Source organism: Schistocerca americana, chromosome 5, assembly GCF_021461395.2.
Source record: "Schistocerca americana isolate TAMUIC-IGC-003095 chromosome 5, iqSchAmer2.1, whole genome shotgun sequence".
Lineage (NCBI taxonomy): Eukaryota > Metazoa > Arthropoda > Insecta > Orthoptera > Acrididae > Schistocerca > Schistocerca americana.
This window is the reverse complement of record NC_060123.1, coordinates 243,312,481-243,600,838: the sequence shown is the minus strand read 5'-3', so window position 1 is coordinate 243,600,838 and position 288,358 is coordinate 243,312,481. Positions and strand designations below refer to the sequence as shown.

At 40.7% G+C, this 288,358-nt stretch overlaps 3 protein-coding genes across 5 annotated transcripts; 1 reads left to right on the top strand and 2 right to left on the bottom strand.

The window, feature by feature from the left end:
* Window positions 1–10,153: 10,153 nt before the first annotated feature.
* On the bottom strand, window positions 10,154–12,166 carry LOC124615293 (pyridine nucleotide-disulfide oxidoreductase domain-containing protein 1). The gene has a single exon (XM_047143078.1). The coding sequence runs from the start codon at window positions 12,164–12,166 to the stop codon at window positions 10,739–10,741; it is 1,428 nt and encodes a 475-aa protein (XP_046999034.1). The 3' UTR covers window positions 10,154–10,738.
* A 62-nt stretch (window positions 12,167–12,228) lies between these two features.
* On the bottom strand, window positions 12,229–65,556 carry LOC124615294 (28S ribosomal protein S18b, mitochondrial). Of its 2 annotated transcripts, none has more exons than XM_047143079.1 (5): window positions 65,411–65,556; window positions 60,315–60,456; window positions 25,736–25,833; window positions 15,959–16,089; window positions 12,229–12,365 (listed from the first exon to the last, which is right to left on the bottom strand). In XM_047143079.1, the coding sequence occupies exons 1-5, from the start codon at window positions 65,486–65,488 to the stop codon at window positions 12,236–12,238; spliced, it is 579 nt and encodes a 192-aa protein (XP_046999035.1). In that variant the 5' UTR covers window positions 65,489–65,556; the 3' UTR covers window positions 12,229–12,235. The 2 variants fall into 2 exon arrangements, with proteins under 2 accessions (XP_046999035.1, XP_046999036.1); XM_047143080.1 differs by having other exon boundaries at window positions 65,425–65,521.
* A 59,649-nt stretch (window positions 65,557–125,205) lies between these two features.
* On the top strand, window positions 125,206–233,843 carry LOC124615708 (titin-like). Of its 2 annotated transcripts, XM_047143752.1 has the most exons (15): window positions 125,206–125,245; window positions 125,358–125,467; window positions 126,120–126,185; window positions 159,199–159,296; window positions 187,117–187,203; window positions 193,595–193,782; window positions 195,387–196,922; window positions 225,512–225,735; window positions 226,769–226,892; window positions 226,980–227,237; window positions 227,340–227,423; window positions 227,506–227,665; window positions 227,825–228,149; window positions 228,232–228,601; window positions 232,820–233,843. In XM_047143752.1, the coding sequence occupies exons 3-15, from the start codon at window positions 126,165–126,167 to the stop codon at window positions 232,936–232,938; spliced, it is 3,594 nt and encodes a 1,197-aa protein (XP_046999708.1). In that variant the 5' UTR covers window positions 125,206–125,245; window positions 125,358–125,467; window positions 126,120–126,164; the 3' UTR covers window positions 232,939–233,843. The 2 variants fall into 2 exon arrangements, with proteins under 2 accessions (XP_046999708.1, XP_046999709.1); XM_047143753.1 differs by lacking the exons at window positions 125,206–125,245; window positions 125,358–125,467 and adding an exon at window positions 125,635–125,963.
* The last annotated feature ends 54,515 nt before the right edge of the window (window positions 233,844–288,358 follow it).

Sequence of the window (288,358 nt, the reverse complement as noted above, 5' to 3'; positions counted from 1 at the left end):
GTACTTTTGCGTTTTATGACTAACTAAACTGAATACTGTTAGTTCTATAGGATCTAAAATTGGGTATTTCGACGTTGACGCATAATTTTGCCTATTTCGGCATCAAAATCCTAAAAAGTACCTATTTCGTTAATCTGACATATAGAGTTCTTGTGTTTTCAAAAATTAGAAAAACAAAGAAAACTTAGGGCTTTACGTCTCGTTGAAGGCGAAGGTCGTTAGAGACTGTTTACAATTCCTTTGCTTGCCTTACTACCAACAGCACTCGGCACGGTTGAATGGTCATCCATCCAAGTACACGCCGAGCGCGACAGTGCTTAACTTCGGTGAGCGAATGGGAACTGGTCAAAGATTTGAGTTACACATTAGAATCGAACGTGGGAGTACTAAATGTTATATTTTAAAATATTTCGTTCGTAGGATTCTGGCCAGCTATGTATTTTCGCAAAGAAACGGTTTCATAGGCCTCAAGCTGAGCACGGGTTAAAAAAGAACAATGTCAATCGTAGACGCCCTCTATAGCTAAATTACTGCCCTTCGCGCATTTTCTCGCTGCTGTCTACAGGCAGTCCTATCAAACTACTCTGTTTCGTGAAAGGTATTATACGTGAATTTTCCGGTTCGAAAAATAATTTGCCAGTAGTGAGATGTTTTCATCTGAAGCACCGGTAGATTCCATTCGCTTGTTCAGAAGGGGCGGCCTTCTGTCAGGTGTCATATGTCCAGCAACGAGTACTGTACACCCCCTATCGTTCCCATGCACCGCAGTAAAAGGAAAAAAAGACAGGTCATCATTCACTTTTTCCCAGCGAAAACAAATCAGTACATTGTGTAGCGACTGACGAGTTAAGTGTTACTGACGTTCTAAGTGCAAAATAAATTCTAGTTTCTGTGTGAGAATACTACGCCATGCCGAAAACTACTTCAAAGTCTACCCATACAAGGCAGTGGCTGCAAGATTTTCTGCATTATACAACAGATGGGAAAATTATTTTCTGCCAGGCATGCAACAAGGAGGTTAGTTAATGTTTTTCTTGGACTTCTTATTTTCCTGTCACTTAGGATTCTTTTTTATTGCTATCCTTTAGTAATACAAAATACTCTTTATATGCGATTCTAAACTTCATTTCCCTTTTCTCTCGTATTAGGTTTCGAGTGTTAAGAAATCTTCACTTAACTCAGCATGCAGATGGAATCGCACATAAAGCTAATGTTGAACGAAAGTCAAAATTGAAGCAAACTCTTTTAACCAATAAATCTGGTGACTCCGAAAAAAAAAAACAAGTTCTGCAGTGATTTGTGTCATGCACTTGAGGCAGCAAACATCCTCTTTCGGAAACTAGAAAACCCTATTTTCAGAGGTTCTCTTGAGAAGTACTGCCATCAGTGTATTCCTGCAGAGTCAACTTTACGTAAGAATTATGAGGATTCAGCTTACAATGCTGCATTGCACAGAATCCGAGAAGATGTTGGAGAATCATGTATATGGATTTCTGTGGATGAAACTACTGACAGTCTTTGCCGTTACATTTTAAACCTGATTATTGGTAAGCTAGATCCAGATGCTCCATCCAGGGCTCATTTGATTTACTCAAAACAGCTTGCAAAAACTAACCAGCAAAAAATAGCACAGTTTGTGAACAATGGGCTTAAGGTGCTAGCCACACCCAAACGGAGTGGATGAGAATAAGGTGCTTCTGGCCATATATGCTGCCGTATATATGATCGCAGCGTTTCAACTATTACAAGTATTCTACCCATTGATGCTGCACGTAACTTGTGTAGTGCATGGTATCAACCGCATAGCAGAGCAAGTAAGGCTACAATTTCCTAAAGTAAATAAAGTAATATCTATGGTGAAGAAAATTTTTGTTAAGGCACCATCAAGAATACAGGCATTCAAAGAACAGCTTCCAGATATCCCATTGCCGCCAGAGCCAGTTGTCACCCGCTGGGGCACGTGGCTGATAGCAGCAGAATACTATAATACGCATCTCTCAGCTGTCCAGAAGGTGGTTGAAATATACCGGATGGTGATGCATCCGTAACTGCAGCAATGGAGTTACTGAAAGATTCTTCTTTAAAACGGGACTTATCTTACATTAGGGCCCACTACACATTTATGGCAAGAATAATTTCACAGTTAGAAGGCTCAGGGAGACCTATTTACGACAATATATCTTTGCTTGAAGAAGTCAAAATGAAAATTAATGAAGTGCCAGGTGAAATAGGGGAAAAAGTACGGGCAAAAATGCAAACGGTTTTGCAGAACAACACTGGCCTGAAGGAGTTGTGTGCAGCTGCCGACATGCTTAGTGGAAAATCCAGCACTCCTGATTCCAGCATTCCTGTCCAACATGTGCCGAAAATAAAGTACGCCCCTGTCACGTCTGTTGATGTAGAACATACTCTTTCAGCGTATAAATTGTTTCTGACTGACAAGCGCAACAGTTTTTCACTAGAAAACCTAGAAAAGATTTTGGTTATTTATTGTGAAGCCAACTATGGTCAGAATATGTGAAACTACGAATGTATTAATTAAACCATTGCCACATCATTTTTACGGAGATCTTTATCTTGCAGGAACTCAAAAATATTTGGAGTTATGTTCAACATTAATGTTGTAGATTGCTGTGCTCTGTAACTGTATAAATATTCATTCTCCTGGTTTTAATGACTAATAAGATGTTCATACTGTCAACACTGTGTATTTTAATTTATTTTTATTTTCTCTGCATCATTTTTATTAGAGCCTATTTTAGGTTTTATATAGCCTAAATGAACTACCGAAGGAGCCTATTTTAGGTGCCTAAAACACACTTTTTTACGACTTAAAAAACCGTGGTCTAGTTATTAGACAACTGAGGGCACGGAATGAAATTCGCAGACTTTGTCCTGGTATAGGATTTAAAATGGAAAGTTTTAAAGCACTACACAGAACATAAATGTCCATAGTCAAATGTTTAAACTATATGCAGTATTTATACAAGTTGTGGCCAGTATTTGAATACACTGATCGCGTTGCTTTTACCCATCACCATTTCCAACACAGATCACAAACTGGGACACAGGCGGAACTTCACGAGATGACTAGGCCCACATTCACACAGCGATTCACCATCTTGCGTAATGCCCCATTTCTTGGGGCTGTCCATGGGTCTTATAATGCCTGGGCACAGTATGTTTAATGACTTCCACGCACATCATCCTTCCTCATGACCAGGCAGCAATTCTTCAACTTTGATACATTCCAGATGATCAGTATACCTCTGTTTCCAGAGTTCAGTCCTGGCATTTCATGTGCCTTACTGAAATGGAGCACTTCCTGGACTCAGGCAAACTGATGTTCATGAAGGGGATTGGCTGAGATGTTACAAATATTTTGCCACTCTTCTATTAGGCAGGGCTATGTCTGTAATTCAGTACAATTTCTGTGTACGTGTTTGTTTTGAACAACCTGTTGATTAGCCTGCAGATTTCATTCAGGGCAATATTGGTATGAGATTTGTACCATGCATAACTACCATATTCTGCAGCAGAGTGCTACAGCTCTTGTCCTTACATCTGAGGATGGGCACCCCAGGCCCCTGCCAGATCCATCCACTGTACACAGCAGACTTATCTAATGAAACCTTTGCCTTGATGTTGTTACAATATACTTTGAAGGTTAGAGAGCAGTCTAAGGTAACAGATAAGCTGGAGTCCTATGTTCCAACTATACTCCTTTCTTGTTTCACAAGATAGCTTCCCTGGGGCATCTTTGTTCTTAGTTTTCACTGGATTTGGGTGGAGATGATTTTCCTCATAATAGTGAAAGTTTTCATAGCATTAGTGAGGTTTCATTCCACAGTCTCTAAGTTTTTACTCAGAAGTCGGCAGGACCATGTCGGAGCTTACAAGGGCTCAACAGTGAGGTTATCAGCAATGACCAAGTCCTCTGCATTGAGACAAGTCTCTGTATGAGGTGCAAGGGGATGGTTATTGGGATATACATTAAACACCACTGGTGCTAGAACATGGACTTGTGAAAGACCATTTTTCTGTATTTTTCATCTTCTCTGCTGGCCTTTAAATTCGGCAAAGAAAGGTCAGTCGTGCAGTAGGGTGGCAATAATTTTTGTGAGCTAGAAGTCCATAGTAAGATGGTAGAGCGCCATTAAAACATTCTGATGATGTACAGTGCCATATACAGGAGAGATCAACAGAAGCTACCCCAATATCACCACATTGAAACCCATCTTCTTTGTGCTGTGTCAGGTCAAGAATCTGTGTACAGCAGCTCTTTACTGGTCAGAATCCTGCCTGCTCCGGAATCAGACAAGGTTCAGCAACTGGTATTATGTGACTCGGCATTCTTTGAAAAATTTTATACAGATGACACAGGAGTAAGATGAATGTGGGTCTGTTTTTAGCATGTTTCAATATTGCACACATTTACTCTTCTTCCAGATTTTAAGGATTTGACACAGTTCCAGACAATTACTGAAAAGCTGCAGGATCCATTGTCTGTAACATTTCTGAAGTGGTGAATGTTCTCAATACAGATATTGTCTAATCCTGCTGGCTTACCTGTACTTACTTATTCTCACTGCATCTTCCAGTTCTTCTGTACTGAAGGAATTGGAGGGACAGTGTGTTTCTTCTTTGGTATTTATTTGAAACTTTGGCGGTCATTTTCAATTATTTGTTTTGCCATTTATTTGGAGATGAAAAGTTCTAGCTGTAATGTTCCTGACTAGAGGGCCTTTTTGTGTGGTCATTATACAAACATCTCAGTAGATTCCAGGCTTCTCTGATGTTTCTTGCCATGTCTAATTCTTCCATCAACTTAACCCAATGTTTTCTTTTTATTTCACTTATGTGCTGGATTAGCTGGTAACCAGCCTAGCTTGTGCTGTCACTGAAAGGCAGTCCTCCAAAGACTAATAGATATTCTGGGGTCTGAAGCCTGTACATGGCATCGACCTCCTGGTAATCAAATTGTATTTCATAACGGGGCTCAAGGACATAAATCAGAATGTAGTTGTAGTGATCAATTGGAAGGAGGGGATATCTGAAAAATTGCTGTCCTTATGTATTCACAAAAGCTAGAAGGGCTTGCTAGTAGCTTAAAATTTATTAAATGATTATAAAATAGTTCCTTACTGATTGAGACTAATGGCAAAACGGATGGAGCTTCTTTAGGAGTTACAAATATTGGGTGAATGAAGTAATTGTTGAGTTGCATAACTCCCTCAAATCAAGCAAAGGTGTGGTCAAGTGTCATGATATTGTGGGCCTCAACATCACTAAACTTAACCAAGAACAGGCAGCACAGAGGATAGCTGATGTGGAGCAGAGGATGTGAAGGAATAATAGAGAAATCGAGGAGACTGCCATCTTCATTGTGACCTTCAATTCTCCAACGCAGTCATCCTCCATTGCTTGTGACAGTATGGGCATACCATCGCAAGCCAGCATCTTGCTAGAAATAATTATGTATCTTGGAGAAATCATCTGAAGATGAACCTGAGAAGGTTCAAAAACCAGTTCATGGAATAAAACATAATTATTAAAAAAATTTATTGGCTGCACTTTTATTTTTACGTTCAATTAACAGTCACGGGTTCTAAAATATCCATAATGGACAAGCATAATTTGGTATTGTTCTTGTTATATACAGTCTGTTAAAAGAAAAGTGCCTAATATTTTGAGAGATGATAGTAACCACCATGACAAGGAAAAGAAGCCAATTTTATGGGCTCTAAAATGCATACCTTAAGAAGTATGAGCACTTGTTCAATAAAAGACATGTGTTTCACAGTAGCAATTATCCAAATGCTCATAGCTCTTAAGACATTTTAGAGCGCATGTTTTGATGATTTTTAAAATCTCTCGAAATATTTGACACTTTTTTAACAACTTGTATAAATGATCTTCCTCCATATATCCAAGAGCATAAATAGTTCTGTTTTCTGACAATGCATATATTATAATCAAGTCTAATGGAGTAACTTCAACGCTTTTGAAAATGTAGATAACATTATTCTTGAAAATTAATAACTAATTCTCTGCAAATGGACTGTCACTAAATTTAGATGAAACATGATACATGCAATTCCATACTGTTACAGTTCATCTTAGCTCAAACTTTTGCATTACAGATTATATCAGATTTTGGAGATGAAAATGTGTGAAAGTTGAACTGCTTGTCCTATTTCCATTCACTATGTCTTATGGCACCATATTATGGGGTACGTCGTCACTGATGAAAAATCTGATTATTGCACAGAAGTGTGTGATAAGGATAATGTGTGATGTGAACTTCAGAACATCTTGTAGACAGCTCTTTAAACAGTAAAGGAAGCAGACAACAGCCTCCCTTATTGTCAACAATATATTCCCATTCAAAAACAGTAACATTCATCAATACTAGAAAAGAAGTGGTTTGCATCACCCATCACTCAGCCTTGGTGTGGCACAGAAAAGAGCAAGATATTCAGCCACAAAAATCTTTTGTCAACTACCCAATGATAGAAAGAACTTGATGGATAATAAAATTAACTTCATACACAAATTGAAATCATACCTGCTAGACAGCAATGTGTGTGTGTGTGTGTGTGTGTGTGTGTGTGTGTGTGTGTGTGTGTGTGTGGGCGCGCGCGCGCACCACCACTGCTTACAATGGACAAAGTGGAGATAATATAGAACTCAGACTGACTATAACATGAAAAGCATTTTTGAGAAAGAGGAATTTGTAAACATTTAATATATATTAAGTGTTACAAAGTCTTTTCTGAAGCTTTTTTGTATGGAATCGCGTGCGCGCCCACATGCCCCCACACACACACACACACACACACACACACACACACACACTCTCTCTCTCTCTCTCTCTCTCTCTCTCTCTCTGTTATCGATCCCATATTTAACTGAATATCAGAGAAACTGAGACAGCTTTTTGTTGACACTTACAGCACGGTGCCCGTACACCATACGGACGCGGCCGCCCTGACGTTGGCGACGGCACCCGTATACCGTACGGGCGAGCCTTTATTTGGCTCCATAAGCGCGTCTCCGAAGCAGTTTCGTCAACTAATATGGACGTATTTCGTTCTTTTTCCGCAAGAGGCAAGCACGTATCGGCTATCTCATCCTGGGAGCGCCTGTGAGCACTGCAAAGTCGAAGTTACCTGCAGTTCATTCACAGGTGTTTACGATTGTGAAAATATCGAGCAGCGAGTTGGCGGAGGCAGAGATCTTAGATATTCTTTGTGGAGATGAAGGATCTGAAGTTGATGATTCTGACAAAGAGGATTCGTACTCTCCAGACGAAAGTACAAGTGACGATTCAGGTATGTGTATGTCTCAATTGTTCATAAAGTGAAGAGCCCGTTTGCCCGAAAAACTTTTGAATGGTGGTAAAAGGTGTTTTTCCATTTGTTTATAGTGTCAACTGTCAACAGTTTTATTTTATGTAAAGAGAACACTAGGTAGAATGTATTCCTAGTAGACTTTATTCACAGAGTGGGGAAGAAATTGTCTGAGAAGGGTGGAAATATTTTTCAGCAACAAGCCGCTTCATCCTCACAAATTGAGAGGACATTTGCAAGGCACTTTCCAGAGAAGGTCCCACCCACTGCAAACAAGGTGAATACTACTAGGTATTGCAAAGTATGTTCAGACAGGGGGAGGAAAGAGACGGGTAGGCGCATCAGGAAGGAAGTAGATGGTGGTGCAAGGACTGTGGCATTGGTCTTTGCATCCCACAGTGTTTCCAGGATTTTCACACGAAGGCTAACTACATCTGAACTATTAAAATACTCTAGTTTACAGGCATGGCATTACTCAAGAGAGAGATCATGTAAAACTTTTTTATCCACAATATTTTTGTTTTCTTTTTTAATTATAAGACCCATTTGTATTTTATATTGTAAAATAAACTCACTATCATGTAAAGCTCTTAGTTTTTCCTTTTAAATGATACAAGAACCATATTCCTATCATTTTCCTGTTCTTTGCAATCTAATTTCAAACATTCATTAAATATGCCAGTTCACAGCCAAGTGCCAGGTGTAAAGAGGGCAGTGTTGAAAGTGTTAACATTCATACGCGTACATATAATGAATGCACCTCCATACCACAGACAACCAGACTCACTATCAGATCAACAGATGTCAGAAGCATGAACAAATGCTACAATCTCACAATCAACATTGATGCTTTAGGTTCTTCTGGTTCCAGTGCCTCAAACGGATTTCTGTATGATAAAATCCAAAATTTTATATACTGTAAAGCATTCAGAAACCAACAATACATTTTGCTATATAGTAAGTGAATTGACATATCTGAGGATTTATGCCAAGCAGAGGAGGATAAAAGTCTGCTGCAGTGTGCTACCACCAGGTGGCACAGATGTAAACTTGTAGTCGATTGGTAGGGGCTAGCTGTGCATGCTGTGAACCATGCACATTGTTCATCAGATCTGTATGTATTTCACCCATAAGGCAATTAAGTCACGCCAGCAGTGCATGCACACGAGCTCCTTAAAATGTGAACGACTGCAGATGTGCTTGTGGCTACTCAAAGAAAAACAACAAATAAATCTGCAAGGTGTCAAAAGTGAGAGTGCTCATAAGCTCTTGGGCTCTTACAAAGCAGCCACCACTGCTTACAATGCACAAAGTGGAGAGAATATAGAACTCAGACTGACTATAACATGAAAAGCATTTTTAAGAAAGAGGAATTTGTAAACATTTAATATATATTAAGTGTTACAAGGTATTTTCTGAAGCTTTTTTGTATGGAATCTAATCTTGTACAGAAGTGAAACTTCAGACAAGAAGAGAATAGAAGCTTTTGAAATGTGGCATTACAAAAGAATGTTGAAGGTTAGATTTAACTAATGCGGAGATATTGAATCAAACTGGGGGAAAAACAAATTTATGGCATAACTTGATAAGTGAATGGCTGATAAGACATCTTGTAGCACGAAAAAATTGAGATGGAGAGGCTGGCATGGAGAGCTGCTTCAAACTAGCCTTTGAACTGAAAACCATAATAATACACTGAACCAGCCACTTACTGATGTGTTCATTTATTTCAAATATTCTTTTAACACCCGCATAAAACACACACTTCAACTGCATATTCAGATAATCAAATTAATCTAAATAACCACAAGTCTACAACAGAACAGCAATGTAATTAAGACAATACTGGAGCACATAAATATCAGCATTTCCGCATGTATGACATAGTATGCGTATGTACTGTCTAGCATCCACTATAATTAGAACTTAGTCATGCATTATATAGTAACAAATAGAGCTGCAGGCAAGCAGATATTGCAATGCACTGCAAAACACTACAATGATACCGAGTGAAACCTCAGTTAGGGGACCAAAATAAACATTGACTTTACAATCATCCTACAGTATTTAGCAAATACCATGGAAAACTAAATCTGAATGGCCACAGGGGATTTGAAGCACAGTCCTCTCAAATTAGTGTCCAGTGTCTAACTACAGTGCCATTTGGCTGGTTAAACAGCAAGAGGTGCCATCTGCAGGTTGCTTCATGTAGTGTGTCAATCTAATTACATCTGAAGCAAAATCAAACTAAGGGGATGATCATTTATTCAGACAAGTCAATATTGCATCATCTTTTATTTATTTCATAAATTTGTTTTGCAGTTCCCTGTGGACATTTGAATAGCAGGAAAAATGGAAGAGCCAGTTTAAATCAAACAGTGGAAAATCCAGGGTGGAATGTAACAATATTATGAAAAGGATAGTTGCTGCTCATCATATGCAAAAAAAAAAGACTGTTGGAAAGTGATCTGTCGGCCAATAAGGCCTTCATAAAAAATAAACACACAACACACACGCACGCACACACACACGCACGCACACACACACACACACACACACACACACACACACACACGACCACAGTCTCTGGCAGCTGAAGCCAGAAGGACCAGTTCAATTTGATGGTCTACACAATATTGCATTTGACATTATTGTGAAGAAAAGCAAAGTGGGTGTTTTATTTACTTTCTGCATCATGCTCTTTGATTATAATGGGGAACAAAAAATGTGTATGATGTGTTATTCAAATATAAGTACAGTGGAGAAACAAAATAATTAGGTTTATAATTACAAAAATCAGGTCTCAATGCATTAATGAGTGATCCAGTGCAATATATTATTATATGTCACAAAAGTTTCATAAAAATTGACAGAAATCAGCAGCACAAGCATAGTTCTGTCCATCAGATAAGCATGAACAGTATTAACCACAACACACATTTATAACATGAAACATATTTCAGATAATGTACAGGTGTAGAAATAAAATTGTTTTGTTACGCAAACACAGATTGTCAAAAAATAAACAAATCTAAGGCCACAGTCAATTTTTAATTTATTTGAATGTAATTTAAAGTGAGCTAGCAAAAATACTGAACTTCAAACACAATTTTATGACCAGCAAATTTCACTGTCACAGAAATAAAATTACATCTGACATAACTTAATCGGCTCCTATAAAAAATTTTGCCTCATCAACTCTCAAACACAGGTACGATATCATTAAATTCCAACATACTGAATACCTAATCAAAAATTTATTTCCTTAACAGAATCAGTAACATAGTTATCAAGCCACAATAGTAATAGCTTTGAAAGACATAAGTAACACCAGCAAAAATACAACTAGGTTGCATACAATTAACAAAAGCTTGTAATTCTGATGTTTAATCAAAGTAGTCTTCTATGTCAATGTCAGGATTAAGAAGATCCTCCCCATACACACTGACATCTAGCTGATTAAGTATTAAATTTTCACACATTTCTTCCAAGTCAGTTTCACCAATCAAGACTGCACCGTGTACCTTACCATCTTTTATTACCAACTTTATGTACTCATTTCCTTTCGTTACTCTTACCAAAAGTTCATAATCATTGTTCAGTTTCTGACCATTGAAAAGACCCAACAGAATCACTTTATAGCCAAAGAATTTTGTCACATGAGAAAATAGTTCAAAACAAAAATCTTGCATAATTTCCTCATTTGTTATTGAAGCTGCCATACATTTTCCAGCATAAGATCCCATTTGCCTAGCCTGTGTCCAGAGCCGCATCTGAAACCAGTGAAATGCATGGGGCCATGATGCTGTACAAACGTCTCCAGCAGCAAAAATATCCGGAACAGATGTTTCCATTTTCCAATCAACCTTTAAGCCACCGTCAGAAGCAAAGTCTATGTCTTTCAAATCTTTCACAAAAGAGGTATTTGGGATCACACCAGTCGCAGATACAATGAAGTCACAGCCATAGATAATTCCATTTGTCAGTTCAGCAAAGACTGGCCAATCACTTTCCTCTGAATTGTACTTCAAATGATACTCATCTGCTGTAAGAATTTGCTTTATTTCACAATTGTACTCTACAGTAACTTTTGAGTTCTCCAGCTGGCTTCCTGATATGTTGAAATTTAAATGCCAGTCTGGACCTAAAGCTGCACCCCTTTCATCAGTTAGTTTCATTTTTGACAATGTGTACTTCATCCTCTTCACTACTGACTTTTCTTGATTATTTTTGCCCTTTTTGTTTATCTCTTCTTGAAAGAATGCAGCAGCTCCCGGGTCAATAAATGGAGCTGATATATGATTGTCTCTTATGACCCAAATTTTTTCTAGACCTTTTATTTCATGTACTATTTCAGTTGCAATGCCACCATTTCCTACAACTAAAATTCGTCTCGAATTTTTTACACGTTTTTCAAACTGTTCAACTGATTCTGTGTCCCTGATACCAATCACATAAGGATTATTTTTATCTATTAGTTTTGGATATCCCCCAGAACAGATGCAAAGCTTCTTGTATTCTACAGTGCGTCCTTGCTTGGTGTGAACTCTGTGGGATTCAGCATCAACATCTACAACTATGTCTTCAATCACAGAGATAGAAGGGTATGTTTCTATGAGAGTGTGTACATCCCTTTCTTCAACTTCAAATTCTGTTAAAGTTTTGGTGAGTGCAGTTACATTTGCTGCTGCTTTAATCACAGGAGATGCAGTTATTAATAAGCACTTTTCTCCAGGAGAGTAAAAGGACAGGCTTTCTGCACATGAAACACCTGCTATTCCACCTCCAACTATCACATATGTTGGTTCCTCCATATCTTCCAGCTTTACCTTAAATTTTACAATTCAGAGCAATTAAATCTTCAAAGATGGGCTCAGACTGCATCAACACTTGTAGTAACGAGAGTAATCGTAAGTCCGTAGAGGTACATCAAATACTAAAAGCCCATAGTCTCTAGCTTTCTCAACTGCAACCAAGAGTTCCGCGTGGCGCTTTTGACACAAACCAGTTTTCCTGTAATGAGACAGTCTATAAGAACCAGGGAAAAATACACTACCTGCAGCATACAAATGAATCATTTCAGTACAATTGCCTTCTCTTTCCATTTCACACTGACTGAATTAAATACTATGAAGAATCTTCAAACATATATACATTGTAATTTTGACAATAATACAAATTATTTTTACATGCTAATTAGAATAATTCTGTAACTCCACTACAAGACAAATTTCTGTTACAGTCTACTTACAGGAGTGTACCACTATACATACTTAGTTTCTGATCTCTACTTGTCATTTTTTCCATAATACTATGCATGAAAGTACTTCCTCATGCCCACATGATACCCTTGTGTAATACCCCTCTCCCTTGGAAGGAGATGACCAAAAAGCAATGTGTGGCTGTTCCTCTTTTAAAAAAAAATCATGTTTATTCTACATCTTCAGTACTTATAGGCTATATAGACAAATCCTTGCTATTGTACTTAAATGCAGTTCAACCTGCTGTTACACACTACTTTGACAGCAGTCTTTAGGATTTGTGGCCTCATTTGACATTCATCAGCTTTTAAAAGTCTGGGACAGAGAGAGACAAATGTGGGGAAAGGTTATGCCTACAATTTCACACTGAGCAAGTGTCTAACTACGCCAGCTCACTGTTTAATTAATATCCACCAACTTAAAACAGAATGACTTGTGTGGGAAGGTTCGATATGCCTAACAATGGAAAATCCAGACTGGAATATCGACAGTGTAGGAAAAGATAGATTGCTACTTACCATAAAGATAACACATTAAGTTGCAGACAGGCACAATTAAAATACATTTACACATAAGCGTTTGGCCACAGTTTTTGTCAGAAAAACAAAGAGAAACACACACCATTCATTCACACAAGCAAGCACACCACATGCACACATGACCACCAACTCTGGCAGCTTGGACCAGAATGCAACTATCATGTGGAGCGGAAACAGAAATCTGGAGAGCGCAGGAAAAAAGGAAGGGATAGCAGTGTATAGGTGAGGTGGGGGGTGGGAGAGGAGTGCACAGAGGGCACCCACTTCAGTAGATTTTTCACACATAGATGTTTGATGTGAATTAGGGAAGAGTGGTTACGGGGGACAAAAATAACAAATATTAGTGTCAAGTTCACTGTCACCAGAGGTGGTTAGGCAGAATAGTTATCATCATCATAGACATTTTCCAGCTGCTGGCCAGGTCTGGTTGGAAAATAAGCCTCTCCATTGTCTTCTGTCTTGCCACCATCTCTCAATCTTCACCTTGGTCTTATGGACACATTCCTCCACTTCTTTCAGTCATCTGTCTCTTCGTCTCTTCTCTTCCAGTTTCATCTCATGTATCCTCCTGGGTATCCTCTTCTCCTCCATTCACTCAACATGCCCGTACCATCTCAGCCTTGATTTCTCTATCTCCTCCTGTAATGGTTCCACCTTCATTAACTCTCCGATCCTCTCATTTCTTAACCTGTCTATCTTCGCCACTCCAATACTGTTCCTCAAGAATTTCATCTCACTAGGTTGTACTTTGCTTTTCTCTCTTCCTTTCATAACTCAGCTATCTCATGCACATGTCAGGATTGGGACATAGTATGAATGGTATACAACCATTTTACTCAACATGGTAGAGAAGAAGTATGAAAATGGTTCGATGAAGCCCCTGCTAGGCACTTAAGTGTGAGTTGCAAAGTAACCACGTAGATGTTGGTATGGGTACATCCTTGCTCCATATCAGACTTCAGACACACTTCCGAAATGCTTCTGGTTTTCTCCCCCACTTGTTTATTTCTCTGTCATATTTCCATCTTCTTGTATCAGGCTTCCTAGGTACTTTAAACTCTCCACTCTCCTCAATCGGTCCCCACCAATTGTTATTCCAGTTGTTCCTCTCTCCTTCATTCTTGTTGCAATAATCATCTAACTCTTACTTATACTAATTTTCATCCCACATTCTTGTACTGTTCATTCCCATACATCCTCCTCCTTATTCCACTAAATCATCAGATCATCTGCAAACAACATAGCTTTCATATTTCCTTCACCAATTACTTGTGCTACTGTACTTGTTATATCATCCATCACTACAACGAAGAATAATGGTGAAAGTGCACTTCCCGTTTCAAGCCATTCTTCTGTTCAATCCAAGCTGATCTCTCTCCTCCCACTTTCACACAGCTGACACCTCCATGGTACATTTCCCTTATCCTCCAAATAATCTGTTTTGCTACTCCTCTGTTCTCCATGGCTTTCCGTACTTAGCTTCTATGTACGCAGAATGGTAACAGCCTTAATTACAACTGACCAACAGGGGTGGGATAGGGTGCTGTGTAAAAAGTAAGTGGTGCAGAATGCATGGAGCAGTTAACTTGGTACATATGGTGCTTACAACGTGGAAAAAAAAAGAAAAGAAACACGACTCGCACGGGGGTAAGACATGCCTAGAACCCACAAATGCAGAGATGGAAGTTTGTGACATTGCAAGTTACAAAAATGATGTATTAGTGTCACATCCAAAGGCCTAAGTGATCACTGGCTGTTTGGTGACAGTTCCAGTGACATTTCTGTCATCCCTATTGATGGGGTACAAGTGGGAATAGGGAGTCCTGAAAATAAGTAATTGAGTAACGCCAGGTAATTAGTGTATAGTAAAGCAAAATCCCCTTTCTTTGCACTGAAAATTAGGATACTTACTTTCATCTGGAGTTCTTAATATTGTAGCACCTCATATCCTTTACGCCTTCCATTTCAGGTAGGAATTAAGTTTCTTAAAATTTTTAATAAAATGTTAAGTACTAATTCCACAATTAATATCTGTCTGAGCTAACGTTAGCCATAGATAACGCAGTGTGCATATCACTGCCTACCTTCTTTTGTTTTTCCCCTTTCTGTAGAGGAAGACGAAAGCTATGAATGATTAGTCTCTAGTGATCTGTCTTATTTAACAGTGTGTAGCGAGTGAGTGTGCAACGAGAATACTAATCTGCCACTAGGAAAAGCATATGAATTTTTTTTTTTTTTGGTGGTAGGTTCCTATGGAACCAAACTGCTAACATCATTGGTCCCTAGACTTACTATGCACTACTTAGTCTAACTTGCACTACAGACAACACACACTTCCATGCCTGAGGGAGGACTCGAAACCTACAGTGGGGGTGGAGCCATGCGAACTGTGGCAAGGCACCTCAGACCATGCGGTGAAAAGCATATGAAAATTAACACAGGACACTGTTGTAATAATCTATATAAGGAGCATTTCTAATGACTATAATAAGGTAAGTTTTACATGCAGCATACTCAAATATGTGAGGCTAATGGAAAATAATAAATGTGGAGGTATATTTAATAGCTTATTATTATGATTAAAGTACATTTTTCAGACATAGCATACCACTTTGCAGTCAAATAATTTTTTATAATACTTTCTGCACAACGAAGTCCACAATTACATGTTACTAAGGAGAATTGAAATTTAAAATATGTATGTGACTATTTAAAATATGTAGTTATTATTTTACATGGTATCAGTTTATACTGATCCACCAATCTTGCTTTATTAAACCTCCAGATAATGATAAACAATACTTACATGAAACTTAATATTTCACCATTGTGTGGTGAAATGAATTGCTTCAGCAAATTAATATTTTTGTGATGTAACACCAAATATTCATCTCTGCAAATGGGACAAGGGTTTCCAGTTGAAATTACACCTTGCCTCTGGAAAAAACGGCAAAAAGCTTTGATGTAGGAATAAATTAATGAACATGTACTAGAACTATCACAGAATATTAAAAATTACAAAAATACATAAAAAAATAATGGTCCACCTTGATGCAGAATTCTTGAACATTTTCTGAGTTCGAATCTCATAAATTACATTGAGCCCGAAAAGCTTTAATGTCCACAAATTAGCTTAGTTTTAGAAAGCATTGAACTCGGCTTGCCCTTTTCTCACACTGTGGAGTATGGACGAAGGGCAACTGGCACATTCCATAGATTTTTGAAAAGCATTTGATATGGTCTCCCACTGTGGACTGTTTACAAAAGTAGACGCATGTCTAATAGGTTCCCATATACGAGTGTGGCTCAAATACTCCTTAAGTAATAGAACCCAGTCAATTATACTCGATGGTGAGTCCATAAAAGACAAGGGTATCATCAGGAATGTCCCTGGGAAGTGTGAAAGGACGACTATTATTTTCTATATACGTGAATGATGTGGTGCACACGGTACGCAGCTACCTACAATGGTTTGCTGATGATGAGGTGTATGAGAAGGAGTCAAAGCAGAGTGACTGTAGAAGGATACAAGATGACTTAGATAAAATTTCTAGTCCATTTAATGAATTACAGCTAGCTCTAAATGAAGGAAAATGAAAGTTAATGCAGATCAGTAAGAAAAACAAGCCTGTAATGTTTCCATACAGCATTAGCAGTGTCCCACTTGACACAGTCATGTCAATTAAATATCTGGGCATAATGTTGCAAAGTGATATGAAATGAAACAAGGATGTTGGGATTGTGGTGGGGAAGGCGAATGGTTGACTTCAGTTTATTTGGAGATTTTGGGATAGTGTGGTTCACCTGTAAAGAGAGAACATTTGGCAACTAATGCGACCTGTTCTTGAGTACTGCTTGAGTGTTTTGGATCTGCATCAGGTCAGATTAAAAGAAGACATCTAAGCAATTCAGAGGCAGACTGCTAGATTTGTTACCGGTGTAAGCTCATATGCCCATTTTTCATAGACGGAACACTGAATGCACACATATATTGCAGACTGTTAACAGACCACCTTCCACAGATACTAGATGATGTTCCTCTGCAGATTGGGATGAGCTTGTGATACCAACATGATGGCTGTCCAGCTCACAGTGCACGAAATATTCCAGTATGTCTTCACAAATTGTTTCCAAATTGCTGAAATGGATGCAGAGGACCTGTACCTTGCCTGGCCCCTTCCCTAGATTTGATGTCTGTAGACGTTTTTCTGTGGGGAAAGCTAAAGACACTGTCTGCAAGGACATTCCAACTAGCTTGTACATCTCCGCTGAAATGCTAGCATACGTACAGTAGTAATTCCATATCATACTGGAGGCATGCTGCAGTCACCAATAGTCATTTTGAACCAACCTGTGATGGTCAATTGTCTCATTACTGGCTAGAATCCATATGACTAGTATATGACATGTGTTGTTCTTCAGTGTGTGCTATTACAGGTATTGTACAAGTGTCAGTGTGGGAACTTTTCAAAAGATGAAATCTGGTAAAGGGCTCACCACAGAATTCTATGACAACCATCACTGACATTCTAATTTAACCTACTTTTAGTTTGTTTATGTCAATAGGCACTGTTCCATTTAAAAACATGTATTTTTGCACAAAAAATACACTTTCTAAGTATTATTACAATCTGTATATTGGGTAACAATACAAGCCCCTGATTACCAATCCATTCTGTGAAAAACAGCACGAAATAGCACTTTCCATTTCCATTGTATCTGCAGGGCAAGTTTTACATGATTCACCCTGTAGTAAGTGTGTGTGTGTCATCAGCTGGTTTGTTGACCACAGGCAACTACAATGTGACAGATCTTCAATATTTTGTGCCTCACGACAGAAGTTTAATGTTCAAATGACATCACTATGGTGCACGCCAATTTGGTGGGCAACTTCCTGTACTGGCAACCCTTCTTGCCCTAAAGTGAAAACTATGCTTAAAATGACTGATGCATGTTGACAGACTTACAAGCTGCACTGTTCCATTTGTGATTAGAGATGCAGTGTGTTCCACTGAACTGCACTGAGAATGCAGGAATACTGTTACTTGTATTATACAGGTGGCTGTACAAAGCAATTTTCTATGATCAGAGGAGTATTATAAAGCAGTTCTGACTAAAAACCTAACCATGTAATTCAACTAATTGATGCAAAACTTTCTGATTTCTTTATTAAAGATACTGAAGGAACCTCAGACATATAAGACTTGTTAAAAAGAATCATTAAAATGTAATATCTTTAATTGAAGTAGACACATCATGATGCATACATTCTCATGAAGAGGTAGAAGATCTCTATGAAGAGTTGCATTAAATGATAAATAACAAGAGTATTACTAAAGATGATGAAGGAAGTAATTCTTAGTTGTCACTTTTGTCTCATGATTACAGCTTACATACAGATGAATAGTTAATCAAATCGTACAAAAATTTGTTTTTAGGTGACCATTTCAAGAGTTAAAAATCCAGCTAACTAAACAAGTAGCATTTGGAAGATTTTTAATGCAGCCATACAAAATGACAAGCTGTGGTTGCATGAAATTGCTATGGCAGTTAAATCATATGATGAGCTCAGCTCACAAATGCATGCTTCACTATATGAATGCATGCAGTTCATTTTCTAGCTAATAGATGTCCCTTAAAAGTATTCTAAAATGAAGTACAGGACCAATGTACAATGTGGTAGCTGGTCTTAGTAAACAACCAACATGGTACTTCATGGTGATCATGAGAGTTTCAAGCAACTGCCAGAGAGAGCACAATTCCCAGAGTACTGTGTTCGCAGGTGACCATCAACAAGTATCACCATTACGACAAATGGCTCTGAGCACTATGGGACTTAAACATCTATGGTCATCAGTCCCCTAGAACTTAGAACTACTTAAATCTAACTAACCTAAGGACATCACACAACACCCAGTCATCACCATTACGACACTTCGGGCATAATAAAGTGCTCATTTCCCAATGCACATGCCTCCCACTATGAAGAAAAAGAACGCCACAAAAAGGTGTGTTATGTGCTACTCAAGAGGAAGAAGTAGTTAAGTGCATGGCATTGCAAAAAGTGTGGTGGTACATTAGAACATTACATATCAGCTAGTACAAACAATCATACTAGCTGAAATACAGGGTGTGCCAAAAAGAATCATCTAATTAAAAAAATCAGAACTATTATGCTATTTAAGATATGTGCGGGAACAATGTACCACAGGAAAGAGCAAACACTCAAGGTTTTCACGGTTCCTGCTACACAGCAGCAGTGTGCGCCCACTTCAGTTCTATCAAAAATGGTGTTGGGACAACAGAAAGCATTTCATGTTTTATGTTTTGTGCAGTGCGGGTCAGTAATACGATTTTGCCTGACTTTTGTACTAGGTTAGCATTAGACAATGGCATGGAAAATTCTGAGAAACAGGTTGGTTGTGTAAAGGCAAATTGCCGGGCCACCCCTGAGTGACACATACGTCGAACGCATCTGCCATAGTTTCACAAGCAGTCCACAGAAATCTGTTCACCGTGCAGCTCAACATGCCCCCGATGTCTGTCTGGCCTGTGTTGCGTCGACGTTCACACATGAAACCTTAAAAACTCAGCTACTGCAAGCTCTTCGTGAAGGTGACAAACAATAACGTGTTAAGTACTGTAATTTCGTTCTTGGCGAGATGGAGGATGATGGTTTTCTTCCACATTTAGTGTTTAGTGATAGGCAACATTCCATTTAAATGGAAACATGAACCATCATAATGAGATAAAATAGTATACATAACAACCACTTTATGATGTACAACATGAGATGGACTCTCCAAAATTTAATGTGTTTTGTTTAGTTTCACGGGAAAATGTATACAAGTTGCACTGGACCAAGTGATTCAGCCTTATATTACCGGCCTGCAAGGTGAGCAGACCTCACTGCATGTGATTATTTCTTGTGGGGGTTTATAAAAGACTGTTTATGTGCCTCCATTACCAACAACGACGAATGAACTGAGACATCGCATAACAGCAGCTGTGGAAGCTGTAACTCAAGACATGCTCGCTGCAGTGTGGAAATAATATGAATACCACATTGACATATGCCATGCATCTTGAGGGGGGCATATTGTGCAAGTATGAGAAAGAATGAAAAAAACTTTTCGAGTTTCCCATTCATCAAAAAACAAATTCATTGTATATGTTTATTAGTTTCAGAATTTTTTTTGAGACACCCTGTATATTAAACCTGATTTCACAGCAAACATTAGGGAATTTAAATATGATGTTATTTACTAAACAGCAGAGCAGACAAAAAGTAAGGTATAAACTCACATGTATTTGGACACAAAAACATCAGTCTTCCTGAAGAAGTGTGCACACAACTTTCAGTAATTACAGAAGTATAATCCAAATATCTCTTCTAAACACTCGAGAAATGAAACAAACAAACATCATTATTACAATCAACATAGCAAATGAGTCACTACGCCAGATGATGTATCAGTAATCTGACACTTCAAGGGTCTAAGGCTGCTGGATGTATCGGCAGATAATCTGTGCAAATTCCACTGAAATGGTTGTTGTGGTTGGAATATGGATTTATATCAATGCTGTGGTTTTCAAGTGCCCATTAATCTTTTGGAACTACTCCCAGCACACCGAAAATAACTGGGAGCACATTCACTGGTTTATACCAGTTGTTGCAGCTTTATTTTTCAGTTATCATTTCTCGTAAGTTTTTCCACCTGTTTCTTGTCGACTCTGCTACCACCTGGAATGGAAATGTGAATGATCCCCACTTCATTTTCATCCAAAACTATGATGTCTGGTGTACTGTATTCCAACATTCAATCTGTCTAGAGTCTGAAGTTGCACAGAAATTTGCCATTTTCATTTCCAACAACTATATCTGGCTTGTGATTCCACCAGTGCTTTGCAACTACCATTTGGTAAGTTTGGCAGAAGGTCCAGTGGATAATTTGTACACCTGTTTTAATTAGTCTCAGCAATCATTCTGCAACAGCTCAATATACAGATAATTGTTTCTTCAGCTTCACTGTAGGGTCTGCACTTCATGGTTTGCTTTCTTTATTCTGGCTTTAATAGCATTAGTTCTGATGGTTTGTTCCTGTGCAGCAAATATCGGCCCTTCAGTTACCTACTTTAGGGTTCCATTGGTCAGCCAAGCTCAGGTCTTTTCTTTATCTCTTTTGCCTTCGATCTTATCCAAAAACTGCCCATACATTGCTATATTGTGCATGCAGTCAGTTGGGCATAGGATTGCAGCTTTCTGGTAGAGATTTCTTGGTTTGGTAATGAAGGTTACTACTTGCCAAAGACTAAATAATTTATCAGTGGCAGCCATCATTTGACAATCACAAGAGAGCAATGTGTGAGGGCAAATGGAAAATTTATCTAATTGGCGTAAAGACAGCACTGATATCAAACACATTTTGTTTCTGTTATGTTGTTAAGTAATCATTCTCCACCACTTACAGACTGAATGGAATCTACAGCAAGAAATACATTTCTATGATATGAACACCACCATTCTCCAGTGAATCCAAAGAAAGATCAAATCTAAGAGACAGACACTAAAATTCACTGAATGATTTTTGCTCTAGTTCATTTATTTTTTATTTAGGGAGCACCCACTGACATTAAACTGAACACAATTTCAGCAATTATTATATCAGTACTTCTCATCTTTTCATAATGAAAGGGAACATGAAACGAGTTTTTTATTAGTGGCACCATTCAAATAAACACACATACCATACTGTGTTCACTCATACTTGCAGGACACAGAACAGTATTCTACTTTAGGGATATCCACTAGAAACCAGTAAAATAACAAACCCAAATATGTCTGTCTTCCTCACCTCTTGTATGACAAGCAAAGTATATATAAATGAATGGTTTTATCTCAGCTTGGTCTTTGTGTTACAGATCACAACTTATTCAAGCTACACAAAGTATGATTTGATGAACAACCACAACTGAGGATGATGTTGACAAGACTGACAATTTTGCTTCAGTTGTAAATTATTTTTGTTATCACATTAACTGTCATTTACAACTGTAGCAAAATTCTGTATCTGACTCAAGCTACATAAAAAGAATTTTTTTGTTCTCTTTAACCTTAAGCTCACTACTTTGGAAACAACAGAGACTTTTTGGTTGTTGATATTCAACTTTATTCTACCTCTCAAATTAATCATGAAAATAAGTCAAATTTTATGATTTCTTTAAAATATGTCACTTGGAATACATTTATTCTTCTGTCACTTTTTCCTTTTCTTTTACGACAAAGTTCCATTAATACAGAACTTTACTAAGAACGGTGTAAACAGTTAACATTCTGCTTCAATGTTACTGGTACCTGTGAGTGGCTTGGGCTAATACACTTTTCTTACATGTTTTTCAAGAAAATTGGGTCCATATTCAACTAATGTAAACTAGATTCCCTTCTCTTTCACAAGTTTGAAAATGTCGCAGTACTCAAGAATACTTGTGAAGGTATTCAGGAAAATGGAATAGCTTAAATATGTACAGGACACAAATGAAAATGAGATATGCATGTGTCATACAAAAATGTAGCTGAAACATCAAGTTTGTCTTGTTTACTCCACCCACACCTTTCCAACATCACATTAGTAAAAAAACTGTACAGGATGCGATAGGGCTGAATCATTTTCAAATCATGTGATCAGAGGCTCTAAATGTCAAGAAAAAATATCGACAAAGCTGGAAAGCGGGGGAAAAAAATCTCATCATGCTAGAAGTAAAACTCCCCAAGCAAGATATCAAGACATTAAGAAAGTGTACGAGCAACAAGTTAAGTGTATTCAAAAATGTACTTTATGTAGACAGAGTGGAGAGAAAAATTATGTAACAGCAGCACTTTAGCAAAAAGGCGAGATCTAGCACTTTTAGAGAAGCCAGACAACTATTAAAGAAAATGTGAACATTTCAAATTTTTTTAATGATCGCTTCTGTGGCACCGGCAAAAGTGAAATTCTATGGGAATGGATGACTTACGCCTAAGGTCAGCTCCATTCACTGGGCTCCATAGGTGCAATAATCAAATTATTGGCAGCTGTTAGACGGAAAGGCTGATCTGCACTGATTAATGCTACTGCGATGACTGTAACAGTGAAATCAATGAAAATAAACTTCCGCCAGTTGTGGCAAATGCATGATTATTGGAAAGCATTACTGGTTTAACTGTCACCGGTTTTCATCACAGTGCAACCTTTCACAGTGCTATACTTGTGCAGACACCTGAAGGTGAATATGCTTTGCTGTTAAAGCAGTTTCCGAACCTGACCAGGCGACCCGGTGCACCTAAACAGATTCTGCATAATACAGTCCCTCACATCGAGACAATGGATGGACCACCAGTGTCGTGCTGACCTAGATGTTTAACACTGGACTGTCTTGCAATTGTGAAAGCTGAATCTGACACCATGCTGCAAGGGGCATCATTATACTGTTGAACAGTCCGTGGTCCTCTGTCTTACATCTGGTGCCAAAGAAAGGTGGAGGCTGGCACCCGTACAGACACTATTGTGTGCTTAATGCGAGAACATTGTCTGACTGATATACTTTGCCATTACTAAGAGATTATAATGATATTCAATGTCTTAGACTGCTCTAAAGCCTATATTCAGATACCTGTGGCTAAAGACGGCATTCCAAAGACCTCTCAATTTTAATACTGTTAGGCCTGTTTGAGGGTATGTCTATGACATTTGGATTACAAAATCCAGTACAGATGTGGCAAAGATTCACTGATTCGGTTCTTCAAGTTGTCCCATTCTGTTTTGCCTACCTGGATGATGTGCTTGTGTTCTCAGAGACTGGGGAACATTACTGACAACATATACAAGTTTTCAAGCATTACAGGGTCACATAACACACGGCAACAAACATTTTCAGACTATCTGAAATGACCTTCTTGAAACATAGAATCTCTGCTGTGGGCTCCCTAACTCTGACAGAGAAGGTTGACTTGATTTTACAGTTACCTAGCTTAACCACAATCAAGGGATTGCAGTGGTTCTTTGGTATGCTGAATCTTTATCACCACCTCACGCGGCAGAACTGCAGGAACAATTGACTGTGGCGCTGACTGGTCCTAGAATGAAAGGCAACTCCCCAGTGCACACACTGGCGCTGTGTGTCCCACATTTGAGGCTGAGAAACAGAACATAGCTGACACAGTGCTTCTAACTCATCCTAAGCTTGACACATTTCTTGCATTAGTAGCGGATGCAAGCCCGATGGCTTTCAGCCCAGTGCTACTGCAGTGGACTGGCAGTTTTCACGAAAACTGTTATAATCTCAAAAAAGTGGAATGCCTATGACTGAACACCTGGGAGTATATGAAGCAATCAAAAACTTCTGCCCTCAAGTTGAAGTGTGAGTGTTCACAACATTCACAGACCATAAATCATTGACTTTTGCAGTCAAGTGAACAGTGTTAACTGCTCTCTTTGTCAGTTCAGCCATGTAGCTCGTATAGTGTATGTATGTGCAGTGCCATGTGGCACTGTGTTTGTGAGTGCAATAATTGAGTTGCGGCTGTTAAAGGGTTCCGCACCCAGTCACCAGGGGTGCTGGTTTATTTTTTCAGCTGTGCTTGTGCCTTCTCCATGTACGATATTTATTCCTGTGCTTTTATGTTCCATGTTTTTATGTTCAGTATTGTCGCTCTAAGTTACAGTTCAATTAGCCTTCTGCTCTCACTAAATAAAAAGTTTCCTGTTGAGTGTAACCCTTTGGTGTTGGACTAATCAGAAATATTAAGTTGATCAGCTTGAATTACACTGACTGACAATTTTATGGGTAGCAGAAGAAACAGACAAGGAGGAATGGTCAGAAGTGTTCTGATAAATTAAACAGAGTTTTCTAAATTATTCTGTTATTTGTGGAACAAAAACTTTATAATCTGTGCGTTTTGAAAGTTTTGACTTATGATTGTGAGACAATTAGTATACGCAAACCATTTAAAAACTAATAGGTGCTCTCTGAGTTCAGGGAATGGAATGAAGGAGAAAACTTAATTATAATTGTACTGAAAATGAAATTAAGATGGGCAGGACTTTTACTAGGTCAATGGATGGTAGATGAACCAAAACAGCTTTCTGGCAGATTCCAAGAGATAAGAAAAGACCAATATGATGGACTAAACAGCATGGAATTTAAGAAAATGATAACAGACGGATACGCAAGTGTAATGTAATGCATGATATCATTCCATTTATATTTAATACAGCTTTAAATTTCACTTTTTTGTAATGTAAAATAAAGGAAAAATAAATAATTAACAGACATTAATTCACAGACAAAAACTGAAAGTGATAATCAACCATTTGTATACGAGCATTACTCCAAAATCTGAGGCAATCCACTGCTTTATAAAGGAAGCAGTTCTCTTCACAATTACTCATCAGGTTTTTAACAATTCTGAATGTAAGATACTACATTAGATAATTCAGAAATTTCTCAGCATTACAGGACACAAAGGTAAATGGTAATATATCAGTGTGTACAACAGCATTATAAATGAGAAATGTAAGTATTAGAAGCAAGTAATTGTACTCACAATGCATGTTTTTCGCGTTTTCTTGGGAGCGTACATTCCTTTATGGTTTCGTCTGTAGTACACCCAAACTGGATCATTTCCGTATGTTTGACTGTAAGCTGTAATTAAAATCGGAGGTCTATTGGTAAACATGACACACACAAATTAAATACCGCAACTTCTATTTATACATGTAATTATTCAGATAGGTGTCAGAACCATTGAGAAAGTAGCTGCAGATCCTATAGAACAGTTTACACTCCATTCATTCATGACAGTGAATTCAGTCATCAGATACCCCTTATATGTAACATTAAATTTCTTTTCTCTATTGGAGAGTATGCTTTGTGTTGTCTAGCTCATCTGATATAATCAACTCCCACTAGATTCATTTATTTATACTGAAGCTACCTACTCTGTAAAGACATAACAAACCTGTAATTTTTTAACTCTAAGGACTGCTTTGCAGTGGTGTGTGATCAGTCTCTCAACTATGACTGATTGACCAAAATCAATACAGATAACACTAATCGCGCATTAATGTTCCCCTCCCAAGACATATTTATGAAAACATGGTGGCAGTTAGAAAGTAGGGTGCCTGGGTCTGGGATTTTTTTGAAATTTAGTAGGCAGACTCATGGATGGTAGCTTCCTGTGTTAGGATGACTTTAGAGAAAAAAATGAGTGACAAACAATGATAAATGCTGCAAGCAAGTCGTTGGCTGTTCAAGACTGCACATGGCCAGTCATCACTTTCACAGCACTTTGCCACATTTTGCTCCTACCAGCATCCGCAACTTCATGTTGTTTCATGTCTACAATCACTGATGAAGACATTGCAAGTCACTGAACCAGTGCCATGACCACACCAACATGCAAGTTTAGAGTTTTGTGTCAACACACACCACAAGTGATCTCTAGAGCACCTCAATAAGTTAAGAACAACTGCTACCGGATTTCTGGGTATTGTGAGTTGTGACGTCAGCCATGGCAGATCTGACAACGAAATCACCAGTGATTGTGGTTCAGAGCAGGAAGTTAGTACATCCTAGGCCACAGGCAGAAGTGCCAGCAGAAGCTAATCCACTGGATCTTATTTTGGCATTTCAGTTAGGAGAATTAAACTCACAATTTTAAAACAAATTGGAAGATTTATTTTCACATACTGGTAATTTTAATTTTAAGTTTGAAAATAAATTTGGGAATAAGAACTAATTTTGAAAAGAAGTTTAGAGGTTAAATGACAAATTCAGGAGAATTTAAAGCAGCACAAATGATGGATGGTGGGAAGTTATATATGTTTTCAGACATCAAAAAACATGTCTTCCACCAAGTTGGAAACAATCAAGGAGATTACAAGGGAGGATATGAGAGGGAGTGGAACAACTAGTATGATTAGCAGCAATGCTGAACATATGAAATCTGAATTAAAATGTGATATGAAAACACAAGCTAAGTTTTGACACCACGTTAATGGCTGTTATATCCTTACAACTGTTAAAAGCAGGAAGTCTTGCATGCTTTACATTCACCCTGTTCAATCAGGGACCTGTGTCAAAACCAGTTTTAGGTGACAACAGCTATCAACCTGTATCTTATCATTATGTAGGAATAATTTTGTCATGGGGATGCTGGACAATATTTATGAAGTGTGAGAGTGTTCTGTGGAATCACACACAAAACAACTTAAGTTCTAATGGATTTGGAAATTGTAGTGTTTTTGAGAAGAGTATCCTCAAAAAATAATGGATACAAAACAAATTTTTTAACAGGTCAGTGCATGGAAGCAACAAGGAGACAATACTTTTTTCTACGTTCAACTGAAATTTAATTCACAGTACTGATTCAAATCTCCCCCCCCCCCCCCTCCCCAATAAACCATGGATCTTGTAGTCGGTGGGGAGGCTTGCGTGCCTCAGCGATACATATATCTGGCCATACTGTAGGTGCAAACACAATGGAGGGGTATCTGTAGAGAGCCCCAACAAACGTGGGGTTCCTGAAGAGGGGCAGCAGCCTTTTTAGTAGTTGCAGAGGCAACAGTCTGGATGATTCACTGATCTGGCCCTGTAGCATCAGTCAAAACAGCCTTGCTGTGCTGGTACTGAAAATGGCTGAAAGCAAGAGGAAACCACAGCTGTAATTTTTCCTGAGGGCATGCAGCTCTACTATATGGTCAAATGATGATGGCATCCTCTTGGGTATGATATTCCGGAGGCAAAATAGTCCCCCATTCAGATTTCCAGGTGGGGACTCCTCAGAAGGAAGTCGTTATCAGGAGAAACGAAACTGGCATTCTACGGATCAGAAAGTGGAATGTTGGATTACTTAATGGAGCAGGTAGGTTACAAAATTTCAAAATAGGAATGGATACGTTAAAGTAAGATACATCGGGAATTACAGGAGTTCGGTGGCAGGAGGAACTGGTCTTCCGGTCAGGTGAATACAGGGTTATAAATACAATATCAAATAGGGTAATGCAGGAGTAGGTTTAATAATGAGTAAAAATACAGGAACGCAGATAAGCTATTATGAACAGCATAGGGAACACATTACTGTGGGCAAAATAGACATGAGGCCCACACCCACCACGGTAGTACAAGTTTATATGCCAACTAGCTATGCATATGAGGTGGAGGTGGAGATTGAGGAAATGTACAATGAGATAAAAGAAATTATTCAAATTGTTACAGGATCCAAAAATATGAATAGGAGAACTGGAATTCAAAAGTAGAAAAGGAAGAGAAAGAAAAGTAGTAGATGAATATCAACTGGGGAAAGGAATGAAAGATGAAGATGCCTGGCAGAATTTTTCACAGAGCGTAATTAATACTTCGTTTAAGAATCATGAGAGAAGGTTGTATATACTGAAGAGGCCTGGAGACACCGGAAGGTTTCAGGTTGATTATGTAATAGACTGACGTTTAGGAACCAGATTTTAAATTGTAATACATTTCCAGGGGCAGATCCATACTCTGAACGCACTTTATTGGTTATGATCTGCAGATTAAAACTGAAGAAGCTGCAAAAAGGCAGGAAACTGAAAAAGCTGCAAAAAGGTAGGAATTTAAGAAGATGAGACCTGTATAAACTGAAAGAACCAGAGGTTGTAGAGGGTTTTAGAAGCAGCATCAGAGAACGATTGACAAGAACATGAGAAAGGAATACAGTAGAAGAAGAATGGGTAGCTTTGAGAGACGAAATACTGAAGCCAGCAGAGGATCAAGTAGGCAAAAAGATGAGTGTTAGTAGAAATCCTTGGGTACACAAGAGATATTGAATTTAACCAATGAAAGGAGCAAATACAAAAATCCAATAAATGAAGCAGGCGAAACGGAATACAAATGTCAAAAAAATGATATTGACAGGAACTGAAAAATAACTAAGCAGGAATGGCTAGAGGACAAATATAGGGCTATAGAAACATATATCACTGGGGGTAAAATAGATACTGCCTACAGGAAACTTAGAAAGACCTTTGGAGAAAAGAGAACCACTTGCATGAATATCAAGAGATCAGGTGGGGAAAAAAAAAAAAAAAAAAAAAAAAAAAAAAAAAAAAAAAAAAAAAAAAAGAAAAGCAGGAAGGTGGAAGGAGAATATAGAGGGTCCACACAAGGGAGCTGTACTTGAGGTCAATGTTATGGAAATGGAATAGGATGTAGATGAAGATGAAATGGGAGATATGATACTGCGTGAAGAGTTTGACAGAGCACTGACAGACTTAAGTCGAAACCAGACCCTGTGAGTAGAAAACATTCCATTAGAGCTGCTGATAACACTGGGAGAGCCAGCCATCAGGTGAGAAAGATGTACGAGACAGGCGAAATACCCTCATCTCCATGAAGAATATAATAATTCCAATTCCAAAGAAAGCTGGTGCTGACAGGAGTGAAAATTACCGAACTATCAGTTTAATAAGTCACAGCTGCAAAACAGCAACAGCAATACTTTACAGAAGAATGGAAAAACTGGTAGAAGTGGACTTCGGGGAAGATCAGTTTGGTTTCTGGAGAAATGTAGGAACACACAATGTAATACTGACCCTATGACTTCTCATGGAAGGAAAGGCAAACCTACATTTATAGCATTTGTAGGCTTAGAGAAAGCTTTTGACTTTGTTGACTAGAATACTCTCTTTCCAATTCTAAAGGTGTCAGGGGTAAAATACAGGGAGTAAAAGCCTATTTACAATTTGTACAGAACCCAGATGACAGTTACAATAATCGAGGGACATGAAAGGGAAGCAGTGATTGAGAAGTAGTGGAATAGGGTTGTAGTCTATCTCCGGTGTTATTCAATCTGTATACTGAACAAGCAGTAAAGGAAACAAAAGAAAAATTTGGAGTAGAAACTAAAGTCCAGGGAGAAGAAATGAGAACTTTGAGGTGGTGACACTGTAATTCTGCCAGAGACAGCAAAGGACTTTGAAGAGCTGTTGAACAGAATAGACTGTGTCTTGAAAGGAGGATACAGGATGAACGTCGACAAAAGAAAAAGAAGGATAATGAAATGTAGTCGAATTAAATCAGGTTATGAAGAGGGAATTAGATTAGGAAATGACACACTTAAAGTAGTAAAGGAGTTTTGCTATTTGGGGAGCAAAATAACTGATGATGGTCGAAGTAGAGAGGATATAAAATGTAGACAAGCAATGGCAAGGAAAGTGTTTCTGAAGAAGAGAAATTTGTTGACATTGATTATAGATTTAAGTGTTGGGAAGTCCTCTCTGAAAGTATTTGTATGGAGCCACGTATGGATTTGAAACATGGACGATAAACAGATTGAAGATCAGATGGGTAGATCACATAACTAATGAGGAGGAACTGAACAGAACTGTGGAGAAGAGAACTTTGTGCGACAACCTGACTAAAAGAAGGGATCGGTTCATAGGGCACATTCTGAGGCATCAAGGGGTCACCAATTTAGTACTGGAGGGAAGCGTGGACAGTAAAATTCGGAGAGGAGGCCAAGAGATGAATACAGTAAGTAGATTCAGAGGGATGTAGGCTGCAGCAGTTAATCGGAGATGAAGAGGCTTGCACAGGCTAGAGTAGCACGAAGACCTGCATCAAGCCAGTGTTTGGACTGAAAACCACAACTACTACTCTGATTCAAATGAGAGCAACAGTAAAGTATTTAGTTGGTGCATAAATTCACAAAGTTTTTCCATAAGTTTAATAAACACAACAGATACACATGAGACTTTAGTCATCAGCAATATATATTCTCCTTCACTATTTACAAGTCTGCCAATTCTGGATTAACTTTTTGATTCCGCAATTGTAGAAATCACAGGGTTTTGAAGAGAAGAACTCATCAACAGCACGTTTTACCTACAAAGGAAGTTCCTTGAAGGTTGTTTGTTAGAGAGAGGAAAAGCTGAAAATCAGAGGGTGCACGATCAGGTGAATAAGGTGAGTGCAGAATGACTTCCCAACCCAACTCCAGTATAGTGTTTTTCATGAGTCCAGCAGAATGCTGGCAGGCTTTATCAAGGAACAGCATCACTTCACACAGGCTTCCTAGTCATTGTTCTTGGATTGTGTCTGCAAGACATCTCAGTTGTTGACAATAAATGTCAGCAGTGATGGTTACACCTTCAGGAAGCAATGTTGCACCAGATACATAAGGCTCAGAAACTCTTATTTTCCTTGTGTTAGCATAAAGATACCATTTCTCATCATCAGCAACAGTAAAGGATAGGAACGGCCGGTGTTGCTGTTGAGCCAATTGATGAGGTTAAAGTACAGATGCACATATGGCTACCTGCTGATTTCTGTGATTTTGGCTTACAGCACGCAGTACCAAACACGCAATTTTTTAACCCTCCCCATTGCATGCAAATGTCGCACAATGGTGGGATGATCACATTCACTGTATTTGCTAGTTCTCGAGTAGAGTGACGTTGATCACTGTGGCTCAATGAGTTTAAAAGACCCCCAAAGGTCAATCTGAATGTGGAGAGTCCCTAATGTTAAAATGATCCTTCTTAAAATAAGGTGCTCTGTCCAACGTCATTATCCCCACACATGACACAAATGTCTCTGTTGGCTACCTCCGCTGCTGTCACCCCTACAGTGAACTCAGACAGAACAACATGTCAAACATTTTAATTCCTCCACTTGGCACTCCATTTTCTAATATCCACAGCTACACCACTCACTCTCCAAATAACAAAATGTAAACTCAAACGACAATCAATAAATAAATTCATAGCAATCAGGCTACAGTGGAACCTCACATGTTCCAGTATCTTACTCGTAGTGCAAAACATTCGTTAAGGGAAACAATTCATCCCTTGTAAAATATGATAATCCGTTTCATCCAGAAAAAGTACTAATAGTTTTATCTTATTTGTGCCATTTATTCAAAGAGAATTATACATACAGTATTATGTGCTTTATTATTCACGATACATAGCTAATTCTCTCTTACTAGGGAGCTATAGTCATTTGTTTCTGCAGAGGCTTTAACTCTTGGCGAAAATGTGACCATCATCATCATCATCATCATCATCATCATCATAATAATAATAATAATATAAATTTTTAGCAAGTGTAACCACTGCTTTATTCAGGTGATGATTTTCACTGTACAATGCAACCTATTCACAAGTTTTCAGAATGTCTCCTATTGCGCCACAAGACTGCTGCTTTGCTGTTACCGCCTCTTCCTCCTCCTCTGAAGAACTCCTCTCTACAACTTCCTGCTGTGAAACACATTGCAACTTCATAAGCTCTTTGGTGGTCATATCTTGGCTGTGATCTTCCACAAGCTCACCAATATCATTGTTATCCACTTTTAGTCCTATGCTCTTGGCCAAAGACACAATCTCGTTGACTACAGGCTCCACAGGTACTAACTCAAATGCCCCATAGTCACATTTGATAAAGCACTTCGGCCAAAGCTTCTTCCAAACAAAAGTGAAAGTTCCCATACCTTTTTGTTCATCTTGCTGCACACACCAATTTGAAGTAATATTTCCAAAACTCTCAGAGTGAGATTGGAAGCTTCAGTCAACTCAAAGCAATGCTCGATGAGCGCTTTAGTTCAGAGCTTCTTAAAATTAGAACTCATCTTTTGCTCCATAGGCTGGAGTAACGAAGTGGTGTTGGGAGGCAGAAATTGGATATTGATGAATTGAAATTCTTCAAGGACGTGGTCTTGTAGGCCTGAAAATGGGCAAGAGTGTTGCCCATAACAAACAAGACAAGGAATGGCAGATTCATCTCATCTCAAGCAAATACTTTTTCAATGAAGGACCAAACACTTCATAGATGCAATTACAAAAAAAGATTGTGTGTCACTCACACCTGGACCTCCACATCACATTTAACCTGCTCTTCAGGACTTCGCACTTCTTGAAGGCTTGTGGAGTTTCTGAATGGTACACAAGCAGTAGTTTAATTTTCAAACCACTGATTGCACTGGTATAGATTAGCACTGAGAGACAGTCTTCGACTGGCTTGTGACCAGACAGTGCCTTCTCCTCTGACGTTATAAAGGTGTGCTTCAGCATCTTTTACCAGAATAAACCCATCTCATTACAATTTGAAACTTGTTGCAGCAGATAACCCTCAGAATCTAGGAGCATCTTGTAGTGACTGATGAAGTTCTCTGCTGCTTTTGTGTTGGTGCTGGCTGCTTCACTGTGCCTCTCAACACTGTGGATGCCAATTCTTCTCTTGAAGTTCTCGAACCACCCACGACTTCCCTTAAACACTTCTTGGGCCGTTGATGATCCTAGTATTTTCTTAATGAGGCTGGCAAAAATCATTCTCGCCTTCTCACAATTAATGTTCTCTTTAACAGTGTCACCTTGCAATTGCTTTTCATTTATCCACATAAGGAGCAACTTTCTGACATAATCCAGAATATGAAACTGTTGTTTAGATACTCGTCACTCTCTTTGAAGTATCTATCTCCTTAATTTTGTCCTTTTTCTTGAGGATGGTGCAAATAGTTGACGTAGACTGACTGTAAGTACATGCTAAATCAGCAATGCTCACGCATCTGTGTTCTTCACTGATTTTATGTTTCATTTCTCAGGCAATTTTCTTTCTCTTATGGTCATCATCTTGCAGCTTTACCTTCGGGGGCATTTCTATGAAGATTATTAAAATCTGCACACAAAAAAACACTGTGTGAACCAAGTTAAGAGAAATCTGATCAAAAGCTGCACCTAAGAGGGTAGCGGAAAGAGTGCTAAACCCAGACTGCAGTACATACTAAAGAGATTGTACATAGCTGCTGCTGGGAATGAAAGGTGTTCATACTGCTGAACGTTTCCCATGCTGCAAGCAAATGGCTGGTGACGTCACACTAAATCGTCATCACTCGTCATGCAGAACATCACTCATTAAGAGTGTCAGTTTTTTACAATTTGTTTTGCTTGTTACGCAAATTGCACATTATAGAAGGTACTTGTTTACAAGGTTCCACTGTACCAACATGCAGAACTAAAACACTACAAACTTATGCACCAATACAATATGTGGCGTTGAAATGTGCAGTTAGATGTTGTGGCATTTCAGTGTTGATTCCGTTTGGATTGAGTGCTGTGTTGTGGCCAAGGGCCAGAGCCTGAGGAGTTCTCATTATTCATTGAAACAAAGTTTATATGGTTCCAGGCATGAGAAGTGGAGGACAGGTTCTTAAAGTCTACCAGGCTTATGGGTAGATAGAAGGCTGAGGAATGGTTGTCAGATGCAGATGCTTAAGCACAGTGTGCCACTTAGTGATGATCAGAATGAATATTACCATCTAAGAGGTTACCAGAAGTACAGGTTACTACCTGGTGACCATAGATAGGATGTGACTTGGCCTATAGCTATATAGAAAAAGGTATGCGTCCCTTTGTTTGCAAGATGCCTCCTTATTTTAGTATTGAAGTAGTTGTGTTCTGTATTAAGTTCTGCTCTAGTAGGGAAAGCATGCCAGATTGGTTTTCTTGAAAGCCCATTGTCCAGGGCTCTCAGTTGTGAAACACCGATTCAATGTTTCCTCCTTCTTGATATACAATGTGTGAAATAATACAATATCCTTGTAAAATTAAAATATAAACCTCCGGATGTCCAAAGAATCAGGGTCATGGTAACCAGGCAATAATTTTTGCAGAGGGCATCATGTACCCTCCAGTGGACTGAGAGGAGGAAGCTGCAGCTACAGACCGAGAGCCTGGTGGCTGTACACGTTCAATGTGCCGCAATGAAATGAGTTGCTGTGTTAAGTAAACGTACGTCACGATCCATGATCACTTGTTACATTAGTATACTTACGTTAAATGTTTTAACATTCCGCCGCAATGGGTTGTGGGCAATGAAATCATCCAGGAGGAGGAGGAAGGTGTAGTGTGTGTGTGAGTGTGTGAGTGTGTGTGTGTGTGTGTGTGTGTGTGTGTGTGTGTGAGTGTGTGTGTGTGGTTTGAGGTTTTCGGGCGCTAAACAGCGTGGTCATCAGCGCCCAAGCAGCTGACAGATCAGGTAAGCCACCTCCTGACATGTCAGCTCCTCCTCTGGGGAAATAGCAGGGTTGCCCCAAGATTCCACAGGTGATATTACCTGATTTCCAGCCAATTTTAACATTTTTCCCTGACAAATTTTGAGATCTCAAGGGTAAGTTAAGACATATGTTGACAATCTTGTCTTTGCAGCTACGGTATAGGAAACAATAATGCAAACGAGGAAATATCTAAAAACTTGCAAGCAGATAGCGTTTCCTGATGTACGCAAGAATCTTAAGCACTAACATCGACATCTTTTTTAATGAACTGTTTTCAGATGGAGAATGCAAGAGAAATGGAATGAGTGTTTCATTAATACCACTAATTTTATTTCAACAAAACGAAACACATTTGGTGACAAAAATACACATCTCCTTGGAGCTGCAAAACAGGTTTAAAAAACCTTCACTGATTTCAGAAATAACCTCAGAAAAAAGCAGGCCTCTTGAAAGAAGTGTATAAGATAGGGAAGAATTGTGTAAAGCAACACTGTAGGTGACTGCCAAAAAAACGTTGATTCTACTACGTTTGTTATTGTCGATTACTACCCACTGTGTTTTATCTATCATTTTCAGGTATTGTGTGATTTTTCTTTCGAGAAATATATGAGTACATAGCATACAAACCACCAGCAACGGACAATTTTCTTCTTCTTATCACCCATACTTTTTAACATATAAACTACTTTTGTGGTGCCAAAATGTACTAGAGCAAATAAGTATCCATAAAACACCACACTGTACAACGTACTTGCGGTGAGACGCAATTCCTGAAATCAATTACTCACGGCTTCTGGCCTGCTGAGGAGCACCGCAGTCCTGGGTCCACAGATAAACCATGAAAATCTACTGCATTACCCCACACACAAACAGACCCAACCTGCCGACAGATCGGTGAGACCAGATCCAATGGGCAGGGCCTGCATATTAGTGGAAACCGAATGGCTTCTGATCGACTGACCTGATCCATTACAGATACTCGCAGAAACGGCCTCCGGTTTTGGCCAGTCGCGGAAATCCATTCGTGTGGCCAGCTATTCATGAGCCATAGACACCATGTTGATGAAATTAGACCACACTGATCAATTCATGCAACAGATAACTTATTCAAATACTCTGAGAATCAATTATAATGAGGATAGACAGCAATCAACCATAAAGATTACTGCTGAGCTGCCGACAAGCATGTAGAAAAGACAATCACACACTCACAACTAAAATTTAAAAAAAAAAAAATGGAAAACATACATTTAACATCTTTAGAAAACCAACAGCCACGGACACAATAATACATTCCACATCCAACCACCCCGAAAGCCAGAAACTTGCAGCACTAAGACACATGTTACATAGATTAAACAGAATCCCACTCAGCAAGAGAAACTACGAACAAGAAATGAACACGATCATACAAATAGCTAGGAACAACGGGTATGACACACATGTGGTACACAGGCTCAATCAAAAAATAAAAACACAAATAAAAAACAAACACAACATTTCCACAATACAAAAGAACTCACAAGCTGAAAACTTACAAACACACTCAACAAACACACACAATGACAACACCACACAGAAAAGAACCAGATGGTACACCATGACCTACACACATAAACTAACACACAGAGTTGCAAACATCCTAAAGAGACAGGGCTTCAAAATAGCATATAAGCCTGGGCAAACCCTTCAATCACACCTAAGCCAGCCAGCTACCAAGAGGGACAAATTCCAACAATCAGGAATATATAAACTTGAATGTCAAAGTTGTGATGCAGTATACATAGGCATGACATGCAGGAATTTTGAAGCAAGATACAAAGAACATATCAGATGTTGGAAGTATGAAACAAACCATTCCACATTTGCAGAGCATTTAAAACACTACAACCATCATCCTACAAACATGGAACAAGTAATGAAAATAATGAGAATAAGCAACCATGACAAACATCTCATACAAATGCAAGAAAACTTCCACATCCAGAAAGCCATAGCAGAAAACAAACATGTGATAAATGAACAAACACACATCAACACAGGTTCCCTACTACACTTAATAAAGGGAATGATAACATGAAAATATATATATATATATCTAAAAAGAAAGATGATGAAACTTACCAAACAAAAGCGCTGGCAGGTCGATAGACACACAAACAAACACAAACATACACACAAAATTCTAGCTTTCGCAACCAATGGTTGCCTCGTCAGGAAAGAGGGAAGGAGAAGGAAAGACAAAAGGATATGGGTTTTAAGGGAGAGGGTAAGGAGTCATTCCAATCCCGGGAGCGGAAAGACTTACCTTAGGGGGAAAAAAGGACAGGTATACACTCGCACACACACACATATCCATCCACACATACACAGACACAAGCAGCATTGAAATGTCTGCTTGTGTCTGTGTATGTGTGGATGGATATGTGTGTGTGTGTGCGAGTGTATACCTGTCCTTTTTTCCCCCTAAGGTAAGTCTTTCCGCTCCCGGGATTGGAATGACTCCTTACCCTCTCCCTTAAAACCCATATCCTTTTGTCTTTCCTTCTCCTTCCCTCTTTCCTGACGAGGCAACCATTGGTTGCGAAAGCTAGAATTTTGTGTGTATGTTTGTGTTTGTTTGTGTGTCTATCGACCTGCCAGCGCTTTTGTTTGGTAAGTTTCATCATCTTTCTTTTTAGATATATTTTTCCCACGTGGAATGTTTCCCTCTATTATATATATATATAAAATACACACACACACACACACACACACAGAGAGAGAGAGCCCCCCCCCCCCCCCCACACACACACACACACACACACACACACACATATACACACACACACACACACACACACACACACACACACACACACACACACACAAATACAGGAACAGACCACAGATACTTCAATAGTTACACTCGTAAGTTTGGCAGTAATATTCGATATTTGGCAAAAACATTTGACAGTCGGCAACAGAAACCAAAACATTGCAGTAAAACAAGCGTTCAGTGCATAGTGCTGTGGAATGTGGAAAAAACAGCAAATTGGCGCTCATAGGAAGAAGAACAACACCAAAAATGCAACAGGAGCGTAATATGTAAGAAACTGTCTACGCAACCTGTAAGTACAGTTCAAAACATTGCTACTTAATAGGAAATACCAACCACCAGAACTGTTTATAGCCTATAGGCACAGTGACAAAAATGTAAATAAAATAGCTAACATATGTACATATTCCAGGCCACTGATGATGCCTTGCAGAAAATAAAGGCGAAACGCGTATGGCACTAAAATTGTGTTTTATTCAGTTGCTGTCAGACGGTCCATAAGTGAAACTTATCAATATACCGTAGTATTACGCGCAACTGAGGAGGACAGGATCACAAAAGTTGAAGATGACTCACAACTAAATTTTCAGCCATACAAACCACTCCTCATGCCGCCCCGCCTCTATCAGCAGCTGCTAGGCTAATGGCAAGAAGTGGTGGCAGCACTGACTGCAAGGTGAGGGAGTGGTAGAAAGGAGAGAAGCAGTAGGAATGAGGAATGTATTCAGCTGCACCCAACCAGCGATGATGCGTGACATCTCAGTAAACAATCTATTTCACCTAGTGAGACAAAAACGAGATTTTTCCAGTGTTTTTTTAAAAAAAAAAAAAAAAAAAAATCCCTGATATTTTCCTGATTTCCCTGACGTGTCTGAAATTCCCCAATATTCCCTGATTTCCAGAATATGTGGAAACCCTGAAAACGCATTAGGGAGAGTAAAATCTCTAATTGTCTGTGTGCCAACAGCTACAATTCTTAAGGGGGGGGGGGGGGGGGGTGGTAGGATGTCAAACATGCCGACTTGGAGCAGGAGAGGGATCTCAGGGCATTTTAATTTTCAGTGTCTATACTTTTACAAATAAATTCATAAAACTTTGTCAGCATCGCCAGGAAGGATTCAGGATTCACACTCATTGCATTGGAAGTTCGAAAATACAACAAAATAATTTTTTTTACTTGTGAAATTTCATCATTTTTTCACTTACTAATGGCTGCATTTGTTGCTATAGGTACACTTTTCTTCATAAGTTGGAGAGATTCTTCAATGAATTTTGCACAGCATACACACCATACTTACAGGTGTATGAAACTCTACAATTTATTTAACTTATGAAAAAACGAATGAGCTGTTATATTTTAAACTTCATGGTTAGGAAAAACACAAATTTTATAGTTATTTACCTCAATTTTTACCACAGTTTTTAATAGATTTGGAAAATCCTAGAGTTTCATACACCTTTAAGTATGGTTTGTATGCTGTGCAAAATTCATCGAAAGATCTCACTTATGAAAAAAAGTGTACCTATAGCAACAAATGCTGCCATTAATAAGTGAAAAAAAAATGATGAAATTTGACACGTAAAAAAAATTTCGAAGTTCCACTGCTAAGAGAGTGAATTCTGAATCCTTCCTGGTCATGCTGACAAAGTTTTATGAATTTATTTGTAAAAGTACAGACAGTGGAAATTAAAATGTCCTGTGGTGCCTCTCCTGCTCCAAGTCGGCCCGTTTGACCTCCTACCCCCCTTAAATGTAATGAATGGAGCTTGATTACTAAAAATGTTTACAAGCACCATTGTGCAGACACCATCTGGTGCCACTACAGGGCAAAATCGATTTTTGAAACAGCAATTGTGATTACATAGGATAGGTATATGTTTGCTGGAGTTTCCTGGAGAGCTAAAAAATACTGCTGGACTAAATGAAAGCAGGTGTCTAAATTCTACTAGGTGGTGAAAATATGCATTACAGCTCCACTGGATGACGATTGTAGGGGTAGCCAAGGGTGGTGGGAAGGAAGGAAGGAAGCAAGCAAGAAGTTAGGTCACGTTTCAGCCTCTGGATAAACCATTTGTTGAGTAGGAATAATTTCAATGTACCCCCTTTGATATAAAACCTGGCCACTAGCATGCCACTGCAGAGGCTAAGTTCAAGACATTCACTTAAAGGACCAATACAACTGGCTGCCCTACAGAATTCTAAGTTCAGCCATCTGCACATTCTGGCAACACTGTAGGAGGCAGAATTGTCCGGAGGAAGTGTTGTCTTCTACTCAATCTGTTGCAGTGCTGTATTTGCTCCTGGCCTACTGGTAAACACCACACAATGTAGACACACAGTTGCAAATTTGAGTGTATGCCGTCCTTCATTTTTTAAACTGCATTTTATTTGTCTGCTAAAGGTATCAGTCTGATGGAATCTCAAAGATACTATGCTTCGCTTTCTAACCCACCAGTACTAGCAATAACTTCTCGAAACATTTCTGTGAAAGAACATGGGGCTGTATCAAGATCAGAACAGTTCATGCTAACGAATTTCCTCACCCTATGGTGGCCACTGGCTATCTGACACTAGCCGCCTTCCGACCAGCTGACCACAGCATAGCACATCTTTGACACATTTCTGCTCTCACATTGCCAAGCAAACAACCGTATTATTATACTTTGATTTTCTGCACAAAATAACTTCGATAAAATGAGTGAACATCAGGCAGCAGCACAACGTACATAGATTCCTGAGAGTTTATTAATCAATGGTCTTTTCCTATTTGAAATTCAAGCGTTTGTCTTGTAGTTACATACTGGATTCTGCATAACTGAATTTAATGAATGTGGTTTAGACAATAGAGTCGCAAGTGGAAGAAGATTTAATACTTGTGATATGTTGTTTGCTTTAGGCTTAATAGTGGGATGAAGCCAGCAGAAGCAGCTCAAAAAAACTATTGTGTATGGGGGAGAATGCCAGCAGGCCAACACACTAGAAAAGTATTTTCTTGTTTGAAGAAAGATTTGTATTGGTGTGAATGATTTTCCTCATTCAGAAAGCCTCAGTAATATGAGAACTGTGATCATTAATACTTGTGCAACAGCTGCATTCAATAAGTAAGTTCAGAAGCTGAGTGTAGGACTACAGTATTCTTTATTCAAAACAAGAAAAATCAAAGTTGTGACTGTTACTGGCTTTTTTTGTCTGATCATCAACAGTTTGCTCATTGAGCATTCCTATGCAATATTATTACTGATGACAAGTTGTAATACCTTTATATTAACTTCTTAAGAAGAAATTAATGGCTGAATCCCAACAAAAGTTATGTACTAGGAAGCAAGGGGTGATACAAAATATTGGCAGTAATTAATAATTTACCTGAGCATCAAAAGACTGGGTTTGATGTTGTGAGATAATATCTCATTGATGATTAGTTTACCTCTTACATTTATTGCTATGTTCAATGAACAAATGGAAAAACACTACTAAAATATGGGCTGTGTTAGTAACAAAAGATTAAAAGTTAGCACAATATCTCACAACAAAAGCCTATTTTAATAGAACGCGAAGCATCTGTAACACGAGAGTGCCTAAGTCGGCATAAATTGGTACCCACTTCGGACTTCGGAACAGCCTGTGTTTGTGCTCTGTACTATGTCATGCTCAAGTAGTATGGAAGTATGGCATGTGTAATACACACATAAAGAAACCCATTTAGTGAATTACTAAGTGCCGCAATCACAAATAAAATCATGTACTTATAAATATTAAGAATTATATTAGGAGAAGGAGAAAAAGCCGCTACCAATGGTATTGTAAGCTTTTCGCCCTTACACTATGGGGTACTGGAGGTAGCAAGAAAACATGCTGGAAAAGTGTTCATAAGATTTCCTTTTTCATTTTTGATCTGGCTGCTTGGTAGCTCTACCACAGAATTCATATGAAGCTGGCCTTCAGTGAAATTGGAACTGAGAGCCAATGCAGCCTTCACATTACGCAGCAGCCCCATTACCGTGGAGCTAGGGAGTAGCTGTGGCATTTGTCTCCTAACTGCTTTATTGGTGGCTAGGACAGCTGTATCACAATGTGAAAGACGAGATTAATTGCAATTTCCATATGTAACCATAAATTGATAACCTGATGCCGCACCTTCATTCAGATTATTCAATAGAAATCACAAGAAAGTACCATGTGAATTTAACAGGATAACTGTGTTCCATCCAGGAAGCAACTACTTGATCACACAGTTGCTAAACAAATTCTCTGTTGCCAAGTTTCAACTGCACCACAGCAGAAAGAATATGTATCCAAGCTGATGTGTTCCTGGAGCAGGCTCAGAAGTGAGTACAGTTTGCATCTCAGATGTGGCTGCCAAAGGGCCAGAATACCAAAAATATTAGCCCATGACTTATTCCCATTTCTGTAACTAGGTTTAGGGATTAGAGTATAGTTATTAAAAAACATCAGAAATCAATATCTATCACATTTATTTTTGTTACACATACTGAAAAACTGGAAAGCTCATTCAACAGACTCAATTAACATTCTTGGAGTATATCCAGGAACGCAAATGAAAAGAAAACAATGCAGCATGGAGTGCAAAATATGAGCATCTGCGGATATAGTTCACAAGCTACAAACAACAAATTTCCCAACTGGGAAAGCCTAATGTGCAAGGAAACCATGTAACATAACAAAAAAAAAGTGGGCTCAAAAGCTGTGATGATAATAAAACCAGCAGGTATGATTCCAGCTTCTAGTAACATGAAAGGAGAAACAGTTATCATAACATAGACCAAGAAACACAAAATGTTAACAGTAATGTCTAGATTAAGTCGTCCTTCAGCAAAACTGTCATTCAGAAGAAAATATAGATGTAAATGCTGCTTTCAGTCTTAGAATTTTCGGTTGCTCGATGTAATTATTATGTTGTTATATTGTCTGCACAAATGGTTCAAATGGCTCTGAGCACTATGGGACTTAGCATCTGAGGTCATCAGTCCCCTAGAACTTAGAACTACTTAAACCTAACTAACCTAAGGACATCACACACATCCATGCCCGAGGCAGGATTCGAACCTGTGACCGTAGCGGTCACGCGGTTCCAGACTAAAGCGCCTAGAACCGCACGGCCACACCGGCCGGCTATTGTCTGCACAAATAAATTGCATTTACACACAACATTTGGGGAGCCCAAGTTTCCAAATTAAATGCCAGAATCGTTGCATCGCACACCAAAACATTAAACCACATGCTGGACTGACTAAATGTATCATACACACGTCAACCATGCCATGCGAACAACCACGTCACATGATCGCCACATACCATGACAAGAGAAATGCCACCAGGAATCAATAGCAACAGCAACTGATTTCAAGCCGAACAGCCAATGACACTTTATAACAGTGCACTGTGCTAAGCTACAACTTCTTGTTGACACAGATGCATCTCTCTTATCTTACCCTTCTTCTCATCTTCCACGGCGGAAACCCAATAGTAATTATCTGTATACTGTAGATGGACTTCCCATTAATACTTATGGCTACATAAGTAGATCTAAATTTCAAGATTCTATGTTGCTTGATGTGTTGTACAAAACTGTTGGAGCAGTCTTCTTATCTTTTTATAGTCTCCTCGCAGACCTTCGCAATCAGTGCCAGCTTGATTCTAAAACACAGTTGTCCAGTCATAGGCACCTACATAATGCCGATCATGCTGGCATGAAAGTGATTACAGGTGATTCACCATACAATGAACTACTTCATCAGTTCCCCGCAGTCAGTCATCTGCTGCCTACTACAACACTGGGAAGAGTCTTAATGGTACACCACACTGTCACTATGCCGGGACTGCCAGTTCATGCACGGCCTAAATGTCTGCATCCAGAAAAACTAAAGACGACAAAGCAAGATTTATATTTTATATTAGCACACGGGATTTGTCACCCTTCAAACAGTAAATGGGCATCTACACTCCACATAGTTCCTAAAAAGAATAACAGGTAGCGCCCAAGTGGTGACTACTGTCAGCTGAAAGCAAGAACAATACCTTATTGTTATCCTGGGCTACATATTGAAGACTTTGTTATGTACATTCACGGTAAGACCGTTTTCTCCACAATAGACTCGTCAGTGCTTTTTACAATATATCAGTTTCAATAAAATATGTGCCCTAAACCACTCTTTGTACTCTATTCAGGCTTTATGGATGAAGTAACTGGATATTTAGATTTTTGTTATGTCTATACTGATGACCTGCTTGTAATCCATCTAACGAGTCAGAGGATCTAGCACACCTACATCAACTATTCACTATGCTACAAAAACATGGTTTAGTGATTAATCTACAAAAAGTGTCTTTGGAGTGACAGAAGAATACCTTATCAATGCACAAGGGATACTTCCACCCCAAGACAGAGAGGAAGCTATTTCTCAGCTTCCCCAGGTCACTACAATATGAGACATGTTGTTTCTTGGGGTTGATCAATTTTTATGGACATTTTGCATCTGATCATCCATTGTTGGCAGCACCTCTCACTGAAATGTTCACCTAAAAAATGGAGACCCACTGCAAAATCTTTGGCCAAAGTGAAAGATGCTATTGCAGAGTTGGCATTGTTAGATCATCCCCTTCATGATGCACCTCTCTCTGTTACAGGAGACGCATCAATAACTGCAACTGGAGCTGTGTTACAACAACATGTTCAACACGACTGGCAATCTCTAGCTTTCCTTAACAAGAAATTATCGCCTTCAGAAGCAAATTGGTCAACATATGATCATGAGCTCTATGCAGCATATGACTCAATCAAAAAGTTCAAGCACATGCATGAAGGTAGACATTATGTTCTCACAGACCATAAGCCATTAGTGTTCACTTTCCAGCAGAAGCTAGAAAATGCATCACTAGGCCAGTTACAACACATGGACTTCATTTTGCGTTTTAATATGGACATTTAGCATGTTGATGGTGAGCAGAATGGACCAGCAGCTGCAGTATCTCATATAGACATCATTGTGAAGAAACTTGACTTCGTAGCACTTGCCAACACCCACGAAGGTCATAATGAATTGAAGGCATACCTTGAAGCATCATCAGGTTTACAGCTTCAACGATCCAGATACTGAGCTCAAATGTAGAACTATACTGTGACATATCAATGTGATCATTTATTACTACAGATTTTCACAAACAAGCAATTTCGTCTCTTCACAGCCTCTCACATCCAGGAGTAAGGACTACTGTAGAACTGGTGAAGGAGGCGTTTACCTGGACAAATATTGAGAATAATTGTAAGGCATTCGTTCGCCAGTGCAATGCTTGCGAGTGCAGCTAAGCAACTCGGCAAGTAACAGCTCTGCTCAGTACCTTCAATCCATGAAGTCAATGCTTCAAACACGTCCAAATGACATTACTGGTCCTCTGCCGCTGTGACAAGGGTATCAATATTGCCTGACAGAAAATGACTGTTTCTTACAATGGCCTGACATGTATCTTATTAAAAGACAACAGCAGCAATTGTAGCCATGACTTTTTCTGCAGGTGGCTCCCATGCTTCGACATTCCTCTCTTTGTCACTACAGATCAGGACAAGCAATCCAAGTCATATCTTTTTAAAGCTCTCTCAGCACTGCTTGGCATGAATCTGCAACTAATAGTCTTGTGGAATGGCTTCATCACCAATTAAAGACTTCGCTCAGATGCCATGCCACCAAGCATTGGACTGACAGACTCCCTACTGTTTCACTAGGTCTCTGGACAGCTGAGATGCTATCTATGTGCAGCTCTACAAGGACTCCCAACACACCTATTTCTCCACCATCAGCACCCATGCTTTCAAGTGAACCTCACGTCTTAACATTTTTTGGATGCTGCGTCTATTTCAACCCCAAATATTGCTGACACTTGGGAGGCAGTGATTTACAGAGCGATGTAAATCATTTGCAAATATTTCATGTGAGCCGTGTAAACTCTTTGATTCTCCACGCTGGTCTGAGCAAAAGAAAATACAGATACAAATGCTCCTTCCTGCCTTACAATTTTCAGTTGCTCTCTCTAATTAATGTTGTATGCATAAACAAATTTCATTTACACACAAGTCTATAAATAGTGAAAGAATGACAATTACCATCCACTCTTAATTATTGCAATATAACTGCTGCTGATGCTTGTTGACAAAAGTGATAAGTGCTTTGCTGAAGAGCTTTCCAATTGGCAGTATGCTAAAGACAGTGAGAACCTCACATAACAATAGGTTCACAAAGCTGAGTGTGGTGTTTATTATCCATATAGTGCCTCACAGTCAGCACTAGTGTTATTAATTTAGCTCCTGATAGTCTCATACAAATGATGCCTCTAGGCTACCACAATATTCGTATGAGACCTACTGAAATGTTATGTGATGCCACAGATGGCCAGATCACTCTAGAATTTGCAGAGTGTATCCATATGCTGCTGATTCTTGATGCCAAGCTATCACCATTTCATTTTAACAGTGGTCACCATTAGCTAGGTTATAGCATATATGTGAATCAGAATTCAGCACCTGTAACTTCAAAAAATAACAATAAATACATTTCTAAACAGTGGAACAGCAAGCAAATCAACTAACTATAACATATAGAACCTGTGTAGGGATTGTCATTTCTGTTGTACAGCAGGGGATAATATTTGTTATGGAACTATCTCCATAATTAATGTAATTACCACAACAATGAGCTCTGCTGACATTCTTTTATCATTAGCAATTTGTGAATTGAGGACTACGTTCATTAAATCAGATAATTCAAACTGATGCCAAATACAAGAGATATTGCTATCAAATAAATTCTGGGTGTCTTTAGCAACTAGCATTGGCAAAGAGGGTATTCCTGTCCCAGTCTACTACCATCAAACATTGGCCTTAACTTGAGGAAGAATTTTCTGAGAATGTCTGGGTTGATAAGAAAAGGAATGAAGAGGTTCTCCACAGAAATGGCAAGGAAAGGAATATATGGAAAACACTGACAACAAGAAAAAGGAACCAGGTGATAGGAAACCTGTTAAGACATTAGGGAATGATTCCATGGTACTAGAAGGAGCTGTAGAGGATAAAATAACACAGTAACCTCTCAATTTTCCAATTAGTTTTGCAATTGTTCCCTTATGCTCTCCCTGAAACTCTGTACAACCTCTGGTTTAGTGAGTTTATCCAGGTCCCATCTCCTTAACTTCCCACCTTTTTGCAGTTTCTTCAGTTTTAATCTACAGTTTGTAACCAATAGATTGTGGTCAGAGTCCACATCTGCTCCTGGAAATGTCTTAGAATTGAAAACCTGGTTCCTAAATCTCTGTCTTACCATTATATACTCTGTCTGAAAGCTGTCAGTACCTCCAGGCTTCTTCCACGTATACAGTCTTCTTTTATGATTCTTGAACCAAGTGTTAGGTATGATTAAGTTGTGCTCTGTGCAAAATTCTACCCCCCAATCCATATTCACCTACCATGTTTCCTTCTCTCCCTTTTCCTACTCTTGAATTCCAGTCACCCATGACTATTAAATTTTCGTCCCCCTTCACTACCTGAATAATCTCTTTTATCTCATCATACATTTCATCAATTTCTTCATCATCTGCAGAGCTAGTTGGCAAATAAACTTGTACTATTGTAGTAGGTGTGGGCTTCGTGTCTATCTTGGCCACAATAATGCGTTCACTATGCTGTTTGTAGTAGCTTACCCGCATTCCTACTTTTTTAATAATTATTAAACCTACTCCTGCATTACCCCTATTTGATTTTGTACTTATAACCCTGTATTCACCTGACCAGAAGTCTTGTTCCTCCTGCCACCGAGCTTCACTAATTCCCACTATATCTAACTTTAACCTATCCATTTCCCTTTTTAAATCTTCTAACCTACCTGCCCGATTAAGGGATCTGACATTCCATACTCCGATCCGTAGAACGCCAGTTTTCTTTCTCCTGATAACGACGTCCTCCTGAGTAGTCCCCGCCCGGAGATCCGAATGGGGGACTATTTTACCTCCGGAATATTTTACCCAAGAGGACGCCATCATCAATTAATCATACAGTAAAGCTGCATGCCCTCAGGAGAAATTACAGCTGTAGTTTCCCCTTGCTTTCAGCCGTTCGCAGTACCAACACAGCAAGGCCGTTTTGGTTAGTGTTACGAGACCACATCATCAGTCTATCATCCAGACTGTTGCCCCTGCAACTACTGAAAACAGCCCAAGGACAGCTTCCCATGCACTAGTGTCCGCTTCTCTCTTAGTCCCCATACCAACTACCACAACAGAACATGCATTCAGTGTCTTCTTCAGTTGTAAATCTGAAGCATTGTCCTCAAAGCTGTATCTAACTCTACATCACTGGAAGACGTTTCCTATGTGCTTTCTAAGAATAAAACTTTCACTTCTGTTTCCTTTGATTCTGATAAACCTTTGATCTATTCCAAATATTCCCTGTATTGAGACTATGTTAGCTCCAGTAAAGTGGTGACTGAATATACGGTCAACTGAACGACCACTTAACCGAACTGTTATCCGCTTGTCCATGCTACCCTTGCTCCACTACGTTCTTCCCCTCCCCCCCCCCTCCACATACCAATGCTGAATTGCTGTGTAAAGTAAACTAGCATTATAAAATGCCTAAACATAAACATGTTGTCGTTTGAAACTTTCTGGCAGATTAAAACTATGCTGGACTGAGACTTTGACTTGGGACCACTGCCTTTCACAAGTAAGTAGTCTACTGATTGAGCAACCCATGCACAACTGGAACCGATAACCCAGCAGTTTAGTTCTTTCACTCACCAAACCAACCAACCAACCAAGCACAACCTCATGATCCACCCTCACAGTTGTACTTCTGCCAATACCTCATCTCCTACCTTCCACACTTCACTTCACAGAAGTTCTCCTGTAAAACTTGCAGGGCTAGGGGGTCATGAGTCACGCTTGGGTAGCTCAGTCGATAGAGCACTTGCGTGCAAAATTCAGAGGTCCTGTGTTCAAGTCTCAGTCTGGCACACAATTTAAATATCTATGTAGTTTCCATTTCTCCACATGTCCCCTGAACCCATTAATGTTCCATTGTAATATGGGAGCCATCTATCATGGGGGTTGCACTTTCACCCTGTCTTTCCATCTTGGAGGGTAGCCTTTAGTGGGTGTAGGTTCCGTGGTGTGACCAGATGTGTTTCCGGCTAACATCAAGGTCCACTGGCTCTGTAGATGAGTTATGAGAGAGGTCAGAGTGATGTTGACAAATCAGATTGCTTGCTTCCTGTAGCCATTGGCAGCTGATTCTTTCACTGGGGCTTCAATTTTCTGGAGAGACTTTGGAGCCACAGCTATGGAGGTTGTACTGGCAGCACTGGACAGCAGACCACTCTGAACCTCTGGAGGCACAGGGAGCTCCACAACAGTGGTAATCAAAGCCTTGTCTAATGTTCTGGGTAGAGGCACAGGCTGTGAAATAACTGCTGCAGCAGAAATGCATTGACAAACACAGGTACTAGTGCTAAGCACAGGCTGTAGCAGCACAAATCGATTGACAAATGCAGGTAATAGTGCTAACACTAGCAATCTCAGGTTTTTTTTTTTTTTTTTTTTTTTTGTTTGTGGTTTTAGGGCGCAAAACTTCTATGGTCATTAGCGCCCAGCCCGTGACGTAGAAAACAGGAAAAAAAACGAAATTTAAAATCAGCAGCAATGGAAACATAGTCAGAAAATTGGAGAAACTAAAGGCAGAAGGAATGCTTAAAAGTCCACTATAGAAAGGGGTTGGTTGTCCACAAAAAAAAAAAAAACTTCAAATGACTGACGTCATTTCACTGTCACTAATAAACTGTAGAACGCGGTCAGCTGAGCGCGTGTCATCTGCTAAAATCGACGATAGATCAGGCGATAGCTGTAGACGGGAGCGTAACGGATTAAAATAGGGGCATTCAATTAAAAGGTGTCTGACCGTCCACAGCTGAGAGCAGTGGGGACAGAGTGGGGGAGGATCACCGCTTAAAAGATGTCGATGACTAAAAAGACAGTGCCCTATCCGGAGTCGAGCTAAAATTACCTCCTCCCGACGACGCGTTCGGGAGGAAGAGGTCCAAGCGCAAGGAACGGCTTTCACTTCCCGCAATTTATTGTGGGGAAGTGTTGACCAATGCGCATGCCATAAATGAGTAACTTGGCGACATAAACCGCTCCGTAGATCGGTAAACGGAAGAGACTGAAGAGCTGGCCGAGGAAGAGAGACTGCAGCCTTGGCCGCTATATCGGCCGCCTCATTTCCACAGATACCAGCGTGTCCCGGGAGCCAGAGGAACGCCACTGAGACGCCCCCCAGGTGGAGCAAGCGCAGACAGTCCTGAATCCGGTGGACCAGAGGGTGCACAGGGTAAAGAGCTTGGAGACTTAGGAGAGAGCTGAGAGAATCTGAGCAGATTACGTACTGTAGCCGCTGATGGCGGCGGATGTAGTGGACAGCCTGGAGAACAGCGTAAAGCTCTGCAGTATAAACCGAACACTGGTCGGGAAGCCGAAAGTGATTTGGGGTGTCGCCAACAATATAGGCACTCCCTACACCTAACGATGTTTTCGAGCCATCGGTGTAAATAAATGTGGCTTCCGTCATTTGTGCACATAGAGCAGCAAATGCCCGACGGTAAACAAGTGTAGGGGTACCATCTTTGGGAAATTGACATAGGTCTCTGAGCAAGTCGATCCGGGGACGGTGCCAAGGCGGTGCTGTACCCCAAGTTGTCAAGAAGGTTTTAGGAAAGCGGAAGGAAAGAGAATGGAGCAGTTGACGGAAGCGGACTCCCGGGGGTAGTAGGGAGGAGGAGCGGCCTGCATACCCGACATCAAAGGAGGCGTCGAAAAAAAGGTTATGGGCTGGATTAGCAGGCATGGAAGACAGATGGCTAGCATAACGACTCAGAAGGACTGCCCGCCGATTGGACAGCGGAGGTTCAGCAGTCTCAGCATAAAGGCTTTCCACAGGGCTGGTGTAAAAAGCTCCAGACACTAAACGTAATCCACGGTGGTGGATAGAGTCGAGACGCCGAAGAATAGACGGCCGAGCAGAGGAGTAGACTATGCTTCCATAATCCAATTTCGAGCGCACTAAGGCGCGATAGAGGCGGAGAAGGACCACCCGGTCCGCTCCCCAAGAGGTACCATTCAGGACACGGAGGGTGTTAAGGGAACGCAGACAGCGAGCCGAAAGATAGGAAACGTGGGAGGACCAGCACAGTTTTCTGTCAAACATAAGACCCAAGAATTTAGCGACGTCGGAAAACGGAAGGTTGACAGGACCTAGATGTAAGGAGGGCGGAAGAAACTCCTTACGTCGCCAAAAATTAACACAAACGGTCTTACTGGGTGAGAAACGGAAGCCGGTTTCGATGCTCCACGAGTAGAGGCGATCGAGACATCCTTGAAGACGTCTTTCAAGAAGGCTGGTCCTTTGAGAACTGTAGTAGATCGCAAAATCGTCCACAAAGAGGGAGCCCGAGACATCAGGAAGGAGACAATCCATAATTGGATTAATGGCGATGGCAAACAGTACAACACTCAGCACGGAGCCCTGGGGTACCCCGTTTTCTTGGGAGAAAGTACGGGAGAGAGTAGTGTTCACCCGCACCCTAAATGTGCGCTCTGCCATAAATTCGCGAAGAAAAAGGGGCAGCCGGCCTCGAAAGCCCCAAGAGAACAGTGTGCGGAGGATGCCTGTCCTCCAACAGGTATCGTACGCTCTCTCCAGATCAAAAAATATTGCTACCGTTTGGCGTTTCCGGAGAAAATTGTTCATGATATAAGTGGAGAGAGCAACAAGATGGTCAACAGCAGAACGATGCTTTCGGAATCCGCATTGGGCTGGTGTTAAAAGACTGCGGGACTCCAGCCACCAAGCTAAACGGTAATTCACCATACGCTCCAAAACCTTACAGACACTACTCGTGAGAGAAATGGGGCGATAGCTAGAGGGGAGATGTTTGTCCTTTCCAGGTTTCGGAACGGGAACGACAATAGCTTCCCGCCATCGCCTGGGAAAGGTACTGTCGGTCCAAATTCGATTATAAAGGCGAAGGAGGTGACGCAGGCTATGGGTTGATAAATGCAGCAACATTTGGACATGGATACCATCCGGTCCTGGGGCGGAGGAGCGAGAAGTAGAGAGTGCATGTTGGAGTTCGCGCATGGAGAAAACAGTATTGTAGCTTTCGCGATTTGGAGAGGAGAAAGCAAGATGCCGCACTTCTGCTGCACGTTTCTTCGGGAGAAACGCTGGCGGGTAATTTGAAGAGCTCGAAATCTCAGCAAAGTGCTGACCCAATGAGTTAGAAATTGCGACGGGGTCCACTAAGGTATCATGCGCGACAGTGAGCCCAGAGACCGGGGAGAAACTAGGCGCGCCTGAGAACCGTCGAAGCCGACTCCAAACTTCCGAGGAGGGAGTGAAGTTGTTAAATGAGCTAGTAAAGAATTTCCAGCTTGCCTTCTTGCTATCGCGGATGACGCGACGGCATCGCGCACGGAGCTGCTTATATCGGATACAGTTGGCCAAAGTTGGATGGTGACGGAAAATGCGAAGAGCACGTCGCCGCTCACGTATTGCGTCACGGCAGGCCTCGTTCCACCAAGGAACTGGAGGGCGCCGGGGCAATTCGGAGGTGCGTGGTATTGAACGTTCCGCAGCTGTGAGAATAACGTCGGTAAAATGTGTGACCTCATCGTCGACGCTGGGAAAGCGACGGTCATCGAATGTCGCTAGAGACGAAAAAAGTGTCCAATCGGCTTGGGCAAACTTCCAGCGTCGCGAGCGCATATATGGCAGTTGAGGCTGCAGTCGAAGAACACATGGAAAGTGGTCACTCGAGTGTGTATCATCAAGGGCGAACCATTCGAAGCGCCGAGCTAGCGGAACAGTACCGACCGCAAGGTCCAAATGGGATAAATTTGCCGTGGAGGCAGACAAAAATGTAGGGACCCCAGTGTTGAGGCAGACTAGATCCGCTTGGTGGAAGACGTCTAGCAATAGTGAGCCACGTGGACAAGGATGTGGAGATCCCCAAAGCGGGTGGTGGGCATTGAAGTCCCCAACCAGCAAATAGGGGGGTGGAAGCTGATCAAGAAGATGAAGGAGATCAGCTCGTGCCATTGGTGTAGACGATGGAATGTATACCGTACAAAGAGAGAACGTGTATCCAGAAAGGGAAAGACGGACGGCGACAGCTTGGAAGGAAGTGTTTAAGGGGATTGGGTGATAATGGAGAGTATCATGGAGCAGAATCATGAGTCCTCCATGGGCTGGAGTGCCTTCAACTGAGGGGAGGTCATATCGGACGGACTGAAAATGAGGGAGAACAAAGCGGTCATGGGGACGCAGCTTTGTTTCCTGAAGACAGAAGATGACCGGCGAGTAGGATCGTAAGAGGATCGACAATTCCTCCCGATTGGCGCGAATGCCGCGGATATTCCAGTGGATAATGGACATAGGGTGAACAGAAAATGGAGGAACGGCACCAAGGGTGCTGTCAACTCAACGACTGCTCAGAGCTTGCGACCGACAGCATGGAATGGCATTCAGTCGAAGGCAGAAGATCCTGATCCATAGGTTGGTCAGGAGCAGCTCCTGCCACCAACGATCGGCCAGTTGACCGGCCACCAACAGTGCGCCTCGGCGACACAGAAGATGGCCGAGGGCGATTTCCGCCAGGTGGTGCTGTAGATGGGACACGCCTTGGCGGAGAAGGAGAGGAACTGTGTTTCTTCGTAGCCTTCTTGGAGGTATGTTTAGATGAAGGAGGAACCGATGGTTGTGAAGTTGCAGTACGTAAAAACTCTTCACGAGAATGCTCTTTTTTTGTAGACTTGGCGTCTGACTTTTGGGCTCGAGATTTAGCAGAACCCGACGAAGGGTGAGCCATAGAGTGGGCAGGCGAAAGAGGTGAGGTTGAACGGGCGATCTTTGCGCTGGCCGATCTGACGACCGTGGTACTAAATGTGAGGTCGCAAGTCTGCGTGGCCGCCTCCTTTGTTGGCCGAGAAGAAGCAAGGACAGCGCTGTATTTTCCTTTCTGAGGCACGGTGGGCTGTCGACTGGCGAGTAACTTTCGAGCAGCAAAGGTCGACACCTTTTCCTTCACTCTTATTTCCTGGATCAGCTTTTCGTCCTTAAAAACAGGGCAATCTCGAGAGGAAGCAGCGTGGTCACCCATACAGTTGATGCAGCGAGGGGATGGAGGTGGACAAGCACCCTCATGGGCATCCCTGCCACACGTAACACATTTGGCCGGATTGGAACAGGACTGGCTGGTGTGATTAAACCGCTGACATCGATAGCAACGCGTAGGGTTTGGGACATAAGGGCGAACGGAAATTATCTCATAGCCTGCTTTGATTTTTGATGGGAGTTGAACTTTGTCAAAAGTCAAGAAGACAGTGCGGGTTGGAATGATGTTCGAGTCAACCCTTTTCATAACCCGATGAACAGCGGTGACGCCCTGGTCAGACAGGTAGTGCTGAATTTCTTCGTCAGACAATCCATCGAGGGAGCGTGTATAAACGACTCCACGCGAGGAATTTAAGGTACGGTGCGGTTCCACCCGGACAGGGAAGGTGTGGAGCAGAGAAGTACGCAGCAATTTTTGAGCCTGGAGGGCACTGTGTGTTTCTAACAACAGGGTACCATTCCGTAATCTGGAACAAGACTTTACAGGACCCGCAATTGCGTCGACACCTTTCTGAATAATGAAAGGGTTGACCGTGGAAAAGTCGTGACCTTCGTCAGACCGAGAAACAACAAGGAACTGTGGCAACGATGGAAGAACCGTCTGTGGCTGAGACTCAGTGAACTTACGTTTGTGAGCAGACATAGTGGAAGGTGAGGAAACCATTGCGGAAGAATCCCCCATGATTACCGGCGTCTCCGATGGCGCGCTCCTCCCTTGTGGGGGCCCTCACCGAGGGCACACCCGCCTTAGGTGATTGTTCACACCTCAGGTCACACCTCCCGACATACGGACGGAGGGACCAATCGGCACTTTCGGAAGGTATCAGCTCGGGTAATCACCCCTCCCTGGGCCTGGCCTTTACCAGGGGGTACGTACGTGTCCTACCTGTCTACCCGGGGCGGGGAATTACGCGTTACCCCGTCACCGGCTACGCATGGAAGTGCGTGGGTCGGCCTTCAGACACGCACAGGGAGGAAGAAAGAGAAAGGGAAAGGAAAGAAGAGGGGGTCTCAAACGCCGCAGCGGAGAAAAGGGTAAAGAGAAGAGGTAAGGAAAGGAGATGGACAAAGGAAGGAAGAAGACATACAAGCAAGGAAGAAGAAGAATGCGGTACATTTACAAGCGTCCGTCTCCGGACGTAGGCGCAAACCATACTCCCAGAGGGGGAGAAAGTGAAGGAAAGAGCAAGAGGTGAGGGGGGGGGGGGGGGGGGTGAAGACAGGGGATGGGGAAGGATGCGGAAAGGGAAGGTATGCAGCCCGGAAAGGAAGGAAGGCCACATTAGCTCGGGGCCCCGTGCTCGCTACGCACGTATCCACAAAAGAGTTGTGGATCCCGTGGGGGGGCAATCTCAGGTTGTGTAGCAGCTTCAGTCTTCTGAACTGGCTGTTTGAGAAGAGATGCAACGAAGGTAGGACTGTAGGGGGGCTGCATGGCCTTACAGATCTTGTGGCCTCACCATGTGAGACACATTTAGTTGTTTTACTCTCCTCTATCTTGTTTTATTCATGGAAGACACTGCCTCTCCTGTTCCAGACAGGCTGGGCCCCAGAGCTGTTTACACAATTCACGGGAGACGAACAACCAACTGCTTTATAGGCAGCCTTACCACATTTGCCACGTGGCTTCTCCTTTACAACCTGATGTGGTGTGCTAAAAGCACTGGCATGTAAAACAGCACTATGAGTTGGGGACATAAGGCTGCACGCTGAGGTGACAGAAACCTTCCTTAACGTGCTCTGGAAGTTTTTTGCTGTTGATAGTCACTATAAACAAGTCCAATTTCACTAGATCACCATCCACTGTTTTGCACACTAACATTGCCTTCCTGGGACCATTCAGCTTTCAGTTCTTCTCAGAAAATGTCAACCAGATCCCTCCATGTCACAACACTTTAGCTATAGTTCAAGGTGTTGTGCAGTTCACTTTCTACTGCATACCCCCCAAAGCTTTGAACTTTCTTCATGTCCTTCACACTTTGAGAATTAAGACATTTCTACCAAAAGGATCCCATTTCGCAAGTGCAAGATGAAACTTTCTCAAAGATGCCCTATTTCCATTTAACTATAAGAAACGGATTCTGGCCACCAGAATGTGGTCTGTTACTAGTGTCTGGAAGACAATGTGCAATCCACAAGTCTGTTAAAGACTGTGTAATCCTCAAGTCTGGAGGACTGGCTACAAAGGCCCTCTTGATTGGGTGTTAGTACCTACCAGCAGCTAACCCTTCCTGCTGGAAAGAGGAGGAGTGAATTTCGAGGGTTCCATCTTGATCCTATGAGGAGCTAGGGAGAAGTCCTATAGACAAGGGTCCTGTGTGCCTAGATAAGCCTTCCACAACTGAGGTTCAGCCATTTCCTCATAGGTTGCCCACTAACAATTGTTCCACCTCAACAGCCACGCATCTCATTGGCATCCAGCACACCTTGAGGTTGAGGGGTTTTTATAGAGGTTTTTACCATCCTTCTGATCTGGATGGTCAAGCCAAGATCCCCTGCCCCTGTGACACACAGTGGTCACTGAAGTACACTCAGAACTTATGGTGGAAGAGGATTGGCAGTGCTTACCAGTCCCCAGCTGAGCGACTCTAGGGTCGCCAAGCCCGTAGTCAGCAAATAAATGCTGAGCCCGAGGGTAATTTTCTAGGAGTTTTTTTTCCTTATGTTAATGTATAACTTGACTCATTCCACATTGTGAGTTCTCCTTCTTGATGGCATTCATCTATGTGATGAATGAAAAAAGGACAAGCATAAATGTTCCAAATCCTCTGTTCTGGCACGATAAGAGTTTATACTACCCATGAGCCAATGTTGATATCATTCTTCCCTCAGTTTCAGGAAGGGTTTCAATCAACCCTTCACCTGGAAAACGAAGTTGTGTTTTAGTTCATCAACACTATCAATTCCATTCAGAATTTTCTGTATTTTAGTTCCCAACATATGATGAATTTGTGACTATAGAGTTTATTGTCTATTTTAATAGCTTTTGCACTAGATACCACATAAGACTATATTATATGCTGATGACATGACATTAATAACCACAGGCAAGAATTTACAAAGTGTATTAGCTAACAGAGAAATGATGCAAATGACTGATCACTGGTGTCAGGCCAATCGGCTGTGCATAAACCAAACAAAAATAGAAGAAATAATTTTTAATCTAAAGGGAACCAACAATTAAAATTAAACAGTAAAATTACTTGGACTGTTCATAGACCAAAAAGGCTCTTGGGAAGAACACACGAATTACGTGTGCAGCAAACTTTCTTTTACTGTATAAATTAAGGGGAAGTGTGAGAAAACCTTTGTTGCTCCACTCATATTTTGTTTACTTCCATTCCCATCAGCAGTATAGAATATTGGTCTGGAACAGTTCCCCAGGAGCTAAACATATTTTCAGAGAACGGAAGAAAACAATCTGATGTTTAGAAGGCTTACCACAGAGTGTCCTACAGAAACAATTTTAAATGTCTTGGTATAATGACAGCACCTAGCATTAACATACACTACGGAAAATCTGGAAAAATTGTGATGTGCGTGTACACAATACCAGAGATAGTCACTTGATGGATTTGTCTCCCTAAAGACTGGCTATAGTCTATAATAACTATAAATACATGAGCATAAAATATTTCAATAAGTTACCATACTCAGCTCATACAGTACCACTAAATAAATATAAGAATGAATTTTAAACTTGCCTAAAGCACATTGAATTATATTCAGCTAACAAATTCCTAGAAACTAATCATCATAACATATGTTTCTCCTAGGTGATAAAGAAAAATCTTTTAATTATAAAACAAGCTGCAGTAGTTTTTTCTGAATATGTAATTGATTATTTTATAAAGCTTGATCCACTGTAAACTTTAATGAAGCCAACTGTATGAAAAATACTGAAACATGAACAAAATATTCTGTTCTGTGTATTTACAGGACCAAAAAAATTATCAGTTCTGATTCTGGGCCACTTCAGCAAATTAAATCCCTATTTACGTAAAATCATCATTTTAGGAAAAGCTGAGTCGCGATAAGCACAATAAAAAGATTCACGCAAAGCTTTCGGCCATTGAGGCCTTTGTCAGCAGTAGACACAAACAAACAAACTAACTAACTAAAACTAACTAACAAAATTTGCACACGTCTGCAGTCTCAGAGAGCTGAGACCACACTGCGAACAGCAGCACCAGCGCATGATGGAAGTGCCGACTGTGTGGAGATAAGGAGGAGGCTGGGGCGGGGAGGGATAGTATGGTGGGAGTGGCGGATAGCAAAGTGTTGCAGTTTACATGGAGGGCAGGAGAGAAGGTGCGGAGAAGGGAGGGGTAAGTAGCGGAAAGGAGAGAAATAAAAAGAAATTAAAAGACTGGGTGTGGTGGTGAAATGACGGCTGTGTAGTGCTGGAATGGGAACAGGGAGGGGGCTGGATGGGTGAGGACAGTGACTAGCAAAGGTTGAGGCCAGGAGGGTTACGGGAATGTAGGATGTATTGCAGGGAAAGTTCTCACCTGCACAATTCAGAAAAGTTGGTGTTGGTGGGACGGATCCATATGGCACAGGCTGTTAAGCAGTCATTGAGATGAGGGATATCATGTTTGGCATTTTCAGCAACAGGGTGGTCCACTTGTTTCTTGGCCACAGTTTGGCAGTGGCCGTTCATGCAGACAAACAGCTTGTTGGTTGTCATGCCTACATAGAATGCAGCACAGAGGTTGCACCTTAGCTTGTAGATCACATGACTGGTTTCACAGGTAGCCCTCCCTTTGATGAGATAGGTGATGTTTGTGACTGGACTGGAGTAGGTAGTGGTGGGAGGATGTATGGGACGGGTCTTGCATCTAGGCCTATTACGGGGGAATGAGCCATGAGGTAAGGGGTCGGGAGCTGGGATTGTGTAAGGATGGACAAGTATATTGTGTAGGTTGGGTGGACGGTGGAAAACTAGGGTAGGAGGGGTGGGAAGGATAGTGGGCAGGACATTTCTCATTTCAGGACACGACGAGAGGTAATCGAAACCCTGGCGGAGAATGTAATTCAGTTTCTCCAGTCCCGGATGGTACTGAGTTACGAGGGGAATGCTCCTCTGTGGCCGGACTGTGGGACGTTGGGAGGTAGTGGGAGACTGGAAAGACAAGGCATGGGAGATTTGTTTTTGTACAAGATGGGAGGATAATTACGGTCAGTGAAGGGTTCAGTGAGACCCTCAGTATATCTTGAAAGGGTCACTGCAGATGCGACGACCACGAGTAGCTAGGCTGTACAGAAGGGACTTCTTAGTATGGAATGGGTGGCAGCTGTCGAAGTGGAGGTATTGCTGGTGGCTAGTAGGTTTGATATGGACGGAGGTACTGATATAGCCATCTCCCAGGTGAAGGTCAGCATCTAGGTAGGTGGCTTGTTGGGTTGAGTAGGACCAGGTGAAGCAAATGGGGGAGAAGTTGTTGAGGTTGTGGAGGAATGTGAATAAGGTGCCCTCACCTTCAATCCAGATAGCAAAGATGTCATCAATGAATCTTAACCAGATAAGGGGTTTAGGATTGAGTTTTTAGGGAGGATTCCTCTAGATGGCCCATGAATAGGTTAGCATAGGATGGTGCCATGCAGGTGCCCATAGCCGTACGCCGTATTTGTTAGAATTTGATATTCACTGAAGAGGGATACCATCATATTTTGTAAATATTATCATAGTGCTGCAGAAAACTGTCAGTTTTACAGCAAAATAAAAACGAAGAGCATGCATGTATTTTGAACAATATAACACCTGAGGAGGAAGTGCATGTTATTAATTAAGCCCCTGAAGTACATCTTGAGTATAAGTAATATATAACTAGAAAGTGGTGGTGGCAAGAGGTTACATTATGTTATAGCGAGCAATCCTGATAGCTCACACTATGAGTTTCCAACAGAACAGATTCACTCAGAGAGAAAAGAAAATAAACTTAAGTTTCTGTACAGAGTGCCATGCAATACATGGGCAGGTCTTTCCAATCTAAGAATTATTGATAAAGAGCTCCAGTGGTAAGAAACAGTAGTCTACATTATTATTTACCTTTGCTTTCTATGTACTTTATGCTTGTTTCAACAGGAATTTCTCTTGTCCTGTCTTTTGAAGCATGCTTCTGTTCTGTAACTATGTCATTTGTTATTTCTTCAGCACTTTCTCCGGAAGAAAGTTTCTGCCTAAAGGCTCCCTAGAACACAAGAATGACATTACAGAGGTGTTTTACAAATTTAACAGCATATTGCCTTAAAACTTTCAATAGGTCAAGTGAAGCTCACAGCACCAACCACCTTTGACCTGTGACGTAATTGTTTTATGTGACATGGTGTATTCAAAGTGGTTCCAAGTTTGTACAGGATGCAATGTCACTAAGTGCGGGATGTTTATGTTTTTAAATTATTTGAGTGATTCACTGGGCTGCAGCAATACCGTTTGTAAGAATAATGGAAGTGTTATGGAAATTTGTGAATTATTTAGATGAGGCAGTTTTGGGAACAGAATTAGTTTTTGGGTTTCAAACTATTAGTGCAGTATGTTGTTTACCATTGAATATTTATAGTTTACGTTTCTTTTTTGGTATTTATGGATATGGCAACAAGGTTCATGAATAGGTCGCAGCAAGCCACAATGAGAGATGATGCGTTGACCACAACTAAATTCTTACAGCTGTTCTGGCATTCTATCCGGAGGAATTGGTTCGAGAATTTTATGTTGGCCATTCAACAGACTGTGTTGACTACATTATATTTGCTATTGCTTGTCAATAGGTCAGTACGTTGGATTGTGATTGGTAGGTATGGCAGAATTTGTTTTACTAATACTGACAAGGTTAGGTTTTCAATATTATGTAGGTCCACACAAGTGAGTTTTAGTGTCTTCATACTGTGGACCTCGTTTTAGTTCCAAAGGTCAAGTGAAATGATTTCAACACCAGATTTGTCAAGCTGTGTGTGGTTTTGCAGTAGTGAGGATTTTGGTTGAGGTACAAAAGCAATAGAAATTTCCAGTACCAGTTTTTGAAGCTATATATATGGGTTCATGCTATCATGAACTTACTTTATGAGTTGTGTAGGCCAAGTGAAATTTCAAATACCAGTTTTTCCCCCTTGATTTTTGCTTAAGTTATGTTTTCATTTATATTTATTTAAAACATCGAAAGTAAACAGTGCTGCACAGACATGTAGCAAACCAAAGGGTAAATTGAAAGACAAAGAAACCAACTGGTGCAATGATAGAGTGAAAGACGCAGTTTAAAAAATGTAATATGGCAAAGAAAAACATGGAGTTTGAAAAAAGAAATCAGAAGCAGGGGCTGGTGCCAAAAGGTGAACACAAGGTGACAACACTGGAGATGGAATACTGGCAAAAGAAACTCTAAGCAAAGAGGATTGTGAAAGAAGGAAAGGAGAAGAGTTGGGAAATATTCACCCAGAAACTAGAGCAGGATAGCAAAGGGAACCAAAAACGGCTATATGGGTTATTGAAAAGTAAAAGATATGATAGAGAAGACATAAAAGCGATTGAAACAGAGGATGGAGATATTATCAGGGACATGGAAGGTGTCAGAGAAGAGATGAAGAACTATTTTGAAATCTTACTGAATGGGGGAGGTGCACAAGAAAGTGACATCGAAGTCATTGAATCAGAGGAGCAGAATCCAGTCTCATGGTTAGAAACTAAGAATTCTCTGAAACAGGTGAAAAGTGGGAAGGCGGCTGGAGTAGATGAGCTGATAGCGGTTATGATAAAAGCCATCGGAATCCATGGAATACAATGGTTACACGGGGTGCTGGGGGTGATTCGGAAAGAAAAAGTGCCGGATGAATGGAAAAAAGGAATTATAATACCATTGTTCAAGAAAGGCAGAAGAAAGAAATGCATCAACTACCGAGGCATCACACTGTTATCACACTGCCTAAAGATAATGGAAAAGGTCATAGAAAAAAAGATGGGGAAAATTCTAAACCACCAATTGGAGGAACAACAGCATGGGTTCAGAAGTAATAGGGGGAACAACAGATTTCATTTTCTCTGTCCGTCAGTTAATGGAGTAGTACTGGGAAAAAGGAAAGGACTTGATAGTAGTATTTGTGGACTTGGAAAAAGCATATGACAGTGTATCAAGGGATAAAATATGGGAAAGCTTGAGAAAACATAATATTCCTGATTCATTAATTAAAAAAGTCCAGATGCTGTATGATGGTTGTGAGAGCAGTGTACAAGTAGGAGGTAGAAAATCAAAATGGCTTACGACAAAATGTGGTGTTACACAAGGCAGTTCACTCTCCCCTTTACTCTTCATTACACTTGTGGACAGAACCATGAAAGAAATCAATGCTTTTGTTTTTGCTGATGACATTGCCATTTGGGGAGATACGGAAATGGAGGTTCAGAGGAGACTAGATTACTGAAACACATAATTTAAAAAATTCAAGTTAACTGTGAGTAGAAACATGACAGTGGCAATGAAGATTAGGAGGACACCCATACCTTGTAACATCATACGGGAGGGGGAGAAGGTTGAATGTGTGAAAAGCTTCAATTATATGGGTAGCATCATATCACGCGATGGGAGTTCCAAACGAGAAGTCTTAAACAGAATAAGAAAAGGATCTAGCTTCTTCCACCAAGTATGAAATCTAATCTGGTACAAGGAAGTCCCTCAAAGAGCCAAACAGACCATGTATAAAACGTATCTCCTGCCAATCATGATGTATATTCTAGAGGCCTGTGTCATCAATAAGAGAGTCAAATACAAGCATGTGAAATGAAGTTCCTTAGGTCAGCTCTACAAAAAACTAGGGAGAGTAAGGAATGATTGTGTAAGGAGAAACCTGCATGTGACATTGACTACAGAGGAGAGGGTGGGTGCTTTGTGATTGAAGTGGTTTGGTCGTGTGAAGTGAATACACCTGACTCGAACTCGATGTCAGTATTTGGATGGAGGTACCAGGAAGAAAACTAGTTGGATCACCTAGAAAGATATGGACAGACCAAGTTAAGGAAGATCTCAAGAGGAGAGGATGTAGTGGAGAGGGAAAAGCTATACCAGAACAGAAACCAATGGAGGCATATTGTTCACCTAGTTCCTAGCCGGCTCGTTGGAAGGAAATCCCGATGATGATGGTTATGCCTTCATTATTAGGAGCATTGTATATTTAGTTTGCCCCTGCCCAAAACCCCCTATTCGAAAGAGTGTCCTGTTAACTTCATGTTACTTCTGCAATTAGACACTTTTTGTATTACCGTGTGTTCATGTGTGTAATGTGTGATGGCATGGTTGCCACTGTGTAAGCTTGAAAAAGGTATGTCTGCCATCTCTATGACGTCATGGGTCAAAGGCAATGGGTGGCATCGCAATCTTAGTAAGCTCCTTTCAATGAATGGAAACTGCAACTCATACCACACACACAAAAACAGGCAAATTATTATTGTTGCTCAATCTGTAACACTGAAAGAATGTCTGTAGCACTTCATAACTTTTTCTCAGTGGCAGCAAGTTAAACAAGGCAGTGTGACCATAAAAACTTTGTAAGTATACCATTCACATGAGTATTTAGAGAAGTTGTATCTGCAAATATATCTTTAAAGGCTTGCAAAGCGATTTGAACTGCACACAGATGATTCGAGAACAGCAATACTTTTCGAATTCAGATTGATGGATATGTTATTAAACAGCTAAACTGTAGAAATCACCTAAGTTACAACTTTATGATTCTCTGGGTACCCTTTGACAAGTATGATTCTCTGGGTACCCTTTGACAGACACAACAGCAGACTAACCCATGCAGTTTGGCTGGGGGTGTCTTTCTTCATTAATGTTTTTTTCTTGGTTGGAGTTGTGTGTGTCATGTTTCCATACATATCACAAGCATGTAATACAGAAACCAAGTGTTAACCTTCCTCTTCCACAAAGAGAAGATGAGATTGTGCACCTAGAAGTTGATGGAGCTCAGCTCGTCCTTAACTAGGTCACTAGAATACCATGTTTTAATTATATGCAATTCCCTGGATCATATGTTCTGCAATCATTCATAAACCAAATCTATCAACCCTATTTTCAAAAACTATCCTAATGATGCACTTACACACGGCAAGTGCACTGAGTGGGTCAAGAATTACAAAAACATTTCAATTGTTCTCTCAGTGTTGGAGCCACAATGCCATCCATCAAGTCTCTAATTCCCAACAGAGTTGGAGGAACTCCCCATTCTGAAAATAAAATGTTAATCTGTGTGGTATGCATGGAGAGATGAACACTATTGAAATTCCAACTGTTCCCCTTGCCAATCACACTGTAGCAAAAGAACGTCCCTGGCTGAAAATTTAACTCAAGCAAAATGAATAACTGAAGCCTTCTATAGGCTACCACTTCAACAAAATATCAAACTGTCACATTTCAATCTAAATAGGGTCTCAAGCTACTCCACTTCACCACAGCTCACATTTCAAGTTTGTTGACTTTGCCAACTCTGAATCAAATTGTCACCCTTCAACCTAACCTATACCTTGGACCACACTAGATATCAGTGTCATTACATCCTTCATTCCAAACAACAAAACAAACACAAAATATATTGTTAGCGCTACGTACTCCTAACGTTTGTAGATGTATGAGGTACCATAGCACATCATTAAGTACATCATGGAGTGAAGTCGACAATTCATTAAATTCAGGGCGTGTTGCTGATGTAAACATAAGTACGAAACTTGCCAAAGTAGTTCTTGTCAAGCATTAAGCAAATATCATCTTGTAACTAACTCACAATTCCAAATAATAAAGAAAGGAAGATTATGTTTAGTATCCCATCGACTGCGTGGTTATTCGAGGCCGAGCCAAGCTCAGATTTGGCAGCTTAGCTAAGAAAACCGCCGAGTTGTTCCAACGCTAGAGGTCGAATGGAAAAAAAAAACGTAGCTCTTTGAAACACCTCTGTCACACAACGGGAATTCGTCAAGAAGTAACAAACGCTGGAAAACTGTGAAAAAGATCCATTTTGTTTCACGGGAGATATAGAATCTAGTACTCGGCCTCATTCAAACACTATGCACTTCTTTGACATTGGCGGCAATCATTATTGCAACGTAACTTACTAACCGTTAGGAACACGTTCACTAACAAAAACACGACATCTATCAATTACCTGTAAAGATACACCTCTTTTACACAGCTGAAGTGACTCATACACACCACTATAACTCACAACTCTACTCAGAAACATTTTTTGACAAAGAACTTCACCAACAAACTACGGAAACCTTTCGGCGAAAAGATATATCTACTCTAATTGCAACAAATACGAGCGATGGATCGACGTCACCAGGGTGGGCGATCTATCGATAAATCGCAGCGAGAACAGAAATGAAGTGCTATAAAGGCCCCTCCACACGCAACGATCTGTCATTCGAGGGTTGGATTCCCTCTCTTCTTCATCGAAGAGTTTCACTGCCTGGGCTACTCTCAGGGTGCACCTCCGACGTGGAAGATCCCCGCCGTTTCCCTGCCGTGTCGTCTGCTTGCCGTCGCCGCCGCCGCCGCCGCTTGGTCGCCGCCTGCCGGGGCTCGCCGCCGGTGCCGCCTGGTCGCCGCCGTCCTGACCCTGGTCTACGGCCGTCTTCGTCTTCATCCGTCTTTGTCTGTCCCCAGTTTCTGTCCTTTCCTCTTCGTTCTATTCGTTATTGCTTCTCTCTACCGTCATGTCCGCCCCCACCACCACCGTCACTACTACCACCACCGCCATAGTTTATACTTCCCCTTCCGCCGCCTCCACCACTATAACTTGGTGTGCCCAGTCCCACCCCCCCCTTCTTCCATCCCGCCTCTCCTCACTCTCCCTTCACCCTCCATCTTTGTCGCCCCCTCTCCCACTCCTTCCTCTCGCTCCTCTCGTTCTGATCCTTTCCCCCCACTTCCCCTGCCTGTCACTGCAGCTCCGGCTCGGGTGGTGGCCTGTCGGGCCACTGTCCACGCCCAGCTCTCCCCGTCACCTTCACCATCACCGCCGCCACTGCCACCGTCGCCTTCGCCGTCACCGTCACCGTCACCATCTCCGGCGCCGACTCCGGCCTCGGGACCTGCCCCTCCCCGCCACATTCCCGTTGTTCCCATCCCCCACACCTCCTCCACCGCCGTCAAGCGCCCCAGTGGCACCCCTGCTCCCTCTGCTTCCAAAAAAGGCTTCGCCTCGTCCTCCTTCCCCCACCCATCATGCCATGGATGTCTCCCCGCCTGTCCCTGCCCCCTCATCCTCCTCCTCTACCCCCTCCTCCTACCGCTACCTCCTCTCCCGTCCTGATCCCTCTCTCCTTGAAGCCCGGAACCTCACCCTCTTCCTTCGCCAGCATTGTCCTGGTGCCCCCATCTCCCTCCTCATTCCTCGCCGTGATTTGGTCCTCATCTCCTCCCCCAGCCCCACCCTCCACACATACCTCCTTTCCCGCATCCCTGTCACCCGCTTTGGCCCTCATGCCTCTCTCACTCCTGCTCCTTCACCACCTCCCTCCCGCCAACCCCAACCTCCGCGTCGCCCGCCCACTCTCACCGCCGTGATCACTCGGCTTAGTCCAGTGATCACGGAGGAGGAGGTGTTGGCGGAGCTCAAGGCGCCCTCACACCCTCCAGCAGATCTCCCTTGCTGCCCGTTCCATCTTCCAACTCAAGATGTACGCCACCTACTCCAACAACCAGGCCCATTTCACCTTCTCCCGTCTTGACACCCTCATTTAAATCCCAGTCATGGCGCGACAGCAACGTATCCTTTTCAACAACATACGCTCCCTTCCCGCCAACAAAAACCTCTTCCTGCACACCCTTGCCACCCACCGTGTGGATGCCTTCCTCCTCAATGAAACCTTCCTGCAACCCCACCACACAGTCCACACTTCGCCCTACCTCCTCCACCGCTCCGATAATCCCCTCCCGATTGCGCGTGGCGGAGTTGCCATTGGGCACCACCGCCAGATCCCCGTTCGGCTCCAGCCTCTCCTTCCCGACCCCACCGAACACCTGATCCTTAGTGTCTTCTTCCCCGGCCTTACCATTACCTGCGCCACCATCTATGTTCGCCCCAACGCTCCTCTTCCCTTCGACTTCTTCTCCCACATTGACCATACCTTCTCCTCCTACGTGATCGCCGCCGACCTCAACATCCATAGTCGTTCCGCCGCCCAGTTACGGCGGTGGCATCGGTTCCTCTCCTCCCTTCAAGGCGACCTCATTCCCATCCCCCAGCACACCCGTCCCGAATCCAACTCCACTCCTGATGTTGTCCTATCCTCCCCCAACCTCCTTGGCCGCATAACGGTGGATGTCCTGGAGCCTATTGGTAGCGACCATCTCCCTGTCCTCCTCACCATTTTAGACGGTCGTCGCCCTCGCCCCGACCCTCGTACTGCTCCTCCCCCTAAGTATGTCCACGACTATTCCCGAGCCGACTGGAATGCCTACCGGGATACCCTTTCCACCCAGGTCAATAGCCACCCTCTCACCTACCACCACCCTGACAATGTCACCCATGCCGCCTCCTTTCTCCAGCAGACCTTGTCTGAGGCCGTGGAGGCCCACGTTCCTACTGTCGCCATCCACCCCCACCGTCCTACCTTACCCCCACAGGCCGTTCTCCTCCTCCGTGAATCCCGTCGTCTCTACCGTGCCTTCCTCCGCACGCGTGACCCGGACACACTACGACGCCACCGGCAACTCCAGCGACACGTTCGTAATTTGCTCGCGGCTAAGAAACGCCGGGACTGGCGACAGACATGCACCCGTTTAAATGCAACCCTACCGATCAACTCGTCCAAGTTCTGGTCGGCCTTCCGTCGCCTTACCGGAACTAAACCCACCCCCTACTATCCTCTTCTCCACGATGATCACCCCTTCCCTGACACCCTTAGTAAGGCCAATCACTTTGCCTCCTACCTCTCCAATGTTTTCTCCATCCCCGACGATCCCCAGTTCGATTACTCCCTCTTCCCGGATATCCGCGATCGAACTGACACCTCTGTCCCTCCCCTCGCTCCTGGTTTCCAGTACTTGGACAACATTACACACACGGAACTCAATGCCCCTATCACTACACAGGATCTCATTGATACACTCCGCACCAAACGCAACACCGCTCCTGGTCACGATCGTGCCACCTACCGTCACCTTCGTGAAGCTCCTGTCTCTTTCCTCTCCACCCTGGCCAGGCTCTACAATGTAGTCCTGTCCACCGGTTACTACCCCGACCTGTGAAAAACCTCCCGTATCCTCATGTTCCTTAAACCTGGCAAACCGCCGTCCGCCGTCTCCTCCTACCGTCCCATCAGCCTTACCTCGGTCTTCAGCAAGGTCCTGGAATCTATCCTCACCCGCCGCATCCACCAGCATCTCCGCCAGCACTGCCTCCTTCCCGTCACCCAGTGTGGCTTTCGGCCATCCTTCTCTTCCGACGATCTTCTCCTTCACCTCACTCATCTCCTTCCCGAACAGCTTAATTCCCGTCGCTCCGCCATCTTCCTCTCCCTTGACCTCGAACGCGCTTATGACCGCGTCTTGCATTCCGGTCTCCTCTTCAAGCTCCAAACCTTTGCCCTTCCCATTAACTACGTCCGTCTGATCGGTTCCTTTCTCTCCCGCCGTCCTTCCTATGTCACCATCCATAACACCGATTCCTACACCTTTTTCCCCTCCGCCGGTGTGCCCCAAGGCTCCGTCCTCTCCCCACTTCTGTACCTTTTGTACACGGCGGACATGCCGCCGCCGTCGCCCCCCGTCCACCTCCTCCAGTTTGCCGATGACACCGCGTTCCTCGCCCTTGCCCCCACCCTGCAACGCTCCCAACGCCTTCTCCAATCCCATCTTGACCGGTTCACCGCTTGGTGCAACCAGTGGTTGCTCAAGGTCAATCCCTCCAAAACCCAGGCGATCATTGTAGGCAAAACCACCCCTTCCTTCCGCCTCCTTGATTTCTATCTCACCGTCTATGGCCGTCCTATCGCCCTCACTCCTACCCTCAAGTACCTTGGCGTCACCCTCGACCGTCGCCTCTCCTGGACTCCCCATCTCCAGACAATCCAAGCCAAGGCACGTTCCCGACTCCGTCTCCTCAAGCTCCTTTCCGGCCGTACGTGGGGTCTGGACCCTTCCACAATCCTCCACACCTATAAATCCCTCATCCGCCCTATCCTTTGTTACGCCCATCCAGCCTGGATCTCCGCCCCCCCCCTACCTTCTATAAATCCCTCCAAATCCTTGAACGCCATGCTCTCCGCCTTGCCTTTCGCATCCGTCTCCCCTCCCCCACGCGGATCCTGTATGATCTCCTCCCCTTCCCCCACCTCCTCCTTTTCCTTGAAATGATACGGATCCTGTACACCTCCCGTAAACTTGATCCTCCTCACCCACTCGTATCCCCGATCCTCTCCCATCCCCGCCCGCTGCCGCGCCTGTATTCCCACGTCCCGCCCGGTCTCCATCTCTCCACCCTCCTTACTCTCTCCCAAGGTGGCTTCCGCCAGCTCCCCCTCCCTGATGATGTCCTCCTCCCCTCCATCTATCCCTCCTATCAACTTTGACCCTGCCCCACCACCCACTTCCGGTGTCCTTTCCTTTCGGCACCCTCCCTCCCTCCCTTCTCTTCTCTTCCCTCCCCTTCTCTTTCCTTTTCCCCCGTCCCCTCCCTCCACCACTCTTCCCCCCGGGCTTCCCCTCCCCCTTCCTCCCTCCCCCCCTTTCTCCCCTGCGCGTGGCATCTCTGCTCTCCCCTCTCCCTCTCCCACTCCCCTTCCTCCTCCTCCTCCTCTGTTGGCAGGTCCCCGGACTCGCACACGCATAGTGAACATTTGCGCGCCGGAGATCATCGCCGTCAGTGTCAAGTGTGTGTGCTTCGTTTTGTGTTTCGTGCAGTTACAACTCAACTGTTCACATGTGCCGTCGCAGTTCTCCGTGTTTTGCGCGCCGTGTCAACAAGTGTTAGTGTTTTTATCGTCCAACGTGAACGGCTTCTTGTTTTTTGTTTTTTTTAACTACCTTCTTTGCCCGCCATTTTTTGTATTTTCTGTGTCACCTATCTCATATTATTGTACCCCATAAGGCAGAAGAGCGGCGTATTAAGCTGCTGCCAGCCCGCCTTGTATGAGGTGCTGAAAATTACAATAAAGGAAAAAAAAAAAACGATCTGTATCCCCGCCCCCTGCCACGTCTTCACCGTTGTGTCCCCCATACCCTCCATCTCTCCACCCTCCATCTCCTTTCCCAAGGTGGCTTCCGTCAACTCCCCCTCCCGTATGATGCCCTCCCTCCCTCCATTTATCCTTCCTATCAACTCTGATCCTCAATCCCCCTCCTTTCCTCTGTCCTTTCCCTGGGCTCCCTCTTCCCCCCCCCCCTACCGTCCTGTTTTCTCCCCACTAAACCTCTCCCTACCTCCCTTCTCTCCCCCCAGTCCCAGTCCTTTTGTATTCCCGTCCTCTGCCTACCCCACTCCCTGTCGCGTCTGCCCCCCACCCCTCTTATGGGTCCTCATCCACCTTCAGCTCCTTTCCCGGCTCCCCCCTTCGCTTTTACTCTCCTTTCCCCCCTTTTTTGTTTTCCCCTCTTCTGTCCAGTTTCCCCCCACCTGCTCTCGACTGTGGTGTCACATTTGCCAACTTTTTAGTGCAGTGTTCCAGTGACAATTCAGTGTTGTTTGTCTTTCTCGTGTTGCGAACAGAAACCATGCTGTCGCTAGGTGTGAATTTTATGTCCTTTGCGAACAGAATCCAGACTGTCGCCGTGTTTTTTAATTGTATATTGTTTTCCCTGTCTGCTTCGTATGTATTTTTCTTAGCGTCATCATCCCTCTGTTGTTTTAAGTTCCACGATTTCTTTTCCCCTTGTTACTCTCTACGTCTCCGATTTTATCGCCTGTTTTTTATTATTTGTTCTCTTGATCTTTGTCACAAAATCTGTCGGCTGAAGAGCGGCATACTAAGCTGCTGCCAGCCCGCCCCCTTCGGGGGGAATTGAAATTCAATAAATGAAAAAAAAAAAAAAAAAAACGATATGTCTGCGCATATCACATCTGTGCAGACAGATCGTTGCGTGTGGACAGAAGATTTGCACCAACCTGAGGTGTGTGCAAACCTGGAAGTTGGAGGTTTGAGCGAAACCTCTCAAATCTGTGGGTTCAAACCACATCTGCGCAGACAAGTTGGAGCGTATGGACAGGAGATCGCCGCAAATCTGGCGCGAAACAGCTGTTTGCTCAGTCTAGTCTTTGTATTTGTGCGCACAGGGCATTAAAATGGCTGATACCCGTCAGTGTTCTCGAGAGTTTGTAAGTGTATTCATTGAAATATATGGAAACCACCCATGTTTGTGGAAGATTAAAAGTAAAGAATATAGTGACCGAAACAAAAAGACAGCAGCATACAATGTTCTAATTGAAACATTGCGGGCAGTTGACGCCTCGGCAAACAGAGAAACAGTAATTTAAAAAATTCGTTGCGAACTGTTTACCTAAAAGAGTTATCTAAGGTTCAGAAATCTAGAAGATCTGATGTAGGAGTAGATCAAGTATACCAACCAACGTTATGGTATTTTGATCTACTTGGCTTTCTTAGTGATCAAGAAACGCCAAGACCAAGCAGGAGTAAAATGGAAGATGAAATTCGAGTGTCAATGTGCGAGGAAATGGAACACGAGGTAATGAAAAACAATTTATTTCACATACATTTATCAAAAGTTTATTCAAAAGAATATATTTGTGTGCAAACATTATAGAAAGTATACTGCTGTTATAAAAAGAAACATGAATATACTTGTCCATGTTAGGTTCGCCCTGCAACTCTCGCAGTAAATTTACGTGAGAAAACTGCTTTCGCTTTAGCAGCCACTGTCTACACGATTTCGACCAGTTTCTCTGTTTCCTGTGGTTGGTCTGAATGTTTCTTGCAACACAAGTTGCGAACACAGACCACAACAGATCTTCCTCCATTTCTATATTTCAAAATAACTGAATTAAATTTTTGACGTTTACGGGGAGCGTAATCGCTTGCCACTGATATTTCTTTCCTACACCGACAGATGGCGGGCGAGTAGTAGATTGGGGTTTGTGTCGTGTGAACACACCACATTTGCAGCGATCTTTTGCATGTACATACATCTGCGCCGATGTCTGCGCAGGCAGATCGTTGCGTGTGGACAGGGCTCAAGTTCAATTCTTTTATCTTGGCGGCTCGCGCATGCCCTCCCAGACGCGGGAGATTGCTGCGTTGCCAGTTGCACACGACGCACGCGCCAATAGAAGCAGCGCCATAGTATAGCACAGTTCGCAAGCTTACGTTTAGGGCAAATGCCGGGATGGTTCCTCTGACAGGGCACGGCCGATTTCCTTCCCCATCCTTCCCTCACCCGAGCTTGCGCTCCGTCTCTAAAGCCCGATCCACACGCAACGATCTGTCTGCGCAGACATTGGCGCAGATGTCTGTAGTGTACATACAAAAGATCGCTGCAAATGTGGTGTGTTCACACGACACAAACCCCAATCTACTACTCGCCCGCCATCTGTCGGTGTAGAAAAGAAATATCAGTGGCAAGCGACTACGCTCCCCGTAAACGTCAAAAATTTAATTCATTTATTTTGAAATATAGAAATGGAGGAAGTTCTGTTGTAGACTGTGTTCGCAACTTGTTTTGCAAAAAACATTCAGACCAACCGCAGGAAACAGACAAAGCGGTCAAAATGGTGTAGACAGTGGCTGCTAAAGCGAAAGCAGTTTTCTCGTGTAAATTTACTGCGAGATTTGCAGGGCGAACCTTAAGAAGGCCAAGCAGATCAAAATACCATAACGTTGGCTGGTATACTTGATCTACTCCTACACCAGATCTTCTAGATTTCTGAACTTTGGATAACTCTTTTCGGTAAACAGTTCGCAACGATTTTCTTTATTACTGTTTCTCTGTTTGCCGAGGCGTCAACTGCCCGCAATTTTTCAATTAGAGCATTGTATGGAGCTGTCTTTTTGTCTCGGTCACTATACTCTTTACTTTTAATCTTCCACAAACATGGGTGGTTTCTATATATTTCAATGAATTCACTAACAAACTCTCGAGAACACTGACGAGTATCAGCCACTTTAATGCCCTGTGCGCACAAATACAAACACTAGACTGAGCAAACAGCTGTTTCGCGCCAGATTTGCGGCGATCTCCTGTCCACACGCTCCAACTTGTCTGCGCAGATGTGGTTTGAACCCACAGATTTGTGAGGGTTCGCTCAAACCTTCAACTCCAACTTCCAGGTTTGCACACACCTCAGGTTGGTGCAAATCTTCTGTCCACACGCAACGATCTGTCTGCGCAGATGTGATGTGCGCAGACATTTGTGCAGACAGATCGTTGCGTGTGGACTGGCCTTAATGACCTCGTTGTCGACAGGACGTTAAACACTAATCTCCTCCTCCTCCTCCTTACGTTTAGGGGGGAGCGCGCAGTTCATGAAGTAAAGCCACCAAGGCCGCATTAACCCTTTCGCTGCCAGAAAGACGTGCTCCCTGCATTCCGCGCTGTGCGCAATTTTGTCACTGCACTGCTCGCCTGTGAAGACACATCGTGTTCCGACTGCTTTGACACTCTTATCATTCGATTCCACAAAAACTATTTGGCCCAAAAATTAGATTTTTACACATCTTCTTGACTGATACCTTCCCCCCCATAAATGACTTAATTTTGTTTCGATGTTCAACGCAGTTATTATGCAGCATTAAATATAGTAAACCATTGCACGAAATTTTGAAGAGTTTGCAGAGGTAAAAGTCCATAGAGTATACTTCCCGTATGGTCGATTTTAGTTGCCACAATGTTGAGAATGAAATGTGGACAAGATACCTAAATTTCATATAAAATTTACTGTATAACAATATCTCATTTAAGTACCACATAGGTGTCGTATGTAATATTGAGAAATATTCCGTCTTTCGCGACTGTAACAAAAGTTTTATTTACACTGAGCACGTTTGGCTTTATTTTAAAGCACTTCAATCAATCAAATAGGAGTAGACAAAATACATTAAACAAAACTGTGGACTTACAAAAACATTAGGACTTGAATATACCGTCTATAAGTGAAGTGCTCTGAGATATGTCAAATATAATTTTTGTGTGTGGCACACACAAGCATCATTTATTTGCTAAAACACTGTTCAGCCAACACAAACGTTGAATATTGTGTTACTGCAGCACAAAACTACGAAAGGTGACTTGGCAATGGAGGAGACAAAATACTGTCCACTGAAGATGCTTCAAAAGAGAGAAACGCGTCTGGTCTAAATAAGTCGCTTATTACAGTTGCAGAAGAGGAATATATTTCAGTACCAGTGGTAAAACTGCGACTATGGAACAAAAACATGAAAGAGAACATGAGTACCATTGTGTATGTGCCATACCTTTCATTGATTGAAGTGCTTTAAAATAAAGCCAAGCACGTCCGGTGTAAATAAAACTTTTATTACAGTCGCGAAAGACGGAATATGTCTCGATATTGCATACGACACCTATGTCGTACTTAAATTAAATGAGATATTGTTATACAGTAAAGTCTCAGAATTCAAATGCGCCTGTTGGCGCCACCGTTAAAAAGATTTTTGTAAATAGTTGTAGAAATAATTTGTAATATATATATATATATATATATATATATATATATATATAATGACATGTTCCAGGAGTAAACGAGGTGAACTAAGAAACTGGTATAGGCACGCAAATTCAAATACAGAGAAATATATAAGCAAGTAGAAAACGGCGATGCGGTCGGCAACGCCTATATAAGACAACAAGTGTCTGGTGCAGTTGTTAGATCGGTTACTCTTGCTACAATGGCAAGTTATCAAGATGTAGGTGAGTTTGAACGTGGTGTTAAAATCGACGCATGAGTGATGGGACACAGTATCTCCAAGGTAGCGATGAAGTGCGGATTTTCTCCTACATACATTTCACTAGTGCATCGTGAATATCAGGAATCTGGTAAAACACCAAATCTCGACATCGCTGCAGCTGGAAAAAGATCCTACAAGAATGGGACCAACGACGACTGAAGAGAATCGTTCAACGTGACAGAAGTGCTACATTTCCACAAATTCCTGCAGATTTCAATGCTGGGCCATCAACAAGTATCAGCAAGCGAACCATTCAACAAAACATAATCGAGATGGGCTTGTCAGCAGGGGACTGTTCAAGCTGGTGGAGGCTGTGTAATAGTGTGGGGCGTGTGCAGCTGGAGTGATCTGGGACCCCTGGCACGTCTAGCTACAACTCTGACAGGTGACACGTATGTTAGCATCCTGTCTGACCACCTGCATCCATCCATGTCCATTGTGCATTCCGGCGGACTTGGGCTTTTACGGCAGGACAATGCGACACCCGACAAGTCCAGAATTGCTACATAGTGGCTCCCAGAACACTCTTCCGAGTTTAAACACTTCTGATCTATTCTGATAGCCACCAAACGCCCCAGACATGAACATTATTGAGCATATTTGGGATGTCTTGAAATGTGCTGTTCAGAAGAGACCTCCACCCCCTCGTATTCTTACGGATTTATGGACAGCCCTGCAGGATTCATTGTTTCACATCACTCCAGCACTACTTCAGACATTTGTCATGTCCATGCCACATTGTGTTGTGGCACTTCTGCATGCTCGCGGGGCCTTACACGATATAAATCAGGTGTACGAGTTTCTTTGTTTCTTCAGCATATAATGCACCATCACTGTATACTGACGTCCGGTGACATGGATCATGCCATTATACGATGGGGGGGGTGGGGAGGGGTGGCATTTGTGTAGCTACATTTATAAATAAATATTCGCACCATCGGCAAAGATATTCTAGGGATGTATTACCTCGTAAAGCCACAGATATGCATTCAGTAGAACAGTTCATAAAGGGAGGGAACCTCCATGGTATACATTCACTATAAAGAAACTTCTAAAGAAACAGAGACTACTGCATAATAGGTGTAAAAAAAAGGCATAGGGCTATAGATAGAGAGATGCTGAATGAAATGTGTTTCATTGTCAAGAGAACAATGCGCGATTGTTCAATGACTACTGTAGCAGAATATTGTGAAATGACATTTCACAAAATCCAAAGAAATTCTTGACATATGTAAAAGCTGTCAGTGGCACCAAAGATAGTATCCAGGGGGCGAATGAGACAGAAACTGAAACTGAGGGTAGTAAAGGAAAATCTGAAATGCTGAACTCCTTTCTCCAGATGTTCCTTTACAAAGGAAAACCCAGGGAAATTGCCCCAATTTATTCCTTGCACCACTGAAAAGATGAATGAAACGTGTATTAGTGTCAGTGGTGCAGAGAAACAGCTGAAATAATTAAAATTGAACAAAGCTCCAGGCAACTGTGGAATCCCTCTCAGATTCTATACTACAGTTGAGTTAGCCCCTCTAATAACTATAATCTATCGTAAATCCCTCGAACAAAAAACCGTGCCCAGTTCTTGGAAAATAGCATAGGTCACATCCATCTTCGAGAGGGGTAGGAGAAGTAAACCACAAAACTACCATCCAGCGTCCTTCACATCAAATTGTTGTGGAATCTTAGGACATATTCCGAGCTCAAACAATGAGGTATCTTGAACAGAATGACCTCCTCAGTGCCAACAGCATGGATTTCGAAAATATTGATCATCTGAAACCCAACTCGCACTTTTCTCACATGACATATGGAAATCTGTGGATCAAGGCAAACAGGTAAATGATTTCCAACAAGCATTTGACTTAGTATCACATCTACGCTTTTTGACAAAAGTATGACCATATGTGTATTAAGTGAAATTTGTGACTGGATTGAGGACTTTTGGTAGGGAGGACACAGCATGCTGTCTTGGATGGAAAGTCATTGTCAGATGTAGAAGTAACTTTGCATGTGCTCCAGAGAAGTGAATTGGGTCCCTTGCTGTTCATATTGTATCTTAATGACCTTGCAGTCAATATTAGTAGTAAAATCAGGTATTTTGCAGATGATACAGTTATCTATAATGACATACTATCTGAGAGAAGCTGCAGATCTTGATAAGATTTCAGTGCGATGCTGAGATTGGCAACTTGTTCTAATTATTCAGAAATGTGAAATTGTGCACTTAACAAATCGAATAAATGTAATATCCTATGACTATAATATCAATGAGTCTCTGTTGGAATCGGCCAACTCATACAAATACCTGGGTATAGCAGTCTGTAAGGATATGAAATGGAATAATCACATAGGTTCAGATGTGGGTAAAGCAGGTGGCGGACCTCGGTTTATTGTTAGAATGCTCAGTAAGTGCAATCAGTCTGCTAATGAGATTGCAAAACACTCTTGATACCTATCTAAGAATATTGCTCAAATGTGTTGGACCCATGCCAGACAGGACTGACAGGGGTATTGAATTTGTACAGGAGAGGCAGCACGAATGGTCACAGGTTTGTTTAATCCATGGGAGAGTGTCTCACAGATATTGAAGTAACTGAAATGGCAGACTCTTGAAGACAGAGCTAAACTATGCCGAGAAAGTGTATAAATAAAGTTTCGAGAGCTGGTTTTAAATGATTACTCTAGGGATATACCACAACCCCCTATGTATCGCTCGCACAGGAATCGTGAGGATGATATTAGAATTATTACTGCATGCACAGAGGCATCCAAACAATCATTTTTCTCACTCTCCATACGTGAACAGAACAGGAAGAAACCTAAACAGCTGGTACAATGGGACATACCCTCTGCCATGCACCTCACGGTGGTGCGCAGAGTACAGATGAAGACGTAGATTATATCTACCCTGACAGAAAATTGAAGAACAAAATTAAAATTAAATTAAATTAAACAAAAATAAAATTATTTTTTGTACCTCATTTGACTTTTTCACCGATTTCGGTGTCTGTCGGTGTTTTGAGCTGGCGCGAGAAAGACGTACGTGATTACACTGTATCAATATTGTGTTAAGTAAAAGTCGCAAGTTTCCGTTCTACTGCTGAGCTATGTCTTACTTTCCTATATGAGACGAAGTCAACGTGAAGAGAGAATAGCCGCCGCATCCATGCCAACATTGTTGTATGACATTGGGAGAAAAGGCAAACTACCAAGCAGCACACTGAACTGAAAGACATTAATACGAATTCAATGTTCCAGAGCTGCCACAACTTTCTTAACACTCACACATCTACGTCTGTGCGTTTCTGGGAAAACAGTTTTTGGTGCATATATATCCAACCAATATAGAGTCTTGCACAATTTACATACGAATGCAATTTCCTTCCTTTTCTGTGGATCATAGAGTATACACATGTTCTTCTTTTCAAGACGGTCATTTGCTGCATTAACTGATACAGTTTCTGTACTAACACCCAACACTCTCCCAATAGAAGCCCTCATTTCATGTGTAAGGTGGATAGTTCGAATTCTTCTTTCCATTTCAGAAGTAAAAAGCTGCTTAGCGAATTTCTTCATAAATTTCAGCTAGCTTACAAGCTCGTTATCTGTGTACCTCTTGTACAATACTTATGCAATGAAATAACTAATACATATAGTTCTGTAAAATATTGCCTTGGGCCATCAACGAGTTTCCCTTCCTGAACTATAAACACGACACTTTTCATCAAGGCTGTCTGCTCTCCCCTTTAGTTTCAGAATAAAATTTAATAATTTCCAGGTTTTTTTGTTCCAATATTTGTGTCCAGTCCATGGCGCACACTGTTGAGCAGCACGACATCTCTGTTTTTCTTCGGAATGTACGAAAGTGTTTGATATTTTTTGTGAACCCATATTTATTGAAGCTACACCAATTGTTCTGTTAGGTTTTCTTACTATCACAACTGATGAAAGCCCATTTTTCCATCGCTTGGGCAAGTTCCACAGAGGATATCAATTGCCACTAGCTACATTTTGATACAAACTTTTGACTGATGTAAGAAGTCGGTTTCTGTGGGAATGAATAGTCTTTATCCTCTGCTGCGAGAGTCCTTCCATTTAAACCCTTCCGTGTGTGAACATAGCCACTCAGAAAACAACGTATTTTGGAGTTAACTAGGCTCTGAATTTTTATTCTGTATCTGCAAAGATTCTAGGGCATGTAGATCCTGCATCTACACTTCCGTCTGAAGGGCACCAGCTTTTCTTGCTTACGAATACTGTAAGCTATCTGGTGATTTTTTTACAAATTTTTCAAAAATTTCAGACATAGCTGCTGGGGGTTACACCGCCACACGTTAAGCTCTCTCGTGACACTCATTGAAACAGAGGTCCTAAAGGGGATGTTGAATCTGTTTCAGCTCGTAACACAAGGAAAAATGTCTCTTCATGTCCCACAGATTATAGGTGAGGAAGCCAAAGAGTTCTTTTAGTTTAGTCATATCCAATTTCTCATATTTGTGGCAACTGCTATTTTCCACTGTACTTGTTCACATTTAAATTTGAGATGTGTGAATCTTAGTATTTTATATGACACTGTGTTATCAATCAGTAAATTCCAAATTTCTTCTGACCATACGTTACCCTCGAGAGCGCTGCCTGCAAGAAAAAGACCAGGAAGCTGCAAAACAATATTGTACCTCAATGTCCTTGAAAATCGGCTTCGTGAAAGATCCCTTGACCACTTAAACAATTCTTCCTGTGGTAATATTCTTTCTGCGTGGCTGATCCTGCCTAATCTAAGTCAGAAGAAACAGAAAGATCCCATCACGATTGTCCTGAAGCATACTCTAGTTCTCTGGCAGAACCTTGATCACTGGCAATTGCATAATTGTCTATTTGTTGAGCTACAAAGTATACCAAAAGTCGGAAACGGGCTAAATATGGCAAAAACGATAAGAATCAGGGATAGGGTGGATTGGATATTAACAAAGGGCATGGGGGAAAACGTTTGGGATAACCTGCAAGAGGTGTCCGCCATCTTGGTATCCGCCATCGTCAGGAAACTGGTTAGAAAGTTTCAAGGAACGAGATCGTTGGCAGATGAGTCCCATAACACCTGTCCCCTCAAAACAACTGATGAGTCAGTGCTTTTGATCCCCCATACACGATTGGTCGAGAATTGATGGCGGCTTCTATTTAGTGATTTTCTCAGAACCTAACTGAAACAACCTTTCATTGTTCATACCATGCATCCCCACCAACCTCCCCACCTAGCGACCTGTGGTTAATCAAGTTCCACAAGACATATTGGTGAGCAAAGTGCTGGCTAATCCTCACATCTTCAAAGAAATAAGCAGTGTCTTTCAGTCCTATATTTGCTGCTTCTAACTTCTTTGCTTCATCCGAATAAATAGTATGCAGATGCGTCACATATAAATGTAGTGACTGTGTACTTGTGCTCATGTGCCAAATTTCACTACGGACTTTGATTCTGTTACTCATATCTGACCAAGGGCGACCATTTCAATTGTTATTCTGCCTTATGTTGAACTCGGCTTTGTTGGAATGCTGTGATAAAGATACACTTAAATCCACCCTGGGGTCATCACTCATTAATCATATATATGCCTGTTATAATAAAAGATATAAATCAATGTATTATACGATGACCGAGAAGAGATAAACAGCATCAGACTAGCAGACAGCTGCATTTACCAGGTGACAGTCATGTAGCAGTAGCAGACTTTGTAGCTTTGATTCATGAAAGTGAAACGTTTTTAAACACCACATCAGTAAACACGCATGTGTGCAAGTAAAGCTGAGCTTTTGTGTATATTGAAAAATTACAAATGCATACTCTCGCCACCTTATTTGCTGACTCTGCCTCTACAGCATGTATGGATCTGAATGTCTGGTAGCGGAAGACCCAGTGTAGTGTTACTTGAACTTATTGTGGTGTGTGTCATTATGTTGAGGAAAGCATGGACAAAGGAGAAAGAGATACATGAATTATTAGTGAGGCTATCGATTTCTCATTGAAACAATATAGGGGTATCGAATAGTCATAAAATATTCTGTTACAGTAACGAAAATAACTTATATGGTTTCGAAATCAGGAACTTTATTTTTAAATTGACTTTCAGTGCCTTTTGTTAATGTTAAATTTATATGCACGTGAAGAGTAGTTTAATACATGGTGTTACAAAAGGCACGGCCAAACTTTCAGGAAACATTCCTCACACACAAATAAAGAAAAGATGTTATGTGGAGATGTGTCCGGAAACGCTTAATTTCCATGTTAGAGTTCATTTTAGTTTCGTCATTCCAACGTGATCAAATTGTAAATTTTCGCAATCAACATGTGTGGGCTGACGAAAATCCGCACGCAATTGTGCAATCACGTCATCAACACAGTTTTTCTGTGAACGTTTGGGCAGGCATTGTTGGTAATGTCTTGATTGGACCCCATGTTCTTCCACCTACGCTCAGTGGAGCACGTTATCATGATTTCATACGGGATACTCTACCTGTGCTGCTAGAACATGTGCCTTTACGACACAACATGTGGTTCATGCACGATGGAGCTCCTGCACATTTCAGTCGAAGTGTCCGTACGCTTCTCAACAACAGATTCGGTGACCAATGGATTGGTAGAGGCGGATCAATTCCATGGCCTCCACGCTCTCCTGACCTCAACCCTCTTGACTTTCATTTATGGGGGCATTTGGAAGCTCTTGTCTACGCAACCCCGGTACCAAATGTAGAGACCCTTAGTGCTGGTATTGTGGACGGCTGTGATACAATACGCCATTCTCCAGGGCTGCATTAGCGTATCAGGGATTTCATGCGACGGAGGGTGGATGCATGTATCCTCGCTAACGGAGGACATTTTGAACATTTCCTGTAACAAAGTGTTTGAAGCCACGCTGGTACGTTCTGTTGCTGTGTGTTTCCATTCCATGATTAATGTGATTTGAAGAGAAATAATAAAATGAGCTCTAGCATGGAAAGTAAGCATTTCCGGACACATCTCCACATAACATATTTTCTTTCTTTGTGTGTGAGGAATGTTTCCTGAAAGTTTGGCCGTACCTTTTTGAAACACCCTGTATTTCTTAGGGTTGTGTAGGAGGGTAGTTAGTTACAAAGCTTATGGCGGCGCTCGAAAGAAAATTTACGTCTGCTGTGTTGGAAACATTGTAGATATTGACAATTTCTCTGGAGTGTGAATATTTGCATGTTCATGCAAAGCTTAAAGAGTGCGTGTCTGCAGCAGGTATTATATAAATACTATTGACAAAAGGGAATTGTTGAAGGCTACAGTGCCAGTTTGATGTTTACACGATTTGGGAAATTTTGATAATATACACCTACAGCTATATGAATTTTAAGGGACCATAGAGGGTTCATAAAACCATCGTTATATGAAGTATCTCGTTATTTTTGAATCATGTAAAACATGTAGATTATGGGAATGGTAATTTTTGGAATTGTTGTTGTCCAAAGAGTCTGATGCAGCTTTCCATTCCAATCTATCCTGTGCAAGCCTCTTCATCTCTGAATAACTGTTGCAATCTGCATCAATTTGAACCAAGTATTGCATCCATCTCTTGGTTTCCCTCTACGATTATTGTCCCCTTTCCTCCCCTCCATTACCAATTTGACATTTCCTTGTTGTTTTAGGATGTGTCCTACCAATCCCATCTTTTAGTCCAGTTCTGACATAAATTTATATATTGATTTTTTCGTAATTCGATTCAGTGCCACTATTGCTTTCTTATCTGAGCTATTGATCATCCAAATTTCACCTTAACACAAGCCTACACTCCAGACAAGTACCTTGAGAAAAGATTTCCTAACACTTAAATTTATATCAGATGGTATCGAATTCTTCTTTTGCAGAAATGCTTCTTGTCCTACAACCAGTCTGCTTTTATATCATCTGTTTATTTATTTATTTAGTTTTGATCCTGTGACTTCTTGTACATATATAGGACAAGTCAATAAAAATACACAAAGATAAAGATTACATGTATGTAACACTGATAATGAAATTTTTCACAAGGGATTCCTTTTGACAAGTTTGATGTACATGAATATATATACATATATATGGATGTAATATATAATATCAATAGTGGAATTTATCACAAGTGACCGCTTTGGACAAGTTTGATCCAAGTGACTAGTTTTTTCAGGAACGTACCACCATTTGACTGTCATTTCTGTATATATCCTGTGTACAATCTAGATTTCGGCTTTCACGCCATTGTCGATTACATTGACCTTAGACCATAGAAGTATTTTGCTGTTATCATCGTAAGTCATTGCGCTCACTGCTGAGTGACCTCATGAACCAAGCATCTCCATCCTGGACGGTTGCCAGCTTCTCTTAGTGCCTGCCGAAGCGGTAGACTGGAGATTTTCTTGATATGATCTATCAATCTGCTCTCTGCTCTTCCTCTTGGTCTCGTGCCCTCGATCTTTCCTTACAAGATTATTTTCTCGAGATTTTCTCCATCTCTTCTCACAATATGGCCAAAGAACTGGAGAATTTTTTCGGTGACCCGAAAGGAAAGGGGTCTGGAGATATCGGGTTGTTCAATAATAGACACATTTGTTCTTCTTTCAGTCCATTTTATGCGTGCTTCTTCATAGCTTCTCGCCCTAGTGTCATACGACTTCTTATCTCATATTCACAACTTCCCATGCTGCAGATGGTTGACCCAAGATAAATGAAGGAATGCACGACTTCGAGTTCCTCTAATCGATCTGTGATCTTAATCTGTTCTTCTCCATTAATTATCATAAGTTCGGACTTGCTGAGGTTGACGTCTAATCCGTATGCTAGACTAATGTCCTTTATTATTGTTAGTACCTCAGAAAGGTCATCTTTGCTGTTGGCTAAAGGCACAGTGTCATCAGCAAAATGGACATTGTTGATAGTTCTCTCACCAGTTGAGATGCCTATGGTCCAACCATCAAGAGTTTTCCTAATGACATGTTCTGCATAGATGTTGTACAGTTGTGGGATAGGACACAACCATGTCTCACACCTTTTGTTACTCTGAAGGAATCAGATGTGCTAGCACTTGTCTTTACAACTGAGAAGTGATTACTATATAGACTTTTGATCAATGCTGTCAAGTGGGGTGAGACACTGAACTCTGCAAGCACCTGCCACAACTTTCCCCAGATAACACAGTCAAAGGCTTTCCTATAGTCAAGGAACCAGATGAACACAGGAACACAGAACACTCGCGATTTTTCTATATTTTGTCTCATGTTGAGGATGTGTTCCTTTCCCTTCAACAAAACCTGCTTGTTCTGTGGATATGTGAGGCTGAATGTACGGTTTCAAACGTTGGTTCAGGATACAGAGAAAAATTTTATTTGCGTGAGAATGAGGGCAATAGTTCGGTAGTTGGAGCAGACCCTTACTTATGTAAGGGGATGATGAGAGACTTTGACCAGTCATCCGGCCACCCCCAGTTTCACATATTCTTTTACACAATGAATGCAGCGCATCAATACCTTCCTGTCCCATTTCTTTGATCGGTTCTGTAGATATACTGTCTACACCAGGGGCTTTATAATTCTTCAGATGTTGAATCGCAATCTCTATTTCGGTGCATAAAATTGTAGGTTCCAAAGTAAGTAGCTCAACTGCTTGGTTGTCCATACTGTTGTTCATTCCAGAGTACATCTTTTCACAGAACTGTTTACACATCTCAACAACGTCTTCCTTGTCTCCAATAGGGTTATTCCTCTCATCATCTACCATCCATGTACGAGGATTAAATCCACTGTAGATACTGCTGATTTTCTTGAAGAGATCACATACCTCACTGTGATTATGATGCTGTTCTATTTCATTACAGATACCATTAATGAAATGTCCTTTGTCCTTTCTACAATTCCGTTGTATTACTCTGCACAGGTTCTTGTATCTGTCTTGATCCTGGGTAGTGTGGATACAAGTTTTCTTCAGATGTCATTTCTCTTCAATTAACTGTAGTGCGGTCTGCGACATCCAGGTATGTTTAGCACTCTGCGAGTGTTCTGATGTCGGAAGTGACGAGGAAACAACATTTTTAAGTCGGTCCCACATATGTGATGCTTGTGTTTCCTTATCAAAACAGATCTTGTGAAGTTTTGGTCTTACAAGTTCACCAAATATGCGTATAGATTCCTTGTTTGCGAGTCTTAGCTGTCTTTCTTCACTCTTCTTGGTAGATTTAAGCTAAATGCGCATTTTCATAGATAGCAGAATGTGATCACTACCACAGTCAGCTCCAGGAAAGGTTTTACAATCTAGAACTCAAGTCCTCCAACGTCTTCGCACTATGATGCAGTCAATTTGGTTTCTAAATCATCACCAGGTGATATCTAAGTGTACAGTCGTCTTGGGTGATGTTGGAACATTGTGTTACAAATGGACACATCTTTAGTCACACAGAATTCCAGTAAGTTCCTGTCTCGTTCATTTCTCTCACCAAGACCATAAAGTCCAACGACGGATCGTAAATGCGAGTCTTGGGTAGTATCTCCAACTTTAGCATTGAAGTCGCCTTGGATTACTGTCTGTGTAAAGCTAGCTCGCCTCCACATGGTGCACCCCGGGTAACGCTAAAAGAGCTAGCACATAATGGCAGTCAGACAAACCGTGAAAGGTTCTCCTGACTATGCAAGTAGACACAAAAAACGTCCTCCTAAGGATATGCCAACAAGGAAACTTGGACCTACGGTCCGAATCTGCCATCTCAACATAGAGAGCATAAGCTATTCTAAGTGCCAATACTTATCAAAACTACTGAAGAAAGACAACATTGATCTGATCGCCATGCAGGAAACACATTGTAGTACTGAAGTACAACTGCGGAAAAGGGGCAAAATACCCGGATTTGAATTACTTGGTGCCACTTACCACCATACCCATGGTGTTGCAACCTACATCAGACATGATATAGAAAATGCCTCCCTTATCTCCACGTCGTCAGGTGATGGAATCCATAATGTCACAGTAAAAATTGGGAGCGTAACCGTTACAAATATTTATAAACCTCCAACCACTCCATGGCCAAGATCAGTAATTCAGGCTCAACCTCACCCAGCAATCTATCTGGGAGACTTCAATAGCCACCACGAACAGTGGAAATATAAGGAGTGTGATGCTAATGGTGAAACCTTGGTGAAATGGGCTGAAAATGAAAATCTTAACCTTATCTTTGATGCGAAAGACCGTTACACATTCAGATCAGCTGCCTGGGAGCAGGAATACAACCCGGATCTATGCTTCACCTCAACTGACGGAAATAACCAACCACTACCAGCTACCCGTAAAGTCCTGTGCGACTTTCCTCATAGCCAGCACCGACCAGTCATTATTGAAATTGGCAGCCAAATCCCACTGGTGACTTCCATGCCTTGCCCCAGATGGAATTTCAAGAACGCAAATTGGGAAAAGTACTCTCGAGACCTTGATAAATGTCTAGGATGGATACCACCTACCCATAAAAACTATAGAAGATTCATCGGAGCAGTAATAAGCACTGCCAAGAAGCACATCCCTAGGGGATACCGACGAGAGTATGTCCCAGGGTGGTCCAAAAACAGTGACGAGTTCTACCAGCGCTTCCTCAAGACGGGCGACAAAGAACTGGCCGATGACCTTCTCCACAGTCTTGATACTGCAAGACAACGTAAATGGACAGAAGCAATGGAGAGCCTGAATTTCCAGACTTCAAGCCGACAAGCATGGACCCTGTTAAGGAAATTAGAAAGTGGAGCACCTATTCAAAGACAGACAGCAAACGTCTCCCCAAACACCATGGCATCTCATATAGTGGCCACGTCCAGAGCCCCTAGTGACAGAGCAAACACGATCAAGATAAAACGAGAACTCAGGAATCTGAGGAATAAGGCGACAGAAACTGAATACGTTCTCCCTTTCTCACTCGAAGAAATAGAAACTGCACTCAAAGAGGTCAAGCCAGGGAAAGCACCAGGACTCGATAGCATTAACCCAGAACTCCTGATACACTGCGGTAAATACACAAAACTCTGGCTGGCGAGATTCTTCACCGACATCATCCAAACCAGTAATGTGCCTAGTGACCTCAAAAGATCGAAAATAATAGCCATCTTAAAACCAGGGAAACCAACAAACTCACCGAAGAGCTACAGGCCCATAGCACTACTGTCAGTAATATATAAATTGTTAGAAAGGCTCATCTACAATAGAATCTGCCAGAAAATACTCAATGCTATACCAATCGAACAAGCAGGTTTCAGACCAAACCGCAGCTGTGTCGATCAAGTTCTCTCACTCACGACGTACATTGAAGCTGGGTTCCAAAGAAAGCTTAAAACCTCTGCAGCATTCATAGACCTGTCAGCTGCCTACGACACAGTCTGGAGAGAAGGCATGATTTATAAGTTCCTCCGCATAATCCCATGTAAACTAACAGCTCGCCTACTAAACAACATGCTGAATGACAGAACGATCCAAGTCACCATGGGTTCAGATATTAGTTCACCGAGGAAATTAAAAAATGGCCTACCTCAAGGATCGGTGCTTGCACCACTCCTCTTCAATCTCTACATTGCAGACATACCGGAAACAAGATCAAAGAAGTTTGGCTACGCCGATGACTGGGTCCTTGCAACGAGAAGTCAGTCATTTGAAGGGGCAGAGGAGACCCTAACAGCTGACTTGGAGAAGATGGGAGAATATTTCCGAAAATGGCGCCTGCAACCTAACGCCAACAAAACAGAAGTATCATGTTTTCACCTAAACAATAAAGCGGCTAAGAGGGAGCTCAGAATAAAATTCGAGACCACATGGCTTACCCACAATAAAACCCCAAAGTACCTAGGTGTGACCCTCGATAGAACACTCTCTTTCAAAGGTCACCTAATGAAAACAGCAGAGAAACTAAAAACAAGGAATAACATTATACAGAAGCTCTGTGGAACGACATTGGGAGCGGCAGCTACTACGTTACGGACATCAGCCTTAAGTCTCGTCTTCTCAGCTGCCGAATATTGTGCGCTGGTATGGCTAAACAGCCCCCACACCCATAGAATCGATGCACAGCTCAATAACACAATGAGAATGATCGCTGGTGTAATAAAGACTACACCCGTGGAATGGCTCCCAATACTAAGCCACATACCACCCCCTAACCTACGCCGCACAAACGCTCTTATAAGAGAGTACAAAAAGATAATGAGCAATCGGAATCTACCCATCCATGAGAATTTTGAAGATGCCACCCAAAGCCGCCTCCGCTCCAGAAGGTCACCCATCAGAACCGCAATAGCCACATCTGCAACAGAGGAAGAATTCAACATAACCAGCGCCTGGCACCAAGAATGGTCCTTAAAGAACATCAGCAAACTTCCATGTATCTCCCAGAAGCGTCCAGGTTTTGACTTATCACGCAAAACCTGGGCAACTTTAAACAGAATTAGAACTAAACATGGCAGATGCGCCTATTCCCTCTACCAGTGGGGCATGACAGAATCGCCGCTATGTCAATGTGGAGAAAATCAAACTATCCAGCGCATAATAGAAGACTGCCCCAGGACAGCCTATGATGGGACTCCAGAAGATTTCCTGATGGCGACTCCAGAATCAATTGCATATATTAACTCATTAGATGTTTGTTTGTAATTACTTCCAAACTACTATAACTTTGTATAACTACTGTAACATGTGTATTATGTGTAATTTTGTATAATTTTGTATAATTCTGTATAACTATTGTAATAACTGTAAGAATATCTAATGCCAAATTATTACAATTTTGCATATTGATTGTAATAACAATTGTGTCTAAATGCCATACGCTAAATAAAATAACTGTCTGTTCTTTGGTAGGTATATTACTAAGGACTTGCTCCAGTTGGTCATAGAGCTTCTCAATCCCCACATCTGACGCTCTAGCTGTAGGAGCAAAGATCTGAATTATGCTGAGTCTGCATGGGGAAGCATTCAGTTAGATAGAGATGATCCTGACATTAATGGCTTCGTAACCTACAAAACAGTTGGTCAGATTTCTCGGAACAACCATCACAACACCATTCTTACTTTAGTCACTACTCCCTGAAAACTACACAGTGTTTCTTCCTTGAGTCATGAAATGGTCACTTCCTCTCCAGTGAGTCTCACTAAGCCCAAGAATATCCAGGTCATGCAGGTCCATTTCTCTTTCTACTATGGCAAGTTTTCCTGTCTGAATTAGCCCACGCAGATTCTATGTTGCTGTGTACTGAGCAAAACACATTAATAGGCTAAGACTGTTGTCTTCACTATGGTGTGAAAGCCAAAACCTAGATTGTACACATAAAATATAGTCAAACAGCGATGTATTCTTTCCAAAAAACATTGTGTGCGTGTGGCTCAGTACCAGTGAAAACTTTTTACCAACCTGCCTAGTCAGTCATTCAAGCGTTTATTCAAATATCAACAGCTAAAGCATTGTACTCGATAATGTGTCATTTGCACAGTATCCAAAAAATACGATAATGGTCTAAGATCATTGTACTCAGTAATGGCGCGAAAGCCGAACTGTAGATATACATGGGAATATACAGAAATATACGGCCAAATGGTGGTGTTTTCCTTATAAGATTTATCTTGAATTGGTGAGGAATTCATTTACAGAATAGAAACAGTGCTCCATCAGAAATGACTTCAGCTTTTTTTATCAAGCTTTATTTCTTTAACAATTTGGTGTTGTTATGGAGGTGATTATACAACTGTGCGCTTCTATGATACACTTTTCTTATGGGTTGATGTCCAGGCATAGGAGACGGGGAAGTTACTGACATTTCTTGTTTAATGGCTTTGCACAGACCTGTTTTGCTGACTTGCAGTGGAGATTGCTATGTATTCTCTTCTAAAGGCTATCTTTTCACATATGCACAGGCAGTGATGGTTCAATGTCTTTAATGTTGGGGAAAGTGTGCAACATGAATCTTGTCTCTTTCTGTTGCATATTATTTTAGCAGCACTCTTATTTTTTTGAATATGGCCCACCTCTAAGGTGCATTGCCCCAGAATATTATTCCATAATTCACTGATGACTAGAAATGTTTATGATATGTCTGTATCACTGTTCCTCTGTTACAGCTTATGGCGTATAACAGATGGATTTGTGGTTTTCAGTGTGGTGCATATTAAGAGACTGAAAGTTGATTTGGATAACATCATTTGCTACTTTGTTAAAGTTCTCATTAAAGGTATTAGCTGCTGATGTATCAGGTACTTGACCGTTTTCCAGTTTAGGCTAATACTTTTTTGATACTAGCTTGGTTCCTGTTTCAGATCTGATGATGTTCCATGTGTCCCATGTCTTGTATCTGATTTGTAGATGTAGTACTCCTTTTCTGCATCTTTAATAACTTTGCGGTAGATCATATTGTCCTCCTTTATATATTTTTCATTTATAACGATACAGTATTTTGTTTTTTATGTGAGTGCAGAAATCTTTTCTTTGCACTAGAGATTTTTATACCTGCAGCAATGCAACTTTTGTGTCAAGCAGGTTTTAATTTGCATTGCTAAAGTGAGAAGGCAGTGTAAAAACGATATTGATATGTTCCTTGAAAGTAATTGAAAGCTATATTTACATGTGTTTTATTGAACACTTCATCCCATGTTTCCCTGCTTAACAGGCAGCAGAAGTTTCCTGTATTACCATCACTGAGATCCTGCTCTCAATAACTTTGTTGGGTGCTATTTTCTCTGTCCATAATTCAAATGTTATCAACAGAGCCTCATGATCACTCTAGTCCATATTTAGCATTGTATGGAGAGCAGGTTTCACGAATTAAAATTTGGTCTAATGCAGCAATTCTCCATTGTGCATTTACTGTGAGTATTAAATTTAAACTCTTTGCCATATACAGTAATTCATCTCTGAAGTTCGAAAGTTTCAAAAAACCAGTTTTAAAGGCAGCACAGTTGATTTTCTTTTTTGTTGGATCTAGACTGTTTAACATCATTTCAAATTTCTGCAGGAAGTCTTCAAAGTTATCATTAGGGGATCTGGATACAGTTACAATGGTGAGGTGACTGTCAGTAAGTTTAACAGCTGCCATTTCAAGTACTTTTTCTTCAATCAAATTACAATATTTTCGGATTTCTTTATACCTTAAATTATGCTGTATAGCGATGCTGTCCCACCATGTTTATAATGAGATCTGCAGAACAAACTGCCTAGAAAAAAACCAGGGATCTTTACATTTTAAATTCGCTGCTAATCAGCCAGTGTTCTGTTGTGCAAAAATCAACAATTTTTACATCAGAATCTAGCATCATTTCTAGGTCTTGTAACTTCTTCATTAGAGACTGGACGTTGTGTTGCATTATATGAATAGGAAAAATCAATTTTGTTTTGCTTACTGTTACTACTACTTTTGTCATTTCTGATGAACCACTTACATCATTTAACATCCTGTCTCTCTTTATCTTGTGTTACTCTTCTTTGGTCTGCTTTCTACTAAAATTTCATTCAGATGGGAAGAAGGCACTTTTTTACTTCTGCTCACTTCACTGGACACTGCTGCTGGAGCTGTTTTCTCAGTATTCATTTCCGTGGGAGAGGTTGGAACTGCTGCCACTATATTCAGAGCTCTGGCATAACTTTTCCTAGAGCATATTTCTTGAAAGGTATCTGGTGTTGACATTGTTTGTGTATTGTCAGGCTGAGAGCAATCTTCTGTTGCTGGTCCTGAGGTTTGAAACGCTTCACTACACTTTGCATGAAAATGGTTAGCACTTTCTGAAACTTTTGGGACTGAGATACAGGAGCGGAAGTTGAACTAGCTATGCAATGAGCACCCTTCATAGCTACACAATGTTTTACAAACAACAGTTTTTTCCATCCCATTAAGATGCATACCATGCCTGGTGAAGAGTTCATGGTTCATACCTTGTGTGTGGAGAAAGAATGTGATCTGAAAGGCTTGGCAGATCTCGATCTCTTTGTTTGCACAGAAAATATTTGGAAGGTATTATCTGTACAGAATTCCTATAGCAATCATTGCTTGTTTGTCAAGTAACGTCATTGTTTTCCTTAAACATCTTCTGTCTCATGTGAGATCATTTTTATAAACGTCATTGCCATTGCTACTAACACCATGCACCATTTGTTATTGAAGCAGTTCTTAACGAGTTCACAGAGAGCAGTTCCTAGTTAACGAAATTAGTCTCGTTTACTCATTGATCGTTTCGTAAAATGTTTGTGATTCCGCTTTTTTGGCTGTTGGAATATATACAGATCTCACAATTGTTCATCAATTCTTTACATAGAGTTGCCTTGCCAATATCAACTGCTTTCGTCTTACTTACAGTGGGCTTCTTAACTGCATTTAGTCAATTGCTGAAAGATGCTCTTGCAATTATTATTTATTTCCGCCACTATGTTTCTGCTATTAATAATATCTGAATTAGTTATACTTGGAGTCAAAATATCTTATTTGTTTCTGGGCAGCACATGATTGCTCATCATATACATAGACCATCATCAATTACTTTACTGCCCAAACAGAAAATCGATTTACTGCTTTTAGTGTCTCATGTCCTAGTCTAATTCCCTCATCATCTTCTGATTTAATTAGCCTACATTCCACGACCATTCCATTCACGTGCCTTCCAAGTCGTTTGCTATTTCCAACACAATTACAATATCAATGGGAAATGTCAAGGATTTTGTATCTTCTCCCTAAACTTTAATTTCATTTCCAGATTTCTGCTGGATTCGTTTACTACTCGACAGTTTACAGATTGCATATCATTGGGGTTTTACAAGAATCATGTCTTAGTACATTCTTTACCACTGCTTGCCTTTCATGACCTTCTGCTCTCATAACTGTAGTCTGTGTTCTATACAGATTATAAGTAAATAACCTTTTGCTCCCCCTATTTTATCCCTGATACTTTCAGAATTTCAAAGAATGTATTCTAGTCAACATCGTCAAAGGAATTCTCTAAATCTACACATGATATAAACGTAAGTTTACCTCACTTTAACCTGTCTTAAAGATAAGTAGTATCTCGCATGTTCCTACATTTCCCTGGAACCCAAACTGAGCATGACTTCTGAAAGTTTTTCCATTCTTGTGTAAACAATTCATGTTAGATTTTACAATAACGATTTATTAAACTGATTGTTTTGTATTATTCACACGTTTCAGCACATGCAATCTTTTGAATTGGAATTACTGCTTTCTTCTTAACATCTGAGAGCATTTCACCTGTCTGACTCACATTTCTTGCACACCAGGTAGACTAATATCGTCATTTTTGGCCGTTCCAAGGATCCTCTTAATTCTGAGAGAATGTTATCTAGTCCAGGGGCCTTGTTTCCACTTTGATATTTCAGTGTTCCGTCAAATTATTAACATGATATCATATTCCCCACCTGCTGTTCGTTTAATTCGTTTTCTCTTTCCATAATATACTCAAGTTCATTTTCCTGCGCAGCACTTCTGCATGTTCCTCCAAGTTTTCAGCCTTTTTTGAATAGTTCTGGCTTTCCATCACAGCTTTTGATATTCATGCAGCAGCTTCTCCTTTCTCCAACAGACCCTATAATTTTCCTAAACATCTACCTTTACTCTGGTTATGCAGGCATCTACAGCCTTGTACTTGCCCTCTAACCATTCCTACTTAATCAATTTGCATTATCTGTTAATCTCAATTTTAGACATCCGCATTATCATTCACCAGCTTCATTTATTGCATTTTTGTATTTTCTCCTTTTATCAATTAAATTCAATACCTCCTGTGTTTTCCAAGGGTTCTAATAGGACAACTCTTTTTATCTATTTTATTCTTCACTGCCTCCACCATATCAAATTTATCCATTCATCTTCTGTTGCACTCCTTTCCTTTGTCTCAGTTAATCAGTGCCTAATTCTTCCTCTGAAACTCTCAAAACCTCTGGTTCATTGAATTTATATGATTTTAAACCACGTGTTAGCAATGATTAAATTATGTTCTGTGCAGAATTATACTAATTGGCCTCCTTTTCCATTTTCCCCCCATTCCCTTTTCTCCTACTATTTTTGCTTCTATTCCTTTTCCTACTAGAAATTTTAGTCCCTTGTCACACTTAAATCTGCTTTGATTGTATTGTAGGTGATTAGCAAATCTAGTATCATGGTTTAAAGGTTTTGAAAGTTTTTCCTTTTCATTTAACATATTTTTTAAAAAAATACTATTTCCTTTCCAATTAATTTCACTAATTATTAAACATGATTAAAATTGCAATTCTTGAAGTGAATGTTAACAATAGTTGTATGCAAGTTTCTGAAGATATGTGAAAATATGACCTGTATTAGATTCCAGATGTTAGGTGTCAGAATTGTGAATGGTAATAAACAACAAATAAATAATATAATGATTAAATTTTTGTCTCCCTTAACTAGCTGAATAATTTCGATTATCTCATCATATATTTTTTCAATCTATCCATCATCTGAGGAACTGATTAGTATATAAACTTGTATTACTGTTGTGGATGTTGGCTTCACGTTTATCTTGACTATGATAAGGCATTCACATTGTTGTTGATAACAACTATCCACTATTTTCTTATTCATTATTAGTTACACTCCTGGATTAGCACTATTGGTTTTATATTTACATCCCTGCACTCATCACATCAAAAGTGCTGTTCTTCGTGGCTCTGCACTTCACAAACTTTCACTATATCTGACTTCAACTTGCAGAATATTGCGATTTTATTGTCAACATTTTCCATTTGTGACACCTTTTCATGCCTGTTCCATCGATCTGCATAATTAGAGAACTTATTTGTCTTTTAAAATAATATACATAGTGTTCTCCTATATACACTCCTGGAAATGGAAAAAAGAACATATTGACACCGGTGTGTCAGACCCACCATACTTGCTCCGGACACTGCGAGAGGGCTGTACAAGCAATGATCACACGCACGTCACAGCGGACACACCAGGAACCGCGGTGTTGGCCGTCGAATGGCGCTAGCTGCGCAGCATTTGTGCACCGCCGCCGTCAGTGTCAGCCAGTTTGCCGTGGCATACGGAGCTCCATCGCAGTCTTTAACACTGGTAGCATGCCGCGACAACGTGGACGTGAACCGTATGTGCAGTTGACGGACTTTGAGCGAGGGCGTATAGTGGGCATGCGGGAGGCCGGGTGGACGTACCGCCGAATTGCTCAACACGTGGGGCGTGAGGTCTCCACAGTACATCGATGTTGTCGCCAGTGGTCGGCGGAAGGTGCACGTGCCCGTCGACCTGGGACCGGACCGCAGCGACGCCCGGATGCACGCCAAGACCGTAAGATCCTACGCAGTGCCGTAGGGGACCGCACCACCACTTCCCAGCAAATTAGGGACACTGTTGCTCCTGGGGTATCGGCGAGGACCATTCGCAACCGTCTCCATGAAGCTGGGCTACGGTCCCGCACACCGTTAGGCCGTCTTCCGCTCACGCCCCAACATCGTGCAGCCCGCCTCCAGTGGTGTCGCGACAGGCGTGAATGGAGGGACGAATGGAGACGTGTCGTCTTCAGCGATGAGAGTCGCTTCTGCCTTGGTGTCAATGATGGTCGTATGCGTGTTTGGCACCGTGCAGGTGAGCGCCACAATCAGGACTGCATACGACCGAAGCACACAGGGCCAACACCCGGCATCATGGTGTGGGGAGCGATCTCCTACACTGGCCGTACACCACTGGTGATCGTCGAGGGGACACTGAATAGTGCACGGTACATCCAAACCGTCATCGAACCCATCGTTCTACCATTCCTAGACCGGCAAGGGAACTTGCTGTTCCAACAGGACAATGCACGTCCGCATGTATCCCGTGCCACCCAACGTGCTCTAGAAGGTGTAAGTCAACTACCCTGGCCAGCAAGATCTCCGGATCTGTCCCCCATTGAGCATGTTTGGGACTGGATGAAGCGTCGTCTCACGCGGTCTGCACGTCCAGCACGAACGCTGGTCCAACTGAGGCGCCAGGTGGAAATGGCATGGCAAGCCGTTCCACAGGACTACATCCAGCATCTCTACGATCGTCTCCATGGGAGAATAGCAGCCTGCATTGCTGCGAAAGGTGGATATACACTGTACTAGTGCCGACATTGTGCATGCTCTGTTGCCTGTGTCTATGTGCCTGTGGTTCTGTCAGTGTGATCATGTGATGTATCTGACCCCAGGAATGTGTCAATAAAGTCTCCCCTTCCTGGGACAATGAATTCACGGTGTTCTTATTTCAATTTCCAGGAGTGTATATACATATTCCTATACAAGCAGAAGAAAAATGCCCAATTTTGATGTCGGCATGTGATTCTTCACCCCAATTCAAGTCAGTCTAGCAAAATCTAGCCCCACCAACAAGTTTAATAGAAAAGTGATTTAAAAATTACTTTCTGGCAGTGCAGTAACTAAGTACATGGTGTCTAAGAAGAAGTAGCATGAACTCTGTACTATGCTGGAGCTGTTCCATTACTGAGTTGGACGAGGCAATGCCATCGGAAATAGACGTGCAGACTCGCCAATGTTTGAGTAACACTGACGCCAAACTTGTTTTTTCAGTTAAAGCATCAAATTGTATCCACTTTACACCTGCACAGTACGGTATCTAGTGTATTTCTTCCTGTTACTGTTAGCTGTATTTAAAAATTATTACGTATGACATTCTTACAGATGTAGGTGACCACTTTGTTTCGTCCATTACACAAATAAAGCCAATAGAAAATAATGGTGGATAGAGTAACAGCGTCTGCATCCACTGAGGTACAAAAAACCCAATAGATAGGTACACTACTCGTAGATTGCACATTATGCTAGGTACAATATTTACATTCTCAACACTTGACATCCAGGCTTATCTTCACTGTATCTACACGTACAAATAATGTTCACTTTCAAGAAGATGTTCAAAGGGACCACCATGCATTTGCATACACCTCATCACTCTCTGAATCATACTTTGGTGGACACTACACAACACACTTGCATCCACCATTGCCAAAGTAGCATGCATGTACATCCACAGGTGGAGTACTATAAACTGGTTTCTTTATGTGTTCCCACAAATAAAAATCTAATGGTTAAGGTTCAGGGAATGTGGAGGCCAAAACATTGGTCCTCCACAACCAATCCATTTCCTGGAAACGGTTCGTTTGAATAGTTATGCACATTAATTCTAAAGTGTGGCTGTGCACCAACATGCTGAAACAATAGCTGCTGCCAAACACAAAGTGGAACGTTCTCTAATGCGTCAGACAAAGCATTGCAAAGAATCTTACTATACAAACTTGCATCCAGCTTGTCTGGCTACAAGTAAGGGCCTAGAAGCACACCTACCATCATTCTATGTTCCACAAACGAGGTTAAACATCTCAAAGCGAAAAATAATTTTTTAAAGAAATAGCTTGTGACCATGCATTAATGAGAACCTAAATTGATAAAACTGTTTTGGGCGAAAAATCTTTTTTACCAATGAAAATTTAGCTCAATTGAATGAAAAAATAGGTTATTTTGTGAGTTATTTGAAGCTTAGAAAGAAATACCACAGTGAATTAGGTAAAAATCATATATATATATATATATATATATATATATATATATATATATATATATATATATATGACCTTCTAACTGTATTTTGTTGTGTTTGTATGTAAATAAATTCTTGCATAAATAAACTTTATGTAATAAAATGTATGGAAGTCACATCTTTCTAAATTTTCATTCTCAGCAGTATGGAAAATATATCACACCAGTATTGTCAAAAACATACATTATGGACTGGGTATACAATCTTGGTATTAACCTAGGGGTAGCTAACGTAGGAGTAGGCTGATCATGAGTTAATTTGGAGTGTGCATTGTATGACACAATTTTATTCCCCACTCAGCTATTCCTGAAATAGTGTTCCTGTCCAGTGAAGTTGACAATAATTGAAGAGTATGCTTGGTACTTACACATTCATCATTTCATAATTACTTAATCGTCACCTGCAGAAACAGTGTGTTTAACTTTGTCTAAAAGCATTCAAGATTGCAAAACTATTCGCTTTAGGAAACTTTGAGACAGATAAATGCTGTAATAAAGTTCAAGAGCCCAGGAGAAAACACTGAAATTGATACAGTCTCATGCAATGACAAGATTGGTGCTAAAAATTTAACAATGCTCGTAAGGTATTTGTATGTATAACATAACAATCTATCTTGAAATTAATTAAAGTATGAGGTATTTTTAGTTTGAGCAGTAAGAGACCTTTATAAACTTCCAAATAATGCATAGGGTAAAAATATGCAAGTTTCAATTCACAGACAACTTCACATACATTGATAGAGCAGCTACAACAAACGTAAGATTTTTTTGTTTAAGAAAGAAACACATAAATATTATGCCAAGAAATTTTAGCACAGGCTGCAGATTAACTGTTGCCCTTGTGTGGAATATAAGTTCTCAATTGAGTACAAGAAAATACACAATTTGATAAAGTTGTCAAACACTCTGATAAAGTTGTCAAGAGATGGACACCACAGTCAATTCAGTTCAGATGCAACATTTCTAGGCAAGATTATATTCCTTTAGACATAGCTTGATGGTAGACGATGAACTGTTAAGGAAGCACCTAATATACACAGAGATGACAAAAGTCGTGGTGTAGCAAAATGCATTTAGACAGATAATGGTGTATTACGTTCCCAAGGTATAAAAGGGCATTTCATCGGTGGAGCTGTCGTTTGCACTCTCAGGTGATTCGTGTGGAAAGGTTTCCTAGGAGACTGTGACTGCACAATGGGAATTAACAGGCTTTGAATGAGGAATGGTGGTTGGAGCTAGAGATGTGGGATATTCCATTTCGAAAATCGTTAAGGAATTCAATATTCCGCCGAGATCCACAGTAACAAGAATGTGCCGAAATCATAAAATTTCAGACATTATTCTTCATCAGCTACAACTCAGTGGCCGATGGCCTTCACTTAATCATTGAGTACTGGTGTTTGCATGGAGTAGTCAGGGCTAACATACAAGTGAACTGCATGTAATAACTGCAGCGATTGATGTGGGACATACAAGGAACGTATCCGTTAGGACAATGCGGAGAAACTTGGTGTTAATGGCTATGGTTGCTGATGACTCATGTGACTGCCCTTGCCAACAGAACGAGTTCACCTGCAGTGCCTCTCTTGAGCCCATGGCCATGGCAATTGGATCCTAGAACATTGGAAAACTGAATCCCATTTCCAGTTGGTAAGAGCTGATGGAATCGTTTGAGTGTGGCGCAGACGTCACGAGGCCATGGACCCAAGCTGTCAACAGGGCACTGTGCAAGCTAGAGGTGGCTCAATAATGGAGTAGGCTGTGTTTGCATAGAATAGACTGGATCCTCTGTTCCAACTGAGCCAATTATTGACCATTTTCAGCCATTCCTGGACTTCATGGTCCCAAATAGCGATGGAATTTTTATGGATGAGAATGCGCCATATCACCAGACCACATCTGACTGCGATTGGTTTGAAGAACATTCCAGAGAGTTTGAGCGAATGATTTGGCCAACCAGATCGCCTACATGAATCCAATCAAAAATTTATGGAACATAATAGAGAGTTCAGTAAGTGCACGAAATCGTGCATTAACAATACTTTCGCAATTATGGACAGCTGTAGAGGCAACATGGCTCAATATTTCTGGAGAGAATTTCCAGCAACTTGTTGAGTCCATGCCACATCGAGCTGATGCCTTTTGTCACTTCATTAAAGTAGCAACTGTGAAATGCACTCTGCTTTGTGAAATAGTTCGTGTTTTCAGAATATCCAACAAACTGTCACCTAACAGACATCATGGGTATTGATTCAACTGTCAATTCTGAGAGGTGTTAATTCAGTAGCTTGCTGTTTTGTATATATATATCTTCAAATGATTAATTTATTACTGTAGCAATGGGTGTTCTACAGAACTTGCCTTTGCTGAGTTATTGAACACTATCTGTGCACCCACTTTTACGGTTCTTGCATGTACAAATCCTGTTTGTATGTTGAGATGGTTATTAATAATTATATTGGCGGCATTTATGAAGAGTAGAATTCCAGCATTTACAGTGTGCAAACATTTTTTTTTGTATTGATGGAGTAGAAATGTACCTATGGTACACATCCAAACTAGAGCCTGTTGTTATCGTATGTCATGCTAAATGTTTGAGAAACAGTAAATATTTACACAAAGTTTTGGCTTTTGCAATAAACTCTAGCAGCTACAAGTAATCTGAGAGGGAAGTGGAAGTAACTGCAAATGAGACACCTTCACTGTGCTCTTCCTTCTTTTCTACAACCATTTCAGCTTAAAACTGTCAATTTCGTTTTGAGAATAAAAATATCAGCTCCCAAATATGAAACAAGTAGCAGAGTTTGTAATGGTCGCCTAGTCGTTGATATTGCTAATTGCTGTAATCGCACTATTTCACTTCCATTTACGGAGCTTGTTAGCACTTGATGTTTGGTTGGCGCCATTGAAATGCATTGTAGTAATCGCTGCTGCTTGCTGGATCGCTGCTGTGTCTCGATGCTAATGCTGGCTCTAAATCTGGTTGTCTAGGATTAAAAACATGAGGTCCCGTGTTTTTTATGTGCTTTTGATGATAAAGAACGAGCGAAACCAACAAATATGTAAACCTCAAATATTTATTACTCTGGTGGCCATCTTAATTCCACTGTCCACCAAAGACCATGACACAAGACAAAGTAGTATTTCCGTTGCATGTTCTTTGCATTGTTTATCCACCTCAAACAATAACACACAAACACACTCTACCAAAGTGACATTCCGACTGCCTCCTGACCGTTCTTGCTGCTTGTATTTATAACATTGTCAAAGAACTACTAAAAAGAGATATAGTTTACAAGTCACATGTACATCTGTTATCATAATTTGTGCAGAAAAGTTATTAATTTGCACCGAGTGACATAATTTAACATGTTATTAAAATGACAGACAGATTTGTAGACTTGACAGAATAATTCTTTGTTACAAAAAGGCCGTTTTTTAGAAGTTTGTCAATTGACTTCTCTAATTTGCATAAATAAGTAATTAACATGAATTATTAAGAATTACATTGGTTTTCGTCTAAAATAGGATTGATTACGTGAATACTGAATGAAAACGCTCCTAGTGAACGAATAGGTTTCACTGGGTGATTTTTATTTAAGGGGATCCAAAATACCTAAGTTGGCTACTATTTTTCGTACTTCATATTAATTATTTAAGATAAACTTAGTGTTTTTACATGATGACATTTGCTGTATCAGTGATCAAGTGATATTAACTTTTGTGTGGGTCAGTTATTCAGTATAATTTAATGGGTTGACTGTTTATGGAGACATGTTGTGCAATCATTGTTAACATACACAATAACTCTTCTATAATCATAAATACTCGTTAAACTGGTTGAATTTGGAGGGTATCACTTACTTCATTAAAGTAAAGCTTTTAATATGTTCCGTTACAATACCCCCCTCGGGTAAAATCATTTACAGAATGTTAATGATATTAGCCGACTAGGACAAATGTGTCAAATGGTTAAAATTTGGAAAAGTACTATTTTAATAAATTTTTTTTTGTTTTACTATGCATAATGTGTATGTATACAATGACTGTTTCCTGCAAATATTTTAGTTGTGTTGTTTCAAATGCACTTTGTGTTATGGCCCTCAGTATGACAGCATAATAAAAATATTTAGTAATATATGAAAGTAAAAAAAAACTTAATCTTTGCTCCCAGTGAGCCACATGGAAAATGATCAAAAACAGACACAAATATATCACATGCGATCTTAAGATATAAAAAAAATGTATGTAAATTATTTCAAAGTCAGCTCTCATTGAGTCACAGAATAATCAAGATAATAGAAGGAACATAAATATATTACATAGATGGACAGGTCAGATGTCCATAGGAAAATATTGCAACTGTCTGCTCTTTTTGAGCCACATAAAGGAAATGAAAACAAATGACATAATTAGAAGTATGGACATGATATATAAACACAAACACTAGAGAAGTCACATGTATGGATATAATATGCATTTAAAAAAAAGAGAATATTAAAAAAACTTGTCTCCCATTGAGACACAGTCAAGATAGTACAAGAACAAATTAATACTAAAATTGGACACTTAAATTGGTCACAACATAACACAAACATCAAACTTGGTGAACATCTGATTAGCTGTAGAAAATTGTACACAAATCTTATGCCTAAGAAAACAATAGTAACAAAATGATGGGTCTTGCACAACAATTTTTACACTGTCTTTTATATTTGGTGCAAGTATGTCCCATATTCAACAATACAAACAGAAAGTAATAAATGTTTGTCACCTCTTTGGGTGCATGGTTAAACTTGCCCCTTGCAAGTAAAGAAGATGTCTCCAAATTTAATATTCAATAGTGACAATATAAAAACATTGCCTCAGAGATCTGGAACTTTTCCAGGGTCTGTAGGATGCGTGGTAGTTGCTATTTGACACACCCAGTAAAATTCTTTGCTGATAAAATGCTTTACGGAAAATGGGTAAGTAACTGTATTCAAACAGGGAAATGTGCTTAATCATGTTTATATGGTTTCAATTCAGTGATGTTTCTTAATCCAAATAACCTTCTTGATCTGGGAAAGATAAGTCTATACGCATTAGGATGTGGGCTTTCTTTTATTTCAAATGGACCAATGTAAATGTTTACTTTAACATATGGACAACCTAGCTCAACATCATTGTCTATTTCAGTATTTACAAACAATAGATCATTTTCAATTTCTTTAGTTCCTAAGTCTAATGTCTCTTTCCTACACTTAGACACATCCCTCTCTGTTTGCAAAGCATTGACATTTAAATATAAACCTTTGTTTTTATCTGTCCCTCTTAACACTGTGTTGCCACTTAACAAACTACTGTTTTCACCCCATTTTTTATGAAATCCACTATGGATTCTTGTCCACCATGTAGGATACAAGGTTGCACTTACCTTTGCTAATTCTTTCCAAAAGGCATCTTTGTTTATACAGTTTCCATAGTTGTTCCACAAAACTTCTAAAAACTTTTCCCCTTTTTCTTGAAAACACACATTTACATTCCATCCCTTTATATTTTCTTTATTATTATTATTATTATTACCATTCTCATAGATTAGTGTTTCATAGTTCCCAATAGGCAATAGCTTGTCCTCAGATACACATTCCCTAGTCTGCATTTCACTTAAATTAACCTCATTATTACCCATGTTTGTCACATCACTCTCCTTTACTACATAATCACTTTTCAATTCTATGAATACTTTTATTTCTTCCTCCACACTCTCATAAATAACATCACTTGATTTAGGATCATTATTTAAATGTCCCTCTATTACTTCTTCCTCCTCCTCCACAACAACCCCATCTTCAGTTTCCCCCCTATGTATCTGAATCTCAGCAATCGAGTCTTCGGCTCCATTAAACACTTCGGCATCCCCCTTCTTATCAAATAAACCCCCCAAAATTGATTCTATTTGTGGTGTGTCTGACTTTTTATTAACACCAGTATCTTTTTCAGCCCAACTATGGAACTCTGCAATACCTTCAACTTCTGCACTTTCACTAACTACCTGTGCTTGAACCCTGTTTTTATTAACTGTATCACTTTTACTCATAGTATCCCAAAACCTTTTATTAAATTCTAATTTGTTCATTCTAACAACATTAGTATTTTCATGGTATTTACTCTTTACATTGTATCCTCTCCTTTTCCAGTTTCGGTTATATGTTGTCCTATCATAATATTGTCTAGCTCCAAAACTACGGACATCTAGTGGGACTGTCCACCATTTCCCGGCTGGTTCCCTTGGTCTGTCCGTTTGTAGTTGTCGTTTTGTTCACTAGTTTCAACAAACCCCCTTCTATCTTGTTCTCTTCCCTAATACCTATTTCTATCATTCCTGTTATCTCTCCTCCATCCTCCCTCCTGTGTATTGTTTCTGAAATCATTTTCATATCTCCTATCTCCCCTATTTGGAGCATTATTTCCAGAATTTTCAAAGACTCTCCTCCCATAATAATCTCTATTTACATTCCTGTTCCACCCCCCATACTGATTGTTGCCAGAGCCAAAACTTTGGTTATTCTCTCTTTCCAAGGCCCTATCTAATCTATCTACAAATTTCAGGAACTCTTCCATTGAATCGTCTGGTCCATGGACCAATTCCCACTGCAGTCTCTCTGGTAACCTTCTTTTTAAAACATCAATTTGTGTCATAATATCAAAAGAGTTATTCAAGTGAGCAAGTTTTTTCAATTGATCTCTGCAAAATTTTTGCATTCCCCCTATTTTCCCTCTATACACTGGTCCATTTAGAAATTCTGACTTTAATCTGGCTTGTATGGATTGTGACCAAAATTTACAAATGAATTTAGCTTCAAACTCTTCAAAAGTATTCCAAGAATTATTATTCTCATTTGCCCAGGATAGGGCCTCCCCTTCTAGAAACCGTTTTACTAACTTAATTTTTATGTTATCTGACATTCCTACAACAAACATATCCTTACATTGGTGAATAAAGTCAATAGGGTGCAGATTTTCACCAGGAAAGAATTTCACTTGGATGTTTCCATACATTGTATTTTGATTGTAAAACATTTGTTTTGACATCAATGCATCTTCCAATTGTGTATATTTAGTGTGTATATTTTCTACTTTTGTATCTACATTCGTGGTATACAGGTGGTATTCTTGTTTAAGGTTTTCTGATGTTTTGTCTATTCTCTGATCCAATCTTTCAACTTCAGTATCTACTCTGTTGTAGATGACAGCAATGCTGTCTGTGTTAGCTTGTATATTTTCATTTAAACTTTCAACTTTAATTATAAATTCTTTTCTGAAGTGTATCAGCTGTTCGCTAGTGTCCTTACTGAGGGTAGTTTTAATTTCCTCACACTTCTCATTGAGATGAGTAGTTAATAGATCAAAATCCAAACTTAACTTATCCAGTCTATCTGTGTTTTCTTTAAGTTTCAAACTTACTTGTTCACTTGATTGTTTAACATCCAAACGTACTTGTTCACTTGATTGTTTAAAATCCAAACTTACTTGTTCAATTGACTGTTTAAGTTGCGAGCTTATTTGAGTTGCAAACCCTGCTAGCCACTCTGTTAAGTTTAATTGTTCACCATCCCCTGGTTCAATTTTTACATTTCCTACTATCTCGTCACTCTCAGGTAGAGACATGTTAACAACAAAATACCTTGCTTTATGTAGCTATGCTATGATGTCGTGATCGGTGTTCTTGTTGGCTTTCTTCACATCTATACGGTTTTATCTTGATTCATGAACTCCATTGACAATCCAGACGTTAATCTTCCGAGCGGTGTGATGATAGTTTTTCGTAATCGCACATACACACGTTTTTTTGTTTTTCACCTTGACATATCTTCACTGTTGCCACACTGCACAAATAAACTTTTTTGGAATGATAAGCACTTACGAAATTTATCGCTGCACTATTATCATCGATGCACTTAAAGATCCCGGACGAGCCCCCACTTTTGTAATGGTCGCCTAGTCGTTGATATTGCTAATTGCTGTAATCGCACTATTTCACTCCCATTTATGGAGCTTGTTAGCACTTGATGTTTGGTTGGCGCCATTAAAATGCATTGTAGTAATCGCTGCTGCTTGCTGGATCGCTGCTGTGTCTCGATGCTAATGCTGCCTCTAAATCTGGTTGTCTAGGGTTAAAAACATGAGGTCCCGTGTTTTTTATGTGCTTTTGATGATAAAGAACGAGCGAAACCAACAAATATGTAAACCTCAAATATTTATTACTCTGGTGGCCATCTTAATTCCACTGTCCACCAAAGACCATGACACAAGACAAAGTAGTATTTCCTTTCCGTTGCATGTTCTTTGCATTGTTTATCCACCTCAAACAATAACACACAAACACACTCTACCAAAGTGACATTCCGACCTTTTTTTTTTTTTTTCATTTCTCACCCTGAGGGAGTGAGGCGGGCACATGGAGAGCCTATTGCTCTTTGGTGCCTTATATTAACTTAAGGTATGCTGTGGTGGCACTTTTTATTTAGAGATGTGGAGTTTGGGGTCCCTAATCTTGTTCTGACTCTCTAGTGTCATAAGCTATCGCTTTCTGTCGTGTGGGATGGTATTGAGATCCTGGCATTTGCCCGTGTGCTGAGGGAAACCTCCCTAAAACCTCAGCAAGGATCTGTTGAAAGTTCTCTTTTTTGTGTTTTGTTGTTTTCTCTTCTTTGTTGTCTTGTTAGTGTGTGGTCGTGATTTTCGTTCTCTTTTTATGTGTTGTCTTCCTCTTCTGATTCTTCGTCTTGTAGGTGTTTTATCATGTCCTGTTGTATGTCATCACCAGTGAAGTTTGTTGCTGAATTCGCATCAATTGCCTTAATGCTTGTTTTGATTACTGTTGGCGGATAGGGGTATTTTGTTTGTGGGTATCTCAGTACGGTGTAATTTCTTAGGAGAATGTCTGTTGTGGCTGTTCTGTTGCGTAATCTGTTGGTGCCGATTTTAGCGGTTAATTCTAGCCATCTCTTCCTTAGGGGGTACACTTGTGCGTTCCTGTATACTACTTCGTTTCGTGTCCTGGGGTTCATCTGGCCTGTTGTCCTTAATATTTTCCTTTCTGTTGCCATTAATCTCCGAGCCACTGTTTTGTTCGCCATCCAAACCGGAGCGGCATATTCCAGTATGGGGCGGATAAAAGCTTTGTAGGTGTATATCATTGTATCCCTTTTGGCTCCGTTTGTTCTGCCTCTGAGTAGGCGGAGTAGGTTGAGTCTTGTTTTAGCTTTTATCGTGATGTCTCTTGAGTGTGCCTCCCATGACATATATTTGTCGAGTGTAATGCCCAGGTATCTTGCGGTGTCTTTCGCTTTTATAGTTTGTCCCCATAGTTGTAACCTGCGGTTTCGTTTGTGTTTGAACAGAATAAGTTGTGTCTTATTTGCGTTAGGCTTAATTTTCCATTGGCTGAGCCAGATTTCTAGAAGGGATAGGTAGTTTTGAGTTTGTCTGTTGCTATCTTGTGTTGTTGGTGTATGGCACCAGTATGCTGTGTCGTCAGCGTACAGTGTCAGACCCTCGTTCCACTTGTTGGGTAGAAGGATGTCTGCCGTGTACAGTGTATATAGCAGGGGAGATATGATGGCTCCCTGTGGGACTCCCGCTTTTGGCGTAAATGGGTCCGATTCTGCATCGTTGACGACGACTTTGGATGGGCGATTTTCGAGGATGTTCGACAAGAGTGTGGTGATTTTCGCTGGTACTCCCATTTTTAGGAGCTTGTAATATAGGCCCTTGTGCCACACTTTGTCGAACGCCCTTTCAATGTCTAGAAATATGGCAGCAGCACAGTCCAGGAGGTTTAGGCCTCTTGTGACGCCGCTACATAGCTGTACTATTGGGTCTATGGTGGCGTGATTCTTTCTGAATCCTGATTGGCAGTCAGGTATTAGGTGGTTTGTATCCGTATAGGCGATTAGTCTGTTTTTGATTATTGTCTCGAAAGCTTTTCCTATTACAGGAAGTAGGGTGATGGGCCGATAAGATCTTGGGTCATTGGGTGGTTTCCCTGGTTTAGGGAGCATTACTATTTTCGCTTGTTTCCAGTGTCTTGGGATGTTGCCTATTTTCAAGGTCGCATTGTATAAGGTCTTTAGACAGGTTATTATCTTTTTGGGGCCAATCGTATCTGGATTCTTTTGATGCCATCTTTTCCTGGGGCGCTGTTTTTTCTTTTCAGGATGGCTTCCTCCACTTCTGAGTCTGAAATTTCCGCCGTTAGCGCTGCTTCGGCTTCTGTCGGTGTAATGACGGTTTTTTGCAGTTTATCTAATTCGAGGGTGATCTCCCTTTCATGTCTTAGGTCGAATTTTGGGTCGGTTGGGAAACTGTGTACTTCGTCTAGAACTTCTTTAAATATATTAGCTTTTTGTTTGTCGTCTGTTATAATATTTCCTTCATGGTAAAGGGGTGGATCTGATTTGTGGTGGATTCCTGTTACTTTTCTAAAGGCATGCCAGTGTCTATTTGTTTGCCTGTGATCTAGGTTCTTGCTTATTTCTGCCCACTTGTCTGCTCTGAACTCTTTTAGCTGCTGCCTGACCAAATTGTTTAATCTATTCCATTCCCGTTTATATTCGCAGTCAGCTGTTTGTTTGAAGAGCTTGTAGATGCGTCTTTTTTCTTTAATTGTGCTTAGTATTCTCTGCGGTATTCTGTCTGCGTTGGGTTTTATGACTTTGATCGGCGCGTTGTTTGTTGTCGCATTCGTGATTGCCTGTATGATGTTGTTGTTATATTGTTCAGCTCTTCAACGCTTGCGATTTCTTTAGCTGGTGGTAGGCTCTCCTTGAGTTCCTTTTCGTATTTTTGAACGTTTAGCTGTTTAATGTCGATTATGGTTTTTCTGTTTTTGTTGTTAAGTGGTGAGTGCATTAGGTGTGTTCGTGTTATTAGAGGCAGATGATCTGACCCCGTGCTGTCCCCTGCCCATGGAGGGCTGAAGTGCGTATATATGGATTTTGCGCAAATGAAGTGGTCCGGAATGGAAGTTCCCTGGTGGCTGATAAATGTTGGTTTGTTGTAGGGCAGTCTTACCCCGTTTTCGATATCTTCCAGGTGCGTTGTTAATGCTCTTCCGTTCCTGTTGTTGTTGGTGTCTCCAAATGCTTCCGACCTTGCGTTGAAATCCCCCATGATTATGAAGTCGCCTAAGTTCCTGATGTATAGAAGGAATTCAGTAGGGATTTCGTCGCCAGGTGGGATATATACGGTAATTAGGTGTAGGAATTTCCTTACACGTGTTTGTAGCTGTAGGTGGATTGCTTGGACATGGGAGAACTGTGGCGGTAATTCGACCCTTATAGCTGGGGTTTTCTTGTTGTGGAAAACCGCCACGCCGCCTTTGGGAGTGCTTCTGGGTACGGGAATGGCTTTCAGTTCGTGTGTGACGAAGTCAAGTAAGCGTAGCGGGTAGCTCGTTGTCCTCGTTTCAAGGACACCTAGGATGGCTAGTTTCTCCTTGGTGGCTAGCATTTCCAACATTGGGTGCTTCGTCCTGAAGCCATTGGCGTTGACGAAGCCAATGTTTATGTCGTCTTCGTGTGTGTCCTCCATCCTGAGTGTGTCTTCTGTCTAGTGTGTGTCCCGGTTACAATTGCGACGGTCTTGGTTTGTGCGCTGGCGCATCTTGCACGGAAAGAGACGTTTGTTGGCTGTCTGAGCTGCGTGTTGTATGTTCTTGCGTTGTTGGTTCACTATTGCGAGTGGCTGGGGTCGTGGCTTCCTTTATTGCAGGTGGTTGTGTTCTACTTTGTGTAGATGTGCTTGGCGCCTCTTCAACTGGCCCGTTGTGGCGGGAATCTGTTGTCGTCTTCGTGGGCTGCAGATGGAAGTGTATTTTGTTTCCTACTGGGACTGTTTCGAGCTTTCTGCCAAAGAAAGTTTTAGACACCTCTTTCATTGCTTCCACTACCTTTGATTTCCTGTCCGGTACGATGTTGATCATTGCTGTTGTGATCGCCCTTATTAGGTCGTTTGTTTTGACGTACTGGTCGTTCGCGGGTGTTTGCGACTCCTCTTGTGCCGGTTTGTCCATGCACTTTATTGTTAGAGTAGTTTCTAGGGTTGTGGGTGCTGTTGGCCTTTTCGGGCATTTGAGGTCCATGGGGTGATGGTCGCCTTCGCAGTTCGCGCATTTAACCCTTTCCTCTTTCGAGTTGCATTCGCTTGCGAAATGCGCCCCAGCGCATCTGGCGCACTGTGGCGACTGGTTGCATTTGTCGGCTGTGTGTTCATAGCTGAAACACTTAGCACAGTGAGCTAGCTGGTTGTGGAGGAGGCAGGTGTGGCGGTTCTACTTTATACGATCGCATATGAATTCTAAAGTGCTCGGTCAGAAGTTTGTCCACCGTATTTTGCTCCCTGGTCAGTACCCTAATGTTGGGTGTGAGCTCCGACGTGTTTCGTGATCTTATGCGAACCGCGCGCTCGAAACTGTACCCCATTGAGGTGAGTTCTTCTTCGATCTCCGCAGTGGTAACATCGAAGTCAATGTTTTTAATTACCACGCACATGCATGGTTTAGAGTTGGCCCTTTGGCCTTTCGGCGTGCGGTATTCTCTGATAGTGCAGCTGGCTTCTGGGCGGTGATGAGCCAGGAACTTATCGATTCTGTTTTTAATATCTTGGTGTGTGCTATGTATAGTGGCGGACCTGTTTCGGTGTACCACTACGTCAGTTATGTACTGTGCCACGTTTAACGCCTCCTGACCGTTCTTGCTGCTTGTATTCATAACATTGTCAAAGAACTACTAAAAAGAGATATAGTTTACAAGTCACATGTACATCTGTTATCATAATTTGTGCAGAAAAGTTATTAATTCGCATCGAGTGACATAATTTAACATGTTATTAAAATGACAGACAGATTTGTAGACTTGACAGAATAATTCTTTGTTACAAAAAGGCCGTTTTTTAGAAGTTTGTCAATTGACTTCTCTAATTTGCATAAATAAGTAATTAACATGAATTATTAAGAATTACATTGGTTTTCGTCTAAAATAGGATTGATTACGTGAATACTGAGTGAAAACGCTCCTAGTGAACGAATAGGTTTCACTGGGTGAGTTTTATTTAAGGGGATCCAAAATACCTAAGTTGGCTACTATTTTTCGTACTTCATATTAACTATTTAAGATAAACTTAGTGTTTTTACATGATGACATTTGCTGTATCAGTGATCAAGTGATATTAACTTTTGCGTGGGTCAGTTATTCAGTATAATTTAATGGGTTGACTGTTTATGGAGACATGTTGTGCAATCATTGTTAACATACACAATAACTCTTCTATAATCATAAATACTCGTTAAACTGGTTGAATTTGGAGGGTATCACTTACTTCATTAAAGTAAAGCTTTTAATATGTTCCATTACAAGTTGCAGATATTGTTGCTTCAAAAGTAGTGTAAGGAGAACCAGAGAGGGGTGGATGTGACACTTTAAAAAGGAGCATGAAGCTCTATATTAGAACTACAAAAGGAAAGTTAAAGCAAATGCCTTCAGAATAAAATTTATTTTATTTTCATATAATTACAACAGAGAACTGAAGCAATTAACAAAACTCTCTCTTGAGCGAATTCCATATTTGTATACACATCTTTTCAATTATCCTGCTGGCTGTCCCCTTGTCGATACCAATGAAGCCACCTAGGGACAGAAATAAATCACCAGAGGCAAAGCATCTGGGTGCAAGTAGTTGTGAGTTCACTGATGTGACAGAGTCATTTCTGAAATAACGCAAAGAATTGAATGAGACAATTTGTTTGACAACTGAACAGAAATTTAAAAATATAATTTGCCAGCCACACCTTCCTCTATTATGATTATGTAGATTCAATAGCTAAAGATTCCTGTTAGCTGAATAACAAATACCTATGCTCTTATAACACATAGATAACTATTATGTTATGATAAATATGGATGTGCTTATGTGGATAATACTAATAACCAAGACAACAACTACATTTTGCAACTTAAAAAATACTGACTTTACTGTTAACATTACTGTGTTAAACTTGCCTTGAGTTAGCACAAATACTATATATGTTTATGACAATGAAGCTATGTGGGAGACAATTTTTTTGGTTTGACGCATTAATAGGCCTGTGGTCCTAATATTTCCACTAAACAATGGATGATGCCCCAATGGGAGGTAAACGTTTTTTCTGCTATCGACAAAATGTTGGCGAATGAACTCGGGACATTAGTGTACTATCAAACTTTTTATTACATTAAAATTCGTTATGTTGTTGTCTAATACTGAAGAAGGTGTTAATAGATACAGCACCTTAGATTGATGCGGTTTTTGTATTTGGTTAGGTCTATTTTGGCACTGTTTGCTAAATGAAACAAAGTAGTTTCTTCTAATATTGCAGCTATGGTAATACACACTAGATAAGTGGCTGTGAAACTTTTTTGCTCACGAGCAAATACTAACATTGTGGAGTGGCACTTCAGGTCTGATACATACCTATCTTATCATTAACATGTAACCATAAGAATTAGAGAGTTATGAGCCAACAGTAGACTAGTTGTAGTAAGAGAGCGACAAGTTTGGCGCTGTCCTCCAAGTAATAATTGTTAAAAGTTGACACCATTCGGAACACTTCATGTTAACTGTTCAGTATTTCAGGTTACTACCCACCTCACCAACCCCAATATTATGAAACTGTAATTGACTGATGAAGTAGTGTTTTGTTGTCTTTGTGAATGGATGATTAATTGATTAAACAGTAATTGTACTTACATTTAAATGTAGCATCACAAATATTTACTGAATGTTTTGAATGTCATTCTTCTACTACTCATTGCGTTGTACTACAATAGCCTTAACTTTATTTTATATTCTTTGCTACAATTAAGTAGTGCATGTGAAAGTGATCTTCTCTATAATGCATGTTCATTAATCGATATTACTTCCATTAAAGTTTTATACCACTGCAGGTGATTGGTACAAGGCACACACCTCCATGAGTTGCCACCATTGGAGTACAAACAAGAAAACATTTTCCCTATCATGTCCCCTCACCATGGAATGATAAACCTATTTGTCCCAGTACTAAGTTTCGCCCCTGAGGCGATAAGACAGCTTTCCACTCGTCTACTGCAATTCCTCCTGTATATTTTTCATTTTATTAAACTGACAGTTACAGTCAACAGCTGAAAATGGTAGGTATTAATTATTCTTTACCAGATTTTGATATGAATCAGTTAACCTTCTCAAGAAGGTACTAAATGCTAGCACCTATAGCAAATAGAAAGGTATTTTCGAAACTGGCGAAGAATAAATACGCACTTACCATTTGCTGTACGTGATTCCTTCATTGAATAAAATTATTGTGCAGTTGCTGACAGTGATCAGCCATATTCATGATATTAAAATCCTACAATGCAGTGCATAAGAATTTTAAATCACCATGCGCAGATTTGAGGAATGTATTCATCGAAGTCAGCAGCTGATACATGGAATTTTAAAAACAATCACAAGTTTACTGAGTATTTGTGGGAGGCATGTGTAATGCTGGCTGTGGTAGCATGAGCCAATGATAAGATTCGCCACAGACAGAATTTCACAGATTGACTGCACCATGTCTACAAGTATAGAAAATAACATAAAATGCTGCAGCTCAGTTTTCAACATATTAAAACAAAGAATACTGTGCGCCCATCTAATTGAGTTTAGTACACCATATCCCTTTAAAAATAAAGTTCACTTGACATGCGTAGTCTTATAATGTTCATGTCTCTTGACTGGTACATATGAGGGGTGCAGGAAAGGCAGGGACAAATTATAAATGTGATAATTTTGAATCACTAACAAAAAAGAGTGTGAGGTCAGTGTACTTTGTTCATGAAGTCGATTTCATTTTTTTTAATTATGCCAATAGCCTTGTTACAGAGGTAACACCGGTTCCCACCATATCACTGAACTTAATCACTGTCAGACTTGGCTAGCACTTGGATGTATGACTGTGTGGCTCTGCCAAGTGCTGTTGGCAAACAGGATGCTCTGGTCAGGCCAATTGAGAAGCTACCTGACTGAGAAGTAGTTGATCCAGTCACGACAACTAACAATGGCTGGGAGAGCAGTGTGCTAACCACTTGCCCCTCAAGATCTGCATCCAGTGTTGCAAAGTTGAGGATGACATGGCGGTCAGTCGATGTCATTGGGCCTTTCGAAGCCTGTTAGAAAGTTTTTAGTGTATTAATTACCTCATCAAACATATAGTTCGAAATATTTTCTATGAGCCAGCGACAGGTAGATTTTAAAGTGTAAGTTTGGCCTAACTATTGCTAACATAACGCTTTGTTAACAACGAATTATTGATTTGAGATCAGCAATTTTTTCCTTCTTTCACTTGAATGTAGAGGAAAAGCTACTGTAAATGAATTATACTTACTTGTGTAGTGGTGACATAAATTGTATCCTTTTGTATCCACAAGCATTTCCTGACATATTAAGCAAATAGCACTACTTTGTTTGTGTCCAGTTATAAAACAAAATCTTTCTTCCCATATTTCTTGGAAACTTCTGTTCTCTTATCTTCCTCTCAGACTCTAATTTAGATACTACACCATATTATTTATTCCAATATAGTCACACCACAAATAGGTGCACATATACAACATGACAAATGGTCAGGAGAACCAAAGCTTTGTGCACAATTGGCAATGACCGACATGACAAATCTGAGGTGGTGGAGAGTCAGGCACATGGATCCCCTTCCTTGGCGTTTCCCTTGCGCACTTCTCTATAGGTATGCCTGTGATGTTAACGAGTTTCTGTGGTGGTGATTTGAACTCAGGTTCTGTCACTCAGAGCACTTTTGCAACATTAAGAGCTCTCCTGCTGTTCGAAAAATTGGAAGAGCTACCTTCCAAACTATTTACACCGAGGCGAAAAAAGTCGTGGGATACCTCTTAACATCCTTTTGAAGTTCATTTTGTCCGACAATCTCCAGAGACCGGGTGTTTGTGTTGTCCTCATTATTTCATCATCATCATCATCATCATCATCATCATCATCATCATCATCATTCGTGACAGTGGTTAGGTAGGATTGTGTAAAAAAAAAATAGGATTGCATAAAAATTAAGACTTTATATGGGTGCTGATGACCATGCAGTTGAGTGTCCCACAAACCAAACATCATCATCATTTTGTCTGGTGTAGTGCACTAACTCAATATAGCATGGACTCAACAAGTCCTAGGAAGTCCCCTGCAGAGATATTGAGCCACGCTGCCTCTTTAGCCACCCATAATTGCGGAAGTGTACTGGTACAGGATCTTGTGCACGAACTGACCTCTTGATTATATCTCATAAATGTTCAATGGGATTCATGCTTGATAATCTGAGTGGCCAAATTTTTCGCTCGAAGTGTCCAGAATGTTCTTCCAACCAATCACGAATAGTTGTGGTGCAGTGACATGGCGCATTGACATCCATACAAATTCCATCATTGTTTGGGAACATGAAGTACATGAGTGGCTGCAAATGGTGTCCAACTAGCCTAACCCAGAAAATGGTAAGTGAATTCAGTATTCCTAGATTCACAATGTCAAGAGTGTGCCGAGAATACTAAATTTCAGGCACTACCTCTCACCACGGACAGCTTAGTGGCCAATGGCCTTTACTAACTCAGTGCATTCCATGTAAACACAGTCCACACCATTATGGAACAACCACCAGCTTACACAATGCCTTACTGACAGCCTCGTTCCACGGCTTCGTGGGCCCAGCACCACACTCGAACTCTACCATCAGCTCATACCAACTGAAATCGGGACTCATCTGACTGGACCACAGTTTTCCCCTTATCTAGGATCCATCCGATATGGTCAGGAGCCAAGGACAGGCGCTGCATGTGATGTCACTATGTTAGCAAAGCTATGGTCGTCTGATGTCATTGCCCATTATGCCAAATTTCACTACACTGTTCAAATGGATATGATCGTCGTACATCTCACATTCATTCTGTGGTCATCTCACTGACTGCTGTTTGTCTGGTAGCACTGACAACTCTATGCAAAAGCCGCTACTCTCGGTCTTTAAGTGAAGGCCATTGACCACTGTACTGTCCGTGCTGAGAGGTAGTGCCTGAAATTTGGTATTCTCGACACACTCTTGACATTGTGGATCTCAGAATACTGAATTCCCTTACAATTTTCTAAATGGAATGTCCCATGCGCCTAGCTCCAACTACCATTCTGTGTTCAACGTCTGGTAATTCCCGTCGTGTAGTTGTAATCACGTCGGAAACATTTTTACATGGAATGCCTGAGTACAAATGACAGCTCCGTCAGTGCAATGCCCTTTTATACCTTGTGTACAGTATACTACCGATATCTGTATATGTGCATATCACTTTCTGATGACTTCTGTCGCCTTAGGGTAGTTCTTCATAAAAATGGTAATAAGTTCTCTGAGTAAGAATTATATAATGGAGGAAGCTTGCACTCAGACTTCAAGTTTCGAATTAGATACTTCATGTGAACAGTTAACGAAAGAAACGAAAACAGCAAGAATGAAGGAACATAACAATTCACATATATTTTGGCATTGTTGTAGATATATTTAAAAAATTTCTGAAGTATATTCCGCAACTGGAGAATGATTTTTTTAATGAAAGTAGAAACAAATGAAGGGAAAGAAGTATAAGGAGAAACCCTGAATTCGAATTTGCCATCGCGACAATAGTCAGTAATGGACTAAGTTCTACAAAAAATAGGGACATGCCCTTAGTTTCCTCAGTAATATGACCCAAGAAGTTACAAGTGAAAATGCCAAAAAGATGAGGGCCAAATTCTGCTCCCATACCCATCATTTGTGAAGAGCTATGTAAAAATAGCTACACGTTTACTGTGATATATTTCTTGGCTATCTCGTCCGTCTTTGCGCCTGCTCACTTACATATAATCCTAGCTGTGTCTTCTAAGTGTGGAACCTACGGTTTGGTTTTTTTTTGGGGGGGGGGGGGGGAAGGAGACCAGACAGCGAGGCCATCGGTCTCATCGGATTAGGGAAGGACGGGGAAGGAAGTCGGCCATGCCCTTTGAAAGGAACCATCCTGGCATTTGCCTGGAGCGATTTAGGGAAATCACGGAAAACCTAAATCAGGATGGTCGGACGCGGGATTGAACCGTCGTCCTCCCGAATGCGAGTCCAGTGTCTAACCACTGCGCCACCTCGATCGGTGTGTGGAACCTTTGACTACCATATAAGACAGAATTCTCATTAGAGTGTATTTAAGTTACGATGCGCTTTGCAGATCTCAGATTGATTGCTACCAACTACAGCAATCCAACAGTTGTGACACTGTAGTTGTGTAGTGAAGTGCTGTTGGTTTTACCATGTATGCGAATGACGCTTAATAATGGTATCTGTAGTATTTAAATACACTCGTGAATGCCGGACACCATCACAAAAGTTTGATAAATGATTTAAATGTCAGTTTTCTTTGCTCTCTCCATTGTATCACAACAGCCTCTGTTAATTTAATGTCACTTGCTACAAATAATACAAGGCGTCACTGGGGTAGTGTTATAGCCAATCTGTTTTGCCACTGACGTGCACTGAGCATCCACTCAGATACGCGCGGAAACGAAAGGAAAGAGTTGGCCCTAACATGGGCACTGTACTTGTGTTCCCTGATTAAACATCAATGATTACTAAGAAGTGGTGGGGACAGTCAACTACTATAATGGAAAAACGCTTACAAATTACGTACATTTCTTGTTATGACTTCACAGACTGCTCAGAACAAATAAGGACAAATATTCATCACAAGAGAACGAGTGCATGTACACAAATGATCGTGTGATAATTTTGGATCTACAGAGGGAACGAACTGGAAAAGTTGTAAAATAGACCGAATGAACAAGAAATCTTCTTAACTGACTGTAAATGGCGGAATTGAAGTATTAGTGATAATGGCATGGCGAGGTTAGTGAGTATAGAAAACAGAACCCCAAAGAGTAAAATCGTAGCTGAAGGGTCACTTCACAGTGACTGATTGACCAATCTGAACCAACGCGCCTTTCATTCTGTACCAATTTCGTATGCTGTTGCTACGACATTTAAATGATATGCATGAGATGAGGCACAATGAGGTTGTAGGTGGGGTCGTACGCTAGCGTAATGCGGGCCATCCTCTCGTAAATTGCCTTCTTCTCTCACAGTGAAAAAGACCATTCTCAGCACCTTGCGAGGACCAAGTCCGTCTCCTAAGGTGCCTGGCGAAAAAGTGTTTACTACAGCTCCCAGCGAAGAACTGCCTGATACTTTTCTCCCCTGCTTTTACTCGGTATGACCCTGCCAAAACTGCCATTTGGACCAATCTGAGACAGTGTGCATTATTTCGCCAATGTGAAACCTTCCAACAAATTTGTTCAGGAGGTTTTGTGTTGCTTTTAGGAAGATCCCAAACTCCAACCTATCTAGACTTATATTCGCCAGCTGGTGAGGACAGTATGAGTTCGCTGAACTCAGCACACAAGTGCATTCCTTCCCAAGTGCGATTAATTTTATCTGAGACACGCACCAACCTATGATGTGGTGAATGCAACAATGGCGGCTGTGCACCAGACTCACGTGGCCAGTAATACCCATGTCGAGTCACCCGCTGAGGACAGGCTATGGTGAGCGGAAACCATAAGGCCAAGTTTTCAGTCCCCGCTAACAACCAGAATTAATTTAGCATGCAATTTAAAATTAAGAAATATTAAGCGAAATCATCTACAGTCGCTACCTACTCCCATGGTAATACTTCCCTTTTTTATATACATTGGAATTTATTGATTAATTAGACATGTCTTGTTGATGGATTAAATGTGTTATGTAAAACGGCGAGTGAAACATGAGGCTGGTTACAGCCTGACACATTTCAGTAGGTACTGAACTTGTAAAATACTATCTCTGTAATGTGCATTCATGAATCTATGTTACATCTGTGTGAAAATCTATACTGCAGCAGCTGACTGGTATGGATCAAGAATGCCCATGAATTGTCAGCACTGGGAGGCAAACAATAAAACCATTCCCCTCTCATATCCTCTAACTCCACCTCACACTACTAATCCCACTGCCTCTGAGATAAATGGATAACTTTGCTTAGCTCCTGACCAAATTCAGCAATGCCATTTAAAATTAAGCATACCTTAAAAGATTACTCGTCTCTGGAAGCACTTTTGTTTGTAACCGAGCAGGAAGATCTTGACGTGGTTGAAGTTTTTGGATTCTGTCTGTACATATGGGCTAATTGCAGAAACTACAGTAGAAATGTTGATCCAGTTTTGACAAATAATAGATTGATTCATGAGCAGGGTTCGTGTATATTAATTTAAAATACGCTAACGGAAAAATAATGACAACCTCAAAAAATGAATAATGTGGAGTAGTAAAATTTCAGGAACACATTTTTCTAGGTAATATATTTAAGTGATTTACATTGCAAGAGCACAGATTAATGCAAATAGGATATAAGCCATTGCATTTGTGAAATGCTGGTATGGTACTAACTGGTGTAACTGTCAATATGTTGAATGCAAGCATGAAAATATGCATGCACTGTGTTGTACAGGTGGTGGATGTCAGTTTGTGGGGTGCAGTTTCATGCCTGTTACACTTATTCAGTCAATATAAGGGTGGTTAATGCTGTCTGTCGATGATGCTGGATTGTCGTCCAATGATGTCCCATATGTGCTCGACTGGAGACAGATCCGATGATTGAACTGGTCAAGAGAACATGCCAACACTCTCTAGAGCATGTTGGGTTGCAACACTGGTAGCGAGTGGGCGTTATCATTTTCGGAAACACCCCCTGGAATGTTGTTCATGAATGGCAGCACAACACATCGAATCACCAGACTGACATACAGATTTTCTGTCAGAGTGTGTGAGATAACCACGAGAGTGCTCCTGCTGTCATACAAAATCACTCCAAAGACCATAACTCCATGAGTAGGTTCAGTGTGTATAGGACACAGACAGGTTGATTGGAGACCCTCAACTGGCCTCCTCCTAACCAACACATAGTCAAGCCATCACTGGCACTGAGACAGACCCGGCTTTCATCAGAAAACACAACAGACTTCCACCCTGCCCTCCAATGAGTTCTCACTTGACACCACTGAAGTCGTAAATGGTGGAGGTTTGGGATCAATTGAATGCATGTTACAGGACTACAAGGCATCCTGTTCAGAGCTGTCCTTGAGGTAACCCATTTCCAACAGTTCCTTGGGTCACTGTGCTGCCAACTGCTGCTCAAATTGCTGTTGCAGATGCAGTATGATGCCCCAGAACCATATACTGAATGCGATGATCTTCCTCTCAGTAGTGCCCCATGGCCATCTGGAGCACATTCTTCTTCCAAGCATGCATTCTCGTGACCACTGCTGCCAGCAAATATGTGCAGTGGCTAAATTGCTGACAGGTCTCACTGCAATATCATAGAATGAACATCCAGTTTCTCTTAGCCTTATAACATGACCTCATTCAAACTTAGTGAGGTGGTGATAATAATGGCGCCTTCGTCCCTTGAATGGCATTCTTGACTAACATCAGCTCACCACATCCAATCTCAATGGTAACTGACGCCCACAACCGTTATAGTATGTATTAAAAGCAAATCTGATTTGCTTTCTCACAGTGGCATTACTAGCACCACTCTTATGCAGCAAGCGAGGCGGTGCAGTGGTTAACACACTGGACTCACATTCAGAAGGATGATGGTTCAAACCCGCATCCGACCATCCTGATTTAGGTTTTCTGTGATTTCCCGAAATCGCTTCAGGCAAATGCCGAGATGGTTCCCTTCAAAGGGCACAGCCGACCTCCTTCCCCATACTTCCCTAGTCCGATGGGACCGATGACCTCACTGTTTGGTCCCCTCTAGCGAATTTACCAACCAACCACTGTTATGCGAGCAGCCATTATGTTTCAGATGTAGAAATGTGCCTACCAAGTGCTTTTTAGTGTTGCGATTTTTTTCCCATCAGTGCATTTCATGGAAATTGGCTAAACTATGATTAATTAAATTCCACTGCCACTGTGAAAAAGTTGGCTTTGCCACCTAGTGGTACAGCTGCCATAATTCCAGATAACAGCAAGGCTTGAGCAGTTTCTGAGTCAGGTCTGTTGGCTTAGGGCATGTCTAACAACCAAAATGTCATAGAATTGAATCCTGGTTGAACGACAGACTCCTATCTCTATTTTGTAATCTAGCAAACTCTTCTCAATCATGGTGGAGATTCGCTACAAACGAAACATGCTTCAGATTCTGCATTCAGCGGTAGGTCACCTTTTCCTAGTTCACAACTGGATAGGGCGACGCAATTCGCCAAAGTGCTGTCCAACTGAAAGAACTGCAATAGATTATTATTAACTTACCTGCTCACTGCTGTCTGAACGGAGGGGCTAATCTCAGGAACTATTGTAGGATCCTTGATACTCGTGGCAAATTGGCGGGACCGCCCTGCGAGCAAGTGAGCGGCCATGTATGTTTGTTGTGCAGCTCACATTGTTTGGGAGTTGTGGTCAGGCAGTTTATTCACGCATTTATAGGCAGTATAGTACGCCGGCAACTGGTGTTTGCTGTTTAAATCGTTTATTTACATGAAAGTTATAATACTCAGGTACCTAATCTTCTTCTCCAAGTTTTGATCATAACTCTACACAGTGCTCTGCCAACAAAATTAGCGCTATGACAGACAAGTCATTCTACCTGTGCGAAGTCAGGGCAGGTCGCTAGTATTATTGTGAAATACACCTGAGAACTGTGGGCTGCGTGAATACTTGATTTGGGCTGCATGTGTCCAGCAGGCCACAGTTTGACAACCAATGAACTAGATAAATAAGACTACTTTGACATGAATTATGGTTTTCAAGCACCCAGTTTGCATAAATAACATGATGAATTTCTTGATGGCCCAAGCTGTGATGGACATTAATGACATTAATTGCAACATTAATGACTAAGGGTAGAAATTCGGCTTATGTACTAAAGGATGCTAATACTTTGTTTGAAATAACTTAAAGAAAGGGAAGCAGAAAGGTGGAAGGAGTATATAGAGGGTCTATACAAGGGCGATGTACTTGAGGACAATATTATGGAAATGGAAGAGTATGTAGATGAAGATGAAATGGGAGATACGATACTGCATGAAGAGTTTGACAGAGCACTGAAAGTCCTGAGTCGAAACAAGGCCCCCGGAGTAGACAACATTCCATTAGAACTACTGACAGCCTTGGGAGAGCCAGTCCTGACAAAACTCTACCATTTGGTGAGCAAGATGTATGAGACAGGAGAAGTACCCTCAGACTTCAAGAAGAATATAATAATTCCAATCCCAAAGAAAGCAGGTGTTGACAGATGTGAAAATTAAAGGACTATCAGTTTAATAAGCCACTGCTGCAAAATATTACAACAAATTCCATACAGACGAATGGAAAAACTGGTAGAAACCGACCTCAGGGAAGATCAGTTTGGATTCCATAGAAATGTTGGAACACGTGAGGCAATACTGACCCTACAACTTATCTTAAAAGATAGATTAAGAAAAATAAAACCTATGTTTATAGCATTTGTAGACTTAGAGAAAGTGTTTGACAACCTTGACTGGAATACTCTCCTTCAAATTCTGAAGGTGGCAGGGATAAAATACAGGGAGTGAAAGGCTGTTTACAATTTGTACAGAAACCAGATGGCAGTTATAAGAATCGAGGGACATGAAAGAGAAGCAGTGGTTGTGAAGGGAGTGAGACAGGGTTGTAGCCTCTCCCTGACGTTAGTCAATCTGTATATTGAGCAAGCAGTAAAGGAAACAAAAGAAAAATTCGGTGTAGGTATTAAAAACCATAGAGAAGAAATAAAAACTTTGAGGTTTGCGGATGACATTGTAATTCTGTCAGAGACAGCAAAGGACTTGGAAGAGCAGTTGAACGGAATGGATGGTGTCTTGAAGGGAGGATATAAGATGAACATCAACAAAAGCAAAACGAGGATAATGGAATGTAAACGAATTAAGTCGGGTGATGCTGAGGGAACTAGATTAGGAAATGAGACACTTAAAGTAGTAAAGGAGTTTTGCTATTTGGGGAGCAAAATACCTGATGACGGTCGAAGTAGAGAGGATATAAAATGTAGACTGGCAATGGCAAGGAAAGCGTTTCTGAAGAAGAGAAATATGTTAACATCGAGTATAGATTTAAGGTTCAGGAAGTCGTTTCTGAAAGTATTTGTATGGAGCGTAGCCATGTATGGAAGTGAAACATGGATGATAAATATATTAGGCAAAACTAGAATAGAAGCTTTCGAAATGTGGTGCTACAGAAGAATGCTGAAGATTAGATGGGTAGATCACACAACTAATGAGGAGGTATTGAATAGAATTGGGGAGAAGAGGAGTTTGTGGCACAACTTGACTAGAAGAAGGGATCGGTTGGTAGGACATGTTCTGAGTAATCAAGGGATCACCAATTTAGTATTGAAGCGCAGCGTGGAGAGTAAAAATCGTAGAGGGAGACCAAGAGATGAATACACTACGCAGATTCAGAAAGATGTAGGTTGCAGTAGGTACTCGGAGATGAAGAAGCTTGCACAGGATATTGTAGCGTGGAGAGCTGCACCAAACCAGTCTCAGGACTGTAGACCACAATAACAACAACCAAAAAGTGCCTCAGTGCAAACAAAATTAAATTAAATGAAGATAAAATGCAGAAAATATTATGCTGCCTTGGTGACTATAGACTCATAGCAAATGTTCATAGTTTCAGATCCCTGGAAGCTCAAATGTGTGATTACAGATCAGTACTTATTAACATTGTATCACGCACTATTTCACAACAGCAAGACATATGGATTGCTGCTGTGGAGTTCTCTTTGTAAGTGAAACCTATTGCTCCTAGAAAAAATGGCCGTAAGAGCAATATCTTCCAGCAAGAAATTTGACCACTGTAGAGCCATCTAAAAGCAACTGAGAACAGTGACAATATTTAGCAAGTATGTTTTCAACTCTCTAGTCTGTATAAAAGAAAATCAAGGGTCCTTTTGCAAGGAGAAAGAGATTCACAACTACAACACACGAAATTAGGCCAACATTGATATTCTAAGCTGTCACCTGCGCAAAACACTGGACAGCTTTCCCACGGCAGCCCTGTAGATATTCAAATACTGGATGTTCAAACATTGTCACTGAGGATTTACAGAGGTAGACTGATATATGTGCACAAGCAACAGCACTATATTCTGTAAATGAATTTTCCTCTACAAGTGGAATTGTAGACTAACCATCAAGATGCCATCACATGTGAAACCACAAACTGGGAACTCTTAATAGCTGTAAAGTGTTGTTTATTATCAGTGTTTGTAGTATTAGTGTTGTGAAATGCTTTTTGTCCGTTATTTTACTTTTAGTTGTAGTTTTATATAATCGCTAAGACGTGACAGAATCTGTCCGGTACTGGTCTGTGAATGATGTTGACTTAGTAATAGTAATGGTAATAGCAATGACAGTATATCATTCATGAATTACTTATATCATACATGTATTACTACAATTAAACAATATTCGCTAGGAAAAACAGAAATGGTCTCACTTCTTGATTATATGCTTCAGTTTGCCATGTACTATACGAGATCGAGAAGACGAATTATGTCTTCTTTGAACAGACGAGATCTAAAAATCAACTCGGAATCGTCATATTCTTTAAAGTAATTGAGGTGGTGTATCATTCCGACAAATAATTCTGACAAAATCTCATCAGCACTGTCTGATTGATCACTATTCGTGCCATCGTGAAAACTTAGTCTGCATTTAAACTCGCTAAATGGCCCGACATTTCAGGTTAAGCTATCTCATGCTTATACTCTAGTTAGGCGTTATTCTGGGTTGGTACAACTCGTTTTCCGCTCTGTTCCAGGAATAGGGCTTAACCGACTGCCAACCAGATTTTTTAGAATCGGCAATGTGAATGCTGCTTTGCCGTTAAAAACTCTGTCACACCACACGACCATTTGATTTTCATTGCATTACTAATTTCTTACATCTAATATTCCAACCTTTCGCATAACGCATGGTGTTTGATTAGATACTAGGCTAAACGAAGCGACGTTGTGTTGAAAATCCGTCAAATGCGTAATCATACATGCCTACTCATGACAGTGACATTGCCTCGGTCCCGTTGCCGTCCACTGTGAATCGACTATTAACCGTCATGCTCCCTCGCCATTTATATGTCCTGAAACAGATCCTGGTCGTCACATATTGTGATATGTAATGGTATGGTTATGCAAGACCAAAAAATGCTTGGAAGCACAAAGAAAATTAAAGTACTTCAGTCGATGTTGCTGTAAGATAACTAGTCTCTTTGGTAACATCCTTGGTAGCACCGTCTCGTATGTGTATTATCATTGTATTCTTCCGGTTTTAATACGTGGTAGTTGAGGGATGTGGAAGGTAATGAATTTGGATTTGCTATATTGTAAAGCATTGATTACAGCAGTTTGTTATTGAATATATGGTGTGAAGTTTTTGTTAATTAATTGTGAACTTTCTTGTTTTTTTTCAGGTGCCGGTGGGGTTAATGAAATATAAACAGTTTGTCGTAGATTGATCGTTTAAATGTTTGAAAAAGAAATGCTGTACATAATATGAATTATGTAAATTTTGAATTATTGTGTAAGTTTTTTTTTGTAATACATACAAAACCTTCCTTGAAAAAATGCTCCCTTACAGACTTGTATTATACGAGTTGTTGAATGAATAGGAAGGAATATTATTTCCGGTAAAAGAAACTAAGGCATGCTTTTTCGTGGTTCTTTTGTTACGGTTTTGTTGGAAAAGTGCTTAATCAAGAGGTTAGTAGCTAATACAATGTTTCAATTTGAGAGATCCATACTGCCGAAGTGACGTCACTTGTCCTTGAGTGGACCAAGGTGCGCGTTGCTTATGCGCGAGAGTTGGGAAGCCATTTTGACGGGTTTCGTATTCGCTGTAAAAGACACAAATAGGTTTACAATAAAATGAGTTAATACTTATTTGGTCAAGCACCTATCTAACATCCGTTCGTAGTAGCTTGTTTTAGAGTATAAAATTATAGGATCCGTTACAGAATAAATATAGTGCTGTTCTTCGGAAACGGGCGCGGGGAACTTGGCCGTTGGGGAATGTTGGAGTACGTATATATGTAAAACGATGAAGTTCTAGAAGATAATAGTTATTTAAGTTAGATGCTGCGTAAACGTTATGAAGCTAACGGTTTAGTGATACGTAATGCGTAAGTTCATCATATAGAGCATGAGACAAAATTCGACTTTCTACTTTTTTTCAGGTTTTACGGAAGAGAGTATCACTCGTTGAAGAAAATAGATTCTTTATGACCATATATTGCGCTATGGTAAGTAACTTTTTAATACTCCATGTAAATTGCAAATTTATGCAGGTCTTCCGATAGATGGCGGAAGCTTTGTAGATTACGTCATAAGGTCTTCCATTTTTTTATTTTGGAATACAGCTTACTTTTTTCCTGTGTGTTTCGACATAAACATTCGGGCGACAACAGTTTATTTAAAAAGTAGCGTAAACTTCAAAATGGACATTGTATTTATTTATTTTACTTAGCGACAAACATTATTTTAATTCTCGTGCGTGCGTATGTCGTATAAACCAAAGGCTTTTTTACTTTTATTGTGCCGAACTTTGCTGACGTTTTGCGCAGTGTTTGCTTTAATAATCGTTTTAGGAATATACCGGCGTTCAGAATCAGGTTTTGTTTTCGTACCTTGCATCTCATGTGTTGATCCACATTCGTCTCTGATACTAAAATGCGACTAATATCAGGTCTAGCACATTAGGATTCCAGAACGTTGACTATGCCTGCTAGCAATGGTTTGTCTGAGCAACGTGGTTAATGCTTTTGTAGCTTCTACACGAGGAATAATTCCTTTCTTTCTGTCGTTCCTTTTGCAACTGTTAATCAACTACCAACTTCATACTGCCGGTGGATATCATTTTTAACATCGGCTTGCACCTCTATGAAATATGGGTGTAGAAATAATTCGCTTTGTGGGTTGTAACAGTAGATTTTTCTGAACTTTTCGTGTATATATAAAAACACCTAATAGAACTATGAAATAAAGCTTCGAAAATAATGAGTCTTCAATATATCTACCTGATGAGTTAGTGTGTGTTCATATTCTTTAGTCAAATGTTTAGATTGTGAACGCGTGGCCAAAAAGCTATTTAGATAAGAGTTTTAACTCCTGTTACAGCACTAAAGCGGTGTTACAGCACTAAAGCGGCCAGTATAGCTTTGCGCTGACGTTACTTCTAAAGTGGGATAGTTGGAGGTACTTGTAAATATGGAACTAACGTGAAAGTAGGAACGCCAGTTTGATGCACATGAAATGTGAATAATATCGGATTAATTGCTAGATGTCTCTATCGACCTTTCTCAGAGCTGTGTGTTATATTTATTTTATTTTTTCCCCCTCATCTGTCGTCATACCTTTTCAGGAAAATGATACTGATTAAATGTTTTGAGTGAAACCCAGTTTCTTGCATAAAGATTTTTAAAAAATCTTAATTAGATATGAATAGCTCATTGGTGATGTTATGGATGTTTGGTAACAACTTGTCAGTGAATTTAATAACTTGTTAGAGGGTTATCTTGCTTTTAACTTTCTGTTAAGCCGTGCTTAAATGATGCATTGGAACTATGTTGAGAGCTGTTTGACAACCAGTTTGCTACAAAACTATTAAGCATTGCTGTATGAACCTTTGTGTGCAGTGATATTTTTGTTGTCCCACTTCTCTGACTGGTAATGGGCAAAACACTTGTTTGAAGTGTAGGCTTTAGCTTGCAGTGGAAGTCAGATGTGAGTAGTTAACAAAGCAGACAGGAATATAATAGGAACTTTTGAGGTATGGTATAACAGAAGAGCACGAAGATACATTAGGTGACTTGTGAAGACCGGTTACATTGAATTGAGGAGGAAAGAGTTTGTCATAATTTGACTAAAATAAGGTTTAGGTTGATAGGACTAATTGATAATCAAGAATAATTTGATAATGGATGGAAGGGTCAGCATTGTAGAAGAGTAGACTAGTACAGATAGCGGAATTGAAAAAGTCATTGGTATATTATGAGATATACCTTTTCAGTATCTTGGTTTTTGAAATTACCAGATGTATTCCAGTTTTTGCTGAAGGAGATGTGTTGGGGTATGCCCTTCATAGGGTCATATCTGAATAGATTGATTTTTTGTTTATTTGGCCCAATATTTCCTTTACATTGAAAGGGCTGTCTTTGCCCTAATCACTAGTTTGAACAGAATATTCACTTGGTAACTAGGCTGTAACTCCCCATCTGATTTCACATTTATGTATTTGCTATTGGCATGAATACAGGACACATTATTTTAACATAATTTCACATATGTTAATAATTAAGAATTGTGCTGTTTAAGGGGTGGGATCCACATAGAATATAAACACTAATAATAATAATGATAACAACAGTCCACATACTACCATTTGGCAATCTTATTTCACAGATATGTTCATCCAGAAGGCACATGCTACTAGTCTATTATGCTATACAGCATTTGTAGACCAAAATTTTGTAATTTACAATTGTGCAGTGCACTAATATACAACACCCACTTCACTACTGTACTTGGTATTAGAACCACATGATTTCTCTTTTGTCTGGATGGTTAGTCCCAGCTTGCTGAGGAGCAACTCAGGATTCGCAGGGGTGTAGAGATTGGGAAATTGTTGTCAGGGTCTAAGGAAATCTGTACTAGTTCTCCCCAAGGGTCATCTCTTCACTGCTTTCAGCAGGTTATTGTAGGTGGATGTTCTGATGTGGCATGTCGTATCATTATGTATGGCCTCTTCTTGGTTATCTTGTAACATTGTAGACATTACAGTTCATAATGTGATATTTTAGCCGTCAGAAAGTTCAGCTTACGCCACAGTTTCCTTATTATATCATAGACCATTGCATTACCAAATGCATTTCATACTGGTCTGTAACACCTTGTCTAATGGCACATTCCCAGAGGATGTTATTTGGGTCAGTGATCTCCTTTGACAATTAAACGTAATTATATTTGTGAGATGTATGTAGTTCCAAAACGTGAACTTCTCTCACTACTTAAACTTTTCAGTTACTGTAGCCGACCTACTTCTGTCTAGTTAACTTTCCAACCAACAGCCAAACTATAATGGTCAGACAATGGTTGGGTAACCACACAATGTATAGTAACTGAAATCTGAAATGTCAAAGTGAGTACAAGGAAAAGTTCCTTTTGTTTTAGAGTTAATTCTCATTGAACTTCATTTGAGAATATGGAAATAGATTCATTAAAGGGAGGGGGTGGGATAAATATTTTCCCAACATCATTGGTTAGTTTAAGACACCTATTGTTTGTTGAAGGTGTGAACAAGCTCCATAGAATGCTGTGTGGACTGCATAACATAGTGTGTGCAGGTCATATAACAATGTGCACTAATTGCGTGTTTCGACGCACTGACATGCACGGCCTTTGTTTTGCCATTGTGTGAAAGTTGAAACAATTTGTGCAGTTAATGAAAGCTGCTGCCTTGTTATGTTTTAGATCTATTTGGCTATGACTTGTAGCATATTATTGGGAGTTGTGGCTTGGCTCTGTGGTAAAGTTCCAGACTACAGATCCATACTCCATTTGATCCCAGATCAGTCCTAGCATTTTTGATGTTACTTTTCTCTTCTGGCTCTCTTCCTTCTGGAATCTGTATTAAACTGTAGGTTCCACTGTAACTAGGTGCTCAATTTGGTTTAAACTTCTAAGGAAGGCAACAGGATACCACTTCTAATAGGACCACACTTTGTAAAATGCAGCTATGGCTTTCAAACTAATTTTCAGGTTGAAGATGGCTTAGATTGTGTGTGTTATTACTTACGTATTGGCAGTAATTTTGTTGTTTGTAGAACTAAGGTCAAAATTGTGCCTAATTTAGGGGCCTAGATGATAAATGATCCTGACTGTGCTATGAGTTGTCTAGTAAGACTGGTAGCAGTGCAATTTGAAGAAGTGTCTGTGGAAAGAGTGGGACATACTTTCTTGTATGTGTTTGTTACTTCGTTTGGTTTATGAGAGAAGCTGTCATATGGTAACTCTGTTTAAAGGAAATTGTTACTTCAACAGTGGTTTTGGACAGTTACTTCACAGGTGAAGGTATAACAAATTTAACCTTCACCACATACAATTGGAATTTTGTTTATAGCAACCATCCCTAAAGGGGATGTGCAGTGAAACAATATCTTCAACTACAATCTCGGTCGTGGTATTTCCATTTTACGTCTTTATAAACGTAACTGTATTAATATAGCTTAAGATATGTATTTACAATGAACATAAATTAATAGTATTGAAATTCAGCTGTAGGTTTGTTATTTGTCTGGTAATACCTTGCAGTGCTTTGAATGCTTGGAGAAATTAATGATCAAATTACAGAAGATGTCAATAAAATTTTATTTCTATTGCTTCTCAAATTTAGAGTTTAGTCATCTGAAAATTTTCTTCAGAAAAATCTGATGATTGTACTTGTTGAATAACTATGGAATGTAGTACCAATCACCATTAAACTCCTGATTCTCTTAATGACTCAAACTCCCATATATAAAACAGCTTCAAACATCTAATTACTGACGTGTCTTTATGTGTTCAAATATTTGACGTTAAGCATGTAAGTGTGAAAAGTTGGAAAAGGTTTGAAATTATGTTTAAAGTTTGTTGAATGTCATGAAGCGCTCTAGTTCTCAAATACTGGCTGAATATTGTGTGGTAATTTGCATACCATGAATTATGCAGTATCAAGAGGTATAGTTTATAACTCAAAATACTAGCCCTACTATGTTAAACCTGTAACATAAGACTGTAGGCTACCTCTTAATAAGTAGATTATGGCAGCATTTTGAATTTGGTTAGTTTTATGGAATAGGCTACTGAAAATAAAATTTTTTTGTCTGTAAGCCGTTAGATAGGCAACCTGCAACTGAGATTGGGTTATTGTACCTCGGATTAGTCACCAAGTAATACTGATAGTTATCTAGTTGATGTACACTATTTATTCTTTTCAGTGCAGCAGTTGAGCTAGTTTTATGTAAATTGATTGATAATGCAGCTGCACTTAAATGGAGTAATAAAAAAGGTGGTAATGAAATATGGAGAGGGGAAATAATAGCAAGAGTTGTGTACTACACAGTGAGTCAGCATGCTGATGGGACTAGTTCTAAGGAAAATAGGTGAAGTTTGAGAGGACATCACCAGTCAAGTTCAGTATAGAACGTTGAATGTCACACAAATACATAGAAATTTAAGGTGATTGCTGCTGACTTATCTAATTTTCGGAGTAGAAAACTTCTTGCAGTGCTAGATCAAAAGTGCTTGCATGCCCATTAACAAACAACATATTTGATAACTTAGTGGACACCTCTCCCTCCCTCCCTCCCTCCCCCTATCCTTCCTGTCCCCCATTTACATTTATTTACCCTTACACGCTGTTCCAGTATCTCGCACTGTTCAAATTCAGATAACGCTAATGGCTATGCTACAGGATCAGGTGAAATGTACTTCTTGTCTGATTTTTTAAATACATAGCCAAGCCATTTGCTCAGCAAACTGCTTAACTTTGTTAGTGATTGTTGAAGTTTTTTGCATAGAGCTTACTGTAATGCCCCAAATGTTTTCAAGGGGGTTCAGCATTGTATGGAGGGCAGGTGGTCTAACTTCCTGATGCAGTTGCATAATTGTCATACTGACAGTGAGATACTGTGGTTTGTCTTTCAGTACTAAGCTTGAACTTACTTGCAAAAGTGACAGAATATGGACTGAAACATTTCCGGTGCTTGTTGTGCAAGCTAGTTAGTGTAGGAAGACCAAGTGCTCTCCTTGGTGCACCATCCGCCTCCGTAGCGTAGCAGCGGTAGCGTTTCCGCCTGCCATGCAGGGGGCCTGGGTTTGATTGCCAGCAGGGCACTGGGTATTGTGTGACCTTCATGATCATTTTCATCATCATTGACCCGTAAGTCGCCGAAAATGGCGTCAATTGAAAGACTTGCAATACGGCAGCCTCCTGGCCAAACAATGCCATACTATCATTTTCATTTGTTTTCATGTAAACTGTTAAAAAATAGATTTCTTCTGTATTTCTTAAACTAGTTGAAAGTTCTCATATTTTAATTCTGGTTTTTGACACAGTGTACAGTTTGCTGTAAAATACACGATCAATAACTAGACAGGGAAGTGTTTTTTCAGATTAACATTTAGGAGAAGGTACTCTAAGTAAAACTGGAAAATGAAGTTTCTCTTGGTAGGTCAGAGTGAAGTTCTTGGAAATAGGCACTGATTTGATGATGTACTATTATTTTTTATGAGAATTGTTGGTGGGCAGTATAGTAAGTTATCAGAAAACTGTGATATTTAAAAAGAGAAATGAAATAATCGTCTGGCATTGTTGGCTGGTAGACTGTCTGGGATGGTTTGGCTGCCTGGTACAAGTGTTTTTATGTAACAATACTTGATCAGTTTGCATGCTGATAAAGATGATGTGAAATTGTTAAGACAAAACACACATCCAGTGCCAGAGTGCAGAAACTATCTGAGCCAGTTGGGAGTTGAACATGGCGCCCGCAATCTAGAGGCTATCCACTGGTTAACAAGCTACCAACTTTAAAAACAGATATAGTTACAAGAAATTTAGGACCTCTGATGCATGTAATTTTCATCTCTTTTTAGATCTTCTGGTTTTCTTGATGTGTATAACAAGTATGATTTACACTACTTTATTTTCCACCACTTCTGTATCCTCTACCACTGATTATTTTTTTCCTTTGATTGTTCTGTAAAAAATGTAATCTGGCCATCATTTCCAAGAACTTGGGTGGAGAACAACAAACGGGAATATTTTCCGGTTTTCGAGTATTTTCCCAGCTAACAATCAGAGTATGAGATGTTGTAATCAGACCTATGTTTTCCCAGGAAGATAAATTGCTGAGGCTTATAGAAATTTGGCGATAATGTTCTTAAATAGTATTTTTTTTTTTTAAAAAAAGTGCTCTTTATTTAAATTGCTGTGTTTTTTTGCAGTCTAGTAGGACTTTCAGAATAGTACGTTGTTCGTGGAATTATTGCTACCTAGAAATATTTTTTTTTCCATCCCATCAGCAAATAAAAAAGATTATTAAACATTTTCAGCATATTTTTGTCCTTAAGGGGCTGCAGATGGGTTGAAATCCAGAAATTCTCAATTTTTGTTGATCTTAATCTAAGAAATTTCCACTGTCCAATGATACTATAATACGTATGCATTAATACATATATATTATTGCCATAATTCTCGTTTATTCATTCATCTAAACAAAACAGTGTAGATGTGACAATGTACAATTTCAGTTCTCAGGCTGAAACTTGATTTTTGAATTGCTTCTTGGACACAAGGGACTTTTTGTATGGCTACACTGCGCAGATGCCTCTGCAAGCACATCATCATCTTCTGATATTCATTTCTTACTTTTTCCAATTTTGTTTGTGTAAGTTTTAAAGTATGGAGTTAGTTTGTTTTGTGTGCACTGGGAATTTTCTGCAGTGTACTGGGAATTTGTTAATTTTGTTATTATATAATTGAGTTTATTACAAATATATAAGCCTTGGATAGAAATTGCTGAAAATTTAAAAAATAAAACCACATGCAGAACTTCAGTGTTGGAGTTCCCGGAATGAATTAAAGTACTTAGAGCAATGTAGTACATTTGAAGAAGAATGTAGTGAAGGTAACGTAAATGTAGTAACTGATATGGATATATTGTGAGAAGTATTTTTAAATATCACAGTTTGTGAACAGTGTGCTGAGTGTGATCTAACACTTCAAACTGAAAGAAGTGTTGGACTGGTTACTATATTAAAGTTTTCATGTAACATTAGTACTACGTTCTGCGATTCCTCTGTTTCTCTGAAGTATGATAATAGATAATGAAGGGTTTATGACAAATATTTGGTTTATGTACCGAGGGCAATTGGTAAATATGCAGCTGATGGTGCAGTGCTGTCTGGCCTAGTGAATTTCCCCCTCCACACCTTAGATTTGCAAAATGCTATCTAAAAACATACACACACCGTAAATGAGTTAAGTAAATTGATCACGAATTGCGATTCGTACAAGTATTGATGGAAAATGGGAAATTATAAACTTTGACAGCCAGTGGGTGGATGTGTGACACTGCAGCACAGTTTCATCATGCAGCTGGCAAGGGTAGTAAACAGGGGAAATGTCGATACCAGGTCTTAGCAAATTTCATTCCGTATATTCTGTTGCATGGTAACTATGCTTCAGGACAGGCATGTATGATGTCAACACAGGTCAACCTAGAGAGGCAATAGAATGAGAGGACCGTGCAGTTGTCAGAGGCAATCAGAGCCCCAGATTCCTTGTCATCCTCAGTCCATCATGCAGCTGGCACTTCAGTGACCACAAGGACCATTAACAGACAGCTCACTGAATGGGAGCTAAGCTCATGATGTTCCTTGTGCTGACTACCACTGGCTTATATACCTCAACAAGCCCATTTGCTTTGGTATCCAGCGCATTAGACATGGAATCTCATTGATTGGAGTAGAAGTGTCTTAAGTGGTGAGTCCCACTTCGAAATGAGCCCAGGCCGACTGCCGAAGACGTGTCTGGAGAAGCCCTGGACAGCGATGGGATACCAACCTGTTTGTCACTGACCTTAAGGCCTGACCACTAGGAGTGGTTGGTGGTCAGGGGTGCATTTGACTTTGCCAGGACCCCCTTTGTCTTCCACGGCATCCTTAGAGCACAGTGGCATGTTGATGATATTCTACACTGTTTTTTTTTCCCACGCCAAGCCATCAAGGGCTTCCAATTCAGTAAAATAATGCCTGTTTCTACAGTTTGTCTGCATGCTTGTCAAATACTTCGTTGGCCTGCAAGGTCACTAGATCTCTACTCAATTGCGAATGTTTGAAGCATTATGGACAGGACTCTCCAACCAGCTCACAATTTCGACGATCTAACACGCCAGTTGAACAGAATTTGGCACAATTGCTCTCAGGATGACCTCCAGTAACTACCAGTCAATACCAAGCTGAATAACTGCTTGTGTAAGGGACTGAGGTGGACTGACACTTTGACTTGCTCACTTTTTGAAGCAGTGCAACCTGGAAGTTGCAGGGGTTCTCAAGATTTCCAAGAATATGAATGATTGGAGGTAAGATTTGTCAATTATTTATGACGTGGGAATTTAAAAGCTTTCAAAAGCAGTTCAGGAAGAGAAGCCATATTCCGAAAATGTAACTATCAATTATTTGGAGTGCATAGACCACCTATGAAGATGAATGGGTACAAGGCTGTAATGACTGGAAACCACATTCTAGGGAAAGAAATTGAAAGATGACAGAGGATTTGGTGTTAAGAATAGACTTGCAGAGAATTCAAAATTATTATGGCATGGCCATTGGGCAAAATCTTAATAGTGTAGAAGAAAAGAGAAGAGCTGTATGGGCAGTTTTTTGTTTCACCTCTCTTCAACGGACAAACTAATTCATGGTGTGTGCCCTCCAGAAAGTGACTCAGGGTGTAAATACAACAAAGCTCAGCAAAATTGTGAGAAATTTACTCACAAACCAGCTGTCCTTTTGCTATATTGAAGGTTTTGAAAGAAACTTTCAGAGATTCGTCAGATGTAAAGCTGTGTCTTCACAGCTGCACCCAGATTCCTGGATGAGTCTTCAGCAGTGTAATCTGGGCTAGAATACATAAGACAGTGTTAGTGTCTGTGATGCTGTGGCAACTTTCAGTGAAGGACATATTGCAAGGTATGAATTTCTGAAAAGACTGCTACAAGCTGTTGGTGAAACAGATGTTAAATTTAGATGAAGAAAGACTAATGGCATCAGAGAACTGTTAGAGACCTTGAAACAAGTGATAGAACAAGACGACTGTGGAAAAAGAAATTTCAAGATGATACAGAAGATGCATTGACAACTTAGAATGGCTGTTTCCCTCAAGTTGTTTTTGTTAAGAGTGAAGTGCACCTTTTTCAGCTCCTGTTTGCCAGAATTTGTTAAGAATTACAGGATATACTTATTAGAATACTGTGCATGTTTTAACATGGGGGTTTTCTTATTTTGTAAATAACAGAGAAGTTAGAACCTTACATACATTAGAAAAATTTAGATAGTTTTTATTTTGGTGTCTACTTTTTACAAAAATAGTTACCTTGAAAACTAATAAATATTTGTAGAAATCCCTCTGTTAAAGTGGTTTGAAACATGTAAGCTACAAGCTGGCAAGTGATCTCAAATATTTTCTGAGAAGAGGTGTCTTTTATACGAATAAACTTTAAATTAAGAAAGGAATTTTCCAACCTGTCTGGAGCCATCAAAGGGGGTACTACTAAAGCAACATGATCCAGGCAGCTGTTTGATAGTAGTTACTGTTCATATCATCCATTCTTGCTTGTAGAAGCTGTGTGTTTTCAAAAGTATTCCATACATATGTGCAGAATTTCTCGTTTCTGCATACATGTTTAGTACGAGCTACAGTTTGCTAGTATTTTATAAAGAAATCAATTTAGTTACTTTGTGAAAATTTTCAGGTATACTCTTGCTTGTATCTTCAGTAATAAGGCCACAGCAAATGCTGAGCACAGAAAGCAGAAATTTTTCTGCTTGTTCAGTGCTAACGAAATATGGATATGTTTTGGTGCAGTTAAATTATAATAGGACAATGAAAAAAGCCCAGGAGAGGAAACCACTAGTAGTATGAAAAGGATGGACTGCTACTCATTACATAGAGGTGGCTTGGAGTCGCAGATAGGCACAATGAAATGTCTGCTCAACATTTAAGATTCCAGGCGGAAAGGTCCTTCTTTAAATGGAGAAAGAGCAAGCGCGCGCGCGCGCACACACACACACACACACACACACACACACACACACACACACACACACACACAGGAGGGGGGGCAGCAGGAGAGTTAAGTTCCCTGCCCTCGCTAGCTGTGGTGAATTTGCCCTGTGTGTGTGTGTGTGTGTGTGTGTGTGTGTGTGTGTGTGTGTGTGTGTGTGTGTGTGTGTGTTACCTATTTAAGGACGGCATCTTTTTAAGCTAAAAGTTTAAATATTCGGTAGTCATTTTCATCATGCCTGTCTCTGATTCAATGTCTCTTCTATGTGGTGAGTAGCAATATGGCCTTTTCATTTATTATGATTAGTATATTTTGCTAAAAGTGTGGAAACATAGGTTGTAAATGGGGATCATTCGGCGCAGTTGAACATCTCTATATGGTGTAGTGTTAAAATAAACTATGAAACGTATTTAAAATAATTCTCTCGCATGAAAGGCCTCATGTACTGTGATTACAAATGCATTTGTTGTGTCTTTGTGAGTAGAATAATTGACCAAAGCCCCAGTTTGGGCAGATAACACTTCATTGTGCGAAATGGTTTAATTCAGTAACAATAGTTTCCGTTTCAGTATTGTGGTCATTTACTTGCAGTTTGTCTTGTTCATGTGGTTTAAGTGTATAACTCGATATCATTTTAGTGTACTATTTGCACTAACCGCAGTGGGAGTGCTGTCTTTGTGTTTGTTCTCTCTAGATATAACTGTTCTGGATGCATACTCCACTTATTGGACTTAGTCACTGCATTGCACAGTCTAGAAATTGTGTGTTTGCTAATATTTTCTTGAATGTTTGTATGAAATTTTTGAATGTATCTCACAATGGAAACTCTAGGTAGGAACACCAACAATTTGGAAAAAGAGATTGCTACTTACTGTAAATATATTGCTACTTACTTGGTTGTGCTGCACCAGAACCTACTTGTATATTCCAACATTTGGAAATAACCGTATTTTCTGTTGTTTATACATTCTTTTCCTTCATTGATGAAATTAGTACACATTGTTAGTCATGTGTATGTACCATAAAAGAATAATGTTAAAGAGTACAAGGAATTTCCTTTTCTTTTTATCTATCAGCTAACTGTAAAAAAAATTCTGACTTTACTGTTCTGAGGATATGGCCACTTTTCACACAGTTCAGTACACCTGTCTTACAAAAACTAAGTCGTTTATTTGATCACTGCTGGAAGATAATTCTCTTCCATATCCATTACCCATATGCACCTAGTATTTGTCTGACTCTGCAATCATATTTTGCCACTTCTACTCACTTTCTTCCTTGTTCTGTTGCTGTTCAGTCTCAACTGCTACATAAAATTCACTATAATTACTCTGATAAGTAAGGGGTACCTGCACTGCATTTTACAAATTTCACCTAGAAATCACTTTCAGTAATAAACAGATAATTTATGTAGGACAATAATGTAAGAGTTCTTCCTAGACTAACAAAGATTTAACAAAAGAAATATGAATGCCTGTCAGCAAATTTTCATACCTCAACATATCTCCAGTCAAAAATGTTACATCATCTGAAAAATAAAAATCTTCTCTAACCCAATCTGGACAAGTGTGTGACAATTATGGGATGTAATTGAAGCTTAAATATGAAGTCAGTTCACAAGTTTTCATTCACACATTTAACAATTTTTTTTCTATTTTGACCTTCGCCAGAGTTTCTCATTGCCCCATTTTATCTGTAAGGGACTTGCGCGCCTCCCCCCCCCCCCCCCCCCCCACCCCCCCCCCCCCCACCCCCACCCCCCACCCCACCGCCACCCTTCATTATAAGGGTGTTCTACTATTCAAAGCCCACATTCTTATACACAACACCTACCATAAAATAATTACAAAATCCTAGTATTGGACGAAGATACATTTTTTCCTTAAAAGAAACTATTTCTTAATAGATAACTCATTAATGCAACTCGCTCAAAATGTTCTGTTGAGCAATCCCCTGTCCCTGATTTAATCTTTGTATGCATACTGAACTATTCAGTAGCTCAGTCACAATTTTATCACAATAAACCGAATGGTTCTGTGTACATTTGTGTTGCAAAGGTACTGTATATTAAAAGCAGTGTTCAGTAATTCCAACCTATTGCTTGTCTCACAAATATGTGCCCTTATTTGTGCAGGACACTTTGTTAAATAGGCATTGCGCAAGAGTCACACAAACATGTACCTTGCAGACTATTTTATTTCTAGTAATAAACCGCATTAATCATTGCTATAATCAGAAATGATCTACGAATACACTTCAGACCATCTATGAAACAGTTTTTAACCTATTTTGCTTTACTGTACATCAAGAAATAAATTAGCAGTTTATGAGCTGTAGGAACACAATCATGACGCAGGGCATGCAAACAAGAAGAGAGTAACATTGGGTAAAATTACAATAATACAAAAAACAATCAGGATAGACTGGACTATTGACAAAGTTATATAAAGTGATATCGAAATTTATATTTAACCAACACTCAGTAATGATTGTGTCTTTAAATTTATGATCTTAATTTTAGAAAAAAATATTAATAGAAACAATGGCATCAGACAGGCTTGAAATAAACTCTGACGAATTTAATCACATTAAGAAAAGGACAAAGTAACAATATACAGAACAACTGGCGAGGGAAATACCATATCGAAAAAGTGATGCACACAGATATGCACAATGAATGCTTCCTCTTAAAGTGTGTCTGATGGATGACACCTGCAACGAAAAACACCATATTTCTAACTGTAGGTTAATAACTTCCAAGCACTTCTACATGTGTACCGCAATAATAAATTTGTTAAAATTATTACAACACACAATTTTTATAAAGTTTAGGTCACTTTGACTGACAATTCAATAACTCTGATTAACAGTTAAAGCACAGTGCCACATTGTGTCATTCATTTTCCGTATGTCAGTAAGAGAGAAATTATGAACGAATGTGTGGAAAAATATAATTATATGTGTCTTCTATCCGAAGAGTGGTTTGAACACCACAGTGGTTACTAGGCATAGTCTTACTGAAGGTTGTATGTCATTGTCTTCCTCCAACCTGACTTTCCCAGCCACTTAGAGAACAGCAGTTTAACTTCAACTACGAACCATGGTGCAAGTCAGCATTTTTCACATTAACAACACTGTCAGAGATGAAACAAGTGATACATGACAGATGAAAGTTCTAAGACTGATTGGGTATTGAACCGGAGACTTTCAGATCTCTAGTCTGCCACTTAAACAAGAAGCCAAAATATAGCAAATATTTACTATCTGCTCAGGACAGTAAGTGCACCATTTGGCTGTAAGGACAGAGTACTTGTTCAAATTATAATTCCAGGTACCTGGAACCACTGAAACACATTTCAAAAGGAATATCGACAACGTAGGAAAAGACAGATTGCTACTTACTGTAAGCAAGACACATTAAATTACAGACAGCCACAGAAGACACAAGGCTTTAGGCCATAGCCTCTATCAGCAAATGAGAAACACACATCATTTATACACAAGCAAGCACACCTCATGCACACATTACCACCAGCTCTAGCCTCTCGGCATTCTGGGGTAGCCATATGCGCATGATGTGTGCTTGCTTGTGTGTGTAAATTGTGGGTGTCTCTTTTGCTGATGATGTCTGTGGCCAAAAGCTTTGTGTCTCTTAAATGTGTGTGTCTGAATTTTAAAAGGGAAAGTAATGTAATCGTATAACATTTGATATAGAGATTAATTGAAAATTTACATGCAGGAATACAACATTGTGTTTATACTTTTCATTGTAAAATGGAAATGTTATTAATGATGGAGGATTATCTTGTGGATAACAGACTTGAAGCATTGTTGACAGAAAAGTACCAAAATTAAAAAGTGAACTGAATGTAAACACACACATACACACACACACACACACACTATCCACACTTGTATGTCAGCTGGGAAAGTATTTATCTATAGTAAATGGTTACGTGGCCAATTACTTGCCAAAGCAATGACAAACAGAACTGGAAACACTCATTTCAGTTTACACTTAATTTCGTGTATTCAGAATTGACAGTATTTCATTCAGGGACTAAGAACTTTAGGGGAGTGGCTTTACAAAACAAGGAATGATTAAAGAGATATAAACAATGTATATAGCAGAAAGTTTCTCAAGAGACAAGATACAAGAATGGGATGTTGATGTGTCGTCCTTCCAAAGCCTGTCTGTGTACCTTCCTTCTTTCCTCTGTATCCCCTCTTGTATATGGATGCAAACAAAATACTTTTGTTGAATGCAGATGTCAGTTGTGTATGTAAGGTTACTGGAGAGCACAGAAGATACATTACCACCTTCCTTCATGCATTGTTTGCCGGAACTAATGTTAGTCAGCTATGGATCCTGCAGGAAGTCGTGGTGAACATTTCTTGTACCTACCAAAATCCCTGCAACCACCAGTGTGTGTTGCAGAGGTGGTTGCAGTCACAGTTCTCACTTGACATGGCTGTGAATAGGTTGTATAGTCTGTCTGTAAACTCAAGAGCGAGCAGCGCTTTTGGTGGGGGAAGTGGCCTTTCCCGGAAGAAACCTGCCACTGGCCTACAGGGCAACCCAAAATCAGTTGCCCGTTACCTATCTAGCAGTCTACTTCGGCGTGCAGTCATATACGTCGTTTCTGTTCGTGGGACCTTAGTTGCCAATCTCAGTCAGTTGACTGTGTGTACTCACTGATATACTTCAGTATCCGGAAGTGACGGATAATCGCCCTGCATTTGCAAGAAAATGTGCAGAATACGAAGAAGATACTTGCGCAGAACGAGAGTTCGATCGTCTCTAACGTTATTACAGCTTGTGTTTAAAGGAGGCTACACAAAAAGAACGGTTGGCTAATATTACCAGTCCCAATCAAAGGGCTGCAGTTTATGCAAACGTCAGCCTCGCCAAAATAGGACGCATAAGGAAGGTACGCGAAAACAAGGCGCTTGGTTTACTGGAATCGCCGCGAAGGAAAACTAATAATTTAGGGAGGAAACCCATTGCTATAGACAGTTTCACAAAACCGGTCATTCGACAAACGATGGAGGACTTTTACATCAACCGAAAAATAATGCCCACATTACGGAAATAACTCACTGGCGTGAAACAAAAAATACATTTTCGTTGCAGAAAGATGTTTTACACAAGACATTGCGTGAAATCGGATTTACCTGGAAATACTTTTCAGACATGTTTACGAAGACAATGACAAAAAAAGCAGTGCGAATCGAACTAATACAACACACGTAATTATAAATTTCTGGTTACTTTTTAAGCACTCTTCGTGTTGCAAGAATTGTTAAGTTTTAAGGCAGCCCTTCAAAGAAAACTTCTACCTTTTAGTAGAAACACAAAGTAAGAACAAGCCTTAAATTCTACAGACTGATGCACTATATCTGGTTCGTCTTACGAATAGAGGAACATACATTCATATGAATAGGCATTCGGTTCTATGTTTGTAGCAGAATCCTGACTTCCGTTCTTACGTTAATATTATTTACTCTATAATGTTTTGTTTTCCTTACAATCTTAACGCATTTGTCTAAAAATAAACGCAAACGGGACGTATCTGTACACGGCATCATCACAGATTTAAAGCGTGCATCGCGGCAAAGACTCTACTACGTTGTGGAACAGCCTGTAGAAGCGCCCTGTGACGTAGCAGGGTAGGCAGAGTGGGGACTCGCGCGCTCACTCTTCAGTTTACCGACAGACTATGTGTGTGTCAGACGTCAAAAAATTTTTCGTTACTAATGATGGTCGTACAGTTAATGTTGACACAGCCTTAAACTAGAAATATTGCAAATTATGGTAATACAGTGAACTAAGAAACATGGAATAGGATGAAAACTCCAGAGCCAAGAAAATTCATTCCATTGACTTTTTTTTTTTTTTTGGTGTCACTTACGGTTTCTTTTTACAAAAAGAAATTAAAGGTCCATAAACTGGATTTCGTGTTAATATCGTGTACTTGATCTGTTCTGTTCATAGCTCACACATTTATATATGGTAGATGATTGGAGAATGCTGCGTTATTACAACATGGGAATTTTACTTACCTTTATTTTGTGAAACTGAGCACACTTAAAAAAAACCTCACACATTTATATCAGACTGAAGAAGTTTGATCTCATTGCTTTACAACTGCTTGGAAGATGGTGTTGAAAACAAAATTGTAGTCAGTCTGGATATTTTCTGATGTGTTGATGTTAGAATGATCACATTATATGTTGTTTTTAGTGGTACTTGTCTCAAATTTATCTGAGACAATGATACTTTAAGAATCTTTTCTTTCCTGATGGCTTCTTGCACGTGAAAGTTCATTAACATTTTAGGACAAAAATAAACTTACTTTTTTTTACACAATAAAAGGTGTCCACCTTTTGTCATAGGACATGGAGTTTGCCTTTCAAGGGAACTGTACCTATTTGTGATCGACACTTTCGTCCAAGTTAATGATATATGCAGGGCTTGGCCAGAAATGATAGTGTTAGAAGATGCCCAAGTGTTTAGAAAAAAAATAACAATTTTGGTGCAGCTCAGGTGAGGCATGAGCCAATTTTGTTAGCCTAGTTTCAAGGCGGCAGTTGGCCCAGCGGAAAGGGCACAGAACAGTAATCAGAGGGTCATGGTACAGAATCCATATGTGGAAATCATTTTTATTTTAAACTTTTAAGTTTCGTACAATGCAAATAACCCAAAATATTGTTCAGCATATTGTATTTAGTAATATTTTCATGAAATGCATGAAAATGATCGGCAAAGAAAAATATGGGATTGCAAATTTGCAAAAAGGATTGAAATTATACAGGACTTGGTATTCCGTTAGTTTCATTTTAAGCTTTGAACAGTCTATGGCTGCTGAATGTGAACAGTAGGTGACCAGTGCAGATAAAATTGGCCAGTGGGACCATGGCTACCTGTAGCTGCAGAACTCGTTTACTCATTATCTCTCAACTGAGTTAGATGAATGTTTTGAAAATATTGTGAGAACACAATGAGACTGTTGTGAAAAATATATAGTCAAGTATGCGAGTTGTGATGGTGTAAGATTTATCAGAATAAAAGTTTGTTTGCAAAGAGTGAACCCTCAGATTACTATTCTGTAACCTTTCTGCTACGCCAACTGCTGCTAGGAAACTGTGCTAGTGTAAATGGCTGATTTCTTGCCTGGCCTGTGCCAAAAGTGCTATCTTTTTCTAAAGACTTGGCCATCTTGAGCTCACAATTATTACTTTCATTTCTGGCCAAGCCGTGCTGCACATATGGAATGTTTGCTGTTCTTTGTACTGGAGGATATTTGGCTAATTCTGGTAGGCATTTATCTGATTGTTCTCTTCAAATTTTCTTGACAGAAAAGGCATTATTTTTATCATAAATTTAAGCAATGTTAGTGGGTTCTTGGCTACCTGGATTCTTGGCTACCTACTTCAGAAATTGTCATCTTGTAGGTTTGTCAGTCAGTTTCTGAAGAACATCTGAATTCAGAACACACTCTTTTGTCAAATGATCCTTTAATAGAACATGATCTTCAAGTTTTTTATCTGTCAACTCCTTTTGAATGCTTGTAAGACACAGCTTCTGGTAGTTTTGGACAGATGGTGTCATCAGTCTTTCCATTATTAAGCATCATGGAGATAAGCAAACATTAACATTTGAGTGGAACATACGACACGTAAGTTAAACTTCCTGTAACAGGGGTGATGTTGCAGCAATTTATTTATTGGATGAAAAGCGTGAATTGTCGTTTCGTGTTGTTCACATTTTCCATCTTCATTTTGTGAGAGTCTTGCAAGTGGCATACAAGTAAAATAGTTGTGAGTAGTTAATTTCTGCCAATTCTTTTAATAGGAATAACAATAATACTACAATTTTGCCTTTTTTTTTATGAGCATTGGGTCGTGATCTAAGACTTATTTCGGTCTGATTTTTCATCTTCCAATGCAGGAGACATAAAAGGCTAGAACATCCCAGAAAGCAGTTAAAAGCCGAGGAAATGGAACTGTTAATGTATTTTCAGGTATCGTTCAGTTTGTGAAATCATCAGACCGCTGCCTAAGATTGCGTAGTTGCGCCGACTTGTTATGATGATTTATTTAGTACTTAGACCCACTACTTGTCTGATTTCAATCCTCCTCCTCCTCTTCTCTTAAAGCTGTTTTTGTTGTAGTTCCTGCATACGCATGTGCAAGAGATTGTATGTACCCTGGCTGTGGCAAATGACTTTTGTAGGTTCTCCATGGTGTTCAAATATTTGTGTAGCTTTCTTGTAGGTTTAAGCACTATGTCATACTGTGCCTTAAGAGTGTTCTGTTGATGTGATCTGTGACCGATTTTATGAGAAGGAGAACTTTCTAGTTTTTCTTTTTTCACTATAATCTCCAGATCTTTCAGGATGTAGTCGTCCATTTGTTTGTTTGTCAGGGTAGCTCATCCTTCTGAAGTCAGTTCTTATATTATCAAGTTTGCTTTTTGGGATGGTGGTAGAAGTTTTTGTGAAATTGTGCGTCCGTGTGAATATGCTTTCTTTAGACTTTACGTTGGTTTTCTAAGTATCTGTACACCCAAACAGTTCAGCTTACTGAGCTTTTATGAGAGTATAACTGCTTTCTGAGTTGATACGGCATCTGATGATATCTCCAGCATTATCAGAGAAATATGGTGTGGACTACAGCCTAATGCTAATGCCCGTAAAACAAAATCACCAAACACTCAAATACAGCAGTGAAAGTGCATATAACATACTATATTGTTTCAGGACACTGCTTATTTTTAAAGTTCATTGAGTGGGGGGGGGGGGGGGGCAAGTGTTCTTGAGCCTTGGTTGTCAATTGTCATATACTCTACAGGAATATAATTCTCTTTCTCTGCGAGGCCTGCTCATTTTATAAGAGGATATGAAAAACAGGGTTCGGACCCCTCTGTCACCACCCTCTCTCATTGTGACAATCTTTCTAGATAAATGGAAGATCACTTTGTCACTGAACCTCATCTTGGAGGTAAAAATGTAAATGTCTTGTCACTAGGGCCTCCTGTTAGGTAGACTGTTCGCATAGTGCAAGTCTTTCGATTTGACGCCACTTTGGCGACTTGCACATCGATGGGGATGAAATGATGATTAGTACAACACAACACCCAATCCCTGAGCGAACAAAATCTCCGACCCAGCCGGGAATTGAACCCGGGCCCTTAGGATTGACGTTCTGTCGCGCTGACCACTCAGCTACCGGGGGCGAATACCTCGAAGGTGAAATGTTTATTTTCACCATTACGATGCAAAATTAAAGGCATCGGCCATAATAATCCGGTTTTAATTGTTGCCGAGCTGCAACTGTTACAGTATGAAATGTAACTACTGTTGCGAAATCTTCCTCGCAGGTTGCTGTGATATTCAGTTGATGGCTTGCATGGACTGTTGATTTAAAAAAAGATATATTTTTAATGCACACTGCGCTGTTGTAGCAAATAAACAATTTGCTTATTCTGACAAATGAAAAATCTGTTCTTGCTTTGTTGCCATTTTGTCAAGCCACCACACTTGCAATGCCATCTGGTGGGCACGATGCAAACTTAGTGAATTTACAGTTTTATTCGTGCATCAATAATATTCTTACGTGTAATACTTTGGAAAATATAGAAATTTGAAAATGAATGACTCATATTATGATTCAATCTTGATAAAACCATGATTTCTGAGAAACAGCTTTGCAACTTCACTTTGCAGGATTAGAACTTGAGCTTGGATCCTGGCCACTTTGCTACCAATTAGGCCGTCTGAGCTTACTGCCCGCATTGTCACAGAACCTAACCATCTTAAGAACTGCTCCTACGTGTTGGGGCTTCAGTTCAGTCAGAGGAGGATGATGAGATGGCATAATTGGTAATGCACTGCCTGTGAAAGAGAAAGATCCAGCTTTGAATACTAATCTGGTGCATAGTTTAAAACTTCAAAGTAAATGATCGTGTCAGATATTCTGTTGAGAATAAAAAAATTTTTTCTCAAAATTACAGAATTTAACAAATAGCTTATCCTGTGCATAAAGAAGTTTAGTGTGACTGCATGTATCCTGAATCGTGTGATACCTGTCGGTGAATGATAAGATCCAGAATGTAATAGTCAGTTAGTCGTGATGTATGTCAGATATCGAAGTTATGTGGAACTCCTTGCTCTGCTTAACATTTGGCTCTTTATACATTAGTCTTGTGTGTCTCTAGCATGTACAGAACTTCAGTGATACTATTGCGATACTTATGATAATCGGATGAAATGAATTATTGTTAGAGATTGCTGATAAACTGAATGTGCACGATTTTTCGTTCGCGGCAGCAGATATGATAACGGAAGTCAAACTTTTATTAGTTTCTCCTTTGACAGACAGTCTCTCTAAGCCTCACAGGTACAACAGGAAACATATATTTTTTCATATGAGAATTATACATTGCCTGTCAGTTATGAATGAAATATGACTGCTGTGCACAACTGTGCAAGAAAATTTTCATTGTTGTTTTGACACTCCTATAAAGTTGTGTTACTTTCATTTTGGCTGTTCGAAATTGTATTCTGTGATTAAAAACATTTTGTAAGTTCCTCGTACAAATGCTGTGGATGAGAAATTGCTCATTTTGGTCTCGGTAATTCTATCTCTTTGAAATTAAATATGTGGTATGATACCATGTTAATAGTGTTGAAGTGAACTTTTTTAAGACAGCTGGGATTGCATTGTCTGTGTAGTTATGTCTTTAGCAACTCGTAATGAGGAACTAAAAGCTTTTTCATATAGCTTATGTTTCTTCAAATGGCAGTCTTGCTTCTGGTAGAAGTTATTTTGTAGTGCGTCATACACTAGTACCAGTTCAAGTTATGGTCTATAGTTGGACCAACTTGTATTTGATTTTTGGGTGCGTGTGCCGTGAGAGACGAAGGGGGGGGGGGGGGGATAGGTACACAGCCTGTCTCAAAGCGCACATTCCCTTAACCATCCTCAGTTTTGTAAAATGTCTTTCAAAAAGCTGATATGTAGGTGCTGTACAGTAATATTTTTCCCAGAATTTAGGAACCTTCCCAGCAACAGGAATGATCGTCTGGTATGGTAAGCGTAGCTTGTAGTCAATCTTTCCCTTCCAGTCTTCTGTACCTTGAAGTGTTCACATGGGAGACTAAACCTAAAACATAATGGTTCAAATGTAGCTAGTGTGGGAAGAGGACTTTGTTATTAATGGTTTTTTTTTTTAAATGCAAAATAGGCTTCAGAATCACACAGCAACACTAACACTTTACTGCCAGTAAAATGACTAGAGTAAGCTGGAAACACTGGTAGATTTGTAATTGTAGAATAAATAATTAAAGTTGCTGTTTGAAGGTGTAATTGGGTTGGTAGTGTAAAGGGAGTATAAAACGTATCACATCTGGAATTGCTGTTTGCTGGATGATTGGGGTTGTAACATTGATTTTCAAACACGCTACAGATATTGGTACTATGACAGCAAAACATCTTTATTCTTCACGTCCATATATTTGCAGTCATCTTTCCCTTCAACGTGACAATGCACATGAGTACAGTGACATCTGTAACAAGCACACACATTGGTTTCACTGTCATCAGCTGTCCTGCAGACTGTTCCGTCTCGGCCTCGTCCACATTTCATGTGTTGCCAAAACTTTTTTTGATGGTGATGAAGTGATGCAAGCAGGGACGAGGTTGTGGTTCTGTCAACAAGGAGAAACATTCTACAGTGACAGTATCAACAGTTGCAATACCTGATGATTTTGGACTGAATGGTTACTTTTCGGTTCACAGCACCATGATTGCTAGTCAAAATAAGTTGTGCAGAATCTGCTGAAATTGTGACGAATGAAGTTGTTTTTTGTATTCAACTAAGATTATTTAATATCACATTACAATAGAATATGAACAAGGCAGGTATTAGTTCAGTAGGTGCAAATGTGTTTGATGTGTACATTGATTGTGCAGAGAGGATTGGGTGACCAAAAAGATGTGTTCTCCTGTATGAATTCTTTGTGACAGGACTACAAGTCTGTACTCATTGCAGTGGCAAAGCAGTTTATCACTAAGTATTGGCATTGTAGAAGCCAGATTTGGATTATGAATAGACTGGAAGTGCTTGAAATTTGACACTACATCACATCAGAAGGATGGACAGAGAAAATACAGAATGTGTGTGTGTGTGTGTGTGTGTGAAAAAATTGGTCAACGCATGGAGAGAGAGAGAGAGAGAGAGAGAGAGAGAGAGAGAGAGAGAGAGAGAGAGGGGGGGGGGGGGGGGGGGGGGGATATCTGGACTTGTATAATGGCTTCCAGTAATTGTATAAAAATGGCATATATAGATGAAAAAAAATCTTCTCAACATTGGAAGAGAAAAAGAGTAGACCAAGTTTGTCAGAGAACTCAGAACTACAAAAAAAATTGTAGTCTTTGTTATTAGACATATTTCTAAATTGATTCTCACACATCCCTCTAGGATGATATAGAATGGTGGCGACATATTGTCATTAACTCCAGAAGGCACTAATACAGATGGGAAGCCATCTTGATCAGTATCATCTAAAAACACAAACTCTCTGATGTTGGTCAAAACTGTGAAACAGGTTTAACATCACCCATAAATGTGTCCCAGCCATCCTCATTACAACTGAGATGAAGTAACCTGATAGACCGCATTGCATTGTCTTGCTGATAATACAGGTCACCTTTGGAATGCTGTAGGCCAACAAATGAATGTTTGTGATCAGATAGTTTTTCTGTACCATTTGCTGATGAGGTTATTAATGTATCAATTATTAAGTTTAAGCCTGTATAACATGTCCTCGCACCAAATGTCATCTTCTTGCAATTTTAGCAGATGTGTTGCCTCGATTGGTTTTGCACTTACTTATATCCTGCTGTCAACTTGTACAAAGGTGTACTGTGAATCGTCTGTCCAGATCACCTTTTCAAAATGTTGTGTATCCAATGGTGGTGCTCCTCTCTCTATTGCTAAATTGCGAGCCTGGTTCATGGTGCACGGACCCAGTTGCAGTTTGTTTAATGGTTTCCAGGGGCAACAAAAATTTTGATTTTTCAGTATTTCATATAATGACTGACCGAATTTAAAGTTCTGTCATAATCTACTCATTAAGAGATATAATTTTATATGAAAGGTTTAATACAATGTCACATATGAACATCGGAAGCTGTGTTTTATATAAAATCTTGAGGCAGCTTAATTCACAGTGCACACACTACCTAGACTTTATTCATCCTGTATTTGAGAAAGAGTGCACTTAGAAACATCTGAAAATCCTTACACGTAATTTTAAACCTTTACAAAAAGAGAGAGAGAGAGAGAGAGAGAGGAAAAAAAATTATATCATTGTATGACATTGGAGGTGTGTGAAAACTATCTTTGGTTTTAAATGGATGGCAAATTGCCCAGATTATATGTATCCAGTGTTCCCTAATAAGAGCATTTAGTGGATTCCATTAATCTTGAACCATAATTTCAACTCTTTTGTAAACTTTTCTCACTTCAAATATTTAACACACTAGCTAATTTGTAATGCAATCAGAAGTTTGAAGCTGTTTTGTACATGAGAGTTAAATTTTTTTAAGAATAGGGTGTGGCTGTTTACTAGTGCCCCTGTGTCCTTTGTTGTGCTGTGGGCAGAGGCACATGAGTTTAGTGCTAACATTTGTACCCCATAGTGAGGCAGGGCTCTCAGTGGCATGACTGCTCACATGTTGCATTGGAATGGGGAGTGATTTGCTGTACTGTGGTCTATTTTCGTCTGTGGCAGTGACCATAGTGGCAGCAAAGTTTATCTATTCGAAATATGCATGTTACACCCATGACATTAGTATGTGAACAGCCCAGTGTCTTGTATGTACTCGGTTGTTATGCATATGGGCTGTCTGATGCTTCCTAGTGATAAGACACTGAACTATTCTATTTACCTTAACAACATGACCAGTCTTTCTCCAACACAGCACATATATTTTCTAATTTAATTGTGGTAAAACAATATCCAATAGACTATTATTGCTGTTGGTTCGTGTCAGATTGTTGGTCAGTGAGGAGAGACTGCAGAGATTATAGTTGCCTGCTGAAGAGTAGCTTAAAAATTTCAACTTTATGGTACGATTCAGTTTAAATTTTTTATGTACTCATTACTGTTTTTTTCCATTGTTGCATAAAAACTTTTGTGTGTCTTAATTGAAGGCTTCATAATAAATCTGTAAAGTACATGCAACAGTTTTTCTCTCATTCATCTGCCATGTTTGTAACTAGGGATAGATACCAAAGATATTTACATAAGAGAAAATAAGTGGTTTTATGTGAGGTGGAGAACATCCTGTGGTTGTTACCAACTTGACCTGCATGCATTGATACATCAGTACTCAAAGTAAGAAAAATATTTTTGCACCATTACGCCACAAGAGACTCACCTGTTATCTGTATTAAGATCCAAATTGTTTTGGTGCTGCACTGTTAGGTTTAAGAAATAATTTTGGATTTTAAAAGGTCTCCTGTTAACTGCAGGTTTGTATTTAGTTAAGGCACCACTACTGGGAGCTACATTGTGTGATTTCATGATGATACTATATGATTAACGAATAATCCTATTCAGTGCAAACTTTCCTGCCATGACGTAACCAAAGAGGCTGATGTGGGAAAACAAAGCTACTACTTATAGCCTGTGTTTCTTACCTCAACTGATACCTTTACTATGCAATTCAAGGGCTTATTGTATAAACATTGCTGACTGGAGGTGAATTTTGACATTTGTTTCGAAATTGAACTCTGTTCAGGACTCGGCTCAATTGTATAAAACTAAAATTGGATCAACTGGAGGTGGTTCATCATTGATCTAAACTAGCACGAAACATCCTTGACAATACTGCTAAAATTTACTATTGATGCTGTTATCTCACTTTGAATGCAGACATTAATTGTACATTGTAGCTACATAGTATTTATAATCAAAGGTGTCATGACAATAAAGATTTATTCCTAGAAATCGTATTGGTTGAGCATAAAGACAATAGAACGCAAACAAACAAAAAACTGATAAAATTACTATGACCAACAAGCAATATGTGTAACTGTCTTAATGCTAATAAATTGTTTATAAATTCCAGTCATTACGTTGTGACACCTGTTTTGTTGTTTTCCTTTTTTGTTGGTATTGAAATTTCTTCATGGGCAGATTTTCGTCCCTTTGGTGTGTGTGGTGCCTTGTGCACATTTTAATATGCTTTAATTAAGCTAGCATCTGGGATTGCTTGAACTTTTAACGAAAACTATCGGTAATGATTCCTAAATGTCTATTCACTTTTTTCAACCAGGGGGTTCTATGGGGATAAGAGAACAGTCAATAGTGCTTACATCACCAGGTAAACAAACTGCTGGTGTATGGTAAAATAACACTGGGTTTTCTCACGTCATTTTTGCCCATGGGCATTTCAATTAATTCTTTCTTCAGTGAGGCAGTGCAGGCTGATACCATGTGCACAGCTATGCAAGCTGTTGCTACATCTGTTTTAAGTGAATTGGCAGCCACCACCTAAAAGCTTCCCGTGGCGTAAAATCATAATGTTAAAAGTAGCATGTGCATGGGAGTCAGTGGCTGGATTCTTCTGCTTGTTTTTGGCAGATACTTTCTCAGCGTTCTGTGCTGTCAACAGCTAATAATCAGTAAATCATCAGCTTAAATTATTTTTCATTTAATTCCAAAAAATAGATTGTTTGATGCCAAAAATAGGTTTGTCCTTTGTCATTGTCAGTAGACACATTGGACGAAAGGAAACAGTATAATTCACACCATGTAGGTACACAGAATGCTGCCCACTACAGTGGTGCAGAACATTTGGAAAATGAAAAGTAGAGCGGTTTTAAAACAGTGTGTTGTTACAATAATCTTTATGATTAGCCCAATAAAGATACTAGTATCAAATGGAGAAAAAAAAATCCAGGAACTGACCTAGGTTTGAACCTGTGACACCCTGCACTGTAAGCTAGATGGCAGCCTCTTAAGCTACTGAAACTCCACCACGAGCAATCTCTGAAACACATTGTTAAAGAACTTGCTTTGTACTTAACTTATGCATCATTTATCAGTGTTGGCATAGTACTCATAGAAGCTTATGCACATTTTCGGTAGTTAAAAAAAATTAAAACACGTTGTGTAGTTACTGCTACTCGAGCTGAGAGAGTGTATTTAAGTAATGGTGTCAAAATGCACGTACTTCACTGTTCATGGCAGATGTTCGAATTTTCCTTTCTTACTATGCCACTGAGTGTCTGTCAAATAATGAGATGTCTCAAAGTATTGTTATGGGTTCAACTATTGTCTGCATTTATAATATACATAGCTGATAATTTCCTTTACGTAACCTTAAGATTGAAAAATACATTTTGAGGTTCAGCAGTGTAGGAGTGGTGTAGTGACATTTACATGTTTATAACAATTTCTTTGTTATTTCATTTGTACCTGCACAAAATAAAATTGTTTTGCAATGTGACTGCATCTGAACTGACGATTACATTCTGAACCCAACTTCAATCCACGAATTTTTGCCAAAGTTTGTCCTACTTTACAGTGATACAATCTGCAAATGATCTGAGATCATTTTCTGTGTTAATCTAAGGTGAAATGCTTTATATAGTCGGTCCTAAGTAATGTGCCTCTGTAGGCCAACAAATCAGTTCTACGTCATAGTTTCCTGTGTGGAGGATTGACAGTGCTGCAATTTAATCGCATATAATGGATATCACTCCCTAATGAAGGTAACATTGGACATTCTGTGAAGTTACCTATCAATTCTGGTGATAGTATCAATACAGCAAGCATTACAGTCTCACAGGTGATACATGTCCCCATCCAGTGACATGAACATTAGAGCATCGTGCTGAGGTAGAGGCATTACAAAAACTGAGTTTGGCTCCTTGAGGCCTACATGGAGCAGTCCGGCTTCAGTTGGAGAAAATGCAGGTCCATTACTGAAGATTACGTGTTTCCAGACTTAGTTTTAGTTATACCTGGTAAATACTTAATAATATTTTGTGGTATTTATAAATAACATCCTGTCATGAGGCCATTCACAAAGCCAGTGATGTCCTTCAGCTACTGCTTAATAGTGTCACATGATCCCACGGAAATGGTATTAGGTTGGAACTACATGGTATTACCTCCCATGAGATTTCAACAAACACAGCTTCTTTGTCTTATTGCAAAATGCCACAAACAACTACACTGCCGTTTGTGAAAAGTGCTAAACCAAGAAGCAATTACCCGAGTAGCGCCACCCTTGAAGAGAGTGGCAACGGGTGTGGAAGCAATACGTGATAAATTTTGCATGAGATGGGGTACACGTAGGCCAAGCAGAGCCCGCTCGTGTCGGTCCAACAGGGTCGGTGTTGCTCGTAGTGTAGTCAGTACAGAGCTGCACACAAGGTGGAAACAATACAGTGAGTGCCAGTATGTCTCGCCAATGTCAAAGGGAGCCATATTGGCATGTGAGCGAGTTCGAACGGGGCAGATTTTTCGGTCTCTGAGAAACGGGGTTGTCATACCGTGACATTCGGCTCGCACAGGCGTGCTGCTACGACATTGATGTGTGTGTGGAAGCAGTGGATAAAGGAAGGTTGTAGACAGCAGAGAGCAGGAACTGTACCACGGAACATGGCCACAGCACGGGATGACTGTCATCTTGTCCGCATGGCCATTACGGACCATACAGCGTCATCCACAATGTTGGCTTGTCGCTGGAGTGCTGCAACAGGTGTGAACTTGTCTGTATCGACAGTTTGTTGCCATCTGCTGCAGGTTGGACTGGTTGTTCACATGCCATTATGTTGGCTTCCATTGTCCAGAAGCAACAAGCTCCTCTGACTGCAATGGGCACATGAACACTTCACGAGGGTGGTGAGTGGCAACATGTAATTTTTTTCGGATGAGTCCCAATTCAACATGTCCTATACTGATGGGCGCATACATGTCTGGTGGTACCATGGCGAGCGCAACCTGGAGGGCTGCATTGTGGAGCAGCATAGTGGACAAATGCCAGGTGTGATGGTTTGGGACGCCATTGGTTACAACAACCAATCTCACCTTGTACGTTTTGCAGGCACTATGAACAGCAACTGGTACCTAACAGAAGTTGTGGAGCCTGAGGTACTCCTCCTTCAGGCATCTCCACAGGCCACATTTCTACAGGACAGTGCCTGGCTAAATATTGCGAAGAATGTACAGGCCCTCTTCGAAAAGTGACGAGTAACATTGCTTCCCTGGTGTGCGCGTTTGCCAGACATGTCGCCATTCGAAAATGTCTGGGATGTGGTTGGTCAGTACCTGATGCGTCACTGTCCTCCAGTAACTAGTGTCACAGTAACATATTCAGAACCTTATTGATTCAATGCCATGGCCTATTGCAGTTTTAATTGCAGTGCATGGTGGCCACACAACATATTGAAAAGTAAGGCTCAGAGGACATGTACAGATTTGAAAGGGTAATAATTTGTTACTCGTCATGTGTCTAACCTGTGTTATTAATAAATTGAATTCATGTGTTTCCTTCTTGGTGTTGCAATTTCCACAAATGGTAGTGTATCTGGGATCCTACAGTTATCTAATTCCCTGCAACACTCTTATCCACATCTGTGATACGAGGTGGCATGTTATGCCCCCAATGCCCAACTCTTGGAAGCACCACAATCCTAGTCCTGACATTACATCTTTGCAAGGCCGTATTTAGTTGTGAAGAGCTGTTGTTTCTTAGCGTGTCTACACAAAACACTGTCACAGCCAGTTATACATGCAGAAACTTGTCAAGTGGAATGTACTGACTAGTGAAAATTTCCAAACAAGCTACATGACCTGAAACAGTTGATTGGAGGCTACCTGAGGGATATATAATATTGAATGCCACACACATCATGTAAGTTCTTATCATAGTACACTCTTTGATGTGATAGTATGTCTGCAAAACCCGCATGTTAAGGCTTAGTGAGGCCTCGGTTTTCTATAGTAGTTTCACCTAATCAGTACATTAATGAAGGCTAAAGGATTCATTCCGAAGTTCACTCTGTGGTCTTTATAGTCCTGCTTTCCATGTTGGCATTTGACAGCGAGCATTTTGAATTGCTCCTGCCTCAAATACGTCAGTGGAAGTCTGGTGTTGTTGGATTCCACTGTTTTTCCACTTCCAGTGTGCAAAGTATTGTATCTGCAAGTTCTCATCTAACAAGGAGGGGTCAACGGAGATGAGAGGGATTTTTTGAAACCACCTATATGGTAGTGTAGGTTTAGGGTCTCAGGTACCACTCTACATCTATTGAACTTAGTGTGCGGGTGATCGCCAAAAAAGAATTTCAGTGTCTTGTGTTCGACTAGACCCTTGACAGTATCACTAATTTCAAAACAATTGTTGGTTCGGTTCGAGTCCTGGCACATTCCGTCGAGCCCACCCCCACCCTCCATCCTCATGATCGTTATTTTAATTCTGTTATTTAATAAAAGTTGTTCATTTCTAATGCTGTAATGCATCATTTCAGTTATCTGAACTTAACTGATTTCAGATTTCAGTTTGTACTTAAATTTTCTTTCTTTTCTTCCCCCATTTGTGTCCATGTGATTTGAATTATTTTTATGTATGGTAATGTTTTTCCTTTGCATTTTATCTTTTCATTCATGTTATTGCAGATGTAAACATCACTCATTTTTCTTGACTTTAATTTTATTTACAAAACCTTTTGTTGAAATCTTCATACGTGTTATTTCATCCTTGGTGAAAGAATTCCTTTTAAATGTTTATATAATGATAACCATCCAAAAGGATGAAAATCGGGTATTGAAAAATAAATTTTGACTATATTGTACAGGCAGTGTAAATAGATTACATTGTCTTTTGTTTTCAACCAATCTTTTAAATATTATAATAGATAAATAAAAATGAGAATGGGCAAAAATCCCAAATAAAGTGTCTCCAGCCTCAGCTCTAATAAAGATTAAGAACAGATTTTTTATATGCATAGAGGTGCTAAAGGAATTTATACAGTACGTGAGTGTTGTATTATTCCTGCAATTCTTGTAGGAGGCAAGAGACTTGGTGATTTGCTACCCTGGCAGAGGGTGGAGCAATGTGGTGGCTGCCTGCAGACAGTATATAACACAATAATGCCACACTATCGTGCCTTCAATGTTTAATGGCAGCCGATTTGAATCAGATTATAAAGTGAATACATCCCCATTTAAAAAGGAGTAGAACCATAGTTTCTCAGGAGATTTGGAACTCTGGCACCTGGGCACCATATTTTTTATGCTGATACTAAGCTACGACAACACCTCTATACAGTAGTTAAAAAAAGTATCTTGATGAACAGCCATGTCTCATGTGTCTGTTGCTTTTTGTCTGCAAAATAACTGAAACACTTTTGTCACGAATACTGTACTTGCATTCGTCCTTGATTTTGGTAATTTCTTTGTAGTTACACCATTTAATGTCCCCATGGAATGTGCAAGTTACAGTCATAATGATTGACCATATTACATTAGCTATGTGTGATTGATATTGTTTTTGTTTTTCTGAATATTCAGACATGCAGCAGTTTTCATACAGTTAGATGCCCACTTCAAATTTGATGGTTGTAGTCTTCCTTTCCTTCTTCGTGTAATTTGATTTGTGGCCATCTACACTCATGCCCATAAATCAAGGATAATGCTGATACATGGTGAAACAACACTCTGGTGGGCAGTTTTCAGGTTTAAATCACCTTGGGGTATGACCGTGCGGTGATTTGTCCTGAGGTTGTCGCACAGTGGTGCTGGCAGCAGTCAACATACGCAGAGGTGTGTTGGTGCATGCCAGAGTATGGTGCAGCGAGTAAGTGTGCAGACGTTTTCAGATGTGCTAATGGTGACTGTGTTGAAAATGGCTGAAAGAACACACATTGATGGCATTATGAGAGGTAGAATACTAGGGCGACTGGAGGCTGGTCAAAAACAGCAGTTCGTAGCACGGACCCTCCGTGTGCCACAAAGTGTGATCTCAAGATTATGGGAATGATTCTAGCAGACAGGAAATGTGTCCATGTGCTGCAGTACAGGACGCTCACAGTGTAAAACACCACAAGAAAACCGATATCTCACTATCAGTGCCTGCAGACAGCCACGGAGTACTGCAGGTAGCCTTACTCGGAACCTTACTGCAGCCAGTAGAACAGTTGTCTCCAGACACACAGTCTACAGGCGACTGAACTGACATGGTTTATTTGCCCGGAGACATGCAAGGTGCATTCCACTGACCCCTGGTCACAGGAGAGCCCGTAAATCCTGGTGTCAAGAACACAGTACATGGTCATTGGAACAGTGGTCGCAAGTTATGTTAATGGACGAGTCCAGGTATAGTCCGAACAGTGATTCTCAACGAGTTTTCAACTGGCGTGAACCAGGAACCAAATACCCCTTAATGTCCTTGAAATGGACCTGTATGGAGGTCGTGGTTTGATGGTGTGGGGTGGGATTACGATTGGTGCACGTACACCCCTACACATCTTTGACAGAGGAACTATAACAGGTCAGGTGTATTGGGACATCATTTTGCACCAGTATGTACGCCTTTTCAGGGGTGCAGTGGGTGCCACCCTCCTCCTGATTGATGATAATGCATGGCCCCACTGAGCTGCCATCGTGGAGGAGTACCTTGAAACAGAAGGTATTGGGCGAATGGAGTGGCCTGCCTGTTCTCCAGACCTAAACTGCGTAGAGCACGTCTGGGATTCTCTCAGTCCACGTATCTCTGCGTGTCTTCAAACCCCTACGACACTTCTGGAGCTCTGACAGGCACTGGTGCAAGAATGGGAGGCTATACCCCAGCAGCTGCTCGACCACCTGATCCAGAGTATGCCAACCCGTTGTGCAGCCTTTGTACTTGTGCATAGTGATCATATCCTTTATTGATGTCGGGGTACATGCTCAGGAAACAGTGGCATTTTGTAGCACGTGTTTTGGAACGGTTTTCTCAACTTATCACCAATGCCGTGGACTTACAGATCTGTGTCGTGTATGTTCCCTATTTGTCTATGCTATTAGCACCAGTTTTGTGTAGTGCTACATTGTGTGGCACCACCTTTTGCAATTATTCTTAATTTAAGAGCATGAGTGTAGATCATAATGTTAATCATCAAACAGTTTTCTGTGATTTGTTCAGTCCTTATTTCATAACACTCTCTCTTTTCCAATCTTTGCATTACAAAAGCCAACAAATAAGACACTGAAATGGGGACATTTTTTTATTACTCTCATAAGTGATCATCCTCATAGCAATAAGGCAAGTCCAACCTTTTCAGCAGTGACAGGAATGTTACATGTGTTATGTGTTTAATAGTTGCAGCAGCACATTTCTATTTGGTTATAATTCTCCTTTTCTTTTGCAGCCACGCATTGATCCGCTACAGCTTCTCCGCTGCCTCAGTGTTCTGTTGTCACCTGATGGAGGAATAAAAAGTCACGAGGAAGTCCAAAGACTTGCTAGGTGAGTTGTACAACATTAATACTTTGCAGTCATAAAATTGCTGTATTTTGTAGGTGAACAGTTTACTGCTCTCAAATTGCTCATTTAGAAATTTGTTTTTTGTTTTTTCTCTATCTCTTTTCATAGCAAAAAATGATCTTTGGAATCCAAATGCAATAAGTTCAGCTTTTAATAGATTTGCTCGTATCACAAACCAATTATTGATCTTAATGGCGATAAATTATCTGAAAATGTTAAAGAAGAGGATACTGTCAGTGAGAGCCACTTTCAAAGGAGGATATGTTTAAACTCCTTCAGACCAAATATCTGTGGGATTCATTGTTGCTTATGAATTGTAGATTCATAATAGCTTCTGAGGGCAGACCATAATCCAGACAACAGTTTGTGAAAATATTTAGCAGAAAGTGATGTTTCCTCAGTGGAACTTTGTCAGATTGTAGTACTCTTAATGCATTCGAACCAAAAGTATAATGTGTCATTATTAATGAAAAGTAACTGTGCTTATCAAAGAAGGAAGAGGTTTCCTATAGCAGTTGCTGTGCACTAAGTTTAGTAAATTGTACATTTACTTGTTACCAAATGTATCACATTTGACCTGTGGTGATTTTCTCATACCCTTCAGCTTCAAAAGTTCTTTATGGAAACCATTTCCATTGCAAGCTTAGAATTTATCTGTATATTTTTACTGAATAATGTAAACATTTGCCTTGCTGAGGTGTCCTCTCTGTATGTAATAGCGAGAACATATCAGCTATTTCTTCCATTCATGTTGCATTTGTGGGTTTTATATAAGGAAGTGGCATGCCAAATTTATAAGGAAGTTTCTTTTCTCATTACATGAGATAATTTATGAAGTAAGATAAGATAAAGTGAGGAGGTTGAAAACCTGAAGTTATGAAATGATTTGAATCAGATTGGTTTCATGAAGCTTATCTGTACTAGCTGCTCTATTGAATTATATTAAACCAAGTTGTCAAACTATGACAATGAGGTGAGAGGTCTTGTTTCAAAAGTAGGAATATGTTAGCATAAGACAGAGAGATTGAAGGAAGGATGATAAATCAGTTGTGCAGAGAACTACCTCTTCATTGATAACAGAAAGGGAACAAGCAATATTGCTACTGAAGTATTGTTAGTGGAAGTAAGGTTACATCATTAATAGGTGCAGATAAGTTAATTAGTAGTTATGAACCATGTATTTAAGGTAGATTTTCTCCCTTTTGCTACTACTGAAACAAGAATTTCTACTGGAAATCGTCTTGTATTTACTAGTGACTTAGTTTGGTTATTCACATGGCTTATTGTTCTGACTGGGTGTGTGTATCAGTGGAGCACACCATTTTCAACCTTTGGCCCCAAAGACTGTTAAAAACCTGTATGAAATTGGAAATTGGCACACACATTCATGTTAGAAAGTCCTACTGAGGTATAAAGGAATAGTCAATTTGGTAATGGAGGGAAATGAAGGAAGTATGAGGAGGAGATCATTATTACTTAATTACTTTGGTTTGAAGACACACACCACTACAAGCTTCTTACTTCATCAAGGTGGCCTCTGTAGACCCTTTAGTAGCCATTCAGATTGATTTATATTGAGCTGTAAATATTCGTAATAGTTGTATAATCAACAGTCTGAAAATATATATAAAAACAAAGATGAGGTGACTTACCGAACAAAAGCGCTGGCAGGTCGATAGACACACAAACAAACACAAACACACACACAAAATTCAAGCTTTCGCAACAAACTGTTGCCTCATCAGGAAAGAGGGAAGGAGAGGGAAAGACGAAAGGATGTGGGTTTTAAGGGAGAGGGTAAGGAGTCATTCCAATCCCGGGAGCGGAAAGACTTACCTTAGGGGGAAAAAAGGACAGGTATACACTCGCACACACGCACATATCCATCCATACATACAGACACAAGCAGACATATTTGGTCTTTAAATATGTCTGCTTGTGTCTGTATGTATGGATGGATATGTGCGTGTGTGCGAGTGTATACCTGTCCTTTTTTCCCCCTAAGGTAAGTCTTTCCGCTCCCGGGATTGGAATGACTCCTTACCCTCTCCCTTAAAACCCACATCCTTTCGTCTTTCCCTCTCCTTCCCTCTTTCCTGATGAGGCAACAGTTTGTTGCGAAAGCTTGAATTTTGTGTGTGTGTTTGTGTTTGTTTGTGTGTCTATCGACCTGCCAGCGCTTTTGTTCGGTAAGTCACCTCATCTTTGTTTTTATATATATTTTTTCCCACGTGGAATGTTTCCTTCCATTATATCAACAGTCTGAAAAGTTAGACTCGTGGTATGTAATGGTTGATAGACTTGCTCTTCTGTCTCACATCCTTTTTTTTTTTTTTTTTTTTTTTTTTTTTTTTTTTTTTTTTTTTTTTTTTTTTTTGGGATGTTATGGATGTTGGTAAGGGGTAGTCACAGGGAGGGTGGATCTTCCGGTCATATTGCTAGATGCTATTAATCACAGTTGATGGCAAGTTCATATTGACAGTACTGTACTTCTCCTACTCTTATAAGCTCTTACATTGTGACTTGATCATAAGGCAGGTAGCAGTGTTCTGACGAAGAACCTTTAAAATTCAGTCAAAATTCCGGTTCTGTTTCGTAAAGTTGTCTGGAATTACATTTAGACTTTTGTGTATTACTCTAACTTTCTGTTGTGTCCTCTGATCTCCTCAGAGGCTCTGAAGCTCCAGTTGAACTATAACCACTAAGGGAATAGGCAGTGGGTAATTTAAATATTGTTAATCTTTCCCTTTAACATCTATCTCAAAGGAGGTTCAGTTTTTAAAAGTAAATCAGAATTTTTATTGGATCGAGCCATTTCCTTTCATCCAATTTTTAGTTCCGTTGTTTTGCCTCTACATGTACCGTATTTACTCGAGTCTAAGCCACAATTTTTTATTTTCCCCGTTTTTGTAATCCAAAAAAAACTGCCTGCGGCTTAGAATCGAGTGCAAAGTAAGCGGAAGTTCTGAAAAATGTTGGTAGGTGCCGCCACAACTAACTTCTGATGTCGAATATATGTAGCGCTACACAGGCGTGATATGCAGGCACAACAATAAATACTGGCGCCAATACCTCTGCGTCAGTAAAAAAAAAAGAGGGGGGGAGGGTAGAAGATGAGAAGCTTAAACGCATGTACACAGACTGGCTTTCGAAAAGCAACAGACAGCTGACACCAACAGGACGTGTAAAACGTGAAAGTTTGTCGCAAGTGTGCCAATGGATTTATGATGCATGGAAGTCTGTTCCAAATCAGAGTGTGCGACAAGCATTTAAAAAAGGTTCGATATCCAATGCATTAGATGGTACGGAGGATGATGCTCTGTATGAAGAAATTAGCAACAGAGAATCAGGCGATAGTGATTCAGAATCATGACTGATATTTTAAACATTTCGTATAATATGTATTACAAACCTAATAAAATTTTGTTTTAAATTTCAGCGTCTAATTTCTAACTTATTTTCATTCTTATGTTATAAGTGTTGCTACTCTGCAATGCACAGGATAGAAAAGCGTGGAGAGCTGCATCAAACCAGTCTACGGACTGAAGACAACCACACACTCTGCATTTGAAGTCATCACTAAAAATCTACTACGAAAATCTGACTGGCAAGACTGTTTGGGATGTATGTCAATATGTTGTTCTGAATTTTTTCCTACCTGTGACAAGAGATTGTTGCTAATAGGAACTTTCATGAATCGTGAATGCCATGTATTCTTTTGTGTTTGCTGCTATCTCATTTAAATTGTGTCTGCCTAATAAACTACGAAACTAGAGTGAGACAACAGCAAACTCGGGAGAATATACATATCATCTCATGTTTATATTTGTATTATTCTTATGTTGAGTAGTGATACTGTCAGAAATGAAGCACGGCAACTGACTAGATTTTTAAATCTAAGATGACTCTAATTTCTGTGCAGAATGTAATGTACTAAAGAGGCGTCTGCAAAGATTTTCAGACGGAGAAAAATTTTCGCTAAACTCTCGTTCAGAACTTTTTCTATCATATGCAGTCCATTATTTGGTTTTTGTTGATCATTATCAAAGAAAGCAGCAGTGTAAGTAACAACAAATAGCAGTCTCTTGCCATTGTTTCACTAATGATACAATTCCTCTCTCTCTTTTATTGTATGCGGCGGGAGTGTTCACAAAAGCAAGGCATGCCGTGAACGGCAACAGGTCGTAAACACTCATTACCAGAATGAGATAAATAATGCATCACGCAGTACAATAATGCATTTTCAGCTTCGAGTGACGTAAACACCTACAGCAAAGAGAATGGCACTTATCAGATCAAAGCAAAATAAGCAATTAATTCAAACCAGACGAAGCACGTGTAAAAGGAAGGGTACCCGGGCGGAGCGCCTGAAACATAGCAATGGCTACCTGGTAAAGCTTAACTGCTTATCTTAAGACTCGAGCCAAACTACTTGTAGCTGTATCTTAATCCATTCGACCTAAATTGTCTCTCATGTTACAATGGACCAACTTTATTCCGATTTGAAGGCGTGGCTTAAAACTTTTCTCTCACATTGAATTTAAAGTCTCAAAATTCAGGTGCGGCTTAGATTCGGGAAAATTTTTTTCCTTGATTAGTGAGTCTCATTTTTCAGATGCGGCTTAGATTCAAGTGCAGCTTAGATTCGAGTAAATACGATAATCCACACCTTACATATTCCACAACGTGTTCAGTTTCTTCAGATCTCTGCATGACTACAGTTTTCACTCTGCTGCTCCAACCTGCACAAAGTTACTGATTCCTGGATATGCAAACTAACCTGTTGCTTCTTGTCAGAACCATTTACTTCCTCCCCACTTATTCTTTCAAGTACCAACCAATTTTATACAAAGTGTCCATTTGGTAATCAACAGCATCCTGAGTGCCATGTTACAAATGCCTCTAGTTATCTTCTTTTCCAGATCTCCCATGGCACAGGTCTCATTCCCTTACAAAGGTGTTCACTAGAAATGTGTTCAGGAATTTCTTTTTTAAATTCTTGTCAGTTTTCAGTATCAGTGAAATGTTGATTCATTCATTATTCATTTAAAAATAGTGGGAATCGTGTGTTCTGACACTGGTTGCATGCAAAAATGGTTTCCTGGCATTTAAATTTCCTTCTGGTTGCTTTCTTTATATAAATTGTAAACATAGTCAGAGCAATGCTTGTTCTAACATTAAGAGTGAGTCATCAGTGGCATGCTCTCTAGTTTCTCCCCAAATCACTGCCCAGTTATGATGTTAGGTTATAGGTTGAGTGAGCACAAGAATGAGTTCTTGAGAATGGAGCTGTTGTGGCCCTAAAACTAGTCTCAAGGAAAGAAATATGTCATCCCAGACTACTTCAGCCTACTGTGTTAAAATTTCTTTCCTTGTACGGTAGTCTATCACTGATCATTCTCTTTTGTAGTCATCTGTTTTGTTTCTGCCGTTCAATATGTTTATTTCTTTCCTTATGTGGCTGATTCTTACTCAGTTTGTCTGGTACTGAAATCTTATTTCAGCTGCTTACTTTTGTGTCATTTTAAACTAATTCAGTAAATAAAATAAAAACAGTAAAGTGTAGCTGTGGGTCTGCTATTTCCAGAAAAATTAAAATATGTATCTCTGAAGTGAAATAGTGTGAACAGCTGCAGTTTATCAAGCTAATGTTCATATTAAGTCTTGGCTAAAAATAATTTTACTGCATATTTCTTGATGTAATAAAAGCAGTTATCAGTACAAATAAATTTTTTACCAAGACTGCGTCTACAAGTTTCAGTTGTTTAAAAATGGAGCTATTAAAAGGAGAAACCGAAACACAATTTAGACCTATATACTAGTCTTACCAGAGGTACATCAGTTTGCAGTGAAGAAACTTACTTGCAGAGAATTCCTACAAACTGCTCGCACCAGATGAACATTTTTAAACTACTGAACCTAATCTGTGGTAGAAAATGTTATAACATGAGAAATATGTGCTCTCTAGAGCTTTATAGGGTAGTAAAATTTAGTAACAGGTTGCAAGAAAACTTTTACACGAACATAGTTTGGTAGTTGTGGACTGAAATAAACTTCATTTCACTTTCTAAGGCCCACCGTTTATTGTACTGTATTGCAATCTGTTCATACTAGTGGCCATGATTTTCACCACCACAATGACCTAGTAATGTGTTGATGCTCAGATTTTGTCAGTAAAGTACTTTATTATTTACAATGTTTATGTAATGAGAAGTAAAAGAATTTTGAGGAACAGACTATGCATTCAGCTGATAGTGTTGTCAATAGTGGAAGGACACTACGTCCTAATGGATGAAGGTTGTTGTTGTCGTCATATCTGCCTCTGACCTATGTCCAACACTTTTACAGACTACTTGTTCTCACAACATGTAGTTCCTCTCATCTTCAGCTGTGAGTGGCCTCTTCTTCCTGTTTAATGTTCCCCAACTTCTCCCTTTCTCGTTCCTGAGCAAGAACTAAAAGTTCTTGCAGCAAGGACAGTGTGGTTTGTGTATGTCTGCTAGCAGTACTAAATATTTTGCCTCCTAGACGTAACTAATAGCTAGCAATTATACCTCATAACAGTAGTTGTCCCAAATTTTCCTTTTGATATGTTTAGGAAATAGATCCATCACTTTCCTTTGAATTTCTAGTCGTATCTCGTGGCAGTGTCTTTAACCAGTAAGACTGAAGTTAGCTACCTCACATTTGGGTGACTAGAACCAGCATTCTCTCTCCATTTAGTTACTTTAACATGGTGCCTATACTCCTCCCCTTCCTCCCCCTCCCTCCCCCCTTCCTTCCTCCCTCCCCCCTTCCTCCCTCCCCCCTTCCTTCCTCCCTCCCCCCTTCCTCCCTCCCCCCTTCCTTCCTCCCTCCCCCCTTCCTCCCTCCCCCCTTCCTTCCTCCCTCCCCCCTTCCTCCCTCCCCCCTTCCTCCCTCCCCCCTTCCTTCCTCCCCCTTCCTCCCTCCCCCCTTCCTCCCACCCCCCCTTCCTTCCTTCCTCCCACCCCCCCTTCCTTCCTTCCTCCCACCCCCCCTTCCTTCCTTCCTCCCACCCCCCCTTCCTTCCTTCCTCCCACCCCCCCTTCCTTCCTTCCTCCCACCCCCCCTTCCTTCCTTCCTCCCACCCCCCCTTCCTTCCTTCCTCCCACCCCCCCTTCCTTCCTTCCTCCCACCCCCCCTTCCTTCCTTCCTCCCACCCCCCCTTCCTTCCTTCCTCCCACCCCCCCTTCCTTCCTTCCTCCCACCCCCCCCTTCCTTCCTTCCTCCCACCCCCCCTTCCTTCCTTCCTCCCACCCCCCCTTCCTTCCTTCCTCCCACCCCCCTTCCTTCCTTCCTCCCACCCCCCTTCCTTCCTTCCTCTCTCCCCCCTTCCTTCCTTCCTCTCTCCCCCCTTCCTTCCTTCCTCTCTCCCCCCTTCCTTCCTTCCTCTCTCCCCCCTTCCTTCCTTCCTCTCTCCCCCCTTCCTTCCTCCCTCCCTCTCCCCCTTCCTTCCTCCCCCCTTCCTTCCTCCCCCCCTTCCTTCCTCCCCCTTCCTTCCTCCCCCCCTTCCTTCCTCCCCCCTTCCTTCCTCCCCCCTTCCTTCCTCCCCCCCTTCCTTCCTCCCCCCCTTCCTTCCTCCCCCCCTTCCTTCCTCCCCCCCTTCCTTCCTCCCCCCTTCCTTCCTCCCCCCTTCCTTCCTCCCCCCTTCCTTCCTCCCCCCCTTCCTTCCTCCCCCCCTTCCTTCCTCCCCCCCTTCCTTCCTCCCCCCCTTCCTTCCTCCCCCCTTCCTTCCTCCCCCCTTCCTTCCTCCCCCCTTCCTTCCTCCCCCCCTTCCTTCCTCCCCCCCTTCCTCCCTCCCCCCTTCCTCCCTCCCTTCCTCTCTCCCTCCCTCCCTCCCTCCCCCTTCCTCCCTCCCTCCCTCCCTCCCCCTTCCTCACCCCTTCCTTCCTTCCTTCCTTCCTCCCTCCCTCACCCCTCCCCCCTCCCTTCCCCCTCCCTCCCCCCTCCCTCTCCTCTTCCTCCCCTCTTCCTCCCTCCCTCCCCCCTCCCTCTCCTCTTCCTCCCCTCTTCCTCCCTCCCTCCCCCCTCCCTCCCTCCAGCTTTCAATGTGTATTAGTGTCCTGTTGACAAACCCTGTCCTTTAGGTAATCCCACAACCAGAAATCGCACACGTTCAAATCTGGTAATCTTGGTGGCTACACAGTTCGGAACTGTAAGCCAATGATTCAGTTTTCTCCAAATGTTATGGAGTAACCATATAGCCTTATGAGCAGTGTGAGGTGAAGCTTGAACATGCATCTAAACATTTTGAGTCCAAAGCACCTCTCTCTTTCCATAGAGCAGGAATCACATGTTGGCAAATCAAATCACAATAATGTGTGCTGTTCACACCGTATATCCTTGTTCCCTTGGGTCAAAGTTCCTCAAAGAAAAACGGACCAATCATGAACTGTCTGTGAAGATGCGCCACACAGTGTAAAGTTCATTATGCAGGCAAACGTCATGAATATTTGTTGGCAGTGACTATCCCCAAATGTGACAATTGTGTTCACTGACCCAGTGAGCATAAAGTGTGCATCAGCACTATGCAATGTTCCAAGGCCACACTTTATGAACTTCAACCATTGCAAGAAATGTAAGAGCAAAGTCTACTCGAGTGTCTCCTTCATGTTGCAAAAGTTGGTGAGTAATGCGAAATTTGCACAGATACCACCTTACAATTGTTTGAAAAATGCTACTAACAGTGGACCATAGAATGTTCAGCTTTGGTGACACAGCTGTTGCACTGCCTGAAGATCACACATTGTATCCAGCATACTCAGTCATGGCAACAATACTTCTCCAACAATTTGTGGTACATTTGGCCATTGTCCTCTCCTACTAGAGATTCCCCAATTGCCAGTTATTTTGAATGTCAGTCGTACTCTACAACCACCGTGTGGATGGAGGACCTCTCTGTATTCCTTTAATGTGTTGATACTCTTGAAGAGCAGCAGCACTATTGCTGTTATTTTGATAAAAACAGATTTACGAGTAAAGCCCTGCTCACCTTGTGCAAACCCATGCTGATTGTCTGAAACTGTGATGCATATTGATGATATGTTTCAAGCATATGTTACTGTGCCAGTACCGATGCCTAACAGCAAGTCAAGACACTAGCACTATTAAAATACAAATCCTACAGTGCACAGTCTAAAGTCATTCCATACTGTAAATCGTTTTTCAGTCTATATTGGCTCAAGTAGTGAAAGTTTAATTATAACTAAATTGTGGAAAATGGGTTGTGGTTTTGGGCATGAAAGGATTTAATTAAGACAATTAATTCTAATGGCACATAACCTGTTGAATCATTTTTTATGCATTTTCATGTAGCCGACGGACACTCTTAGATAGCATTATACATCATTTTTCGTTTTTGTTGAGAATGTTGGAGATTTATTGAGTGGAAAGTATTTTCTCAATCTGTGGCTCATTATTATTCATTGAGAGAGAAAATTAAGACAAATCTTTTCTCTCAGGTGGTTTCTAATTGTTTTGAGAAGATATGTCAACTGTTACTACAGTAATAATGTTCAAAGTTTGGTGACCACTATTAAATTACACTGTTAGTCTCTATCCTAGGTAATTTCTATGGAGGTCAGTGTACTTTGTATTGGCAGCTGGTTGTTTTAGTTGTTCATTAATGGGGTTGTGGTTAGCAGTTACCTTAAACTCCCCCCTCCTGAAATCTCTGTCGTGACCTACTTTCTACATCCATGTCTTGTTGGTGTATTTTAACTTCACACACACACACACACACACACACACACACACACAAAGATCTTGGTTTCTGATACACGGCATAAGTTTTTATACTCCTTTAATTCTGAGGTGTTTTTGTTTTACTTCAGATTCTATTTTGAATTCCTCGATATTGCAGAGTTGCAAGCTTTGTTCTATTACTTAACTTTTTTCCATTTTTATTAACCTTCTGCAAGAATAAAATTATATTGGTGTGTAGCTAAATCTGGCAATGATTTAAACATTCCAGAGCAGCAGCCAATTTCTGTCGGTCACAGAGAGGGCCAAATAAATGTGTGCGACCTAGTAGCCTATACTCTGAATGTGTGCTGTCATTGGCTGAGAAAAACACGATGCAATCTTCATTTCAGTAGATAGGAAGCTACCCTGCTGTTATTTGGTGGAATTTGTATTTATATTTTCCTGATACGAAAATGTGCTTTGTGGAGATTTAAATGTATCAAAGATCTTTCAAAAACGCTCCTTTCTTTTTTCTCTTAAAATGCCATGAGTTCAGTGCTGGTGTATAAAACCTTTGAATGAATAGTAAAGTATTGATGAATTTTATAGCTCTGAGGAATACTATATTGTCACGTACCATAGGAAAAAAAATTTCCCAAAGAAAGTGTATTTTTAACCAGGAAAAATTAAAGATCGATAATGGTAACAGTTTTACTGCTGTAAGAAAAAGGGCTTAACGTTATGTTAGTTATACATTGGCTGTTCATTGTTAATCTGTTAGTTATTTGGTGTCAGACGGAATTTGATACTGTGAATTACACTTTTGCAAGTGATCCGTCAGAAAATATCTGTGAGTTATTTATTTTCATTGTATTATGTGTCAAACTTTTTGCCACTATTGGATGATACTTGGATGGATAAATATAAATTGATAAATGAAGTCTGGTTCTTTGTATTGTGATATAAATGGTCAGAAACTCCATTCAGTTACATCTTGATCATTTCAGAGCCACAGAAAATGAAAGTTATAATATTTAATTTCACTTTTAAATTCACAAATACCCAGGAAGAAAGTACTGCTGTAACTCAGTTTGGACAGGGAAATGAAAGAAGTTCAAAATAAATGAGCAACACCTGACAGAATTTGTGTTTGGATATTTCTCATTTACTGTGTTGCAAAATTACCTACTTTCTTGCCTAACAAATCTCCTGCACAGCAAATAACTCCCATTGACTGGCAATAAGTTAAAAGTAACTCCTCTTTATAGAAATAAAAGGATTAGATTTGCGGAAGTATAAATCTTTCCAGAAACTATATAACAGATGCAGGAATATGAATAATTTATTTGTTTGAAAATAAACTGGAATCTGGAACATATTGTTTCAGTAAAGACAGTATAGATTCAGCATGCTGTCGTCACTGTTGACATCTTGCAAATTGTAAACATAGGCAAACAAGTATATCCAGTCTTCTTAGGCTTTCAAAATTCATAGATACTTACTATTCTGTTGACAAATTACAAATGTACAGTGTGTATTAAATTCCATTTACAGACATAGAGGACTTCATGTAGAGACCTAGATGACTAGCATATTACTACATAATTAGTGATTACCTGATGTTTCATGCCCACCACAGATTTGTTTACATGTAATTCAGTTTAGTTTGTGATTTGACCTGTGGCATCTGAGGAAGATCTAATGTCACGGATTATGGCTGTGGTGAATGCTGGACCAGGGATTGATGTCAATGTGCACTGTTATGTGATATGGAGGTGCTGTATCTGTGTTGAAGTCAGTGATCATTACATCAAGCTCTATTTGTAAGTGGAACAGGCATCAAGCAGCAGGGGACAGAGAGCAACATTTGTTGTGGTATTTTAGTGTAACAGGAAATAGTAAGTTTCCGGACAAAAGTTCCTGTACTAAACACAGCCATCTTCATCCCCGTTACGAGTCCTCAGTCTGTAAAGGGAATTTAATTAATGTGGTAGCCTGAAGACATATTTAAAGGGAAGTTGTGTGTACAAAATAGTGTGATATGAGAGCTCATCCCTTACTCGTATATAAACCATCCATCAGAGTAAATAGTAGACAAAATGTTAAGTGCAAATTCTATTGTTAACAAGAAAATAAATAATTGTAAGAAAATCCAGAATGGCAGGTAGAATTTCCACTTTATATAGTGAATTTCTGTGTTCAAACACTTTGCTAAAATATCCGTTGGTTTCTTTAAAACTGATCTTTAATTGAATGAAAATGCAAAAATTTATAGGGCGGATTGAAGACTTAGATTTGTTTGGAGAGGTAATGTGAAAATGCAGTGCATTTGTGAAGATTTCTCTACGAAAGATTCTCTTTTATCCATTTCATAAGTCATGTTTGGCTGTCTGAATGCATCAGACTAGCTTAGGGGAAAAGGCCAAAGAACTTAAAAGTTGAGGGGATTGTATGCAGTCAGTTCAGTCATTGCAGTGTTAATGTGGAGGTGCTCAAGAATGCAAAATGGACTTTTTTGAATGTAGACAGGCATCTTATCTTGAAGAGCTTCCAGTTTGTATCCAGAAATGAATGAGCAGATCAGAAAATAAAGCCACAAAGTAGTGATGTGAATGTCTTGCACTGTATGATAGGTTAGTATTTACTGTCTTGCGCTGTATGATAGGTTAGTATTTACTGTCTTGCGCTGTATGATAGGTTAGTATTTACTGTCTTGCGCTATAGGTTAGTATTTACTGTCTTGCGCTATAGGTTAGTATTTACTGTCTTGCGCTGTATGATAGGTTAGTATTTACTGTCTTGCGCTGTATGATAGGTTAGTATTTACTGTCTTGCGCTGTATGATAGGTTAGTATTTACTGTCTTGCACTGTATGATAAGTTATGGAGCACAACAATTGTATGTAAGTGTAGTGGCTAAGAATTCTTTCTGTTTGGCTCTTTTTCTCTTTTTTGCTCCCCCCCCCCCCCCCCCCCCCCCCCCCTTCATCCTCATACTCTAGTTATAGTAGTAGTAGTGGTGGTGGTGGTGGTGTGTGAGAGAGAGATGTTTGTTTTTGTTGTTGTTGTTGTTGTTGTTGTTGTTGTTGTTGGCAAAGGCCTTGATGACATAAAGCTTTATTTGTGACAGTCTATTTGTTGTGCCTATCTGTGACTCGGCATCTCTGCTACATGGTGAATCACAGCTTTCCTTTTCATAATGTTACATTCCATTCTGGTTTTTCATTGTTTGTTATGTTTTCATTTTATCTTCTGAATGTGTTTTCCCCTTCACCACATACACTATGTGATCAAAAGTATCCGGACACCTGGCTGAAAATGACTTAAAATCAAAAGTATCCGGACACCTGGCTGAAAATGACTTAAAAATTCGTGGCTCTCTCCATTGGTAATGCTGGAATTCAGTATGGTGTTGGCCCACCCTTAACTTTGATGACAGCTCCCACACTCTCAGGTATACGTTCAGTCAGGTGCTGGAAGGTTCCTTGGGGAATGGAAGCCCATTCTTGACAGAGTGCTGCTCTGAGAGGAGGTATCGATGTCAGTTGGTGAGGCCTGGCACAAAGTCGGCATTCCAAAACATCCCAAAGGTGTTCTATAGGGTTCAGGTCAGGATTCTGTGCAGGCCATTCCGTTACAGGAATGCTATTGTCGTGTAACCACTCAGTCACAGGCCTTGTATTATGAACAGGTACTCAATCGTGTTAAAAGATGCAATCACCATCCCCGAACTGCTCTTCGACAGTGGGAAGCAAGAAGGTGCTAGTGCCACGCAAAACAAGGGGTGCAAGCCCCCTCCGCAAAAAACGTGACAACACACCACCATAACACCAATGCCTCCGAATTTTGCTGTTGGCACTACACATGCTGGCAGATGACATTCACCAGGCATTCGCCATACCCTGACCCTGCCATCGGATCACCACATAGTGTACCGTGATTCGTCACTCCACACGTTTTTTCCATTGTTCAGTCGTCCAATGTTTATGCTCCTTACACCAAGCGAGGTGTCATTTGGCATTTTCCAGTGTGATGTATGGCTTATGAGCAGTTGCTCGACCACGAAATTAAAGTGTTCTCACCTCCTGCCTAACTGTCAAAGTACTTGCAGTGGATCCTGTTGCAGTATGATGGTCTGGATAGCTGTCTGCCTCAGGTTACCTTCCATTCGGAAGGTGGGTGCACTCAGCGACTGTTATATGACTTACAAATTATAGAGGGCAGCAATCAGTCGTCCTTTTTTAGATTTATTATGCAAATCCAGATTTCGGCTAGTAGCTAGCCATTCTCAATGCACTATTTTTTTATTCGCAATGCATGTAAGTCCCTGTTCTTCTGGTGTCAGTCACAGCATTCAAAGAACAGTGACGCCTGAACAACAGGGACTTTCATGCATGAGAATAGCTAGCTACTAGCTGAAATCTGGATTTGCATAATGAAATCTAAAAAAAGGACGACTGATTGCTGCACTCTATAATTTATGATGTCTGCTTATTATAATTTGTATGATGTCTGCCTATTACACGTTACGACCCTCTTCAACTGTCTAGGGTCTCTGTCAGTCAGCAGTTGAGGTTAGCCTGTATGCTTTTGTGCTATACGTGTCCCTTCACAATTCCACTTCACTATCACATTGGACCTAGGGATGCTTGGGAGAGTGGAAATTTCATGTACAGATGTATGGCACAAGTGACGCCCAATCACCTGACCACATTCGAAGTCTGTAAGTTCTGCAGAGCACCCAATTCTGCTCTCATGATGTCTAATGACTACTGAGGTCGCTGATAAAGAGCACCTGGCAGTGGGTGGCAGCACAATGCACCTAATATGTACAACATATGTTTTTGGGGTGTCTGGATACTTTTAATCACCTAGTGTACTTTTTCTTTTTTGCACTTTTATTTCTTTTTTCCCTACCTTTCCATGAATGTTGTTAAGATTCTGCCCAGCCCATCAAGTCAGGTAGTCTGGTGATAAAAAACTAGACTAGTATTCGGGAGGGTGACAGTTCAGTTCTTTGCTGTCATTCAGATTGAGATTTACCTAAATCGGTTAGGTGAATGCTAAGATGACTCCGTTATAAGAACACAATCGACATCCTTCCCCATCTGAACTTGAGTTCAGCTTCTAATGACATATTTGTTTCTGGGATGTTAAACCCTTATCTTTTTTCCTCCCTTGCCAACTCGGTGCTAACAAGGTAGGTAAAAAGATAAAATTTCCAAAAACTGGGAAAAGGAAGGAGACACTACTAGGCAAACAAGAGAAAGTATTGGAAGAGGTTCACGATTAAAAAGTAGGCACAAATTAGCTGAATGGGGGAAAATAGCAGCAAAGAAAAAGTATGGGTAGTAAACTTAAGGCTGAAGTAAGTAGAAATGAGCTACTGTTAAATTAATTTTTTGTTTTAAAATTAATTAATTGCTTTAATAATTGAGTAATCATGAGAAAATTGATATTGCAGTATTGTTTTGTGCATCATGATCCGCCGAATAGTTGTTTATCATAGGTTGAAATTCCTTTATCTCTAAAATTTTCTGTCATATAACGAATATACGATCAGTTGGCCTGGCTGATGGTGATACTTTGGCTGTTTATATTATTAATTGAAGCTCACTCACACAGTTGCTATTAACAGCCACCTTAAAGATTTTTTTATTTACATTTTAGCATCTTTTTCAAGTTCCTGTGTATTCTTTGGTTAGTGTAATTTGTTTTACCGACATTTGGAACTTAAGTGCCATTGAATGTAATATGGTCCTTGTTTTCCACTGTATTAAAAATTTGACATTCTGGAGAGTTGGGGTTAGTGAACCTGTGTTGAGCTGCATGCATGAGACCATTTGAACAATAATTCTGCTACTTTTCTTTCCTTTCTTACATGGGCAGAATTTTTTTAAATATTTCCTGTTGTTTGGTAATTTCTGTTTTTCTTTGAGAAAGTGATCAATAAAGTAAGCAGTATTGATAATCCTGCACAACATTTTTAAGTTGTGAGCTAGTCTAATGGTTTTAGATAGTTTCTATTATTTTATCCAAACTTTGGAAGCAATGATGTGGGTGAGGATTAAAGAGCAATAGGGGGAAGCACAATAAGTTGTTATTACTATTAATGTGGAAGAAACTTAATATGAAAGTTTAAAAGTACATTGGCTGAGCAAGTTGTTGTACTGATGTTTTCTATAATTGTAACTCTCCTAAGATACTCTAAAAACATCATTTATCAGCAGTCATTAAAAATTTGACTTTATTATGTTTTGATGTTGATGGAGATAACAGGAAACAGACTAGATGAAGCTAGTTATCAGTATGGAGTGGCAATAAATATGGAATTATTTCTCCATAAAAATTATGCTCTTTTTTTTTAAACAGGAAAAATTAGGTACCTAGTATGAATGAAATAGACAATCATATTCTTGCCACAATATTGAGATAATACCTAGATATCAAATTCTATGAAGAGAAAATGTAGGTTATGACATTCATTTTGTTTTGTGTAATCTTCCGTACAAATTTTAAAAATATTTGCTTCTTTGTTTTTGCATTTGTTTCCTGCATTTTCTTGTGGGGTTGATCAGTTTCTGACCTAGTATGGTACATAAACTTAACAGCTTTATTGAATTTGTGTGAAATGAGGATAATTTTCAGAGGTTTGTGGGTACATATGGTGACAATGTGAGACTTGAATTGAAGGTAGGCAGCAGAAGCAGGTATGGGAATAGCGAAAATTATAGAAAATCGTCAGAGTTTTAGTTAAAGAACATAGAAATTTAATAATATGGGCACATTTTGTCATTTAGTAAAGTGATGATTTGTTATGATGTTTATGTAAACTTCCTAAAAGTTGGTTACATTATAATTTAGCAACCAAGGTAAGGTGTGTAATAACTGTAGTGGAATAGCTTGCCAAATCAATGTGAGTATAAAAATATAGGAAGACCGGAAGCCATATTGTATTCAGATCTTGGATTATGACAGAGTAATGGTCATTGACATAAAATGTGATCAAGCATTGTCAGCTGTAAATAGATGAAGGACAAATTATATTGATTACAAAGCAAAAGAAAGAAATAATGACTGCAGAGAAACTTGTCATTACTACAGTACTTGACCGACAATAACCAGTGTAGAATAGTGATGTTAGATTTGGTTCTCATCCCTTCAGTGACAAGGTCATTACAGGTAGCACATGAGTTTGGATTGGAGGAGGAGGAGGGAAATTCATAGTTTCCTTTCCAGTGATTTACAAAATTAGGAGAAATCTAAATTTCGATTGCTGGATGGGAATTTGAAGCCCTGTTCAATATTTTAGCCACTGTGCCACCTCATTCATTGCGATGCTTGTAGCATCAGAGGAAAGTTTTGCAAGACTTACAAATGACAATAATCTGATTTGGAGAAAGGATGATGCAGATTGAGGAAAAACAGTTAAATCAGTTGTATAAAAGGAAGGAACAAGCACACGGGCAACATTGAAAGAAAATATGTTAAATTCAAAATCAATAACTTGAAGACATGGGCTGTGGAGTGTTTTGGAAGTGAAATAACTAAAGAATGCAAGGCCATAAAAATAAACTACAGCAAAGGTAGGAGAGCAAATGTCTCCTCCTTCCTTGTGACTGGGATCATTAATTTCTTTTCCATTCGAAACTAAGAGGTATCACATTATCTGTGATGCATGATGCATCCAATTCACAGAATGACGAGCTAGTAGGAGTGGGAATTGGAAATGCACTGTTAAGTAACATGATCTATGTGGAACTGTCTTCAGTATAGAAGGTCCTCTACTAAATTAATTAGATTTTGAAATGTTGCCACATGCATAAGTTCTCAAAAGTGTTTTTGCACTGATTATGCCAGGCAGATGTTTGTAACCCGCATAAATGAAGACTTCAGAAAGAAGGAACTAGAATTTATAACAGAAGTTTGGTAGTCTGCGTGTAGTCGTGACAGGGCTATTCGTAATAGTATAGAGGGTAAGCTTTGTGTCTTTTGTGTGTTGTGCCCCATAGTAATTATTTGGTTATTGTATTAAATTATTTATTGTTTTGTCTGGTACCCTCCTGATAGTGAAATTTTAGGAAATTCTGGCTTCTAGAATGTTGTCATTAAGTATCACAATTTCAAAGTGACAGTTCCTTATGACTAAAGCTAATGCTGTGCAATAGTCCTTGTTATAGATATGAGTGCTTCTGCTGTATCTGTTTAAGTTATTGCAGTTTATTTTAATTATTGAGAAGTCATATTTTCAAAGACAGTTTCAGAAAAGGCCTGTAGTTTGCTAACAAAATTTGAAACAATTGCAGTATAGACACTACATATACGAAGGCAACACTGAAAATTTTTAGATAAGTAAGCAAGGTTTTTTAAATAAAAATGATTTTATTGCTTTTCAAAATATTTCTCTTTAATGCAAATGTATTTTTGCATTTACTGAAACCAGTCCTTGAAGCAATTATGCCACTCTTTGTGAGGCACTATAGAAATATGGTTTTTTATTATATTCAGCTGCATTGTGTGGTGACAAAGTTACTCCAGCCTGCATCATCTGATGACAAAAACTGACTCCTTGAATTTTGTCCTTAATTTTTGAAAACAAGAAATTGCAAGATGTTAAGACCCAGCTATATGGTGGGAAGGGTCAATGGTATTGAACTTTAGGGCATCAAGTTACTCAGTTTTTAGTTTTGCTCTGAGACAAAATGCAGTGCCATGATGAAAAATTATTTAAAGGTTTTTTTGAATCATTGCAACCAGCCACCTTTTGTTTTGTTCTTAAAAAAAAATTTTTTTTCTGTTTTCGAACAGCTTAGCGATTTTCATTATGAGATGATAGTTCGAGCTCGTGGTCTAGTAGCTAGTGTTGTTGCCTATGGATCACGGGGGCCCGGGTTCGATTCCCAGCCAGTTTGGGTATTTTCTCTGCCAAGGGACTAGGTTTTTGTATCATCATCAGTCGTGATAGTGTCAAGATTGGTGGGGGGGGGGGGGGGGGGGGGGAATTGGACTGTGTAAAAATTGGGACTTTGCATGGGCACTGATGACCCTGCAGTTGAGTGCCCCACAAACCAATCATCATGAAATGATTGTCCGCAGCAGTGAGGGAGTCGTGTAGCTGCGGCAGGATGTATAAACGAAACCTGTAAGCACTGAGTGTGGTGAGAATTATTCACATTGAGATAGATTTTGTTGGTTCACTTAAAAGTATTTTTCCTATTGGGTTTGTTTCATGAACTTTCAGTTTGTGTACCAATCAAAAGTAACAATGTATCTGTCCTCTGATGATGTAATAGCAGTATGGGCCATTTTATGAGACAGATCAGTCCGTCATAATTTCTTTTAAAAACCGTAGAAAAACCAGTTAATGTGTTCATTAGGGAAAGGAGGTTAATTGAGGTTCCTCTACATCAAAACCATCACAGTCATCAAACAGGCAAATAGTTCAAAACATTACTTCACCAAATCATTGAGAAGGGGATAAAGCGCCACACTCTCTGAAAATTGCTCTCTGCATGGTTGTTTCGCAGACTTTCGCAATACAACTTTTGAATCAGTGGTTAAAGATGCAGAAAAGCATGACATTAAGGTGGATGAAGACTATGCTGAGTAAATAAAACGTGAAAGCCAGCATGATGAATGAGAAGTGGTGATCAACACCACCAGAAGGTGCTGCAAAGATAGATTTCCTCCCCACTGCTGTGTGGAACTTGGTGGTGAACGATCTTGTTGGACAGTTAATCTCTAGTATTTACTTTTGTCAAGGATATGCAGACAATTTGGTCATACTAATATTTGGCAAATTTGCAAGTACCTGGAAAACAATGACACAATGCACCCTGAACGTGTTGCAACTGAAGTGGGTCCCTCACATAAAGAATTAATTGTTCCAAGGTGAAAGGGCTCTTATGTGCACTAGCAGGGCCTGCAGAAACTGAGCTCTAATCCTTAGTGTGTGTACTGAATAATACGACCTTTAATAAAACCTATGATAATTTATGGGGATATGGTATGGTGAAATGAAGTACAGCAGCAGGCTGCAAATGAGCTTGGGAAGAGGCAGAGACTGTCCTGCTTAGCCGTAATAGATGGGATTGTCGCACATCCACTACTGGAATCGAGACCGTGCTGGAAATAGGAAGCAGTGGAGGAATGACTGTGATACCATTTGGGAGACAGTCTGGTTTACTGGTGGGGTAAATGAAATGATTGTATGGCATTTATTGTCCGGGATATCCCCTTCGGGGTTTGGCAGCTGTATTGCAAGTCTTTTTAGTTGACGCCACTTTGGCGACGTGTGTGTCAATGATGATGAAATTGGTGATTGAAGGACACAAAACACCCAGTCCCCTGCTGGGAATCGAACCCGGGCCCCTTTGCGTGGAAGATGGTAATGCTACCACTGCGCTGTGGTGGTGGGCACTAATTGGGTGAATACAGATACAGGTTCAAATGGCTCTGAGCACTATGGGACTGAACTTCTGAGGTCATCAGTCCCCTAGGACATCACACACATCCATGCCCGAGGCAGGATTCGAACCTGCGACCGTAGTGGTCGCACGGTTCCAGACTGTAGGGCCTAGAACCGCTCGGCCACTCCGGCCGGCTCAGATACAGGTCCTGGAGCTGCTGTATATAGGGCACAGCTAAGACTAGAGGACAGTGTCTCTATGAAAGCTGGCCTTTGTATTACATTTGAAAAATATGTGCTATCAGTGTGTGGAGAATGTGCATAGGTGCTACAAACAAGATCAGTGATTGTTTTAGAATGCCATGAACCCCTTGTAAGCGTAGGGGAAAGCAATAGAGTAAACGTAGTGTGGGTCCCTGGTCACTCACAGATTAGTGGCAGTGATAGGCTGGCCAGGCCACGAGCGATGATTACATTCGTTGGACCAGAACCTGTTTTAACCATCACAATGATTGTAGGTAGGGACTGAAAATGCACTTATTCTGCCATTGTGAAGCATTGGAGGCCAAAATACACAAATATATGGCTCATTAATTCTAGAAGAAGTGTTTAATAAAGAATTATTAAAGTGGCTACTATTAATCTTTGAGGGTTCTGGCTGGCAGAGATACACCACGTAATATTCAGTTTTTTAGCAGGCAGCAGTGGGCTAAGACCTGTGTGGTTCACCCCCCCCCCCCCCCCCCCCCTTTATCTGAATAAGTTCGAGATGTCTGTCTTCAAACATTGCTTGAACAGTGACAATATTTCCATCAGTAACAGCAGGTCTTGAGCATCCTTCATTAAATTAATGGCTAAGATCAAACTGATCCCTCTTGAATTTGCCGTACCATTTATAAATTTTTGCCTTAGATGATGCTTCTTTGCCAAATGCATTTATAAGACAATTTTCATATTGTTAAGGTATTAATGACAAATCAATCATAAAAAAATTACAGCCCAGAAATATTATCTAGTTAAATTTCTTTCTCAGTACACACAATATCTGTAAATGATGGTAACACAGGTCTGCAAAAAAATATTTTTTGGAAGTTGTTTGAAATTTGATAACTGACTTTTATGTACTAGCACTGGTTTCAAAAATGCAATCCATTTTTTTCCTATCACGTCAGCTTTTCTCGCAAAAGGGAGTATTTTTTGGGTATAATAACAAAATTTAAGCAATTTATCACATTTTTTCCAACGTTAGAAAATTTTATTTATAAATCATGTCCTAAACTAAATTTCCAGTACACTTCCATTTCTCTTAAAGCTCCTAAGTCCTTGTAATAATGCTTTCGCTTTCTGTTGAAGCTTCTAATGCTTTTCTGGCTGTGGACTCGTTGAGGATCATCTCTTTTTATCATCCAGCAGTAGTCCGCTATCATGTTGACGTTTCATCTTCCTTGATATCTTCTTTCCATTTCTTTGATGTTTTGGTGGAATCTGTCGCCCTGCTCTTCACCTAAGTCACCAAGGTTTGCAGGGAAGTAGTCAAGATGTGAGTGGAGAAAATGAACTTTAATGCTCATATTACAGCACAGCTTCTTAAAGTTATCGATCATGTCTGCTAAGATTGTCTTGTAATTTGGATCTCTTTTGTTTCCTAGGGAACCGGTAACAACTAATTTAAAAGATGTCCGTGCTGCCTTGCCTTTTCTTTTATTTCCATTTTGTCCACAAAGTTGGCGTCTGTCATTAGTTTTTAATGTCTGGTCTGACAAAAGATTCCTTCCTTTAGATTTTCCTTGGATAAACCAGGAAACTGTCCACAAAGATATCTGAAACACTCCCCTTCTTTTGACAATGCCTTAACAAATTGCTTCATCAGCCCCAACTTAATGTGAAGTCGTAGAAGTAACACCTTTTTGGGATCCAAAAGGCTTTTCCTCTCAACATTTTTAACCCCTACCTGTAAGGCTTTTCTCAAGGGCCAAGCTTTTTTAATGTAGTGTTGCTTTCTGTCTCTACTGTCCCATTCACAGAGAAAGTAAGGGAACTTTGTGTAGCCACTCTGTTGACCACGCAGCATTGAAATCCCTTTTAAATCACCACATGGGGTCAATTTGTGGTCTGAATAGCAGAGTTTGCTTAAAACCAGTTCAAGGTCTTCGTAACGTTCTTTTAAGTGAACTTAGTGTCCAACTACTCTTCAGGAGCATGTTCTATTTTGAAATGTGCCATAAATCCAGGAACATTGCTGCAAAACACCAGGTCCCCTTCTGGAGAGAAGAGTGATACAAACTCCTTTTTCCTCGATCGATACCAAGAAAAGGATGTACCCGGAGCCATCATATGTGTATCTTTCAATCTAGATCCTAAAATCTTTGCCGGTTCTTTAGAAAGGCTTAGGTCTCTAAATTGTTCAGTTCAGATTGTGAGAAAGGTTGTGCCAGGATCGTAGCAATCTGTCTTCTTCACTATAACCTTGCTGAGCCAATGGCTATATCATCCAAAGAATCTGGAGGAGAGGGTATTGGTACTTCAGGTCCATGAGGAACAGAGTGAATGGCTGATTGAATGTCAGGTTAAGAAATATACTTTTTGTTTTTCGCATTGAAACCTCATACGTTGCAAGAACAAAAATAGCAGTCATCACTATGATTTTTGAGCTCCCTCCAAACCATTGGTAATCCAAAACGTAAGGACTGCTTTTTACATTGAAACCATTGCCTCAGTTCTTCAACACACACTGAACAAACTTTGTGTGGGGCCCAAGGCTTATCTTGATTGCCTAACTTTATACCAAAATAGGCGAATTATACTTTTTCAACAAAATTAGAAATGTTTCTTTGTTGCTTTTTAATGGTATAGCTACCACAAATGTAGCAGAAACAATCGGGTGAGTTTATACATCCTCTGCTAGCCATTGTCCATAAAACAACTTCACAACACAAGAAAAAAGTCACTACTTTAAAGCTCTAGTAACAACACGTGAACAGCACAGAGTGAAGAGGTACTGTGAACTGAAGGACAGTAGCAGAAGTTCACTGAGTCGCTGCAGTGGTGTCAAATCAAAAGACCTGCACCTGGTGAATGGTGTACGCGACGGGAGGCCCTACTCACTCACCCCCCCCCCCCCCCCCCCCCCCCACACACACACACACACACACACACACACACACATACATGTGGCCACTGTCCCAGGTTGTTATAGCCTTGTGTGTGTGTGTGTGTGTGTGTGTGTGTGTGTGTGTGTGTGTGTGTGTGTGTGTTTCGTAATGTGGAAGGAGGAGTCTGTCTGAAAGCTTTAATATTTTGGCATTAGTTTTCATTGTGCCTGTCTGCAGCTCTGTGCCGCCTCTATATGGTGAGTAGTTCTATCCTTTCCATATTGGTGATAACTACAGATCAATCAACTCGCAAAACAATATAAAGTAACTGTCAAACAAATAGATTTCATTTGTTTTTAGAAGTAAAGCATTCTAAAAATTTTCAGCCTCCTCCATAGTAACAGGCCCCAGCCAAAGAACATAAAAAAGCTTTGCGTCTAAACTTCCTTTCAGTTGATTTTTTTCCTGTAGACAAATTTCTTGTGAATTAGCTCAAACTCTTGGTCTTTAGTACACGGCATTGGTTTTGTCAGTATTTGACTATCAGTCACACAATACCCCAACTATACAGTCAGTTGTTACCTTTCCTTCTCCCATAGTTTACACTGTTGACAACGTATTTATATCACAACATTAGTGAGACGTACAAATTAAAAGGTGGTTTGTGTATTGCACTTTGTTGTTAACCCTTTCAAGTTTGTATTATTGTTGCTCTAGTCCTATTAAAAGAGCAGGATCATAATGATGGTGTGTGGATAGAAACAGCATATACATTACAAAGCAGGATGACATACTTGATTCAAATTATTTTATCCATAGAACATTAAATTTACTGTACCATCACGCACATTGCTTAAAAATTTGCTTTGTGTTTCCGTTAGAAAGATTTCCTGAAGTGCACTTTTTGTCATAGTAGGCCTATCCCATTGTTCAAGCTCTTAAAAGGTACTTCTTTCCTTTTTTTCTGTGTTCCACAAAATGCTTCAGTTCCACCTTAAATAGACTTACTATGTGCAGCCATTAACATGGATCATCTTGGATATTCTTTGGTACATGGAGTTAAATTGTATTTGTTCACTGTGAGCACTTTGCCCTAAAATACCTGATTTTCAGTAGCACAATGTAGAACTTCAGTTTGTAAAGCAGCGATGGTGTGCAGGAAGATTAATTTCTGTCATTTTAAGCATGTACCAACACATCCCAAAATTACAGAAATGCTGTGATATTAGTTTATTTTCTTGTGAATCAACTTGCAAACATTTGTAAGCCTCATCTATTTTGACATTCTGAGATACAACTCTTTTTTCCCCCCCTCCCCCCAACTATTAGTGGAGATAACAGGTAACAGGTGTACTGCATTAGATCAAACAAGCATTTGTACATTTTGCACGTAGCAACAAATTTAGGAGTGTGGGACATGCTTGGCAGGTTTCTTGTGCATCACAAGGAATACAAAAAATGGGCCAAAAATAGAGTATCGCACTTTTGTATTCAGGAAATAGTTTATTGATAGATGATGCAATATTTTACAGATGTACTCTTAAAAGTTAATCATTTGCTGGAACTAATGAACATGTTGGTTACTTGTGTTAATTATTACATCTCTTGATATCAAGGAATGATTGGTGGGTTGATGATTCCATTTTACAAATGTATTCCCTCACAGGTCTGCACTAATTATTTTTAGGAAGCTAGGCATATTTTGTAATTCCTAAGGCTACGTAAAAATTTTCAGCACACAGAAAAATTCATTGTTCTTCTCAGTAGGTGCACTCTGATTTGTTTTACAGCCAGCCATTGTTGATTCACTTAAAACAAATAATTGTAGCTGTGCTGTGTTACCAATAAAATGTGTTAACTGCCACATTTATCACATTTCAATTTATTTTTTGGTTTTCTCAGTTACGGGTTATGGTGCAGAACTGTAATGGGTTAATTGCTTTACATGCTGTAAACTGTCAACAAAAGGCTTTATTTACAGGAGGAACAGTATGATTTTTGGAAGTGAAGAATATATAGTTTGCGATTTTGTGCAAGGAAATTACACCAACTTGGACTGAATACCCGTTTTAATATTCCACTCAGGTAAGCCTGAGTGGCTTTTGGGTAGTAGTTGAATTCTACAGCACTTCTCCTCAAATACAGAGTACATGAACTGAAGTATGAAAACATTCGTTTACCACTACACAACTGAGCATGTTAAGGTTGGGATGAATTTGAAGGTACACAGTTACAGGAACTACCATATTTGTCATGGGATCAGAAGAAAATGCAGGTGCTGCAGGAGTGAGGTTATAGTTGCCCAATTTTACCTTGTAAGCTAGTGTTGAGCCAGTTAGATAAAGGTAGAAAATTTGTTCTCATTGTGTTGAATGTCTTTCACTTGATAATTAATCCCAGCTTTCCTGCTGTTGTAATTTTGTGTGAGGGAATTACTTCTGCCTCACTAAAGAACAAGCCTACTTGGCTGTATATGTTAAATAACCCCAATTTTAATTATACAGAAGTATGTTAATGAATGAATGAAAGAATCCATGGTCGTGGATTTAACAAATGTTGTTTCAAGGTAGATTAACTGTTCTTAAATAGTAAGAATAGATAAATAACTGCTGGGGGTGGACTGATGAAGTTGGTTATGTAGGTATCTGTGTGCTTTGTCTGAATATTTTTTTCCATGTAATAAAAACACACACGAACTCTTAGTTAAGTGTGGAATGTCAGGTCATTGTTCAGGTAGTAACAGTAGAAATAAATTGAAATTCAGATAGCCAGATTTGATTTCTCCATGTGATTCCTGTATCTCCTTTCAATTTATAATCATTCACAAAGTGTAATGTTGGCCACTTACAATACCATCATCGTCATGACTTATAATTTTCTTTCACATTTCAGTTCTCACCACAAATTATTATATTTCTTGCTATGCAAGGTAATAAATTTGCTAAGATATTGACCTCACTTGCGAGGAAGGGCATTTGTAACCATGTACAATCTTCCTCACATAAGTTTTCTAATTTTTGTTATAGCTTACCTCATTGCAAGATTTTTTTCTCCCAACAAGGGAAGTACTTTCTCAGTCTTTTCCAGCTGAATTTATAACAACATTGAAATTAATGTGATGCAAAACCATTAATTGCTCTTCTTTCGTTCCATATTTTGGCCCAGTAACAAGTTTTAATTGCAAATTTTTGTAAGAAATATCGACTACCTTAACTACGTTCACAATTTTGTCAATCATTGTTATCTTCATGAAACTGTTCTTTTAATTGTACCATCTATCACTTGATTGGGTTAACATGTGAAATCTGTAAAGCAACTAAAATAACTTAGTGTGTGATATTAATAAACAAAATATATTTCCTGAATGAGTCTGCGATTCTGTGAGTATTTTGGAAGTAAAGCTGTCTAGACCACGCAATGTATTCCTCCATTTGAAATGTTATCATCAGAGTAAAGCGTAGAATTCTTCAAACAATGTTCAGTGTCGGTTTAAATAAAACTTAGACCTAAGCAGAGTCAGTAGTTTTGTGGTGGTGGTGGTGGTGGTGGTGGTGGTGGTGGTGTTGCTGCTGCCCACAACAATATTGCATGAAACAATCTAGATGATTGTATGAATAAAAATGAATGAATAAAAAAAGAAAGAAAACTTGGCTTGCTGTGGAAAAATTGTCTGATAGCACACATAAGTAATCTCAAAAGATCACAGATGAATCAGTACAGCAAGCATGAGCATTCTGAGATATATTAGTAATTAGGTGATGAACCTGCTGTCACTAGACTACTTCAGTTAGAGCTACTTTGGTCACACATTTAAGTGAGCAGTGCCATACTGCTAATTTTGCGTGTTGGGGCAAGTGGTCTACCAACTGAACTATGCAAACATAGAGTGCGCAGTTAGCAGAACAGTTGGAGACAAGGTACTGACAGAGGCAGGACTTCACTTGTGTTTGGAAAGCTCAGTCGTAGAACATGTGTTCATAAAAGGCAAAAGTCCCAGGTTAGAGTCCTGGTGCAGTATGCAGTTTTAATCTGACACAAAGCTTCAAATCGGTGCACACTCCACTGCAGAGTGGAAATTCCTTCTGGAGTCAATGAATTGTGCTTTTAACATTCAAAATTTGTCCCGAAGATGCTGTCTAATGTCAATTTTCTGGAACGAGAATTTCGTTGTGCAGTGATGGACATCTAACAACACAACACATATTTTGTATGTATTGTCTTCATTTTGCTTGTGATTTGAATATTGAAGTAGAAAAGACATTATCCTGACTTTCCATGCCGTGTTTGTTGTGCTTAACTGTCTTTGTATAGTATCTGTGCTAACTGTAAACAGTGTCCCCCCCCCCCCCCCCCCAACATACAGCAGCAGTAGTAGTCAGGAATGATTAGAGGGCACCATAGCAGTTAACACCAATGAAACAGTGGATACCAAGATATGGCCAGATTGTACTGGGTTTTTGCTTGATATACTCTTAAAACGTTTGTTCATCTTTCTGTAGATATTTGAATGCTGCAGACCAAGCTGATAGCTGCTGTTAAGTCACTATAAAACCTTGGTAATGCTTACTATGCTGATGATTTCTTTTCTGTTGTTTCAGTTTGATGACAAAATTCTCCAAAAAATTAGTCAGTAAATGTATTTACATACAGATACTGAAATCTACTAGAACAGATCTCCTAGGAATGTGAGTACCATGATTTCTTTCTCCTCATAGATCATACTGTTGCTTAGTTTATCTTACCATTACTTTTGTTCTAAGGAATTTTTTTTTTTTGTATTACTATTTGTACATTTCATACTTATCCTAAACAAATATCCTTGTTTCTAAATTTACAACATAAAAGTTAAGCGTTACAGTATAACCCTAGTGTCATTTTACAGTAAAGTGAAAGTGGAAAAAGGTTGGTAATTAAATGAGAGACAAGAAAATTGTTTTCAGTTTTGGTTTAAAATTGCCTTTATAAGTTGAGGAGTTAAAACTTCTGTAGAATTCACATCAGATTATATTCAGTCTATTAATACTCATGCATACTTAAATTGTCTCTGGAATTGTCCCATCAAATATTCATGTAATTTATCTGTTTGGCATAGAACATTAGATGTCAAACGAAAATTGTATTACTATTGATTAGAACGGTTAATCCTGCCTCGGGTAGAGGGTGCACTTGGAAGATAAGTGAACTGCTGGACTGAGTCACTTGCGGATCCTCTTGCCTTTTTTATCTTCCCTGATAAATTATCACAGAAGTCAGTTTAAAAACCTATTTGTGTTTTTGTGTAAGGTGTAAATCAAAGGGTGGCTGACTGGGCCAAGTCTGATGGTGTCACATAATTTATCCTTTTGGAAATTATAGGAAGGTACAAGTCTTAGATTCTATACAAAATACTGATACAAACGGCAAGGACTACCAATACGCTATATTGACCTATATAGATGGCATGGCACATGGTGTCTGCTTTATCATGACTGTTATGCTGATCTCTCTTCTCCCGCTTCCAGTCATTGTGATTACAATTCTTCGCACAACAATTACAATTATTTGCTTCCAGATGGAGCACCAGTATCTTATACCGTAGTATGATAAATTTGGTTCAGTGTATTGGTTAATTAAAATTGTCAATATTGTTACGTCCCACCAGAGATATTAGCAAAACATGGTGAAATATATGTAGATAGAAAGAAACTAAAAATTCACATGAAAAGATAATTTAATACCTAACATATGTAATAGTTAGGCACAGAAAATTGTCACGAAAACAATGAACCGAAATTGTGAATTTGTGGAGAAATGACACAGTCTACATTTTTTCTGAATTATCCCAAAATTTGTCATTTTTCCCCGATGAAAATGTTATAAATCTGAGGATTGCAGTTCACCAATAATAACTGATAGTTATTTAACATTGAAACTGCATTTTCACTTCTTATTGCATGAAGACTGAACTTCCTATTTAATCTGAAACTGACACTTTGTTTCCCATGTAACTGTGATGTGATGTCAAAAGTAGCACCAAAATTTGGAAAAATGACACTGAAATTATAAAAGAAAGTGAATTGGCAAAAAAAGACAGAAATCGGCAACGTCTGCAGAAAAACTGGAGTAAACAGCAAAATCTGGGAAAAAAGGGGGAAATCGTTAGAAGAATAACAATAAAATTGGTAAAATGTAGCAGTGAAATCACTAAAAAAAATTACAACAAATTTGGCAAAAAACTGTGGGTTTTTCAAAAAAGCCTCAAATTTGGCAAAAGTAGCACCGATATCAACAAGAAACAACCGAAAATTTTTTAAAAATAGCACAAATACTGTCATCAGATTAGCACTGATATTAGCAAAAAAGCACTGAAATGATTTTTTCCTGCCCCTAATTATGGCACGTGTAAAATACATTGAGGCCAAAGATGTATTTATGAATATACCAAGGGACTAATTCCAAAGTGTCTGTTCCTTCCTTTTTGTAATTATCTGTAATAATAATAAAATAATAATAATATAGACAATAAAAGGCATTTTCTTAGTTTATAAATAAAGATGATAATAATAAACATAAACAAACAAAAATAAAGGAAGGGTATATTACAGCAACTGCTTGAAACTATGAAATAACTTCTCATGCGGTCTCTCTCTCTCTCTCTCTCTCTCTCTCTCTCTCTCTCTCTCTCTCTCTCTCTCTCTCTCTCATTTAGTTGTCCTTCTTTGATTGCTGGAAATCTATTAATATTGCAGTGAATCACATTTTCTATTTCCTTATTCATTCATAATAGATAGTAAAATGAGGAAGTGGTTGGCTGCAGTATTTGTTGATTTCGAAGTATTTGCAACAGTCCCAAGTTTTCACAGCATTTCAGTAGAGCCTGAGTGAATAAGTTAATTACTAAGTGCTTAAAACTTCATAAATGTTACTTTCTGGCAGATTAAAACTGTGTGCCGGGCCGAGACTCGAACTTGGGACCTTCGCCTTTCGCGGGCAAGTGCTCTACCATCTGAGCTACCCAAGCACGACTCACGCCCGTCCTCACAGCTTTACTTAGGTCAGTCTCCACAATATCCTTTCTTCCAGGAGTGTTAGTTCTGCAAGGTTCGCAGGAGAGCTTCTGTGAAGTTTGGAAGGTAGGAGACGAGGTACTGGCAGAAGTAAAGCAATGGGGATGGGGATGAGGATGGGGCATGAGTCGTGCTTCGGTAGCTCAGTTGGTAGAGCACTTGCCCGTGGAAAGCAAAGGTCCCGAGTTCGAGTCTTGGTCCGGAACACAGTTTTAATCTGCCAGAAAGTTTCATATAAGTACACACTCTGCTGCAGAGTGAAAATTTCATTCTCTTCAGAAATGTTGATGCACTACATGGTTACAAATTTGCAGATAGGAGTAATCGTAAGTCACATGGTGATATATTTGATTATAGATCTATATTTTCTGTTCTGTTTTCAGTACGTCTTAGGCTACTTTGTGAAGAGCACATGGAGTTTTGTCACTCTCATTCACTGATAACTTTGTTCACAAATTGTATGTATGTGTTGACTATATTCAGAAAGTACTGTTTCTCTTCTTTAGCTGCGTGAATTCAGTGTCACAAGTCAAAATACAATGACAAAACAATTACTGGTTGGCGCCACAGTAACCTTCAATTTGGTACCAGCTGGTTCACAGTACACATTCTGTGGGCTTTTCCAGACATTGGGTTGTTGTGTTAATCATGGTTTGTCCTTAGTGAAAAACCTCCCAAAGAAGCCTTTACCATCCATGGGGTAGTGGTTGAACAATTCCTCTGCAGTTGTATGATGACGCCACTTTTCCACCTCAGTTATTGCTTGTGCTACCCAATGCGCTGCAGTTTGCGGAACCCAAGAATATCGTGCAAAATAAGGAGCTCTGTTTTGTGACACAAAGCTAAACCTCTGAAGCTAACTCTCACATATTCCATCGGCAATCCTCATCCAAGAGGAAGAGGAGGAGCTGGGTCATCATATTGTTTGGGGGCGGTGGTGGGTCGTCCCTAATGAGGCCAATATTGAGTGACATCCCTGCCGTCCAGAAACACTTCACCCATCTTGCCACTGTGACGATGCTGCATCACCACATGCCTTGTGCAATTCCAGAAAATGTTGAATTCAAATGGTGGAAAATCCAGGATGCAATCTAACAATACCAGAGAAGGAAAGTTGATACTCACCATATAGCGGAGATGCCGAGTCGCAATAGGCACAACAAAAAGGTTCACACAATTATAGTTTTCGGCCATTAAGGCCTTTGTCAGCAGTAGACACACACACACACACACACACACACACACACACACACGCGCGCGCGCGCAAACACAACTTGCACAAAATGTCTGCAGTCTCAGATAACTGAAACCACATTTTGCTTTTGAGTGAGTGTGTGTGTACATATTGTTACATTCCATTCTGAAAATGTTGTGCACTCTGATTGCATGCTGCTTCAGTCTTGGTCCACAAACATTGTTCATGTTTCCTAAATATACTGTAAGGATGCTTGAATTGGCCTCTCATTTGGACAGTAAACACTGCAACTGACTCGAACACAGCCATTGCTGCCCACAGCAGTACTTCAGCTGTAGCCAGTGTGCACACCATTTGACACACGTCCTTCATGTTACAGCAGTGTTGCCACTACTTTTTAGTTGACCCTAGTAAATTTCTTTTGACCATTGGCCAGCAAGGCAATAGACAAAGACATGGTGTGTTTATTGTATACATTAACAAAATTTATCAGACAAGCTGTATTTAGTGTGATGTAACATTGAGTTACCCATGAGAATAATTTGCCATTTGCAGAAGCCAATATTTGCCAAACGATATTTATTCATAACCTGTTCGCTTGTTGGTACACTATTATGTGAAAATGCCTGTGAATGGTACATATTTATGATAGTGTTGTAGTGGTGAAGAGTGGTAACTGAATTGCTAGAGTGAAATGACACTGTGTTCCCAGGGGGAGTGGGAAATGTGCATCCAGTTGCAACCCTCACGTCTACATTTGTTGGAACCCTCACACCTGTGTTGTCTCTGTACATAATCAGCAAGCCACTGTTGGTGCTTGAAGTAGAGCACTTCATGGCTGTATTAGCAGTTTATATAAAAGCAGCACTTCTATGTGGGCTATAACAACTTGCCACAATTCTAGCAATGCACTTCTGAATTGGTTCACTGTGTGCTGTCTTGATATGGACATGCGAGAGTGCCTTAGTAGGCACAGTTTACTTACCTGAAATCCTTCCAAGAAATGTAACGCTCTTACTTGCCTTACCAACTACCAATTTTACCTCCTTGTCTCATGCCATTTTGCTTGTTAGTATCGCCCCTAAGTACGAGGATAATCCCAAAAGTAAGGTCTCCTATTTTTTTCTAAGCACATAGACCTGTTTATTTCTACAATGGTTTACATCAATTTACAGCTTGAACATTTAGCCATTTTTCGACATAATGACAATTTCTGTCGATGTATTTTTTTGTAGAAGCTGTGGCAGTTTTTGTATGCCCATGTCATACCAGCTCGCCACCATGCTGTTCAGAAAGTTATGAACCTCTTCTTTCACCTCGTCGTCGGAGCTGAATCGCTGTAACCACAATTAACGCTGACGGGTACTGTGAGTCTCTGAAAAAACTCAAATGGGCAATTCAGAACAGGAGAAGAGGAATGTTGAGCAACGGCGTACACATTCTCCATGACAACACTTGCCCACACATCGCTTGGCAAACCATTGCTCTCCTGCAACAGTTTCAGTGGAACATAGTCACCCACCCACCCTATAGTCCTGACTTGGCGCCCAGTGACCATCACCTGTTCCCTAGGTTAAAAGAACATTGGCCGGAAAGCGATTCAGCTGTGACAGAGGGGTGAAATAAGAGGTTAATAACTTTCTGAATAGCATGGTGGCGAGCTAGTATGACATGGGGATACAAAAACTGCCACAGCATCTACAAAAATGCAGTGACAGAAATGGTGATTATGTCAAAAAACAGCTAAATGTTCAAGCTGTAAACTGATGCAAACCATTGTAGAAATAAACAGGTCTATGTACTTAGAAAAAAAAAATAGGAGACCTTACTTTTGGGATTACCATCGTACTTAAACTATGTGATGAGTTCCAAAAGTTTAGTGGTAATTTTGTAATTGGTCAGTATTGGTATGTGTCTCTTTGTTATGGGTATTACATAATGTTTATCAACTTTCAAATAGCTGTTGCTAAGTGGAATTCTGTCACAGTTGTTCTGCATTTCTTCATAGTGATGTTATTTTCCTACAAGCAACAGCATTGTCAGTAACCAATATGATAATGCTGGGCATACACTTTTAAATATTTTACAGGTGTTAAGAACATTTGTGGTCGTGTTAGCTTAATTACATGGCACATAATGTTTCTAGTTTTTTTTTCTGTTGATCATTTACTGTCCAGTATAACAAAAAGTTCAGTTGTTTCATATCGTTTGCCTGAAAATGTACTTGCACAATGGTATCTCGCATATCAGTCAGCTAAATGCTATTGTGTAGAACCCCTTTTGGAAATCTAGGAAGATAGAATCGAGCTTCATCAACTGAATTTACTATTTGTAAGAACTCAAAGAACTTAACTTGCAACATTCTCTTGAATCCTTTATTTTAATGTCTCCTTTGTGAATCTGTGTGTAAGTCAAACATTGATATGGTAGTAGCCTCCTAGTAGTATCTCAGAATAAATTTTTTAAATGTGGTATTCATATTTCATTTTTGCTGTCTTCATTTTTCACACTAGACATTCATCGTACTTTTGGTACCTTTAAACATAGTTTATAAGTCAGTTCTCTATAACTTCTGTATGGGAATTTGCATTCTTTCACTCTAGCAGGTTACGCATCAATCTGTGTTCAGCTGTCTTCCATTTATGAAGTCATGCATTTAATGGATACAGATTAGAAAATGGCATTTCATAAGAAGTGGTGGTGCAGTTTCAGTATATGTAGACCTATTCTCTTGCTCTATTATAAGCACTAATACCGAAACTGTATAATGGATACATGATATCATACATGGTATTGTAATTGAAAAACAAGGGATTTATTTCATGTTTATTTCAGGTTTATGGGAGCAGGTGGTTGGAATTTGACTCACACATGGTTATCAGATGCCATTGTTGTCAAAAATTGGCCATTGATACAAGAGCTTCTAGAATTGCTGCTAATGTGCCCTGTTGATGTGGAAAGACTAAAAACAAACAATTGTCCAAAATTAATTAAAGGCCTATCAAAAGATGGAAGTTCTGAAAGTGAGTACTTAGAGCCAAAAAAGTAAACTGATATTTGATTATTACGTAAAGTTGATTGTACTTGCCTGTATTCCACCCGTTCCAAGTGATCAGCCTACACCTTCACTTTGATTATGCGTGCACCTTCACTTTGATTGTGCGCGTATACACTCTGTATGGTGTGTTCATGAATGTTTGTCTTGGCTTCTCTTTTTTATTATTCCTACCTTACCCGAATCAAATTAAATTCAGCATGGACCTTTAGAAAGAGAGTTTACTCTTTGGGCACTGTTGTGATTAGTGTTGTTAGATGAATTATTTTTAAAAAATTGTAATAAGTTGTCTTGGAAAAACAGCTCATTTATCAGTGATAAGGATTCATACTTAAACTGTTTAAAAGGAGCTTTGAGAACAATAATTGGAAACTGAAATTACTGAATTTTTTTGACAGAATTTCCAATTTTTAACTTGTTCGCAGTTCATTTTATTGGTAACTGATGGGGTTGCGGTTTACTCTTTTAGAGTATGGCTTCCAGCCTTGTCCTCTGCCTTGATTAGTGTGGTTATAAATTTCTTACCTAATTTAACGGGTAACATTGTGAACTACATAGATGTTATAGTACAGGGGGCATTTCTGAAAACTGATCAGACTTCCATTAGAGTTTCGATATCTTAACATTAATACTTTTCAATTTGTACACAAAAACCACAAATCTAGGAAGTGGCATTGTGTTCTCAGCTCATTGCAAGTGAGGTCTCCAATTCTAATTATTCATATTAGTCATAGTTTTTGAAGGGGAAGAGGTGAAATGGTTTGCAGTGTTCACACACACTCAATTATTCTTGATAGTAGAACAGCTGTTCCTGCATCAGATAAATTATGTTTAGTGTCTGTGGCATCCGGCAACTTGGCTTTTGTATTCTAACATGTTACTTTTGTGTAACTGTTACACAGGGTATCCCTCCTAAAAGTCATCAGATACATTCTCTGATGTTTTGGCAGGTAACTGCAATTTCGCTTTGCAATATATAGCTGGAGTTGGTCCAAACAAATGCAGCTCATTAAGTTTTGTGGTGCACTGTGTCATCAGAAATTACTGGTGTGTTTCCCAGTACAAACAAAATTATTTTTAAAGTGAAATTTTACGTACCAGTTCAGTGGAGTTGTCCCAGATTAATCCAGTGCAATATTTGTTTTATCATTATGTGTTAACAGGGACTGTAAAACTCCAGGAATAACCATTACTCCAGCAGTGACCGAGCAGTGCTGTATTTGATAAAACAAATCTCTTTAGACTAATTTGGGGCTTTTCTATTGAGAGACTACATAAAATCCTTGCTTTAAAAATCATTTTGCCTGTAATGGGGAAACAAACTGGTGCTTTCACTCGACACTGGGCATTGCGTGAAAGACATGATGAGCGGTATTTATTCAGGCTGACTCTAGCTACTTGCTAGAAAAACAGAATTGCAAATATCTGCCAAAACACCAAATAGAAAGTGCCTGGCAACTCTTAAAGCGACACTTTGTATATTATGTCAACAAACATGGTGATTGTTTGCTGGCTTTCATTGTAATATTTGTGTATAGTTACTTATATTAAAGGTAGTCTGTTTGTTTACAGGTGTCAGACTCCTAGCAAGCAAGCTGGTGGAACAATGGCTTCGGATTGTCAAAGGAGAAAGTGTAGAATTAAATGCAAACATTATCAAATCATCAGAGCCACAATTAATTGCTCATGACAGTAAGGAGAATTCAGTTAGTACTGCAGAAGTACAGAGTGCGCCATCGGATATTACACCTGTAAAAGTAATAAAAAAGGAAAGTGAAGATAAATCAGAATTGCAAGTAAAAAAAGAAGATACGGATGTGAAAGTAACACCATCTGATGCTAAGTTGGTAGGGGAAGAAAAAAAGCCTGAAGTGCATATAGAAAGTGTTAAAGAGGAGGAAAAGGAAGAGAAAGTGTTGAATGCCACACAGACAGAAGAAACAGGTACATCAGAAGACTCAGGAGAAGACACTACTTGGAATGTTCCAATGGGGCAGTTGCCAGTGTACAAAATAACGATACGTGATGGTAAACAGGTTTTAGCAAAAGTTACAAGTGCAGACAGACCAAAAAAGGTAAATGCAGAAACCCCAGAAACAGTGATAATTGACACGACCAATGTCCAGAAATGTGACTCAGCAGCAACGGCAATCACTGAGTCATCTGATCTGGTGAATAAGGATGTTGAAAATGTTGACACCAAAAATACAGTTGAATTAAAGGCTCCTGTAACAAAATCAAAGAAAAAACTAGATAAATCTGAAAACAGTAGTGTAACATTGAAAGGGATAAAAGAATCCCAGAAAAAAGTGAAAGATATGAAAGGGCCGCCAAATACTGTCAAAACCCCTGAAAAGAAGAACATAAAATCAGCTGAATTTGTCAAAGAAAAGACGAAAGTAATTAATAAGGACAAAAATAAGGAAAAATTAAAGAACAAAAACAAAGATAAAGGGAAGGAAAAAGAAAAGTTAAATGAGGTAGAAAAAGAAGGGGAGAAAGGAAGATCGAAAGAAGTGGAGAAAGAAAAATCGAAAGAAGGGGAGAAAGAAAGATTGAAAGGAGGGGATAGAGAGAAAGTGAAAGAGGTTAAACTTCAGGAGAAGAAGACTGAAACCGACAAAGATCAGCTTGAAAAAGATAATGCTGCATTGGCAAAACTCATCCCACCATCGATAAGTAAACTTGGGAAAATTCCTAAGAAAGTTCATACTGATGACAGCCAAGCACAGCCAGAGGTAAAACCTGTAATGAGTGAAGTTAAAAAACCACCAGAAATAAAACAAAAAAAGCTGTCAATTTCCATAGAGGTACGAAAGCCAACTGGTGATGCATCTCGGCCCAAAACTGTTAAGACTTATAATTCCAAATTTCGTTCCACTGGGTTAGAAGAGGAAGTTAAACCCCCTCCACCTCGTCCTTTAAAAAAACCTGTAACATTAGATAAAAGACCTGTTAAGTTTCCAGTCTTAAAAAGACCTTCACCTGTGAAGGAAATAGGTCCCCCAGAAAAGAAATTGAAACCAGCATTAACAGATGTTACTTCTGGAGAAAGTAAGAAGACTGAAAAATCTGGCGCTATTAAACTGATTCCTCCTAGACCTAAACGTAAGTATGAGAGTGCAGCACAAAAATTTGAAAATATTTCAGTGTTCCTTGTAAATAATTGGCGAATAATGATCTGTCTGAGAAAGAACAATGAATTCATTGGTTTTTGTTTATGCTTATCAAGGAACACAATTTTTCCTTGGTCATGTACAATCATGACATGTTTCACTTATGTTATTTCCATTGCCATTCAGTTATTTTTATAGGAAAGTATGTAGTGGAACAAGTGACAGGCGGAAGTTTTGTGTCACTCCATGAATCACATCTGGATGGGTCAAGGATAGAGTACTGCTTGCAAAAGGCAGGTGCACATGTTATAGTCAGTCCGACAAACTTATTTCACTTGCCACAAACATTCATGTCGTATTTAGTAGCAAAGCATTAAGTTATATTTAGTAATTATTCAGCTTTCCTGTTACTTGTTTGCAGTCTCACATCTTTTCTATAAAATTTTAAAAAAAATGTTAATGTTAACTTCACTGCAGGTCAGAGTGAGCTCCTAAGGAGAAGCTGCCATTAATCTCATATATTTGGTACATACTTCTTGTTTGTCATTTTCATTTTTGTAGGTGTTGCTGGCTGTATTGACTCTGTTCATTCATTATTGGACGCAACAGTTTCCTAACCTTGCATAGCTATTGTATGTGACCGGCATAGTCCTGTTGCACACTTCTCTTTTATAACCTTGTCCCCCCACCACCCTCTTTAGCCCCATAATGTCTAAAGTGATACCTATATTCCATTGAACTATTTATCATCATGCATTTTCTTAAATGTGAGCAACAGTGCATGTTTTTCATATTTAGTTACCTATGACACATGATTTTAAAAAGGAACAAGAGTCATTATTTCTATTAACTCAGTTCGTGTGCTCCCCTCGCCCCCCCCCCCCCCCCCCCCACACACACACACACACACGCATCATAATGATGTCTTTCTGGTCCATGTGTACTCTTATTTCTTTTTCCAGTTTCCTGCTTTCCTACTCCAAAGTTCAAAATTTGTTTGTATAGAGCTGGGTGGCTGGCTGGAGATGTTGCTGAAGTGAACCAGATTTATGAATCAATTTCTGTAAAATCTGTTTTCACAATATTCTGTGTAAATATGTACATTACATTAATGAATCATTATTGAAGCACTTTTTAAGCCAAGATGCAAAAGAAAACGACCCAGTTTGGGAGGGGCATAGCTTCTGGTGGAGAGAGGGAACTGTGGTGGGGACTGAATCATCAAACAGCAGTGTATATGCCATTTTTGGTGTTCATGATGGTGTGATTGGGAGAACATTGAGCATTTATTATACACGAATTTAGAAAATATAATGGGTTTACAAAAGCAACAAATTATGTAAGCTGTGCACTTGATTGACGGAGTGTGTTCCTGATAAGAAGCCGGCTGGGGTGGCTGAGCGGTTCTAGGCGCTACAGACCACTACGGTCGCAGGTTCGAATCCTGCCTCGGGGCATGGATGTGTGTGATGTCCTTAGGTTAGTTAGGTTTAAGTAGTTCTAGGGGACTGATGACCACTGCAGTTGATCCCATAGTGCTCAGAGCCATTTGAACCTGATAAGAAAATGATTTATTGTAAGTCCCCCTACCCACTCCTTCCTGGTTAGGCACATTTTCACAATTATGGCCCAGTAAACAAGAAGAGTTTCTGGTACTGGTTGGAGAGAATCTCAAGATTATCACCTACAAGAGGCCCATGACCCCAAAATGACAGTGTGGCGTGTTTTTTTTTTACTTCAGTGTATGGAGCCCATACTGATTTGAAGATAATTGTGTTACTATTACAGTGAATAATGAGAGATAGATTGAGAAATCATTAGATTTTTCAGACATACAAATACACAAAATTCTCATAATCACAGTATTTCATACTTTGTGGTTTCAGCAGGACGGCACAGCACCTATATGTGACATCGTTCTGTTTCAGTTCTGAGAGAAAAGTCTCCTAAAAGTTCCTTGCATGGTCTTATCTAGGATCTTCCCTGTTAGTCACTTTTTTCCCTTGGGAACATTTTTTCTATTGGATTATCTTAGGTCAAAGATGCACAAACTCTGGAAGCTCAGAAGTTGCAGCCACTACACCTTTTGTTTTGTGTGTGTGTGTGTGTGTGTGTGTGTGTGTGTAAAAAATCAGTTTTCTCGTTAGTTTTGAAAGTACAGCACCCCATATCAGGGTATTCTTTTTCCTATACCATTTAGTTAGTGTGTGTAGGTGGAGATTGAACAGGGTAAATTTAGATGGAGCAACTTGTTATCATCTTACTTTTTCTAATCTGAGGTTGCTTTTCTTGCCTAATACACTGAAAGTCTCTGGCAGGAACATGAAACATATCATGTTCAACCATGGTCCACCATGGGACTGAATGCTTGACTGTTGGCATTGCGGGCATGTGACGTGGCAAGGAATGTATATTAGGGGAGTGGAAACAAATGTTGGAATCATTCTAGTGACGATTAAGGTCACAAATTGAGGAATCCTCTGACATAAGTGACCTTGACATAAAGCATTTTGTTATGACCAGACACCTGGCAGCAAATAACTCTTAGATGGCAAAGTTAGTCTGCTGTTGGCCATGACCTTTGGTGAGCATCCATGAAAAGTGATTGAAAGATGGTGAAATCCTGAGTAGGCAACAAGATTTGGAAGTCCCTGCCTCATCACAGAACAGAGGTTTGAAGCTTGACCACACTATAAGTCAGCACGGTGGTGATATGTAACAGATCTGGCGAGAGTACGATCCTGATAGAGGCAAAAGTGTTTTGTAGCACCCTGTTCAGTGCACATTGCTGAAAGTGGACCTCCCTGTAGGCAGCCCCTACATGTTTCCATATTGGTCCAACGACATTGTCAGTTATGATTGTAGTGGGCACAGCATCACAGAGATTGGCTCATGGATCACTGGAAATGTCATGTGGTTGGTTAAATCACATTTCTTGTTACAACATGTTGATGGTCATGCCTGGAAACACTGTCGTCCAGATAAACAGCTGCTTGAATGGGTGGGGCCAATATTATGTCCTGGTAGAACATTAACCTGGACTTAAACAGGATCTGTGGCAGTAATCGAAGTCGTCATGACAGCCGCAGTCTACGTGAACATTATTACAGACTATCTGCATCCCTTCATGCTTTGATGTCTTCCTCAACAGTGGTGATGTCTCAGACTGCTATGTCACAAGGCCTTCAAATTTGTCTGATTGGAACCTGGAGGAACAAATCTGTGAATCTATTTTATACCATTTCCTCGCCTATAAACCACCAGACCATAAGTTATGGGAATAACGTGACTTGTATGTAAAGACATGGTACATCTGGACATGCATTGTGTTCTGAAGGTGGGCCAGCTTGCAGTTAGGTACTTGGTCATAATATTTTGGATATATTGTGTGTGTGTGTGTGTGTGTGTGTGTGTGTGTGTGTGTGTGTGTAGACATTACATAGCCTGCGAAGTTCCGCATATATATGTCTACTCGCCTGAAGCCTTATGTGGTGTGTGCTGATTTTCTCTTTAAACGGTATCTCATATTACTGTCATAACTGCCATTTATGCACTTGCAAACTGTGGAACGATTATGATTTTTTTGGGGCCTTTATTTGATGATCAGATTTCCAGATTACAAGTGGGCATTATCTTAACTTGAATCATAGTTAACGTCTTGACTATAGTTATCCTTTAAGTACAGTTTCCGTTGGGAAGTAACTGTCAGTGAAAAGGTGACGTTCAGGTGATTTTAATATCACATCTTGTATCATACTGTGGCTGGTTATTATTACACGGGTGTATTAAATTCATTTGTGAATGAGACATATCACAGCTGTTGGGTTTTCATGTTTATTGATTTTTGTGTTATCCTGTGTAGTAACACAGGAGTTGAAGCCATGTAGGATATGCTGATGTTAAATTGTTATTCAGTTAAAGACTGACGTCTGTGGCATTTTGGCACAGCATAAAGCAGATGAAAGAGAAAAAGGGAGGATAGGATTCTCCACTGAATGGCTACTATGAACTGCTTCGGGACATCTGCTGAATTAATGCAGCTATAGGATGCAGTACAGCCACAAGCCTTGCAAAGCAGAAATGAAATATCCCTCTCCCCCCCTCTCTCTCTCTCTCTCCCCCTCCCTCCCCCCCCCCTCTCTCTCTCCCCCTCCCTCCCCCCCTCTCTCTCTCCCCCTCCCTCCCCCCCCTCTCTCTCTCCCCCTCCCTCCCCCCCCCTCTCTCTCCCCCTCCCTCCCCCCCTCTCTCTCTCCCCCTCCCTCCCCCCTCTCTCTCTCTCCCTCCCTCCCCCCCTCTCTCTCTCTCCCCCTCCCTCCCTCCCCCCCTCTCTCTCTCCCTCCCCCTCTCCCTCCCTCTCTCCCTCCCCCTCTCCCTCTCTCCCTCCCCCTCTCCCTCTCTCCCTCCCCCTCTCCCTCTCTCCCTCCCCCTCTCCCTCTCTCCCTCCCCCCTCTCTCTCCCTCTCTCTCTTCCCCCCTCTCTCTCTTCCCCCCTCTCTCTCCCACTCCCCCCCCCTCTCACACACACACGCACCTCTTCCAGCATTTATTTTTTTAAACAAAATTGTAAAATGTTTCTCTTCTTTCTAGATATTCTGTTGTTGGTGGCAATTAATACCTGAGAAATAACATTGTTTATATTCATCGATGAAAATTTTATCCTTTGTAGGTGGAAGTGACATTGGCTATTGCAGGGACACTATAGCTCAAAATGTTCCAAGTAATTTATTTATTTACTTTTAGTTTTACAGGTGTCACTGAAGTAGCAACAGATACTATCGTTCAGTTTTTCAACATTAGTGTTTCTCTTTTGTTTGTTATAATTGTTACTTTAATAACATGTTACATGTTTGCTGTGTAATCATTCTACAATTCTTATTTTTCAGTTAATGTCTGTTCTCTGGAGATAAGTTTTTTTATTTATTTGTTGTTAAGTTGCACTGTGAAGATACTCAGTCACCGATGCCAACCAGAATGGTTTGTTTTCTTCATATTTTAAAATTATTTTTCTTTTCCTTGGTGATAATTTTGTCACATTTGTCAGACAATTTGGTTCAAGAAAAATTGGATCAAATATCAGTTAAGTTGGCTACCATCTGTAGTTTGCATTACAAACCATTGTATGAACTTTCAAGAAATGTTTTGAATGCAACAGGAAGAAAGCAGTTTTAGATTGAAATTTATTTCTGTTCTCATTTGGTAAAGTCAGCTTTCTGTGAAGGGGGCAACAAAACTTCCTCTGTTTAGAGAAGTGTTGTAAATTTACCACTTCTTAACTTTAGAACTAATCTCTCTGAAATTTTAATGAATAATTGAAATAACACTGTTGCATAGCATATGTGCTTTATACAATGGTTCCAAAAGTATAGCAATCTACCTTTTGTCTACAAATTTGTAACTGAATAAACTGAGGAATTAAAGCATGCTCTGAAGCGGAAGGAGGTGGCCTGAGTGGTGCTGACATCAAGAGCTGGCAGGAGTACCTCTCCACACTACCATCAGCTGTTGTCAACCTGCACAGATGAATTCAGAAGAATTACACTGCAAGAATTGGTTTCAAAGCAAGCTTTGGATACACACAAGTTTTCTAGGTTTCTTTCAACTTCACTTCATTAGGGTAATCGTTAAAGAGAGCTATGTAATTTTGTAATGTTAACATCATTTAGTATACAGCTGAGGGTTCTTACAAATTTAGACATTGTGTGGAGCAGCTTATGAAAGTTGGGGACTAGAAATTAATGTTGTACAGTTACTTAAAAGCCCAGCTGCAAATGGCATTAGGAAAATAACCTGAAACAAAATTACACATTCAATACAGAATTTATTCATGGGTTCGCTAACTTCTCATGTGTGTTGGAGCTGTAATTTCAGTCTTATTAAAATGATAATGTAGGGATCCTTCAGGGTGTTAGTAGTAATGAGACAGCATCACCAGTTGTCATAATGTTTCATTATTATTTATTACTATAATTGACTCGGGCTGGTATAAAAACTCTAAGGCGGGTGCACATTTATTTTAAATTACTATCCTTTAGATTTTTTGAAACGGAATAAGCTGTCTATCCTACTCCAAGAAACATTGCTCATAGCTGATACATTGCTGCTGCTGCTGTTGCTGTTTATTACGGGTCATAAGCCTGTGTTCCAAGATACCAGGATGTTTTCATAATAACTTTCTGCAAAGAGGTAAGAGTGGATTCATGTTTGCAAATTCAATTTGATGGGAACCGAGAGACTTTCCAGTTGTTTTGTCATAATTTCATTTATAACAACTTTCTACCTGAAGTTGGAGATATAATGCATAAGATAATAAAGTAATAATGTAGCATGCAAGGTTATTGTGGTATAGGATCAGTGGAAGTTCTAGACATTATGAACACTACAGAAATATAAATCGTGAAACAATTTGTTGTTGCGAACTGCAGGAAATGGGACTTGAATTTTGTTTTCTCAAGTGCAGTTTTTTAAACAACACATTTTTCAAAAACACAGTCATAGCATGGATGTTGGGTTTTCTTTGTCGAATTTTTGAAATATGGAGATGCAATAAAAGAGTGTAGACTAGAGAAAGGCGGGCTTCGGAGATGAAGCTACCTGTTTCAAGCAGAGTATGAAAAATTGCAGTGTTACCTGTAAAGTAAAAATTACAAAGCACCGAAAATACTTTTGTGAATTATATTTTTATATTAACATAAAGCAAGTTTAGGGCATACATTGCAAATTTTTTTTACTGCTTGATTACAAGACTGTACTTGAATGCTGCGGCCATGGGTGTGAGCATTTCTCCACTCCACCTCCCAGTGCTATAGAAGCGTTCTGTCTGCTTTTTCGACATACCTTTTTGGCTTTGGAAACAAATGGCTTTTCACTTGGTTTGAGATCTGGCCTGAGCAGTGACTGCATCAAAACATCCAACTCTGATGCCCAAAACAGTTCTTGTACACCACATGATGTGTGTTGTTAGATTTTCTGGAAGTACAAAGAGGATTTCTTCCTTCATTATTCTGCAACATTTGTTTTGAATGTCTTTTGTTGCAGCGAGTTGCTTTCTTACGTGATCTCAGTGTTTTTGGCATCTGCTGTATCTCAGGTTTAAAATAATTCAGACTGTATGTGGTGGTTTCATTAAAAATAGTTCAGTGCATCTGAACATTGTTGGTAAAATTCATTCATGGCTAAATACTTGTCAGCTCATATCTTTTCTTCAGCCTGTCTGAAAATTTTACCAATGACACAGACAGCATTCCATTTCATCTTTTACTATGAGTGTCACTGCTCCCTTCCAAAACTGTTGGCTCACAGTTTATGAACTCCTGGTAGATTATCACCACAAACAAAATAAGTATGGGATGAAAATTTGGTGTGATGTTGAGAATTACGGCACAGATTTTGGACTTGGCGAGACGTGACATAAATCCAGCAAATTGAACGTATTTTTCCTGCACAATAATTTCACAATCAAGGTGCCACTTACATGACACTACAGTATCAATTTTTATTAGTTTATATTATTTTATTTACTTTCTAATTAATCCCTTCCTTCCCAACTCTGAAGGGAGTGCTACAAGCTGCAGTACAGTTCCCACATGAAGAATCAGAAAGTGTGTGGCTTTCAGTTAGATGAAATTTGTACCACAGGATATCCACACTAAATGTCAAATTACTGTAGTGGAGCACATAGAATGTTTCTTAATGATGAGTCGTCATAAGACATTTCTGTTGTGAATAAATAAGAAAACACTAACCAGAGGGTGGAGGAGAATCATTTGATACGAAGAAACTGAAAACTGCAGGTTTTCTACAGCAAATTAACTTTATGAACTGCTTTCATTTTACACACTCTGATGATATTTTATGTTGGAAGTCCATTCACTACAATAATAATAATATATTTGTAGTTTCCTATGGAATAGGAATGGTTAGCATTCAAAAATGGTTATTCCTCAAATAAATCGTCCCTTGAGAGTTCCCATGAAGTATTAAGGGAATTGCGTCTTCCAGAAAGGAACAGATATTTAATGTCAGGAGTCCATGCAAACAAGACCAGTTACATACATACTTGAGAAACATTTTAAGTTTTCAGATTGGTTTGCAGGATTATCCTCTAGAGATAATAATGTGTTCTTCTTCAATGGATGATTGAAGTTGCTAGTGAGCGTTAATGAGCTCACAGTGCAGAAAACAGATGCTGTGAACAAACTTATTTGTGTCTTGTGACATCCTGGAGTGGAGTACGAAAAATATTAGAAAGTATTTGAAAAATGTGCTGTTTAAAAATATGGGAAAATTAAGAAGAAATGTTGTGTCCAGAGCTCTGTATTTATGATCTATGGGACAGCAACTATTCAGTTGTGATGATAGTGACCTGGAAGTTTCCAATTCCTGTGACTTGCTTGGTAGTGTCCATCATGTTGTAACAGAGTAATTATCTTCTCATATTTTTGTTCGCATCTATAGATGCATTTTGTTGAGTTAATAGAGTAAAAAGGTAAAGTAGTAATTAAGTATTTGGCCTGTTGTAGAGTTTGTTAGCTTCAACTTTCATAATATTTCCAAAGATACGAGGCAAGTGACATGAAAATAGTAAATTGCTCCACTTTTTTTAGGATCTTACGAGATTTACAGATGTAAATATTTGCATTCTAGTTGTCATATATCGATCTGTATAGGTTTTTCCATATTACAAGGTGCTGAATTTTGGCAAGTCAGTTTTAGCAAATTTTTGTATCATTAGTCCCCTTGTCATTATAGCATGTTCTATTTTCTTTTACTGTTCACTGTATCAGGAGGGAGTGGTCTGGTCAAAGTTTGATGGTTATTTGGATCTTACTCCTGCCAGTTCCGTATAGAGCTTTCACTTAGACTGCAGTTTGTAACACATGATAACAAAGCCATTTTGTCCCTTTGATGTTTTATCACATATTGTCAGTATGTCATTAGTGAAATTTGGAACCCCATGACTTGATATCTGTATAAATCATAGTAACTTTTTCATTTGATTTTATGTCCCATTTCTCTATATGGCACAAGCAGAATGACATAAATTTCAAATGTTTTGAAATCACCTTCTCTTCAGTTTCCGAAGTAAATGTCTTTTCTGCACACCTTCCCCTAGCCAGTGGTATCCCGAATAGTACACTTAAATTCATCACTTATCTCATTATTGCTGTTTCTGGTTGCTGATAACATATTTTACTTTTGAACCTGTATAGAGAACTCCCTAATCCATGGATTATAATTTGCAACTTCTTTTCCAACAGATGGCTTTAAAAATATGCCATTCAAAGAAGAAAATCAAGTGATGTTACTTCAGCATCCTTTATCATGTGACCACTTTCATTTATTGTGGGCTTTGCAGAGGGAAAGTAGAATTCAGTTATCATCTTCAGAATGTTGGTATTCTGTACTTTTTGCAGTTCATTGAACATTTTTCCTGTTCAGTATTACCATATCTTTGTGGGCAGGTTAGCAGCAAAGTACTTTGCTGTTATCATTGACTGATCATTAGGTTAATTCATTTTTAAACATTTTGTCCAGTTTCCAAACTTCTGTTCCTGAATGTCTTGTATCTTAACCATGTTTTATTCTTCATCTGTTCTTGATTGGCGTAACGTGTTTTCCATATTTCAGAGTTTACTTTTTTTTGCTACATCCACATCACAACTAATTGTAATCCAGTGTGTGTGGAATTGCTGCAACTTTGGGGATTCCCACCAACTTTAAGTTGTGCTGGCATCTGAAATTGTGCACTATCTTCATTTTCAGACATGTATGTTAGATGTATCCCAGTGATAATATTTTTCATGTATAAAAAAAACACGAAAGCAACTGCTATGGCCTCATTAAACTTTCACATAATTATTGCCTCTATTCTCAAAAATGAGTAGAAGTAAATACGTACTGCATATTGTTGGTTTAGAAAAAATTGTTAGTTTAGAAAAAATCTGTGGGACTCTGATAACTTTGTAAAATAATTTCCAGCTGAATGGAATCGCAAAAATGCTCTGTTTCTAATTAAAAGGGTAATTATAATCTGACCATAGCAGTGACAGTAATGTAACCTAGAATAGTTGTTCTACACAAGACACAGATTGTTGTGGAAAGGATACAAAAGTATTACTTTGCGCCATGTATGCCTCTTATCCATTTTGCTGCTTGAAGTCAGGTCCTGGACATCTGAGGATAATAATGTTTGTTGGAAGAACACAAAATGTGCACAGCGTACATATACAGTGTGGTGGCGACGTTATCTGCAAAGTACAACTGTTGGGAGATTTCTGTATATGCAAGTGACACTGTGTCCATAATCTCTTCAATGTCAAACACTATAGGTAAACATATTGACAACAGTTTACATTCACTCAAGCAACAAATTGTGGCGATGAAAAGGTTCTTCTTGGAGCATCTGTCACATCTGACACCAAAGAATTATGGACATCAATATACAGGCCAAGGGTGCCAGAGATGCAGCTGTTGGGAAATTGGGTAGTGTATTAAGAGAACAATATTATCTTTAATAATGTTAAGTTCGATCCATGAAGTTCCGTGTATACAGCCGTAACTAGTTTGTCTCTTCATCTGATACAATAAAGGCTTTGAAATGCTTAGCTATGTTCTGAATGAGCTGTAAACACACAGCCCATGCACCTCCAGCAGCTGCCGGCTGTACAGTCAATCTTCAGGACTTGCTCAGAAGATGGCTGGATGTTTCACAGTCTTTAATATATCAGAAGAGGAGATGAATTGGTTGTGGGTGAATTTTCAGATTCATGGACCAGGAAACAAGCTACAAGAAGATTCGTTACTGTGGTTAATTTTATTGATCATTAATGATGCTACCAGCAGAACTGTTCTGGACAACAGCTGTGATGAAGTAACACTGTACTCTTTTTTTCCCATTGCTGCATGTCTTGTCAAGAAAACAACTTGGTAACAAGTGATACCTATTGGTGTCACCAGCATTGCAATATTTTGTTGAAAAGAATATTTTGTGTGTTGCAATAATTTTCTGGTGGTATTCAATGCATTGTCATAAACATGCAGCAGTGGTGAACTGCACTTTGTTCATATAGTTGGAAATATTAAAGGAAACAAAAGCTCCTATGTATTACTGCAGGGAGTCAACTACAAAATTTACAGCAAAGAAAAACACTGTGCATCAAATAAAAGAAATAATAGAGGTCCTTCAGTAATCTTTAGTAAAACTTCTTTAAACATGACACTATTTGTGTCCAAAGGACCAGTATTCTAGTGTATGCTGCAGATTTTGTTACCACAGAGGGGTGGCAGAAAAAAAGTTACATACTGTTGGCATAATGTTAGAACAAAGAACTTCATAACAGCAAAATAAGATCAAGGACTGACAACAGTTTGTAACTCTGGGCTGTATATGTATCCTTGATCACATTGTGGCCTGTTATGGCATGTGGAAATATGCTCCAATGTAGCAAAATGTATATGGAATTGCTCAGAAATACTGAATTGCTTGAAACCACTAGTTGTACGGAAAACTTATACACCCAATGATAAACACCCATGACCACATATTAGATTTCATTAAGTGAAAGTTGATTATTGAACTTAAAGCCAGAGAGCAATATTGTAGGCAACTCCATGGTTTCACACAAACTGGGATGATGACAGTATCACTGTAGATTCTTCACACAGAAGCATAAAACCTTAACGAGTCTTACTGACCTCTTGAAGTCTTGTGCTCATCGCGATTCATACAGTCATTTGCTGTAGTGCTCTAAATTAAATCTTCAATCGTTGAATCAGGCTGCCAACTCATGTCGTTTGATGTTGGCTTGATGTTCTTCTTTAGTCAGCTTGTATTCTAATAGGCTGAATTACTTCAGGGACATTGTATATGTCTGGAAACAATTTATACAGGAACATATTTTAAGAATTGCTGAATTTTTCAAAGTACCTGGCATAAATGCAACAAAAGGCAAAAGTTTCATTTTGCTGTTTACTGTGGAAGGAATGTACAAGGTGCGATAAAAAAAGTAACGAATTTTTGTTTTGCTTAAAGAATGTTCATTTAATCATAAACTTTGTTCCCATCTAAATAATACACCCTCCCCCATATAATACACTCGTGCCAGCGCATTTTCCAATCGTGGAATCACTTCTGGAACTCAATTTTTGTTACTGTGTTCCAGCGACGGTGGCAAAACAATGTCCACTCAGGTTTCTCATCAGCATCGGGAATAGAAAGAAGTCGCAGGGGGCCATGTCCGGAGAATACAGTGACTGAGACAATATACTTTTTTTTGTGTAAACCACCTTTGAGGTGGTTTATCGTGATGGAATTTCCACGCGTGGTTTCACCACAGTTTTGGTCGTTTCTCCAGATTGCTTCATGCAAGCCTGATTGTATTGCCTATTGACCGCACAACCATAAAGCAGGAACTCGTGATGCACTATCCCTTCTTAATCTAAGAAAAAAGTGAGAACCTTTATATGTGATCGAATTTTTACTGTCTTGGGTCTTCAGGTAGTTTACACTGGGACGATTGGGCCTTCATTTTGACGTCATAACAATGTACCCATCTTTCGTCACCTGTTATAACCTCCTAAAGAAGTTCTGGATCGTTGTCAACTTTATTCAGCAATTACTGAGCGACGTCTATGATAATCGTTTTTGTCGAATTTCAACAATTTCGGAACAAACTTCGCTTCTTCGCGTTCCATACATATATCTCCGGGGGAAAAAAATTGCTTGGCGTGATCAAAGGATATGCCGTCATAAACAGAAACCTTTAGTATACTGATTAAGCTATCTTCCAGAAGCTCTTTATTTTCATATTGTCATCAGTAATAGATGTGCCAGCGCGGTCGTCGTCTTTCCGATCCCTGTCACTCGTAAACTCTTTGTCTTAACAGTGGATTCGCCAAAAGCCACAGTCAACATTTAGAATGCGGTGCTGCACTGTATTCTTATTATTTTTTCTTCAAGCAAAATTTAATGCTGATCCTGTGATCTCACTTTTTCGGTAGTAAAATTTCGTAGAACACTTGAAAAAACGTATAATCATTTTGACTATCAACAATAAACTAAATATTCAAGACTGCAAAAATGCATACGCGCATCAGGAACATGTGTACCAAGAAGATAAAGTTTTGAAAATTAGATGTATAAAGCCAGCGAAATTTAAAAAAATTTCATTTACCATTTGATCACATCACGTATTTAGAAAACTACGACTGAGACCACAAATAAAAGTGCAAGGGCTACATAGGTTTTGAACAGGGTCTGAACTTCTTTACGTCTATTTATAATCCGCCATTCGTCTTCCAAAATGTTAAAAATAATTCATACACATAGGTTTAGCGCCCCCCCCCCCCCCAATATCCTGTCGTACGTGCGCCCTGGTATAGATGGATATGTAGTGTTCATATATGATATGGCATATTGTATAAAAAAATTTGATTTGTACATAAGTTAAAATGTTATACAGTTAGTTAGGCCTCACGACACTCGCAACACGTTGTACAAAGTTTCCATTGCTTTTGTGACTTAACGTACTTGCTCCCTGGAATCGTCGAAGAAGAAACTCTGAAGCAGCTCCATAGTTTGGAGTCGCGTTTCTACTGTTAGATATTGTCGTCGCACACATACATTTCTATGCATGTATGTGGATAAATGATTGAATTCACTTGGTTGAAGAGAAGAACATGTCTGTTAACATTTTGTTGCAGGTCTTTCTGTATGCACAACAGCTTCAGGTCCAATGAGAGAAAAGAACACAGCTTAGTAACGAATTTTAACGATCAGCTAGAATATTACATTGACGTGTATTAAATTTCCCGTTTGTAGAAATTTACGAATCCCTTGTGAAAACAAGTTAATGGCAATTCGTTTAGAACTGTTGAAATTTTCGTTCAAACTAGATCCTTATTCTTTAGTTGGCCTCTGCTTTGGTTTTGTTATTTTTAATGGGCAATTTTATATCGTAACATTAGTGAATCTTGAAGATTCTAGGCAAAGGTCCCGAGTTCGAGTCTCGGTCCGGCACACAGTTTTAATCTGCCAGGAAGTTCTTAGGTATTTCAAATTAATCAATGCTGTTCACCTCTTTGAAGAAGTCTTTTGTGACACTGAAGTCAAATCGAAACCAGAGAAAATTAAAATGAACCTTTCGGCGTGCCACATTTGTACTGCTATTCAGTTTTGTGGTTTTTGTTTTTCCTTCGTAAACTGTGCACGTCTATGTGGCAGTTTGTCGAATTTTTCACTTTGCTAGAAGGGGTGCAATGTAACCTCATTAGACTTCGCAGGGTAGACAACTAGCTTTTTCCCTTCGGGTACTCTTTGTCGCACTAAAATCCAGAAACCACAAATTTAACTGAAACATCTGCATGGTATCGCAGAGTAATAAGAGTTGAAGATGCCTTTAATGCAGCACTGCTATACAACCGACAGACATTTTTAATTTTACTTCTTAACTCAAATTACGGCCTACGTCAGTCGACCGTACGCAATACATTATATATGGCCAACTGACTCACGCCATATTTTACGCAAAATTAAAAATGACTTTCATGGCTGGTATTTGTACCTGTAGTGAATTTTGTCTTACGGACAGTAGGCCGTGTTCAAAGGCTTATTTATTTGCTAACATTTCGTCACCTTATGCGAGACATTCAGCGGCTGTGAAGACTGAAAAGCACCATAACAAACGCCAGTGCGTTTACGTGATCTGGGCAACGGTCTGATGACGTCGGGGCCCGACAGTTGCGTGGCGACGTATAAACAGTTGGGCTTGCTGACCGAAGTCCGGAACTCGCAGCCTAATATCCATAAAACAAAAATCACCAATTAGCTTGTGTGTGTGTGTGTGTGTGTGTGTGTGTGTGTGTGTGTGTGTGTGTGTGAAATATTTTGAGGTGAGATGTGTTGCACAGCGATTAAAGTAGGTCATCGCCTGAGGAGATGAGCAGCTGTTTCGAACTTCAGTATTGCGTATGTTATAAGTACTGGGAAATTGCTCCTTTGGCAAAATGTGATATCGTAATTCATGTTTACTTTGGAAAGATTACAATTTTAGTATACTCGTCTGTGTAAAAAAAAAAATATCTGGAAACAGTAAGTCTTACATACACCACAGCTCCTTTCCTAAGTAGTTCGTTCGCAAACAGAATTCATAATCTAACAGAGAATGATTTGCAGTTCGTTTTTGAATCAGCACGACCCCACCGAGCTACTGTAAGATAATCACTGCTAGACTGGGGAAGACTGCTACTTCCGTGTGAAAGTGCATATGACAACCGGTACCGGTTCGAGAGCATTTTTCTAAACAAAAGACTTTTCCTTTCCCTCCTCACTCCCTCCCCCTTTTTCTCCGTAAACTTTTACTGTTTTCAGTTTTCGCAACTAATTGCGATACTACACAAATCTTGCACTGTGGCGCCCCAAGCAGCGGCTTGTCCCCCTTGGGGTCTTAAATCGGCCGTGATCACAAATCTCCAGATCTGTTATCAAATCTTTGCATAGCCGGCCGCTGTGACCGAGCGGCTGTTCTAGGCGCTTCATTCCGGAACCGCGCTGCTGCTATGCTCGCAAGTTCGAATCCTGCCTCGGGTATGGATGTGTGTGTGATGCCTTTAGGTTAGATAGGTTTAAGTAATTCTAAGTCTAGAGGACTGAACGTCGCAAGTAGAGACTGGAGAATTTCTTGTGTTTCTAGTATTCGATGAGATTTCATTAATTTTGGTCTGTATTCGATAAGTCGTGGACCGATATTTCGGGTGTGGGTCTCAATGGTTACCGGGCCTTAGGATTACTTCTGTTAAATTTAGCAATTATTTGTTAACGTGAAAGTTTTTGCCTGAGTCGGAGTCCGTTAGCTGCGGGTCGCTCTATACGTGGTTAGATACGTCACTTCGAAAGTATCAGAAAGACGAGTGAAACACCTCCAATAGGACCATTCCCAATAACGATAGTTTTCCATGCCCAACATTGGGATGGATGCCTGCCAGCGACCGAGAACTTTAAAAATTTAGCTCATTATAGGTATCGTACAAATGAAGACTACCAGCTTTGCTGTAAAATTATTGACCAAGGAAAATTTCTTCCACAATTACTATTTAAACCATCTACTGTAGGTCGAGCCCACTCCGTTGTACCGAAATAACAGAGAAATTTCACTACCGCTACCAACCTGTCCTTCGAGAAGATATTAGTTTTAGTCCACATACAGTTTTGACGAGCGCGCATCACAAATGTTTGTCCAGGGATTAAGCTTAGGAGGTGCGGGGTGGCGGCAATTCATGTTGATTTCGCTGTGAACCACGAAATACTTTTAGAGATTTCACATCAGATGGCTCTGTGTGAACTTTTCTGACTGTTGATATTCATTACATTCATCTTCAAACTGGTAATGAATTTGTATTTTTGGTAGTGCTAGATGTTAGTTTGCATTGTTTCGTTTTTACGGGGTGAGGAGTGTAGCTTCTCTTCAATGCGTACGCCTTCACAGCGCTCAATAAAAAATTAACTTTAAAAGTTTGGTACACGCATATAAACAAAGTAATCCTGTCGTTTCGACTTGGGCAAATGTTTTTAGTCGACCATAGTCTTTGTATTTTTTCGGACCTTTCCTTTTTTTAAAAAAAGTGTCATTTTTCGTTAATCACCACTTTCCAGTGCCCTGGTAGGGAGAAACGCCGAATCCGATGAAAACAGCCCTGACTTAACAATTTTTTTTTTTTTTTTTTTTTTTTTTTTTTTTTTTTTTTTTTTTTTTTTTTTTTTTTTTGTAGACTGAATTTTATGTGGAAGAGTTCACCGAGCCACGTGACGAATATGTTATGTTACCTTGCATTCGCAGCTCAACCATTTGGAGCTGTGAAAGATTCCAGTTTTTCTCCAATTCTTAATTAATGAGCAACGCCTTGGGGTAACGACCACGTGCACGGAAGTGGATAACTCCCAGCTAGGTCTTTTTTTTTTTATTTAAAGAAACCTTTATCTTCCTTTAAAACACCCAATCTGTATCTCTGTCTGTGCGTGCGTGCGTGCGTGTGTGTGTGTGTGTGTGTGTGTGTGTGTGTGTGTGTGTGTGTTTTCCCTCACTTCAGTGTTGTTAACCTGTTAGAATCTCTTATTGAGGATCACAACCTTTAAAATACATGACGGGCATTGACTGAAGAACAACTTAATCAATCGCACCTGGTGCATGCATGTATCCTCGGGTTAGAGTGCTCAGTTCAATCGACAGAGCGTCTCTTCATACATTAATAAGTAGAAGGCGTGTTATTCTCCGAGACGGGTGCTGAGTTACGCAGAATTACATATTTACATCGAACTTCGCTCTCGTTCTGCAGTCTGTATTGCAACTGCTTAAAAAAGTGCATAAAAGGCGAAAAGTGGCCGTGATCGCCACAGACGAGGAAATCTTTTCCTCTCAAAATACGAGTGCAGCCAGACCGACTGTAATGGAAATGAAATATAAATTTAATTTTTTATGTTACAGTAAGTGGGTCGGGTGGAAGTTAAGTGTATGATTGCATACTGAAAACTGAATATTATTCATTCTCTGCAACCCATCCTTCCAACTTGGTAGTTCTCTATATCGTGCAATAGATTCACGATGGAAATCTTCGAATTCTGGTTTCAGAATGCTCAGCTATGTTAAATAATTATATTAATCATTTTACAAGTCTTTTATTACGATTCGACAGGATGCGAAAAATGTGCGTTTAAAAGATAATTTCGTAGTTACTGACTTAAAACTCGAACGATGAAGTTAGGAAAAATTAGCAGTGACAAGAATTCATGCATAAATTTTAAATTTACAGCATAGTTCAAGACGAACATTTCTACAGACCACTTAAGATGAATTTGTCGAAACTCTTAGGACTTCTGTTATTGAAGAAATTTGTCTGTCTCTTACAAAGATAGGGACTAAGAGTAGACTATTTTATGTCGCTAGCCTAATGAAGAAGAAAACTCTGTAACACGTATCCTGCCTCCACTTAAAAAGCTTAAGTGCTGTGACACTGAAGTGAACATGCATATGCGTAGTGCATCCGCAATAGCTCGTCAAATACTGTCCTGATACTGCATTCATAAGCAAAGAAAAGGACGTTTCCAACCCTAAGGTCGGGTTGAACACACTGCTTGTAGCTAATAAAATTTGATAATGCCATCAAGTTTACTTTTTATATGTCTGATTCATCAGCGTTGTCTTTGGTAGAGCTCTTGGTTGTATCCGTTTTGCCCGCATCTCGTGGTCGTGCGGTAGCGTTCTCGCTTCCCACGCCCGGGTTCGATTCCCGGCGGGGTCAGGGATTTTCTCTGCCTCGTGATGGCTGGGTGTTGTGTGCTGTCCTTAGGTTAGTTAGGTTTAAGTAGTTCTAAGTTCTAGGGGACTTATGACCACAGCAGTTGAGTCCCATAGTGCTCAGACCCATTTGAACCACCATTTGTATCCGTTTTGAAGATACCTGAACAGATAAGCCAAGTGGCTTACGTTCTGTAGTGCCTGTATTATACTATTACTTGTTTGCGATACTTTATTGAGGCGAGATCTATTTGGATGCCTGTTTTCCAATTGACGATTAGTATTTTTGGGCGCCAGTAAATTATATTCCTCTGAGCTTCAGTCCTTTTCAGCTGTTGTTGACCCCCTCCCATAGTTGTACTCTTACAGCGTATATTGTGTTCAGTAGCTTTCGAGGCAAAAACTGATTTGATGTAGTAATTTCAAATGGCTCTGGGCACTATGGGACTTAACATCTGTGGTCATCAGTCCCCTAGAACTTTGAACTACTTAAACCTAACTAACCTAAGGACATCACACACATCCATGCCCGAGGCAGGATTCGAACCTGCGACCGTAGCGGTCACGCGGTTCCAGACTGAAGCGCCTATAACCGCACGGCCACCCCGGCCGGCTGTAGTAATTTGTTACCGTTAGTGTATACAGTACGCTTTCCTTCCACGTCATTAGTGGCACCTGTTAACGAGTTTTGTCATGCTTGCCAATTTCAGTCCATATAATATGACAACGTAATCATGGCTACCGATCGTCGTATCAGTATTTATTGCAATCAAGAAAGTACTTAACGTTGGAGGTATTATCCTATATGGTTGATATTCGCCATCTGAAAGATATATTAGAACAACAGTTCTTTTGTAGCGGATGTTTCACAAAAAAAATTGAGAACTCTTAAAGAGAGCAACGAGCCGTGGTGTAATGCGTACTAATGTTTGTATTTAAATTTTTCACTGCTTATCTGATAGCTTGAACATCTCCTCCAAGCGATTATTTTCGCGGAAATTGAAGGCCAACGGTGGACTTAGATTCCGAATTCTCTCTTGTTATGAAGCTTAATCATTTGTAAGATCGCACTAATGCTGCTGAGAAGCGTACATTTTATCATTAAAAAGTAATAGCTTCAGCATCACAGTAACCAACAAAGGTTACGCGGTCCATTGCCTACTTGTCGGAAACCCAGTTGAGTTTGTGAAATATTGCCCTGTTCGTATATTATGAATAGTTGCTTATTTTGATTTGGCTCCTGCATGGTATATTGTGTGTTCATTATATGTGGCGAGTTAAAAACTACCGGACTATGACACGATCGCGGATACGCTCCTTTCACGGTCATTTGGCTACCAACTGTTTTATAATCCATCGGTTGTTCGTGTTAGCGTGAAATATTTCTTTGTTGTCTTGGTGCTCTTTTCAGAAGCAAGAAGCTAATGTATATGACAAGTTTAAAATTGGAGACAAATATTGCTTCTCAGAACTAGTCTCTTTTTTTATCCTTGTCAAAGTACCCAGGAAGCGTCTGTTTGATCGCCCCTCTCTTAAATTCCGGTGTAGCATTTGCGTAGGACTGGCAGCAAAGAAACTCTGAGGCACTAATAACGCCGCTATTATTGAGCGTTCTAAACCTAAAACTAACTCGAAATTAAGGAGGGTTCTATTATTTCTTCGTGAAATGTTATTCAGACAGCATTGTGAGTAAGCAAATAGAGAAGATCCAGTGGCAACGTGCAGCCTTTAAAGTCCGCTTCTTAGGAGATGTGCTCAGATGGCAATTGAAAGAGTAATACCCGCGAATGCTAAGGTGTTCAGATTCGAGTCAACATGTAATACAGTTGCACGAAACGTGTTTGTGTAGAGGGGTGTTGTTGAAGCTTTAATTCGTTAAAATAAAGCCGTTTTATGCTGCAGCTGCGGGAACAACCTTCGGAAATGAAATGATCGTATAGCGGAGGTCGAGACCCCATGTGATAATTGTTCGCTGCGTGGTGCGAGCCTTTCAGTTGGCGTCTTCGCGATGAAGATGGGTTAAAGTGAAAATGATCTCCAATCATGCCGGGAAAAAAAAACTGATCCATAGGCAGCGACCCTGACCCGTAGACCACGAGCTGCGGACCTCAATTCGGAATAGCATATAGATCTTTCCCGATGAAATCAGCTGGTTGTTATTTTCGTATTGATCTGTGAAGATTTCAGTTGTGGGACAGCCTTGTATAAGAAATACTCATGGGCTTTTCCTGTGGCGTAAGAAGCCGTGGAAACTGAAGTTATTAAAGAATGAGTCCAGATCTTCAAGGTAGTTAAGTCCACTTTTACTTTCAGCTAGTAAGTGCGTCTTCATAAGTCGCTGTAATTCCATGGCAGTACGCGCTTGTTAACTGGCCACTTTTTCAAATATTTAATGTGATAACTGAAATTTTAAAATGACTATAAGAATGAACAAGCTCCGCCGATATATACGCTTCATGAGAGATTTCAGCAAAGTTTTTTTAAACCATCAAAAATGATGCCATAGTCCACGATAAGTAAAGTACCCTGTCGAGTGTTTAACATTCGTAGTAAAACAAGAAGAATTAAACATATACTGTGTTCGCTGGAAAATTTGACGAACGCTCTCTGCGGCGACAGAAAATTGCTTGAGTCTCTATTTTAAAAACGAAAGGCGATTATGAAATGTGAATTAGGGCCGGAGTTACTTTCTGAAACGTGCGAAAGTATTTCAAATCTTCAAAATTACTGAAACCGTTTTCTCTCCTTCGTTGAAAACCAATATCCCCCTATCAGAGAGAGTTTCATTTACAACAATATATAATTTCTCAACACGTATGTTTTAAGTTTCTAAATAAATTCTACAAAAAATCAAACTACGTTAAGATAACTATAGTGCCTCTAAGCATGATCATTAAAATCAGTTCTTGATTTTAATGAAGGCCAAACTTTTTTCGTGAATTAGGCGAAATTTTCACGTCCAGAAGCGATCAGAGCACAATCACTTGTGGAACAGGAAAGCCAATGTAGGCTTCCATTTGTACACTGCCGGCGGGAGCAGTCTGCTTAGCAGTCAAATGACATTTTATTGCCTTTCGGGACGTGCCAATACTGCACAAAAAAAAATGTTAGTTATGATGATGCGAACGTGAGGACTATACCCAGTCTCGGAGCGGGAAATCTTTGAGTAGGCGCCGGGAATCGCTGCGCAGCAACAGAGGAGGGATATTGACTTATATAGGATTGTAGTGCAAGTTAAATACCTCTCTCGTATATGCTATTGTTTCATTCTTGAAATCCTAGTGCTTTACTGCGAATACATAACGCTAGACAAAACAAACATACTGCAAAATAAGTGTTTGACTATAGTTGTGTGTTCACGGTAGTAATAGCACTAGAAATTTGAAGCCAGGTAACCGATATACGTATATGATAAGCTGACAGGGAACCAGAATCACTGGCGTTATGCACATAAAGGCTTGTCACTTCGCAACTATTGATTGAAACGGCTCAATAGTCTTCAGTTTTTATTCTCCATTGAGGGTGATTACGAGCAGGCGTAGCTGATTTCGCCAGATTAGCATGCGGTTTTAAATTTCTCGTTTTCCCCAAATATCTTATGAAGAAATCGTTATTGCTTTTGTGGCATCACCAGCGATGTCTTGTGCCATTTTTGGTAACGGTATTTGCTCACGTTCATATAACATATGTGACAGAAGTAAGTGGAGCAGAGAGCAAGACACACAAGCTTGTTTCAGGATGGGAGTTATTTTAAACCAGTGCTCGTCGCATTAGGTCTCACGTGGTTTCCCTAAATGATTTAATACGTATGCCGTGTTGGTTGTTATGAAATGAACGCCGTCGATTTCAACTATTTTCAGTGTTTTAATGAACTTAGTCATCGATAGAGAAGTAAACCAAATTTATCGTTCCATCGGCGCTATTATTTGTTTGCTGTCCTGATATTTTTTAGGTGTTTGGTACCCTTGCATGTGTTTATATTATTCAGGTAAACTAGGTTTGATTCAAATACTCTTGGGATTTCCTGAGAAACTTTTGGAGGACAGCCAACGAAATTGTGCAGCAACGTTATTTTAATTTTGCAGTTTCGAACCAAAGATGAAGATAAAAATTATTTTGAAAAATGTTTAACAAGTAGTCCTTGGCGAACTAGTGAGAGATGGGGAATAAGGAATAATTACTACGGTATTTAGTTCAGTATAAAATGACAATCTCTAATACTTGAATCTTTTTCCATAGTTATACAAGTTTATGCTGTTTTGTCAATGCAACCACTAATTATGCTGTAGCCATGACTGATTTATCTTCTTCCCTACAATTTAGCATGAGCTGTAGTCATATACACCTTTCGCCCCCCACTCTCAACACACACTTGACTTCATGCACCTCCACCCTCTCGCCTTCCCTACCTTTTGCCTACCCCGTCCACTGTCTTTTGCTTACTCTATCCCCTGTAGCGCACTTCACTTCTGCCCTACCCCTTCCCCTGTAGCGCACTTCTGCTCACACCTATCCTCTTTAATTCCATTAAGCCCCCCTATATGCTCTTTTGCCCTGCTAAACCCTGTAGCACCCTTTTGCCTCCCCTCCCCAACCCCACTGTCGCCCTTTTGCCTCCCCTCCCCAACCCCACTGTCGCCCTTTTGCCTCCCCTCCCCAACCCCACTGTCGCCCTTTTGCCTCCCCTCCCCAACCCCACTGTCGCCCTTTTGCCTCCCCTCCCCAACCCCACTCGCCCTTTTGCCTCCCCTCCCCAACCCCACTGTCGCCCCTTTGCCTCCCCTCCCCAACCCCACTGTCGCCCCTTTGCCTCCCCTCCCCAACCCCACTGTCGCCCTTTTGCCTCCCCTCCCCAACCCCACTCGCTCTTTTGCCTACCCTTCCCAACCCCTTTTGCCTACCCTTCCCAACCCCTTTTGCCTCCCCTCCCCTATCCCACTGTCGCCCTTTTGCCACCCCTATGCCCATAGCGCAGCCCCCTCCCCGTAGCACAGCCCCCCTCCCCCCCACGCCTGTAGCGCACCACTCCCCAACGCCTCTGGAGCCCTTTTGCCCCTCCCCAACGCCTCTGGAGCCCTTTTGCCCCTCCCCAACGCCTCTGGAGCCCTTTTGCCCCTCCCCTCTCCAACGCCCGTAGCGCACCCCTCTCCTCTCCAACGCCCGTAGCGCACCCCTCTCCTCTCCAACACCGGTAGCGCACCCCACCCCACCCCTTCCCTCCCCTCTCCAACGCGCATAGCGCATCCCACCCCACCAACCGTAGCGCACCTCACCTCACCTCTCTCCAACAACCGTAGCGCATCTCACCTCACCCCACCCCTCTCCAATAACTGTAGCGCACCCCACCCCTCTCCAATAACCGTAGCGCACCCCACCCCACCCCTCTCCAATAACCGTAGCGCACCCCACCCCACCCCTCTCCAATAACCGTAGCGCACCCCACCCCACCCCTCTCCAATAACCGTAGCGCACCCCACCCCACCCCTCTCCAATAACCGTAGCGCACCCCACCCCACCCCTCTCCAATAACCGTAGCGCACCCCACCCCACCCCTCTCCAATAACCGTAGCGCACCCCACCCCACCCCTCTCCAATAACCGTAGCGCACCCCACCCCACCCCACCCCTCTCCAATAACCGTAGCGCACCCCACCCCACCCCTCTCCAATAACCGTAGCGCACCCCACCCCACCCCTCTCCAATAACCGTAGCGCACCCCACCCCACCCCACCCCTCTCCAATAACCGTAGTGCACCCCACCCCACCCTACCCCTCTCCAATAACCGTAGCGCACCCCACCCCACCCCACCCCTCTCCAATAACCGTAGCGCACCCCACCCCACCCCACCCCTCTCCAATAACCGTAGCGCACCCCACCCCTCTCCAATAACCGTAGCGCACCCCACCCCACCCCACCCCTCTCCAATAACCGTAGCGCACCCCACCCCACCCCACCCCTCTCCAATAACCGTAGCGCACCCCACCCCACCCCTCTCCAATAACCGTAGCGCACCTCACCCCACCCCACCCCTCTCCAACAACCGTAGCGCACCTCACCCCACCCCACCTCTCTCCAACAACCGTAGCGCACCTCACCCCACCCCACCTCTCTCCAACAACTGTAGCGCACCTCACCCCACCCCACCCCTCTCCAACAACTGTAGCGCACCTCACCCCACCCCACCCCTCTCCAACAACTGTAGCGCACCTCACCCCACCCCACCCCTCTCCAACAACTGTAGCGCACCCCACCCCACCCCTCTCCAACAACTGTAGCGCACCCCATCCCACCCCTCTCCAACAACTGTAGTGCACCCCACCCCACCTCTCTCCAACAACCGTAGTGCACCCCACCCCACACCTCCCCATCGTCCGCAGAGCTCTCCGCCCCTCCCCAACGCCTCTGATGCCTTTTTGCCCTTCCCCCCCTACCCAATGCCTCTGGTGCCCTTTTGCCCTTCCACCCCACCCCCTCTTGCACCCTGTTACTGCTCCCTCTAACACCCTTTGCCCTCCCCAACCCCTTTGTTGCTGCCCCCTATGAAAATTCTTCTTGCACCCACCCTGTTGCCACTCCTCCTCAAAAGCACCCCTGCGCCCTGTTTCTGCCGCCACCCACCTCCCAAGAACTCCTCTCGTGCTCTTTTGCCCCCTCCCCCCAAGAACTCCCCTTGTGCCCTTTCCCCCCCCCCACCCTGTCATTTCCCACAATCCCCCTCTTGTCATCCCACTGCTCCTTTCTTCCACTCTTCTTTTGTTATGCCACTCCCCCGCCCCAGCCTCTTGTCATGCCACTCCCCCCACCTCTTCATCGCTTTGCAATGATCCCCTCTCCACCCCTGTCTCCTCTATCTCCCTACCACTCAGCTTTGTTCCATTGATTATTTGCTTTCTCACACACAGTTGTGATCCAACTCTTCCATCAACTCTTCGACATCTTATTTTTTTTCTTCACAAGTAACACTGCTGCAGTACAGTAAATATTTCTTCTGCACACACACACACACACACACACACACACACACACACACACACACACGCACGTTTGAAACCAATGTCCAGTTGTGATTAAATGAATACATAGCATTTTGTTTTGTACAAATTCAGATAACTTACAATTAATTTATTTTTGTGTTGCATTTGCTTATAAATTGTATGTACATGATGGTTGAATAAATATATTTTAAAACCAAATGTTTTGTTATTTGTTATTCATTATATAATCCTATTCTTACTACACGCCACCTTGCAATGTGCACCAGATACTGGTTAATTAAGAATTCAGTTACTGTGAAGTGTAGCATTCTAACTGTAAAGTTAAAACAATCCAATATGTGCACTTTAATACATAATATAAAATTTATCCCAGCATTCAACAGTTTACTATGTAACTGTGAAGTTTGTCACATTCATTAAATAACGGTGTTGTTGGGGAGACTAGAATGCATATAAATTAAAAATGTAGTCCCTATAGAGAAACTTCGGAAGTAGATAGAAAATAATTGTAAAAACTGAGTTGTTATATACGTGGAACAAAGAGGTTTGTTGGGATTCATTTTGTGTTTTAACGATGGCTTCAATTTGCAATTTTTCCAACCTTATAACTATGAGCAATAAAACTGCTGAAACTAAGCTTTATTTCATCTTTAGTTCAGTAGGGAGGGAGGGCTTTGAGATGTACAGTATTGTCTTAAGAGACTGCTCTGTGGAAAACTGGGTGCTTATGAGTATATATATATGATGGCCAAATTATGTTGTTCAAGACAATTGTATTTGTGTGTAGATCTATATTGACATTGTGTCAGTGTGGACAAAAATGTTTTGATTCAAGAGTAGTGTGAAATGGGGAAAAATAATAGATAATTTTGAGAGAATGTGTATACCTGTTCCATCAACTTCAAAGCATTTCATTTGTCATCATTTACGGAAACCTTCCAGTTAATTAATGGAAATCACTCACTGGCTCACTCTGCTATGGGCCGAACAGTTCTCAACCAAACTGTGTAGGGAGGAAGAACCAATGGCTACCTTAATACATGCCTGAAAACATACTTATGCCTTATAAATAATAAAGAAAAATGAATGCAGGAAAACAGGATAGTGGGAAATGTCCATTCTAGAATAGTTCCCAGGTACATCAAGTTGCATACGGTGAAAAATGCACAACACATATCACTAAATTCTTGGTACAAAAGTCAAAAATTGAAAGTTATGACAAGCATTCACATTTTATGTTTTGTAAGTTTTCTCAGAGTGGAATGGTGATCTGACCACCAGCCCCTTGATATCCAATATCTATTCTAGATCATGATGACCAAGTTAATAAGTGGATCTGTCAATTGTGATAGTGTCACTTGTTTCTATGGATCATCATTGAGCATGAATTTTTTGATGTAATTCTCTTGTGCTTAAGAGGAAAAGAAAGAAAGAAAAAAAAAAAAACAACACAAGAGTTGGTGCAATGAAATTCAACAAGTCAAAATGAATTTCTGTTTCATCTCATTGGGATGAATTTACTCAATATACATTGTCAGTTCGTAAAACATGGGCAAATATTCATTACTTACAGAAAATAATTCTGCTTTCACGCATGTGGCATCTGGTTCATATATTGTAGTTACCGACGCCAGTAGGATAAAAACACACACACACTCTTTGATGGTTAAAAGTAGAAAATTTTTAAATGTGAATTTAAAGAAGCTTGTGAACAAATGAGGTGCCAACTGTACAGGGCACTCCAGGAGGAATGGTCAATGTTCAGGGATGATCATTTGTCGCAAAAAGTCTAGTAAACATGAGCTGTGAAAGGCATATCTTAAAAGGCTATGAGACTTCTTTGTCTTCAATACTGAGCAACAAATTTCTTCTACTGCAAGTGCTCTGCTTTCTATATGGACCAAAACAAGAAAAATATTATCCATTAGATAAGGGCTCTAAATTGCATACATTAAAAGCAATGAGCACTTGTTCAGCTTCAAGACTGTGAACACCTCTCCTACACAGAACAAGTGTTCATAGCTCTTAAGGTATGTGTTTTAGAGCCCATGTTTACTAGACATTTTTATCTTGTTTTGTTCCATTCTACATCCTCCCAAAATACGAAAAGCAAAGAGCTTGCAGTAGAAGAGATTTGTTTCACAACATCGAAGATCCCATAGCCCTTAAGGTATGCACGTTAGAGCCCATGTTTACTACACTTTTTTGCTTCAAATAGTTGTTACTGTAATATCCCGAAATATTGACCATTCCTCCTGGGACGTCCTGTATTGTATTATGGCAATGTTCGGCTACCTGTGGCTTATGTTCTATTTGTGAAAATGCAATAGAAAGCCATTTCCGTGTGGATATGTTTCTGCATTAAAGTTGTAAAAATTTATTCATTATTGTTACTTTTGTTTGCACATACAAGTATAAATATAAGGTTTTAAATGGCAAGGCACTATAATATAGTGAAAAAAGAAAGAAAGTCGTAGTACTTGGTGGAATTCATCAGAAACAGTAACACCACAACCTTCTCCACCCCCACCCTGTCCCATTTTTCTGAGTTGGCAATGTGAGCTAGATAGTGATAGCATACAGTGTCCAATAGTGAAGAATAATGCTGTTGAAAGGAATGATTGGGATTGTGCGCCATGTCTATGCATGAGAAAGATATCATTCAATGTGAAATTATAAGCAGCTTGTGGGCAAGAAACAAATCAAAATTATGTTTCTAGTCCACTCTAGCTTTTCAGCCAGCACTTCGTATTATATTTCAATAAGTTGTGGTACCATATATGTGAAGACAGTCCTATCAGTGCTATCTGTTTTTGTTATTCTAGGCTCACTCTAACAGTAGTTCCAGAATTTTTTTGTAGCTTGTATCGGATAATGAAAGGAGATAACTAATGTTTATAGGCAGAAGTTCCAGCTGAGACAGGAAGAAACATACTATTTAAAAACGTTTCAAACAGACTGACTTATGTAGCTTACTTGTGCATGTAGGTGCTCGGGAGGCAGCTGCTGTAAGACAGAGAGAGATTTTATGTACAGTCACTTTCATTATGTGTAATGTTCAGTGTAATCTATGTTTAATTTTCCTTTAGGTGGCAGTTGCTGTGAGGCCGAGAGAGATTTTATGTACAGTTGCTTTTGTTATGTGTAATGTACAGTGTAAACTATGTTTAATTTTCCTTTAGGTGGATGACAGAAATAAAATACAAGGTGGATGACAGAAATAAAATACATAAGAAATTTTAAATAAATATTGTCATTGTTTATAAATTATACTTAATGTCCTTTTCTTTATTGTTGCAGCATGCTTCCTTCAAGAAAGTGACATGTTTATGGATGCACTGAATGCTTCCACTAAGAAGGAACCTCGTAAGAGGAAAAGACGTATCAGTAATAGTAAAGATGTTCCTGAGCCAAAGAAAGATGGTACTGGAAAAGATGAAGAGTGCAGTAGGGATACCACACCACCAGAGTCTCCTGTACCTGATGAGAACAAATCTCCACCCATTGTGAAGCCAACATTTAAGGTAAATGAAAGAGGAAAAATATTAATTTGAGACTGACAATGAAAAAAATTCCCTTGAGAGTGACAATGAAAAACATTCTGAGTGCCAAATCTGTTGTTTGTCAAAAGAAATAAAAATAATGTATGTCTGTATTTAACACATTTTTACCCAAAAAAGTCATTCTAATATTACTAAATTTTGCTGCTTGCTGCATCACCACAAAAGAAAAAAAATAGTGCGACAAATTAGAAAATAAATACGTTTTTAGGAACATTCTAAGTCCCAGGAAGATTCTTTTTGGTTTTACAAGTTGATTTTTGCATAGGGGATAACAGTAACCAGCTACAATTAATGATAGTATTCATTTACACAAACAGTACTGTTGCCAGATTTGAATTGACAGTTTCATTTTCAGGCAGTTGTTCATGTTTATATTACATTTATTGTTTCTTACAGTAGTTGTTGACTGTTTCTCCACACAACTTACGTAAAGAACAACAAATGTAGTATCAACATGAGCAGCCATCTGAAGATGAAACTGTTGGTTCTGAGCCGATAATGGTGTTAATTGTGTAAATAAATAGTGTTATTAACAGTGGATGGTTGCTGTTTTCTTCTTTGTAAGAATCAAATGATCTTTTGTACAGTCTCACAAATGTCAGGAAGGAAGTTTTTGTTTCATGATATGACACACTGTGTTTTATTTGCGGTAACAGAAATTTAATAAAATACAGCATTACATTTTTAACTAGTTGAACAGCAGTCAACAAAAACACTTTCATATCTTGTAAATTTTGGAACTCCAGAGGAAAGAACAGCTTGGCACAATGACCATGCACTATCTACTAACACATGCTTTGAAGACTTTCTCCATGTTTTGGCACATGAGTTAGGCCTAGGGACTTGCAACAGACTACTGAGAACACAAAACCACTGACACTGTTTTGTGAAAAATGGCAATTAGAAAGTTTTCCATTACCTCTTTTCAATTCTTAGGTCAGTTTCAGCGGGAAATATTAAAATTAATGTTTATATTTTCTTATTATGTTTATAGTTTTACCAGGATACTTTGGAAACTGATGATGATAAACCATCGGAAGATAATCCAGAACGTGAACGAAACATGAACATTGAAACTGAAGCTTCAAAGGATAAGGAAGATGAGGAGAACACAAAATGTATGTAAATTGCATTAATATGTGTTGTACTCTTAGAAGTTTTTGGTTTTTGTGTGATTTCCTAATAAAGAGAACCTGTTATTTCAGCCACTGCAGAGGAAGTAGAGGATGTTTTGAAAGTTCCATTAGAAGAAAGTGAAAACAGAATAGTTACCAAAGAAGAAAATTCCAATGAGAGTACAGATGAAACCCAAAGTGATTCTTTGGAGGAACACTGTGTAAGGTTGCCAAAGGGTGTTCTAATTTATCATAAAACAAGGAAAGGGCCAAAGAAAAACGTGCGATGGAAAGCTGAGAAAGACCTGGAAGATGTGCGGTTCTTTGAATTGGATGAAACTGAAAGAGGTAAAACATTTAACAAGGATACTAATATTGGTATACAATAAAGACTACCACATGGGAAGCACTATGATATACTCTTTTTTTTTTATTTTTTTTTCCTTGCAGTGAATGTTACAAAAAATTTTATGGATATGAAGCAGATGGAAAGATCACACGAAAGAGAAGCTTTTCTTCTTGCAAGAAAACTGCGTAAGTAAAAACCTACTCATTGAAAATAACAACATTTTTGTCTAAATGATCCATTGTCTAAAGAACAAATTTTATGTTTTAGCTCAGGACGATATCATGGAAGAGAAAACTACGTGGCAGCCTTTAATACCCATTGATGTACCTACAAATTTAGTTGAACCAGGTAAAAATAGCAGGGAAAAGGAAATTCAGTATGCTCGCGAGAAGATTGTTCTTCAAGCGCTGTACTTCAGCAGGAGTATGTAAGTGAAGCACTGTGTTATTTGTCTTTAAATTGCTCTTTGAAACGTACTATGACATAATTTTGATTAAAATAATGTGATATCATTTCTATATTACTGTATTCTTAATAAGGATATGTACAGTGAAGATTTTTAATACTTTTTTCTTTTTCACTTTAGGATACCTGATTCTCCAGCAGAGCCCGATATGGAGATTCATGCAACCACAGATCCTGTAATCATACCATTAGATGATATCACTGGCAATCCTGATAGTGTGAATGATTTCCAGAACACACCATGGCCAGAACCTAAATTGGCCCCTCCATCCCCCCCTCATCAATATCCAGTACCCCAGCCACAATTTCCAACCTTCCAACAGCCTCAGCAATTTCCCCCTCAACCTGTGTTCCCACCACAACAAAATATACCCCCTGCAAACATGACACCACCTGTAGGAATGATGGTGCCTAACTCCATGAACACAGGTGGAGGAGACTGGAGGGTAAATTTTACAACCATTATCCAAATATTTTGAACGTTGTTGAAACATTATTTTATACTGACTAATTTGTTTTATTTTTCAGACTGGAGATGGAAAAATAGTTCCTATAAATGAAATGCCTGTCCCAATGGACATGTATAATCCAGGAATGCCACCAATGAATATGGGAATGCCACCAAACATTCCTGGCCCAATGCCTGAAATGAGTTTTGGCATGATACCAGATGAAATGAATCAGGGTGCACCTTATCCCATGCAGGGTTTTCCAATGGCAGGTCCACCAAATATGTTTGGTCCATACCGAGGTGGTGCACAAGGTCACAATATGCGTGGTCATAATATGGGAGGTGGAGGACGAGGAAGGGGTGGACGAGGTCAGTGGTTCAACCCCATTGGTGGTGGTGGTGGTGGCGGCGGCGGTGGCGGAGGTTGGCAGAGAGGTGGACGTGGAGGTAAGATCGCTGCATCATTATATCTTCCAGTATAAGTAGAATTTTAAAGAAGGATTGGACAGCAAGGTTCAGAAATGGCAGCTTAATGATCTAGCAGTAATTTTTAACAGTGTGTCATTTCTAATGTGCTATACCTTACAATCTGTTCATCTTGTTTTTGCTGCTGAGAAAGGTTATGATTCTACTGATAACATTCATTTCAGACTTATTCAGTTTTCATTTTCATGGTTTTGTTTTCATTTTCATTGTTTGGAAAATCATTGTTTCTACTTCCAACACTGTCGTAAATAAAAATTAATTCAGGTGCTCTATTACATATGTATTTGGCTTTTCCACTTCAAGTTTTTACTGGATGCTGAATTGTAACAAATAATATTTTCTTTTCATGTGATTTTGGCACAAACATTTAAAAACCAATAATTATTGATGAAATGTTTCTGATGTACCCCTGTCAGCCCAAAAATATTAAGACTGGATTAATAAACTTGTGCATCACATTAACTTGTATATTGGGAGTATTTTCAAAGAATTGACCCTTCATCTGAAATTCTGCACTTTATTGTTTTGTGATAGGTTCACATTGATAACACCATGTTTCGTTACCTGTGATAATTTTTTCCAGGAAATAATTGTTCACATTTTGCACTTGAGTCAAGTCGCAATAGGCATCCATTCTTCATTTTTGTTTGAAGTCGCAGTGTGTGGGAAAAACGATGCACCAATTTTTCTCTTGTTCAAATGATTTTGGAGAATGTCATGAATAATTGATTTAGAAACGTGGCTCCATAGTAATTTATGAAATGCCACAGCTGCATATCTGCTTCTCAACACTTCCTACTCACAATTGGCTGGTCAAATGCATGTCTGTTAGTAGGGCTGTTGATAAAATAGTGATGGATCAAAACTTTTTCCAAAAATATCGATATACATTGGTGGTATATTTTTTACAATATATTGATATCGAAATGGCAATATCGAGTGTCGGTATTTTTATTTTATATTATATTTTTTTCACAATTTGCAGTAAATATATGAAATTGTTCTCTTTAAATAGTAGTAGAACATAATGTTACTTAGGAGTCTTGCTACTTTTTGACTTCCCATCACATTCAGTCTTTCTCTCTGACTGTGTGAAGGATGTATAGGTGGCACAAAGAAGAAGCCCGATTGCAATGGGGGATGGTGGTGAGAATGGAATAACGAGATTTCCAATGTGGAGAAACAGCACACCAGTTGAGTTAAAAAACAATTTTTAACACAATTAGTGTGCTATTTCTTCACATTGGAGTTCTTCAAAAACAGTTGCTGAAAAAGATGACCATAATCTAAATGACAAGATTGGCTTTTGTGGTGGATGGAGACATGTGAGGGGATATGCCGACATAATCAGTGCTCAGCACTACAACAAAAACTGCAACATTTAACTTCGCCACACAACTTTGACACTAGAACTGCTAGGTTGCTGGCGTGTGCAGAAATGAAAAAAAAAAAAAAAAACAGGGAAGTCGGCATGACGTATTTCGGACAAATCTGATGACAGATCCATTGGACACCTTATGTTGTGCCACTTATGCGCAGTTACCAAAGTGGTTATCGCCAGGCAGGAACGTGCGTCGTTTTCCTATCAATTCCTGCTCTAAGGGGAACAAGCAGTCAGCTAACTTTTTGATTATAGAACATCTAATACACACACACTTAAATATACAGATCTAAAACTGGCAGTATAGTTACAGTGTGTGGCCCATACTTTTATAGGGCTATATATATATGGTTATAATAGAGGGAAACATTCCACGTAGGAAAAACATATCTAAAAACAAAGATGATGTGACTTACCAAATGAAAGTGTTGGCAGGTCGACAGACACACAAACAAACACAAACATACACACAAAATTCACAAGAGGTGGTCTTTAAATATGTCTGCTTGTGTCTGTATATGTGTGGATGGATATGTGTGTGTGTGTGCGAGTGTATACCCATCCTTTTTTCCCCCCTAAGGTAAGTCTTTCCGCTTCCGGGATTGGAATGACTCCTTACCCTCTCCCTTAAAACCCACATCCTTTCGTCTTTCCCTCTCCTTCCCTCTTTCCTGATGAGGCAACAGTTTGTTGCGAAAGCTGAATTTTGTGTGTATGTTTGTGTGTCTGTCGAGCTGCCAGCACTTTCATTTGGAGGCCCTGGACGACACCAACCACTTTCTCGAACGCCTGGAATCCTTACCCAATCTGTTACCCCCAGAAACCATCCTTGTAACCATTGATGCCACTTCCCTATACACAAATATTCCACACGTCCAGGGCCTCGCTGCGATGGAACACTTCCTTTCACGCCGATCACCTGCCATCCTACCTAAAACCTCTTTCCTCATTACCTTAGCCAGCTTCATCCTAACCCACAACTTCTTCACTTTCGAAGGCCAGACATACCAACAACTAAAGGGAACAGCCATGGGTACCAGGATGGCCCCCTCATACGCCAACCTATTTATGGGTCGCTTAGAGGAAGCGTTCTTGGTTACCCAAGCCTGCCAACCCAAAGTTTGGTACAGATTTATTGATGACATCTTCATGATCTGGACTCACAGTGAAGAAGAACTCCAGAATTTCCTCTCCAACCTCAACTCCTTTGGTTCCATCAGATTCACCTGGTCCTACTCCAAATCCCATGCCACTTGCCTTGACGTTGACCTCCACCTGTCCAATGGCCAGCTTCACACGTCCATCCACATCAAATCCACCAACAAACAACAGTACCTCCATTATGACAGCTGCCATCCATTCCACATCAAACGGTCCCTTCCCTACAGCCTATGTCTTCGTGGCAAACGAATCTGCTCCAGTCCGGAAGCCCTGAACCATTACACCAACAACCTGAAAACAGCTTTCGCATCCCGCAACTACCCTCCCGACCTGGTACAGAAGCAAATAACCAGAGCCACTTCCTCATCCCCTCAAACCCAGAACCTCCCACAGAAGAACCCCAAAAGTGCCCCACTTCTGACAGGATACTTTCCCGGACTGGATCAGACTCTGAATGTGGCTCTCCAGCAGGGATACGACTTCCTAAAATCCTGCCCTGAAATGAGATCCATCCTTCATGAAATCCTCCCCACTCCACCAAGAGTGTCTTTCCGCCGTCCACCTAACCTTCGTAACCTCTTAGTTCATCCCTATGAATTCCCCAAACCACCTTCCCTACCCTCTGGCTCCTACCCTTGTAACCGCCCCTGGTGTAAAACCTGTCCCATGCACCCTCCCACCACCACCTACTCCAGTCCTGTAACCCGGAAGGTGTACACGATCAAAGGCAGAGCCACGTGTGAAAGCACCCACGTGATTTGCCAACTGACCTGCCTACACTGTGAAGCTTTCTATGTGGGAATGACCAGCAACAAACTGTCCATTCGCATGAATGGACACAGGCAGGCAGTGTTTGTTGGTAATGAGGATCACCCTGTGGCTAAACATGCCTTGGTGCTCGGCCAGCACATCTTGGCACAGTGTTACACCGTCCGGGTTATCTGGATACTTCCTACTAACACCAACCTCTCAGAACTCCGGAGATGGGAACTTGCCCTGCAGTATATCCTCTCTTCTCGTTACCCGCCAGGCCTCAACCTCCGCTAATTTCAAGTTGCCGCCGCTCATACCTCACCTGTCATTCAACAACATCTTTGCCTATGTACTTCCGCCTTGACTGACATCTCTGCCCAAACTCTTTGCCTTTACAAATGTCTGCTAGTGTCTGTGTATGTGCGGATGGATATGTGTGTGTATGCGAGTGTATACCTGTCCTTTTTTCCCCCTAAGGTAAGTCTTTCCGCTCCCGGGATTGGAATGACTCCTTACCCTCTCCCTTAAAACCCACATCCTTTCGTCTTTCCCTCTCCTTCCCTCTTTCCTGATGAAGCAGCCGTTGGTTGCGAAAGCTAGAATTTTGTGTGTATGTTTGTGTGTCTATCAACCTGCCAGCACTTTCGTTTGGTAGGTCACATCTTCTTTGTTTTTAGATATATATATATGTCAGATTCTTGATGTTTTTAAAAATATCAACTGTCCTAGTCATTAATTCAAGCTGTGACTGTAGTTACTGAGCTGATATGATGATGCAAGAAATAAAATAGTCTCAGAACTTTTTGGATAGTCAATGTAGTCTTACTCTTCCTTTCAATATTACTGATAAATATACTAAATAATATGCTCTTTCTCTTTTGCAGGTAGAGGAAGTTGGAATGGACCAAGTAGGACACCCTGTAAACATTTTAGAAATGGTTATTGCAGACAAGGTGATAAGTGCCCTTTCCTGCATCCGGGTGTTAATGGCCCCCAGTATTAGTGCAACAAAGTGCTGTCTGTGTCATGTTGGTGCTCTTATTGTGGATAATTCGCTATGCAATAAAGATTGAAAGTAGTGCAACTCTTAACACAAACTTGTCTTCATACCAGTTTCATTCGAAGTGCAGAGTGACGTGATGACTGGTTAACCTGGTGCTATTTGTATAAAATGTTATAAATAAAAACTGACTGACAAGAGTCAGATGTGTAGAACATTCCATTATGTACAGTCAGTTAGTCCATTTGGACCACAACTTCAAGCAGAGACTGATATTTTAATTAAGCAGGCGTCATTCAAAACTGTTACTGAACTTTTTTTCATTCTTTGCTTGTTGATCTGGGATTTTATAAGAAAAGTTATATAACCAAAGGATAATGAGTAAATTACATTTTTTTTATATTTTAAGAGATTGCAGAATTTATGTATGTAAATTGTAATGCATAAGTGCAGAATGTAAATAGTATATTAATTATGTTATTTGTATATAATTGAAAAGTATTCATTTTTGAATACGATTTTGCATGAACTGATAACTACTAAAATGTTGTATGTTGTGCATACGAAGAAACATAGAGGCAGCATTGCCAGTCTTGGGCAATTTTTTTATTTTATTGTGTGTGAATAACAAATTTTAACAAACATAATACAAGCTTAGTAGTTTATTATACAGCAGTCATTATAATTTAATGTATTCATCATTTTATGATGATATTTATTACAGTCACATTATTTATGTACTTGCTTTAGGTGGGACTGCTGTAAATGTTGATTACTAAGCATCAAAGAAGTACAAATTAGTTGTAAGTGTAAAATGCCTACTTGATGTTAAAATATTGTTCTAATCCTCATTTGTGAAAGATGCCATGCTTAAACAATATACAATCAACAGACTTCACTTTTTGTGAAATAAATTTTTGTTATAAAAAACTATATTTTTTCATACTTGAAACTAATATGTAAACCCTCATGAAGATGACCAGCTGAATATCAGACCCTGTTAGCACTGATTATCAAACATGTCTATAAAGCTAGAGGAGAAAAAAAATCAATGTTCAAATGTTTTCTTTCGACAGTGCTGAAGGATTTTCAATGCACATACATGAGGTAATTCAATAACATGTATTTGAGTGTTCTACCTCACCTCGGATTATTGTCTACTTACTGACTTCGCAAATGCTTTACTCTATTTGCAGAAATGCAGTCGGATAGATTCATCAAAAACCACCAATTTTTGGCAGTTACAAGACCCCCCCCCCCCCCTTCTCCATCATTTTCAAGGCATGAATTGCTGTTGTGCATTGTAAGCCCTCAGCTGGTGCTACAGATGATCAACACTAGTGCTACTGACTGCTAGAGATAACTACCTACTTCATCTGCTGTCTATACATCTTAGTGGTAGCTATTTCTGACAGGCGGTGGCTCTAGTACTGATTACATGCAACTTACCTTATTTGGCCTCATATATGATCTGCACCAGGACGACCACATACACTGTTGATTTATAATGCAGATCACAGTCTATGCCTTGAAAATGACTTGGGGGGGAAAAGGGAATTTTCTGCTGAAAAATGAAGCTTCTTGACAATATTACTCATCTGCATGTTATTAGTTACTAAAACATTCTTTGCACTGAGAAATGCTTAAAGTTGGCACTTGTCGTATTATTGTACCTGTACAGATTTCTTTATAATGTCGACAAGTAGTTGGACACTGTGGAAAGCTGGAATCACAGTCCCTGTACAAAAAGGAGCTCCCTTGTCCTTTTTGGAAAAAGGAGACTTATCCAATAAAAATTACATGGGATGTATTTGGCACTCCATAATTATTAGTTAAATACTTACAACAGACAATACAAGATGGAGGGAATGTTTTAAGATAGTTCAGGAAACACAAATGTTATTGTTATTGTGCTTGTAACGTGACTTCCTGAGAGTTGTTTATACTCTCAGCATGTCATGGCTGGCTATAGTCAGTCTTTAAACTGAATGTCGAGCATCACTTGCAGTGAACAGAGTGGCCTTTCCTGGGAAAAACTCTTTAATTGCTGTACAAGATGACTAAGACTCAGTTTTCCCTTCTAGCAGTGTTTTGTGAAATATCTAGTTTCTGTGTGTGTGTGTGTGTGTGTGTGTGTGTGTTTCTTGCATTACTCATTTAGTTACTAATTCCTATATTTTGTGTTATGTTACTGTATGTAGTGGACAGTAAATATTCCTCAGGAATGTCTGTGCACCACTACCACCAATTCAAAAGGTAAATGCATGATGGAATGGTCAGTATTGGCTTGCAGAGCAACCTGTAGAAGCTCCTTCTGATGTAGCTGGGTAAAGAGTGTGGGGGGACAGCTTCTACCTCTTCAGTTTACAGACAGTGTAGTTACTACCTTGCTACTCATTTATGGGATGTCAAATTTATTTTTTGCAGATGATGGTTCATTAGTAAGTAAATGTCTTATCTCAAGTATTCTCCTCCTTCTCCCCCCTACTACTGCACATTTCAGACTTTAAAATGTGTGTGATGTTCATCCTCTTTGATAATTCTTTTATTGGTCTAGTTTCACCTATGCATACCTTGCCACAACCACATCTCCTTATAACGGCACCACACATCCTTATAATGTGAAACAAAAGCCTCCAGATGTATACAAGTTAGAGCAGGTAGAACCTTTGCAATAGAAGCATCTTCTTATATTGTGAACAGCACATATAATGCTTTGTAGAGCCTAACAGTGTGACTGATGTAAAATTCACTGAAGGTAGAAGATTCTATGCCTAAAATTTGGTTGCAGCCACTTTCAATTTACTTTGTTAATTTGCAGGTTTTGTTTAGGGGGAAACTGGACATAATACTATTGTGTACACACTGGTACATGCTTCCTCATGTTTCATAAAATGACTGTACTGAGTTGGGTGGTCACAAGCTAAGCAGCAGAATGCAGTGCTCATGTATGTGGCAAGTTTTATAATTACTAATAAAGTTTTAAAAAAGCTTAATTCTTCACATTTACAATTTCAGTTTCTGTGAGGACATAAATTGTAACTAGAGGAAAGCTTCTCTCTGTTCAACAGATGTTGAACATAGTAGTATTTGAACATTTCTAGTGACAGATGCTATTGCAAAAATTATAGTGTAATGACCATTGTTTGGCAATGTGTAAAAAAGCAAAACTAAGAAAACGACATTAAATCCAGGTAGAATGAACTTCCTTGTGGCTACAGGACTTTTCTGTAATATTGGAATTAAGAGCAAAACACAGAAAATTCCATGGACAAAAAGAATTTTTTGGTGCAATACTACCAAGTAAAACACCCTGAACTGAATTTGAGTACACAGTATATCTAGAAGAGACAGTGCTGTTTCTCTGTTGAAGATCATGTCTTACTGCTCGCTGTACTTACGATACAAGGCAACACACAGTTACTAAACAGAGAAAGTGACTGCTTGTGCTGAAGACTCATCATAGAAGAAATAAACAACAATTCATCAATCTTCGTTGTGCGGCTCCAGCTGCTTCCATACATTTTATTGTAGGATATTTGCTTATTACAGAGGCTCATGGCATTTTCTGGTTACCATCACCATAGCTGTTTGCTGCAAATAAGTTTGTGATTAAAGCACACACAGTGTGTCTGAGCAGTTGTGTTTCTGATTATGTATTCACACTGCAGTGTCTTAATATCTTCAATGTGTCTCTCTCTCACTCTCTCTCTCTCTCTCTCTCTCTCTCTCTCTCTCTCTCTCTCTCTCTCTCTCCAATGTTAATCCCAAAGGTACGCTCTTAACTTATTTGTACAGGCAATCCCAGAAAACAGTAAGTAATTATACATAAAAAATGTAATGTAATAAATGTAAAGTGGGGAGATTTAAGCTAAATAGACTTTTTTATGTTACAGAAACTATTCAGGAGTAAGAGTGTAACATGCAATCTGCACAAGTTCTTGATCTGTAAATAAAATTGCAAGGGACAGATAATGGAAGACAGCTAGATAAAGCTTCATAACACACATTGTCTTCTGAGTAACATAACTGTGCACAGTGCATTCGTATCACAAGCAAGTAAGATACTAATGTCAGAAACACTAAGATGGAGGCAAACAGAATAATTTAGACATCAAAATCACCTCTCCCACCCCTTTGACATTTTGCAGCATTAGAACCTAGAAAATAACAGGCAACAAGATTATCACATGGGCTTCAATTAAAAAGGTGCTATAGCAAAACAAAATAATTTTGTGAATGACGGATCACAGTGCTGTAGGGCAGTGTTCCTCGTGTGTAGCTAACCATCTTTAACAATGCTTTGTATGTATTTACGAAATGGGCAACACGGCAAGAGAGTAGTGCTCAAGAATTATCTAAGAATCGCTGGCACCTAATACTTGACTCGCAGGAATATCATTCATAAAGTCACTTCAGTTGTAATATACACTTAAGGGGCTCCGGAAAGGCTCAAAATCATGAAAAGTTCAATTTTTACTTTTTTGCGTTTTCTGAATCTGCAGACTATTACCTTTTAATAGATATATAATTTATTCAATTCCGAAGACTACAACTATTTTTAAATTTTTTTTTAAATGTGTTCTACATGGGCGTGACCCACTGTGGCGTTGTTAAACTGCTGTCAAATGGTGTTATTATTAACGTCCGTGTTCATCAGATACATTTTAGTGATGTGACATAAAGTATGTGTTGTGGCTAACCTGTGATGGTTCAATATATATCGCTGGTGTGATTATCGATTGTTTCGTGTTTATTTACTCTGTCGCTATCTCGAAATTATTCGTAATTAATTCTGTTTCTTGAGTCTCTGTTTTGTTGAAGTATAATAATGAGTAAAAGTAAAGTTATTAGAAATCCTCTGAAGGCTTTTAAGAAAAGGAGAAATGTTGGAAAGCCAAAGGTATGTGTTATTACTGTAAACAATAAAGATGATAACCAAGTGAGTGAACCTAACCTCTCAAGTACACCTGCCCGTAGCAGTCAAAGTGGGAAAGAAAATACTTCACAGAAGAAGCTTGGTTCAATGGGTGAAAACTATGAATGTTTTATGGGCGAATCGGATGTGAATGAAATATTTGATATGTCGGTTCTCAAAGGAATTTTTTCAAACTGTGTAAGATGTATTCATTGTAGTGAAGTTGGTCTGGAACTCTCCATAATAAAGCACGTAGGACTTGCTAGTGAAATACAACTGAAATGTGATAAGTGTTCATACATGACCACCTTTTGGAACAGTGTTGCAGTAACTGCAACTGAAGAAAATGGTAGCAAAATCTACGAACACAACAACGAGCGATGCTTGCTTTAGACAAGGAACGCCTTCGGGCTGCAGACAGGGCTGTAAAGAGTCTAGAAATACAAGCAAGAGTAAACAGGAGGAGGAACAAGAGGAAGCTGGAGGAGGAGTTTGCAGAGAATGAAGATAATCCATCCTATGGACCTGGAATGCACTAAAAAGTTAATCCAATCTTTGTCGTTCGATTCCCAAAACTTTTATTTTCTCATACTAATTACATGTTTTCTAAGGATCTTCCAAACATATTTGTTTCAAACTTTCAGTAAATGTTACACAGTACCTTCTGCATAATTTAACACAGCCTTTTTCCAAAAAACTGTATTTTTGAATATATAAATAAAAAATTGCAAAAAAATGTTGTGAATTCTCATTACAATTGAAAAAAAATCATCTTTAATAACTGAACTAAAATTTTGTAAAATCCCTGTGTTAAGTTGTAGCCCATATTCCAATAAATAATCTGTAAAAAGTTCAACTTCCTACCTCAAATACTTTGTGAGGAAAGATGTAATTTATAAGCGTTATTTTAACATTGCAAGTATAGGGCGTTCCGGAGCCCCTTAAGCACCAAAGAAACAGGCAGAATATGGCATTGCAGTCGGTAGAGCCAATATAAGACAAGTGTCTGGCACAGTTGTTAGATCGGTTACAGCTGCTACAATAACAGGTAATCAACATTTAAATGACTTTTAATGTGGTGTTATAATTGGCGCACAAGTGATGGGACACGGCATCTCTGAGATAGCGATGAAGTGGGGATTCTCTCATAGGACCATTTCACGAGTGTACTGTGAATATCACAAATCCAGTAAAACATCAAATCTCCAACATCGCTGCAGCCGAAAAATGATGCAAGAACACGACCAACGACGACTAAAGATAATCGTTAAATGTGGCAGAAGTGCAATTCTCCTACAAATTGCTACATATTTCAATGGTGGGCCATCACCAAGTATCAGCATGCGAACCATTCAATGAAACATCATTGATATGGGCTTTCAGATGTGAAGGCCCACCTTGTACCCTTGATGACTGCATCACACAAAGCTTTACGCCTCGCCTAGGCCCATCAACATCGACATTGGACTGTTGATGATTGGAAACATGTTGCCTTGTCAGGTGAGTCTAATTTCAAATTGTATTGAGTGGATGGACATGTACGGGCATGGAGACAACCTCATGAATCCATGGACCCTGCAAGTGAGCAGGGGAATGTTCAAGCTGGTGGGGGCTCTGTAATGGTGTGGGCATGTGCAATTGGAGTGATATGGGACTCCTGATATGTCTAGATACGATTCTGACAGGTGACACATACGTAAGCATCCTGTCTGTTCACCTGCATCCATTCATATCCATTGCGTATTCCGACAGACTTGGGCAATTCCAGCAGGACAATGTGACGCCCCACACGTGCATAATTCCTACAGAGTGGCTCCAGGAACACACTTCTGAGTTTAAACACTTCCGCTGGCCTCCAAAACTCCCCAGACATGAACATTATTTAGCATATCTGAAATACATTGTAACGTGCTTTTCAGAAGAGATCTCCACCTCCTCATACTGCTACAGATTTATGGACAGCCCTGCAGGATTCATGGTGTCAATTCCCTCCACGACTACTTCAAACATTAGTCAGGTCCCTGCCATGTCATATTGCAGCTCTTCTACATGCTCGAGGGGGGGGGGGGGGGGGGGAGGGCGGCTACACAATACTAGCCAAGTGTACCAGTCTCTTTGGCTCTTCAGGGTGTGTATGCGCATAAAGTCTTCTATGTATGAGAAGAAGTTGTCAAGCAAATATGATTTCTGTTCATATTAAATTCAATATATCAATGAATAGCTGATCAGAAATTTTTGTGGTTGTGCCACACTAAGACTGACTTATAAATAAAGTAAATAATTTCTGCTTCTAATTTTATGTATATGACTTACTGTTTTATTCGAATCAAGACTGATTGCTGTCAAATGAAAGATACAAAGTGTACCTCACTTGTTACAGCTGAAGACCAAACAGAAAATGTGAGAGCGGTGCACCAAAACAGTGATACAGCAACCAGAAACTGTACATAGCATGACATATTTTACATTTTAGCATAACAATGAATATCCAAGCACATTCAATGGAACTTTCCGCTATGTGAACATCTCTTGCAGTACTGTAGCACTAGCATTACTTTCAACCAGCTGTTAATTTTTGCCTTATAATAGTGCTGTTTCTCACACACTAGTGCCGACGTATACATTTCGTATACATGTTGCAGGCTGCTCTTAAATAATTACAATGTATTTAAAGAATCACCAACCCAAGGTTGATCTGAATACCATTGGAGGTGATATACCATAGACTTGCTCTGGCCTGTGAAGTAGCTAAGTGAACTAGTTATAAGGGGCATCAACAATGGTGGATATACAGGGTGAACATTCATAAAACCGAAAAAATGCAGGGATGGCTTTCTGACTGGAGATGGAGGGAAAAAAGGGTCCTACGAACATGTGTCCGGAAATGCATCATTGCCAGTGGATGGTGCTGACAAATGACAGTTCCTCTGATCACATGCCACATGTTACTTGTGTGTTGCAACGTATGTAATTGACACAGTGTATGAATGTAAACTATCGTCGCTAGGCAATGAAAACCTCGTAACTCCATCTGACAATGAAATCCACGTAACTCCATTACCAAATGTAGACACTTATGCCACATAGCCTGTTGAAATCTTACTTCTTCGAGTTGTACAGTGTCGCCATCTAGCGGCAATAATGAAACACTCGCATATCCAGCGATATGTAGTTTGTGCTGTAAACCTCGCATCTCCGGTAATCGCCATTGTAAGTGTGCAGGGCGAACACATGCCCCGAGATTGAAACGTTTTTTGATGTGATAGTAACCTTTTGGGCTGACAGATCCGACACTGCTTTATTGCTACAGGTACGTGTTAGTATTTCTAGGTATTTATGTATTGTATTTTAGGATACAGAATTAATAATGGCCTCATTAAGTACATTAGAACTTAACAGAATCCTATACATTCTACAGTAACTACTTTGTTTTCAGCTATGGGTAAAAACAGTAAAATCACTCTTCACCTTGTAAAACAAGCCGACAACGAGTCATATCATATAAAATAACCTGAAAAAGATTCTAGTTAGGTTCCTCCATGTCCTGCAACAAAACAAAGCGTACACCCACAAAATGAAGGTAAACCGTAATTTATATTGTTGTAACTACGAGTAAGATCCTTGTTTGAAAGTTGAGGTGATTAAATTATTTAAATATTATTGACGACATTATTGTTTACACTACGGATAATGCGAAAAAGAAGCCAATACAGAGGCGAATTCTACTTCTGAGTTTGAAAGTCTTCTCGAACAAAGCAGCGAGGATAATATCTCCAGTGGCAGTAGTGATGTGTATGATCCAGATAAAAACAAAATTGACCATAGCAGTAACAACAGCAAAGAAGACGACGATGATGAAGTTGATGCGGGACTAAAAAGTACTAAGCGGCGCCGTAAAAGGAAAAGCAATCAATCACTTCAAAGTTTGCAGAAAGAAAAACATATGAGGGAACAGGATTATTTAGGAATGCAAAAAGATGACTTTGGCAAAAAGAGGCCAACAATGATCAGAAGTAGGAGGGAAATAAAACCACGATGTACTTGTAAACATTCTTCCTTAAATCGGAACAGGAATTGCAAGGATATTACAGAAGAACAGAGACAGCTAATATTTAATCATTTCTGGCAGGATATGTCTTGGGGTGAAAGAAAATTTTTTGTTAGAAGCCATGTCTACTACGTTCTAGTTAAAAGACCCAGAAATAATTCAGAATCTAATAAATCTCACCGTTCTAACACACTATATTACAATTTTGTAATAGGACAGAGAAAAACTGTCTGCAAGACTACGTTTCTGAAGGGTTTGTGCTTAGGTGGATGGAGTGTCAGAACATGGGCATCTAGTGCATCAGGAAGAACACTTGCAGAAGGGCCTTATATGCAGGAGAGACCAACGAAAATTTCAGGTGGACGACAATCAGCAGCAGACCTACTTGGAACCTAACTGGCAGAGTAAATCAGAACCACGTAGGAAACAGATAGAATTTTGCAAGAAAAGAGGACAAATCCTATCCGCTTACAAACAGTTCTGCGAGGTATTCGATGAAAATAATCTGAGCTTATTTTCGCCTAAAAAGTACCAGTGCGATCTTTGTTGTTCTCACCAGACAGTCAATATCTCAGACAATGAATACTCATTGCATATGGCCCAAAAAACTGAGGCAAAGGAAGCGAAAAACAGTGATAAATTAGGACCAGCTAGAGTGTTTACTATGGACCTTCAAGCACTTCTGCTTTCACCCAGACTAAAAGCATCTGCACTATATTATAAAAGCAAACTAAAGGTCCACAACTTTACCATCTATGATTTAAAAAGTAACGATGGTTATTGTTACCTTTGGCACGAGAGTGAAGGTGGACTACCAGCTTCGGAATTTGCCTGTATACTCGTGCATTTTATAGTAACGTACGTCCAAAATGATTCAGGAGCTATTTTCTATAGCAACGGATGCACGTACCAGTATCGAAACTCAGTCATGAGTAATGCACTGGCTCATCTCGCCAATCAGAAAGGCATTACAATAGTGCAAAAATTTCTGGAGAAAGGTCACACTCAAATGGAGTGTGATTCAATGCAAGCAACTATAGAAAGGAAGTTAAAAAGAGACACATTTATACTCCTGCTGGATGTATAGAAGTTTGTACTACCGCAAGACAAAGTCCTAGACCATATGTTGTCAATTATTTGGGCCACACGTTATTTGCAGCCTCCTATGACTGTGATTGTGATAGCAGTAATAGTAATAATAATAAATGTTAATAAACTGTACAAACGTTTACAGTAATAAAATTTTAATTAAAGCTAACAACATTGTTTCCATGTATTTTAAACACTGTAATTTATTAACATCCAGATTCCAATATTTTGATCAATGTGAAATTATTCATTCCACTTTATATCTGTAACAATGTATCATGACAGATGTTTCATAATACACAAATAATGCAAAGTTTAAGTAAGTATTTTTTAAACAAATTAAACATTAATTCATTTCAACTCTTAACCGTACACTCGTTACATGCCTCTTATCTCCATCACTACCAAAAAAATAACTGTGAAAACCTCGTAACTCCGAAAACCGGCAGACAATTTGAAGTGCATAATAAAGTCTTAGGTACCCATGACCCGATCCATATTGTGTAGCAGAAACCACTACATTTGACTAATCAGGTCCCCATGTGATTTCTATAATTAGTTTTTTGTTTCTTCTGTAAAATTTGACCAATTTGAGTTACGAGGTTTTCATTGCCTAGCGACGCTATGTGTGGTAGATATGTGTCCCACCGTCAAGTTTGTTTGCACATTATGTGCGATCTTTGCTGTCTTGAGCGGTAAGTTCCACTGTGGCTATGTCATTCCATAGCGTTATTTGGCTTTGTAGTGTAGTTTCACGCTATCAAATCGTCACAATCGTCTGACTCAATTTGTTTCCGGGTCAACTTACAGTATGTTAACTTGAAGTTGGCCGATCAGTCGGCCTTTAGCAGCCTATGTTGTGGTCGTACTTTTCTTCGCTCCCTACACGTACCCGATTGTATAAGCCAACTTTTAACACTCTGCATGAAGTGTGTGGCTTCTGTTCAGCAATGTGTAACCTGCCCATATTGACGTATTCTTTTACTTCAACAGCACGTGTGAAGATAATGCTAACACTAAATTTCATTAATTTAAGCACTAACAGATGTTATATGCTTTAATTTTTGAGCAATTATCTGACCAACGAATAAGCTATCCGTCACAGCTGACTTTTTTTTAGCTTCATTGAAGTAGCAGGGAAAACCACTGTTTAGACAGATAAATATATGTCCTCTCGTATTTTGTGTCCCTTCATAATAAGAGAATTTCTAACCAGCTAAAGTGGCTCTGCAGTAATGTGTAAATACTGACATTTGCGGAAGTGAACGCCGCCTCAATTCCACCAAGGTCGTTCCACGTCAGGTCTATAGTGGTCAGCCTCAATGTAGTTTTCAGATGGTTATCCGCTCTTACCTAGGTAATGATTGGGCTTGATAAGCTTTTCCACCCCAGTTACGCTTCAAGCAAACAGGAATAATACGAAATCACGTCCATATCAGAACACTAATATGCAGATCGATTTCAACCAAGACCACCTACAATATTGTAGGTGGTCTTGTTTCAACACTCGTACATCCACCAGTAGGCCTATCTGTCGACCTGTATAACATGTAGCTGGGACCTCGTCGGCACAATGAGATGGGAAGTAGATGTAGAAATGAAGCAAAAATTTATTTAATATAATTACTTTTATTTAGATTACAAATACATGGAACTTGTGGCAGAAGTATTTGGTATACCATATTTTTTGGAAGATTTCACCTTTTCCAGAAAGTCTTTCTTCCCTTTTACGTATTTACAAAATACTATGCTTGTAGTTAAAGTGGCACTGTAAGACTGATTCCATAGTCCTTGGCAGGGGTCGATTGCTTTCGTCTGTCCACTGGGTCGATATCAGCGGAAATAATCTTTCCACAGTGCTGTTGTGCGCAGGAATAGGAAACAAATGCTCGCCAATTTTGGAATTTGAGTTCAGAATTTTCGGTTTATTTAAGAAAGGAAATCCATCTTTCTTCCATTCTCCCGAGTCACGCTTAAACTGCACCAGTTTCGTGTTAATAAATCGATGTTAATATTCAAGTTGGCGCCGCGCGGGTTTAGCCGAGCGGTATGCCGGCACGGTAGTTCAGCGTGTTCGGTCAGAGGGTTAGCTGCCCTCTGTAATAAAAAAAGAACTGAGTTAACCGATCAACGACGAACTTAAAGGGGTGTCTCACGACGTCCGCCCCGAGCTGATGCAACGAACAAAAGCGAACAAAAAGAGATTAAAAAAAAAGCGGTCTAAGCCGCTGCACTTATGGACTGTGCGGCTGGTCCCGGCGTAGGTTCGAGTCCTCCCTCGGGCATGGGTGTGTGTGTTTGTCCTTAGGATATTTAGGTTACGTAGTGTGTAAGCTTAGGGACTGATGACCTTAGCAGTTAAGTCCCATAAGATTTCACACACATTTGAACATTTGATTCAAGTTGGCACAGTCTTCTAAATACAAGTGCCACATCGACCAGCGTTATATACTAAGGCTATTAATCTGCTCTAATTACACTGAGTGTCTAATGAAAGATTATTATTGTTGTTCTGGAAAACACCTACTACAATTACTATGATGCATCCATCTGGTGCTGTCTCAGCATGTAGCCTTGAGGCGCACATGAAGCATCCTTTTTTAAGAAACGGAAATAAATTTCTCTAAGGTTTTTTTTTGTGATTCCAAAAGGCACTCAGAATATTCCCTCGACTTCAACGCCACATAACTTTACTACTGCATTACTTTCTAAATGTCTTAAGTTAGCTGAGCATTGATGACTGACTTAGTGACTCCACATGCAAAGCCTCTCCTTACGTTCATCTCCAATCAACGTAAAACCATATCGCAAATACCATACTGATCCAATTGAAGAACGCTGAACATATACTATGATGATTACAATGCGATCGTTTAAGTATGTGATCGACTCGGGATACGAACTTGTGTCTTCTGCTTTGTGCGAGTTCTGATGCGAGTACGCATCCCGGTCCAATTTAAATTCTGAACGCCATGTCTGTCTACATCGAATTTCTTTGACAGAATAGTCAGAATCTCTTCAGTGACTTACCAATAGCATACCAGAGGGAACAGTTGCTAGGATATGGCTTAATGCGGCTACTACCAGTCTTTAACGCAGAGAGAACAAATAGCAACTTTAGGCAACACGTGTGGCATTGTGAATCCTGCCACCCCTCACAACATCCCCTTATCCAGACAAAAATTACCTTCACAAAGTCAACTCGAATCGTGCCCCGACATGCAGAAAAATCATTCAGTATCAGTCTGAGGAAAAGAGGATCATTATTATGGTTACTGACTAGTAGCTAGTGTACACAGAGTTATTTATTGTGAAGTCTCGAAACTATTTCGCCGTTCACGGCCAAACTAATCAACTTGCGCCACCCCCGTCCCTTGGCCACTCATCTTAATTACACCTTTGTTCAGCACCGCGTTTGTACAGGGTGTTTCAAAAATGACCGGTATATTTGAAACGGCAATAAAAACTAAACGAGCAGCGATAGAAATACACCGTTTGTTGCAATATGCTTGGGACAACAGTACATTTTCAGGCGGACAAACTTTCGAAATTACAGTAGTTACAATTTTCAACAACAGATGGCGCTGCAAGTGATGTGAAAGATATAGAAGACAACGCAGTCTGTGGGTGCGCCATTCTGTACGTCGTCTTTCTGCTGTAAGCGTGTTCTGTTCACAACGTGCAAGTGTGCTGTAGACAACATGGTTTATTCCTTAGAACAGAGGATTTTTCTGGTGTTGGAATTCCACCGCCTAGACCACAGTGTTGTTGCAACAAGACGAAGTTTTCAACGGAGGTTTAATGTAACCAAAGGACCGAAAAGCGATACAATAAAGGATCTGTTTGAAAAATTTCAACGGACTGGGAACGTGACGGATGAACGTGCTGGAAAGGTAGGGCGATCGCGTACGGCAACAACAGAGGGCAACGCGCAGCTAGTGCAGCAGGTGACCCAACAGCGGCCTCGGGTTTCCATTCGCCGTGCTGCAGCTGCGGTCCAAATGACGCCAACGTCCACGTATCGTCTCATGCGCCAGAGTTTACACCTCTATCCATACAAAATTCAAACGCGGCAACCCCTCAGCGCCGCTACCATTGCTGCACGAGAGACATTCGCTAACGATATAGTGCACAGGATTGATGACGGCGATATGCATGTGGGCAGCATTTGGTTTACTGACGAAGCTTATTTTTACCTGGACGGCTTCGTCAATAAACAGAACTGGCGCATATGGGGAACCGAAAAGCCCCATGTTGCAGTCCCATCGTCCCTGCATCCTCAAAAAGTACTGGTCTGGGCCGCCATTTCTTCCAAAGGAATCATTGGCCCATTTTTCAGATCCGAAACGATTACTGCATCACGCTATCTGGAAATTCTTCGTGAATTTGTGGCGGTACAAACTGCCTTAGACGACACTGGGAACACCTCGTGGTTTATGCAAGATGGTGCCCGGCCACATCGCATGGCCGACGTCTTTAATTTACTGAATGAATATTTCGATGATCGTGTGATTGCTTTGGGCTATCCGAAACATACAGGAGGCGGCGTGGATTGGCCTCCCTATTCGCCAGACATGAACCCCTGTGACTTCTTTCTGTGGGGACACTTGAAAGACCAGGTGTACCGCCAGAATCCAGAAACAATTGAACAGCTGAAGCAGTACATCTCATCTGCATGTGAAGCCATTCCGCCAGACACGTTGTCAAAGGCTTCGGGTAATTTCATTCAGAGACTACACCATATTATTGCTACGCATGGTGGATATGTGGAAAATATCGTACTATAGAGTTTCCCAGACCGCAGCGCCATCTGTTGTTGAAAATTGTAACTACTGTAATTTCGAAAGTTTGTCTGCCTGAAAATGTACTGTTGTCCCAAGCATATTGCAACAAACGGTGTATTTCTATCGCTGCTCGTTTAGTTTTTATTGCCGTTTCAAATATACCGGTCATTTTTGAAACACCCTGTATGTACAGTTTATTCTCGTAAATGCTGTAGAGAACCGCGATTTTCACTCACAATACTTGTATTTCTTCTTCATTTTTTTTAAGAGCCGCGGTGCGGTGGCTGATTGGGCCGCCCATTTCAGTATGAGTCGGATAGCGTCAGTCGGTACCTACAACCTCAGTGGTTGGTACCAACCGCTGTTTCGGTGCTGCCAACCTAGCCGACCATAGTGGACTTACAGTGTGTTCAGCGCGTCTTCGTACTCGCAAACAAAAGCACACATAACACTCGGAGTTCAAAATTACAGAAATGTTTTATGTATTTGAATATGAATATATGTGCAATGAAGCTTCTCTTTGCTATAAAATTTGTAGCTGTTACTGCATAAATTAACCAGGAAAAGTATTTGCTGAGCTCCTCTTCTTTAGGCTGCCTACACTTTCTAGTGTGTAAGCAGCAGCCCGCTTTCTGGACTGAGCAAGTGGCTATAGCAGTTTGTTATGCTGTTTTTCAGTGTCGCAGCATTTTACAACTTTTAGAATTATTTTGCGAGCTTGGTTCCGAATCACAGCTCACCTTCCACGAACAGAAGTGGAAAAAGTTGAAGGTGTAACCACCCATGAAGCTGCATCAGACTCGTCACTCATTATCGAAATATACACAGATCGCTTCACAACTGAGCACGATAAAGTTAACGCAAAAACAACGCGTATAGAACAGTATCGGCATACTGCCACACATTATGGGAAGCTAAGGCCTCTGGCGACCAGAAACAAGTGAATATCATCCAAAATCATACACTGTCTTTCGACTTTTATCGAAACAGTGACTCGTATCAGTCACTGTGCCGTAGCTCTTCAGAAACTGAAAAAGTAGATGTACTAGCACTGTAGCAAAATGTCCAAAAAAGCTATTCAGCTTGTCGTTTAGGAAAAATAAGTCCCTTCATCATGAGACTGAAATAAAGTTTTTAGACACACAACTATACTTTGGCCGCGCGGGATTAGCCGAGGCCGGCCGGCGTGGCCGAGCGGTTATAGGCGCTACAGTCTGGAACCGCGCGACCGCTGCGGTCGCAGGTTCGAATCCTGCCTCGGGCATGGATGTGTGTGATGTCCTTAGGTTAGTTAGGTTTAAGTAGTTCTAAGTTCTAGGGGACTAATGACCTTAGAAGTTAAGTCCCATAGTGCCCAGAGCCATTTGAACCAATTTTTTTTTTGATTAGCCGAGCGGTCTAGGGCACTGCAGTCATGGACTTTGCGGCTGGTCCCGGCGGAGGTTCGAATCCTCCCTCGGGCATGGGTGTGTGTGTTTGTCCTTAGGATAATTTAGGTTAAGTAGTGTGTAAGCTTAGGGACTGATGACCTTAGCAGTTAAGTCCCATAAGATTTCACACACATTTGAACATTTTTTTGAACCTATACTTTCGCCGTTTATACACTGAAAATGACCGTGTTCTTACTCTCGGTGCAGGTTTACGATCGCTGTGATTACAAGCAGCAGAACTGAGAGTTGCCTGCTGTTGCTGGCACTGACTTGTACAGACCGCCTCGGAAGTTGTTGAAAATTAGTCCTGGCAACGCTGAAAAGTAAATGCCTCCTAATATAAAGCTTAGAGTTGTTGGGCAGAACAAAATTTTGAGGCTTACTCCATAGTAAGACATCGCGGGTGCTTTACCTACGTGATACTAATAGTTGGAAGCTGCAACAGTCGAAAAATAAATACGCTAAGACTTCTGAACGGGTTAAACGCTGAAGAGTAAAAGCTCACATGAATGCACTGAAACATACTAGACACACATAGTGTTGATGCATACTGTAGCTGCCTTTAAAATTAGTGAAAGGAACGGAAACAGGATCGCAAAAGCAGCACTAAGTATACCACATCATCACTAACCTGATTTAAGCGAATAGTTTCATGCTTCTGAGGTTGTTCTGTTCGTCCAATTGGTTTCCTTAGGGTCTAGTTGCCTACTCCGTTTGGCGCGAGATTATAATACCAACAAACGATTTTTAGGGCAAAGTTTACGAACAGTAAATAATGTCAGTCAGCAACAATGGGCCGCAAATTCGTAACATCGTACAGCAGGAAGGAGGAAGAACCGTCAGTATGCGGGCGCTGTTCCGTGTTAAAGCGACTACGTTTTGTGTGTTGCTCTTCCGCATTTCTATTCAATCTAGTTTCTACGTTCTGTTCGAAAAAAATATAATCAGAAAATTAAAGGATGTAGTATTATATATTATCAGGGCCGCTGCTATGTGTTTTGTCGCCCTAGACGGAATTGAAAAATGACGCCTCCTCTTCTTTACTATCATTCGTGTCTTCTCCCCTTACCTCCACCCACCGCCAACATCCAACGGCACAACACTGTGAATCTCCCGTTATGTACGCATCAAAAAAAAGTTTTGCATCACCCCAGTTCCCAGAACTCCTGGAGATAGACGTTGACTGTGGATATTGTATCACAACCAAAGTCCCATTGACTGTTCAGAGATGTCACTAAACCCGCCCAAAGATGTAAACAACCTTGCATGAGCAGCGCCTATTAGACGAAGGGGTCCGACATCCGATCAGTTCCAGTCTTTCCACCAGGAAGGAGGTACACGGCTCGTGTTGTCCGTAGTTCAACCATGCCTAGGCAGTCAATACCACGGTTCGATCGCGTCCGCATTGTTACTTTGTGTCAGGAAGGGCTGTCAACAAGGGAAGTGTACAGGAATCTGGGAGTGAACAAAAGCGATGTTGTTCGGACATGCGGGAGATACAGAGAGACAGGAACTGTCGATGACATGCCTCGCTCAGGCCGCCCAAGGGCTACTACTGCAGTGGATGACCGCTGCCATGCTTGAAAAATACTTTTAGTGCAGCCACAGGATGTCGTGTTACCACTCAAAGTATGAGCAATAGGCTGCATGATGCGCAACTTTACTCCCGACGTCCACGGCGAGATCCATCTTTGCAACTACGATACCATGCAGCGCAGTACAGATGGGCCCAACAACATGCCGAATGCACCGCTCGGGTTCTCTTCACCTTTGAGTGTCGCATATGCCTTCAACCAGACAATCGTCGGAGACGTGTTTGGAGGCAACCCGATCAGGCTCAACGCCTTAGACACACTGCCATCGAGTGCAGCAAGGTGGAAGTTCCCTACTGTTTTGAGGTGGCGTTATGTGGGGCCGACGTACGCCGCTGAAGGTCACGGAAGGCGCCGTAACGGCTGTGCAATACGTGAATACCATCCTCCGACCGGTAGTGCAACCATATCGGCAGCATATTGGCGAGGCATTCGTCTTCATGGACGACAATTCGCGCCCCATCGTGCTCATCTTGACTTCCTTTAGGATAACGACTTCGCTCTATTAGAATGGCCAGCATGTTCTCCACACATGAACGCTATCCAATATGCCTGGAATAGATTGAAAAGGGCTGTTTATGGTCGACGTGACCCACCAACCACTCTGAGGGATCTACGCCGAATCTGGACTGACAATCTGGACCAACAGTACTTCGATGAACTTCTGGATAGTATGCCAAGACGAATACAGGCATTCATCAATGCATGAGGACGTGTTACTGGGTATTAGAGGTACCGGTGTGTATAGCAATTTGTACCACCACCTCTGAAGGTCTCGCTGTATGTTCGTACAACATGCAATGTGTGAGCAATAAAAAGGACGGAAATGATGTTTATGTTGATTTCTATTCCAATTCTCTGTACAGGTTCCGGAAATCTCGGAACAGAGGTGATGCAAAACTTTTTTTGATGTGTGTACTTTCAGTCATTAAACTAAGATGGCCAGACGTTCTCATTTTCTGTGGACTATCTTCAATTTTCATGCCTTGTTCTCAATTCCTTTAAAACTGATTGAGGACAACAAATGTCCTCAATTTTTTTTGTCCTCAATTTTCGAAATTTCTTAAAATAATTGAAATAGGAAGCATGTACTGAACATTTTAAGCTAGAGCTCTAATGAATATACCAGTGCAACCAAACTTGACACAAATTGCTTATTTTATTTAATTTGAAAGGAAGGAGTGGTACTATTTTCCACATGAAAGAATTTTACCTGAAATTTAGAAACTGTGGTGTGCTGATGAAAGACGTGGCGAAGCTTCAAACTAGGTCATCTAGATAACTGTGGTGTTACTTCCTTTCTGATTTAATTGAAATATTTTTGGGATGAGGAATAAATCTTATCTTTTTCAGCATCCACTTTCTTGAGCTTAAATAAATAAATGACGCATTGATTGCATTTCCTATTGGGAGTTTTACATCTTTTATTCGCCCGAGATGGGTCCGGGTTCGAATCCCGCTGAGATATGGATGCTGTTTGTGTAAAGGAACAGTGAGAATTCTGAATATTGTGTAGAATAATTCCGCATATTACATTAGAAAATTGTGATAACTTTACAACGCACCTCTTTTCTCGTGCTGCAGGTCTCAGACACTCAGAGACAGACTTACAGACAGACACTAGCTCATTTTTATGTAAGAGTATGATGGGCTATACTTCACATGTTACTCCTTTGCACTTACTTATACTCATTTTAGAAATGTTGAAAGAGAAGTACAAAACCTAGCTTGTTAATATGTAATCGATTATCCACAGACAATAACAGTAGAACTAAAACATCAACAGAATCACTCAATACGACTGACGCTTAGCACATGACCTGCAGAGACAAAAACCAAGAAGGGTGACAGGGGGAAGTACTGCATCCAGTCACAACATGATTGCAAGCCAGTGCACGTGTCCCGTTCCTCGCTCTACAGAGATGAATCAGCCCATTGTTTGTTACCACTCAGTAGCGGCTGCTGTAGTTTTCAGGTAGGAAGAGGAAATGTGTTTACTTTTGTTAAAGTAAGTGGCCGGCCGAAGTGGTCGTGCGGTCCTAGGCGCTGCAGTCTGGAACCGCGAGACCGCTACGGTCGCAGGTTCGAATCCTGCCTCGGGCATGGATGTGTGTGATGTCCTTAGGTTAGTTAGGTTTAACTAGTTTTAAGTTCTAGGGAACTAATGACCTCATAAGTTGAGTCCCATAGTGCTCAGAGCCATTTTTTTTGTTAAAGTAAGTAAAGACTTATTAAGCAACTGTGCCGTAGGCTATTGAAAACAACGCGGCATTTTAATTTTTTCCTCTTTTACATTTTAATTCTCATTCAGTCTTTCGCTGTTTGATTTGAAATTAATTTTTTCCGCCTCTTGCCCCCTCTGAAATTTTGTCGCCCTAGGCGGCCGCCTAGTGTTGTCTAATGGTAGAAGCAGCCTTGAATACGGAACCACAATCGTTTGTGTATTATCGGTTTTATACTGTCGCAGTTCTCTTGAATCACCGCGCAACACAGCGTGCCGGATACGAAGAGATGCGGCTGAGTCAGCGCTTCACACGTGAAGCAGCTGTCCTTCAGCCAGTTGGTCACGTGCGTGGATTATGTCATACAGGCCGCAGCTCATAGAGAACTAAGCAAGTGAGAGCTGAGCGTCTCGGGTTTCGTTGCACGATTTTGGAATATGTAAGTATGCAGTCAAAGTAGGGAGAGATTTTGAAAGGATAGCAGGGCGGCTTGGATAAGGTGTCCCGAACAACAGACGAGAGCGTTTACATGAGTTTTGTGAGGAACGTGACTTGGCTTAAAGACGATGCAAGAACAAGACCAGAGAACGCTTTGATGCAAGAACAAGTCCAGAGAACGCTTTAACGGCGTTAGACATGCAGTTAAAATTTTTTTTCCCAGTATCTCAACTCTGCAACAGGAGTTAACAATAGCTACACTATGTGATCAAAAGTATCCGGACACCTGGCTGAAAATGACTTACAAGTTCGTGGCGCCCTCCATCGGTAATGCTGGAATTCAATATGGTGTTGGCCCACAATTAGCATTGAAGACAGCTTCCCTCCACTCTCCCAGGCATACGTTCAGTCAGGTGCTGGAAGGTTTCTTGGGGAATGGCAGCCCATTCTTTACGGAGTGCTGCACTGAGAAGAGGTATCGATGTCGGTCGGTGAAGCCTGGCACGAAGTCGGCGTTCCAAAACATCCCAGAAGTGTTCTATAGGAATAAGGTCAGGACTCTGTGCAGGCCAGTCCATTACAGGGATGTTAATGCCGAGTAATCACTCCGCCACAGGTCGTGCATTATGAACAGGTACGCGATCGTTTTGGAAGATGCAACCGCCATCCCCGAATTGCTCGTCAACATTGGGAAGCAAGAAGGTGCTGAAAACATCGATGTAGGCCTGTGCTGTGATAGTGCCACACAAAACAACAAAGGGTGCAAGCCCCTCCATGAAAAACACGACCACACCATAACACCCCGCCTCCGAATTTTACTGTTGGCACTACACACGCTGGCCGATGACGTTCATTCGCTATGCCCGCATCTTGCCAACGGATTGCCACATTGTATACCACTATTCATCACTCCACACAACGTTTTTCCACAGTTCAATCGTCCAATGTGTACGCTCCTTACACCAAGCAAGACGTCGTTTGGCATTTTTATCAGCGTGGTGTGTGGCTTATGAGTAGCCGCTCGACCATGAAATCCAAGTTTTCTCACCTCCCCCCTGTCGTAGTACTTGCAGTGGATCTTGATGCAATTTGGAATTTCTGTGTGATGGTCTGGATAGATGTCTGCCTATTACACACTACGATCCTCTTCAATTGTCAGCGGCCTCTGTCAGTCAACAGATGAGGTCGGCCTGTACGCTTTTGTGCTGTACGTGTCCCTTCACGTTTCCACTTTACTATCACATCGGAAACAGTGGTCCTAGGGATGTTTAAGAGTGTGGAAATCTCTCGTACAGACGTATAACAAAAGTGACACCCATCACCTGTCGACGTTCGAGGTCCGTGAGGGCCGCGGACTGCTCTGTCACAATGTCTAATGACTAATGAGGTCGCTGGTATGGAGTACCTGTCAGTAGGTGGCAACACAATGCACTTAATATGAGAAACGTATGTTTTGGGGGGATGTCCGGACACTTATGATCACATAATGTACCAAATATATTTTATGCTAGTGAGGAGAAGATGTAGAAATAAAGTCAAGCCATAGCTATCCAGGAATGTAAGTATACAAGTCTTAACAAATGGTTCAAATGGCTCTGAGCACTATGGGACTTAACATCTATGGTCATCAGTCCCCTAGAACTTAGAACTACTTAAACCTAACTAACCTAAGGACATCACACAACACCCAGTCATCACGAGGCAGAGAAAATCCCTGACCCCGCCGGGAATAGAACCCGGGAACCCGGGCGTGAGAAGCGAGAACGCTACCGCACGACCACGAGCTGCGGACCAAGTCTTAACAACGCGTAATTTAATATCAATAAGAAACTAAAAGATTAATCCAAAAAGACCGCATACTGAAAAAAGTAAAGGACTCACAAGTAAGACAGAAATTTGGTACAAGAATATTAAGGAATAAAGTGAAAGTAATTGAAAAAAAACGCATATAAGGCACTGGAATAAAACAGATTAAATATAATGAACCCTCGACGACAGCCAATACACACTTGATTCCGGAAAGCAATAAATACGAGGTCGTGAAAGACACAGAATCATAAAGAACTCAACTTGCTACGATGCTTAGGAACGGTGGATGAATGAGTTAATCGTATGTACGGACATAGAAAAATATAAAAAGTGGATGAGTGATAAACAATGCAGAAAGATTAAGAAATTACAATTCGAGACAAAGACCATCTGTGGTGACAGATGAATAACGAGACATATTACTGAATGCTGATGAAATAGCAACAACAGAAGCAATATTTTGAAGTCACCAAGGAAGAACATCAGCTCGAAGAAAGAAGAACAGTGTTCATGAATATAGATCCTCCAAACAGGAAAATGTAATTTGAAGCAGCATTGAAAGAACTGAGACTACAGAAAGCTCCACGTCCGTATGAGCTGCTAGCATGTATCCAAATTGGCTCTTTCAGTTTTTTGTGTGTTTACGCCTTTTGTAACGGTATTTGCTATTGGATCGATTGTGTAAATCCGAGCGCTTCATTGTTAGGTTTCTACTGGAGGCCGAAGAAGAAAGAAGGAAGATCAGATTTTAGCGTTCCGTCGGCGACGATGTCATTGGAATGCGGACTGCGTAAGGTTGAGGTACATAATTTTTTTTTTTTTTGACCTAAACGATTTAGGGTAACCACGGAAAGCCTAGATCTCGTTGGTCCGACGGGTTTTTAATCTGTCTTCCTCCAGAACACGAATCCAGTGTCTTATCACTGCCCCATGCTGCTGCTGGAGGTTGAGATCGCCAAGATTGTTCCTCCGGTCTCATGGGATTTCCCAGTCATTTCTCGGTTCTCTTCTATAGGCTGTTGTTCTTATTGTGCTCAAACCGAAGACTGGTTTGATGCAGCTACCTGCAATAGTCTGCAACCTATACCCATCTGAAGCTATTTACTGTATTCATCCCCTTATTTCCCTCTGCAATTCTTATCCGCCACGCTCCCCTCCAGTATCAAATTGACAATTCCTGGATGCCTCAGAATGTATTCTATATCAACTCTCCCTTCTTTGAGTCAAGTTATCCCATACATTTATTTTCACCCCATACCGAATCGGTACTTTCTTCATTAGTTACTATATCTACCCATGTGTTACGACTTCTGCACCACTTGTTAGCAGCAGACACAGTGGCTGCGCCAAAGACTGAGACGGCGTAGAGTTTTATAATTATTTATTGAACTTTCTTTACAATTTCTCCCTCGTCGTCGCTGCCCAGCCCTGCGGATCCCTCCGCCTGGCTGCTGCTGTGTAGATACTCCGACAATGCGCGCAACGCGAACCGCTGATCGCACTCGGGAGCCTCAGGCCACCAGTGCTCCGCTGAAGCCCCCAGTACGGGCACGCCCACGGAGCCGCGTCGCCCTGAGGTCAGCTGCCGACGCCTGCTGCACCGGCGGCTGGGAAGCCGTCGGTCGCGATGTCCGCGAGGTCCCGTCATGGACGGACCACGCGCCGTGGGGCCGGGTTGCCGTGAAGTCCGGGCGTCAGTCGCCGGCGGCGCCTGTGACCAAGACCGCGCTGCGGCCGGTCCTGATGGAAGTTCTCCCTGTAGTTAGTCAGCCATGGTGCCGACCGAACTCGGGCCGGCCATCAGAGCTGAAGTTGACATCTGGCGGCGAACGGATGACTCCTGCGAGCTGGAACAGACTTCCGGAATCGTCACCTACGAAGATTGAACATTCAGACACGGACCACTTCCGTCCTCAGATCCGAACTGCTTCCTAATGGCTTCAGTCTCTTGCTGCCTGCGCTCCACTATTTATATCCGGCAGGAGGACGTTTTTACCCTCGGTGGTAGCTTTTTGTTATTACTCCCGCAGCGTAACTTAACGTGCTGGCCTCACTTCCCCTTACTCAGCACTCTCCAGGCTTCGCTCGGCGCTCGGTCTGTGTGCGTCCTTGCGTCAGTCTGTTGGTAGACTGCTGCTGTCAGCAAGGCTATCTGTGCCTGCCTACTTCGCAACGCCTCGGTCGCCGGCGGCCTCTGTTTTGCCATTCTCCACTGCGTGAAGCAACGCTTACTACATATGGCCGCAACACATGTTATCTTCAGCATTCTTGTATAGCACCATATTGCTGATCGACCACCTTTAACTTCCGTTCAAGGCTACACTACAGACAAATAACCTTCAGAAAGACTTCAATTTATATTCCACCAATTACCCTTGTTTTGCTTTTGTTGACACTCGTTTTATAATCTCTTTTCAAGACACTATGCGTTCCGTTCAACTGCTCTTCCAAGTCCTTTGCTGTCTCTGAGGGAATTACGTCGTCATTAGCAAACAAAGTTTTTATTTCTTCTTACTGAACTTTAACCTCAAATTTTTCTTTGGTTCCCTTTACTGCTTGCTCAGTGTACTGCTTGAATAAGATTGGGGATGGCTACAACCCTGTCTCACCCGTTTCTCAACTACTGCTTCCCTTTCATGTCCTTCAACCCTTATAACTGCATTCCGGTTTCTGTACAAGCTCAGTTTATTGTTAGCTGCCAGCCAATCAGTCAATCCGGTTGGTGGCTTAAACAAATGCGTCCTGTTCTGCAGAAGACTTATTTTCCCTTTCTCTCTCTCCTCGTACGACTGTAATGGCGTTAGTTTCTTAATGTTAAGGTGCTGAAATCGTACAGAACTGGGTAAATCGCAATTAACTCAACTGATATCTTACTGCGCCTTAACTATTGCTTTAGTGTAGGCTCTCGAAAATCGTATTAAAGTTTTAGTTGCTGATAGGTTTCAAAGTAATAAGGTAATTTGTGTCATGCTTTATTATTATTTCTTTGTGTATCAATTAAAAGTTTGTGCACGTATGACGTATGCACTCTCCACCCTATTAAATGCTTATTATTTTTTATTCTTATTGCAGTGACTACCTGAAAATGGCATAACGCCGAAACGTGGACAATAATGGAAAAACAAATTATTTTGTCATTTTGGTGAATACGTGTGGAGCAGTTATCCTCTGTTGCTGGGGTGCAGCCAGTCATATACATATGCACTGTGGGTATTCTTGCAGTAGCCAGGCGTCAGGCAGTCTGTGATCGGTGTCTACCTGCGCTGACCGCAAACGATGGTCACGCATGCTTCAGGAAGTTCGCGTGCGGCACGAACGTTCATAATGTGTACATGGCCTCATTCTGGCGCTCGGTGGAGATATGCGCATGCGCGAGACTGACAGCACAGCTACCACGCGTCACTGCAGCGAGGACTGTAACTACGAGTGGATTACACACACACACACACACACACACACACACACACACACACACACACACACACACAAAGTTCTTACAATCCGAAAACATGGAAGATAAGCCAGTAGCACTGTTGCTGACCATCTTCTAGTTCACTGTTGGGTTCGGTTGGAAGATGACTGAAAATGTTGCTGATCACAGCTGCTGTATAGCCGCATTTCGCATCGACTTGTGTACAAATGGTTCAAATGGCTCTGAGCACTGTGGGACTTAACATCTATGGTCATCAGTCCCTAGAACTTAGAACTACTTAAACCTATCTAACCTAAGGACATCACACAACACTCAGTCATCACGAGGAAGACTTGTGTACAGCTTACATCCCTTTGGTTATGTTACAATCACATGGCGTGTTAGATATTATCCATTTTTTATTTTACTCTATATCCAACAGTACGAGTGGGGTTAATAAGCGATTGGCGCACAAAATACGAAACTAACTATTGAACGGAAAAAGGTCGATGTTGTTCAAGCTAAAGGATTTGACGAATACTTTTTTAAGCGGAAAAATGCAAATTTGGACCGCCCATTCGACAAGAGTAACATTAACAGTAAAGGTGAAATTTTAACACAATTTAATGAAAGTGTTGATTGTGACGAAATGTGCGGCTACGATGCTCGGCAAAACATAAATTACGATTTTGCGAAGTGAAAACGAGGCTATTCGGTCCGCATTCGCCACTTATCAAAATTTCTATTCTATCGCAGACAAGCATAAGACAGGATTGGTTGCTGCGCTAGCGGACCGTTTGGTAATGGAACGTGAGCCCAAAAGTAGCTACTGAAATAAAAGTCTCTTAATATTGTTAGAAAAACTGTTACTTATTCCTGTTTCAGTCGTAACAGAAGTTTTTCCCTTTTCTCCACCCACATTCTACTGCAAACGTTTTTGTTTTTTGGACGTAAATGATGACAATATGGGCCTAAGTCATAAACGTTGTTTAGCAAGCTGCGGTCTTTTGGGATACCCCAGTTTTTTAATTTCTCAACATAATGATTCAGAAGATTACTCAGCATAGTGATTCAGAAGGTTACTCTTCTTGGGTGTCTAAAAGTATAATTAAGTTAAATAAGCACTGTTAACATCAAGTACTGTGTTTATTTCAGCTGTATTCAGTGTTTCACACAATGTTATACTTGGGACATAGCTGACCACTGCTATGAATATATGAAATATCATGAAAAAATTTCTCTGCTTTATGCAGTTCGCATAATTATTCCAGGAATGTTAAGCTTTTTTGCTCTCAGTGTTCAAGTCATAGTTATGTTCTTCTTCAGCAAAAGTTGTGCACTTAGCACGAGCCTAAAGAGAAATGTCTGTAGCCACACCTCTTCCAAATGCATGTAGTGGTTTCATCAAGTCACCCACTATGCGGTGACCCAAATTTTTGTCTCGTCCATTCCCTGGTAGCTTTCCGGTGTACACTTGCATGTTGAACAAACATATCTTAATGTTGGCGACTGTCCAGAGCTTGACCCCATATTTTGCTGGTTTTGATTTCATACAGTATTTCATTGGGCACCTGCCCTGAAACACGAAAGGCTGCCAGTTGATCCTTTTCTTTTCGCTGAGCACATGTTGCTTTATCATGAAACATGCTAAACTGAAGGATATGCGCAAATCGATTCAATGCCACGTCAACCCTATGCGTGACAATGTTTTCATTTATTTACAACATTTCAAAAATTGAATCTTTTCGGCGGCGAAGACCTCCAGCAATTGGCAACACACCAAAAAACTCTTTGAGTTCGAAGGAATCTACGTCTGTCTAATTTCTCATTCTGTTCGGAGCAGCGTCTGCATTGTAATGCTGAACAACACATACACTTCAGCACTGGTGAAGGTGCTTGTAATATCTACAATTTGGTCAACAAAGAACATGTAGAAAACTTCGGACATTGTGGTTGCAAGATCCCTTGCTTGCACTGGCCCAAATGATCCTTTGACAGTGTTATATTGACGACATTGAGTCACCGGAGCCACTGAACTTTTCTATTTTTGTCCTGACTTTGCAATTAACTCATCTCCTTCATTGAAATCTGAAACGCCCCCTAAACGCGCTGGGCAGAACAGGTAATTAGGATTGTGGAAAGGGCCAAATAAGGTTGGTGTCAGTTTCACCTTCTAATTGTAATTTACCGTAATTTAATAACACATTTACAACCAAGGCGGTACATAGCCGAACCTTTACCAAATGCAAATCTTTCACGGCTGAAGGCCTCCAAACAAGAAATCTTAAAAATCAACAAGATAAAAATGCAGTTAAAAATAGCAAATAAAAAAAATTAAGAAAAACTCATATCACAGCTAGGTGGAAAGCCTCAAGGCAAGGTAGATAGAACAAACATATGCAAAGTGCAATACAAATGGCTGAAGGCCACAACTAAATTTCGAAATTTTAAAATATATTACTATAATCTTTTAAATGCAGAAGGCCGCAATGTTTAAGCTTGAGAGATAATTTTAAAAATAAGGTTGCAAGGCTGAAAGCACACAATTAATCTTCCAAAATTTTAAAAAATGTAACGATAAGCCTTAAATTTTAAATAGCTGAAAACAGACAATTAAACACCGGTGAGAAAGACAATAAAGACAACAGCACTCAAAGCCTCCAGGGAGGTCGGTCTGCCCTCGTTCACTTAGGTGAGACAGGTGGTGAGCCCAACTACACCTGATCCGTCGGAACCCAACCAAGGGACAGCCACGGACCGACCGACAAACGACTTGCCGTGTTGGACAGCGACAACAGGTGAGGAAAGGACACTGCCTGAAATTACGTTAGTGGCCAGGGCAGGTAACCGAAACACTAACGGCCACAAAGCAGAAAATTCCGCTGGTGCACTCTAATTGTATTCAACCAATATAGTTAATTGCACCGCATGGCGACTAAATTTCAGCAATACAAACACTGTGTTGCTCACAGGAAAACCTCCCCAACAGCAAACAACCGAAACGAACCACACAACATGAATGGACGTGGCTTGTGCACTTTAAACACCACTCAACCTTAACGTCCTGGGTCGGTGAACCACGAAGCTCGTAGCGACCGGACAGCTCCGACAGCACGACCGACTGCCCTCAGAATGCCGACAACATCTAAAATAGTCGTCAGTGGAAATGTAAAATTAGAGAGATTAGAGCGCGCACGGAGGCTTTCAGACAGTCGTTCTTCCCGCGAACCATACGCGACTGGAACAGGAAAGGGAGGTAATGACAGTGGCACGTAAAGTGCCCTCCGCCACACACCGTTGGGTGGCTTGCGGAGTATCAATGTAGATGTAGATGTACACACTCAACCTGACAAACACTTGCACAAAGACCTGAACGATACCCAACAGTAACTATGCACGAGCGAAAACAAATCGGGAGTCGATGCACACATACACAGCCGACTCATGAACGATCGGCGAGCGAAAACGTGTCGTCCGGTAGGACGACAGACCAACGATCCACCAAGACCGTGGCCCGGCTCAAGTGATGCGTGGCGGCAAAGGTCGGGCGGGCCATGTCGACGCAGACCTCACCGCTCCACCCGACTGCATTGGTGCCGCATTGCAACTCCCCGACTGGCAGGTCCGGACTGCTCTCCATACGCGTTCCAACTCACTGGCAGAACCGAATTCGCAACCCAAACTCCCCTACGACAGACAAGACCGAGAATTAATAGCAGTCGAGCAAAGATACTACGAGAGGGGATATATCGATAGGCGCTGCTAGCGCCGCTCACGATCAAGCAAAGCAGCAACTCAGTGACAGTAGTAATTTAAATTAACGTAGTGAGGTGGAAGTATGTTAAAAACAGGGTATAAAATACATGATGGCGGGAACATGAGCCACGCACGGCTCAAAATCCCCATCAGAATTTTCACCGGCAATTTCACTTTCTTCTGAGTTCACTTCAAGATTATCTTCTGTTTCTGACGCATCTCGCTCTGGAAAGAATCCTCTTCAGACTCGCTCAAGACATTTTCCAAGTCACCGAGATCGCATTCATTCAGCATGCGAAGAATGTCACCATCCAAAATTTGCTTGCAGGCCATTTTTGAAAATTTACATCGTTCATATTCTGAGAAAACAAAAAAATGAGTCTATCGAAATTTATAACGCAGCATACCAGGCGGGGTTTTCCCAGGACAAGATTTTTTTCTTTTTTTATGTTTTTTTTAACGAATGCATCATACATCCATTTATATAGTAGAGACGTTAAATGGATACAGGACTCTTATAAAAATCAAGAATAAATTGGTCCTTGTAGGTACAGTAATATCACCTAAAACACACTCTCTGGGTTCCTTGGAGGACCTCCTTGGTATATTAATGGCTAATACAGATGAGTGACTTAATTTTGTGAGACAACAAAAAAAGTATGAAAATTAAAAATGTCGAAAGTGAAAAATAAAAGAGAGGTGGAAGAGGTAAGGGAGGTGGAGACGATGTGCACTGAAAAGTTTCTGTCCCCGGGTGCTATCCTCTGTAAATTCGGTCCTCTAGTCAAGTCAAGCGGATACTAGTTTATAAAATAAACTTGCGTAGGCTACAGTACTTAGTCACGTAGTTTAGCAAAATAGTTTTGTTTGCATTGTATAATAAGTTGGGTAAAAGCCACTCAAGCAGCCCACTCCCCAACTCGCCACTGGCGACCACAGGACAGCTTGTAAACATCATCCGTTTAGTGGAGAAAGTTAGCAGTCTGTGCTCCCTCTTTTCGGACATGTGTTTCTTGTGGATCGGCAACATTGCTCGACGGAGTCAAGTTTGATACTGTTTCCATAGATCAACAGTGCGTGTGGAACGTCGAACGTCGTCTGCGCAAATCTAAAGACCCAACGCAGCCGCAATTCCTGAGCTGGAAACGGCGATGGGAGTACTAGGGTATCGAGAGAAGAATATTAACATCATATGTAGTGCCAACAGTGAAGAATGGAGGAGGTATCATTACGGTATGGTGGTATTTTTCGTGATTAGGTTGTGGTCTTCTTATTGCGCTTAAGAAAACGCTGAATGCGGAAGTACGCTACTGGCCATTGAAATTGCTACACCACGAAGATGGCGTGCTACAGACGCGAAATTTAACCGACAGGAACAAGATGCTGTGATATGGAAATGATTAGCTGTCCAGAGCATTCACACAAGGTTGGCGCCGGTGGTGACACCTACAAAACGTGCTGACATGAGGATAGTTTCCAGCCGATTTCTCATACACGAACAGCAGTTGACCGGCGTTGCCAGGTGAAACGTTGTTGTGATGCCTCGTGTAAGGAGGAGAAATGCGTACCATCACGTTTCCGACTTTGATAAAAGTCGGATTATAGCCTATCACGATTGTGGTTTATCGTATCGCGACATTGCTGCTCGCGTTGGTCAAGATCCAATGACTATTAGCAGAATATGGAATCGGTGGGTTCAGGAGGGTAACACGGAGCGCCGTGCTGGATCCCAACGGGCTCGTATGACTAGCAGTCGAGGTGACAGGCATCTTACCAGTTCTTAACAGTTCGACGACGTTTACAGCAGCATGGACTATCAGCTCGGATACCGTGGCTGCGGTTACCCTTGACGCAGCATCACAGGCAGGAGCACCTGTCCAGAACCTGGGTGCACGAATGGCAAAACGTCATTTTTTCGGATGAATCCAGGTTCTGTTTACAGCATCATGATGGTCGCATCCGTGTTTGGCGACATCGCGGTGAACGCACATTGGAAGCGTGTATTCGTCATCGCTATACTGGCGTATCACCCAGCGTGATGGTATGGGGTGCCATTGGTTACACGTCTCGGTCACCTCTTGTTCGCATTGACGGCACTTTGAACAGTGGACGTTACATTTCAGATGTGTCACGACCCGTGGCTGTACCCTCCATTCAATCCCTGCGAAACCCTACATTTCAGCAGGATAATACACGACTGCATATTGCAGGTCCTGTACGGGCCTTTCTGGATACAGAAAATGTTCGACCGCTGCCCTGGCCAGCACATTCTCCAGATCTCTAACCAATTGAAAACGTCTGGCCAAAGGTGGCCGAGCAACTGACTCGTCACAATACGCCAGTCACTACTCTTTATGAACTGTGGTATCGTGTTAAAGCTGCATGGGCAGCTGTACCTGTACACGCCACCCAAGCTCTGTTTAACTCAATGCCCAGGCGTATCAAGGCCGTTACTACGGGCAGAGGTGGTTGTTGTGGGTACTGATTTCTCAGGATCTATGAACCCAAATTGCGTGAAAATGTAATCACATGTCAGTTCTAGTATAATATATTTGTCCAATGAATATGCGTTTATCATCTGCATTTCTTCTTGGTGTAGCAATTTTAATGGCCAGTAGTGTATATGAACACACTTTACAGCACCGTGTATCGATGCAATAGAAGGGCAGTTCGGACTCAGTGGTTGTTCGTATTGGCATGACAAATGCTTACAGTCATAATACAGCAACTGGAGCCTATGCAACACCTGTGGTGTGAGTTAAGAGTGTCGACTTCGCCCAAGATGCAGCTCCCATTTCTCCACAGACAGTCAGACACTTCTACATCTACATCCATATTCCGCAAGCCACTTGACGGTGTGTGGCGGAGGGTACTTTGAGTACCTCTATCGGTTCTCCCTTCTATTCCAGTCTCGTATTGTTCGTGGAAAGAAAGATTGTCGGTATGCCTCTGTGTGGGCTCTAATCTCTCTGATTTTATCCTCATGGTCTCTTCGCGAGATATACGTAGGAGCAATAAACTTCTTGACTCCTCGGTGAAGGTATGTTCTCGAAACTTCGACAAAGCCCGTACCGAGCTATTGAGCGTCTCTCCTGCAAAGTCTTCCACTGGAGTTTATCTATCATCTCCGTAACGCTTTCGGAATTACTAAATTATCCTGTAACAAAGTGCGCTGCCCTACATTGGATCTTCTCTATCTCTTCTATCAACTCTATCTGGTTCGGATCCCACACGGGTGAGCAATATTCAAGCAGTGGGCGAACAAGTGTACTGTAACCTACTTCCTTTGTTTTCGGATTGCATTTCCTTAAGATTCTTCCAATGAATCTCAGTCTGGCAGCTGCTTTACCGACGATCAACTTTAGATGATCATTCCATTTTAAATCACTCCTAATGCCTACTCCCAGATAATTTATGGAATTAACTGCTTCCAGTTGCTGACCTGCTATATTGTAGCTAAATGATAAAGGATCTTTCTTTCTATGTATTCGCAGCACATTACACTTGTCTACATTGAGATTCAATTGCCAATCCCTGCACCATGCGTCAATTTGTTGCAGATCCTCCTGCATTTCAGTACAATTTTCCATTGCTACAACCTCTCGATAAACCACTGCATCATCCGCAAAAAGCCTCAGTGAACTTCCGATATTATCCACAAGGTCATTTATGTATATTGTGAATAGCAACGGTCCTACGACACTCCCCTGCGGCACACCTGAAATCACTCTTACCTCGGAAGACTTCTCTGCATTGAGAATGACATGCTGCGTTCTGTTATCTAGGAACTGTTCAACTTCACTGAAAGTATCCGCAGCGAAGTTTAAGCGATGGGTGGACACCCACCATATTAATGTCCACTAATATGCGTCTGTATGCTTTTGATCGGATAGTGTATTCAGTTATGCTTAAAGGATGCCACACCCAAAAAATTTTTGGAACGAAGTCATTTTCCCATAAGGATGCATCCCTATTTGTTAAACAGTCATTTTGTATCCGTGTTTATAGGGAGTGACATGACGTTCAGACCTCTCTGTAAAACTGAGCATGTGTGGTCTCCCAAGTTGATTGCACCTTTGCTGATACTTATACCGGGTAAACATTAATAAAACCGACTAAGTGCATTGACGGATTCCTGGCTGGAAATGGAGGAAAAAAGGTCCGGTGAATATGTGTCCGGAAATGAACGATGTGCGTGCGACAACAAATCGTCCTGGAACACAGTACAGGGCTGCATCGCATCTACGTCACAGCATAGGTTCAAAGTGGTCTCCATGGGATGCAATGCACGCGTTCACAGGTCGCATCATGGACTGCCGCATTCTTTCGCACGTTCCGGCTGTAATCTTACCCTCCCACACATAACTATTAAATTCATTGTCTTAGTATCTTCACTATTTTCAAAAGCTTGGAGAGGTGTAAGATATACAAAATAATAACGTTTTACTTATATTCATTATCTCGGTATTGTTGCCGATGTCTCAAAGTCTTGTCTAGGGGTGCTTTCTTGCTGCTGAAATTTTGATTTAACGTTGCAGGTTCTTGTTGCATTAAATAACTGATGAAGATTTGCCTGTTGCTACAAATATATTTTTATTTTATCCCATTCTTCTATACCACACTGACTTCACAATCTCAATTTTTGTCACACCACAAATTACATTATTAGAGACAAGATTAGCAAAATACGCGCGTTTCCATCAGAGGCGTGCCCACCACTACCGACATTCTGCGGTACTCATAATTTCCAAAGACTTTACAAAGCAAAAGAGTTTACAAACTTTCTCGACAAGATAACAATCTTTATCAAATTATATCATTATTTCATAAATAAATCCAGAAACAAATTTAATAATTAGCGTTTGACTGCGCAATTAATAATATGAATTTTCAGTATACCAGAAAATTCGTAATTTCAAATATTTTTAAAATAAGAGTAATTTTTACTGTTAGTACATATCGATTGTAACACATTAATTTCGTTTTTATACATTTTATCCCCAAATATAATATATGGTATACAAAATCATATGAATCTTTTAGTGAAAAAGCTGAGATAATTTTAACCTATGCAAGTATCGAGAGTATACATGGTATCGATTATTTCTATAAAAAAAGGCAATGCCAGAGGAGGGTGACTCGTTATGCGGCCTCTCTCTGAATACCATCATAAGCGTCGTGAACACGCTGTTGTCTTCACACCAGAGGTAAAAATCCACGGGATTTAAGTCTGGTGATCTAGCAGGCTATGCTACAGGGCCTCCGCGTCATACCCAATGTCCGGGAAGATGTTGAGATGTCGGCGAACTGTAATGCCGAAGTGGGGTGCTTCTCTGTCATGCTAAAGCCACATAAGCTGTCGTATTGCCAAAGGCACATTCTGAAGCAGCCCAGGCAGAGTATTCCACAGGAAAGCCAGATACGTTCCTCCAGCGAGCGTTGAGGAATAATAACCAGTCTGTTATCGGAAAGAATCCCTGCCTACACACTGATGCTGATGAAACCCCTCAACCATTCCCCGAGGATGGTCTGCAGCCCACAGATGACAACTGTGCAGACTGATGATGCCAGTTCTGGTAAAGGTTCCTTCGCTGGTAAGAAGACTGGTGACAGAAACCCCATAATTGTGAAGGTCTGGTGCAAAAACCATCGACAAAATCCTTCCAGTAGAGGGCAATCCGCTGCTAATAATCCTTGCACTCCTTGTAGGTGATAGGGATAGTAGCGGATGTCATGTAGGAGGCACATAATCGTACTTTGGCTTACATCAAGTTGGCGGGCAAATTGCCTGGGGCTTGTACTAGGGTTCGTCTCAATATCTTGTGGGGCCAGATACTCCAAATTCAGTGTACGCACAGTCCGCCGCCTCCATGCACATTCTTGTGTCTGAAAGGATCCATGATCACACAAACGCCCAAAAAGGGCTTGAAATGTTGTGTGATGCCGTTGGTGTCCGTGAGGGTACTTGTTTCGGCGTAGCCATGCTGCCTGTCGACCGTTTCCACCTGCTTGGTCGTACGCACCATTTCGGCTTGTTCCCGACACGAATACCGAACCATTCTGCTGCTTGCAGTACGCTGCGTCAATCACACAGCCTGCAACACACAAGGAACACACGACATGTGGTGAGAGGAACGACACATGTTCATTGGGCTTTTATCCTCCATTTCCAGCCAGGAATCCGTCAGTTTGTCGGTTTCATTAATGTTCATCCTGTAGACATTTGTATTACATAACTGGGACCAGTTGCGGATAATCGATCGCGTAGCGCGTTTTGTGCCAACAGGAAAGGATTGCTAGCGGCTAACTGCTGCAGCGCCCGGGAACCGACGTGCCATTTAATCGCAACACTGCCGCGGCGACATCCGCCGAGTCAAGGACATCCTGCTACCGGCTGCTCCCACACGGCCGTACCCGCCGCGGACAAGCCATTAGCCACTAGCTACTCGCCGGTAAATATCCTCCATGAGAGATTTTAGACCAACTACCGCGAAAAAAATACACGGGTGCATCCAAATTTCCAGAAACATACTAATTTAGGGCGTTTGCGTTCATGCATGGTGTTCCTGTAGATATTTTCTGCTCAGGTCCTACTTCAAACATCTTAGAACACAGCGATAGAACTCTTTATTGGCCGTATGACCAGAAAGGACGAACTCTATGAACAACAGCACATACATTAAGTGTAAAAGAAAATCTACATATACAAAATTTAAAAGTATTTAGATGAGATAGCCGGCCAGAGTGGCCGTGCGCTTCTAGGCGCTACAGTCTGGATCCGAGCGACCGCTACGGTCGTAGGTTCGAATCCTGCCTCGGGCATGGATGTGTGTGATGTCCTTGGGTTAGTTGGGTTCAATTAGTTCTAAGTTCTAGGCGACTGATGACCGCAGAAGTTAAGTCGCATAGTGCTCAGAGCCATTTGAGCCATTTAGATGAGATAAGAAGAAACATGTTTTGTTTCGCAAAAATGTCACAGGTGTATCGTTTCTCCAGTATGGGTCTATGACGGTTTTGATGCTAGCGGTGTTCAGAGACGGAATTACTACGTGATGAATATTGTTCAGAGGATTGGATTGTTTGTTTGGGGGAAGAGACCAAACAGCGAGGTCATCGGTCCCATCGGATTAGGGAAGGACGGGGAAGGAAGTCGGCCGTGCCCTTTCAAAGGAACCATCCCGGAATTTTCCTGGAGCGATTTAGGGAAATCACGGAAAACCTAAATCAGGATGGCCGGACGCGGGATTGAACCGTCGTCCTCCCGAATACGAGTCCAGCGTGCTAACCACTGCGCCACCTCGCTCGGTGTTTAGAGGCGTTGCTGAAACTGTCTTCCGTTTACTTTAATGTACAATTGCTAATGATTGTCTAACACGCTCAAAGCAATCAAATGTTCACGAATATTGCTGAAGTTTCAGCCAAACGGGCAACCAGCCCTTCTGGAGTGTCTACCAGGGCCCCGTTCTTCTCCTCAAAACAAATTCATAGGGCTGAGGTCGGGAGACCGTGGTGACCACGGTAATGCCCCACCCTTTCCATTCCAACAACTGCGAAGACAATGCTTAATGTTGTATGGCATCAACGGCAAAGCGCGGTGGTGCCCCTTGATGCTGGAACCGTAATCGTTGTCCACCTACTAGCGAACAATGTTCCAGGGTGCGTTCTCACCTCTCGCCCACGTTCAGCATTGTCGGACATGATCGTGTTGGTATCCCAGATATTATGGTGTGGGGACGCATAATGTTGCGTGGGCGTACTGACCTCCAAATCTTTGAACATAGTACAGTCACCGGTCAACGTTATTGTGACACTGCACTCCACCCTCATGCACGTCTTCACAGGGGCACATCCGGCCCTGACTTCATTTTTATAGAAGACAATGCGCGACTGCATCAAACAGCGCAGGTGGACGAACCCTAGGAAAGAGAGGATATTCGGCGAATGGACTGGCCGCTCGTTCTCCCGACTTAAGTCCCATCGAGCACGTGTGTGATCCGTTGGGGAGACGTATTGTTGCTAAAGGCGTTCAAATTCTCTTTCCAGCTTCCCTGCCTCTATCTCCGCCGCGAACGTCAAAGCGGTTCAACTTGCCAGAAAGGAGACACGAGAGTACATGTGTACTGAAGCACAACGGTTAAAGCAGGCTAACCTGGATTACCGCAAGGCTGGCAAGCTTCACGGGATCCGTTCAGTCTGCTGCACCTGACAACAGGCTGCGCTATCAGTTTAACACGACTACAGAATACCCACATATACTTCCGCGTGTGTAGTTTCACTGCAGCTCATTTAACATAGCGGTGGCAGCAGCCACTTACAATGAATTCAGTGAACCCGCTATACACCTTCTGGAAAAAGTAATTAAATTGGTAATATTGGGGTCATGTTTGGCCGAAACACACCAAGTTACAGGACTTAGACTTCCTTTAGTTGCCGTTGAAGTGTAATAAACATCTTCAAGTTATTAAGTGCAAAGGATCTCGACGTTCAGATGATGACGATGATTGGTTTGTGGGGCGCCCAGCTGCGCTATCATCAGTGCCCGTACAAGCTCCCAATTTTGACACAGTCCACTTTTGTTACACAACCCAATCTAGCCACTGTCACGAATGATGATGATGATGAAATGATGAGGACAACACAAACACCAAGTCCCCGGGCAGAGAAAATCCCAATTCCGGCCGGGAATCGAACCAAGGACCCCGTGATCCAGCGGCAGTAACGCTAGCCACTAGACCACGAGCTGCGGATTCGACGTATAGAGATGCTTCTGCTCACAACATAAAATATGTATCTGAGGTGACCTGATGATGGTCAGAATTGAGAATACCCAGTACTAATCGAAAGAGGGTGAAGTTGCAGAGAAACCCGTTCATATCGAACGAAATAAATAAGCGCGAAATACACCGAAACGAAAAAAGAGCAAATAAAATCCGCCATCTTCTGCCCTACAGTGATCCAAAATGAGTACGTACGAGGGTAATCACAAAAGTAAGGTCTCCTATTTTTTATAAGTACATAGACCCGTTTATTTCTACAATGGTTTACATCAATTTACAGCTTGAACATTTAGCTATTTTTCGACATAATCACCATTCCTGTCGATGCGTTTTTGTTGACGCTGTGGCAGTTTTTGTATGCCCACGTCATACCAGCTCGCCGTTATGCTGTTTAGAAAGTTATGAACCTCTTCTTTCGCCTCGTCGTCAGAGCTGAATCGCTGGGACCACAATTAACGCTGAGAGGTACTGTCAGACTCTGAAAAAATTCAAACGGGCAATTCAGAACAGGAGAACAGGAATGTTGAGCAAGAGCGTACACATTCTCCATGACAACTCTCGTCCACACATCGCTAAACAAACCGTTGCTCTCCTGCAACAGTTTCAGCGGGACATTATCACCCACCCACCTGACTCGGCGCCCAGTGACTATCACCTGTTCCCTAGGTTAAAAAAGAACATTTGGCCTGAAAGCGATTCAACTCCAACGACGATGTGAAAGAAGAAGTTCATAACTTTCTGAACAACATGGCGGCGAACTGGTATGACATGGGCATACAAAAACTGCCACAGCGACTACAAAAATGCATCGACAGAAATGGTGATTATGTCGAAAAATAGCTAAATGTTCTAGCCGTAAATTGATGTAAACCGTTGAAGACATAAACAGGTCTATGTACACTACTGGTTATTAAACTTGCTACACCACGAAGATGACGTGCTGAAGACGCGAAATTTAACCGACAGGAACAAGATGCTGTCATATGCAAATGTGATCATTTGCTTTTCAGAGCATTCACACAAGGTTGACGCCGGTGGCGACACCTACAAAGTGCTGACAAGAGGAAAGTTTCCAGCCTATTTCTCATACACAAAAAAGCAGTTGACCGGCGTTGCCAGGTGAAAGGTTGTTGTGATGCCTCGTGTAAGGAGGAGAAATGCGTACCATCAAGTTTCCGACTTTGAAAAAAGTATCACTAGCAGTCGAGATGACAGGCATCTTATCCGCATGGCTGTAACGGATCGTACAGCCACGTCTCGATCTCTGCGTCGACAGATGGGGACGTTTGCAAGACAACATCCATCTGCACGAACAGTTCGACGACGTTTGCAGCAGCATGGACTATCAGCTCGGAGACCATGGCTGCGGTTACGCTTGACGCTGCATCACAGACAGGAGCGCCTGCGATGGTTTACTCAACGACGAACCTGGGTGCACGAATGGCAAAACCTCATTTTTTTCGGATGAATCCAGGTTCTGTTTACAGCATCATGATGGTCGCATCCGTGTTTGGCGACATCGCGGTGAACGCACATTGGAAGCGTGTATTCGTCATCGCTGTACTGGCGTATCACCCGGCGTGGTGGTATGGGGTGTCATTGGTTACACGTCTCGCTCATCTCTTGTTCGCATTGACGGCACTTTGAACACATTTCATATGTGTTACAACCCGTGGCTCTACCCTTCATTCGATCCCTGCGAAACCCTACATTTCAGCAGGATAATGCACGACCACATGTCGCAGGTCCTGTACGGGCCTTTGTGGATACAGAAAATGTTCGACCGCTGCCTTGGCCAGCACATTCTCCTGATCTCTCACCAATTGAAAACGTTTGGTCAATGGTGGCTGAGCAACTGGCTCGTCACAATACGCCAGTCACTACTCTTGATGAACTGTGGTATCGTGTTGAAGCTGCATGAGCAGGTGTACCTGTACACGCCACCCAAGCTCGTGTTTAACTCAATGCCCTGGCGTATCAAGGCCGTTATTACGGCCAGAGGTGGTTGTTGTGGGTACTGGTTTCTCAGGATCTATGCACCCAAATTGCGTGAAAATTAATCACGTGTCAGTTCTAGTATAATATATTTGTCGAATGAATACCCGTTTACCATCTGCATTTCTTCTTGGTGTAGCAATTTTAATGGCCAGTAGTGGATGTCATTGATCCGCATCTTGTGATACTCGGGTGAAAAAAGATATACTTCCCAACCCAAATCATAACAATACAATGAAAGCGTATAGAGTAAACTGCCACGTAGCTTAGCTCTACGGGAAGACTGCAGGCAGCCTGTTTGCGTTTTTCATAGCTTGGCTTGGACGGGAGTAAAGCAAGCTGCCCGTTCTGCAGACAACGTGCAGCAGCTTGCCTTTCTGGCTACTGGGCGAGCATGGATAGGTTAAAAGCAGAATGCGTACACCTCTGTTGGAACACGGCCACATGCACCAACGACCATCCAGCATTCGTACGCCGGTTTGAGGAATAGAACGCCCTACCACAAGAATTCCTTGCCAATCTTGTGACCAACAAGGGAGCACGTACCAAGGCATGAAATGGTGTCCGTGGTGATCATACACCACATTAAGAACTATGTCCTGCCTTTTGTTATGTCCAGGGGACCATCATAAATCGCGGCGACTTCAACGTAAATTCTGTATTTGAATAAAAGTGTCGTCTCCGTTTGCCCCATTGCGTATTTCTCTCAGATACCATCTGTGGCAGTGCTTCCTATGTATAGTCCAAGTTTCCTCGAGCTTTGTTACTTGGCATCTACATCTATACTCTGCAAACCACCGTGAAATGCATGGCGGAGGGTGTGTCCCATTGTACAAGTTATTAGGGTTTCTTCCGACATTCACGTATGGTGCATGGGAAGAATGGTTGTTCGAATGCCTCTGTGCGTGAAGTAATTATTCCAATATTACCCTCACGACTGTATGTGACTGATTCGTAGGAGGTTGTAGTACACACACCAAAAAAGGTTTTGCATCATCTCGACTCCCAGAGTTACGGAACCTGTACAGAAAATTGGAATACAGATCAACATAAACATCATTTCCGTCCTTTTTTTGCTCATGAAAACTGCACATTGCATGTTGTACCACCATACAGCGAGACCTTCAGAGGTGGTGGTACACATTGCTGTACACACCGGTACCCCTAATACCCAGTAACACGTCCTCTTGCATTAATGAATGCCTGTATTCGTCGTAGCATACTATACAGAAGTTCATCACGGCACTGTTGGTCCAGTTTGTCACACTCCTCAATGGCGAATCGGCGTAGATCCCTCAGAGTGGTTGGTGGGTCACGTCGTCCATAAACAACCCTTTTCAATCTGTTCCAGGGTCCGCCACCGGTGGCTGAGTGGTCAGCGCGACAGACTGTCAATCCTAAGGGCCCGGGTTCGACTCCCGGCAGGGTCGGAGATTTTCTCAGTTCAGGGACTGGGTGTTGTGTTGTCCTAATCATCATCATTTCATCCCCATCGACGCGTAAGTCGCCGAAGTGGCGTCAAATCGAAAGACTTGCACCAGGCGAGCGGTCTACCTGGCGGGAGGCCCTCGTCACACGCAATTATTATTATTGTTAATCTATTCCAGCCATGTTCGATAGTGTTCATGTGTGGAGAACATGCTGGCCACTGTAATAGAGCGAAGTCGTTAACCTGAAGGAAGTTATTCACAAGATGTGCACGATGGGGCGCGAATTGTCGCCCATGAAGATGAATGCCTCGCCAATATGCTGCCGATATGGTTGCACTATCTATCGGAGGATGTCAGTCAAGTATCGTACAGCCGTTACGGCGCCTCCCATGACCACCAGCGGCGTTACGTCGGCCGCAAAACAGAAGGGAACCTCCACCTTGCTGTACTAGCTGGACAGTGTGTCTAAGGCGTTCAGCCTGACAGGGTTGCCTCCAAACACGTCTCCGACGATTGTCTGGTTGAAGGCATATGCGACACTCATCGGTGAAGAGAACGTGATGCCAATCCTGAGCGGTTTATTCGGCATGTTGTTGGGCCCATCTGTACCGCGCTGCACGGTGTCGCGGTTGCAAAGATGGACCTCGACATGGGCGTTGGGAGTGAAGTAGCGCATCATGCAGCCTATTGCGCACAGTTTGAGCCGTAACACGACGTCCTGTGACTGCACGAAAAGTATTTTTCAACATGGTGGCGTTGCTGCCAGGGTTAATCGAGCCATAATCCGTAGGTAGCGGTCATCCACTGCAGTAGTAGCCCTTGGGCTGCCTGAGCGAGGCATGTTGACAGTTTCTGTCTCTCTGTATCTCCTCCATGTCCGAACAACGTCGCTTTGGTTCACTCCGAGACGCCTGGACACTTCCCTTGTTGAGAGCCCTTCCTGGCACAAAGTAACAATGCGGAAGCGATCGAACCGCGGTACTGACCGTCTATGCATGGTTGAACAACAGGCAAAACGAGCCGTGTACCTTCTTCCTGATGGAAAGGCTGGAACTGATCGGCTGTCGGACCCCTCCATCTAATAGGCGCTGCTCATGCATGGTTGTTTACATCTTTGGGCGGGTTTAGTGACATTCCTGAACAGACAAAAGGACTGTGTCTGTGATACAATATCCACAGTCAACGTCCATCTTCATGAGTTCTGGGAATCGGGGTGATGCAAAACTTTTTTTGTTATGTGTATATTCCTAGAGTCTTCATTTAAATGGCCAAAATAGACGTATATGGTCAACTTCCCTTCTTTCAAAAAACAAGGCCTATGCTTCAATCTTCTCCTACTTCTTTTCTTTTGCTTTCTGTATGAGTCACGCCACCTTCACCTCCCTTATATTCTTTATCTGTGTGTTATCACTTTCATATTCCCTTCCTCGTCTATCCCTTTCCTTCGCGACAACTAGTGCTAGTGCTCATTATTAAAAACCTACCTTACTGCGATATCTAATTATTGTTTATTTACCATGTACGAATATAAACTGCTTGTACGTTTTTCTTAGCCGTACTATGGTAATTTTTATTTTTATAAATCTGGTATAAGCTCGAAACTTAACGCGGACTTAAATCTGAGATGCTTGTAATAGTTTCCACAACGAAACTTTGTATCGAAACCTGGCAGAAAGTACAGAGATTCTGGTCGTACGTACAATATGCTAGCGGCAAGACACAATGCCATCTCTGCTCGATAGCAATGGAAATACTGTCGATGACAGTGGTGTTAAAGCGGAGTTACTAAACACAGCCTTTCGAAATTCCTTCACCAAAGAAGCCGAAGTAAATATTCCAGAATTCGAATCGATAACAGCTGTCAACATGAGTAACTTAAGTAGATGACCTCGGAGTTGTGAAGCAGCTTAAATCACTTAATAAAAGCAAGTCTTCCGGACCAAACTGTATTGTATCTAGGTTCTTTTCAGAGTATGCTGCTGCAATAGCCTCATTTGCTCGACCTAAGATACTTCCTCAAAGATTGGAAAGTTGCACAGGTCACAGCGATATTCAAAAGAAGCAAAAGGTGTAATCTACTAAATTAAATGCGATGTGCAGCGGGATTTTGGAAATATACTGCTTTAGAACATTATGAATTACCTCGAAGTGAAGGGTTTATTGACACATAGCGAACACGGATTTAGAAAACATCTTTCTTATGAATCACAACTATCTCTTTACTCACATGAAGTGTTGAGTGCTATCGACAAAGGATTTCAGATTGATTCCGTATTTCTGGGTTTCCAGAAGGCTATTGACATCGTTCCTTACAAGTGACTTGTAATCAAACTGCGTGCGAATGGAATATCGTCTCAGTTAGGCGACTAGATGCGTGGTTTGCTCTCAGTGAGGTCACAGTTCGTAGTAATTGACGGACAGTCGTGGAGTAAAACGGAAATGATTTCTGGCGATACCAAGGAAGTGTTATAGGTCCCCTGGTGTTCCTTATCTTTATAAACAATTTAGGAGACAATCTCAGCAGCCGTCTTGTTTGCAGATGATGTTCTCTTTTATCGTCTAGTGAAATCATCAGAAGTTCGAAGACAATTGCAAAACGATTTAGATAAGATATCTGTATGGCGCTGAAATTGGCAATTGACATTAAATCAGTGATTCCCACAACCTGAGGATAATTATCCCCTGAGGGGTAAAATGAAATTTTCGGAGGAGTAAAAACTAAACAATGCGAGTCTGTCTCAGTCACGAAACTAATACTGATTATATAAGTTATAAATATTTTTTCTCATTTAGCAGCATTAATGTGATGGGGTTACAGATTCCTCACATAGTCCACCCACTACACACATATGTTGTGCTTTGTCCCATACATCGCTGCTGATAAAAGTGATACTAACAACGTAACAAATACTAAATATCTCAAGAAAATGTGTTCTCCAAGATGTAGATAGTACCTGCAGTAGTCTAGAAATTGCTTCATTACTCGCTTCAAAACACATAAATGAATTAATTGAAAGCACGACACAGCAGAAACTGCGTAAGGGTTACTATAGTGTTTTACATGGTATTATTATTATAATCATCATAAATAATAATTATTATTATTATTACTATTACTGGATGTGGTCAGTCACAAAGCATTTACAGCCTAAAGTCTTCAAATTTCTGCCTGTTTAGACGTAAGGAGTGCAGCAATCAAGTGACTTACGAACAGTAAGTATAGTGCACATATTTCAACGTGGTTGATTTTAAGGGGAGTTGGAACGCCCTATCCCGACAATGTCAAATTTAGTGACTTGGCTTCCCTGTATTTCAGGAACCACTGTAGCGATAGACACGAAACCTTTACAGGACATTAAAGTGTATATTCTGAGTCTACTGAACTACAATAATTGCATTTCAGCCACTGCTTTCGGAAATATAATTTTTTAAATAGATGGTTAAAATTTTGTGTATATTTTGTATACGTTATCCTAAATAATTTTAATTATACATAACATTATGTTCTTCTTTTAGTTTAGTACACTCAGGATAAGTATGTTATTACTACCTGAGAAACTGAATACTCTGCTCGAAGTGGTTTCTGAGATTTAGGGGAAAATGCAACAGAAAATGTAAATTTTCAGGAACGGCTTCTAAAGTTTCAAAAGACTGTAACTCACTTGATATATGCTTAATTCTTTTTATTTTTAGTCACTCAGAAGCATCCTGCACCATACAGTATATCATCATCTTGATCTTTTTCCAAGTTTTTTCTTCTTTTCTTCTTTCTGGACTCCTTGGTGGCCAACTGTGCTGCGTACTCTGCTTTATCAGTGCGAACCTTGTCGATCCGTTCAGGTTCCCTGATGCAGTTTGCTCCTGGATTAATTCCCATATGCTATAGCACTTTCACCCTACCAAAGTTGCCACCATTAAAAACAATAACAGCATCACTGACCCCCCCCCCCCACTTTAGTATCTTCATTCCAACAAAAACATTTTTTGGTAAGAGAGTCCATATCAGATTATTGAACGACCCATTCGGATTTTGAGTCTGACCATGCAGACACTTCTTCAGTAATTCAGGATTTGCCAGGTCTCTGTAAATAGGTTTTATGTTATCCATGACTGCTGATGCGATGGAATGTTTATGGCTGTATGAACTGTTTGAGTATTGGGCATTGAGGTAATTGCACCATGAATCAGGTCCAGGAGAACAAAGGTGGTATACTGGTTTTTCATCAGTTGACAGTCTGTGGAAGAAGGTAGCCCATACTGCCTGCTTCATTTCAACAATTCCTCAGTATTGTTTCTAATGACCATCCCTTAATACTGATGCAGTTCATCAATCATTTTGTCTGCCAGCCTGCCTCTTATGGTTTTACCATCAGAAAGTTTCTTGTCTCTCAAACTTTGTTTCAACTTCCTCAACCTGTTGCTCATCCTCTTACGGACATGGCCAACACATTCCAGTTTCGTGATAATCTTCTCACCATAAGGCTGAGTGACTACTACACTGTTATATGCTTTTGAGCTTTCATCACCTAAGAACTTAGTTCACAAATCGACTAAAAATTTCAATAGCTGCAGAGGCCCCCCATATCACAACTTCTTCCTTCATAATTTCTGTCACAGATATGCCCTTCTTCATTCCCTGATTTACACTTATAACAATGTTTGGTTTAAAAACCTGGGAATTTGTTATCTTTCCAGTATCCACACTGGTCACCGTGTAACCTCCCCACCGTAATTTAAAAGAAAAATGAAATAAGACAATATTTAATTATGAATGCTAATGGACATTGCGCTAATTGTAACCTCGCCCACAATGAGAGGTATTGAAAATGGCAACAAAAATGTGAAATTCGCAATCTGACTCAAATATACGTTCTTCAAAAAAAAAAAAAATTAAAGTCCATTCAGTGATAAGAAAATTCAATTAAACCGAAATATCGGTCTTTGGCCCTGTGCAAAACAATCAGAATTAAAGTCTTACCTCAGAATAAATGGAAGTCACATTTCTGCTCTTATCTTTCCGCACGGCTTGGAGGAACTGCATTGCAAATCATAATATTCCTTTTTTTTTTTTTTTGATTTTACTGAAATTTTTCTTTAACGGAAGTGGAATGAAAGGGGAAGTGCAATTAAATCTTTAGTTCAATAAACAATAAATTTTTTTAAAAAAATGCTTTTGAAATTAAAAATTATTATTGGGGCACTTGTTGGAGAATAATTACAATAAATAAATTTTTACATTATCTAATGATTATATTAATTAACAGTATACCTCATTCAGCATCTTGACCAGTGTTGTCGCCAGACCACATCACGCAACCCCACTGGGCTGCCACCACTGACCGACCGCTCTGCATGACGACTATTAGCGTACCGCACTGCACGACTACTACTAGAGAGCTGCCCTCAACTAGACAGAGCTACAGACTCGAAACGACAAACTCACAGACTGAGAACCGCTCGCAACACTCGCGCGGTCAAGCGCATACTCTCTGGTCACAGATGCTACAATGCCTCGCCATCGCTGCTATGTTACATACGTGTTTCAACCGTAGCAACAGAATTCTTAGAACTGTAGCCACGCTTCTGCCAAGTGCCTTCAAAAGCTACTGGTATGTCAGTCATACCATCATTTATTTCAACAGCTTCGTTTGCAGCACGTTCATTGACTCACATGCAACAGATTCCACAGCAGCTCCAATAAATCCTGCATACTTGTCGATTTTACAAGATGGGCGTGGCACAATCTGCTGCAGTGCGTCCTTTGCCAATAGCTCTCAATCCACAAAACCACCTAACATTTACTTCAAAATAATTATCTTTACACTTATTAGAATTCGAAAATGAATGAGTATATTTGCCCGTATCTCGTGGTCGTGCGGTAGCGTTCTCGTTTCCCACGCCCGGGTTCCCGGGTTCGATTCCCGGCGGGGTCAGGGATTTTCTCTGCCTCGTGATGGCTGGGTGTTGTGTGCTGTCCTTAGGTTAGTTAGGTTTAAGTAGTTCTAAGTTCTAGGGGACTGATGACCACAGATGTTAAGTCCCATAGTGCTCAGAGCCATTTGAACCAATGAGTATATTTACAAGTGGCACAATTAATGATAAGTTTCCTGGCTAGTCCATTTGATACCTCACTGTCTTCATGTAAACTAACTAGCCCTCCACATATTTTACAGAACACACATTCACCTAACACCCATGTTTAATATGTGTAGATCTACCAGAATATAACTTAACCTACCATTTACATCACTTTCGTTTTGAGAAAACTGTGTATCACAACGTTTTATTTTAATCTTCGAGGCACTAATGGGTGTTTCTCTAGATACTGACAAGTTTGCCTGCATTTCACTTCATTGTCTGTAACTTCACACGCCACACACTGAACACAATGTTTCCTTTTATTCAAAAATCTATTACCATGAAACCCACGTTTCCTAAAAACACTTGGTTTTGGCGTCATACTTAGTTTTTCAGAGATTTACCAATCTATTCGTCACTTTTCCTCGGAAAAAAGTTAGCACTTCGACATACAACGCGTGTTTATACTACGAAACCATACTATACTGTTTTTGACAGTGTTACCAATACAAACACGTAATTTAACCTTTATAACACAGCGATCCACAGCCTTCTATATGAAAATATTACCGACAAAATTTTAATATTTTCAACTGGTGTAGATTATATTTAAAAAATAAAATAAAATACTTCCCATGAGAGTTTATAAGTGATATACAGTATGAGTCACCTAACGTTACCGCTGGATATATTTCGTAAACCGCATCAAATACTGACGAATCGATTCCACAGTCCGAACGTGAGGAGAGGGGCTAGTGTAATTGGTTAATACAAACCATAAAAAAATGCACGGTAGTATGTTTTTTAACACAAACTTACGTTTTTTTTAAATGGAACCCCGTTAGTTTTGTTAGCACATCTGAACATATAAACAAATACGTAATCAGTGCCGTTTGTTGCTCTGTAAAATGTTAATTACATCCGGAGATATTGTAACCTAAAGTTGAAGCTTGAGCACCACTCCTCCGCTGTTCGATCGTGTGTATCGGAGAGCACCGAATTACGTAGGGATCCAAAGGGAACGCTGATGGACCTTAGGTACAGAAGAGACTGGAACAACATATTACGTCCACATGCTAACACCTTTTTATTGGTCTTTTTCACTGACGCACATGTACATTACCATGCGGGGTGAGGTACACGTACACACGTGGTTTCCGTTTTCAATTCGGAGTGGAATAGAGTGTGTCCCGACATGTCAGGCCAATAGATGTTCAATGTGGTGGCCATCATTTGCTGCACACAATTGCAATCTCTGGCGTAATGAATGTCGTACACGCCGCAGTACATCTGGTATAATGTCGCCGCAGCCTGCCACAATACGTTGTTTCATATCCTCTGGGGTTGTAGGCACATCACGGTACACATACTCCTTTAACGTACCCCACAGAAAGAAGTCCAGAGGTGTAAGATCAGGAGAACGGGCTGGTCAATTTATGCGTCCACAACGTCCTATGAAACGCTCGTCGAACGTGTACCTCACCCCTCATGGTAATGTACATGTGCGTCAGTGAAAAAGACCAATAAAAAAGTGCTAGCATGTGGACGTAATGTGCTGTTCCAGTCTCTTCTGTACCTAAGGTCCATCACCGTTCCCTTTGGATCCCTACGTAATTCGGTGCTCTCCGATACACACGATCGAACAGCGGAGGAGTGGTACTCAAGCGTCAACTTTAGGTTACAATATCTCCGGATGTAATTAACATTTTACAATGCAACAAACGGCACTGATTACGTATTTGTTTATATGTTCAGATGTGCTAACAAAACTAACGGGGTTCCATTTTAAAAAAACGTAGGTTTGTGTTAAAAAACATACTTCCGTGCATTTTTTTATGGTTTGTATTAACCAATTACACTAGCCCCTCTCCTCACGTTCGGTCTGTGGAATCGATCCGTCAGTATTTGATGTGGTTTACGAAATATATCCAGCGGTAATGTTAGGTGACTCACCCTGTATATATATATATATATATATATATATATATATATATATATATATATATATATATATATATATATATTGCGTCCTAACTCCCCTTAAATGGGGTTGCAGTGTCCAGGTCAAGTAAGTGCCACAATCGAGAGAAGTCATGTAAAGGAAGTGTGGATAATTATTAGCTTTCTTACCTGAGAAGGAGTTGTGAATAGCACTTGCGATGCACCAAGAATTCCTTCGTCATTCATTCTAGGTCCCCCCCCCCCCCCTCTCCCATACACACACACACACACACACACACACACACACAAACTAAATATCATCCATCTTTCATAATTATAAAAATAAAAGTGTTCCAAGAAAAGTCTTTCACTCTACAGTTAAGCTAGGTGCTAATTTTGGTGATAATGTGTCGGAGGGCGGGGGTACTAGCTAATTAATTGGACTCAGGGATAATGGTCTAAGAAAGGTTGCGAACTAATAATGGTTCAAATGGCTCTGAGCACTATGGGACTTAACATCTATGGTCATCAGTCCCCTAGAACTTAGAACTACTTAAACCTAACTAACCTAAGGACATCACACAACACCCAGCCATCACGAGGCAGAGAAAATCCCTGACCCCGCCGGGAATCGAACCCGGGAACCCGGGTGCGAACTAATACCCTGAATAATGAAAAGTGTGAGATCGCACATATGACTGCTAAAAGGAACCCGTTAGACTTCGGTTACTGTTTGCTGTTTCTAACAAAAGTAGTTCTAATATAATTGGTTCATAAATAATGAAATTATAGTTGTTTAAAAATAGGGAGTGACTTATGAGACAACCTGCAGATGTAGATGAAAATATTTACTGTAATACATTCAATGTAAAATACAAATAACGCCTGAATAGGTGTAAGAGAGTGCCTGATGGCACCCTCTTGCCAGGTAAAATAAGACAATCAATAAATAAAGGCACATATTTAGCACGTTAACTCATTTGTAAAGTAATGAGACATCTGAAGCTGTATCGTACGTGGAAGTTGGATTCTGTAAAGAATCGGGGGTTTACTGTTTGTACTAGAACATCTCCGCTCGCGGATGGACCAGAGAATGGAGAAGTACTCTCAAGCACACGCGGCGTAAGGTGTCCTGTGGTGTTTACTCGTCGGCGCCTCACGTGCAGGTGCGGGCATTAACTACGCTCGTTTAGCGCTGCCAGCTGTTAACTGCGCAGTGTGGCGGGGTCGGGCCCCCTGCACGTGACTCGCCGGCACGTGGCGGACGCGCGCCCAGCAGACACTCCCTTCGGCCAGCTGCGGGGCCGTCGCTCCCGCCAGCCCCCGTGTGACGTCACACAGCCTGGCTGCGCTCTGTCAGAAGCAAGCCGCCAACACCCGCCTTCCCGCCACGCTTTCGCCACAGCGTAGCGGCGCGGCAGCCTTTTCACGGCCTCTGCGCGCTCACTGCTGGTTTTGCTGCGAGGCAGGCTTCACCTACGACGTGTTCACCATTACTCTCGACGCTCAACGATGAAAACTTCTTAAGTAACAGTACCCAGTACTAACCATTACTAATCAACTTGCGAATGTTGCAGTTCTTCGTATTTCCGTGCTCGATAAGAAAGCTGGAGAAGAATTTCCGCCTTATGCAAGACACATCTGTAATTTTGTTGTCACACAGACATGTTTCAGCACTTTTTGTACTATCTTCAGTGGGTTTGTTTATTTTCCTTCTGGAAAATTGTAACAAGCTAAACTTTAAAGAAACTTTTGGTGCCGAGCGGTCTTAGGCGCTGCAGTCATGGACTGTGCGGCTGGTACCGGCGGTGGTTCGAGTCCTCCCTCGGGCATGAGTGTGTGTGTTTGTCCTTAGGATAATTTAGGTTAAGTAGTATGTAAGCTTAGGGACTGATGGCCTTACCAGTTAAGTCCCATAAGATTTCACACACATTCGAACAAACTTTTGGTACAAAATATTTAGATTGGTAAAATGAGCGATTGTTGTTAAATGTCTTTACATTGGTTTGCATACAGTACAGAGCTGAGACATGTATCACTGAGCTGAGGCATTCTGTGTTGTTTATTTGCGATATGTCTAAAGTTTCTAATTTTATAGTACATTTGGAAATAAAGTACATGTATACCTTTGTTTACATACCTCACATGGGGCTATTGGATATTTACGCTGGTAGTTTTAGGTCTCCTGCAATCTACAGCTTGTCATCTGCAAACAGCTATACGTGATTTTATTCTTCTGTTTATTATGCGCTTCCGACCGAAAACCACTATTTATCGTGTTCTTTAGAGTGTTAAATATATATTTTTTGATGTTATGGAGTTTTCACTTTTTTGTGCCGAGATAACACGCTTATTTCTTCCGTTTTTGTCGTTACACATTTATTTTATACGATTTCTTGCCAAGCATAGAGTTTTCGCCGCCATTACATGTTGCTGTGACTGTGTAGTGTTCATTTCTTTCGTGGAATGTTTGTTTGACTCAACATAGCATACAGAACCAACACCACAATACAGAATAGACTTGGAAAAAATACTACTAACACTTTCAAATACAGCCAGTCTGGAATATATCAACTAACTTGCAACTGTTGCCCATCTGCTTCCGTGGGTTAAATACGCAGGTATTTTAGAACCGGTTGTACAGAACATCTCAGAGCACTGAAAAACAATAGCTCAAACTCAACATTTGCATACTACATGACGGCACAGAATCACCACCCAACCAACACAGAAATCGACTTAAAATCCTTAAAATTAGTAACAGCTTATACCAAAAATTAGCCATAGAAGATAACTATCACATCCAAAAGTCAATAGCCCACGAAAATAAAGTTACTACACGAACATACATCACTGCGCAATAAAACCCTCTTTGCCGCATTAGAAGTGCTATATTAATAACACCCAACTCAAAACTGCAAATGATCAGCTTCTAAAATTAAATTCCTTTATCAGCATATTGCACACAATTCACCCCACACGCCTCTCCACAACTCTCTCTCTCTCTCTCTCTCTCTCTGCACCTCTCTCTCTATATATATCTATCTTGCAAACAAACATACACGAACTAACTACCACAAACATCAACAACACTTCAAATCTAAGCGCCACATCCCAAAGAATCATGCCACGAAACAAGTGAATACTGCACAATTACAACACGTAATGGCGGCGAAATTCTGTGCTTGGGAAGGAATCGTATAAAATGAACGTGCAACTACAAAAACGAAAGGAATACGTGTGTACTGCACACCATTCACTTCACACGCCTATCCACAACTCTCTCTCTCTCACACACAAATACACACACGAACTAAATACTAAATACCACAGACCTCACACCACTTCAAATCCGCGCGCCACATGCCAAACAATTATGTCACGAAGGAAGTGAAAGCTACACAATCTCAACAACACGTAATGGCGGCGAAACTCTGTGCATGGGAAGGAATTGTATAAAATGAATGTGCAACTACAAAAACGAAAGGAATACGTGCGTGATTTCGATACAAAAAAATAAAAACACCTCAACATAAAAAACCGTAACACGCCAAACAACACAATACATAGCGATTCTCGATCAGAAATGCACAATAAACAGAAAGATAAAATAACGTTCGCTGTTTGTAGATAACAATCAGTAGATTGCGAAGTAAATCTAAAGCTAATAGCATAAATATCAAATAGCTCCATGTGTGATACGTAAACATACGCATACATCTACTTTCTTTCCAAATGTACTATAAAACTAGAAACTTTAGACACATCGCACATAACATTGAATGCCTCTACTCTGTACTGTATGTAAACTAATGTAAAAGCATTTGATAGCAATCGCTCATTTTACGAACGTACATATTATGTACCAAAAGTTTCTTTAAAGGTTAACATGTAACAGTTCTGCAGAAAGAAAATAAATAAACCCACTGGAGATACTGCCTATTGGCTTCTGTCTCGGGTTCTTCGGCCGACGTTCATCTAATGATTTTTCTGACGTTTCGCCAGCACGAGTGGCTGGCATTGTCAAAGCTTCACCCTCCACTGCCGGTGGTGAACTGGAGCCGCTCTCTCTGCTCCTTTTCTGACTTCCTCACTGTGAGGAGGTTCGTGTGGAAGTTTGTGGCCTGTTGGCCTTTACTCCCCTGGGATGTTGATGAAACTTCTTTCTTTACTTGTAGGTTCTTCTGTACTGGCAAGGAGTGCCGATGACCTATCTTCTGAACTTGTCGTTATGACGACTTTTCTTTTTCTTCTTTGCTGTGGCTGAGGCCTCTTCCTCGGTTGGGATGTTGTGCAAAATGCATCCCGCTTTATCATATTCACCGTTGACGAGAGCGATGATTATGCAGCGCATTTGCCACTCTGTGAAGATAGGGTAGGAGTCAATCAGATTGAACTCCTCCCTAGAAAGACCCAGAAGGCCTTCTGGATACCCGAGTGGGCGATGTGGGAGTTGTGGTTTAGGATGGTTAGGAGGAACGAAAGGATAAGGGTTGTCGTGGTGGGGGTAAGTACCGTCGCGAAGCGATGCAGCGATCTTCTGCGTCACAGCGCTTGCGCTGTACATGTCCGGAAGCGGGAGGAATGGGACTTCTTCCCACTCGTCTTCGTGCGCTGCTGCCTCGGTGTCCGTCTTGGGCTCCCCTTCGGCAGGCACGTCGGTCTGCGTGGCCACCGTCGCAAACTTCTTCTCTCGTGGAGGAGTCGTCTGGCTGGCGGTGTCGACCGCTGTGGCGGAAGCTGCCTTGGCTGAGCGAAGCTCCTGCGTCAGCTCAGCAATCTGACGCCGAGCCTCGCCCAGTTCCGCCGGCATGGCCGCCCTCTCTTCCGCCATGGCGGATTTGAAGGCGGACATGGCTTCTTCTACGGCGTCGTTGAGGCGCCTGGTGATGACGTCTTCTGTGCGAGTGACCACCTCTTCGTGTGTGGTGGTCACTTGCTTCTGCGTCTTCTCTGGTCCGCGCCAATTTCTCCTGTAGGCGCAGGAACGGGCGTTAGCCGCGTGTGCGCCACCACAGTTGGCGCAGGTGCAGGGGGCGTCCTTCTGCTTCTTGCAGTCGCGTGTGTCGTGTGCTTGCGCACACTTCAAACACGCGACTGCTCCGCTGCAGTGCTTGGCGACGTGGCCAAGCTTTTGGCAGCGAAAGCACTGCGGTGTAGACTTCTTCTTCTTCTTCCCGGCTGGTCCTGCTAACGTGAGCAGCAACTCAGCCAAGGCAGCAGCTTTGCGTCCACTTCCGCGTCCCGACATCACGAGTAGTAACAGCGACAACGAGCTAACGTGTACTCTCCGCGGCGTGAGCGGGAATGAACTGGAGCCGAGCTCGCGGCCGCAGACTATATGTACCTGGAGCGCCAACGTCCGAGGGTTTCTCCGCGGCTATTTCCGGTGCGGTTCTCCTCTTGCTACCTGCGACGGTCGTTCGCTGCAGTACGGGAAGCCAGGATCCGTTTACCTTAAGGCTTTCCTCTTTCTTGTTCAAACTGTTCGAGTGTTCTTGTATTTCTACAGCTTCTCTGAACAAGCGCGTGTGATAGTGCTTCTCTACAGCCAGAACTTCCGTGTCGGCGAATTTTATTACGTGGTCGGTCTCATTCAGTGCGTGATCTGCCACGGCCGATTTCTCCACCTGCCGGTGAAGAACGTCGGAATGACTGGACGATCAATTAACACCAGGATCAAAGAGCATAAGCGACATTGCAG

What these genes read in the sequence shown, in the direction of transcription:
- LOC124615293 (XM_047143078.1), bottom strand. Translation starts at nt 12,166, where the DNA reads ATGGAGGAACCAACATATGTGATAGTTGGAGGTGGAATAGCAGGTGTT.
- LOC124615294 (XM_047143079.1), bottom strand. Translation starts at nt 65,488, where the DNA reads ATGTTTCTGAGTAGAGTTGTGAGTTATAGTGGTGTGTATGAGTCACTT. An exon ending in AAACGCGAAAAACATGCATT is followed by an intron (nt 16,090 to 25,735) that starts GTGAGTACAATT and finishes CGTTTTTTCCAG; the next exon opens with AGGCAAGGTGTAATTTCAAC. An exon ending in GGTGAAATATTAAGTTTCAT is followed by an intron (nt 12,366 to 15,958) that starts GTAAGTATTGTT and finishes GTCTCATTACAG; the next exon opens with GAAAACTGGTTTGTGTCAAA.
- LOC124615708 (XM_047143752.1), top strand. Translation starts at nt 126,165, where the DNA reads ATGACCATATATTGCGCTATG. An exon ending in TGACCATATATTGCGCTATG is followed by an intron (nt 126,186 to 159,198) that starts GTAAGTAACTTT and finishes TTTCTTTTGCAG; the next exon opens with CCACGCATTGATCCGCTACA. An exon ending in GCAGAGAGGTGGACGTGGAG is followed by an intron (nt 228,602 to 232,819) that starts GTAAGATCGCTG and finishes TCTCTTTTGCAG; the next exon opens with GTAGAGGAAGTTGGAATGGA.